Source organism: Pseudopipra pipra, chromosome 2 (assembly GCF_036250125.1).
Source record: "Pseudopipra pipra isolate bDixPip1 chromosome 2, bDixPip1.hap1, whole genome shotgun sequence".
In the NCBI taxonomy this organism is placed as follows: Eukaryota; Metazoa; Chordata; class Aves; order Passeriformes; family Pipridae; genus Pseudopipra; species Pseudopipra pipra.
Genome location: NC_087550.1, coordinates 37,699,598 through 37,922,833, shown reverse-complemented (window position 1 = coordinate 37,922,833; position 223,236 = coordinate 37,699,598). Strand labels below are relative to the sequence as shown.

The following is a 223,236-nucleotide window of genomic DNA, read 5'->3' as shown; positions in this document are numbered from 1 at the left end:
ACGCTATAGGTTGTGCTTCATTCACAGAAACCTGCATCAGTCAAGCTCTTGTTCTTCCTGAGATTTCCCTTCCTCTATTCAGCAAACAGCTTCTGTTTCCATCAGGTTCAGCCAGCTAAGCAGCTCATCTTTCCTCTTTACAATTTCATTTCTGCCATGTGACATTTTATTTCAGTAACATGCCTCACCTTGAACTGTCACATGGAGTGCCAGTTGTTATTACAATTTCTGTGATTTTGTTCTGTAAATGTTTGCATTTTCTTGTTTTGGAGGCAGTGCTACAGTTTGTAAGAAACTTGTCAAATATCTAATTACAGAACTTTTTTCTTTTGTTAAATTGTGCTACATTTCTTAATTAAAATGTAGCAGAATGACCCCTCTCACTCCCCAAAAAAAGAAAGTTGTATAAAGCCATCACAGTATTCTGAAATTAGACAGCAAGGAAAGTTCTTACTAGCACTGAACACCAGGTGATGGGGTTGACAAGCAAACTTAGCAAATAAATCCATTTACCTCAAGAGCGTACCTGCTCTAAATTCTTCAGTGTTCTCACTTATAGACAGCTCTAGTTCACTGTGAATTGTCTCAGAAGCACCTCTATAAAATAGATCTGCAGTGTGCTATGCCTTGAGGAAATAATTCAGATTTGTATCAGCTTCAGCAAAGATTTGGCTCACCATGGCAGTGAGAATAACTGATACCTTTCTTCCTGTTTTCTTTTTTTCTTCTTTGCTGCTGAAGGAAGACACTTCAAGAGCAATAGTACACAATGTATTCCTATCAAAAGATCGAAACTGGAGGGGCAGTTACCCAGAACTGTCTGCAATGCAAGTTCTTGTTTTGCAATATCTCAAGTCAGGCATGCAAGTGAGATCCCCAGGTCTGACAGTTACTTCTGAGAACCTTGGCTCATATCAATGTATTCATACTTAGGAAGGGACTATCCATCACACAGTTATGGCAGATGTTCAGTGTTCTGCACACATAAATATGGATATGGGTGGCTCACTTCAGGCAATGTCTGTTACAAGCTAGAGGTATCTATTAGTTTCTGCCTTCCTCATGCAACATATCCTCCCCTGTAAAATCGTACATGATTTTCTGTTTGATTCATCCATATCATGAACAAATGTCACTGCTGTGTCTTACAAAACACAGCCCTAGCATTTATTTTTATTTTTCTATTTGGTTGTTTGGGGGTTTTTTTAACAGAAAGTTGCAACATCATAGAAACTTTTGGTAAGACTCTCCTAAATTTTTCCTGAACTCTGTTACTGGTACGGGGTCACAGTGCCACGAGCAGCCTGGAGGATTTGTAACTAGCAAAGCACGATGTGCATCTCAAGCCCCTATGCCTCTTTGCCTGTCTCATCTGCAAGTGTAGCTTCACCCTTCATTTGCTTAATTCATGAATAGTCACAGAATCATAGAATCAGTTAGGCTGGAAAAGACCTCTGAGATCAAGTCCAACCTATGATCCAACACCACTTTGTCAACTAGACCATGACACTAAGTGGCAAAATGTGTCTCTTCTGCTCCCTGCAGTCATGTGAGGAGCTCTCGGATTAACTGTAGTTTTGAAATATTGAGGCATGCTTCAACTTGTGCAGCAAAACCAGTGCCATGCAACACCAGGGGCTCCAAGCACAGCCCTCAGCATTTATTGGACTAACACCCGCAGCTCTTGTCCTTTTCTCTTTCTTTCTTGCTGATGTACAAAATACACGGTGGTACACATACATGCATTAGGAAACCAATCTTTCTGACAGATTGTCTTGAGGAGCCGTGACCTGACGTTTGCTTGTCTCAAACATCTCATTCCAGTGGCTCTGTTGCTTTTTATAACCCAGCTATGGGTCTCAGAACTTTTATCCTTGTTTTATTGCACTGAATGGACATAATGGAAGAAGGTGCCTACTTCTTTCTAGCTATTGGGTACACGAGTATGAGTACACTTCTTTCTAGCTATGGGCACCTTACTTTATAGGACATATGCTTTTAAAGCATTTTAAATCAGGAAAGTTCTCCTTTAGCACATGGCCAGACACGGCAGATCCTGAAGTACTCTCCAAATGCTAAAAGACTTAAAAATGTAGACTTTGTAATTTCTTATTTCTTGGTCTTTCTCTTCTGGGGAGACATGGAGAAAAGACTCTGGAATTGAAAGGCAGTATCTAATGACAGAAAAGACTAAATTTCACAGTCAGACAGTTGTAGTGACTATCCAACACTTCAAAGGAACAAATTATGAGTTCCACCTGACTTTTTTCTACTTTTTCCTCCTTTTTCATAAATATTTATGGTCTCCTAAGCTATTAATTTTGAGAAAGGTAGATTTATTACCTAGGAGTGAGTTTAATTTTCATTTATTTTGCAGTTATCTATGAGCAATATCCGTATGTGCTGGGTTCTCAAAGGCTGGTTTTCCATGAGGCTGCTCCTGGCAAGCAACAAACACCTTTATGTGTTACCGTAATGGGTTAGGATGTGACTGCTTCAGAACTGCAGTATTTTCATCTCAGTCTCTAGATAGGCTGTTACAAATTCCTTAGTAGGTTCCCGTTACACACTGAGGTCCCTTTTGCACTGAGTCCTGCCAAGAAAACAAATAGAGGACAAAGAACTGGTGCATGAAAAACAGTATACCCAAGAAGTACAGTCCCAGGGCATGGATCATGCAGGGGAATATTAGGCTTGGGTACAGATGCCTGATGGTGTGATTTGTATGCTGTCCTCCATCTGTGCTTTGTGTTCCCCAGAGACCTTGAGTTCTTCTGTTTTCTCTATCTAGGTAGAATTTCCTCCTGTTTCAGATCTGATGCAAATCCTAAACACTGATGAAATCTTATTTTTAGGGCTCAGTACTTACACAGTAGGAATACAGGCTGCTTTGGGGAATAGCATGGCAGTGAATTTCATTTTGGCAAAACCTCACCTTTCTTACTTCTCCATGGATATATCCTTTCTGTTTCACTGGATCATTTTTTGTGGGTTCTGCTTTTTACTTTGGAGAGACTTGAGGCTTTTGTGGAGTTTTTTCCTGCCCCATCTGTGGAGAATACTAGAGATAGCCCTATGATCCTATGCCATCAAGTGCCTTCAAAAAGATCTGCAGAGCTCTGCTCCTGAGATACTAAATTTTTTTCTGCTCTGATCTTTCTTGTCCTATTTTCACCAAATGGACTGCTGATGTTCTCATCTGTCGCACAACCCACTACAGGGTCTCTGGGATAGTTGTGCTGTTTTCTTCCCTACTCCTGCAGCAGCAGCTCTACTAGCTCTTGCTTTTGTTGGGATTGCTCAGTGTTAGTGTTAAGAAAATCCGTGCTCAGAACTAGTTTGATGAGTTTATTGTTCTGTATCCAAATGTAGTTTGAAAGCAGAAACAGAAGATGCATAACATGTCTAGCTCTTCCCTGCCAGCAGGTAACTGTTGCTTGAAAATATATGATTCCACAATATTTATCCTTGAGTAGTTTAGTCGAAAATATCTGGAAGTTGGAAGTTTGGAATCATTATAGAATCACAGAATAGCTTGGATTGGAAGGGATCTTTAAAATCATCTAGTTCCAAACCCCTTCTGTGGGCAAGGATGCTAGACCAGGTTGCTTAAAGCCCCATCCAGCCTCGTCTTGAACACTTCCAGGGATGGGACATCCACAACTTCTCCGGGCAACCTGTGCCAGTGCTTCACCACTCACAATGAAGAATTTCTTCCTCATATCTAACCTAAACCCACCCTCTTTCTGTTTAAGGCCTTGTCCTGTCACTACAGATGCTGCTAAAATGTTTGTCCCCATTTTTCCTGTATGCCCCCTGTAGGTCCTGGAAGGTGCTATATGGTCTGCCTGGAGCCTTCTCTTTTCCAGGCTTGGAAGCTGTTAGCCAGTCCAATATCTCTTTCTGTCAGCAAATCCTGATTAAGTCTAGTTGAGTTGTTAATCGGGAATACATTTCTCTTTTGAGCTGAACTTTCTTTGCCCCCTCTCATCTTGTGAATCTCCCACAGCCTCGCTGAACATTGCAGTTATCATCTGCCTTTTAAATGGTGTCTTTAATTGGAGACTGATAAACGTAAATGCATTCAAACTTCCCTGTAACAACTGTATTACTTACAGTTCACAAATTGAGAATTTTGTATTTTTTTCCTGTTAAATCAGTTTTTATTGGACCTATAATACATATAGAGACAAAATAAATATCTACAAGAGCCTCCCTGGTAATAGAAGAAGAAATTTGCAGAATATATTTAGCAAAATTTATATATATAAATGCACAGAAAATACGCTTCTACTTTGCTGGTTTCACTTCATACTTCACAGTGTTTAACTGGCATTTGGAAAACATATGAAAACATATATAGCCCAGGAGTTTGAGTATGGCACTAAGACCTCTTCCCTGCTCATTCAACTGTTGGATCAGAAATGGATATGTATTAATAAAACATGGACTGCTTTTAGTAAGGCTAGTCCAAAAGTGTTTGATTCCTTCTCAATTTGACTAGAGACTGAAATAAAAAAAGGAGCAGCTGTGAAAGTGTAAAGACAATATTCACATATATTCATAGAGCTTAAAAATAAAAAAGGTATGAGGAGATCACCAAACCTGAGCCCAGTGCATTCCAGACTGTTACTTTACATCCAGAATCTCAACCCTGAAAAAAAAGGCATCAGGTCATTATGCAGGAACATCAAGAGGCTGAAAATCCAACATTTTCTCTGATATTTTGCTCAAGAGTTTAGTTTCCCTCACTGTTAGAATTTTGTTTGTAGTTTCTAATTTGGATTTATTTCCTTTTTGCTTCCAGGTATCTTTTAAAATTTATTTATTTTTTTACTCTCCACCAGGTTAAAGCCCCATTCAAGACTTAGAACACTATGTTTTCTCCCATAAAGGTATTCAAGCATTTGAAGATAATTTATTGATTATCTTTGAAAACAGATTGAACAGTATTGATCCCCAGCTCTGACAGCTAAAGCATTTTCAGGCTGACAAGGCAGCTCCGAATGGTTTGGATGAAGGCCCAGGCCAGGAGGCTTTTGAGATGCATGTGAAGATGCCGGCGGGAGGCAGCCTGGGGCAGCGTGACGGGGCGATACTGCTGCCAAAAGCAGAGTGCATTGCTGCATCGACCCGTGCTGCATAAACACCGTGCTCATCAGTGGTCTCACAAAGCCACAGCAGGGACAGAAGGTCCAAAGGCTTTTCAGCAGCAAGGGGCCAGCAAAAGAGTCCAAAGAGTGCAGTTCAGCCCTCAACTCTCCTACTGATCTACTGGGGGCCTGGGGTAAATTCCCCACATCCCTTGTGCCTCAGGTGCCCTGGTAGGAGAAGTAAGAGGGTATTTACCCACATTCTCAAGCTGTTTGGAGATCATTAGACTATTGCTACTGTAGGTAATTCTGAACCACTGTAAGTTCAAACAACGGTAACTCGGCACTGTGTTGGTCCTACTTTAAGTTCTGAATATTGGCACAGAATCCATTGTGGATAATAGCTCTTTGAGGAAAACACTATGTAATTTCTAGTTTGGGTATTTCTAGATGCTAAGGCCAAAATATAGCCTTATGATAGTCAAAATGAACTTTTAGCATAACATGGAAGGTCTTGAGTATCCAATACTTCCTGCAGTTGGCTTTGGGGTAGAATGTGAAGTATCTTTGTAACAGTACTTATTATTTCAAACATACTATAGAGGGTTTGCCTTCTTAGCACTCCATCTACTCTGACTGCTGCATCAATTGGTGTTTTAAAGTTGTTTCTCACTTCTTAAATACTACATTTTATTTTCAGTCTTATAGACGTAGCTTCAGTCTATAATCTTGATGCCTTGTTATGGCACGTATCTATTACAGAGGGAATCCTTTGCATCTATTCCCCAAGGAGGTGTGTGACAATCACACCTGAATTATCGTTTCATTTTCCCTTTGGTAGAAAAGTATGTCAAGTTGCTGTTCCCTCTCCATATGCAAAGCAGATTGCATATGGATTGCACTATTTTCTCCTTGGTGACATTTTATTCTGAGAAATTTGAGGGTTTTAGCCTGATATGCCAAGGCAAGCAATTATACAGTTGCATATCTGGATCTTTGTCTGTCATATCACTTTTTAATGACCTTGACATGTTCTGGCCAATTCACCAGTCTGGCAGAGGGCATCTTTAAAACTATCATCTTTAAAATTTTGTCAGAGATACTCTTTAAAGTTTTCTCAGAACTGTGACTCTGGGAAATGCATTCAAATAAACCCTGTGTGACTGTCATCTGACTATTGTGCTTGCCCATGGAGCGTGCTGCTCCAGCAGCAGTGCTCCCAAACCTTGCAAGCAACTCCAGCTTGCACCAACTTTTGTCCCTTCAGTGTTTAGGAGATGGATGGGGAGTTTTACCACAGAAGGAAAAGAAACAAGAGTCTGTAAGCATCATTAAGCACAAATCTGTGTGATACAGGGCTTCATTAGATTTATTCTTCATGGAGGAACCTGTTTACACAGTCAACATCAACTGTGATAACTGGTGAGATGAGATGGATGAAGATGGTTTACTCAGTATTTTTTATCGTTTACAGACCTCACTCCAAAATCTGTTTGCATTTACAGTCTTTCATCTGGAAAGAGAGAGAACAGATAGTCTATAAAATAGAAAAGACATATTTTCAGAGAAGAAGAAAAGACTAAAAGAACATTGGGCAGATGTATATGGTACTGCATTGTGCTTAACTTGGTTTTGAAAATAAAAGGACTGTTTTGTATTGATAGTGTCCCTTCAACAGGGCTTGAATCTTATTACCACAAAATCAGAAGAGAAATGTGGAGACTTGACAGAGAATTCTCTGGCCTGCAGATGTGAAGTAAAAATAATCAGTTTATGCTGTTAATTTTGCACAGGCAGAACAGAGCATTGGTGGTCTTTCTTCTACTAAATGATATAAAGTTCAGAAAGTATTTCTGCAAGAGTGGTGATCTTGTCAGCACAAAGTGCTGGAGCACCTTTGACATGTCACCTTTGATGGAAGGCCAGAGACCAGAAAGCCTTGAAGGCTAATCATTAGCTTGTTACAAAGCAGTCTTCGTGTTAATTGATTGGTTTTCTGAGGATTAGGGTTATTTTCCCAAATGATATGTGGAAATAAGGTATATTCCACAAAGTGACTTGACAGCAAGAAGTATTAACTCATAGATGTAAACGGTGTCACATATTAATGATATTTAATACGGAGACAAAATTTTACATTTTTTTTTAACTCTTTTTTAGTGGTTTAAAAGTTGACCTGTCTTGGTACCTGTGCCTGTCATCTCCTTTCCTCGACAGTCTGGAAAAAACTGTCCTCTTTGGAAGGGGTTGGTAAGGCTCCATATAGTCTCCTTCTCCTGAGCTCAGGTCATCTGTCCAGCCACCTTTTAAAGTATTTATGCAAATACTGGATGAAGAAGTGAGTTTTTGTTCTGAGATTAATGTCCACCTCCCAAATGCGTCTTACATGAAAGCAAGTATGGTTTCATTTACTGTATTTGATTAAAGTTTGGAAGACTTTTTTATAATTTTGAAGTCCAAGTGCTATTCACAATCTGAGGAGAGGGATTCAGAAGACCTATGATGGCTGGTTGAAATGGAAGAAAAAGTACCGGATGTAATATCAACTTCTGATCCCGTTGAGTAAACACTAACAATCACAGCTATTATAGCACATATTTTGTCCTACATGACCTACATGGCACCAAAGTACAGATCATGTTTTGAGTCAGATTTGTATTGCAGAAGCCTGATCTTGCTCATGTTCCTTATTTCAGTGATTTCCCCTGGGACAGCAACCCATCCTGAGTCTGTGAAGGAGAAAGTACAAAAGGATGAAAAATGCTATTTTTTGTGTTAGCACAAGTAATATAACCACAGCTGAAGTGTAAATACTATCAATAATATAAGGAAAAGGAGGTAAAAATCAGTTCATGTCTATGGAGATGTCTGCCTGTATATGCTTCATTAGCACAGCATCTGAGACCTTAAGTTACAGTAACATATTTTTTCTCATAATATGCCTGTAAGATAGAGAAGCTGTATTTGCATTTCATGGACAGTGAGAATGGGGAAAAGTTAGTGTTTTTAAATTTGCTTGTACTTCTGTGTATCTAACAAAGATTTCTGTATACTTTCAAATGAGATCCAAGATATGTCATGGTGAACAGGCAAACACCGAAATAAGAAAAAGTCAACATGTTCTCTTTGAAAAGACTGGTTAAGGTCAGTATCCAGAACTTCTTGCCTATAAAGAAGAGGAATAAACTTTGATAAAATGCCTAGTACAAAGTTGGCATAACGTTATTTACTTTTATGGAGGTTTTCCAGCTTAGCAGAAAAAAAGGTAACCAGCCTAGCACAGAAAAAGATTTGGTCCTCAGAAGCTCAAGGAAAAGAAATGAGTATGTTTATAAAAGATAAATCTCTTGCCAGATTTTTTTCATAGAATAGCAAAGATGGTCATTGAAAGCAAAGCAGTTGATCTAGTTTATTATGCTTTTGAATCACAAACCATTTCCTTAAGCAGTGAGCATGAAATGCAGTAGCTGAAAAACTCACACTCAAAGAGAATTCAGATGAGCCTGAATATGAGCTCTCCTAGGACTGAAAATGAAATTAAGAACATATAAGATTAGGACTAAAGGTAATATTTTTAGCAGAGCAAGGTGGTATACCAAAGATCTTTGTAATAACTGTTGTCAAGTAGTTTCTCCAATAATGATGCAGAAGGAAAAGAAGATTGTATTAATGCAATTGAATGCCCTACACTGAGAGGAGTTGGGCAAAGACAGAGATGCTGGAGGTGGGATTGAGAGCAGGGACATACTTTGGAGGAGAAAAGGAGAAAACATGACATTGTAAAAAAAACTAATGAATGTTAAAGATTCAGTGTGAGGTTGTTTGGGGCAGTTTGAGTCTGACACAGTCCGTGAATCAGGGCTCCACTAACTGTTGCAAGAACTTGGGCAATGAAAGGCTGTTCCCTGTCCTCCAAATCTAACTGAAAAAATATACAGAAAACACAAAGAGTGGAACTAGAGAGACAGAAAGAGGAAATGTTTTGCTTAAGTTTGCTAGCTGCAGAGGTCATCTGTCTGCCAGACTGGAGAAGCTCTTGAGTATCCTTGAGGCATAAAGTGGCACATTTCGGGAAAATCCATTGGGAAAATAAGGATTTAAGGGTACTGGAATTTCTCTTGAACTTACAGGGGAAAAGTATCCAGTAAGTATCCAGAGACTAACAGGAGGTATCTCCAAAGGCCTGGCACTCTAGTGAAGATATGTATGATACGAAGTAAAACTTTCAGAAGGCTGTTCAGTTAAAAATAGTCTCAAATCAAATTATAACTGAAATTAATAGTAAATTGTGAATCTTTCCTGTTTGCTCCCAATGTTCAGTTTTGGGTTCTTTTTTTTACAGATCTTAATAAAATTAATATTTACATAAGGGAATTTTAAATATGAGCTCTTACCTGCAGGAATTCTGACCTGTCATCTCTGAATGTTACTGATCTGTGATCTGAATACAGGGTGCCATGACACAGGTACCAGCTGCACTAAGTTTCCAAGGAAAAACATGAAATATGCACTCCCAAAACTGCAGAGTGCCTTCTGGAAGGGTAAAATATTTTACTAGAAATGAGTACAGAATCTGGAAGAGTAAATACATTTGATCCTTTTATGACCCTCTCATGAATCACTTGAAAAAAAAGGAGAGTGAAATACAAGTAAGATATAACCCAGCATGGTTGCCTGAGCTCCACTCTTCTGTGTGTGAGCAGAGCAGCGTGTGAGGATATTTATTCTGCTATTCAGTCTAGGGTCAGTGTTACAGTTAGAATACTACACAAATTGGAAGATGGAGACCTTTGGTAGGCAACAGAGGGCCATATGAAACCCATCTCAAGTTTATTTATTGTCTCTGTCTTTTGGAATTAATACCATATTGTTTTTGCACTGCAAGGTTTTGATAGTGGGGGGCTACGAAGGTGGCATCTCTGAGGAGATGCTGGAAGCTTCCTCCTCAGAGCAAATACCAACTGGCTCCACCATGGACCTGCCACTGGCCAGGGCTGAGCCCATCAGTAATGGTGGCAGCACCTCTGGGATAAAAGAGTTAAAAAGAGGGAAAATACCTGCTGGGGAACAGCATCCAGAAGAGAGGAGTGAGAATATGTGAGAGAAAAAGCCCTGCAGACCCCAAGGTCAGTGCAGAAGGAGGGGGAGGAGGTGCTCCAGGTTCTGGAGCAGAGATTCCCCTGCAGCCCATGGTGAGGCAGCTATGCCCCTGCAGCCCAGGGAGGTTCATGATGGAGCAGAGATCCACCTGCAACCCCTGGAGGACGCCACACCACAGCAGGTGGATGCCTGAAGGAGGCTATGATCACATGGGAAGGCTGTGCTGGAGAAGACTCCTGGGAGAACCTGTAGTCCCATGGAAAGAGAAACCCACTTTGGAGCATGTTTGCTGGCAGGACTTGTGAGCCCACAGGGCACCCACACTAGAGCAGCCTATTCCTGAAGAACTGCACCTCAGGGAAGGGACCCACACTGCAGCAGTTCCTGGAGAACTGTGTCCCATGGGAGGGATCCCACGCCGAAGTAGGGGAAGAGTGTGAGGAGTCCAATCCCTGAGGCAGAAGGAGTGGCAGAGACAGGGCGTGATGAACTGACCACAGCCCCCATTCCCCATCCCTCTGTGCCACCATGGGGGAGGAGGTAGAGAAATATGGAGTGAAATTGAACCCAGGAAGAAGGGAGGGGTGAGGGGAACATGGTTTTTAGCTTTGTTCTTGTTTCTTATTACCCTATTCTGATTTGATTTGTAATAAATTAAACTAATTTCCCCAAGCTGAGTCTGTTTCACCCCTGTGGTAATCGGTGAGTGATCTCTCCCTGTCCTCATCTCAACCAACAAGCCTTTTGCTATATTTTCTCTCCTGTGTCCAGCTGAGGAGGGGAGTGACAGAGCAGCTTTAGTGGGCACCTGGCATCCAGCCAGGGCAAATCCACCTCATACACACCCACACAATTTCCAGTGTGCCCTGTACCCTTTTGTAAAAGAGTTCTCCTAAACCCCCCCAAAGGCTTCTTTCCTTACTTTTCCTTATTTCTTCAATTTCTTCCTTTTTGTTTTCCTTTTTGCCTTTGCATTGTGGAGTGCCCCTTAAAGCCTTTCAGAAGTAACAGATTTGGATCCTCTCATCCTCCCATCTCATGGGTCCTAAATCCTGCCCTTTAATAAACATAGAAATAGTTAGATCTTGAAATAATTACTAGTTACTGAAAAAACCCAAAGCAATGAAAAAAACCCAAACAAAAAACCTTGGAATCCACCTTGCCCCTGGAAAAGCATCATTAGATACACACAGCACCTTCCCATGACCACAGCTGGGATGACTTTGGGCTGCTTTACATCCAGTTCTGGTGGTTTCTCAGAAAAACTGCCCTTTTGGCAGCAATGTGGTCCAGCTTTGTGCATTTCCTAAGCTTTTCTGACATTCTTTCTTGAAGAATTACTTTCAATGGACTGCATTCTCATTCAGATGTTGTAGAGATGTAATTTCTCATTGCCTAAGAAATGGTAATTCTTTATTACCTGGAGGCTTACAGCCAAGTAATATTGTTTCTTTTAAGTAAAATAATTAATCATTTCCCGTCTGTCCTCTTTGTATCCTTTCTAGCTGGACTACCTTGATCTCTTGCAACCGGACATGTCTATCTCGTATTGGCCTTTTTAGCCACCAATGCACTTGCACCAAGTATGGGTAGTGCCTTCCCAAATCTTCGTTCGCGAAGCCTAGCCATGATGATGATGATGATGATGATGATGACCTTGATCTCTGTCTGTTATGATCTGGTTATTAAAATTATTAGAAATGCCTCTGCCCAAATTAAGGTACAAATGAGACCATATGCCGAACTCAATAGTATTGGTTTTATTTAATGGTAGATGTGAGACAAAGAAAGAGAGATAGAAAGAAATAGAGAAAAGGGGGTGGGGGGTAGAAGAAAGAGAGTGACAGAGGGAGATTAAAATAGAAAAAGTATCACCACTCCACAGAACCCATTGGTGTCCAGTCGGTCCAGTTCTTCTGGTCTTGGCGATGAGGGTTTCCCAAAAAATATAGAATCCAATGGATTAATATACGTTCAGGAGATGCCAGCTTCCCTTGGAGGGGAGAAGCTTTGCAGTCTGTTGTAACAGCTTTGTTGCCTCACTTGGATCACGTGCAGTCTTCTGGTGGCGGAAGGCCTCAGGAATGAATTAGGGGGGCGCTTTGGGGGTCTTTGGTGGTTCATGACCCCTTCTCAGTTGCCTCTCATGTGAATGTCCCCCATGTTTGTAGTCTTCCGGGGGGGGGGCAGGGGTTTACTCCTTTGGTTTGGTGTGGAGAGATTTCACCATCACACACCCAAAACCCTTCTCCCCCACCACCCTCTGAGCCCAGCTAGGCCTGACTCTTAATACAGATACATTCTTCTCTCCTGAGCCTTGTTTACTTCTCCTCAGACTTGAGATGATTAGACAGTAGTCTTATCTCAAGTCCCTGTCACAGTCCAAATTCCAATTGGGAGGCACTGGGAGGAGGGGGGCGCTTTGGTGGCCATAGACAGACTGCTGTTACCTTGCAGTTTGACAAAAAGTCTTTCTATGATTTTGACAATGTTTAAGACATTACCAGCATTTCAGTCCATCACACTGTCTCAAGTATGATATTTGTTGTAGCAAGGAGAAGCAAGATCAGCTGATCAGACCCACTCCTTCCTGTACTGCCTACACCTTTCTCCACACTGAAACCTTCTTGTCAAATACCTTCAATACGAAGGTACAAGGACTCCCTGAAACAACATCTCAGCCTTGGCCATATTGATCATCATCACTGGTCTACTCTGGCCTCCAGTCGTGAGGTCTGGAGACACACCATCTATAACACTGCTGATGCCTTTGAGAAAGCACGCAGGATCACTCTTGAGGAGAAAAGACAACGCAGAAAGAATCGTGTCTTGCTGAAAATACCACCTAAGGAGTCCTCCTGCTGTTCCTTTTGCAACCGGACTTGTCTATCTCGTATTGGCCTTTTTAGCCACCAGCGCGCTTGTAGCAAATGTGGGTAGAGCCCTTCCCAAATCTTTATTCGCAAAGCCTAGCCATGATGATGACTGTGTGCTTAGGTATTAACACCTCAGCAAATCTCTCCAAACCCTTCAGAAGATGAGAAGTACAATGAGATGTGTGGTGCATTGTGGAAGAATCTTAAAAGTCACAATCTTGAGCCTAAATTGAGAAGAACTTTCTCAACAGCAGCACGTGTTCATGTGACAGAGCAAAGATTTCATCTGTTTCCCAAAGCACATCCTGGCATGTGGCACATTGAGACAGCCCTAGAGGTACTGGGAGCAGAGTAAGAACAGAGAATAACTCAGAGAAATAAATCACTTGGCAGCAGGTCAGTGAGCTGAAGTGACCTGGTTGTACTGAGCTCTGTAGCATAAGTGAAGGGGCTGAACAAAAGGCACAAGTTATCAACTGGAGAGCGCAGAGGGGTTTGTGAGTAATATTTTTTCCCATTAAACTCCTACCAATATTTGTGCAAAGAATTTGCATGTCCTTCTGATTGTCGCAGTGAAACGGCAAGGTGATCTGTTGTGGAATTACTGCACTGAGCAGTAAGGATCAGGAGGGGAAACAAGATGTGGGAATCTGGTCCTGGCCTCGTGGTGGGAGCACTCAGTCTAGGGGCTGCCCTCAGCACTGTTCTTGGAGATCAGCCTGGTGCAAAGGGAAATGGGCCTGGGGTGCCCTGCATGTTTGACATACCTGAATTTCAACATAGTCATGGGTTATGTAACCCAGAGCTGTGTACCACTGTGAAGACTGAACAATTTGAGGATTTTATTTTTTTCTTAGATGTGCCACATGCCTATTTTGAGCCCCACAAATGAGAAAGAAATCCTGAAAGTTTTCACAGAATTGTAGATTTTGCAGCATTACACCTACTTCCATATATTGACTCAGATCAGGTGCTAGGAAAGGTTTCAGTAAGGAATAGTGGAGGAGTTGATATGAAGGAACCCCAAGAGCCCAAGTCACAGCCCTCTCTGGTGGGAACAGCCCTTTAGACACCAGGCAAAAGCAGAGATACTGACAGCACCAAGGGTAAATAAACTGCACATGAAAACTGGAGTGTGCCTGTAAGTAGTGTCACTTTTCATGTCTGGATTGAGCCCTTCATTTTGGCTTCTCTGGCACAATATTAAACGTATTTTTTTTCTGACTTTGACATGAATAAATACGTTTTCCAATCTTTGCTTATGGAATAAAGGGTATTCCTAGGCAGAGAGAAATGGAAGATGCAATCCTGAAAAAAAACCAGTCAGGTGATACTGGACAGTTATTTTCTGTTACAAACTTGCATAAAAATCCAGTGTGACAGTCACTCCTGTGTAATATGCAGATTATACTAGTTAGTTCTAATTTGAAAAAGCCTGGTATCCCTGAAATAGAGATTTTTCTAGAGCATTCCTTAGTCCTTTTTCAAAGAGTAATCTCGATAATATAACCACAGCCATTGAAACAAAAAAAAAGAAAAATACTAATAATTAACTACAATTTTAACAGATAAACTATGTCTTCACTAAAAGTTTGTCATCCTGATCTCAGGAGATCTTGCATTCTCCTTGTGTTCACTTATTTACAGTCTTAGACAATTGGGCTGTGCCATGCTAACAGCAAGAGTTTGGCTCCAGCTGTGCAACTGTGTGGTAATTGTCTGCAAATCAGAATTAGATGGGAAAATGTCAATGAATTCCCTTCCAGAAAAAAAAAAATAAATTAGTAAGAGTCATTCTCTTTCCCCCAAAATTATTGTCATTCAATTTGATTGAAATACTCCCTCCTCCACCATGCATTGTGCCCAACCAAGCAGGAGTTAATAGCATTCCACTGATATAGCAAATTAGTTTTACTGGTGATGACACAGCATGCTCAAAAAATTTTGCCCCCACTTTCATTTTTTCTTATTCTTTCAATGTGATTCACCCTCCTACACCTTTCTTTCCATTGCCTCATGAGTAATTTCTTTTTATCTGCATCAAGCTAATGCAATGCTGTATAAAAGCTGGAAATGGCTGCTTTTGTATTGTAGTTACTATTAATAAGTCTCTGGTGTTAACAGTTTCCTGACCAACACATCCTGATTTTTCCCTTGGGAAATGCAATGTTCAATTTGTAAAAAAAAAAAAAAAAAATGGAAAAAGATACAGATCAGACATTTTTAGTTTTTCGTAACTTGAGCAAGATCTCAGATATGCCCGTTCCTTTAGGCCATTATTAGTAAAAGTAGATTGCACGTGCATACCCTTTTCAAGGTAAATATTATTTTTGCTCTTAAGTGATAGTTTTGTGCATGTAGTAGAAGCAGTATGAGAAGACACAGCAGCTGACATGGCATATATGTTGTCAGCTTTCTCCCCACTTCAGGACATGGAAGGGATGTTCCATGGAACAAGGAGGTGCAGCAGCCTGAGATTGTCACAAGGACAAGATAGTTGAGATATGTTCAACAAAGCCTGGCAAGGTGGTAGCTGTGGTAAAGAGGGAAGTCACTTATGGGCTGTTTTCACTTCATTTAATGGCAACCATCTAAAAATAAAACAGTATTCTCCCTTTGTTGTCAGTTGAAAGACACCAGTGCCTCAGAAAACAAATCATGCAACCTGTGGGTAAGACAATTCCGTGGAGGTGCCTGTTTTGCTCCCTTTGGTGTAAGAAGAGTGTGCACAACTGTGGGAACATGCACAGAAATGGTCAAAGGCAATTCTACTTTGCACTGTACAAAACCGAGAAACATCTGTGGGAATTTCTAGACCCTCAGTTCTGACAGAGAGCAGCCAGTGCGTACAAATCCTCTACCTTTGCTTGACTGACTGAATGAACTTGTGTGCTTCAACAGCTCTGAGGAGAGCACTATCCCTCTGAATTTTCCCTTTTTACCAATGCTGATGGGAAAGAGGGAAAGCTGGAAAGTATACACACCTCACACTACAAAGCTTTTTACACAACAGCAAATGCCTGGAGTGATATATCTGTATATGCCTCGGGCTGAAGGGCTTCAGTGACGAGTTGAAAAGGAACATAAAATTACTCTGTGTAAAAATGACGAAATAACTACCTTTAAATTTGCGATTCTGAGAGAACAATATGGAAGAACAGTCAAATCGAAGAGCAAGTCAACAGTTGCTATCCCCTGTTTTTGCTGCATCCTTGTGCTGAGCCATTCCTGCAAGATATTGAACAACTGTAGTACATAAGTTATCCCAACTACTGCCACAGTTCCTAACACTGCTCATCAACCTTCTTCAGAAAGAGTCAAATTCTTGGAAGGTTTGGCCAACCATTTGTTAGCAGAAGCCAACTGAAAGATTACTATTGACTCTGGTGTTTCTAGAGCAGGTCTGGCATTCACCCTGACTAACTTTGGCTATCTGAAAATAACTTAAGTTTGAGGCCCAGTTTACAGCCATTGGTGAGGGAAAATGAAAGCATGGGGGATGAGGAATTCATCTCACCTGTCTTACCTGCCATGTCTTAGAATACAAGATAATGCCCTCCAGAAATCTTTCCACGCTTGTTTATTTGGCAAGTCAGGGAGGTAAAGAGGTGCTATGTGCACTGTTTTGACTGACTTGAAGATGACTATCTTCAAAAACAGCTCGATGTTTCCTCTCTGGAATAGAGGACTAGTCAGCGGAGAAGCAGTAGCCTTTGAGAAAAGTCAACAATGGCTTGTGAAACCACACCAATTACATCAGCACTCAAAAACACACATTGTGTGGGTGGGAGAGGAGAGTAGCTCCAGTACACTTATAATTCAGGTCCTTTGCAGCAAGTGGGTAAATTGTTATATTTCTCCTATAAAGTCCTTGGAAGCAATAATAAAGCTGGACAAGAAAAGATTACTACCCCGTTGTTGAAAATAAAAATAACAGAAGGTTTCTAAATGTCATAAGATTGGGTTATTAAGAGGGTTATTAAGCTTCTTCATGAACCTTAAATTTTTTTCTGATTCAGACTTACCTGGCTTACTGAAACAACTTCAGAAAGGTCAAAGGTTCACCAAGAAACTGTGAAGATGTGAAAGAGCTATCTGCTGCTGGAAGTTCCAGATTCTCCTTCCAAAGTACAGCAGCAGGTGTTGCAAGCAAAAATCCTTTTATTTATTGCTCTGGGTAGTTTTCAAAAGAACCCAGGCTTGTGGCTTCCAGACTGAATATGGGATGTATGAAATCACCACTGTGCCACAATGCTGCTTCTGCTCCACACAGAATCATAGAATGGTTTGGGTTGGAAGGGACTTAAAATCATCTAGTTCCAACCCCCCCTGCATGGGCAGGGACACCTTCCACTAGACTGGGTTGCTCAAAGCCTCATTCAGCCTGGCCTTGAACACTTCCAGGAATGGGGCATCTACAACATCTCTGGGCAACCTGTTTCAGTGTCTCACCATTCTCACAGTGAAGAATTTCTTCCTAATATCTAATCTAAACCTGCCCTCTTTCAGTTTAAAGACATTTCCCCTTGTCCCATCACTACATGCCCCTGTCAAAAATTCCTCTTCAGCTTTCTTATATGCCCCCTCTAGGTACTAGAAAGTGCTATAAGGTGTCCCCAAAGCCTTCTCTTCTCCAGGCTGAACAACCCCAACTCTTTCAGCCTGCCTCCATAGGAGAGGTGCTCCAGCCCTCTGATCAACTCTATGGCCTCCTCTGGATGCACTCCAACATATCCATGTCCTTCTTATGTTGGGGGATCACAGACCTGGATGCAGTACTCCGGGTGGAGTCTTACCAGAGCAGAGCCAGAATCACTTCCATTGACCTGCTGGCCATGCTGCTTTTGATGCCAACATGGTTGGCATCTGGGTTGCAAATGCACATTGCTGAGTCATGCTGAACTTCTTGTCAACTAATACCCCCAAGTCCTTCTCTTTGGGTCTGCTCTCAATCCATTCTCCATCTAGCCTATATGTGTTCTTGAGATTGCCCCAGTCCATATGAGGGGCCTTGTAATGTAATTATAGGGTGAATGCACAACTGTTGGCATTAAGAAGTCCATCAAGAAACTGAAATATTTTCATAATTTTGATCACCTTTTTCAGTGGTCTAAGAAGATAGTTTAAATTTGCAGGTGGCACTTGCCTGGGAATGGCTGTAGGCAGTCTTATAGATTTCCCACATCTTTTAATTAGAAAAATGGTCTAAAATCAATCATGTGAAATTAAATTTAATAAAGGGAGATGTCCAGGGAGTATATGGACAAATAGGGAATAAAATTCAGATAATAGAATTGGGAAAATAATGAAGCCCTAAGCCAGAAGAAAAGGATCTGGGGGCAGCAGAAGACAATTAATGAGAGTAGCAGATATGACAGGTTTGCAGAGAGCACATGTCCTGCAACGATTCAGTCTTTTTCTTATTTTATCTTTATCAAGGTTGTTTTGGTCTCAGACAGGGTGGTCCTGTTTGCATTGTGTTTTTAATATACTGATGGGCATTTTAGAAAGAAACATACATAACCAAAAGGCAGTAGGAAAACAATACCAATAACAGCAGATGTGGAAAACAGAAAAGAAGGTTGAGGCAGTTTGTCCTGCTTATTCTAGAAAAGAAAACACATACAAGTATATTTGTTACAAGGAAGGAAGTATTTCGCTGTTAACTGTGGCCACTGTGGGACAGAGTGAGAAAGAATTGGTTCAATATGGAGTTAGATAAATTGAGGTGAGATATTGTGAAATGATTTCCAACTGTAAGGGGATTAAAACAACAGCACAAGTTATGTGGGGAAATGTTGGCATCATTGAATTCGGGTCATTAAAAAACTTCATTAAAAGACTGGAAATGATCAGACATTAATATGTCAGGAGTTGCCTAAGTACATTGGGGCTAGGATGCAGTAACTAAATTTTACAAGAAGAAAAGCCTGCAGCTGCAGACTTGTCTAGAAGCTTACGAATCCAACTGGAAGTCACCTCAGGGTAGTCTGAGCTGTTCCAGGCACCAAACAGGGATTAAATCCACTTGACCTGTTTCTAGCAGTGATCCATGGTCTTATTTTTGAATTAAAGGTATTTTGCAATACTGTCATGCTTTGTGCAGGATTGAAGGCTGTCAGTGTGAACTTTAAGCTTCTAAGAAAATGCACTGGTTAAAATTTGATGCAGGTTTTTAAGATTGCATCCTTCAACTTTGGTGCCTGCCTACCTTATACTATGGGTTTAAACAAAGTGTCTCAATGCTTAGGGTCAGAGACTGAGTTTTACTATTTAAACACCAGTGTCCAGAAACAATAGTATTCCAGTTAAAGCTTGGGCAGTGCTGTACATATAAATGCAATAGGGAGATGCTGGTCACTATGGAAGTGGGTTTTCTTGCTTCCCTTCCCTCTAATTCCACTATTTCTTCCACCAGTGGCAAACAGCTTGCTGTTCTGGTACCTGTCTGTTTGCAGGCTGTGTGCTGCCAGGGCTGAGCCCTGTGGCCAAATTACAGGGTGTCAGGGAAGCAGACCGGCAAGAGCAGCAAGCAGACAGGGTTGGACCTCAGAGGACTGTCAGCCTGGATTGCATGGGTGCTCAAATGGTCATGAAGTGTGTTGGAAATCAGATGGGAGATTTATGAACAAGCCTTCCTCTCGCCAGCTCCCTGTTCTGTTTGGAGGCAGTTGCATGAAATGAAGGGCTGATATTCTCCTGGAGGTTTTTAGGTGAGGGTAGGTTGTCTTGGTTGGGTAGATGTTTTCGAGAATGCCCACAAGAAGAGGATACCCTGGGTAAGAGGGCAAAACAGACCACCTGGGCTGGGTGGAGCTTGGGCTTATAGAATCTGAGGGTTCTTAGTATTTATCTTGGGTTTTGCATATCCTCAAACTGAAAATGAACTGAAGGAGGCTGCAGCCAGCAGCAGGGGATCACAATTGCTGAGAGGGATTTTTCACATGCTGAGTGCTTTTCTGTATTAGACTCCAAGCACGTAAATGCCTAAATGATAAAAAGTTCCTTGATCTTCTTTAGCAGTGACCTAAAAGAACACTTGAGATATTGTTTTGGTATTTTAGAAAATACTTGAGCCCACATTTGACAGATGTCCAACTGTAGGAAAATTATGAGGTTCTCTGCTCTTGTCACATTAGTGCAAAGGACAGAGCTTAGGGCTGGTTAGAGAGCTGAGCTGGCACTGAGTTATCTCCCATATCTTCATGGAAAAACCCAGCATATGCATTTGCTCCAGAAGCAGGACAGCACTGCTGACTTGTTCAAGCACCTTTCTGAAATTAGCTTGGGGTTCTTCTACAGTGCATGATGTGGAGAGCTCTCCAGAGTCCCTGTGTCCCACTCCCTAGTTTTAACTATCCAGGAACAATCTTATTCTGCATTCTGTACTGCATACAGAAACCTAAACATTGCTTCTAACCCCCCCGGAGATGAAACATATTTCCAAATTTTACAGTCTTGCAGTTGTTTTGTAAGCATTGGATAAGAGGTAAGGAACAATTAAGATGCCAGATGGACTTTTATTAGTTGTGTTTGGGGTTGATATGCAAAATTCTGAAGACTGAAAAGCAATTTTTGAAGCTGGTTCTTCATTTGAATTCGTGTTCCTTAAGCAAGACAGAGACTAAACAAGGTGGGCGTGATTTCAAAGAGTTTTGAGTGACTGAACTGAGCTGTATTACCAAAAAAATTGAGGAAAGTGTGAACATGAGTAAGGAAATAAAAGTTAAGTAACAAAAGTGATACAGGGTAATAATTTATTTTCCCTTAAGTGTGTGTAGTTTTCAGAAAGATTTTATCTTTACATACAAAATAGTCTGGATATAAAGTTTTTTCTCCTGTAAATGTTTGTGTTTATCTATTATACTGTTTCGAAATATATATTAACACATTTAATAGATGTTTTGCAGAGGAAGAAGAATGGAACTTATTTTCTATTCCAAAGTTTTTGGAAAGTAAAAGTGTAAGAAGTGTATTAAGGAGAAGGATTGTTGATAGAAAACAATAAATAATGATATTACATAAAAGCAGTAAGAAAAGAGAAACAGAGAAGATGATGTCAATGAAGATAAGAGTGAAAAATGTAGAGGGAAACATGGAGAAAAATGAGGGGGAGGCAAAGGGAAATGAGAAAAACAAAAAAGGGAAAGTTCAGGAAAAACATAACGTAGAAACTAGCAGTGAATTTTATACTATTCTAGGGAGTATAGTAAGGAGAGAATGTCTTCCAGCAGAATGGCTTGTGGCTTGACTACAGGACACTCCTTATTTCAAGGGTGGAATACTGTGATGCAGTGGCTACTATCAGGAGTGAAGTCTCCAAAACTGGTTAACCCCACTAGAACATAATGCTGACCTCTCAGCCAGAGCCTGCTTAGCCAATGCAAAGACTGAGAGAGTGGAACACATTTGACCACAGCTGGCTGGTCATATGAGACTGCCTCTATAAGGCGTAGAGAGAAATGGGTCCTGCCTATTGGAGCGATGCATCTTGTACTAGAGCATCTTGTACTAGGGGCCAGGAAAACTCACAGCAAAGCAGGGTGCAGAGCAGATGAGAGTTAGCCCTGTGCTATGCTGAAGTTATCAAACCCTTGTTCTCATCCACATGCCAGTTAATCATCTGTCCCATGTGAGCTAAGTCAGGGTTTTAGTAACCCAGACTTCCCCATAATACCAGCTTCATAGTTAGCACAGACCAACTGGAGGAGTCTGCTTGTAGCCTCTGCTGTGCTGACATTCTTTGGAGTGTTCCTACACCACTGAGCATCTCTGGCCCTGAAATCACAAAGCTGAGGGAGGTCCAATGCAGAAAAGAAAAATGTGCTTGCAATCCCATTTGCATCCTGAATATTAGGCAACTATCAACCTTTTAATTATGCATAATATACCATTTCCTTCCTTTCAGGAAGATGAGAGCAGAATTTGCACTACCAACTTTTTATGTGATATTTCAGTGAGTAAAACACATAACCAGACATGAGAGATTTTTACTTAATAACACTCGGTCCTAGCAAACCCCCATTTTTCTAATGAATAAACTGTTATCTGGATGGAGGAAGAAGGAAAAAGAAAAAGAAATTATAATCACATTGGCTTAGCTCTAGTATTTGAACCAAATTACTTTTTTTTTCTTAATTAGTCTGCCCAATTTCCTCATTAGAGTTTCACAGATTTTTCAGACAGCATTAGTTTTGTCCCAGAACTTATCTCACATTTATTTGCAAGTATCACACTAATGCATTAAGGGAATTGTTTCGTTTTGTACTTGCATGGTGAAAAAAATTTAACAGCTTTGTATTTCCCTCTGCAGTCCTTTATAATGAGAAATACTTCAGGAATAGGCAATTTTAAAGAACATAAATTGCTTCTCCCTCTAGCAAAAGTCTGCAATCACTGATGAAAGGGCCCTTCTCTTCTGTACTGTTAATGAACAGTCAGCAGTACAAGCTTCTCTAGCCATCCAGTGTAGAGGCCATTGACTCATGCCAAATATTCTGGTACTCTAATCTACCTGTTGGGAGAGGAACAGCCTTCAGAAACAGCCACTGTCTCCATTCCAGAAGCTTTGAATTATTCCAATGTGCTTTCCACATTAGGTTAAGTCCCCTTGTATTGGGTTTGCATGGTAAGGTTTTGGTAGCAGGAGTGGCTTCTGGCTTCTTTGATAAGCTGGTAGAAGCTTCCCCCAGTGCCAGCCAGCTCCAAAACAGACCCACTGCAGGCCAAGGCTGAGCCCACCAGCAATGGTGGTAGTGCCTCTGGGATAATGTATTTAAGAAGGGGGGAGGAAATTGTGCAGAAGTAATTGTGGTCAGGTAGTGGGTTGGTTTCTTGGATTTTTTAGGCCTTCCTTAGCAACGGGGTCGAAATCTAAGGAAGTATTCCATATCATTCCTTTCCGTAACACAACATATAAAAAGGCACAGATAAGAGAGTTCGCTCTCTTTGCTCTTCCGGTGGCTGAAGGCGACAGGTCCCTCTCGGTTTTGCTTGTATAGGCCAGGGCCTGCTGCTCAGACCTGCCGTTATCTCCGTTCCATTCTGGAGGTGTGGGGAGTTGGTTCTGCTGTCCTGTTCAGGGAAGTATTTAATTCGTTTTTGTATTTATTCTCTAGCTCTCTATTGAAGGTGTATATTTACAAGATATTTGGTTTTAGTTCTTTTATCCCTGCTTCCCCCTCCCTTTTCCCCCTTGGGAGCTCGCTATTGTGTATAATATATTCAGATTTCATATATAATTGCAAATATATGTAATATACATATATTTGATAGAATCCTGTTTCGTTTGAACTTCTTTCAGGTTTTTTTTTCCCTGTGTTTCCCAGTTTTTTTCCCTCACCTGGGGAGAGCAGGAGGGGGGAGAAGACAGCTTGGACTTGGCGGGAGAGCCAGGCCAAACTGATACAGGCCAGAGAGTGGAGAAGTGAGAATATGTGAGAAAAACAGTCCTGCAGACACCCAGGTCAGCGCAGAAGGAAGGGGAGGAGGTGCTCCATGCACTGAAGCAGAGATTCCCCTGCAGCCCATGGTGCAGACCTTGGTGAGGCAGGATGTGTCTCTGCAGTCCATGGAGGTCTACAGTGGAGCAGAGATCCACCTGCAGCCCATACCAGAGCAGGTGGATGCCCAAAGGAGGCTATGACCTTGTGGAAAACCTGCACTGGAGCAGACTTCTGTCCAGAACTGTGGCCCCGTAGAGAGAGGAGCCCATGCTGGAGCAGGATTGCTGGCAGGACTTGTGACCCCACAGGGGACCTACACTGGGATAGTCTGTGCCTGAAGGACTGCTCCATGCTGGAGCAATTCATGAAGAACTGAAGCCCACGGAGAGGACTCACATTTGAGAAGTTCATGGAGGACTCTCTTGTGGGAGGGACCCAAACTGGAGCAGGGGAAGAGTGTGAGGAGTCCCCTCCCTGAGGAGGAAGCAGTGGCAGAAATGACATATATTGAACTGACTGCAGCCCCCATTCCCCATCCCTCTGTGCTGCTCTCAGGGAGGAGGTAGAGAATAGGGAATAGAGTTAAGCCTGGGAAGGAGGGAGGAGTGGGGAAAAGGTGTTTTTAAGATTTGGTTTTATCTGTCCTTATCTTGACCCATGAGCCTTTCATTATATTTTCTCTGAGGGGACTGATAGAGTGGTTTTGGTGGGCCCCTGGTGTCCAGCCAGGGTCAACCCTCCACAGCCATCTTCACCAGGAGAAACTCCTTCTTCCAGAGGAGTTGACATTGCAGTCAGCCAGATGCTGGGGCTAGTTCCAAACTTTGTACATGGGAATGGGAAACAGGAGAGATCCTCCTGTTGGAGCAGAACAAGAATGATCAGCCCATATACACCCAGGGATGCAATAGGGAGGTGGTACCTTTGTTTTGTTATTAGATTGGGTTACTTTATGCTGCTTCTTAACAGAATAAGGGAAGGAAAAACTTAAAACTATCACAGGATGTTTTTTGCTCATTTCAGCTGGAGCAGAGTCATACTGGGTATGACACCAGACATGAATCAATAATCTCCTGAAAAGAGATGTGAAAAAAGGCTTCCAAAATCCTTCTCAATCTTCCACATATAGCTGCGACTTAGACCCATCATGGCAATATTCGTAAATAAACATTTTAGTAGTGTGAAGTTTACAAGAATCTGTGTATTTTCTTTACTAAAAACAGGTTCTGGATCCTTTATTTTATGATCAGTCTTTCTGAGCCACCAAGAATTCACTGCATTAAGTTTTCAGACCCTTCTTCAGCTTTTTCACTGAAGCCCAGTGAAACAGAGTGCCTTGCTGCTCTAAATTATCTTGGACCGTACTCCAACCTTTTTGTGAAGTTTGCATCCCTCTGAGCACAGTTCAGTTGTGAACCTGTTAACTCCTTTCTCTGGCCCAATTAATTTTGAGGAGGATCAATTTAATCCTTGAATAATTTGAACAGGTTCTTGCCTCCTTCCAGCTTGCATCCATCTTTCTCTGAAAGCCTCTCGGTGATACAGACTCTGTGTCAGCTCACGTTGCACATTCAGGGGTACCATTCTGGAAGAATGAAAGTTCATGGAATGGAAGAAGAGTTCATGACAGCATCTCAGACATCAAATAAGGGTTTTCTTAATTCATGCAAACTTAAGCCAGGGTTAAATTGAACCTGTCCCTTAAGATTGACAGAGGACTTGTACAAAACCAAAGCAACAGGATTCATTTGGCTTTAATATTTTGTTTACAGAATGGCTTTTCACTCATCTTGTTACATATTCATGTGGCTGGGGAACCACTGGGGAGAGAGGAGAGGAGCCAAGACAGTTTTTTTCCTTGAGTCACTAAAAAAATAAGAGGTATTTCATCAAGGAAAGTTGGTGAGTTTCTGTGCTCTGCAACCATGATTTTGTAAGTATGAACCTACTGTCAGTACTTAAATGAATAGTGTTCTCAAGCTGAACCTTTCAAAAATACTTTTAAAGAAGGAATTAATCCAGAGATAGCGGCAGAGCAGAAAAAAGGAAAAGAGCCACAGATTAAAAAAGCATCATGAGGCTCAGCAGTAGGTAAGTTTTGTAGATGGAATTGGAACTAGTGACATTTATACTGCAATAGCATTGTAGTCAAAGGAAAGGACACTTTAGAAAGGCTTTGTGAATATGTGAATGGCTGAGTGGCTGACAAGGCCTGATAGAAGAAAGCAGAATCGTACACATGGACTACGAAGGAAGATGACAATTCGCTGAACTATCTGGTCACAGTCCACCCAACCTTTACCCTCCCACCATCAGTACATAGGTGTAAACTGTTGAACAAAACAACAGCAATCCCAAAGCAATACTCGTGTTTTAGCAGCTCGTTGGGTACGTGATGGGTTACTGCAGCCCCTGTCCTATGCTTGGATCCCATCCTCTGAAATCCTATTCAGTTAGTGCTGAGACAAAGTGAGGTCAAGCTAATGACCTGGGTCTCCTTGCAGCTGACCTCCAAGCTGGATTTCTAGAACAAAGCAGTAAAGCTTCTTGCTGCTTACAGTCCTCTGAAATCCTACAAGACTGGCATTGTGAGGATTGTGTTTTCCACCTCATAGCCTGCTTCCCTGGATCCATTCATGTCAAATGGTTCCCTTATGACCTACAGTCTGCAGATGTATTTCTTCTGCCTAGGTTCTCTCTGGATTGAGCAGGGGTACTTCATCTCCTTTGGAAAGCCCTACCCACGAGAGATGCCGAATGTGCTGGCTGTGTTTGCCCGTTTCATTCCTTCCATCACTCAATCCTGCTCATTAGGCCTGTTGGCTAAAGCAGAAGTGTTGTGTGTGGAAGTGGGTTGAGAAGGAGCCAGTGCCAGTTCTCAGATGCATCTTTTAAATTCCACAGACTGATTCCAAAGGTCAAGGGAAAGTGTTGGCCCGACTTGATGCTTCCTGCTGCAGTGGGCAAGAGTTTGGATGCGTGCTCTGTTGCAGTGGAGCACGGCAAAGGTAATTTCAGAGGGACTAAATGGTTACCTTTGTGAATTTCTCTGGGGTGACATGGCTGGGGAGAAGCAGAGTGAAATAAGGACTCAGAGTAACAACACACTGTTTCCCTTTTTTCTAGGTGTCGTGCCAGCAGCAGGAGCAGAGCAGAGCAGAAGGAATATTTTGACCCTTCTTCTAAGAATAAGGTACTTAGCTCTGTTCCAGATGAATTGCATTGCCTTTGGCTGAAGTCAGATGTAGTGTGATGCTGCAGTCTTGATGAGCATTCGTTTCTCCACTGTGTCTGTGTTTTCTTGGTCATTTAGGTTCCTACACTAGAGGTAGAAGATCTTCAGGTAAGATCTGATTCTTCAAGTCAAACAGATTCTCAGCTGGACAGACAGGTGACTCTAATAGAGGCAGAAGCAGATATCCCTAAATAGAGCCTGTCAGTGTAAGCAGAGATGTTCTGACTGTGGAATTCATTTTGAAAAACTGCTGAGAGGAGGTGGTTGAGTCTGGACCTGTGCTATACTTCGGACCTCATTTTGTTTGCATTTTGAAGCAGAAGGGCTGGAATAAGCCTTGCTCCAAGTCCCATCCAGCTTCACTTTGAACAATTCCACAACCGGGTCCAGTGTCCCACCACAGTCCTTGCAAACAATTTATGTCCCATCTAAATCTACCCTCTTTTGTTTTTAAATGATTGCCTCTTCTTCTGTCGCTACAGGCCTTGGTAAAAATATCTCTCCCTCTATTTACACTGAAAGACAGCAGTAAGTTCTGCCCAGGCTGAGAAACCCCATGTCTCTCAGCCTTTTTCATGGGAGGAGTATTCTAACCCTCTGAACATCTTTGTGCTTTGTGAAATCCTGTCCACTTATAGTGTCACTGTTCGAGATATGGACAGAGAGATCACATCAGTTAACTTCACATCCAAAATGGACTGGACTTGGGGAAATTAATTTAATGTACTGCTAGTTAGTAGAGAGAAGGATAATGAGGAATAAGACCTTTAAACACCTTCCTGCTATCTCTTCCCTCTTCCCAGGCTCAACTTCAGTTGAGATTTCTCTTCCTCCTCCCCCACAGTGGCACAGGAGGATGGGGAATAAGGGCTGTGACCAGTTCATCACACTGTTCTTCATTATCATGCCTCTGCTTCTTCCTCCTCAGGCAGGATTCCTCACACTCCTCCCTGCTCCTGCATCATATCCCTCCCATGGGAGACAGTCCTCCATGAACTTCTCCAACTTGAGTCCTTCCCATGGGTTGCAGGTCTTCATGAACTGCTCCAGCACGGATCCCTTCCACACAGTGCTGTCCTTCAGGAACAGATGGCTCCAGAGTGGGTCCCCCCATGGGGTCATAAGTCCTGCCAGCAATCTGCTCCAGTGTGGGCTTCCTCTTTTCATGGAGTCACAAGTCCTCCCAGAACCCTGCTCCAGTATAGGCTTCCCACAGGGTCACAGCCTCCTTCAGGCATCCCCCTGCTCTGGTGTGGGGTCCTCCAGGGGCTGCAGGTGGATCTCTGCTCCACAGTGGACCTCATGGGCTGTAGGGGGGTCACCATGGGATGCAGGAGAATCTCTGTTCTGGTGCCTGGATCGCCTTCTCCCTCTCCTTCTTCACCGATCTGCAGGGCTGTTCCTCTCATATGTTCTTACTCCTCTCTTCTGTCTGCTGTTCAGTGTTTATTAACTTTTCTTCAGTACATTACCACCACCATTTCTCAGCTTGTCCAGTGCCGGGTCTATCTTGAAGCCAGCTGGCATCAGCTCTGTCAGATGTGGGGGAAGTTTCTGGCAGATTCTCACAGAAACCACCTCTGTACATCCCCTGCTACCAAAACCTTGCCACGCAAACCCAGTATACTTACACAGATACAGATAGTTCCTGGGGATTAGTTCCTGGGGAAGTTCCTTGTACTATTTCTTTGTTCTCACATCTGATTTAGTTGTAGGACTCTATTTTTGGTATTGCATCTTCATTTTCAGTCGTTGCACTCACTCACTCACTTCTACACTTATTCTAAGTAAATGAAAACTGCTGCATGCACTGGCCTAAGTAAAATTCAGTGCAACTTATGTAATTTCTTAGGTCTGATAATAAAAAGCTTGTGCCTGATACAGTGAGGCACTCAAAAAATGTTTAATACTCTTCTTGCATCCTAATAGGGACCAGGAACAAAAAAGTGCTCTAATCTAAAGAGATGAGCCACTTAACATATGTGAATCAGAAGAGCTGAGAAAGATATAGCACTAGGGGGCAGAGACTAATGGCTGAATTTTCAGAAGATCATAAATTCTCTCTTTGGGACCTGAAGGAAGTGGCAGAGCTATTTCAAACTATTGAGAACTAACTGCCTTAAAAATTAAGCTTTAAGTGACATACTAACATCTATCCAGAAATCAATAGTTAACTAAAAAGCTGAATTCAGATTTTCTGACTCCTAGATAAATAACACCTATAAATCCTCTGGGCAGAATCTCAGTCTCTGGCAAAACTCCTGCTATCTTCAGTGGGAAACTGTTCATTCTCAGCTTTTCCACATCTCTCATACAATAAGCCAAATCACAAATATCCCAGGTATAGTGGGATACAAGATAGGAAAAAAGTATACAAGGTAGGAAAAAGAATCATTCTTGGAAGTCATCCTGTGCCTTACAGTGCAAAATCCCTCATACTGAGAGGACTGTTGTGAACAACTCACATTCATATTAATGGAATATTAACTTTAAAGTTTCTTTCTGCCCCCTTGCCTGTGTTTCTCCTTCCTGTGCATCGATCAGGAAGTCAAAGTAAGCACACAGGTGGCATTCTCAACAAAAGCAATGTACCAAAGTGGTATTTAATATTATAACTTTTGCTTATCTCCATTGTGGAATATGGTTTGTTCTGGGTAGTGCACAATAGCTTTGCTGTCTGGCAGAAAGCTGAGAAATTTCTTTTGATAAAAAAATAAAATTGATTCACTGGCAAAACGCAGTTTTACTTCTCCAGCCCATAAAACTTCAAAATGTCATATTTTGCTGAGAGAAGAAGAACATGAGAAAGGAGAAAACTGAATAAAAAACAAATATAGGACATCTTTGTCATGAAGATTAGAAAGAAAAAGAAGGAAAAGAGAAGGAAAAGAACCTTCTACTTCTTTCCCAAAAGCATCTAACATTTGGAAAAAAAATGAAAACAGCAGTCCAGGAACCCTGAGCCCTTGTTGCTGTCAGGTGAAGTAAACTTGAGTCAGATAGAAAAGAGCTGCAGCCTGTTCTGAGGGTTTGATGGGGATTTGCTCTGGTTCAGCCCATGTCATCACTTTCACAGCAGTTACAGATGATGTGGGCAATGACAAAAATGTCTCTGAGTGCTTCAGAGAGGGTTTATGCATTTATGAGTAATTCAGGACATGTGTCTTGGGGCCAAGTCACTGGTTATCTCTAGCTCCTTGAGCAAGTGTAGGCAGAAGGGGGTGGGGGAGTTAAAATCCCTCTGGTTCTAACTGTGATTAAATCCATGCTGTTGGGATATTTTGGTGATTCAAATGCCATTAAAATATCTCAGAACATCTATAAACTAAACCAATCCCCATATTTGTTGTCTTCTCCAAGGTCAGACTGACAGCGTCTGTGGAGTTTTTTGCCTTTACTCATAGTCTAGGATGCGCTGCCCTTTCCCACCAGCATCCATTAACATCACCTAATTATTCCCTGATGCTGGACAGATGGTGTTTTCAATCTTGCCTGCTCTTTCTGTCGGACATCATAGTTGGTGGCTTTTGGGATTAGGTGGTGGGTTCACTGGAGGTGCTGGGGAGTGCTTCTCAAACAGCCGTACTCAGGGACACAGAAGGTGCTCTGAGGATCACCCCTGCTTAGACATCCCTATCAAGGCTGTCAGTGATGGTAAGGTGGGTAGCTTTGGTGATCCTGTCCTCCACATCCCTCACTCCTGTAGGGAAGAGCAAGGTAACAATTGCCCATGACTGAAAAAGGCTTATAGGTAACAGAGCAAGTGAAGCATGGCTGCAACCTGGAGATGAGAAGGATAACACCACCTGTGTAGCCAATGTGCTGAGCACAGGCTGAACAAAACAGTTTCTTGATAGTTTGTAATAATCTTTTAAAATACCTTTTTCTGGTAGGGGGAATATTCTTATCAACCAATTCTTTCAGCAAAGACTTTGCTAGTCTTGCCCAGCCTACCATTACCTTGAAACAAAGTGTTGCACACCCTTCCACACTAGGTTAAGCATTGTACATGCTTCAAAACAATCCCTCTGCACCTCTGGACTTCAGCCCTTTTTTATTCTTCCTCAAATTACCATTGCTGTCAAAATTTGTTATGATTTCATCAGAAGATGTCAGATAAACCTCAAGTGGGATTCTTCAATGAGGTGGATTGGTGGGATTTAGTGAACTGAGTGTAATAATTTAAACTCACGGTCTCTAAAATTTTAGCTCTCATTGTGCACAATTTTCTTCCTGGCATTCTGCAATGGCCAGCACAGCCTTCACCATCATTCCAATCAGCAGTAAGAAAAATTTGAACATTATTATTTCATTGGCCTCTGGTATCTTACATTTTATTTCTGCGGGTTTATTGATGTCTTCAGGTTGTAGTCATGTCTCCTAGACAATCCACACTTCCAAATCAAATGACACTATACTCATGGCAAAGTGATAATCACAATATTTTTACTGGTCTTTGGATTCAAAATCTTATGCTGCTATCATAATGTTATGTTAAAGTCTATTATATGTTCCTCTGACAAATTATTCTTAAATTTCGAATAAATTAATCTGCAAGTAAAATTAATGTAACTGTGCCTAAAATTGAAAGGAAACATTAAAAGAGAATTTAAAAAAACCCAACAATTATCCATTTAACTGTGTTTGTTTTATAGTTCATCAGTCATGACATGATCTTCGCTCTCTCTTGAAACATCTCAGATCTGACTAGTGCATTCTAAAAGATTTTTCTGTCTTAGAGATAAATATCTGGAGCAAACAGGAGAGACAACTGCCAGAGGAAAGCTTCTACTACTTTCTACATGGAAGTTTGTAAAAATAAGCTCCACCTTTGTCCTTCCACTGTGATTAGCTGAAGTGGTACCCCAGAGAATTTGCACTATCCTGGGCATCCTCAGGCTGTCTTTGGGGCAGGGATCAAGCTCACTTGTAGAGGACAAACACAAGTGGACAAGTTTGCTACTGTGAACTAGGACTTGCAAGAAGTGGTTGGGTGAATTTCTACTCACTCTTTGAGCGTCAAAGTCCTCCTTTTTGTAGGACATCTGACATAGTAGGTTTTGTCCATGGAAGAACCAGGGCTGCAACTGCCAATCCAGCTTGCACTGGCATTCCCAGGTGCTGAAAAACACTGGTTTCAGCGAGGTGGGACATGTTGGTGTACTGTTTGGTGCCAGTGCACATAATGCTGACTACCGTGTTCTTCCACAAACAGCTTTTGCTGTGCGTTCTCCATGCTGCTGCTTCCTTTTTTCTCTGCCCCCTTTTTTTTGCAGCAGGGCTTGTATTCAGCTGCCACTGGAGAAGTTACCACAGACACTCAAGTTCTCGAAACCTCAAGAGTCTCTAGTAAATTTTTATTGTCTTACATGATATATACTTAATTATACATGATGATACAGATGTTCTGTATAGATACAGAACAATTGAATTACACCTTACTGCATTGATTTGCCATGTAAACCTGAACTATAGTATAAAGCAAATTAAATAGGAAAAAATATTTGCTTTCCAATATTTTAAAGGGGATTTCAAGGCAAACAAACAAAAAACCACCCAAGCACACAGAAGGGTGCAATGCATCTCACTTATTTTCCCTTATTGGCAGTGCAGATATCTACACTTCAGTTGTCCCCTTAGGCCCTCTTTTTAACTGTGATGAGTACAAGATATTTTTTCAATCAGGATTCCCTTACTGTTTTAAAGGTCTCTTCATCAGCTGTAACGGGATTCCAAGGTGATCTGTTTAAATACAAGCACCTTTAGTTTCAGGTGACCCTCAACTCTAAACTTTTCAAGCCAGATGTAAGCATTAATGACCAAAAAACCCATCAAATTACCATTATAAAAAAATAAACAAACAAAATGTCTGCAAAGATGGGGCTGGCATTTGATCCTCTTGCTTAGCCCAGCTCAATTTCGTATTACTAGACAATGCCTTTTTTAAAGATTTTTTTTTTTTCAGTCACAAACACCAGGTTTTGAAGCTGTTTCCATTCTCTTTCTCCCTGTCAGAGGTCTCCTCTTACTTACGTCTCATGAGTGGGATATGTGAACTGCTGATGGTGGCTCAGCCCATGGACAGATGCTTGGACAAAGATCACAAGAATGGCTTTCTGCTGGTATGCATGAGTGTCTGACTGAAAGCCAAGTGATATATGAAAGGAAATCCTCCTAAAATTATCATTGAGATTTAAATTAGGCTCACTGTCTTGTTGACCTGCAGGAGGCTAAAAGTGATGATTGTTTATCAATTTTGTCTTGAGCCATGCGGACTATATGGATGACTCTCCATAATATATAGAGAAAATGTGTGTATCATTACAGAAGAGACAATGTGAGTGGCTAATTAACCAACCATGTCTTTCCAGAAATCTGGGTTCAAATACTACCTTTTCACAGAGGAGGCAGAGGATGTGTGTTACAAAACACTCCTGGCTGCTTAGCATTGTGACAAATACTTGGTATATATTTTAAAAGGAGATTGGGAACATGATTCAGTGATTAGAAAAGCGAATTATAATGATATTTAATAGTTCTATACTCAGAATTCCCAAGGGATGCTCTAGCAAGATCTAAGTGTTAACTCTACAGCCACAGTGAAGAGGACATCACTGAAAACTAGGCATTAATCCCTTCATTTCATTACAGTTACTGGGCAACTGCAAGTGCTGTCATAAAAGTGAAAATATGGGTAAGGAAATAAATTTCATTTTTAATTGCATTTTCTCGGGACAGATACTTACATTTACTTCACTTCATTAATAACATTGCTAAAAAGGTATGTGCTGCAATATCTTTTCATGTGAAGATGATCAACCCAATACATACTTTTCCACTCTAAATTCTCTCCTGCATTGGAACCAACATCAGGGGGGTTTATTTACATTTCTATGACTTTTTTATTTTAAAATCTTGCTCACTAACTTAGGCAATTAGTGCATGCCATTTTCCATCAAGGCCAAGGAGATGCTTTTTTAAAATGCAACATACAAAATCATTAACCCTCTTATCTTCTTGTTGCAGTTTAAATATGCACGTATTTTCACTGCACATTCAGTTAGACAACAGCAATTTTCCCAAGGAAAAGTTTAACAATGGCATATTGCCAAAATAATTGTTTGGCCAAGTACAGGAACAAGATGGACAAGCCAAGTAATCATCCTAGAACACAGTGGTCCCAAAGAGAGCTCTGTGTTTACAGGGCCCTGCATCTTCCAAAGTTAATTTGGAAAGGTTTCCTACTGGGTATTTCAATAAAAAGCAAAATGTAGTTTCTAATTTACTTTCCCCAAATAAGAATCTTAAATGTTGACAAATGCTGTAAATGTCATCTGCTTGGGATGTGCCCTGTATACAGTGATAATATGGGAAACTTCTTGCAGAAAATTCTAAAATCTTAAACATTAATCCAAAATAAATGAAGCTCCCTTTTGCAGAACTGGGTGGTTTGGTTCTTTTTTTTTTTTTTTGTCCCCAAAATGTGCTATTGTGTCCAACTTTTTTTTTCTAATTAAACAATACTGGAGAGAACACACAAGTAACATGAAAATTGGCACAGACTTCAGCGTGAGCAGAATAGGGATTTAATCCACTAACCAACCCATCACACTTAGCACTTAGGAAATAACTCATTGCTTCCAAAAAAGTTCTTTTCTTTCTTCTTCATATCTTAGCTCTGGAAAATCTGCATGAAAGGTCCACAACATTATCTTGCTAAGCACATGGAAAACAGATAACTTTTCTTTATCATTTTCTCTTGATAGATAGGGCTGGGCTTGTAGCCTGGTACCCAGGGTGATGGGCCAAACTTTATCTCTGAAGCCTTCTTAAGTATTTCTGGCTCTTCCTATTCTTATAACACTACATCACTGATAAAGCCAAAAAACTTCTTGCAATTATCTTTGCTCCCTTACAAGCACTCCAAATCCCTGACACACTCATCTCTCTTTTCTGTGGTGATTTTGCGGTGTCTTTTTGTCACTCTGTGCTTATTCCACATATTTATGGCGTTCTGATTTCAAGTTTGGGTAGCTTTCATTCTGCAGAATATACATTTTTTATAAAAATATATATATATATATAAAATATATATAAATTTTTATATAGAAAGTATAAACACACCGCTTGCCTTCTTCCCATGCTCATTACTTATTTGTAGTAAGCTCTGCGATACCTCTAAGCATTACCAAGTACACTTGGGTACAACTGTACAGACTATTATACGACATAAGTAGGTGGTACTATTTCTGTACCACCAGATCTTACTATGTGAGCAGAATATTGGAAGGACATAAAAATTATTAAGTGGAGCAAAGAGATGAAGTGGCATGTCTTACAATGCCAATGGTATCAGAAAGGGAAATAATTTCCAGAAGCTGTTGTTCCTGCTCTACTCCACTTCCCATGTCTGGCTCCTCCTGCTTTAATTCCTTGAATATCACATATTTTTATCTATTATCTCCTGTTGTGTCACTTTTATACATAGAAAATGTGTCACAGGTGCAGGGGATGATATTTACTTGAAACCAGGCCAAGCAACGCGTTAGGTGAATGTGGCTCAACTTTTGTCACTAATAGTTTTTTTGTTTTTTTCTTAAATATTTGGAAACAGGTCTGAATTTTAATAGTAATCCTGAACAAATTTGGGTTAAAATGTGATGTGAAGGTATGAGAGCAGAACTTAGTCTGCTGTTTTCAGTGGTTTTAGGGAAAGAAAGAATTTGGTGCCTTTTGCTCAGATTGCCACTTACAAGAGTAAGAAACATTGCCAATAACACATTTGGCCTGAGGATACAACAGTTCTTCAGAAGCCCTGATACTCAGTCTCACAGTACCCTTATGTGTAGTTAGTGGAAGCTTTTGTTATGCTTATTTTACAAAATACAGTGAAACACAGAGGGCTAACCTGTTACTCCAAGGCTGTTCAAATCAGTGGCAGAATTGGAAATGGCATTGCCATCGCTCTTGCCCAGTGTCAGGGCCCCGAGGGCACCAGCAGTTCTCACTAGTCCTGACCAGCCTCACATGGAGCTCCCCTCAGAACTGTCCAAATGTGATACCCCATTTCAGCTCAGCCTGGTGCCCTCAGTTTGTGCCAGAGCTGCCTTGTAAGTGTGCTGATCTCCAGCCCTGCTGCTCCTCTGCATGCACCTCTGACTCACACTGCAGGATGTCTTCAGCCCCATCTCCTGGATGGGCACATTGTAGCCCCATCACCAGCCCCGCTGCTCATGCTTTTTTCCAGGAAAGCTTCAGCTTCAAACAGATCAGAAGATTAATCTTTATTGTTAGTTTTCTTTGAAATGCTTTAGCATCAAGGAGAAGAAATATTTTGTCAGAATATCTATTCCTTTTCTGAAGGCATTTTCAGTTAGGAAGACTGATAGGAAAATTTTGACTGACTTCACAACAATTACAAAGGTCTTTAACAAAATGATGCCTCTGGTGAACCCACAGGAAATGTTTTCTGGGGAAAAAAAATCACCTGTAAATAAAAGAAGAAAGTTCAGTTCAGTTCAAGGTATTTTTGTGAATATGTCCTATTGTCACAGATGTGGGGAAATAGCTGTGAGAAGAAAAAACTTCTTGACCCAGAAACAGGCTGGAAATATTTACGCTTGCTGATGAATTGCATCAGTCCTCTCAGTCAGCAAACACACACTTAGCCAACTGCAGGAGAGAAAACCTGAGATTTGGAGTGATTTAGAGGATGAGTGTGATCATGTCATGTTTTCCAAGAGTCCTGATGATAAAGGGAATACAAAGAATGGACTGTCTACAGGTCTTGCCAAAATTAGCAAGGAACAAGCCTAATGCCTCCTGATTTTTTTCCTTGTGAACCCATGTTCTGCTTCCTGTGAAGCGTGAGTAAGATTTTTAGAAAAACAATTCAGTGCAGGACAGCACATTTATTAATGTACTTGCCATATGAAAGGATGAAGGCAAAGCAATAGGAGTATTCTCTAGGTTTGGCCTGAAAATTCCCTTTTCAAAAAACAACAACAACCACCAAAAACCCAGAACAAAAAAGCACCCTCAAAATAAATTAAAAGAACATAAAACAAGAGCAATAAGGTACTCTAAGGAAAGTTTTCTAAGTCCCTTACTATACAAGCTTCAAGGCCTTAAGAGGAAAAAGGCCTTGTTGATGTGCATGGAATAGCTATGGAAAATATGCCCACTTGTGCCTTACTGCGTAATTAAATGCTCTATAAATTATTGATGTGCCACGATGGCACACAAGAGAATATAAGAAAAGAGCATTACATGGAATCATTGCTTCAAACCAGCTGTCTCCTTCCTCAGATTAGCTGATGTTTTCACCTCCTAAAAGGAAGCTAAATGATGTATGAATGAGGGAAGGAGCACAAAGCCAAAAGCATTACAGTTGGTATTTTGCTGGTGGTGTTTTTTAAAGCATAAAATTGACATTGATAGTACTGTTTGGGGGGATAGGTATATTTTCAAAACTCAGTCTCAATAAGAGAATATTTCGAAGAGGGTATTTTTCAGCTGAGATTCTACAAGCAGTAATAAAGATCAGTGGGATCCAACTATTTACACCTTTAATGAGCCTCATCAACTCAGTTTAAATGTGTGTAAAAGCATTATGTTAATTTAGGATTTGGAAGAGATATATCTGTTTGTACTTAAGTAAGAAGCTTCAGTATCTGTTTATACTGAAGTGGTTACAATGACTGGTCTAAGATGACTCAGAGACTCAGACTGATCCGTCCAAGCAAAATAGAGACACTCCCTATAACTTATTAAAATAAACAAAAAAAATCTTTATGGAATATTACAGGATCTATGACTGTCTTATCCACAGAAGCTGAACATTCTGGTAGAAGAGCCATCAATTTACAAAACTCTATTGTTATAAATGAAAGGATATTGATTGATTATGCTGATGTTGAATTCAAATTAGGGGCTTTCCAGAAGTGAGACCTGAACCCATTTTTGATTCTTATCAGTAAGTCAAGTCTGAAATAGAGTGTGCCAAGAGGGAACTCAGCATAATGACCACCTCTACACCAGCTCAGATGCTTCACAAATTACATGATGAACACTGCTGGATCCAAACCTCGGAGTTCTCTTCCTTAGAAAGATTTAGTCTGAGAAAAGTCTCAGGTGTCACAGTCTTATCCTGAATTTTATTTTTTTCTTCTCTCCTTCTGCTGGAAATTATTTGACTTCTGACAAATACAGGGGTGGGCAAGAAAGAACAATTAGTTATGGTAATTTGCATTCAGATAACTCTCATCATAAAGGATTTGCAAGTATGTATTTTGCTGCCTTCCACAGGCTACAATTAGAATTGTCCGTTTGTTATCCATGGACTCCGACATTAATACTTAAGAGATTCAGACCACCATAAGATTTTTTTCCCTTAAGTTTTTCACAGGAAAACTTCATTTTTATATAATTTTTTTTCAAAAGGAAATAAAAATGAAACATTTCTTTTCAGATTGTCCTTCTAATGGCTAAATACAACAGTAAAGTCAATGTTTCTGAAGCTCTGACTTTTGAATCACTTACAGACAATGCATTTCCTTTGGGAATCTCTGTTGCCAGGAATCTGTTTTGTTTACTTCTGGGTATGGGTTTCTGGAGACTGACAGGTAACGCATTGATTTTTGTCTGACCACCTATGAGATTTTTCAAGGGCACTGGAGATATTTTGATAGTAGCCCAGAGAATATGGTCAGGGAAAGTAATGAAGACAGATGAACTGCTTATACAAGGCCATAGCTGAAAGAAAACTTTTATTAAAAGACTTCTAACAATGATTTACCTTTGCCCTATGAAACAAAAAGTATGTGCCAATATTGTGAATTTCACAGTGTGTTGTTTTGATTATGCACATCAAAATAAAAAGTCAACATTTCCAAATGCATTCAGTGAAAAACACATAAAAAACACGATCAAAACCATACACAAACAAAAAATGCAACAAAAGAAAGAGAGGATAACTTTGTCTTGTTTTTTATAAAACCACATGTGGACATGACAGAATTTCCCTAAACTGTTCAGATTTCTCTGTGCTTTACTCCTCTCTGTAAAGGATGCTGATCATACACATTGCAGGGGACAGATACTTGGCTTTCAGCACTGAAAGCATGGGGTGAGACCTTTGGTCTCACAAACACCTTTGAATACTTATCGTGCTTGCTGTGGCCATCTATCAGTGATATCCAAAATATTCTTTCCATTCAGATATTTTTTAAAAATCCCATCCTCTTCTGAAAAGAAATACCTATAATCTGCCTTTGGTCTCTCACTGTATTTCAAAATGGACCAAGCATACGACATAGTGAAAAATGGAGGGTTCTTCTAGATGACAGACTGTAAGAATTTAATTTCAGGGACATAGAGAAAAATTTGAAATGGAAAGTTAAAAAAAAAAAGTCAGCATTTATTATAATTCTAACTCCCCCCACCCTTTCTTTTTTTTTTTAAAGATTGTGATCTGTGAGGAAGAGGGGTTGATTCATGTTCTTCAGGGGAGTTGGCAATTTGATCACCGCAAAGTGCCAAACGTTCAAAGCCCAAGCAGAAGAGGGAGTGAGTAATTCAGTGGTTTGTTTCTCCTTGCTCTCCACAGCTGAGGTCCCCCAGGACTGCAGCAGCACTGAGCAGCCAGAGGGTTTCATGGATCAGTGGTTCATTCAACCAGAGCACAAAGAAGAGAGATGAAAGCAAGATAATAGTGGCTTTTCCACATGTATCTCATGAGGAAAATTAATTACCCTGGAGAGATTTTGAAGGGGGGGGGGCAGAGAGAGCGGTAAAGGCACCAACATTATGGTCAGGCAATGGAGGTAATATCCTGACTGGAGTTTGATCTCAAAGGTGCAGGGCTGAAAGAGGGCAAAGCCTTAACTGCTGGATGCAGGAGGCTGCAGGCAGCAAGCCTGGCTCTCTATCAACATGACTGAGATGAGCTTTCAGCAACATGCATAAAGGCTTTGAGACACCAGAGGGTAAAATAGTGACCTGTTCTTGATTAAGGAGAGCTGAGGAATTTTACAGTATCAGGTCATGCATGACCTCCTGGATGAAATGGTTGACCTTTTTCTTGGGTGAATTCACAGTAAATATTTTTATAGTATTTTAAATATTTCTTACTCCTGCGTAAAGGAGTAATTACATCATTTCATGCCATGAATAGTAAAAGCCTCCACAGGAGATGATAAAATACATTTGAGAGCTATTTCTTGCAGTACTTTGAGTGCAATTTTCACTAAGCTCATAGTTTGCAAAACAGGGTTGTTGTGAATTAATTCACTAATAGTTTCATAATGTCATAACTGGGTGTTGGTTCAGTATTTGACAATGAAGCGTTAATTCCCACCATCATATTCTTGGGAAAAACTGTGACAGAAAACTGCCTCTGTCACTTTTCAAAATATCTTCATTTAGAGTGGAAAGTTTTGAAAATAGGCAGAGTTTTTTTCTATGCTGTTAACACATTATAGTTCAATGTGGAAAATATGTCCTGGCCGGCATAACTCCAATCTCCAGTCAAAGTTGTTATTATTGTTGTAGTGGAGGTGCTGATCCAACTAATGTCAGACCCTCACTGACCACTCCTGCAGATGCACCCAGAACCGTATTTTCTGTGGTGGTAACATAGAGTTTCTTTTTCATGTGCTTAGTGTTATAGAACTTTTCCTTGAGAAGAAAAAAAAAAATCACAAAACAAACCCACAACAAAAATACAGGAGTGATGATCACTTCAGAATCGAGGTAATTTTGAAATCACATCTATCCAGTATATGTCAATAATACTACTACTTCAGTTTTTCAAATAGAACCAAAAGGAGGCCACAGCCTTTGTACACCCCTAACAGTGCAGGGTCTCTGGATTGGTCTGGACCTGTATTAGCCTGAACTGATTTAAGTTCGTTCTAACTGTGAGAGCAATTCTCCAGCCATCAAACAGTCAAATTGACTTTTGCCTAACTTGTTCTAGCTTAGTTCTGTGACTACCCACTGAATAACCCTACATTGTGTACAGCAACTTCACATGGCGTATAGCTTTTCTGTCAGAATTAGCTCGGGCTGTGAGTGTGAATGTCATTATGACTGGACTAATAACAACTGCATTGTATTTTAATTATGTTCACAAAGTACCCCCAAGGGTACTAAGGGAACTGGCAGAAGTGCTCACTGAACCACCCTCCATATGGCATTTCACAGAACCAGAGAATCACAGAATATACTGAGTTGGAAGGGACCCACAAGGATCACAAAATCCCAGGATGAAATAGGTTGGAAAAGACATCTGAGGTCATCAAGTTTGACCTATGATCTAACACCACCTTGTCAACTAGATCATGGCAGTAAGTGCCACATCCAGTGTTTTCCTAAACACCTCCAGGGACACTGACTCCACCACGTTCCTGGGCAGCCCATTCCAGTGCTCAGTCACTCTTTCTGTGAAGAACTTCTTCCCAATGTCTAACCTAAATCTCCCCCAGAGCAGCTTAAGACTATGTCCTCTTGTCCTACTGCTAGTTGCCTGGGAGAAGAGACTGACTACAAGCTCCTTTCAGGTAGTTGTAGAGGTCCCCCCTGAGCTTTCTTCTCTCCAGGTCAAACACTCCCACCTCCCTTAGCTGCTCCTCATAGGAGCAGCATTGTGCTCCAGTCCCTTCGCCAGCCTTGTTGCCCTTCTTTGGACACACTCCAGCACCTCAACATCATTCCTAAACTGAGGGGCCCAGAACTGGACAGTACTCGAGGTGTGGCCTCACCAGTGCCGAGTACAGGGGAAGAATCCCTTTCCTAGTCCTGCTGGCCACACTGTTCCTGATACACGTCCCTTTCTGCCTGGCCACTGATCAGCCACTCTGTGCCCAGCCTGTAGTGCTGCATGTGGTTGTTGTGGCCAAAGTGCAGGACCTGGTACTTGGTCTTGTTGAACCTAATACTGTTGGATTAGGCCCATCTATCCAGCTTGTCCAGGTCCGTCTGCAGAGCCCTCCTACCCTCCAGCAGATCAACACTCCCCTTCAACTTGGTGCCATCTGTAAATTTGCTAATGGATTATTGAGTCCAACTCCTGGCCCTGCACAGGACCATCCCCAAGAGTCACACCATGTCCCTGAGAGTATTGTCCAAACATTTCTTGAACTCAGACAGGCTTGGTACTGCCTGGCTAAACAGGAGTTTGGCAAGTGTGATACTTCTCTACAAGAAGGGCTAGAAGGACAATCTAGGGAACTACAGGCCTGTCAGCATGACCTTCGTGCTGGGGAAGGCCAGGGAAGGCCAGATCATCCTGAGTGCTATCATATGGCACTGCAGGGACACCAGGTATGGGGGAAGAACTGCAAAGCAATGTTGAGTTACTGCAGTTTTGTTAATATTAAGCTCAAAGTAAGTCACAAATAGTAGATTAACAAGTTCTGGAGTGTCAACTCTGAAAAAGACTTTACTGGATGCTTGACTGGATCAAAATACAAGTTTAGGTGAAGACTCTTTGGTAGAAAGTCTGAAGATCAGTAACTTAAAACTCAGTGGCCTAATGGGATTTTCTGGGTAAGAGATACAAATTACGTGAAATAACTCACTTCTAATGAGCTACATGTAATTGCAGAAATAAGTGATAACAATGAGATCACTTCTTACTGGGGAAGTACAGAATTCCCATGTTGTCCTTCTTGACACATTAGAAGACTGAAATCAATCTGAAACAGCTTTTAGATGCCTAAACTTTCCCTGACTTCACTGGAAGAATGGTAATTTGCTATGAAGTTGAATTGGGGTCAGGTGAAGAACTTGCACTACCCTTGCCCTCCCATTTTCTTGAGCAATACTTGGGGTGTTCAGAACCAGCCAAGTGCTGGTGAGCCATAGGAAATACGACAATTAACACTGAGAGCCAGAAACAAAATATATTTATAAAAACATATGACTTTGACAAATCATGATTTCTTGCCCTTTTCCTGAAAATCCAGCACCTTGCCTAAGGGATGCTTTACATGCCCAATCCCTAAGCTTTGCCAATACAGAAGTTATTGAGAAGGAAAGGACAGCCAAAACATTTGGGATGGTCTTTTCATTTTGGGTTTTTTTTTCCAGAAAATCTAATTCCAGACTGAGCACAATGTTACAGAAGGAAGGAATGAATGCATTAAAGTGTTGAAAATTTTGACATAAATATCTTGGCTTGTATACAGCATTCATCTGCATTGGTTACAGGTTACATACTACAGAGCTATGAAGCTTCAACATGACTGTATGCTTTGGGATAATCTCTGGCATCCTGTGCAAGGCGGCAGACTTCTTCAATCCAGAATAAACCAAAACCTCAGGATAAGTGTGGACTAAAGGACACAGAAATATATATAATACCTGCTGGACCCCTGGTGACTGTGATTATAAGAAGACTTTAACTGGTTGACCTCTCTAATTTCTGAGTAAGCAAAGGACAAAAATATCATCTCTTCCCACAGGAGTGCACAGCTGTAGCTTGCACACCTTTAATTCTTTCCTTGTTGTGAGGTAGATGTTTTTAAAAATTACCCTGCACAGGTATTTCAGACAACATGTCTCTTAAATTTTTTGCTAAATGAATAACTTATTGCAAATCACCTCATAAGTTATCTTGTTAGATTTCCTACATCCTTCAGCTTTCCTTTCTGTACACACACATCAAGAAAGGTAGTATTGCATAGGTGTAAATCGGGCTGGAATTAGCTTGTATGATCTGCTGTAGAAATATGCTTTAGATAAGGTAAAAAGTCTTTAAGGATTAATTCTAGGTTTCTGCACGTGTGGTATTTACTCTCCACGCTGCTATAAGCATTGAGGTATGAAAACAAAGAGATTGGTATTTTTAAGAAAGTCTGCATTGAAAATACAATTTTTATTTCAATCATAGTCCTGCTCCAGATATAATCAGCATTAAAATTATTGTTTTCTGAAATGTGGCTAGTTCTATAATCAAAATAATAAGACGGACTAAGTAAGAGTAGGGAAAAAACACTGCTGCTGTACTGCTGTCTGGACACAGCCATAGAAATTTCACAGGCAGTTATTACTGCATTTTACATTCATTCTGTTGTAATGAGATAGTTTTGAAATTATAATGATGTTCAGATAGTAAAACTGAGAAGGGCCCCAGCATTTACGAAGCAGATAGTAATCTTCCCTTCACTCTGATGCATTTGCAGAGTTTATCTATCCTACTGTAACATTCCTGCCCCAGAGCTGCAAGTTCAGCCACAAGTTTTACTTTTCAAAACATACACAGGGTTCTTTACTATCTCGAGATACTGTAAAGAGAAGAGGCCACACACTTTTCCTCAAGACTACTTTTACTGATAATTTTAGGGGAAAAAATAAGACAACTTGGCATCCAAAGGGTGTCATACTATCAAAACAAAGCATATGCCTTTGCTTTTATCTGCTCTAGTCCTCATGGCCACCTCCCTAGCTGGGACTTGAGGCCCACTGGCCATTCTGGGGTTCCAGGGTGAGGGGCAGTGTTCTCACTGTCCCTGGCAACATGAGGCTGGGTTAGGGGCTGCAGGAGCTGTGGTGTGTTAAAGCATTCCTGGACTGCCTTTGACTGACAGCTGCTCCGGGGGTTCCAGGGGCCTGCTATGAGGGATACGTCGCCATCTCACCTCCGTGAGGTTCGACCCATTCCTCCCCCTCCACACACACACACCCACACACACCCACACACACACCCCTCCGAGGTCGTTCTAACCCAACAATATTTTTACTGATCCAGTGTCTCACACCTCCCAGAACAAATCACTGGGAATAACCTGTATTTGACATCGGTTCACTTTCAGTGTGGCCATCACTCTGGAGGGTGCGGCTGGGGGAGCAAATGATAAGGAAAGGATAGGGAGTGTGTAGGACGTAGGGAATTTCAGAAGAAACATATATAAAAAAAGAATTTTCTGCTAGTATGATTGAAATATTAGCAGTCTAATCCAAGCATCAATAATAGTTCAGATCTAATAATTATGGAAGAAAGAGAAAGAATATTTCAATGCAGTAAAAGCTTCAATAGTAATATAATAATGAAAAGGATGCGGTTACAATTATTTTCACCCTGTTTAGCTTCTAGATCCTTTCTGCCTCACTCTTCCCATGCTCCTCCTAAGGTTGATGGTTTCATTCTGGGGATTCCTGTTGAAGGGGAGTTTTGGCCCGTTGCCAGCATCTGGAGTTATTTGCTGGAGGAGTACAATGTTCTTGATGGTGTTTTCCTCTACCTCATTTTAGGACCCACATGGGGTCACATTTACATATTTACTAACACACTTTTACACCTTATTCTTTTTTCATTGCTCTGCAGTTCCACATTACATTTGAATTTATGATATATGGTGCATTTTATATGTGTTAGAAATACTTGTTCTTTTTTCTCTCTATTGCCCTTAAAGCCAGTTTTGGCTAGCACCTGCTTGTTCACCTTATGCAGCTTGTAGAGATCAAGGAAAGCTCAGCTGGAGCAAGCCTTCCCCTGAGGCCTACAAAGCTCAGTACAAAGCCTGTAGCTTCTGAGTGACAGTGGCAATACTATAGTACAGGTTTGTGTTGTAATAACTGGTAGTCTGCAGTCCATTCCCCCTGTGCAACATCCAGTCATTAATCAGGGATGTTTGAAGGCACATCCTGCCCACCCTTTGAGTAGCCACCTCTGGGTGTGTTTTGAATTTTCTTTATAAGACATTTTAATCAGACATAATTCCAGAGAAGAAAAAATTAATTTTTTTCAGAGATAAGTTGACTCAAACCGGTCTTTCTCCTTGTTCTTCATGTTATAGGTAAATAAACCAAATCAAAATTTAGCAGTAAAATTTATTGTGAGATTTATATAAAGTGCAGATAAGCAAATCAGCGCGCTGGGTGGCCTGAGGAGACCCCTGCTCCCCATCGGCCCACAAGCCCAATAAAAACAAACAGCAACTTTTATACTTTTTCAACTCCCCCTCCCATAGTCACTTGTTAGCTCTTGATTGGGCTTGGGTTCGCGGGCTTTGTTCTGGTTGGTTCTGTTGTAGGCCCATTTCAATTGCCATGGACTTTTCCATCAATAGCTTTAATTAGCCCAGTGTCCTTGGAGCTGAATATGGGAAGGTATCCAGATGGTCCAGATGTTCTCCTTGGCTCTTCTTTATCATTTCCATCCTTGACCCTCTGATCCTCGTTCTTTTCTTCTTTTCTAATGAGTAACTTAGACAATATTTTTAGAAAAGCAGGATATCATATACGTGCTCAGTAAAGTAGAATACTTTATCTTTGCCAACTTAGGAACTGCCAGTTGCAGGACAGTCAACTTATAATAATAATACAGCAGTTAACTATTCCGCAGCTTACAACTCCCTAGTCCCAACCAGGCATTAGCTATAATATACAGAAAATACAATATATATATTTTGACGAGTAAATTTTACCATTGCTTACTTATTACATTCAGATCTCCCAAATTAACTATGTGCTCCATTTGTTAAGGAAGAACTTCGTAAAAAGAAAGAAAGAGAGTGAATTCACTGTGTTTGTCACATCTTATAAAATCCATAAGAAAGGACCATTTCTTCTTAAATGTCTGTAAGAGACCAAGCATATATGATCATGTGGCTGGTATCTCACCCAAATTAGTTGGCAGGGGAACACTAATAAATCGGATTAGACAGGTAAACCTACTGTTCCTGTAATTTCAAATTGTTAGCTTTCGACAATCCTATTTCTGTCTGTCAAAGATATTCCAAGGTGTTCAGTGGTGGGTCACTTCATCTCAAACAACCAACCAAGGAAGAGGGAAGACAAAATGCAGATGACAGGGAGCACAGCTCACAAAGGGCTTGTGACTATTTAGTGGGGTTCATGTGATTATCCCTACTGAATATAACTTTATCATAGAATTATTCTCCCAGAATCATTTAGGTTGGAAAAAAAAATTAAGATCATCCAGACCGACCATAAAATTGTGCTGAATTGAGACATCTATAGCTGAGCTAGTAATTCATTGCTTTCTTTATAGTTAAAGGAGAGAGAAAGGGTTGGATTTTTCAGGGTGCAGTTCATCCCATCCAACGCAGATGCTGTGGGATCTTGCAGTGCAGTCCTTGGTGTGAAAGAAAATAAACACACTTTTCAGGAAACAGGGGATTTTATTCAAGTAACAGAAACATTTCACAAAGCACAGTGTCCTAGGTCTGTTTGCCGAGGTTTCAAAACTCACAAGAAAATCATCAGGAGCAGGGGAAGAGCTTTGAGTTTTATTGCTCTTGTCACTGTAGGGATTATGTTTCACAGAAATCTGTTAGACAGCCCTGAGTCTTAATATCTATATAGCACTTCTGTTACTTGTTGGTGATGGGTCTTGCAGTGGAGCACTACAGCACTTCTTTTTTTCTTTGTCTTTGAAGCTGGGTATTTTTATGTTTTACATATTTATTATATTTATTATATATTTTTATTGTATATATTTATTATATATATTTGCAACCTACGAACCCTCAGCCTGCTCATCGTCAGGTAGAAGGGGTAGAAAGTCTGTCCTTTCAGCAGAATTGCACCTTCTGCTCTCCAGAGGGCATCTTGGGGTGACAAAATTATTCAAGCCCAGCTGACCAAGTCATTATCTCCAAAGTCACAAGCTCACACCTGTTCTGCCCCCCTACCGGGGCCACAATTCCTGCTAGCAAATCTGCTCCAGGCTCCTGCTGGGAGCCTACTGCAGCACGAGCCTCCCACGAGGTCACAGCCTCCTTTCAGGCATCCATCTGCTCCAGCGTGGGGTCCTCCATGGGCTGCAGGTGGAGCTCTCCTGCACCATGAGCTTCCCTGGGCTGCAGGGGCACAGCTGTCCCACCGTGATCTGCACCACGGGCTGCAGGGGAATCTCTGCTCCGTTGCCTGAGCACCTCCTTCCCCTCCTTCTTCACTGACGTTGTGGTCTTCAGGGCTGTTTCTGTCACATATTCTCACTTCTCTCTCCGTCTGCAGTTGCTGTTGTGCGCTGTTTCCCCCCCCCCCCTTCCTAAGTTATCCCAGCTACACCCTCCCCAATGGACTCGGTCCTGCTCAGCGGCGGGTCGGTCTCGGAACCGGCTGTGGTGCCGCGTCACAAGCCCCCTCTGTGATGTCTCGGCGCTCCACGGCTGCTGTCCCGGCGCCAGACCCTTGCTGGCCGTCATTGCTGACTCCGCCGCGACGGGATCAGCAGCGCTTCTCGGGCTTGGACCGTCGGGGGCTGCGAAGCACAGCTTCCACGCGGATCTCGCCTTTCAGATTTGCCCATCCTCTCCCCACACCCCCTCCCCCTTCCCCTCCCCGCCCGGGACTCGGCAGAGTCTGACGGGCATCTCCTGTGTCTGTTGAACCCAGGCCGAGGCCGCCGAACGCCGAGAGATGGCCTGGGTCGACCTGCACAGCGCGGCCGCCCGCGGCGACCTGGACCAGCTGCGGCGGCACTGGTGGCTGAAGAAGTTCCTCGTCAACAGGCGCAACGCAGACAAGCTGTAAGGACAATCAGCAAAGCCTCTACCTTTTGCAAAATGTGGAATTTGTCAAAATTATCTGAAGTCAGGGTGGTTTTTTGATGGATGTACTTTGTGTACTTTCAAGCCTAAGCAGCAACAAAGGATACCATCAGTGGAACAGACACCATCTAGCATCCCTTAGTAATGCTTATTGTATTTCTTTTGTTTTAATTATTACTCTATTTTAATTTAATTGTTATTAAAGGTTTTACTTTTGATTCTCCTCCCTGTTTCACTGGGGTGGGGAGGGAGAAGGTGTGAGCAAGTAGCTGTGTGGGGCTTAATTGTCAGCTGGGCTTAAACCGGGACAATTGTGTATGTTTAATTTCTAGGACACCTCTGCATCTTGCTTGCATAAATGGCCATGCAGATGTTGTTCGTTTTCTAGTAGGCCAGAATTGCAAGCTAAATCCTGGTGACAAATATAAGAGATCACCACTGATGCTGGTATGTGAAAGGGGCATATGTTGTCTTATGATTGAAGATGCTTGAACTTTCCAGTGTTGGGAAGACGCAGGAGTTCTGACAGAGACCAATGTAGATGTTGGAAGTTATTCCTTCTTTGTGTCTTGTTTCCAGGCAGTACAGCACCAGCACAGAGATTGTGTGGCTGTTCTGCTGGAGCATGGTGCCAACCGTGCCCACAGAGCTGCTACTGGTAACACCGCCCTTCACTTTGCTGTTCTGATGTCTGACAAATCTCTAGTGGAGCTGTTACTAGAGCATGGCGCAGATATTGATGTTAAGAATGAAGTAAGCTTGGACTTTAGGTAAACCTCCTCTTCCCAAGTCAACTTGCTTGACTTTTCTCTGTTATTCTAAGAGAGATGATTTTTCCTTTCAGCTGGGATACACTCCACTTACTCTTGCGATCACCGAGCGTTGCAAAGGGATGATCGAGTTCCTTCTTCAAAAAGGAGCTGACGTGAATGCTACAGATAATCATAAAAGGTGAAGGATTTGGTAAAAGCACGTGTGGGACTCCTTAGCATTGTTTAAGTTGGATTGATGGGAGGCATAAGAATGAGCATTGAAAAAGGGCCAGGAACCACCCAGAAGGAGCTCCTTCAGTGTGACTTGTGAAAGCAGACCTGCGCTCTGCTGCTTGCTTACTTCAGGGGATGATTTCCACACTGAGGACTGCAAGAAAGCGTTGTCTGTGGTCCCACGTGCAAACGCACGCGCGCAGGCACACACACGCAACCTGAGTCTGCTCTGGGTGGGTGGCTGGCCTGGAGACCTCCTGAGGTCCCACCAACCTGAATTCTCCAACACTTCCAGGTGTTTGGCTGTGCTTTCATTCTGCCAGTAGGAGATGGAAATGAATTGTCTGAGAAGCAAAGAGGGATTAAAGTAATGATATGTAATGCCTGCAGAAGCTGACGTATTTACTCTTATCTCCTGGATGCCCTAGGACCCCTATGGAAGTTGCTGCTATTCTTCAGGATAAGGATGCAGTAGAAGTTCTTCTTCGCAATGGCGGTGTTATCAATAAAGAAGAGACTGGAGCGTTTGGAGTTCGAGCTTTTGAAAGACTATTTCGAGATGAGTTGTAAGTGTTTTACATCCTTGTTAGAGCAACTGCATTCTCAGAATGTCCGTGCTGATGTACAGCCCTTTTTGGTAACAGCAGCAGGGTTAAATGAGGTGCTGAGAGCTTTATCGAAGTGTGACACCTTCTGATGCATCTCTTTCCATGTAAAGGGGTAGATTTGGAAATTGAGGAAAACATCCCTCCTCCCCACCAAACCCAGTTCTCTTTGAGAATTCACCTGTGTGCTTCCAAGTTCTATTCTACTCCCTAGCAGCAACTCCCCGCCTTTTGTTTCAGAGGGGATCTAACTGATATCCCCTAATTAAAACTCTTCAGTGCTTTTCCTCTTCCCGTGGATAGCTTTGCACCTCTGGCCATTCACTGGCTAAGGTGGCTATGTGTGCTTAACTAGACTGAGGAAAAAAGCCCTCTATCGTAGTGATGGTAGCCAAGGGATGTGTGAATGAATTGCATTATGCCTATGAGCATGCCTTGCCTAGCCATAAACAACTGCCTGTGAACTCTTGTCACTGGATCTCAATTTCCTCTCCCCCTGCCCCTTCTGTTAGCCTGTCTTGATGGGAAGCAGGAGAGAAGGGAGCCTGGGTAAACTGTGGAGTAAAAACCCCTTTAGGACTAAAGCATGTTTGAGGATTGCTCTAACAAAACAAGGTATTCATTCCTCCCCTCCAGGCTTCTGTTGTGCTAATGCACCATTCTGCAGAGCAGCCTTGGTCTGGAGAATGTGTTTAATTTCTTTTGTTGTTCGATTGGGGTTTTTTGTTTTGTATTCCTGCTCATGAAACAAACCTGACCTCCAACTGACCCAAGGTTGTTAGAATGTGACACAGGTCTCAGAATGCAAGTGCAGTATTTGTTGGCCTCTTAATATCCGACTTAGGAGCCCTCTGAACTTCAGGTCTTCAGAGGAACCATGGGAATTTCTGAAGCCCTTCAAAGTGAGGACTGGGGTTGAGGAGACGTTGCTCCATCTTAGTGTTGAGACATTAGTATAACATCCAGCTGAGGAAGAGGCTTTGGAGATGTCAGCCTGCCAGGGGCCTAGTTAATCTCCCTGGTCCTTGAAATGGAGAGGGGGTCTATCAGATGAGACAGTAGCCAGCAGGGGTGAGTTACTCCACAGATAGAATAGGCACCTGTAGCATGAGCATGCCTGTAGTGAGGATTTCAGTCTCCACTACTCTAGGACTGCAGTATGTTTTGTGTGTGTGTGACCCTTTAGCAGTTGTCTAGGAATAGGGTTAGAATGGCACATGCATGGCTGTTGCTCTTCCCGTGGAGAGTGCAGGAAAGTCTGGGGGCATTTTTACCTATTGCATTTCCTCCCTTTCTATCTTTAGTGTTGCTAATGAAGGAGAGGAATATGAATGCTCTGAAAGGAAGGGACAATGTTCTGCCAGAGGCACAGAAGAAATTAACATCTCTTTCTCTGGGACAACTGCTGACATTCTCTCAAATACACCTGCATTGCCAGAATCATGTAAGACTCTTCGCTATCAAGGAGGTAAGAAGGAAAAAATCAATGTGACCTGTAGGAGAATGATAACCCATCAGTGTGATGCATGTCTTGAGGGAGGTGCCAAAGCAGAGGAAAATCAGCACTCCAAGGAGTGATGCGACTCTTCTCATATTTGTTAGGTGTCTTACCAGAAGTGAGAGAAGAGCAGAAGAAAGACAAAGACTGCTCCTGGGATTCTGAGGTACCTTCTCTAGAGGAGGCAGTGGGGTCCCTCTGAATCACTGGCTTCTGGGATCATTACTGTCTGCAGCTGCTTTTGCCAAATGCTTGTAAGTCAGACCTTGACATGCCAGTGCTGCAGACAAACTGTTCCTGTAGGACTGGGACAAAGTGAGGTTCAGCTGGTTCTCCTTGCAGCTGACCTCCAAGCTGGATTTCTAAAAAAGGACAAAGCAGTAAAGTTTCTGTTAGAAGACTGGCTTGGTGAAGATTGTTGATTTTCTATCATACCGCAACCATCTTCCACTCCAGTCACTGTCAATTGGTTCCCATATGACTCACAGTCTAGAGACTTCTTTCTTCTACCTGCATTCTCTCTGGATTGGACAGGAGTACTTCATCCCCTTTGGAAAGCCCTGCTCAAGAGAGATGCTGAACGTGCTGGCTGTGTTTGCCTCTTTTGTTGCTTCCATCACCTGATCCCGCTTGTTAGGTCTTTTGGCTAAAGCAGAAGTGCTGTGCGTTGAAGTGGGTTGAGAAGGAGCCTTTGCCAGTTCTCAGACGTGTCTTTTCAATTCCACAGACTGATTCCAAAGGTCAAGGGAAAGTGTCCGCTGACCCAACGCTTCCTGCTGCAGTGGGCAAGACTTTGGATGCGCGCTCTGTTGGAGTGGAGCACGGCAAAGGTAATTTCAGAGGGACTAAAGGGTTACCTTTGTAAAGTGGGGAGACATGGCTGGGGAGAAAGCAGAGTGAAATAAGCTGTCAGAGTAATGACAAACCTGTTATCTTTTGTTAGGGGCCTTGCCAGCAGCAGAAGAGCAGAAGGAAGACAGTGACTCCCCCTGGGATTCTGAGGTACCTACTTTGGAGGAGGCAGTGAGGTCCCGCTGGATCAATGGCTTCTGGGCTCCTTTCCCTTTGCTGCTGCTTTTGCCACACGCTTGCACCTTGTACCTGGACATGCCAGTGCTGCAGACAAAGTGTTCAGTTAGTGCTGGGACAAAGTGAGGTCAAGCTAATGACCTGGGTCTCTTTGCAGCTGACCTGCAAGCTGGATTTCTAGAAGAAAGCAGTAAAGCTTCTTGCTGCTTACAATCTCCTAAAATCCTAGAAAACTCGTATAGTGAGGATTGCTGTTTTCGACCCCACAGCCTCCTTCCCTGGATCCATTAATGTCAGATGGATGACTGTTATGACCTCCAGTCTGGAGATGTATTTCTCCTATCTAGGTTCTCTCTGCATTAGGCAGGAGTACTTCATCCCCTTTGGAAAGCCCTGCTCAAGAGAGATGCCTAATGTGCTGGCTGTGTTTGCCTCTTTTGTTGCTTCTGCCAGCGGATCCTGCTCATTAGGCCTGTTGCCTGAAGCAGAAGTGTTATGCATGGAAGTGGGTTGAGAAGGAGCCTTTGCCAGTTCTCAGACGTGTCTTTTAAATTACACAGACTGATTCTGACGGTCCCTGGGATGTGTCGAAAAATGTGCTACTTTCTGCTGCATTCGGCAATAGATTGGACGCGCGTGCTGTGTTAGTACGGAGCGGCAAAGGTAGTTTCAGAGGGACTAAATGGTTACCTTTGTGAACTTCTCTGGGGTGACATGGCTGGGGAGAAGCAGAGTGAAATAAGCACTCAAAAACATGCCTGTTACCTTTTGTATAGGGGCCTTGCCAGCAGCAGAGGAGCAGAAGGAAGACAATGACTCCCCCCGGAATACTAAGGTACCTTCTCTGGAGGAGGCAGTGAGGTCCCGCTGGATCAATGGCGTCTGGGATCCTTTCCCAGTTGCTGCTGCTTTTGTCACACACTTGCACCTTGGACCTGGACATGCCATTGCTGTAAAGCGTTCAGTTAGTGCTGGGACAAAGTGAGGTCAAGCTAATGGCCTGGGTCTCCTTGCAGCTGACCTCCCAGCTGGATTTGTAGAACAAAGCAGTAAAGCTTCTTGCTGCTTGCAGTCCTCTGAAATCCTACAAGACTGACACTGTGAGGATTGCTGTTTTCCACCTCCTAGCCTGCTTCCCTGGATCCATTCATGTCAAATGGTTCCCTTACGACCTACAGTCTGGAGATGTATTTCTCCTGCCTCGGTTCTCTCTGCATTGGGCAGGAGTACTTCATCCCCTTTGGAAAGCCCTGCTCAAGAGAGATGCCGAACGTGCTGGCTGTGTTTGCCCGTTTTGTTGCTTCCGCCACCTGATCCCGCTCCTTAGGACTGTTGGCTGAAGCTGAAGTGTTGTGCGTGGAAGTGGGTTGAGAAGGAGCCTTTGCCAGTTCTCAGACGTGTCTTTTCAATTACACAGACTGATTCCAAAGGTCAAGGGAAAGTGTTGCCCACCTTGACACTTCGTGCTGCAGTGGGCAAGAATTTGGATGCACGCTCTGTTGCAGTGGAGCACGGCAAAGGTAATTTCAGAGGGACTAAATGGTTACCTTTGTAAAGTTCTCTGGGGTGACATGGCTGGGGAGAAAGCAGAGTGAAATAAGCCCTCAGAGTAATGACCAACCTGTTATCTTTTGTTAGGGGCCTTGACAGCAGCAGATGAGCAGATGGAAGACAATGACTCCCCCTGGGATTCTGAGGTACCTGCTCTGGAGGAGGCAGTGAGGTCCCGCTGGATCAATGGCTTCTGGGCTCCTTTCCCTTTGCTGCTGCTTTTGCCACACGCTTGCACCTTGGACCTGGACATGCCAGTGCTGCAGACCAAGTGTTCAGTTAGTGCAGGGACAAAGTGAGGTCAGCTAATGTCCTTGCATCTGACCTCCCAGCTGGATTTGTAGAACAAAGCAGTAAAGCTTCTTGCTGCTTGCAGTCCTCTGAAATCCTACAAGACTGGCATTGTGAGGATTGTGTTTTCCACCTCCTAGCCTTCTCCCCTGCATCCATTAATGTCAAATGGTTCCCTTATGACCTAAAGTCTGGAGATGTATTTCTCCTATCTAGGTTCTCTCTGCATTGGGCAGGAGTACTTCATCCCCTTTGGAAAGCCCTGCTCAAGAGAGATGCCGAACGTGCTGGCTGTGTTTGCCCGTTTTGTTGCTTCCGCCACCCGATCCCGCTCGTTAGGCCTGTTGGCTGAAGCTGAAGTGTTGTGCGTGGAAGTGGGTTGAGAAGGAGTCTTTGCCAGTTCTCAGACGTGTCTTTTCAATTCCACAGACTGATTCTGAAGGTCCAGAAGAAAGTGTGCTGCTTCCTGCTGCAGTGGGCAAGACTTTGGATGCGCGCTCTGTTGCAGTGGAGCACGGCAAAGGTAATTTCAGAGGGACTACATGGTTACCTTTGTAAAGTTCTGTCTTTGTAAAGTGGGGTGACATGGCTGGGGAGAATGCAGAGTGAAATAAGCCCTAAGAGTAATGACATGCCTCTTACCTCTTTTGTTAGGGGTCTTGCCAGCAGCAGCAGAAGAGCGGAAGGATAACAAAGACTTTTCCTGGGGAGATGATGACATTTCCTGGCTTTTGGAGGTAGCTGCTCTGGAGGGAGCAATGTGTTTCTTCTGGATCCATGGTGTCTGGGCTCCTTTCCGTTTGCTGCTGCTTTTGCCACACGCTTGCACCTTGGACCTGGATATGTCAGTGCTGCAGACAAACTGTTCAGTTAGTGCAGGGACAAAGTGAGGTCAAGCTAATGTCCTTGCAGCTGACCTCCCAGCTGGATTTGTAGAACAATGCAGTAAAGCTTCTTGTTGCTTGCAGTCCTCTGAAATCCTACTTCTGCCTAGGTTCTCTCTCGGTTGGGTAGGGGTACTTCATCCCCTTTGGAAAGCCCTGCTCAAGAGAGATGCCGAACGTGCTGGCTGTGTTTGCCCGTTTTGTTCCTTCCACCACCTGATCCCACTCATTAGGCCTGTTGACTGAAGCAGAAGAGTTGTATGTGGAAGTGGGTTGAGAAGGAGCTTTTGCCAGTTCTCTGACGTGTCTTTTATATTACAAAGACTGATGCCAAAGGTCAAGGGAAAGTGTCCGCTGACCCGACGCTTCCTGCTGCAGTGGGCAGGAGTGTGGATGCGCGCTCCGTTGCAGTGGAGCACGGCAAAGGTAATTTCAGAGGGACTAAATGGTTACTTTTGTGAATTTCTCTGGGGTGACATGGCTGGGGAGAAAGCAGAGTGAAATAAGCCTTCAGAGTAATGACAAACCTGTTATCTTTTGTTAGGGGTCTTGCCTGCAGACAGAGAAGAGCAGAAGGAAGACAGTGACTTTTCCTGGGGAGATGATGACTTTTCCTGGCTTTTGGAGGTAACTGTTCTGGAGGGGGCAATGAGTTTCTTCTGGATCAGTGGCGTCTGGGCTCCTTTCCCTTTGCTGCTGCTTTTGCCACATGCTTGCACCTTGGGCCTGGACATGTCAGTACTGCAGACAAACTGTTCAGTTAGTGCAGGGACAAAGTGAGGTCAGCTAATGTCCTTGCAGCTGACCTCCCAGCTGGATTTGTAGAACAAAGCAGTAAAGCTTCTTGCTGCTTGCAGTCCTCTGAAATCCTACAAGACTGCCACTGTGAGGATTGCTGTTTTCCACCTCCTAGCCTTCTCCCCTGGATCCATTAATGTCAAATGGTTCCCTTATGACCTAAAGTCTGGAGATGTATTTCTCCTGTCTAGGTTCTCTCTGCATTGGGCAGGAGTACTTCATCCCCTTTGGAAAGCCCTGCTCAAGAGAGATGCTGAATGTGCTGGCTGTGTTTGCCCGTTTTGTTGCTTCCGCCACCTGATCCCGCTCGTTAGGCCTGTTGGCTGAAGCTGAAGTGTTGTGCGTGGAAGTGGGTTGAGAAGGAGCCTTTGCCAGTTCTCTGACGTGTCTTTTATATTTCAAAGACTGATGCCAAAGGTCAAGGGAAAGTGTCCGCTGACCTGACGCTTCCTGCTGCAGTGAGCAGGAGTTTGGATGCGCGCTCCGTTGCAGTGGAGCACGGCAAAGGTAATTTCAGAGGGACTAAATGGTTACTTTTGTGAATTTCTCTGGGGTGACATGGCTGGGGAGAAGCAGAGTGAAACAAGGACTCAGAGTAACAACACACTGTTTCCCTTTTTTCTAGGTATCGTGCCAGCAGCAGGAGCAGAGCTGAAGGAATATTTTGACCCTTCTTCTAAGAATAAGGTACTTAGCTTTGTTGCAGATGAATTGCATTGCCTTTGGCTGAAGTCAGATGTAGTGTGATGCTGCAGTCTTGATGAGCATTCGTTTCTCCACTGTGTCTGTGTTTTCTTGCTCATTTAGGTTCCTACACTAGAGGCAGAAGGTCTTCAGCTAAGATCTGATTCTTCAAGTCTAACAGGTTCTCAGCTGGACAGACAGGTGACTCTAATAGAGGCAGAAGCAGATATCCCTAAATAGAGCCTGTCAGTGTAAGCAGAGATGTTCTGACTGTGGAATTCATTTTGAAAAACTGCTGAGAGGAGGTGGTTGAGTCTGGACCTGTGCTATACTTCAGACCTCATTTTGTTTGCATTCTGAAGCAGAAGGGCTGGAATAAACCTTGCTCCAAGTCCCATCCAGCTTCACTTTGAACAATTCCACAACCGGGTCCAGTGTCCCACCACAGTCCTTGCAAACAATTTATCCCTTATGTCCCATCTAAATCTACCCTCTTTTGTTTTTAAATGATTGCCTCTTCTTCTGTCGCTACAGGCCTTGGTAAAAATATCTCTCCCTCTATTTACACTGAAAGACAGCAGTAAGTTCTGCCCAGAGCCTGCTTTTCTCAGGCTGAAAAATCCCAAGTCTCTCAGCCTTTTTCATGGGAGAGCTGTTCCAGCCCTCCAAACATCTTTGTGGCATTCCTCCGTCCATGTCTTGCTTGTGCTGGGGGCCGCGGAGCTGGATGCAGGCCTCCAAGTGGAGCCTCATGAGATCAGAGTAGAAAGGGAGAATTGCCTCCCTCGACCTGCTGGCCAACCTGATGACCAATCTAGTTATATAATCCCATCAGTGAAAGCATCTCTTGTGTTGTCATGTTCTTACCGATTTCTCCATGCTCATGGAACACTATTTCTTTAGCCATTGGTCAGGCAGCTGCTGGAGAAGCCTGATGAAGTTCTCAAAAAGAACTCCCTGGCAGAACCTTCACTTGGAGCTCTGAAGACCCACAGCAAGGACCCAAAGGAAGAGAAACCGCTGATGCAGGAGAAACTGGAGAGGTCTGAAGCTAAGGTATGGGAAAGCCTGTCTCTTGGCAGGGCTCAAGGCCTTCTTTGTAGCGCACTAGAGCAGGGAAGTGATTCTTCCCTGAGAAGAACACAAGGTGGTTCAGTGTGCAGCTAGCTGTGATGGGAAGGAACAGCACTGCTGCCTTTGGTGTCTGCCTGTTGGCACGACTTGAAGTGACAGTGGAGGGCTGCACTAAGGTGGCGCAGGGACCGAAAAATTATATGCGGAAGATTTACTCAAGGAGGATAAAAGAATTTTTGCTCAGAGAAGTTTTGGCTGCTAGGAAAGGCCCAGCATGGGGGGAGATTATTTCCCATGAAAAGCACTGTCTATATTTCTCTGCCTGTCTGTTTAAGAAGCTAACTCCATTGTTGCAAGAAGAGGTAACCCATTCTCACAGACATGCTGTGGGGCCCCTGCCAGGGGAGAGAAGAAGTCCATAGAAGGACAGGGAGAGAACACAACCTTGAAGTTGTTGTTGTGGGGTAAAAAAGTGTTTTGCCCGGGAGTTAGAAAAGTGGTAACCCCTGAGGGGGTGGTGTTCTTGGTGTAGGGCCCAATCAGAAGCTACATTTTGCTCCTCTGAAATCAACATATTATAACAGACCGGAAAAGGAGGGAGATGATGTAACTGGAAAAGGAGTAGCCGTAATCTTTCCCTTTTGTGCCTCCGGTTCTCCATCCTGCCGCAGGGGGGAGGGAGAGTGGTGAGCCAGTGAGCAGCACTGTGGCTTGGAGAGTCTCAATGGAAGCACTAAACTGGGGAGTACCATTCCTAAACCACGACACCACCAACGCACTACAACTTGTGTTTGGAGTCCTTGAGAAAGGAGAGAAACGTTGTGGCAGCCCATAGGAAATGCTCTAAGAAATCAGTGTAGACATAGGAGAGGGCCCAGTATAAAAGAGGAAGAAGTAACACAGGTTTTGAGAGTTTTCATCAGTGTCAAAGCAGCCCACTTGTTTTGAACAAACGTAAGCCGTCTACTGAGGATTCTTGTTGGGGTTTGGCATCTGCAGGAACCAAAAGATCATCATATGCAGAAGGAATGTTTTGCTGCGTCATTGAAGAGTGCCCCAAAGGAGAAGGAAATAACAACTTCCAGGAACCTGCAAGGCCTTCCTCCTTCATGCAGCGTGTCTTTACCTGCAGCTATCGGCCAGCTGCGAGAACGCATTCACTGGTAAGACAGTGGAGCAAAGCTTCACTTTTTGTGATTGTGTAAAAACAACGGGACTTGCTTGTATCCCAGCGAGATACTACTACATGATTTTCAAAGATGCTTTTATTTTAGATGAGGTTCTTTCACACTGTTCCTTTGGGATTTGTGCTCTTGTGGACTTCTGTCATAAGGCCTGTACTTCTTTTTCAGTCTCGAAGTTGAGTACGCCAGGCTGGAAGCCACAGTCCAGCAACAAGCCCAAACAATTGCAATAATTGAGAAGCTCAGGCAAGCCCAAAAGGTACTCGGGGCCTTCGCTTTCATGACCCACGGAGCCTAGTTCCATATTCAGGCGGGGAAATTTTACGATGAGCTTTCCCTAGAGAGAGTCTAGGAGAGATCAGTTCCTCTTTCTACTGACTGTAGACTGCCCTGAAAGTCCTGTCTGTTCCCCAGCTTCCTGGCATTTTGAGTTGTGCCGTGAGACTAAACCAAATCCTACTTATTGCTGTCTGTGTTAGGGGTTGACAGTAATGCACTTAAGTATTAGTGCATTACCAGGTTTTGGTGTTTTCTGCTTTAGACCAGTGGGGAGGTTGAGGCCTCAGACAGCACTTCAGACAGTCCTACAGTAGAGGGATTTGGTACCTTTGCCTGTGGGCTTTGCATGGGCTCTGGTGATGCTGAGCACTTCTTCCTGGAGGAATGTCATGAAGCTGTGTCAGGGGAGGTTTACTTCAGATGTTAGGAAAAGGTTCTTCACCCAGAGGGCAGTTGGACCTTTTCTCCATGCAGGAGACTTTCTTGGCACGTAACTGCTCCAGCCACCCTCCACGTTTTACAGAGCACAGGGGGCAGTTGCAAGGGAATATTTTCTATTCTTGCTGTCCTGTTCACCCTCACAGCTGCTTTGCTTGTGGGCTTTCCATTGGCTCTGGTGATGCCGAGCACTTCTTCCTGGAGGCCCGACTGGCATCAGCAGACTGTGACAGGAATTCTTCAGTTGCCTGTATTCCAGTCACCTTCCTGATTTGTGACTATGGATTCCTTGGCCAGAAGGCATGGGTCCATAATGCAATGAGATGACCTCCAAAGATGAAAATCCCTTTGCACAATGAAGGACACAGGGATTTGTGGTCCGGCCAGGACCGGACACACAGAGACATGGCAGGAACCCAGACTTTGGCACGTTTAGATTGTAAGGGTATAAAAGCTCCAGGTTTTCTTTTGTTCGGGGGCCGTCCTTGGAGGCACCCAGCTCAAGCTGCTATTTTGTTATTTTATCAAGATTACATTATTTTAAGGATTGAGATGACTGAGGCTCTGCTGTGGGAAACCTGGGGTCGAGCTGCTAAGGAAGCCATGTCTGACTGTGTGAGTGTGGGGTGTGTAGAGAGTCAAGCGGGGCACCCATCTGCTCACGGGAGCCACGTGCTGCAGAGGGGCTTGGGGCTCAGCTCAAGTGGTGAGAGAGTGACTGCCACAGTGGCTCCTGGATGATAGGACAGGAAAGTTTCCTTAACAATTGCATCTGATTCCCTGTATTCAGAACCCAAGGGAATGGCATGAAGCTGTGTCAGGGAAGGTTTACTTCAGATGTTAGGAAAAGGTTCTTCAGCCAGAGGGCAGTTGGACCTTTTCTCCATGCAGGAGACTTTCTTGGCACATAACTGCTCCAGCCACCCTCCACAGAGGGTGCTTTACAGAGCACAGGGGGCAGTTGCAAGGGAATATTTTCTATTCTTGCTGTCCTGTCTACCCTCACAGCTGCTGCCAACTCTTTCTCTCCCACAGACATGCAAGTGCTCCATCATTCACAGAGGAGCGAGGCCCAAGCTGCCATAAGAAAGACAGCCATCTCTCCAGTGTAATTAACCCAGCAGTGCTTGGGCCATTTCAGCGAAGGCTCCGAGGCAAACTACACGGAGAGGGGTGCTCTGGAGCTGAGAATCATGCCAAGGAAACAAGACAAGCTCTCCTACCCATTAAGACCTCGATACTAGAGCAGAGAGAGTCCCTTACTCTCAAGTGGGAAGCAGTGGAGCTGTGGCTCAGGGACAGCTCTGACTCAGCATGGATGGCACCAGCAGGGACTGAGTCCACCCTCACCCCTAGAACATTCCCACCCCTAGAACACCCCTACTCCTAGAACAGACTAATTTGTCTATAATGTAAGGAAATGAAGTACCAAGTCACCGCATTCCATATTGCCTAAATAGCAGCAAGAGGCAGTAAGAAATGCAAAAGAACTGCACATTTTGTGTAAAGCTTTGGAAGGCTGTAGAGACCTTTCACGCTCAGACAGTTCAAAGCAGAGCACAAAGCATCTGGCAGCAATCATTCTGGATGCATCACAGCTAAATGATAGGTCTGGCCTTGGCTGCTGCTGGTATAAGAGTGATGGCACCAGCAGAGACTGAGTGCTCTAAAAGGAAGGGACAACGTTCTGCCCGAGGCACAGAAGAAATTAACAGCTCTTGCTCTGGGACAACTGCTGACATTCTCTGGAATACACCTGCATTGCCAGAATCATGTAAGACTCTTCGCTATCAAGGAGGTAAGAAGGAAAAATCAATGTGGCCTGTAGGAGAATGATAACCCATCAGTGTGATGCATGTCTTGAGGGAGGTGCCAAAGCAGAGGAAAGTCAGCACTCCAAGGAGTGATGCGACTCTTCTCATATTTGTTAGGTGTCTTGCCAGGAGTGAGAGAAGAGCAGAAGAAAGACAAAGACTGCTCCTGGGATTCTGAGGTACCTTCTCTAGAGGAGGCAGTGGGGTCCCTCTGAATCACTGGCTTCTGGGATCATTACTGTCTGCAGCTGCTTTTGCCAAATGCTTGTAAGTCAGACCTTGACATGCCAGTGCTGCAGACAAACTGTTCCTGTAGGACTGGGACAAAGTGAGGTTCAGCTGGTTCTCCTTGCAGCTGACCTCCAAGCTGGATTTCTAAAAAAGGACAAAGCAGTAAAGTTTCTGTTAGAAGACTGGCTTGGTGAAGATTGTTGATTTTCTATCATACCGCAACCATCTTCCACTCCAGTCACTGTCAATTGGTTCCCGTATGACTCACAGTCTAGAGACTTCTTTCTTCTGCCTGCATTCTCTCTCGATTGGGCAGAGGTACTTCATCTCCTTTGGAAAGCCCTGGTCAAGAGAGATGCTGGACATGCTGGCTGTGTTTGCCTCTTTTGTTCCTTCTGTCACCTGATCCCGCTTGTTAGGTCTTTTGGCTAAAGCAAAGTGTTGTGCGTGGAAGTGGGTTGAGAAGGAGCCTTTGCCAGTTCTCAGACGTGTCTTTTAAATTACACAGACTGATTCTGACGGTCCCTGGGATGTACCAAAAAATGTGCTGCTTTCTGCTGCATTCGGCAATAGATTGGACGCGCGTGCTGTGTTAGTACGGAGCGGCAAAGGTAGTTTCAGAGGGACTAAATGGTTACCTTTGTGAACTTCTCTGGGGTGACATGGCTGGGGAGAAACAGAGTGAAATAAGTACTGAAAGACATGCCTGTCTCTTTTTGTGTAGGGGCCTTGCCAGCAACAGAAGAGCAGAAGAAAGACAATGACTCCCCCTGGGATTCTGAGGTACCTACTCTGGAGGAGGCAGTGAGGTCCCGCTGGATCAATGGCTTCTGGGATCCTTTCCCTTTGCTGCTGCTATTGCCACATGCTTGCACCTTGGACCTGGACATGCCAGTGCTGCAGACAAAGTGTTCAGTTAGTGCAGGGACAAAGTGAGGTCAAGCTAATGTCCTGGGTCTCCATGCAGATGTGCTCCAAGCTGGATTTTTAGAACAAAGCAGTAAAGCTTCTTGCTGCTTGCAGTCCTCTGAAATCCTCCAAGACTGGCACTGTGAGGATTGCTGTTTTCCACCTCCTAGCCTGCTTCCCTGGATCCATTCATGTCAAATGGTTCCCTTATGACCTAAAGTCTGGAGATGTATTTCCCCTGCCTCGGTTCTCTCTGCATTGGGCAGGAGTACTTCATCCCCTTTGGAAAGCCCTGCTCAAGAGAGATGCTGAACGTGCTGGCTGTGTTTGCCTCTTTTGTTGCTTCAACCACCTAATCCTGCTCATTAGGCTTGTTGGCTAAAGCAGAAGTTTTGTGCGTGGAAGTGGGTTGAGAAGGAGCCTTTGCCAGTTCTCAGACGTGTCTTTCAATTATACAGACTGATTCCAAAGGTCAAGGGAAAGTGTCGACCAACGTGTCACTTCGTACTGCAGTCGGCAAGAGTTTGGATGCGCGCTCTGTTGCAGTGGAACACGGCAAAGGTAATTTCAGAGGGACTAAATGGTTACCTTTGTAAAGTTCTCTCGTTGTAAAGTTGGGTGACATGGCTGGGGAGAAAGCAGAGTGAAATAAGCCCTCAGAGTAATGACATGCCTCTTACCTCTTTTGTTACGGGTCTTGCCAGCAGCAGAAGAGGAGAAGAAGGATAACAAAGACTTTTCCTGGGAAGATGATGACTTTTCCTGGCTTTTGGAGGTAGCTGTTCTGGAGGGGGCAAGCTACATTTTGCTCCTCTGAAATCAACATATTATAACAGACCGGAAAAGGAGGGAGATGATGTAGCTGGAAAAGAAGTTGCCATAATCCTTCCCTTTTGTGCCTCCGGTTCTCCATCCTGCCGCAGGGGGGAGGGAGAGTGGCGAGCCAGTGAGCAGCACTGTGGCTTGGAGAGTCTCAATGGGAGCACTAAACTGGGGGGTACCATTCCTAAACCACAACACCACCAACGCACTACAACTTGTGTTTGGAGTCCTTGAGAAAGGAGAGAAACGTTGTGGCAGCCCATAGGAAATGCTCTCAGAAATCGGTGTAGGCGTAGGAGAGGGCCCAGTATAAAAGAGGAAGAAATATCACAGGTTTTGAGAGTTTTCATCAGTGTCAAAGCAGCCCACTTGTTTTGAACAAACGTAAGCCGTCTACTGAGGATTCTTGTTGGGGTTTGGCATCTGCAGGAACCGAAAGAGCATCATATCCAGAAGGAATGTTTTGCTGCATCATTGAAGAGTGCCCCAAAGGAGAAGGAAATAACAACTTCCAGGAACCTGCAAGGCCTTCCTCCTTCATGCAGCGTGTCTTTACCTGCAGCTATCGGCCAGCTGCGAGAACGCATTCACTGGTAAGACAGTGGAGCAAAGCTTCACTTTTTGTGATTGTGTAAAAACAACGGGACTTGCTTGTATCCCAGCGAGATACTACTACATGATTTTCAAAGATGCTTTTATTTTAGATGAGGTTCTTTCACACTGTTCCTTTGGGATTTGTGCTCTTGTGGACTTCTGTCATAAGGCCTGTACTTCTTTTTCAGTCTCGAAGTTGAGTACGCCAGGCTGGAAGCCACAGTCCAGCAACAAGCCCAAACCATTGAAACAATTGAGAAGCTCAGGCAAGCCCAAAAGGTACTCGGGGCCTTCCCTTTCATGACCCACAGAGCCTAGTTCTGTATTAAGGCGGGGAAATTTTACGATGAGCTTTCCCTAGAGAGAGTCTAGGAGAGATCAGTTCCTCTTTCTACTGACTGTAGACTGCCCTGAAAGTCCTGTCTGTTCCCCAGCTTCCTGGCATTTTGAGTTGTGCCGTGAGACTAAACCAAATCCTACTTATTGCTGTCTGTGTTAGGGGTTGACAGTAATGCACTTAAGTATTAGTGCATTACCAGGTTTCGGTGTTTTCTGCTTTAGACCAGTGGGGAGGTTGAGGCCTCAGACAGCACTTCAGACAGTCCTACAGTAGAGGGATTTGGTACCTTTGCTTGTGGGCTTTGCATGGGCTCTGGTGATGCTGAGCACTTCTTCCTGGAGGAATGTCATGAAGCTGTGTCAGGGGAGGTTTACTTCAGATGTTAGGAAAAGGTTCTTCAGCCAGAGGGCAGTTGGACCTTTTCTCTATGCAGGAGACTTTCTTGGCACATAACTGCTCCAGCCACCCTCCACGTTTTACAGAGCACAGGGGGCAGTTGCAAGGGAATATTTTCTATTCTTGCTATCCTGTCCACCCTCACAGCTGCTACCAACTCTTTCTCTCCCACAGACATGCAAGTGATCCATCATTGACAGAGGAGCGAGGCCCAAGCTGCCATAAGAAAGACAGCCATCTCTCTGTGGCAGTAACTGTGGTTTAAACATGCTTCAAAATGGCTTTTTGTAGTCTCTTTGCTGGTTCGTGCTTTCTTCTTCCCAAGACCCCCCACGACAAGTGTTATCCCATGCAGGAATGTCCTGAGAAGATATCCTGAGGTGTTCTCATTGGCCCCTTTTAACCCCTTCCTATTGGTTGTTAACCCCTTCCTGTGACCTGTAATTGGTTACCCTGTGAATCTTCCTAACCCTATAAATGTAACCCCCCCAACAATAACTCTCTCTTGCCTCCTCTCCACGCTGGTGTGCTGTCTCTGTGCCTGCCATGGGACCACTTGAGTGGGGGGAGGGGAGAGCACCTCTCCTCTCCAGGCTCAGGACCTGAAGAAACCCCTGGCGCTGGAGTCGTCCCCCCCCCCATCCACATTAAACCGTCGGAAATGGTTCCTCAGATGGAAATGGAACTAGAACTGGTGTGCCCCTCCCCATGGGGGGAAAGGGATCCAGATCTCTCCAGTGTAATTAACCCAGCAGTCCTTGGGCCATTTCAGCGAAGACTCCGAGGCAAACTACACGGAGAGGGGTGCTCTGGAGCTGAGAATCATGCCAAGGGAGCAAGACGAGCTCTCCTACCCATTAAGACCTCGATCCTAGGGCAGAGAGAGTCCCTTACTCTCAAGTGGGAAGCAGTGGAGCTGTGGCTCAGGGACAGCTCTGACTCAGCATGGATGGCACCAGCAGGGACTGAGTCCACCCTCAGCCCTAGAACATTCCCACCCCTAGAACACCCCTACTCCTAGAACAGACTAATTTGTCTATAATGTGAGGAAATGAAGTACCAAGTCGCCACATTCCATATTGCCTAAATAGCAGCAAGAGGCAGTAAGAAATGCAAAAGAACTGCACATTTTGTGTAAAGCTTTGGAAGGCTGTAGAGACCTTTCACGCTCAGACAGTTCAAAGCAGAGCACAAAGCATCTGGCAGCAATCATTCTGGATGCACCACAGCTAAATGATAGGTCTGGCCTTGGCTGCTGCTGGTATAAGAGTGATGCGCCGAACTGAAGGGTGATGCTGCTTGCATGCCTCTCATCTTTCATGGGTTAGCCCAGAAGGACCCACAACATGTATTATTGAGCAGTGATGATTCAGCATCATCCTGTTGATGGCAGGTTTTTGAGATGGAGTATTGATGCCAGGTCGTGACGAAACACTGGGAATTGCCAAGAGACTTCCATGGATGGCCCAGAAAAGACAATTGTCTTAAATCATATGAGGCTAAACCTTTACAGCAGAACTTAGATAAATAAACATTTAAAAAATATATGGCCAAATAGAAGTATTTCAATTATGTTTTTTACACATAATGTTTTAGCAACGTTTAAGCAGTTCCTGCAGAGTCTTACAAAAATTCACAACTCTGATTTCTCTTAAATCCCCCAAAACAAAATGGATTTCATGATCCATATCTCCATAAGTATTTTGCAAGCATCAGTTTCAAATGATATAAATATTGGGTGCACAACAACTGCACAACAAATGATATAAATATTGGGTGGTTTAATGACTTTTTTAATCCTTGTTGAGGCTGAAGTAGAGCTATTATGAATAACAGGAGCTATGCAGAATTCTGCATGCTTCTTTAGGTATAATTGTCTGTGGACTTCCTTCTTTCTCATTAAATTTAGCTTACATGCAGATAGTAATCTACAGCAGATGTGCACAAAGTCCCAAAGTACCTGTTCCAAGTATTATTAAGTGGTGAGGCTGCACAAATTTATAGCAACACATAGTTAACTTTAGGATTTAATTTTAAATATGTAACCCCTATAAGGCATACGTCATGGTCTGTTTGGATCTCTCAAACTTACAGGACAATATATTCTGTAAACTAAATTTTGTTTTATGAGCTCATTTGGAAATAAAATAAATACATCTAACAAAGGCTCAGTTCCCTTTGTACAGCCCAGTCTAATGTGAATTCACTAATTCATCACTTAATTTGTGAGGTTTCTAACTCACAAGATCTCTAATTCATATTCAATGCAAACCTTAGCTCATATGCTGTGAGACACTGGATTATTATATTAGTTATTGGCTCAGACCAACTCAAATGTGTGTGTGTGTGGGAGGACAGGTCAAATGTCATGAAGGTGAAATAGAGCCCTGCTCCGTACCCCAGCCCCTTGGAGCCTCCTTGGGCAGCCCTGGAGCAGCTGTCAGTCACTGGCACACAGGAAGCCCTCCCCCACACCACACTCCCTGGAGCCCCCAACCCAACCTCAGAATGGTTGGCGCACTGGAAGTCCCACCTAGGGGGGAGGGTGGCCAAAGCAGATCAAATCAACACAGTGCAGCATAGTCACACCCTACCATCTGGACATGTAGAAGCTGGACTTGCGTGCGACTTTGGGTGGTAGCTATAATTCTCTCTTTTTCTTTCTCTTTCTTTACTTCTCCTAATTTCCTTTCTTGATATCTGGGTAACTTAAAGCTGGATGGGTTGGATTATGCTAAATTGTAAGGGTTAGCATGCGCTAAGTCAATGCTTTGTGAAATGCTTTCTTTTGGTTGAATGTTGCCCTTCAAACTTTTGCCAAGTTCCCTTATTTTCTGAAGTTTGCCAGTAAAAGTGTGTTATTTGACCTCCTGAGAAACGTGTGCAACATCTTCTCTCGTGCGCTCTCTCAAGGTATTAAAAGAACTCAAGGCCCCTTTAATAAACTTGGTGGGTGAAGTTTTGGAGCCTCGTATATTTTTAAAGTAAAACCCCTTTGATATGCTTGTAGCTCAAACCTGGGTTTTTACATACGGCTGTGAGTAAAATAGTTACTGGACTGACAGCAAGAGTGCTCCTTCTTCCTCTCTATCATGGTGTGGCTGTCCCTTGTATTGCACTGGGAAGCAGGAATGCCTCAGCAGTCCAACTGCTGTTGAAAACTGTCTGCTTGAAAAGCTTTTTGGGTGAGCTCATGTCATTCTACCTTCCAGTTTGGAAGTTTGATCTATACTATTTCCATGAGTTGGTGGATTATGAAGAAACTGCCACGCAGGGATGATGGCTGCAGGATACTGTGAGCTGTAGGTGACAGTGGCTTCAAAATGACCTTTGTCCCGGTCATCATGTCCTGCCTATGTGTTGCTCTCAGTTTGACCTAATGGTCCTAGCATACATCAGGCCTTAGCATGAGCAAAGTGCTAGCCAAAACCTGATCAGGAGGAGTGTGACAGCCACACACATCCTCGCAGGCTGCCTCATTCTGAACACCTTCCCTTTTGTTGAGTTAAATTTAATACTTATGTCCTCAAGATAACATGTGTTTTTGGACAGGTATCCAGTTTAAGCAATACCTGTCCTTTAAGCAATACCTGTCCTTTAAGCTCTTTGGTTAAACCTACAACAACTGTAACTGCCATGACTTCATTAAACACTGTATTGCTCAAACAATTATGTGTTCTGTTGGCCTTTATTCATAGAGGGATTGGTCCCCAATGCAAGAATCTTCTTGAATGAAGCTTTCATCAAGCTTCAAAAAAACTCATAACTCACTAAAAGTACTTCAATACTCAGTGCCTCATAAAAGAATGAGCTACATGTGATTGCAGAAATAAGTGATAACAATGAGATCACTTCTTACTGGGGAAGTACAGAATTCCCATGTTGTCCTTCTTGACAGATTAGAAGACTGAAATCAATCTGAAACAGCTTTTAGATGCCTAAACTTTCCCTGCCTTCACTGGAAGAATGATAATTTGCTATGAAGTTGAATTGGGGTCAGGTGAAGAACTTGCACTACCCTTGCCCTCCCATTTTCTTGAGCAATACTTGGGGTGTTCAGAACCAGCCAAGTGCTGGTGAGCCATAGGAAATATGACAATTAGCACTGAGAGCCAGAAACAAAATATATTTATAAAAACATATGACTTTGACAAATCATGATTTCTTGCCCTTTTCCTGAAAATCCAGCACCTTGCCTAAGGGATGCTTTACATGCCCAATCCCTAAGCTTTGCCAATACAGAAGTTATTGAGAAGGAAAGGACAGCCAAAACATTTGGGATGGTCTTTTCATTTTGGGTTTTTTTTTCCAGAAAATCTAATTCCAGACTGAGCACAATGTTACAGAAGGAAGGAATGAATGCATTAAAGTGTTGAAAATTTTGACATAAATATCTTGGCTTGTATACAGCATTCATCTGCATTGGTTACCGGTTACATACTACAGAGCTATGAAGCTTCAACATGACTGTATGCTTTGGGATAATCTCTGGCATCCTGTGCAAGGCGGCAGACTTCTTCAATCCAGAATAAACCAAAACCTCAGGATAAGTGTGGACTAAAGGACACAGAAATATATAATACCTGCTGGACCCCTGGTGACTGTGATTATAAGAAGACTTTAACTGGTTGACCTCTCTAATTTCTGAGTAAGCAAAGGACAAAAATATCATCTCTTCCCACAGGAGTGCACAGCTGTAGCTTGCACACCTTTAATTCTTTCCTTGTTGTGAGGTAGATGTTTTTAAAAATTACCCTGCACAGGTATTTCAGACAACATGTCTCTTAAATTTTTTGCTAAATGAATAACTTATTGCAAATCACCTCATAAGTTATCTTGTTAGATTTCCTACATCCTTCAGCTTTCCTTTCTGTACACACACATCAAGAAAGGTAGTATTGCATAGGTGTAAATCGGGCTAGAATTAGCTTGTATGATCTGCTGTAGAAATATGCTTTAGATAAGGTAAAAAGTCTTTAAGGATTAATTCTAGGTTTCTGCACATGTGGTATTTACTCTCCACGCTGCTATCAGCATTGAGGTATGAAAACAAAGAGATTGGTATTTTTAAGAAAGTCTGCATTGAAAATACAATTTTTATTTCAATCACAGTCCTGCTCCAGATATAATCAGTATTAAAATTATTGTTTTCTGAAATGTGGCTAGTTCTATAATTAAAATAATAAGACGGACTAAGTAAGAGTAGGGAAAAAACACTGCTGCTGTACTGCTGTCTGGACACAGCCATAGAAATTTCACAGGCAGTTATTATTGCATTTTACATTCATTCTGTTGTAATGAGATAGTTTTGAAATTATAATGATGTTCAGATAGTAAAACTGAGAAGGGCCCCAGCATTTACAAAGCAGATAGTAATCTTCCCTTCACTCTGATGCATTTGCAGAGTTTATCTATCCTACTGTAACATTCCTGCCCCAGAGCTGCAAGTTCAGCCACAAGTTTTACTTTTCAAAACATACACAGGGTTCTTTACTATCTCGAGATACTGTAAAGAGAAGAGGCCACACACTTTTCCTCAAGACTACTTTTACTGATAATTTTAGGGGAAAAAATAAGACAACTTGGCATCCAAAGGGTGTCATACTATCAAAACAAAGCATATGCCTTTGCTTTTATCTGCTCTAGTCCTCATGGCCACCCCCCTAGCTGGGACTTGAGGCCCACTGGCCATTCTGGGGTTCCAGGGTGAGGGGCAGTGTTCTCACTGTCCCTGCCAACATGAGGCTGGGTTAGGGGCTGCAGGAGCTGTGGTGTGTTGAAGCATTCCTGGGCTGCCTTTGACTGACAGCTGCTGCGGGGGCTCCAGGGGCCTCCATGAGGGACACGCCGCCATCTCACCTCCGTGAGGTTCGACCCATTCCTTCCCCCTCCACACACATATCCCCCACCCCTCCGAGGTGGTTCCAACCCAACAATATTTTTACTGATCCAGTGTCTCACACCTCCCAGAACAAATCACCGGGAATAACCTGTATTTGACATCGGTTCACTTTCAGTGTGGCCATCACTCTGGAGGGTGCAGCTGGGGGAGCTAATGATAAGGAAAGGATAGGGAGTGTGTAGGACATAGGGAATTTCAGAAGAAACATATATAAAAAAAGAATTTTCTGCTAGTATGATTGAAATATTAGCAGTCTAATCCAAGCATCAATAATAGTCCAGATCTAATAATTATGGAAGAAAGAGAAAGAATATTTCAATGCAGTAAAAGCTTCAATAGTAATATAATAATGAAAAGGATGCGGTTACAATTATTTTCACCCTGTTTAGCTTCTAGATCCTTTCTGCCTCACTCTTCCCATGCTCCTCCTAAGGTTGATGGTTTCATTTTGGGGATTCCTGTTGAAGGGGAATTTTGGCCTGTTGCCAGCATCTGGAGTTATTTGCTGGAGGAGTACAATGTTCTTGATGGTGTTTTCCTCTGCCTCATTTTAGGACCCACATGGGGTCGCATTTACATATTTACTAACACACTTTTACACCTTATTCTTTTTTCATTGCTCTGCAGCTCCACATTACATTTGAATTTATGATATATGGTGCATTATATATATGTTAGAAATACTTGTTCTTTTTTCTCTGTATTGCCCCTAAAGCCAGTTTTGGCTAGCACCTGCTTGTTCACCTTATGCAGTTTGTAGAGATCAAGGAAAGCTCAGCTGGAGCAAGCCTTCCCCTGAGGCCTACAAAGCTCAGTACAAAGCCTGTGGCTTCTTAGTGACAATGGCAATACTATAGTACAGGTTTGCATTGTAATAACTGGTAGTCTGCAGTCCATTCCCCCTGTGCAACATCCAGCCATTAATCAGGGATGTTTGAAGGCACATCCTGCCCACCCTTTGAGTAGCCACCTCTGGGTGTGTTTTGAATTTTCTTTATAAGACATTTTAATCGGACATAATTCCAGAGAAGAAAAAATTAATTTTTTTCAGAGATAAGTTGACTCAAACCGGTCTTTCTCCTTGTTCTTCATGTTATAGGTAAATAAACCAAATCAAAATTTAGTAGTAAAATTTATTGTGAGATTTATATAAAGTGCAGATGAGCAAATCAGCGCGCTAGGTGGCCTGAGGAGACCCCTGCTCCCCCCCGGCCCACAGGCCCAATAAAAACAAACAGCAACTTTTATACTTTTTCAACTCCCCCTCCCATAGTCACTTGTTAGCTCTTGATTGGGCTTGGGTTCGCGGGCTTTGTTCTGGTTGGTTCTGTTGTAGGCCCATTTCAATTGCCAGGGACTTTTCCATCAAGAGCTTTAATTAGCCCAGTGTCCTTGGAGCTGAATATGGGAAGGTATCCAGATGGTCCAGATGTTCTCCTTGGCTCTTCTTTATCATTCCCATCCTTGACCCTCTGATCCTCGTTCTTTTCTTCTTTTCTAATGAGTAACTTAGACAATATTTTTAGAAAAGTAGGATATCATATACATGGTCAGTAAAGTAGAATACTTTATCTTTGCCAACTTAGGAACTGCCAGTTGCAGGACAGTCAACTTATAATAATAATACAGCAGTTAACTATTCCGCAGCTTACAACTCCCTAGTCCCAACCAGGCATTAGCTATAATATACAGAAAATACAATATATATATTTTGACGAGTAAATTTTACCATTGCTTACTTATTACATTCAGATCTCCCAAATTAACTATGTGCTCCATTTGTTAAGGAAGAACTTCGTAAAAAGAAAGAAAGAGAGTGAATTCACTGTGTTTGTCACATCTTATAAAATCCATAAGAAAGGACCATTTCTTCTTAAATGTCTGTAAGAGACCAAGCATATATGATCATGTGGCTGGTATCTCACCCAAATTAGTTGGCAGGGGAACACTAATAAATCGGATTAGACAGGTAAACCTACTCTTCCTGTAATTTCAAATTGTTAGCTTTCGACAATCCTATTTCTGTCTGTCAAAGATATTCCAAGGTGTTCAGTGGTGGGTCACTTCATCTCAAACAACCAACCAAGGAAGAGGGAAGACAAAATGCAGATGACAGGGAGCACAGCTCACAAAGGGCTTGTGACTATTTAGTGGGGTTCATGTGATTATCCCTAGTGAATATAACTTTATCATAGAATTATTCTCCCAGAATCATTTAGGTTGGAAAAAAAATTAAGATCATCCAGACCAACCATAAAATTGTGCTGAATTGAGACATCTATAGCTGAGCTAGTAATTCATTGCTTTCTTTATAGTTAAAGGAGAGAGAAAGGGTTGGATTTTTCAGGGTGCAGTTCATCCCATCCAACGCAGATGCTGTGGGATCTTGCAGTGCAGTCCTTGGTGTGCAAGAAAATAAACACACTTTTCAGGAAACAGGGGATTTTATTCAAGTAACAGAAACATTTCACAAAGCACAGTGTCCTAGGTCTGTTTGCCGAGGTTTCAAAACTCACAATAAAATCATCAGGAGCAGGGGAAGAGCTTTGATTTTTATTGCTCTTGTCACTGTAGCGACTATGTTTCACAGAAATCTGTTAGACAGCCCTGAGTCTTAATATCTATATAGCACTTCTGTTACTTGTTGGTGATGGGTCTTGCAGTGGAGCACTACAGCACTTCTTTTTTTCTTTGTCTTTGAAGGTGGGTATTTTTATGTTTTACATATTTATTATAGTTATTATATATATTTGCAACCTACGAACCCTCAGCCTGCTCATCGTCAGGTAGAAGGGGTAGAAAGTCTGTCCTTTCAGCAGAATTGCACCTTCTGCTCTCCAGAGGGCATCTTGGGGTGACAGAATTATTCAAGCCCAGCTGACCAAGTCATTATGTCCAAAGTCACAAGCTCACACCTGTTCTGCCCCCCTACCGGGGCCACAATTCCTGCTAGCAAATCTGCTCCAGGTTCCTGCTGGGAGCCTACTGCAGCACGAGCCTCCCACGAGGACACAGCCTCCTTTCAGGCATCCATCTGCTCCAGCGTGGGGTCCTCCATGGGCTGCAGGTGGAGCTCTCCTGCACCATGAGCTTCCCTGGGCTGCAGGGGCACAGCTGTCCCACCACGATCTGCACCACGGGCTGCAGGGGAATCTCTGCTCCGTTGCCTGAGCACCTCCTTCCCCTCCTTCTTCACTGACGTTGGGGTCTTCAGGGCTGTTTCTGTCACATATTCTCACTTCTCTCTCCGTCTGCAGTTGCTGTTGTGCGCTGTTTCCCCCCCCCCCCTTCCTAAGTTATCCCAGCTACACCCTCCCCAATGGACTCGGCCCTGCTCAGCGGCGGGTCGGTCTCGGAACCGGCTGTGGTGCCGCGTCACAAGCCCCCTCTGTGATGTCTCGGCGCTCCACGGCTGCTGTCCCGGCGCCAGACCCTTGCTGGCCGTCATTGCTGACTCCGCCGCGACGGGATCAGCAGCGCTTCTCGGGCTTGGACCGTCGGGGGCTGCGAAGCACAGCTTCCACGCGGATCTCGCCTTTCAGATTTGCCCATCCTCTCCCCACACCCCCTCCCCCTTCCCCTCCCCGCCCGGGACTCGGCAGAGTCTGACGGGCATCTCCTGTGTCTGTTGAACCCAGGCCGAGGCCGCCGAACGCCGAGAGATGGCCTGGGTCGACCTGCACAGCGCGGCCGCCCGCGGCGACCTGGACCAGCTGCGGCGGCACTGGTGGCTGAAGAAGTTCTTCATCAACAGGCGCAACGCAGACAAGCTGTAAGGACAAACAGCAAAGCCTCCACCTTTTGCAAAATGTGGAATTTGTCAAAATTATCTGAAGTCAGGGTGGTTTTTTGATGGATGTACTTTGTGTACTTTCAAGCCTAAGCAGCAACAAAGGATACCATCAGTGGAACAGACAGCATCTAGCATCCCTTAGTAATACTTATTTTATTTCTTTTGTTTTAATTATTACTCTATTTTAATTTAATTGTTATTATAGGTTTTACTTTTGATTCTCCTCCCTGTTTCACTGGGGTAGGGAGGGAGAGGGTGTGAGTAAGTAGCTGTGTGGGGCTTAATTGTCAGCTGGGCTTAAACCGGGACAATTGTGTATGTTTAATTTCTAGGACACCTCTGCATCTTGCTTGCATAAATGGCCATGCAGATGTTGTTCGATTTCTAGTAGGCAAGAATTGCAAGCTAAATCCTGGTGACAAATATAAGAGATCACCACTGATGCTGGTATGTGAAAGGGGCATATGTTGTCTTATGATTGAAGATGCTTGAACTTTCCAGTGTTGGGAAGACGCAGGAGTTCTGACAGAGAACAATGTAGATGTTGGAAGTTATTCCTCCTTTGTGTCTTGTTTCCAGGCAGTACAGCACCAGCACAGAGATTGTGTGGCTACTCTGCTGGAGCATGGTGCCAACCGTGCCCACAGAGCTGCTACTGGTAACACCGCCCTTCACTTTGCTGTCCTGGTGTCTAGCAAATCTCTAGTGGAGCTGTTACTAGAGCATGGCGCAGATATTGATGTTAAGAATGAAGTAAGCTTGGACTTTAGGTAAACCTCCTCTTCCCAAGTCAACTTGCTTGACTTTTCTCTGTTATTCTAAGAGAGATGATTTTTCCTTTCAGCTGGGATACACTCCACTTACTCTTGCCATCACCGAGCGTTGCAAAGGGATGATCGAGTTCCTTCTTCAAAAAGGAGCTGACGTGAATGCTACAGATAATCATAAAAGGTGAAGGATTTGGTAAAAGCACGTGTGGGACTCCTTAGCATTGTTTAAGTTGGATTGATGGGAGGCATAAGAATGAGCTTTGAAAAAGGGCCAGGAACCACCCAGAAGGAGCTCCTTCAGTGTGACTTGTGAAAGCAGACCTGCACTCTGCTGCTTGCTTACTTCAGGGGATGATTTCCACACTGAGGACTGCAAGAAAGCGTTGTCTGTGGTCCCACGTGCAAACGCGCGCGCGCAGGCACACAACGCAACCTGAGTCTGCTCTGGGTGGGTGGCTGGCCTGGAGACCTCCTGAGGTCCCACCAACCTGAATTCTCCAACACTTCCAGGTGTTTGGCTGTGCTTTCCTTCTGCCAGTAGGAGAGGGGAAATGAATTGTCTGAGAAGCAAAGAGGGATTAAAGTAATGATATGTAATGCCTGCAGAAGCTGACGTATTTACTCTTATCTCCTGGATGCCCTAGGACCCCTATGGAAGTTGCTGCTATTCTTCAGGATAAGGATGCAGTAGAAGTTCTTCTTCGCAATGGCGGTGTTATCAATAAAGAAGACACTGGAGCGTTTGGAGTTCGAGCTTTTGAAAGACTATTTCGAGATGAGTTGTAAGTGTTTTACATCCTTGTTAGAGCAACTGCATTCTCAGAATGTCCGTGCTGATGTACAGCCCTTTTTGGTAACAGCAGCAGGGTTAAATGAGGTGCTGAGAGCTTTATCGAAGTGTGACACCTTCTGATGCATCTCTTTCCATGTAAAGGGGTAGATTTGGAAATTGAGGAAAACATCCCTCCTCCCCACCAAACCCAGTTCTCTTTGAGAATTCACCTGTGTGCTTCCAAGTTCTATTCTACTCCCTAGCAGCAACTCCCCGCCTTTTGTTTCAGAGGGGATCTAACTGATATCCCCTAATTAAAACTCTTCAGTGCTTTTCCTCTTCCCGTGGATAGCTTTGCACCTCTGGCCATTCACTGGCTAAGGTGGCTATGTGTGCTTAACTAGACTGAGGAAAAAAGCCCTCTATCGTAGTGATGGTAGCCAAGGGATGTGTGAATGAATTGCATTATGCCTATGAGCATGCCTTGCCTAGCCATAAACAACTGCCTGTGAACTCTTGTCACTGGATCTCAATTTCCTCTCCCCCTGCCCCTTCTGTTAGCCTGTCTTGATGGGAAGCAGGAGAGAAGGGAGCCTGGGTAAACTGTGGAGTAAAAACCCCTTTAGGACTAAAGCATGTTTGAGGATTGCTCTAACAAAACAAGGTATTCATTCCTCCCCTCCAGGCTTCTGTTGTGCTAATGCACCATTCTGCAGAGCAGCCTTGGTCTGGAGAATGTGTTTAATTTCTTTTGTTGTTCGATTGGGGTTTTTTGTTTTGTATTCCTGCTCATGAAACAAACCTGACCTCCAACTGACCCAAGGTTGTTAGAATGTGACACAGGTCTCAGAATGCAAGTGCAGTATTTGTTGGCCTCTTAATATCCGACTTAGGAGCCCTCTGAACTTCAGGTCTTCAGAGGAACCATGGGAATTTCTGAAGCCCTTCAAAGTGAGGACTGGGGTTGAGGAGACGTTGCTCCATCTTAGTGTTGAGACATTAGTATAACATCCAGCTGAGGAAGAGGCTTTGGAGATGTCAGCCTGCCAGGGGCCTAGTTAATCTCCCTGGTCCTTGAAATGGAGAGGGGGTCTATCAGATGAGACAGTAGCCAGCAGGGGTGAGTTACTCCACAGATAGAATAGGCACCTGTAGCATGAGCATGCCTGTAGTGAGGATTTCAGTCTCCACTACTCTAGGACTGCAGTATGTTTTGTGTGTGTGTGACCCTTTAGCAGTTGTCTAGGAATAGGGTTAGAATGGCACATGCATGGCTGTTGCTCTTCCCGTGGAGAGTGCAGGAAAGTCTGGGGGCATTTTTACCTATTGCATTTCCTCCCTTTCTATCTTTAGTGTTGCTAATGAAGGAGAGGAATATGAATGCTCTGAAAGGAAGGGACAATGTTCTGCCAGAGGCACAGAAGAAATTAACATCTCTTTCTCTGGGACAACTGCTGACATTCTCTCAAATACACCTGCATTGCCAGAATCATGTAAGACTCTTCGCTATCAAGGAGGTAAGAAGGAAAAAATCAATGTGACCTGTAGGAGAATGATAACCCATCAGTGTGATGCATGTCTTGAGGGAGGTGCCAAAGCAGAGGAAAATCAGCACTCCAAGGAGTGATGCGACTCTTCTCATATTTGTTAGGTGTCTTACCAGAAGTGAGAGAAGAGCAGAAGAAAGACAAAGACTGCTCCTGGGATTCTGAGGTACCTTCTCTAGAGGAGGCAGTGGGGTCCCTCTGAATCACTGGCTTCTGGGATCATTACTGTCTGCAGCTGCTTTTGCCAAATGCTTGTAAGTCAGACCTTGACATGCCAGTGCTGCAGACAAACTGTTCCTGTAGGACTGGGACAAAGTGAGGTTCAGCTGGTTCTCCTTGCAGCTGACCTCCAAGCTGGATTTCTAAAAAAGGACAAAGCAGTAAAGTTTCTGTTAGAAGACTGGCTTGGTGAAGATTGTTGATTTTCTATCATACCGCAACCATCTTCCACTCCAGTCACTGTCAATTGGTTCCCATATGACTCACAGTCTAGAGACTTCTTTCTTCTACCTGCATTCTCTCTGGATTGGACAGGAGTACTTCATCCCCTTTGGAAAGCCCTGCTCAAGAGAGATGCTGAACGTGCTGGCTGTGTTTGCCTCTTTTGTTGCTTCCATCACCTGATCCCGCTTGTTAGGTCTTTTGGCTAAAGCAGAAGTGCTGTGCGTTGAAGTGGGTTGAGAAGGAGCCTTTGCCAGTTCTCAGACGTGTCTTTTCAATTCCACAGACTGATTCCAAAGGTCAAGGGAAAGTGTCCGCTGACCCAACGCTTCCTGCTGCAGTGGGCAAGACTTTGGATGCGCGCTCTGTTGGAGTGGAGCACGGCAAAGGTAATTTCAGAGGGACTAAAGGGTTACCTTTGTAAAGTGGGGAGACATGGCTGGGGAGAAAGCAGAGTGAAATAAGCTGTCAGAGTAATGACAAACCTGTTATCTTTTGTTAGGGGCCTTGCCAGCAGCAGAAGAGCAGAAGGAAGACAGTGACTCCCCCTGGGATTCTGAGGTACCTACTTTGGAGGAGGCAGTGAGGTCCCGCTGGATCAATGGCTTCTGGGCTCCTTTCCCTTTGCTGCTGCTTTTGCCACACGCTTGCACCTTGTACCTGGACATGCCAGTGCTGCAGACAAAGTGTTCAGTTAGTGCTGGGACAAAGTGAGGTCAAGCTAATGACCTGGGTCTCTTTGCAGCTGACCTGCAAGCTGGATTTCTAGAAGAAAGCAGTAAAGCTTCTTGCTGCTTACAATCTCCTAAAATCCTAGAAAACTCGTATAGTGAGGATTGCTGTTTTCGACCCCACAGCCTCCTTCCCTGGATCCATTAATGTCAGATGGATGACTGTTATGACCTCCAGTCTGGAGATGTATTTCTCCTATCTAGGTTCTCTCTGCATTAGGCAGGAGTACTTCATCCCCTTTGGAAAGCCCTGCTCAAGAGAGATGCCTAATGTGCTGGCTGTGTTTGCCTCTTTTGTTGCTTCTGCCAGCGGATCCTGCTCATTAGGCCTGTTGCCTGAAGCAGAAGTGTTATGCATGGAAGTGGGTTGAGAAGGAGCCTTTGCCAGTTCTCAGACGTGTCTTTTAAATTACACAGACTGATTCTGACGGTCCCTGGGATGTGTCGAAAAATGTGCTACTTTCTGCTGCATTCGGCAATAGATTGGACGCGCGTGCTGTGTTAGTACGGAGCGGCAAAGGTAGTTTCAGAGGGACTAAATGGTTACCTTTGTGAACTTCTCTGGGGTGACATGGCTGGGGAGAAGCAGAGTGAAATAAGCACTCAAAAACATGCCTGTTACCTTTTGTATAGGGGCCTTGCCAGCAGCAGAGGAGCAGAAGGAAGACAATGACTCCCCCCGGAATACTAAGGTACCTTCTCTGGAGGAGGCAGTGAGGTCCCGCTGGATCAATGGCGTCTGGGATCCTTTCCCAGTTGCTGCTGCTTTTGTCACACACTTGCACCTTGGACCTGGACATGCCATTGCTGTAAAGCGTTCAGTTAGTGCTGGGACAAAGTGAGGTCAAGCTAATGGCCTGGGTCTCCTTGCAGCTGACCTCCCAGCTGGATTTGTAGAACAAAGCAGTAAAGCTTCTTGCTGCTTGCAGTCCTCTGAAATCCTACAAGACTGCCACTGTGAGGATTGCTGTTTTCCACCTCCTAGCCTGCTTCCCTGGATCCATTAATGTCAAATGGTTCCCTTACGACCTACAGTCTGGAGATGTATTTCTCCTGCCTCGGTTCTCTCTGCATTGGGCAGGAGTACTTCATCCCCTTTGGAAAGCCCTGCTCAAGAGAGATGCTGAACGTGCTGGCTGTGTTTGCCTCTTTTGTTGCTTCCGCCACCTGATCCCGCTCGTTAGGCCTGTTGGCTGAAGCTGAAGTGCTGTGGGAGGAAGTGGGTTGAGAAGGAGCCTTTGCCAGTTCTCAGACGTGTCTTTTCAATTACACAGACTGATTCCAAAGGTCAAGGGAAAGTGTTGCCCACCTTGACACTTCGTGCTGCAGTGGGCAAGAATTTGGATGCACGCTCTGTTGGAGTGGAGCACGGCAAAGGTAATTTCAGAGGGACTAAATGGTTACCTTTGTAAAGTTCTCTGGGGTGACATGGCTGGGGAGAAAGCCGAGTGAAATAAGCCCTCAGAGTAATGACCAACCTGTTATCTTTTGTTAGGGGCCTTGACAGCAGCAGATGAGCAGATGGAAGACAATGACTCCCCCTGGGATTCTGAGGTACCTGCTCTGGAGGAGGCAGTGAGGTCCCGCTGGATCAATGGCTTCTGGGCTCCTTTCCCTTTGCTGCTGCTTTTGCCACACGCTTGCACCTTGGACCTGGACATGCCAGTGCTGCAGACCAAGTGTTCAGTTAGTGCAGGGACAAAGTGAGGTCAGCTAATGTCCTTGCATCTGACCTCCCAGCTGGATTTGTAGAACAAAGCAGTAAAGCTTCTTGCTGCTTGCAGTCCTCTGAAATCCTACAAGACTGGCATTGTGAGGATTGTGTTTTCCACCTCCTAGCCTTCTCCCCTGCATCCATTAATGTCAAATGGTTCCCTTATGACCTAAAGTCTGGAGATGTATTTCTCCTATCTAGGTTCTCTCTGCATTGGGCAGGAGTACTTCATCCCCTTTGGAAAGCCCTGCTCAAGAGAGATGCCGAACGTGCTGGCTGTGTTTGCCCGTTTTGTTGCTTCCGCCACCCGATCCCGCTCGTTAGGCCTGTTGGCTGAAGCTGAAGTGTTGTGCGTGGAAGTGGGTTGAGAAGGAGTCTTTGCCAGTTCTCAGACGTGTCTTTTCAATTCCACAGACTGATTCTGAAGGTCCAGAAGAAAGTGTGCTGCTTCCTGCTGCAGTGGGCAAGACTTTGGATGCGCGCTCTGTTGCAGTGGAGCACGGCAAAGGTAATTTCAGAGGGACTACATGGTTACCTTTGTAAAGTTCTGTCTTTGTAAAGTGGGGTGACATGGCTGGGGAGAATGCAGAGTGAAATAAGCCCTAAGAGTAATGACATGCCTCTTACCTCTTTTGTTAGGGGTCTTGCCAGCAGCAGCAGAAGAGCGGAAGGATAACAAAGACTTTTCCTGGGGAGATGATGACATTTCCTGGCTTTTGGAGGTAGCTGCTCTGGAGGGAGCAATGTGTTTCTTCTGGATCCATGGTGTCTGGGCTCCTTTCCGTTTGCTGCTGCTTTTGCCACACGCTTGCACCTTGGACCTGGATATGTCAGTGCTGCAGACAAACTGTTCAGTTAGTGCAGGGACAAAGTGAGGTCAAGCTAATGTCCTTGCAGCTGACCTCCCAGCTGGATTTGTAGAACAATGCAGTAAAGCTTCTTGTTGCTTGCAGTCCTCTGAAATCCTACTTCTGCCTAGGTTCTCTCTCGGTTGGGTAGGGGTACTTCATCCCCTTTGGAAAGCCCTGCTCAAGAGAGATGCCGAACGTGCTGGCTGTGTTTGCCCGTTTTGTTCCTTCCACCACCTGATCCCACTCATTAGGCCTGTTGACTGAAGCAGAAGAGTTGTATGTGGAAGTGGGTTGAGAAGGAGCTTTTGCCAGTTCTCTGACGTGTCTTTTATATTACAAAGACTGATGCCAAAGGTCAAGGGAAAGTGTCCGCTGACCCGACGCTTCCTGCTGCAGTGGGCAGGAGTGTGGATGCGCGCTCCGTTGCAGTGGAGCACGGCAAAGGTAATTTCAGAGGGACTACATGGTTACTTTTGTGAATTTCTCTGGGGTGACATGGCTGGGGAGAAAGCAGAGTGAAATAAGCCTTCAGAGTAATGACAAACCTGTTATCTTTTGTTAGGGGTCTTGCCTGCAGACAGAGAAGAGCAGAAGGAAGACAGTGACTTTTCCTGGGGAGATGATGACTTTTCCTGGCTTTTGGAGGTAACTGTTCTGGAGGGGGCAATGAGTTTCTTCTGGATCAGTGGCGTCTGGGCTCCTTTCCCTTTGCTGCTGCTTTTGCCACATGCTTGCACCTTGGGCCTGGACATGTCAGTACTGCAGACAAACTGTTCAGTTAGTGCAGGGACAAAGTGAGGTCAGCTAATGTCCTTGCAGCTGACCTCCCAGCTGGATTTGTAGAACAAAGCAGTAAAGCTTCTTGCTGCTTGCAGTCCTCTGAAATCCTACAAGACTGCCACTGTGAGGATTGCTGTTTTCCACCTCCTAGCCTTCTCCCCTGGATCCATTCATGTCAAATGGTTCCCTTATGACCTAAAGTCTGGAGATGTATTTCTCCTGTCTAGGTTCTCTCTGCATTGGGCAGGAGTACTTCATCCCCTTTGGAAAGCCCTGCTCAAGAGAGATGCTGAATGTGCTGGCTGTGTTTGCCCGTTTTGTTGCTTCCGCCACCTGATCCCGCTCGTTAGGCCTGTTGGCTGAAGCTGAAGTGTTGTGCGTGGAAGTGGGTTGAGAAGGAGCCTTTGCCAGTTCTCTGACGTGTCTTTTATATTTCAAAGACTGATGCCAAAGGTCAAGGGAAAGTGTCCGCTGACCTGACGCTTCCTGCTGCAGTGAGCAGGAGTTTGGATGCGCGCTCCGTTGCAGTGGAGCACGGCAAAGGTAATTTCAGAGGGACTAAATGGTTACTTTTGTGAATTTCTCTGGGGTGACATGGCTGGGGAGAAGCAGAGTGAAACAAGGACTCAGAGTAACAACACACTGTTTCCCTTTTTTCTAGGTATCGTGCCAGCAGCAGGAGCAGAGCTGAAGGAATATTTTGACCCTTCTTCTAAGAATAAGGTACTTAGCTTTGTTGCAGATGAATTGCATTGCCTTTGGCTGAAGTCAGATGTAGTGTGATGCTGCAGTCTTGATGAGCATTCGTTTCTCCACTGTGTCTGTGTTTTCTTGCTCATTTAGGTTCCTACACTAGAGGCAGAAGGTCTTCAGCTAAGATCTGATTCTTCAAGTCTAACAGGTTCTCAGCTGGACAGACAGGTGACTCTAATAGAGGCAGAAGCAGATATCCCTAAATAGAGCCTGTCAGTGTAAGCAGAGATGTTCTGACTGTGGAATTCATTTTGAAAAACTGCTGAGAGGAGGTGGTTGAGTCTGGACCTGTGCTATACTTCAGACCTCATTTTGTTTGCATTCTGAAGCAGAAGGGCTGGAATAAACCTTGCTCCAAGTCCCATCCAGCTTCACTTTGAACAATTCCACAACCGGGTCCAGTGTCCCACCACAGTCCTTGCAAACAATTTATCCCTTATGTCCCATCTAAATCTACCCTCTTTTGTTTTTAAATGATTGCCTCTTCTTCTGTCGCTACAGGCCTTGGTAAAAATATCTCTCCCTCTATTTACACTGAAAGACAGCAGTAAGTTCTGCCCAGAGCCTGCTTTTCTCAGGCTGAAAAATCCCAAGTCTCTCAGCCTTTTTCATGGGAGAGCTGTTCCAGCCCTCCAAACATCTTTGTGGCATTCCTCCGTCCATGTCTTGCTTGTGCTGGGGGCCGCGGAGCTGGATGCAGGCCTCCAAGTGGAGCCTCATGAGATCAGAGTAGAAAGGGAGAATTGCCTCCCTCGACCTGCTGGCCAACCTGATGACCAATCTAGTTATATAATCCCATCAGTGAAAGCATCTCTTGTGTTGTCATGTTCTTACCGATTTCTCCATGCTCATGGAACACTATTTCTTTAGCCATTGGTCAGGCAGCTGCTGGAGAAGCCTGATGAAGTTCTCAAAAAGAACTCCCTGGCAGAACCTTCACTTGGAGCTCTGAAGACCCACAGCAAGGACCCAAAGGAAGAGAAACCGCTGATGCAGGAGAAACTGGAGAGGTCTGAAGCTAAGGTATGGGAAAGCCTGTCTCTTGGCAGGGCTCAAGGCCTTCTTTGTAGCGCACTAGAGCAGGGAAGTGATTCTTCCCTGAGAAGAACACAAGGTGGTTCAGTGTGCAGCTAGCTGTGATGGGAAGGAACAGCACTGCTGCCTTTGGTGTCTGCCTGTTGGCACGACTTGAAGTGACAGTGGAGGGCTGCACTAAGGTGGCGCAGGGACCGAAAAATTATATGCGGAAGATTTACTCAAGGAGGATAAAAGAATTTTTGCTCAGAGAAGTTTTGGCTGCTAGGAAAGGCCCAGCATGGGGGGAGATTATTTCCCATGAAAAGCACTGTCTATATTTCTCTGCCTGTCTGTTTAAGAAGCTAACTCCATTGTTGCAAGAAGAGGTAACCCATTCTCACAGACATGCTGTGGGGCCCCTGCCAGGGGAGAGAAGAAGTCCATAGAAGGACAGGGAGAGAACACAACCTTGAAGTTGTTGTTGTGGGGTAAAAAAGTGTTTTGCCCGGGAGTTAGAAAAGTGGTAACCCCTGAGGGGGTGGTGTTCTTGGTGTAGGGCCCAATCAGAAGCTACATTTTGCTCCTCTGAAATCAACATATTATAACAGACCGGAAAAGGAGGGAGATGATGTAACTGGAAAAGGAGTAGCCGTAATCTTTCCCTTTTGTGCCTCCGGTTCTCCATCCTGCCGCAGGGGGGAGGGAGAGTGGTGAGCCAGTGAGCAGCACTGTGGCTTGGAGAGTCTCAATGGAAGCACTAAACTGGGGAGTACCATTCCTAAACCACGACACCACCAACGCACTACAACTTGTGTTTGGAGTCCTTGAGAAAGGAGAGAAACGTTGTGGCAGCCCATAGGAAATGCTCTAAGAAATCAGTGTAGACATAGGAGAGGGCCCAGTATAAAAGAGGAAGAAGTAACACAGGTTTTGAGAGTTTTCATCAGTGTCAAAGCAGCCCACTTGTTTTGAACAAACGTAAGCCGTCTACTGAGGATTCTTGTTGGGGTTTGGCATCTGCAGGAACCAAAAGATCATCATATGCAGAAGGAATGTTTTGCTGCGTCATTGAAGAGTGCCCCAAAGGAGAAGGAAATAACAACTTCCAGGAACCTGCAAGGCCTTCCTCCTTCATGCAGCGTGTCTTTACCTGCAGCTATCGGCCAGCTGCGAGAACGCATTCACTGGTAAGACAGTGGAGCAAAGCTTCACTTTTTGTGATTGTGTAAAAACAACGGGACTTGCTTGTATCCCAGCGAGATACTACTACATGATTTTCAAAGATGCTTTTATTTTAGATGAGGTTCTTTCACACTGTTCCTTTGGGATTTGTGCTCTTGTGGACTTCTGTCATAAGGCCTGTACTTCTTTTTCAGTCTCGAAGTTGAGTACGCCAGGCTGGAAGCCACAGTCCAGCAACAAGCCCAAACAATTGCAATAATTGAGAAGCTCAGGCAAGCCCAAAAGGTACTCGGGGCCTTCGCTTTCATGACCCACGGAGCCTAGTTCTGTATTAAGGCGGGGAAATTTTACGATGAGCTTTCCCTAGAGAGAGTCTAGGAGAGATCAGTTCCTCTTTCTACTGACTGTAGACTGCCCTGAAAGTCCTGTCTGTTCCCCAGCTTCCTGGCATTTTGAGTTGTGCCGTGAGACTAAACCAAATCCTACTTATTGCTGTCTGTGTTAGGGGTTGACAGTAATGCACTTAAGTATTAGTGCATTACCAGGTTTCGGTGTTTTCTGCTTTAGACCAGTGGGGAGGTTGAGGCCTCAGACAGCACTTCAGACAGTCCTACAGTAGAGGGATTTGGTACCTTTGCCTGTGGGCTTTGCATGGGCTCTGGTGATGCTGAGCACTTCTTCCTGGAGGAATGTCATGAAGCTGTGTCAGGGGAGGTTTACTTCAGATGTTAGGAAAAGGTTCTTCACCCAGAGGGCAGTTGGACCTTTTCTCCATGCAGGAGACTTTCTTGGCACGTAACTGCTCCAGCCACCCTCCACGTTTTACAGAGCACAGGGGGCAGTTGCAAGGGAATATTTTCTATTCTTGCTGTCCTGTTCACCCTCACAGCTGCTTTGCTTGTGGGCTTTCCATTGGCTCTGGTGATGCCGAGCACTTCTTCCTGGAGGCCCGACTGGCATCAGCAGACTGTGACAGGAATTCTTCAGTTGCCTGTATTCCAGTCACCTTCCTGATTTGTGACTATGGATTCCTTGGCCAGAAGGCATGGGTCCATAATGCAATGAGATGACCTCCAAAGATGAAAATCCCTTTGCACAATGAAGGACACAGGGATTTGTGGTCCGGCCAGGACCGGACACACAGAGACATGGCAGGAACCCAGACTTTGGCACGTTTAGATTGTAAGGGTATAAAAGCTCCAGGTTTTCTTTTGTTCGGGGGCCGTCCTTGGAGGCACCCAGCTCAAGCTGCTATTTTGTTATTTTATCAAGATTACATTATTTTAAGGATTGAGATGACTGAGGCTCTGCTGTGGGAAACCTGGGGTCGAGCTGCTAAGGAAGCCATGTCTGACTGTGTGAGTGTGGGGTGTGTAGAGAGTCAAGCGGGGCACCCATCTGCTCACGGGAGCCACGTGCTGCAGAGGGGCTTGGGGCTCAGCTCAAGTGGTGAGAGAGTGACTGCCACAGTGGCTCCTGGATGATAGGACAGGAAAGTTTCCTTAACAATTGCATCTGATTCCCTGTATTCAGAACCCAAGGGAATGGCATGAAGCTGTGTCAGGGAAGGTTTACTTCAGATGTTAGGAAAAGGTTCTTCAGCCAGAGGGCAGTTGGACCTTTTCTCCATGCAGGAGACTTTCTTGGCACATAACTGCTCCAGCCACCCTCCACAGAGGGTGCTTTACAGAGCACAGGGGGCAGTTGCAAGGGAATATTTTCTATTCTTGCTGTCCTGTCTACCCTCACAGCTGCTGCCAACTCTTTCTCTCCCACAGACATGCAAGTGCTCCATCATTCACAGAGGAGCGAGGCCCAAGCTGCCATAAGAAAGACAGCCATCTCTCCAGTGTAATTAACCCAGCAGTGCTTGGGCCATTTCAGCGAAGGCTCCGAGGCAAACTACACGGAGAGGGGTGCTCTGGAGCTGAGAATCATGCCAAGGAAACAAGACAAGCTCTCCTACCCATTAAGACCTCGATACTAGAGCAGAGAGAATCCCTTACTCTCAAGTGGGAAGCAGTGGAGCTGTGGCTCAGGGACAGCTCTGACTCAGCATGGATGGCACCAGCAGGGACTGAGTCCACCCTCACCCCTAGAACATTCCCACCCCTAGAACACCCCTACTCCTAGAACAGACTAATTTGTCTATAATGTAAGGAAATGAAGTACCAAGTCACCGCATTCCATATTGCCTAAATAGCAGCAAGAGGCAGTAAGAAATGCAAAAGAACTGCACATTTTGTGTAAAGCTTTGGAAGGCTGTAGAGACCTTTCACGCTCAGACAGTTCAAAGCAGAGCACAAAGCATCTGGCAGCAATCATTCTGGATGCATCACAGCTAAATGATAGGTCTGGCCTTGGCTGCTGCTGGTATAAGAGTGATGGCACCAGCAGAGACTGAGTGCTCTAAAAGGAAGGGACAACGTTCTGCCCGAGGCACAGAAGAAATTAACAGCTCTTGCTCTGGGACAACTGCTGACATTCTCTGGAATACACCTGCATTGCCAGAATCATGTAAGACTCTTCGCTATCAAGGAGGTAAGAAGGAAAAATCAATGTGGCCTGTAGGAGAATGATAACCCATCAGTGTGATGCATGTCTTGAGGGAGGTGCCAAAGCAGAGGAAAGTCAGCACTCCAAGGAGTGATGCGACTCTTCTCATATTTGTTAGGTGTCTTGCCAGGAGTGAGAGAAGAGCAGAAGAAAGACAAAGACTGCTCCTGGGATTCTGAGGTACCTTCTCTAGAGGAGGCAGTGGGGTCCCTCTGAATCACTGGCTTCTGGGATCATTACTGTCTGCAGCTGCTTTTGCCAAATGCTTGTAAGTCAGACCTTGACATGCCAGTGCTGCAGACAAACTGTTCCTGTAGGACTGGGACAAAGTGAGGTTCAGCTGGTTCTCCTTGCAGCTGACCTCCAAGCTGGATTTCTAAAAAAGGACAAAGCAGTAAAGTTTCTGTTAGAAGACTGGCTTGGTGAAGATTGTTGATTTTCTATCATACCGCAACCATCTTCCACTCCAGTCACTGTCAATTGGTTCCCGTATGACTCACAGTCTAGAGACTTCTTTCTTCTGCCTGCATTCTCTCTCGATTGGGCAGAGGTACTTCATCTCCTTTGGAAAGCCCTGGTCAAGAGAGATGCTGGACATGCTGGCTGTGTTTGCCTCTTTTGTTCCTTCTGTCACCTGATCCCGCTTGTTAGGTCTTTTGGCTAAAGCAAAGTGTTGTGCGTGGAAGTGGGTTGAGAAGGAGCCTTTGCCAGTACTCAGACGTGTCTTTTAAATTACACAGACTGATTCCAAAGGTCAAGGGAAAGTGTTGGCCGCCTTGACGCTTCCTGCTGCAGTCGGCAAGAGTTTGGATGTGCGCTCTGTTGGAGTGGAGCACAGCCAAGGTAATTTCAGAGGGACTAAATGGTTACCTTTGTGAACTTCTTTGGAGTGACATGGCTGGGGAGAAGCAGAGTGAAATAAGCCCTCAGAGTAATGACCACCAACCTGTTATCTTTTGTTAGGGGTCTTGCCAGCAGCAGATGAGCAGATGGAAGACAGTGACTCCCCCTGGGATTCTGAGGTACCTGCTCTGGAGGAGGCAGTGAGGTCCCGCTGGATCAATGGCTTCTGGGCTCCTTTCCCTTTGCTCCTGCTATTGCCACATGCTTGCACCTTGGACCTGGACATGCCAGTGCTGCAGACCAAGTGTTCAGTTAGTGCTGGGACAAAGTGAGGTCAAGCTAATGTCCTGGGTCTGCTTGCAGCTGACCTCCCAGCTAGATTTCTAGAACAAAGCAGTAAAGCTTCCTGCTGCTTACAATCTCCTAAAATCCTAGAAAACTCATATAGTGAGGATTGCTGTTTTCGACCCCACAGCCTCCTTCCCTGGATCCATTAATGTCAGATGGATGACTGTTATGACCTCCAGTCTGGAGATGTGTTTCTTCTGCCTAGGTTCTCTCTGCATTAGGCAGGAGTACTTCATCCCCTTTGGAAAGCCCTGCTCAAGAGAGATGCCTAATGTGCTGGCTGTGTTTGCCTCTTTTGTTGCTTCTGCCAGCGGATCCTGCTCATTAGGCCTGTTGCCTGAAGCAGAAGTGTTATGCATGGAAGTGGGTTGAGAAGGAGCCTTTGCCAGTTCTCAGACGTGTCTTTTAAATTACACAGACTGATTCTGACGGTCCCTGGGATGTACCAAAAAATGTGCTGCTTTCTGCTGCATTCGGCAATAGATTGGACGCGCGTGCTGTGTTAGTACGGAGCGGCAAAGGTAGTTTCAGAGGGACTAAATGGTTACCTTTGTGAACTTCTCTGGGGTGACATGGCTGGGGAGAAACAGAGTGAAATAAGTACTGAAAGACATGCCTGTCTCTTTTTGTGTAGGGGCCTTGCCAGCAACAGAAGAGCAGAAGAAAGACAATGACTTCCCCTGGGATTCTGAGGTACCTACTCTGGAGGAGGCAGTGAGGTCCCGCTGGATCAATGGCTTCTGGGATCCTTTCCCTTTGCTGCTGCTATTGCCACATGCTTGCACCTTGGACCTGGACATGCCAGTGCTGCAGACAAAGTGTTCAGTTAGTGCAGGGACAAAGTGAGGTCAAGCTAATGTCCTGGGTCTCCATGCAGATGTGCTCCAAGCTGGATTTTTAGAACAAAGCAGTAAAGCTTCTTGCTGCTTGCAGTCCTCTGAAATCCTCCAAGACTGGCACTGTGAGGATTGCTGTTTTCCACCTCCTAGCCTGCTTCCCTGGATCCATTCATGTCAAATGGTTCCCTTATGACCTAAAGTCTGGAGATGTATTTCCCCTGCCTCGGTTCTCTCTGCATTGGGCAGGAGTACTTCATCCCCTTTGGAAAGCCCTGCTCAAGAGAGATGCTGAACGTGCTGGCTGTGTTTGCCTCTTTTGTTGCTTCAGCCACCTAATCCTGCTCATTAGGCTTGTTGGCTAAAGCAGAAGTTTTGTGCAAGGAAGTGGGTTGAGAAGGAGCCTTTGCCAGTTCTCAGACGTGTCTTTCAATTATACAGACTGATTCCAAAGGTCAAGGGAAAGTGTCGACCAACGTGTCACTTCGTACTGCAGTCGGCAAGAGTTTGGATGCGCGCTCTGTTGCAGTGGAACACGGCAAAGGTAATTTCAGAGGGACTAAATGGTTACCTTTGTAAAGTTCTCTCGTTGTAAAGTTGGGTGACATGGCTGGGGAGAAAGCAGAGTGAAATAAGCCCTCAGAGTAATGACATGCCTCTTACCTCTTTTGTTAGGGGTCTTGCCAGCAGCAGAAGAGGAGAAGAAGGATAACAAAGACTTTTCCTGGGAAGATGATGACTTTTCCTGGCTTTTGGAGGTAGCTGTTCTGGAGGGGGCAAGCTACATTTTGCTCCTCTGAAATCAACATATTATAACAGACCGGAAAAGGAGGGAGATGATGTAGCTGGAAAAGAAGTTGCCATAATCCTTCCCTTTTGTGCCTCCGGTTCTCCATCCTGCCGCAGGGGGGAGGGAGAGTGGCGAGCCAGTGAGCAGCACTGTGGCTTGGAGAGTCTCAATGGGAGCACTAAACTGGGGGGTACCATTCCTAAACCACAACACCACCAACGCACTACAACTTGTGTTTGGAGTCCTTGAGAAAGGAGAGAAACGTTGTGGCAGCCCATAGGAAATGCTCTCAGAAATCGGTGTAGGCGTAGGAGAGGGCCCAGTATAAAAGAGGAAGAAATATCACAGGTTTTGAGAGTTTTCATCAGTGTCAAAGCAGCCCACTTGTTTTGAACAAACGTAAGCCGTCTACTGAGGATTCTTGTTGGGGTTTGGCATCTGCAGGAACCGAAAGAGCATCATATCCAGAAGGAATGTTTTGCTGCATCATTGAAGAGTGCCCCAAAGGAGAAGGAAATAACAACTTCCAGGAACCTGCAAGGCCTTCCTCCTTCATGCAGCGTGTCTTTACCTGCAGCTATCGGCCAGCTGCGAGAACGCATTCACTGGTAAGACAGTGGAGCAAAGCTTCACTTTTTGTGATTGTGTAAAAACAACGGGACTTGCTTGTATCCCAGCGAGATACTACTACATGATTTTCAAAGATGCTTTTATTTTAGATGAGGTTCTTTCACACTGTTCCTTTGGGATTTGTGCTCTTGTGGACTTCTGTCATAAGGCCTGTACTTCTTTTTCAGTCTCGAAGTTGAGTACGCCAGGCTGGAAGCCACAGTCCAGCAACAAGCCCAAACCATTGAAACAATTGAGAAGCTCAGGCAAGCCCAAAAGGTACTCGGGGCCTTCCCTTTCATGACCCACGGAGCCTAGTTCTGTATTAAGGCGGGGAAATTTTACGATGAGCTTTCCCTAGAGAGAGTCTAGGAGAGATCAGTTCCTCTTTCTACTGACTGTAGACTGCCCTGAAAGTCCTGTCTGTTCCCCAGCTTCCTGGCATTTTGAGTTGTGCCGTGAGACTAAACCAAATCCTACTTATTGCTGTCTGTGTTAGGGGTTGACAGTAATGCACTTAAGTATTAGTGCATTACCAGGTTTCGGTGTTTTCTGCTTTAGACCAGTGGGGAGGTTGAGGCCTCAGACAGCACTTCAGACAGTCCTACAGTAGAGGGATTTGGTACCTTTGCTTGTGGGCTTTGCATGGGCTCTGGTGATGCTGAGCACTTCTTCCTGGAGGAATGTCATGAAGCTGTGTCAGGGGAGGTTTACTTCAGATGTTAGGAAAAGGTTCTTCAGCCAGAGGGCAGTTGGACCTTTTCTCTATGCAGGAGACTTTCTTGGCACATAACTGCTCCAGCCACCCTCCACGTTTTACAGAGCACAGGGGGCAGTTGCAAGGGAATATTTTCTATTCTTGCTATCCTGTCCACCCTCACAGCTGCTACCAACTCTTTCTCTCCCACAGACATGCAAGTGATCCATCATTGACAGAGGAGCGAGGCCCAAGCTGCCATAAGAAAGACAGCCATCTCTCTGTGGCAGTAACTGTGGTTTAAACATGCTTCAAAATGGCTTTTTGTAGTCTCTTTGCTGGTTCGTGCTTTCTTCTTCCCAAGACCCCCCACGACAAGTGTTATCCCATGCAGGAATGTCCTGAGAAGATATCCTGAGGTGTTCTCATTGGCCCCTTTTAACCCCTTCCTATTGGTTGTTAACCCCTTCCTGTGACCTGTAATTGGTTACCCTGTGAATCTTCCTAACCCTATAAATGTAACATCCCCAATAATAACTCTCTCTTGCCTCCTCTCCACGCTGGTGTGCTGTCTCTGTGCCTGCCATGGGACCACTTGAGTGGGGGGAGGGGAGAGCACCTCTCCTCTCCAGGCTCAGGACCTGAAGAAACCCCTGGCGCTGGAGTCGTCCCCCCCCCCATCCACATTAAACCGTCGGAAATGGTTCCTCAGATGGAAATGGAACTAGAACTGGTGTGCCCCTCCCCATGGGGGGAAAGGGATCCAGATCTCTCCAGTGTAATTAACCCAGCAGTGCTTGGGCCATTTCAGCGAAGACTCCGAGGCAAACTACACGGAGAGGGGTGCTCTGGAGCTGAGAATCATGCCAAGGGAGCAAGACGAGCTCTCCTACCCATTAAGACCTCGATCCTAGGGCAGAGAGAGTCCCTTACTCTCAAGTGGGAAGCAGTGTAGCTGTGGCTCAGGGACAGCTCTGACTCAGCATGGATGGCACCAGCAGGGACTGAGTCCACCCTCAGCCCTAGAACATTCCCACCCCTAGAACACCCCTACTCCTAGAACAGACTAATTTGTCTATAATGTGAGGAAATGAAGTACCAAGTCGCCACATTCCATATTGCCTAAATAGCAGCAAGAGGCAGTAAGAAATGCAAAAGAACTGCACATTTTGTGTAAAGCTTTGGAAGGCTGTAGAGACCTTTCACGTTCAGACAGTTCAAAGCAGAGCACAAAGCATCTGGCAGCAATCATACTGGATGCACCACAGCTAAATGATAGGTCTGGCCTTGGCTGCTGCTGGTATAAGAGTGATGCGCCGAACTGAAGGGTGATGCTGCTTGCATGCCTCTCATCTTTCATGGGTTAGCCCAGAAGGACCCACAACATGTATTATTGAGCAGTGATGATTCAGCATCATCCTGTTGATGGCAGGTTTTTGAGATGGAGTATTGATGCCAGGTCGTGACGAAACACTGGGAATTGCCAAGAGACTTCCATGGATGGCCCAGAAAAGACAATTGTCTTAAATCATATGAGGCTAAACCTTTACAGCAGAACTTAGATAAATAAACATTTAAAAAATATATGGCCAAATAGAAGTATTTCAATTATGTTTTTTACACATAATGTTTTAGCAACGTTTAAGCAGTTCCTGCAGAGTCTTACAAAAATTCACAACTCTGATTTCTCTTAAATCCCCCAAAACAAAATGGATTTCATGATCCATATCTCCATAAGTATTTTGCAAGCATCAGTTTCAAATGATATAAATATTGGGTGCACAACAACTGCACAACAAATGATATAAATATTGGGTGGTTTAATGACTTTTTTAATCCTTGTTTAGGCTGAAGTAGAGCTATTATGAATAACAGGAGCTATGCAGAATTCTGCATGCTTCTTTAGGTATAATTGTCTGTGGACTTCCTTCTTTCTCATTAAATTTAGCTTACATGCAGATAGTAATCTACAGCAGATGTGCACAAAGTCCCAAAGTACCTGTTCCAAGTATTATTAAGTGGTGAGGCTGCACAAATTTATAGCAACACATAGTTAACTTTAGGATTTAATTTTAAATATGTAACCCCTATAAGGCATACGTCATGGTCTGTTTGGATCTCTCAAACTTACAGGACAATATATTCTGTGAACTAAATTTTGTTTTATGAGCTCATTTGGAAATAAAATAAATACATCTAACAAAGGCTCAGTTCCCTTTGTACAGCCCAGTCTAATGTGAATTCACTAATTCATCACTTAATTTGTGAGGTTTCTAACTCACAAGATCTCTAATTCATATTCAATGCAAACCTTAGCTCATATGCTGTGAGACACTGGATTATTATATTAGTTATTGGCTCAGACCAACTCAAATGTGTGTGTGTGTGGGAGGACAGGTCAAATGTCATGAAGGTGAAATAGAGCCCTGCTCCGTACCCCAGCCCCTTGGAGCCTCCTTGGGCAGCCCTGGAGCAGCTGTCAGTCACTGGCACACAGGAAGCCCTCCCCCACACCACACTCCCTGGAGCCCCCAACCCAGCCTCGGAATGGTTGGCGCACTGGAAGTCCCACCTAGGGGGGAGGGTGGCCAAAGCAGATCAAATCAACACAGTGCAGCATAGTCACACCCTACCATCTGGACATGTAGAAGCTGGACTTGCGTGCGACTTTGGGTGGTAGCTATAATTCTCTCTTTTTCTTTCTCTTTCTTTACTTCTCCTAATTTCCTTTCTTGATATCTGGGTAATTTAAAGCTGGATGGGTTGGATTATGCTAAATTGTAAGGGTTAGCATGCGCTAAGTCAATGCTTTGTGAAATGCTTTCTTTTGGTTGAATGTTGCCCTTCAAACTTTTGCCAAGTTCCCTTATTTTCTGAAGTTTGCCAGTAAAAGTGTGTTATTTGACCTCCTGAGAAACGTGTGCAACATCTTCTCCCGTACGCTCTCTCAAGGTATTAAAAGAACTCAAGGCCCCTTTAATAAACTTGGTGGGTGAAGTTTTGGAGCCTCGTATATTTTTAAAGTAAAACCCCTTTGATATGCTTGTAGCTCGAACCTGGGTTTTTACATATGGCTGTGAGTAAAATAGTTACTGGACTGACAGCAAGAGTGCTCCTTCTTCCTCTCTATCATGGTGTGGCTGTCCCTTGTATTGCACTGGGAAGCAGGAATGCCTCAGCAGTCCAACTGCTGTTGAAAACTGTCTGCTTGAAAAGCTTTTTGGGTGAGCTCATGTCATTCTACCTTCCAGTTTGGAAGTTTGATCTATACTATTTCCATGAGTTGGTGGATTATGAAGAAACTGCCAACCATTAAATACGCAGGGATGATGGCTGCAGGATATTGTGAGCTGTAGGTGACAGTGGCTTCAAAATGACCTTTGTCCCGGTCATCATGTCCTGCCTATGTGTTGCTCTCAGTTTGACCTAATGGTCCTAGCATACATCAGGCCTTAGCATGAGCAAAGTGCTAGCCAAAACCTGATCAGGAGGAGTGTGACAGCCACACACATCCTCGCAGGCTGCCTCATTCTGAACACCTTCCCTTTTGTTGAGTTAAATTTAATACTTATGTCCTCAAGATAACATGTATTTTTGGACAGGTATCCAGTTTAAGCAATACCTGTCCTTTAAGCAATACCTGTCCTTTAAGCTCTTTGGTTAAACCTACAACAACTGTAACTGCCATGACTTCATTAAACACTGTATTGCTCAAAAAATTATGTGTTCTGTTGGCCTTTATTCATAGAAGGATTGGTCTCCAATGAAAGAATCTTCTTGAATGAAGCTTTCATCAAGCTTCAAAAAAACTCTTAACTCACTAAAAGTACTTCAATGTTCAGTGCCTCATAAAAGAATGAGCTACATGTGATTGCAGAAATAAGTGATAACAATGAGATCACTTCTTACTGGGGAAGTACAGAATTCCCATGTTGTCCTTCTTGACAGATTAGAAGACTGAAATCAATCTGAAATAGCTTTTAGATGCCTAAACTTTCCCTGACTTCACTGGAAGAATGATAATTTGCTATGAAGTTGAATTGGGGTCAGGTGAAGAACTTGCACTACCCTTGCCCTCCCATTTTCTTGAGCAATACTTGGGGTGTTCAGAACCAGCCAAGTGCTGGTGAGCCATAGGAAATACGACAATTAACACTGAGAGCCAGAGACAAATTATATTTATAAAAACATATGACTTTGACAAATCATGATTTCTTGCCCTTTTCCTGAAAATCCAGCACCTTCCCTAAGGGATGCTTTACATGCCCAATCCCTAAGCTTTGCCAATACAGAAGTTATTGAGAAGGAAAGGACAGCCAAAACATTTGGGATGGTCTTTTCATTTTGGTTTTTTTTTTCCAGAAAATCTAATTCCAGACTGAACATAAACCTTTGAAATGTTACAGAAGGAAGGAATGAATGCGTTAAAGTGTTGGAAATTTTGACATAAATATCTTGGCTTGTATGCAACATTCATCTGCATTGGTTACAGGTTACATACTACAGAGCTATGAAGCTTCAACATGACTGTATGCTTTGGGATAATCTCTGGCATCCTGTGCAAGGCGGCAGACTTCTTCAATCCAGAATAAACCAAAACCTCAGGATAAGTGTGGACTAAAGGACACAGAAATATATAATACCTGCTGGACCCCTGGTGACTGTGATTATAAGAAGACTTTAACTGGTTGACCTCTCTAATTTCTGAGTAAGCAAAGGACAAAAATATCACCTCTTCCCACAGGAGTGCACAGCTGTAGCTTGCACACCTTTAATTCTTTCCTTGTTGTGAGGTAGATGTTTTTTAAAAATTACCCTGCACAGACAACATGTATTTCAGACAACATGTCTCCTAATTTTTTTGCTAAATGAATAACTTATTGCAAATCACCTCATAAGTTATTTTATCTTGTTAGATTTCCTACATCCTTCAGCTTTCCTTTCTGTACACACACATCAAGAAAGGTAGTATTGCATAGGTGTAAATCGGGCTAGAATTAGCTTGTATGATCTGCTGTAGAAATATGCTTTAGATAAGGTAAAAAGTCTTTAAGGATTAATTCTAGGTTTCTGCACATGTGGTATTTACTCTCCACGCTGCTATCAGCATTGAGGTATGAAAACAAAGAGATTGGTATTTTTAAGAAAGTCTGCATTGAAAATACAATTTTTATTTCAATCACAGTCCTGCTCCAGATATAATCAGCATTAAAATTATTGTTTTCTGTTGTAATGAGATAGTTTTGAAAATTATAATGATGTTCAGATAGTAAAACTGAGAAGGGCCCCAGCATTTACGAAGCAGATAGTAATCTTCCCTTCACTCTGATGCATTTGCAGAGTTTATCTATCCTACTGTAACATTCCTGCCCCAGAGCTGCAAGTTCAGCCACAAGTTTTACTTTTCAAAACATACACAGGGTTCTTTACTATCTCGAGATACTGTAAAGAGAAGAGGCCACACACTTTTCCTCAAGACTACTTTTACTGATAATTTTAGGGGAAAAAATAAGACAACTTGGCATCCAAAGGGTGTCATACTATCAAAACAAAGCATATGCCTTTGCTTTTATCTGCTCTAGTCCTCATGGCCACCTCCCTAGCTGGGACTTGAGGCCCACTGGCCATTCTGGGGTTCCAGGGTGAGGGGCAGTGTTCTCACTGTCCCTGCCAACATGAGGCTGGGTTAGGGGCTGCAGGAGCTGTGGTGTGTTAAAGCATTCCTGGACTGCCTTTGACTGACAGCTGCTCCGGGGGTTCCAGGGGCCTGCTATGAGGGATACGTCGCCATCTCACCTCCGTGAGGTTCGACCCATTCCTCCCCCTCCACACACACACACCCACACACACACCCACACACACATCCCTCCGAGGTCGTTCTAACCCAACAATATTTTTACTGATCCAGTGTCTCACACCTCCCAGAACAAATCACTGGGAATAACCTGTATTTGACATCGGTTCACTTTCAGTGTGGCCACCACTCTGGAGGGTGCAGCTGGGGGAGCAAATGATAAGGAAAGGATAGGGAGTGTGTAGGACGTAGGGAATTTCAGAAGAAACATATATAAAAAAAGAATTTTCTGCTAGTATGATTGAAATATTAGCAGTCTAATCCAAGCATCAATAATAGTCCAGATCTAATAATTACGAAAGAAAGGGAAAGAATATTTCAATGCAGTAAAAGCTTCAATAGTAATATAATAATGAAAAGGATGCGGTTACAATTATTTTCACCCTGTTTAGCTTCTAGATCCTTTCTGCCTCACTCTTCCCATGCTCCTCCTAAGGTTGATGGTTTCATTTTGGGGATTCCTGTTGAAGGGGAGTTTTGGCCCGTTGCCAGCATCTGGAGTTATTTGCTGGAGGAGTACAATGTTCTTGATGGTGTTTTCCTCTGCCTCATTTTAGGACCCACATGGGGTCGCATTTACATATTTACTAACACACTTTTACACCTTATTCTTTTTTCATTGCTCTGCAGCTCCACATTACATTTGAATTTATGATATATGGTGCATTTTATATGTGTTAGAAATACTTGTTCTTTTTTCTCTCTATTGCCCCTAAAGCCAGTTTTGGCTAGCACCTGCTTGTTCACCTTATGCAGCTTGTAGAGATCAAGGAAAGCTCAGCTGGAGCAAGCCTTCCCCTGAGGCCTACAAAGCTCAGTACAAAGCCTGTAGCTTCTGAGTGACAATGGCAATACTATAGTACAGGTTTGTGTTGTAATAACTGGTAGTCTGCAGTCCATTCCCCCTGTGCAACATCCAACCATTAATCAGGGATGTTTGAAGGCACATCCTGCCCACCCTTTGAGTAGCCACCTCTGGGTGTGTTTTGAATTTTCTTTATAAGACATTTTAATCAGACATAATTCCAGAGAAGAAAAAATTAATTTTTTTCAGAGATAAGTTGACTCAAACCGGTCTTTCTCCTTGTTCTTCATGTTATAGGTAAATAAACCAAATCAAAATTTAGCAGTAAAATTTATTGTGAGATTTATATAAAGTGCAGATAAGCAAATCAGCGCGCTGGGTGGCCTGAGGAGACCCCTGCTCCCCATCGGCCCACAAGCCCAATAAAAACAAACAGCAACTTTTATACTTTTTCAACTCCCCCTCCCATAGTCACTTGTTAGCTCTTGATTGGGCTTGGGTTCGCGGGCTTTGTTCTGGTTGGTTCTGTTGTAGGCCCATTTCAATTGCCATGGACTTTTCCATCAATAGCTTTAATTAGCCCAGTGTCCTTGGAGCTGAATATGGGAAGGTATCCAGATGGTCCAGATGTTCTCCTTGGCTCTTCTTTATCATTTCCATCCTTGACCCTCTGATCCTCGTTCTTTTCTTCTTTTCTAATGAGTAACTTAGACAATATTTTTAGAAAAGCAGGATATCATATACATGGTCAGTAAAGTAGAATACTTTATCTTTGCCAACTTAGGAACTGCCAGTTGCAGGACAGTCAACTTATAATAATAATACAGCAGTTAACTATTCCGCAGCTTACAACTCCCTAGTCCCAACCAGGCATTAGCTATAATATACAGAAAATACAATATATATATTTTGACGAGTAAATTTTACCATTGCTTACTTATTACATTCAGATCTCCCAAATTAACTATGTGCTCCATTTGTTAAGGAAGAACTTCGTAAAAAGAAAGAAAGAGAGTGAATTCACTGTGTTTGTCACATCTTATAAAATCCATAAGAAAGGACCATTTCTTCTTAAATGTCTGTAAGAGACCAAGCATATATGATCATGTGGCTGGTATCTCACCCAAATTAGTTGGCAGGGGAACACTAATAAATCGGATTAGACAGGTAAACCTACTGTTCCTGTAATTTCAAATTGTTAGCTTTCGACAATCCTATTTCTGTCTGTCAAAGATATTCCAAGGTGTTCAGTGGTGGGTCACTTCATCTCAAACAACCAACCAAGGAAGAGGGAAGACAAAATGCAGATGACAGGGAGCACAGCTCACAAAGGGCTTGTGACTATTTAGTGGGGTTCATGTGATTATCCCTACTGAATATAACTTTATCATAGAATTATTCTCCCAGAATCATTTAGGTTGGAAAAAAAAATTAAGATCATCCAGACCGACCATAAAATTGTGCTGAATTGAGACATCTATAGCTGAGCTAGTAATTCATTGCTTTCTTTATAGTTAAAGGAGAGAGAAAGGGTTGGATTTTTCAGGGTGCAGTTCATCCCATCCAACGCAGATGCTGTGGGATCTTGCAGTGCAGTCCTTGGTGTGCAAGAAAATAAACACACTTTTCAGGAAACAGGGGATTTTATTCAAGTAACAGAAACATTTCACAAAGCACAGTGTCCTAGGTCTGTTTGCCGAGGTTTCAAAACTCACAATAAAATCATCAGGAGCAGGGGAAGAGCTTTGATTTTTATTGCTCTTGTCACTGTAGGGATTATGTTTCACAGAAATCTGTTAGACAGCCCTGAGTCTTAATATCTATATAGCACTTCTGTTACTTGTTGGTGATGGGTCTTGCAGTGGAGCACTACAGCACTTCTTTTTTTCTTTGTCTTTGAAGGTGGGTATTTTTATGTTTTACATATTTATTATAGTTATTATATATATTTGCAACCTACGAACCCTCAGCCTGCTCATCGTCAGGTAGAAGGGGTAGAAAGTCTGTCCTTTCAGCAGAATTGCACCTTCTGCTCTCCAGAGGGCATCTTGGGGTGACAGAATTATTCAAGCCCAGCTGACCAAGTCATTATGTCCAAAGTCACAAGCTCACACCTGTTCTGCCCCCCTACCGGGGCCACAATTCCTGCTAGCAAATCTGCTCCAGGTTCCTGCTGGGAGCCTACTGCAGCACGAGCCTCCCACGAGGACACAGCCTCCTTTCAGGCATCCATCTGCTCCAGCGTGGGGTCCTCCATGGGCTGCAGGTGGAGCTCTCCTGCACCATGAGCTTCCCTGGGCTGCAGGGGCACAGCTGTCCCACCACGATCTGCACCACGGGCTGCAGGGGAATCTCTGCTCCGTTGCCTGAGCACCTCCTTCCCCTCCTTCTTCACTGACGTTGGGGTCTTCAGGGCTGTTTCTGTCACATATTCTCACTTCTCTCTCCGTCTGCAGTTGCTGTTGTGCGCTGTTTCCCCCCCCCCCCCTTCCTAAGTTATCCCAGCTACACCCTCCCCAATGGACTCGGCCCTGCTCAGCGGCGGGTCGGTCTCGGAACCGGCTGTGGTGCCGCGTCACAAGCCCCCTCTGTGATGTCTCGGCGCTCCACGGCTGCTGTCCCGGCGCCAGACCCTTGCTGGCCGTCATTGCTGACTCCGCCGCGACGGGATCAGCAGCGCTTCTCGGGCTTGGACCGTCGGGGGCTGCGAAGCACAGCTTCCACGCGGATCTCGCCTTTCAGATTTGCCCATCCTCTCCCCACACCCCCTCCCCCTTCCCCTCCCCGCCCGGGACTCGGCAGAGTCTGACGGGCATCTCCTGTGTCTGTTGAACCCAGGCCGAGGCCGCCGAACGCCGAGAGATGGCCTGGGTCGACCTGCACAGCGCGGCCGCCCGCGGCGACCTGGACCAGCTGCGGCGGCACTGGTGGCTGAAGAAGTTCTTCATCAACAGGCGCAACGCAGACAAGCTGTAAGGACAAACAGCAAAGCCTCCACCTTTTGCAAAATGTGGAATTTGTCAAAATTATCTGAAGTCAGGGTGGTTTTTTGATGGATGTACTTTGTGTACTTTCAAGCCTAAGCAGCAACAAAGGATACCATCAGTGGAACAGACAGCATCTAGCATCCCTTAGTAATACTTATTTTATTTCTTTTGTTTTAATTATTACTCTATTTTAATTTAATTGTTATTATAGGTTTTACTTTTGATTCTCCTCCCTGTTTCACTGGGGTAGGGAGGGAGAGGGTGTGAGTAAGTAGCTGTGTGGGGCTTAATTGTCAGCTGGGCTTAAACCGGGACAATTGTGTATGTTTAATTTCTAGGACACCTCTGCATCTTGCTTGCATAAATGGCCATGCAGATGTTGTTCGATTTCTAGTAGGCAAGAATTGCAAGCTAAATCCTGGTGACAAATATAAGAGATCACCACTGATGCTGGTATGTGAAAGGGGCATATGTTGTCTTATGATTGAAGATGCTTGAACTTTCCAGTGTTGGGAAGACGCAGGAGTTCTGACAGAGAACAATGTAGATGTTGGAAGTTATTCCTCCTTTGTGTCTTGTTTCCAGGCAGTACAGCACCAGCACAGAGATTGTGTGGCTACTCTGCTGGAGCATGGTGCCAACCGTGCCCACAGAGCTGCTACTGGTAACACCGCCCTTCACTTTGCTGTCCTGGTGTCTAGCAAATCTCTAGTGGAGCTGTTACTAGAGCATGGCGCAGATATTGATGTTAAGAATGAAGTAAGCTTGGACTTTAGGTAAACCTCCTCTTCCCAAGTCAACTTGCTTGACTTTTCTCTGTTATTCTAAGAGAGATGATTTTTCCTTTCAGCTGGGATACACTCCACTTACTCTTGCCATCACCGAGCGTTGCAAAGGGATGATCGAGTTCCTTCTTCAAAAAGGAGCTGACGTGAATGCTACAGATAATCATAAAAGGTGAAGGATTTGGTAAAAGCACGTGTGGGACTCCTTAGCATTGTTTAAGTTGGATTGATGGGAGGCATAAGAATGAGCTTTGAAAAAGGGCCAGGAACCACCCAGAAGGAGCTCCTTCAGTGTGACTTGTGAAAGCAGACCTGCACTCTGCTGCTTGCTTACTTCAGGGGATGATTTCCACACTGAGGACTGCAAGAAAGCGTTGTCTGTGGTCCCACGTGCAAACGCGCGCGCGCAGGCACACAACGCAACCTGAGTCTGCTCTGGGTGGGTGGCTGGCCTGGAGACCTCCTGAGGTCCCACCAACCTGAATTCTCCAACACTTCCAGGTGTTTGGCTGTGCTTTCCTTCTGCCAGTAGGAGAGGGGAAATGAATTGTCTGAGAAGCAAAGAGGGATTAAAGTAATGATATGTAATGCCTGCAGAAGCTGACGTATTTACTCTTATCTCCTGGATGCCCTAGGACCCCTATGGAAGTTGCTGCTATTCTTCAGGATAAGGATGCAGTAGAAGTTCTTCTTCGCAATGGCGGTGTTATCAATAAAGAAGACACTGGAGCGTTTGGAGTTCGAGCTTTTGAAAGACTATTTCGAGATGAGTTGTAAGTGTTTTACATCCTTGTTAGAGCAACTGCATTCTCAGAATGTCCGTGCTGATGTACAGCCCTTTTTGGTAACAGCAGCAGGGTTAAATGAGGTGCTGAGAGCTTTATCGAAGTGTGACACCTTCTGATGCATCTCTTTCCATGTAAAGGGGTAGATTTGGAAATTGAGGAAAACATCCCTCCTCCCCACCAAACCCAGTTCTCTTTGAGAATTCACCTGTGTGCTTCCAAGTTCTATTCTACTCCCTAGCAGCAACTCCCCGCCTTTTGTTTCAGAGGGGATCTAACTGATATCCCCTAATTAAAACTCTTCAGTGCTTTTCCTCTTCCCGTGGATAGCTTTGCACCTCTGGCCATTCACTGGCTAAGGTGGCTATGTGTGCTTAACTAGACTGAGGAAAAAAGCCCTCTATCGTAGTGATGGTAGCCAAGGGATGTGTGAATGAATTGCATTATGCCTATGAGCATGCCTTGCCTAGCCATAAACAACTGCCTGTGAACTCTTGTCACTGGATCTCAATTTCCTCTCCCCCTGCCCCTTCTGTTAGCCTGTCTTGATGGGAAGCAGGAGAGAAGGGAGCCTGGGTAAACTGTGGAGTAAAAACCCCTTTAGGACTAAAGCATGTTTGAGGATTGCTCTAACAAAACAAGGTATTCATTCCTCCCCTCCAGGCTTCTGTTGTGCTAATGCACCATTCTGCAGAGCAGCCTTGGTCTGGAGAATGTGTTTAATTTCTTTTGTTGTTCGATTGGGGTTTTTTGTTTTGTATTCCTGCTCATGAAACAAACCTGACCTCCAACTGACCCAAGGTTGTTAGAATGTGACACAGGTCTCAGAATGCAAGTGCAGTATTTGTTGGCCTCTTAATATCCGACTTAGGAGCCCTCTGAACTTCAGGTCTTCAGAGGAACCATGGGAATTTCTGAAGCCCTTCAAAGTGAGGACTGGGGTTGAGGAGACGTTGCTCCATCTTAGTGTTGAGACATTAGTATAACATCCAGCTGAGGAAGAGGCTTTGGAGATGTCAGCCTGCCAGGGGCCTAGTTAATCTCCCTGGTCCTTGAAATGGAGAGGGGGTCTATCAGATGAGACAGTAGCCAGCAGGGGTGAGTTACTCCACAGATAGAATAGGCACCTGTAGCATGAGCATGCCTGTAGTGAGGATTTCAGTCTCCACTACTCTAGGACTGCAGTATGTTTTGTGTGTGTGTGACCCTTTAGCAGTTGTCTAGGAATAGGGTTAGAATGGCACATGCATGGCTGTTGCTCTTCCCGTGGAGAGTGCAGGAAAGTCTGGGGGCATTTTTACCTATTGCATTTCCTCCCTTTCTATCTTTAGTGTTGCTAATGAAGGAGAGGAATATGAATGCTCTGAAAGGAAGGGACAATGTTCTGCCAGAGGCACAGAAGAAATTAACATCTCTTTCTCTGGGACAACTGCTGACATTCTCTCAAATACACCTGCATTGCCAGAATCATGTAAGACTCTTCGCTATCAAGGAGGTAAGAAGGAAAAAATCAATGTGACCTGTAGGAGAATGATAACCCATCAGTGTGATGCATGTCTTGAGGGAGGTGCCAAAGCAGAGGAAAATCAGCACTCCAAGGAGTGATGCGACTCTTCTCATATTTGTTAGGTGTCTTACCAGAAGTGAGAGAAGAGCAGAAGAAAGACAAAGACTGCTCCTGGGATTCTGAGGTACCTTCTCTAGAGGAGGCAGTGGGGTCCCTCTGAATCACTGGCTTCTGGGATCATTACTGTCTGCAGCTGCTTTTGCCAAATGCTTGTAAGTCAGACCTTGACATGCCAGTGCTGCAGACAAACTGTTCCTGTAGGACTGGGACAAAGTGAGGTTCAGCTGGTTCTCCTTGCAGCTGACCTCCAAGCTGGATTTCTAAAAAAGGACAAAGCAGTAAAGTTTCTGTTAGAAGACTGGCTTGGTGAAGATTGTTGATTTTCTATCATACCGCAACCATCTTCCACTCCAGTCACTGTCAATTGGTTCCCATATGACTCACAGTCTAGAGACTTCTTTCTTCTACCTGCATTCTCTCTGGATTGGACAGGAGTACTTCATCCCCTTTGGAAAGCCCTGCTCAAGAGAGATGCTGAACGTGCTGGCTGTGTTTGCCTCTTTTGTTGCTTCCATCACCTGATCCCGCTTGTTAGGTCTTTTGGCTAAAGCAGAAGTGCTGTGCGTTGAAGTGGGTTGAGAAGGAGCCTTTGCCAGTTCTCAGACGTGTCTTTTCAATTCCACAGACTGATTCCAAAGGTCAAGGGAAAGTGTCCGCTGACCCAACGCTTCCTGCTGCAGTGGGCAAGACTTTGGATGCGCGCTCTGTTGGAGTGGAGCACGGCAAAGGTAATTTCAGAGGGACTAAAGGGTTACCTTTGTAAAGTGGGGAGACATGGCTGGGGAGAAAGCAGAGTGAAATAAGCTGTCAGAGTAATGACAAACCTGTTATCTTTTGTTAGGGGCCTTGCCAGCAGCAGAAGAGCAGAAGGAAGACAGTGACTCCCCCTGGGATTCTGAGGTACCTACTTTGGAGGAGGCAGTGAGGTCCCGCTGGATCAATGGCTTCTGGGCTCCTTTCCCTTTGCTGCTGCTTTTGCCACACGCTTGCACCTTGTACCTGGACATGCCAGTGCTGCAGACAAAGTGTTCAGTTAGTGCTGGGACAAAGTGAGGTCAAGCTAATGACCTGGGTCTCTTTGCAGCTGACCTGCAAGCTGGATTTCTAGAAGAAAGCAGTAAAGCTTCTTGCTGCTTACAATCTCCTAAAATCCTAGAAAACTCGTATAGTGAGGATTGCTGTTTTCGACCCCACAGCCTCCTTCCCTGGATCCATTAATGTCAGATGGATGACTGTTATGACCTCCAGTCTGGAGATGTATTTCTCCTATCTAGGTTCTCTCTGCATTAGGCAGGAGTACTTCATCCCCTTTGGAAAGCCCTGCTCAAGAGAGATGCCTAATGTGCTGGCTGTGTTTGCCTCTTTTGTTGCTTCTGCCAGCGGATCCTGCTCATTAGGCCTGTTGCCTGAAGCAGAAGTGTTATGCATGGAAGTGGGTTGAGAAGGAGCCTTTGCCAGTTCTCAGACGTGTCTTTTAAATTACACAGACTGATTCTGACGGTCCCTGGGATGTGTCGAAAAATGTGCTACTTTCTGCTGCATTCGGCAATAGATTGGACGCGCGTGCTGTGTTAGTACGGAGCGGCAAAGGTAGTTTCAGAGGGACTAAATGGTTACCTTTGTGAACTTCTCTGGGGTGACATGGCTGGGGAGAAGCAGAGTGAAATAAGCACTCAAAAACATGCCTGTTACCTTTTGTATAGGGGCCTTGCCAGCAGCAGAGGAGCAGAAGGAAGACAATGACTCCCCCCGGAATACTAAGGTACCTTCTCTGGAGGAGGCAGTGAGGTCCCGCTGGATCAATGGCGTCTGGGATCCTTTCCCAGTTGCTGCTGCTTTTGTCACACACTTGCACCTTGGACCTGGACATGCCATTGCTGTAAAGCGTTCAGTTAGTGCTGGGACAAAGTGAGGTCAAGCTAATGGCCTGGGTCTCCTTGCAGCTGACCTCCCAGCTGGATTTGTAGAACAAAGCAGTAAAGCTTCTTGCTGCTTGCAGTCCTCTGAAATCCTACAAGACTGACACTGTGAGGATTGCTGTTTTCCACCTCCTAGCCTGCTTCCCTGGATCCATTAATGTCAAATGGTTCCCTTACGACCTAAAGTCTGGAGATGTATTTCTCCTATCTAGGTTCTCTCTGCATTGGGCAGGAGTACTTCATCCCCTTTGGAAAGCCCTGCTCAAGAGAGATGCTGAACGTGCTGGCTGTGTTTGCCTCTTTTGTTGCTTCCGCCACCTGATCCCGCTCGTTAGGCCTGTTGGCTGAAGCTGAAGTGCTGTGGGAGGAAGTGGGTTGAGAAGGAGCCTTTGCCAGTTCTCAGACGTGTCTTTTCAATTACACAGACTGATTCCAAAGGTCAAGGGAAAGTGTTGCCCACCTTGACACTTCGTGCTGCAGTGGGCAAGAATTTGGATGCACGCTCTGTTGGAGTGGAGCACGGCAAAGGTAATTTCAGAGGGACTAAATGGTTACCTTTGTAAAGTTCTCTGGGGTGACATGGCTGGGGAGAAAGCCGAGTGAAATAAGCCCTCAGAGTAATGACCAACCTGTTATCTTTTGTTAGGGGCCTTGACAGCAGCAGATGAGCAGATGGAAGACAATGACTCCCCCTGGGATTCTGAGGTACCTGCTCTGGAGGAGGCAGTGAGGTCCCGCTGGATCAATGGCTTCTGGGCTCCTTTCCCTTTGCTGCTGCTTTTGCCACACGCTTGCACCTTGGACCTGGACATGCCAGTGCTGCAGACCAAGTGTTCAGTTAGTGCAGGGACAAAGTGAGGTCAGCTAATGTCCTTGCATCTGACCTCCCAGCTGGATTTGTAGAACAAAGCAGTAAAGCTTCTTGCTGCTTGCAGTCCTCTGAAATCCTACAAGACTGGCATTGTGAGGATTGTGTTTTCCACCTCCTAGCCTTCTCCCCTGCATCCATTAATGTCAAATGGTTCCCTTATGACCTAAAGTCTGGAGATGTATTTCTCCTATCTAGGTTCTCTCTGCATTGGGCAGGAGTACTTCATCCCCTTTGGAAAGCCCTGCTCAAGAGAGATGCCGAACGTGCTGGCTGTGTTTGCCCGTTTTGTTGCTTCCGCCACCCGATCCCGCTCGTTAGGCCTGTTGGCTGAAGCTGAAGTGTTGTGCGTGGAAGTGGGTTGAGAAGGAGTCTTTGCCAGTTCTCAGACGTGTCTTTTCAATTCCACAGACTGATTCTGAAGGTCCAGAAGAAAGTGTGCTGCTTCCTGCTGCAGTGGGCAAGACTTTGGATGCGCGCTCTGTTGCAGTGGAGCACGGCAAAGGTAATTTCAGAGGGACTACATGGTTACCTTTGTAAAGTTCTGTCTTTGTAAAGTGGGGTGACATGGCTGGGGAGAATGCAGAGTGAAATAAGCCCTAAGAGTAATGACATGCCTCTTACCTCTTTTGTTAGGGGTCTTGCCAGCAGCAGCAGAAGAGCGGAAGGATAACAAAGACTTTTCCTGGGGAGATGATGACATTTCCTGGCTTTTGGAGGTAGCTGCTCTGGAGGGAGCAATGTGTTTCTTCTGGATCCATGGTGTCTGGGCTCCTTTCCGTTTGCTGCTGCTTTTGCCACACGCTTGCACCTTGGACCTGGATATGTCAGTGCTGCAGACAAACTGTTCAGTTAGTGCAGGGACAAAGTGAGGTCAAGCTAATGTCCTTGCAGCTGACCTCCCAGCTGGATTTGTAGAACAATGCAGTAAAGCTTCTTGTTGCTTGCAGTCCTCTGAAATCCTACTTCTGCCTAGGTTCTCTCTCGGTTGGGTAGGGGTACTTCATCCCCTTTGGAAAGCCCTGCTCAAGAGAGATGCCGAACGTGCTGGCTGTGTTTGCCCGTTTTGTTCCTTCCACCACCTGATCCCACTCATTAGGCCTGTTGACTGAAGCAGAAGAGTTGTATGTGGAAGTGGGTTGAGAAGGAGCTTTTGCCAGTTCTCTGACGTGTCTTTTATATTACAAAGACTGATGCCAAAGGTCAAGGGAAAGTGTCCGCTGACCCGACGCTTCCTGCTGCAGTGGGCAAGACTTTGGATGCGCGCTCTGTTGCAGTGGAGCACGGCAAAGGTAATTTCAGAGGGACTAAGGGGTTACCTTTGCAAAGTTCTCTGGGGTGACATGGCTGGGGAGAAAGCAGAGTGAAATAAGCCTTCAGAGTAATGACAAACCTGTTATCTTTTGTTAGGGGTCTTGCCTGCAGACAGAGAAGAGCAGAAGGAAGACAGTGACTTTTCCTGGGGAGATGATGACTTTTCCTGGCTTTTGGAGGTAACTGTTCTGGAGGGGGCAATGAGTTTCTTCTGGATCAGTGGCGTCTGGGCTCCTTTCCCTTTGCTGCTGCTTTTGCCACATGCTTGCACCTTGGGCCTGGACATGTCAGTACTGCAGACAAACTGTTCAGTTAGTGCAGGGACAAAGTGAGGTCAGCTAATGTCCTTGCAGCTGACCTCCCAGCTGGATTTGTAGAACAAAGCAGTAAAGCTTCTTGCTGCTTGCAGTCCTCTGAAATCCTACAAGACTGCCACTGTGAGGATTGCTGTTTTCCACCTCCTAGCCTTCTCCCCTGGATCCATTAATGTCAAATGGTTCCCTTATGACCTAAAGTCTGGAGATGTATTTCTCCTGTCTAGGTTCTCTCTGCATTGGGCAGGAGTACTTCATCCCCTTTGGAAAGCCCTGCTCAAGAGAGATGCTGAATGTGCTGGCTGTGTTTGCCCGTTTTGTTGCTTCCGCCACCTGATCCCGCTCGTTAGGCCTGTTGGCTGAAGCTGAAGTGTTGTGCGTGGAAGTGGGTTGAGAAGGAGCCTTTGCCAGTTCTCTGACGTGTCTTTTCAATTACACAGACTGATTCCAAAGGTCAAGGGAAAGTGTTGCCCACCTTGACACTTCGTGCTGCAGTGGGCAAGAATTTGGATGCACGCTCTGTTGGAGTGGAGCACGGCAAAGGTAATTTCAGAGGGACTAAATGGTTACCTTTGTAAAGTTCTCTGGGGTGACATGGCTGGGGAGAAAGCCGAGTGAAATAAGCCCTCAGAGTAATGACCAACCTGTTATCTTTTGTTAGGGGCCTTGACAGCAGCAGATGAGCAGATGGAAGACAATGACTCCCCCTGGGATTCTGAGGTACCTGCTCTGGAGGAGGCAGTGAGGTCCCGCTGGATCAATGGCTTCTGGGCTCCTTTCCCTTTGCTGCTGCTTTTGCCACACGCTTGCACCTTGGACCTGGACATGCCAGTGCTGCAGACCAAGTGTTCAGTTAGTGCAGGGACAAAGTGAGGTCAGCTAATGTCCTTGCATCTGACCTCCCAGCTGGATTTGTAGAACAAAGCAGTAAAGCTTCTTGCTGCTTGCAGTCCTCTGAAATCCTACAAGACTGGCATTGTGAGGATTGTGTTTTCCACCTCCTAGCCTTCTCCCCTGCATCCATTAATGTCAAATGGTTCCCTTATGACCTAAAGTCTGGAGATGTATTTCTCCTATCTAGGTTCTCTCTGCATTGGGCAGGAGTACTTCATCCCCTTTGGAAAGCCCTGCTCAAGAGAGATGCCGAACGTGCTGGCTGTGTTTGCCCGTTTTGTTGCTTCCGCCACCCGATCCCGCTCGTTAGGCCTGTTGGCTGAAGCTGAAGTGTTGTGCGTGGAAGTGGGTTGAGAAGGAGTCTTTGCCAGTTCTCAGACGTGTCTTTTCAATTCCACAGACTGATTCTGAAGGTCCAGAAGAAAGTGTGCTGCTTCCTGCTGCAGTGGGCAAGACTTTGGATGCGCGCTCTGTTGCAGTGGAGCACGGCAAAGGTAATTTCAGAGGGACTACATGGTTACCTTTGTAAAGTTCTGTCTTTGTAAAGTGGGGTGACATGGCTGGGGAGAATGCAGAGTGAAATAAGCCCTAAGAGTAATGACATGCCTCTTACCTCTTTTGTTAGGGGTCTTGCCAGCAGCAGCAGAAGAGCGGAAGGATAACAAAGACTTTTCCTGGGGAGATGATGACATTTCCTGGCTTTTGGAGGTAGCTGCTCTGGAGGGAGCAATGTGTTTCTTCTGGATCCATGGTGTCTGGGCTCCTTTCCGTTTGCTGCTGCTTTTGCCACACGCTTGCACCTTGGACCTGGATATGTCAGTGCTGCAGACAAACTGTTCAGTTAGTGCAGGGACAAAGTGAGGTCAAGCTAATGTCCTTGCAGCTGACCTCCCAGCTGGATTTGTAGAACAATGCAGTAAAGCTTCTTGTTGCTTGCAGTCCTCTGAAATCCTACTTCTGCCTAGGTTCTCTCTCGGTTGGGTAGGGGTACTTCATCCCCTTTGGAAAGCCCTGCTCAAGAGAGATGCCGAACGTGCTGGCTGTGTTTGCCCGTTTTGTTCCTTCCACCACCTGATCCCACTCATTAGGCCTGTTGACTGAAGCAGAAGAGTTGTATGTGGAAGTGGGTTGAGAAGGAGCTTTTGCCAGTTCTCTGACGTGTCTTTTATATTACAAAGACTGATGCCAAAGGTCAAGGGAAAGTGTCCGCTGACCCGACGCTTCCTGCTGCAGTGGGCAAGACTTTGGATGCGCGCTCTGTTGCAGTGGAGCACGGCAAAGGTAATTTCAGAGGGACTAAGGGGTTACCTTTGCAAAGTTCTCTGGGGTGACATGGCTGGGGAGAAAGCAGAGTGAAATAAGCCTTCAGAGTAATGACAAACCTGTTATCTTTTGTTAGGGGTCTTGCCTGCAGACAGAGAAGAGCAGAAGGAAGACAGTGACTTTTCCTGGGGAGATGATGACTTTTCCTGGCTTTTGGAGGTAACTGTTCTGGAGGGGGCAATGAGTTTCTTCTGGATCAGTGGCGTCTGGGCTCCTTTCCCTTTGCTGCTGCTTTTGCCACATGCTTGTACCTTGGGCCTGGACATGTCAGTACTGCAGACAAACTGTTCAGTTAGTGCAGGGACAAAGTGAGGTCAGCTAATGTCCTTGCAGCTGACCTCCCAGCTGGATTTGTAGAACAAAGCAGTAAAGCTTCTTGCTGCTTGCAGTCCTCTGAAATCCTACAAGACTGCCACTGTGAGGATTGCTGTTTTCCACCTCCTAGCCTTCTCCCCTGGATCCATTAATGTCAAATGGTTCCCTTATGACCTAAAGTCTGGAGATGTATTTCTCCTGTCTAGGTTCTCTCTGCATTGGGCAGGAGTACTTCATCCCCTTTGGAAAGCCCTGCTCAAGAGAGATGCTGAATGTGCTGGCTGTGTTTGCCCGTTTTGTTGCTTCCGCCACCTGATCCCGCTCGTTAGGCCTGTTGGCTGAAGCTGAAGTGTTGTGCGTGGAAGTGGGTTGAGAAGGAGCCTTTGCCAGTTCTCTGACGTGTCTTTTATATTTCAAAGACTGATGCCAAAGGTCAAGGGAAAGTGTCCGCTGACCTGACGCTTCCTGCTGCAGTGAGCAGGAGTTTGGATGCGCGCTCCGTTGCAGTGGAGCACGGCAAAGGTAATTTCAGAGGGACTAAATGGTTACTTTTGTGAATTTCTCTGGGGTGACATGGCTGGGGAGAAGCAGAGTGAAACAAGGACTCAGAGTAACAACACACTGTTTCCCTTTTTTCTAGGTATCGTGCCAGCAGCAGGAGCAGAGCTGAAGGAATATTTTGACCCTTCTTCTAAGAATAAGGTACTTAGCTTTGTTGCAGATGAATTGCATTGCCTTTGGCTGAAGTCAGATGTAGTGTGATGCTGCAGTCTTGATGAGCATTCGTTTCTCCACTGTGTCTGTGTTTTCTTGCTCATTTAGGTTCCTACACTAGAGGCAGAAGGTCTTCAGCTAAGATCTGATTCTTCAAGTCTAACAGGTTCTCAGCTGGACAGACAGGTGACTCTAATAGAGGCAGAAGCAGATATCCCTAAATAGAGCCTGTCAGTGTAAGCAGAGATGTTCTGACTGTGGAATTCATTTTGAAAAACTGCTGAGAGGAGGTGGTTGAGTCTGGACCTGTGCTATACTTCAGACCTCATTTTGTTTGCATTCTGAAGCAGAAGGGCTGGAATAAACCTTGCTCCAAGTCCCATCCAGCTTCACTTTGAACAATTCCACAACCGGGTCCAGTGTCCCACCACAGTCTTTGCAAACAATTTATCCCTTATGTCCCATCTAAATCTACCCTCTTTTGTTTTTAAATGATTGCCTCTTCTTCTGTCGCTACAGGCCTTGGTAAAAATATCTCTCCCTCTATTTACACTGAAAGACAGCAGTAAGTTCTGCCCAGAGCCTGCTTTTCTCAGGCTGAAAAATCCCAAGTCTCTCAGCCTTTTTCATGGGAGAGCTGTTCCAGCCCTCCAAACATCTTTGTGGCATTCCTCCGTCCATGTCTTGCTTGTGCTGGGGGCCGCGGAGCTGGATGCAGGCCTCCAAGTGGAGCCTCATGAGATCAGAGTAGAAAGGGAGAATTGCCTCCCTCGACCTGCTGGCCAACCTGATGACCAATCTAGTTATATAATCCCATCAGTGAAAGCATCTCTTGTGTTGTCATGTTCTTACCGATTTCTCCATGCTCATGGAACACTATTTCTTTAGCCATTGGTCAGGCAGCTGCTGGAGAAGCCTGATGAAGTTCTCAAAAAGAACTCCCTGGCAGAACCTTCACTTGGAGCTCTGAAGACCCACAGCAAGGACCCAAAGGAAGAGAAACCGCTGATGCAGGAGAAACTGGAGAGGTCTGAAGCTAAGGTATGGGAAAGCCTGTCTCTTGGCAGGGCTCAAGGCCTTCTTTGTAGCGCACTAGAGCAGGGAAGTGATTCTTCCCTGAGAAGAACACAAGGTGGTTCAGTGTGCAGCTAGCTGTGATGGGAAGGAACAGCACTGCTGCCTTTGGTGTCTGCCTGTTGGCACGACTTGAAGTGACAGTGGAGGGCTGCACTAAGGTGGCGCAGGGACCGAAAAATTATATGCGGAAGATTTACTCAAGGAGGATAAAAGAATTTTTGCTCAGAGAAGTTTTGGCTGCTAGGAAAGGCCCAGCATGGGGGGAGATTATCTCCCATGAAAAGCACTGTCTATATTTCTCTGCCTGTCTGTTTAAGAAGCTAACTCCATTGTTGCAAGAAGAGGTAACCCATTCTCACAGACATGCTGTGGGGCCCCTGCCAGGGGAGAGAAGAAGTCCATAGAAGGACAGGGAGAGAACACAACCTTGAAGTTGTTGTTGTGGGGTAAAAAAGTGTTTTGCCCGGGAGTTAGAAAAGTGGTAACCCCTGAGGGGGTGGTGTTCTTGGTGTAGGGCCCAATCAGAAGCTACATTTTGCTCCTCTGAAATCAACATATTATAACAGACCGGAAAAGGAGGGAGATGATGTAACTGGAAAAGGAGTAGCCGTAATCTTTCCCTTTTGTGCCTCCGGTTCTCCATCCTGCCGCAGGGGGGAGGGAGAGTGGTGAGCCAGTGAGCAGCACTGTGGCTTGGAGAGTCTCAATGGAAGCACTAAACTGGGGAGTACCATTCCTAAACCACGACACCACCAACGCACTACAACTTGTGTTTGGAGTCCTTGAGAAAGGAGAGAAACGTTGTGGCAGCCCATAGGAAATGCTCTAAGAAATCAGTGTAGACATAGGAGAGGGCCCAGTATAAAAGAGGAAGAAGTAACACAGGTTTTGAGAGTTTTCATCAGTGTCAAAGCAGCCCACTTGTTTTGAACAAACGTAAGCCGTCTACTGAGGATTCTTGTTGGGGTTTGGCATCTGCAGGAACCAAAAGATCATCATATGCAGAAGGAATGTTTTGCTGCGTCATTGAAGAGTGCCCCAAAGGAGAAGGAAATAACAACTTCCAGGAACCTGCAAGGCCTTCCTCCTTCATGCAGCGTGTCTTTACCTGCAGCTATCGGCCAGCTGCGAGAACGCATTCACTGGTAAGACAGTGGAGCAAAGCTTCACTTTTTGTGATTGTGTAAAAACAACGGGACTTGCTTGTATCCCAGCGAGATACTACTACATGATTTTCAAAGATGCTTTTATTTTAGATGAGGTTCTTTCACACTGTTCCTTTGGGATTTGTGCTCTTGTGGACTTCTGTCATAAGGCCTGTACTTCTTTTTCAGTCTCGAAGTTGAGTACGCCAGGCTGGAAGCCACAGTGCAGCAACAAGCCCAAACAATTGCAATAATTGAGAAGCTCAGGCAAGCCCAAAAGGTACTCGGGGCCTTCGCTTTCATGACCCACGGAGCCTAGTTCCATATTCAGGCGGGGAAATTTTACGATGAGCTTTCCCTAGAGAGAGTCTAGGAGAGATCAGTTCCTCTTTCTACTGACTGTAGACTGCCCTGAAAGTCCTGTCTGTTCCCCAGCTTCCTGGCATTTTGAGTTGTGCCGTGAGACTAAACCAAATCCTACTTATTGCTGTCTGTGTTAGGGGTTGACAGTAATGCACTTAAGTATTAGTGCATTACCAGGTTTTGGTGTTTTCTGCTTTAGACCAGTGGGGAGGTTGAGGCCTCAGACAGCACTTCAGACAGTCCTACAGTAGAGGGATTTGGTACCTTTGCCTGTGGGCTTTGCATGGGCTCTGGTGATGCTGAGCACTTCTTCCTGGAGGAATGTCATGAAGCTGTGTCAGGGGAGGTTTACTTCAGATGTTAGGAAAAGGTTCTTCACCCAGAGGGCAGTTGGACCTTTTCTCCATGCAGGAGACTTTCTTGGCACGTAACTGCTCCAGCCACCCTCCACGTTTTACAGAGCACAGGGGGCAGTTGCAAGGGAATATTTTCTATTCTTGCTGTCCTGTTCACCCTCACAGCTGCTTTGCTTGTGGGCTTTCCATTGGCTCTGGTGATGCCGAGCACTTCTTCCTGGAGGCCCGACTGGCATCAACAGACTGTGACAGGAATTCTTCAGTTGCCTGTATTCCAGTCACCTTCCTGATTTGTGACTATGGATTCCCTGGCCAGAAGGCATGGGTCCATAATGCAATGAGATGACCTCCAAAGATGAAAATCCCTTTGCACAATGAAGGACACAGGGATTTGTGGTCCGGCCAGGACCGGACACACAGAGACATGGCAGGAACCCAGACTTTGGCACGTTTAGATTGTAAGGGTATAAAAGCTCCAGATTTTCTTTTGTTCGGGGGCCGTCCTTGGAGGCACCCAGCTCAAGCTGCTATTTTGTTATTTTATCAAGATTACATTATTTTAAGGATTGAGATGACTGAGGCTCTGCTGTGGGAAACCTGGGGTCGAGCTGCTAAGGAAGCCATGTCTGACTGTGTGAGTGTGGGGTGTGTAGAGAGTCAAGCGGGGCACCCATCTGCTCACGGGAGCCACGTGCTGCAGAGGGGCTTGGGGCTCAGCTCAAGTGGTGAGAGAGTGACTGCCACAGTGGCTCCTGGATGATAGGACAGGAAAGTTTCCTTAACAATTGCATCTGATTCCCTGTATTCAGAACCCAAGGGAATGGCATGAAGCTGTGTCAGGGAAGGTTTACTTCAGATGTTAGGAAAAGGTTCTTCAGCCAGAGGGCAGTTGGACCTTTTCTCCATGCAGGAGACTTTTTTGGCACATAACTGCTCCAGCCACCCTCCACAGAGGGTGCTTTACAGAGCACAGGGGGCAGTTGCAAGGGAATATTTTCTATTCTTGCTGTCCTGTCTACCCTCACAGCTGCTGCCAACTCTTTCTCTCCCACAGACATGCAAGTGCTCCATCATTCACAGAGGAGCGAGGCCCAAGCTGCCATAAGAAAGACAGCCATCTCTCCAGTGTAATTAACCCAGCAGTGCTTGGGCCATTTCAGCGAAGGCTCCGAGGCAAACTACACGGAGAGGGGTGCTCTGGAGCTGAGAATCATGCCAAGGGAGCAAGACAAGCTCTCCTACCCATTAAGACCTCGATACTAGAGCAGAGAGAGTCCCTTACTCTCAAGTGGGAAGCAGTGGAGCTGTGGCTCAGGGACAGCTCTGACTCAGCATGGATGGCACCAGCAGGGACTGAGTCCACCCTCACCCCTAGAACATTCCCACCCCTAGAACACCCCTACTCCTAGAACAGACTAATTTGTCTATAATGTAAGGAAATGAAGTACCAAGTCACCGCATTCCATATTGCCTAAATAGCAGCAAGAGGCAGTAAGAAATGCAAAAGAACTGCACATTTTGTGTAAAGCTTTGGAAGGCTGTAGAGACCTTTCACGCTCAGACAGTTCAAAGCAGAGCACAAAGCATCTGGCAGCAATCATTCTGGATGCATCACAGCTAAATGATAGGTCTGGCCTTGGCTGCTGCTGGTATAAGAGTGATGGCACCAGCAGAGACTGAGTGCTCTAAAAGGAAGGGACAACGTTCTGCCCGAGGCACAGAAGAAATTAACAGCTCTTGCTCTGGGACAACTGCTGACATTCTCTGGAATACACCTGCATTGCCAGAATCATGTAAGACTCTTCGCTATCAAGGAGGTAAGAAGGAAAAATCAATGTGGCCTGTAGGAGAATGATAACCCATCAGTGTGATGCATGTCTTGAGGGAGGTGCCAAAGCAGAGGAAAGTCAGCACTCCAAGGAGTGATGCGACTCTTCTCATATTTGTTAGGTGTCTTGCCAGGAGTGAGAGAAGAGCAGAAGAAAGACAAAGACTGCTCCTGGGATTCTGAGGTACCTTCTCTAGAGGAGGCAGTGGGGTCCCTCTGAATCACTGGCTTCTGGGATCATTACTGTCTGCAGCTGCTTTTGCCAAATGCTTGTAAGTCAGACCTTGACATGCCAGTGCTGCAGACAAACTGTTCCTGTAGGACTGGGACAAAGTGAGGTTCAGCTGGTTCTCCTTGCAGCTGACCTCCAAGCTGGATTTCTAAAAAAGGACAAAGCAGTAAAGTTTCTGTTAGAAGACTGGCTTGGTGAAGATTGTTGATTTTCTATCATACCGCAACCATCTTCCACTCCAGTCACTGTCAATTGGTTCCCGTATGACTCACAGTCTAGAGACTTCTTTCTTCTGCCTGCATTCTCTCTCGATTGGGCAGAGGTACTTCATCTCCTTTGGAAAGCCCTGGTCAAGAGAGATGCTGAACGTGCTGGCTGTGTTTGCCTCTTTTGTTCCTTCTGTCACCTGATCCCGCTTGTTAGGTCTTTTGGCTAAAGCAAAGTGTTGTGCGTGGAAGTGGGTTGAGAAGGAGCCTTTGCCAGTACTCAGACGTGTCTTTTAAATTACACAGACTGATTCCAAAGGTCAAGGGAAAGTGTTGGCCGCCTTGACGCTTCCTGCTGCAGTCGGCAAGAGTTTGGATGTGCGCTCTGTTGGAGTGGAGCACAGCCAAGGTAATTTCAGAGGGACTAAATGGTTACCTTTGTGAACTTCTTTGGAGTGACATGGCTGGGGAGAAGCAGAGTGAAATAAGCCCTCAGAGTAATGACCACCAACCTGTTATCTTTTGTTAGGGGCCTTGCCAGCAGCAGATGAGCAGATGGAAGACAGTGACTCCCCCTGGGATTCTGAGGTACCTGCTCTGGAGGAGGCAGTGAGGTCCCGCTGGATCAATGGCTTCTGGGCTCCTTTCCCTTTGCTCCTGCTATTGCCACATGCTTGCACCTTGGACCTGGACATGCCAGTGCTGCAGACCAAGTGTTCAGTTAGTGCTGGGACAAAGTGAGGTCAAGCTAATGTCCTGGGTCTGCTTGCAGCTGACCTCCCAGCTGGATTTCTAGAACAAAGCAGTAAAGCTTCCTGCTGCTTACAATCTCCTAAAATCCTAGAAAACTCATATAGTGAGGATTGCTGTTTTCGACCCCACAGCCTCCTTCCCTGGATCCATTAATGTCAGATGGATGACTGTTATGACCTCCAGTCTGGAGATGTATTTCTCCTATCTAGGTTCTCTCTGCATTAGGCAGGAGTACTTCATCCCCTTTGGAAAGCCCTGCTCAAGAGAGATGCCTAATGTGCTGGCTGTGTTTGCCTCTTTTGTTGCTTCTGCCAGCGGATCCTGCTCATTAGGCCTGTTGCCTGAAGCAGAAGTGTTATGCATGGAAGTGGGTTGAGAAGGAGCCTTTGCCAGTTCTCAGACGTGTCTTTTAAATTACACAGACTGATTCTGACGGTCCCTGGGATGTACCAAAAAATGTGCTGCTTTCTGCTGCATTCGGCAATAGATTGGACGCGCGTGCTGTGTTAGTACGGAGCGGCAAAGGTAGTTTCAGAGGGACTAAATGGTTACCTTTGTGAACTTCTCTGGGGTGACATGGCTGGGGAGAAACAGAGTGAAATAAGTACTGAAAGACATGCCTGTCTCTTTTTGTGTAGGGGCCTTGCCAGCAACAGAAGAGCAGAAGAAAGACAATGACTCCCCCTGGGATTCTGAGGTACCTACTCTGGAGGAGGCAGTGAGGTCCCGCTGGATCAATGGCTTCTGGGATCCTTTCCCTTTGCTGCTGCTATTGCCACATGCTTGCACCTTGGACCTGGACATGCCAGTGCTGCAGACAAAGTGTTCAGTTAGTGCAGGGACAAAGTGAGGTCAAGCTAATGTCCTGGGTCTCCATGCAGATGTGCTCCAAGCTGGATTTTTAGAACAAAGCAGTAAAGCTTCTTGCTGCTTGCAGTCCTCTGAAATCCTCCAAGACTGGCACTGTGAGGATTGCTGTTTTCCACCTCCTAGCCTGCTTCCCTGGATCCATTCATGTCAAATGGTTCCCTTATGACCTAAAGTCTGGAGATGTATTTCCCCTGCCTCGGTTCTCTCTGCATTGGGCAGGAGTACTTCATCCCCTTTGGAAAGCCCTGCTCAAGAGAGATGCTGAACGTGCTGGCTGTGTTTGCCTCTTTTGTTGCTTCAGCCACCTAATCCTGCTCATTAGGCTTGTTGGCTAAAGCAGAAGTTTTGTGCAAGGAAGTGGGTTGAGAAGGAGCCTTTGCCAGTTCTCAGACGTGTCTTTCAATTATACAGACTGATTCCAAAGGTCAAGGGAAAGTGTCGACCAACGTGTCACTTCGTACTGCAGTGGGCAAGACTTTGGATGCGCGCTCTGTTGCAGTGGAACACGGCAAAGGTAATTTCAGAGGGACTAAATGGTTACCTTTGTAAAGTTCTCTCGTTGTAAAGTTGGGTGACATGGCTGGGGAGAAAGCAGAGTGAAATAAGCCCTCAGAGTAATGACATGCCTCTTACCTCTTTTGTTAGGGGTCTTGCCAGCAGCAGAAGAGGAGAAGAAGGATAACAAAGACTTTTCCTGGGAAGATGATGACTTTTCCTGGCTTTTGGAGGTAGCTGTTCTGGAGGGGGCAAGCTACATTTTGCTCCTCTGAAATCAACATATTATAACAGACCGGAAAAGGAGGGAGATGATGTAGCTGGAAAAGAAGTTGCCATAATCCTTCCCTTTTGTGCCTCCGGTTCTCCATCCTGCCGCAGGGGGGAGGGAGAGTGGCGAGCCAGTGAGCAGCACTGTGGCTTGGAGAGTCTCAATGGGAGCACTAAACTGGGGGGTACCATTCCTAAACCACAACACCACCAACGCACTACAACTTGTGTTTGGAGTCCTTGAGAAAGGAGAGAAACGTTGTGGCAGCCCATAGGAAATGCTCTCAGAAATCGGTGTAGGCGTAGGAGAGGGCCCAGTATAAAAGAGGAAGAAGTATCACAGGTTTTGAGAGTTTTCATCAGTGTCAAAGCAGCCCACTTGTTTTGAACAAACGTAAGCCGTCTACTGAGGATTCTTGTTGGGGTTTGGCATCTGCAGGAACCGAAAGAGCATCATATCCAGAAGGAATGTTTTGCTGCATCATTGAAGAGTGCCCCAAAGGAGAAGGAAATAACAACTTCCAGGAACCTGCAAGGCCTTCCTCCTTCATGCAGCGTGTCTTTACCTGCAGCTATCGGCCAGCTGCGAGAACGCATTCACTGGTAAGACAGTGGAGCAAAGCTTCACTTTTTGTGATTGTGTAAAAACAACGAGACTTGCTTGTATCCCAGCGAGATACTACTACATGATTTTCAAAGATGCTTTTATTTTAGATGAGGTTCTTTCACACTGTTCCTTTGGGATTTGTGCTCTTGTGGACTTCTGTCATAAGGCCTGTACTTCTTTTTCAGTCTCGAAGTTGAGTACGCCAGGCTGGAAGCCACAGTCCAGCAACAAGCCCAAACCATTGAAACAATTGAGAAGCTCAGGCAAGCCCAAAAGGTACTCGGGGCCTTCCCTTTCATGACCCACGGAGCCTAGTTCTGTATTAAGGCGGGGAAATTTTACGATGAGCTTTCCCTAGAGAGAGTCTAGGAGAGATCAGTTCCTCTTTCTACTGACTGTAGACTGCCCTGAAAGTCCTGTCTGTTCCCCAGCTTCCTGGCATTTTGAGTTGTGCCGTGAGACTAAACCAAATCCTACTTATTGCTGTCTGTGTTAGGGGTTGACAGTAATGCACTTAAGTATTAGTGCATTACCAGGTTTCGGTGTTTTCTGCTTTAGACCAGTGGGGAGGTTGAGGCCTCAGACAGCACTTCAGACAGTCCTACAGTAGAGGGATTTGGTACCTTTGCTTGTGGGCTTTGCATGGGCTCTGGTGATGCTGAGCACTTCTTCCTGGAGGAATGTCATGAAGCTGTGTCAGGGGAGGTTTACTTCAGATGTTAGGAAAAGGTTCTTCAGCCAGAGGGCAGTTGGACCTTTTCTCCATGCAGGAGACTTTCTTGGCACGTAACTGCTCCAGCCACCCTCCACGTTTTACAGAGCACAGGGGGCAGTTGCAAGGGAATATTTTCTATTCTTGCTATCCTGTCCACCCTCACAGCTGCTACCAACTCTTTCTCTCCCACAGACATGCAAGTGATCCATCATTGACAGAGGAGCGAGGCCCAAGCTGCCATAAGAAAGACAGCCATCTCTCTGTGGCAGTAACTGTGGTTTAAACATGCTTCAAAATGGCTTTTTGTAGTCTCTTTGCTGGTTCGTGCTTTCTTCTTCCCAAGACCCCCCACGACAAGTGTTATCCCATGCAGGAATGTCCTGAGAAGATATCCTGAGGTGTTCTCATTGGCCCCTTTTAACCCCTTCCTATTGGTTGTTAACCCCTTCCTGTGACCTGTAATTGGTTACCCTGTGAATCTTCCTAACCCTATAAATGTAACCCCCCCAACAATAACTCTCTCTTGCCTCCTCTCCACGCTGGTGTGCTGTCTCTGTGCCTGCCATGGGACCACTTGAGTGGGGGGAGGGGAGAGCACCTCTCCTCTCCAGGCTCAGGACCTGAAGAAACCCCTGGCGCTGGAGTCGTCCCCCCCCCCATCCACATTAAACCGTCGGAAATGGTTCCTCAGATGGAAATGGAACTAGAACTGGTGTGCCCCTCCCCATGGGGGGAAAGGGATCCAGATCTCTCCAGTGTAATTAACCCAGCAGTCCTTGGGCCATTTCAGCGAAGACTCCGAGGCAAACTACACGGAGAGGGGTGCTCTGGAGCTGAGAATCATGCCAAGGGAGCAAGACGAGCTCTCCTACCCATTAAGACCTCGATCCTAGGGCAGAGAGAGTCCCTTACTCTCAAGTGGGAAGCAGTGGAGCTGTGGCTCAGGGACAGCTCTGACTCAGCATGGATGGCACCAGCAGGGACTGAGTCCACCCTCAGCCCTAGAACATTCCCACCCCTAGAACACCCCTACTCCTAGAACAGACTAATTTGTCTATAATGTGAGGAAATGAAGTACCAAGTCGCCACATTCCATATTGCCTAAATAGCAGCAAGAGGCAGTAAGAAATGCAAAAGAACTGCACATTTTGTGTAAAGCTTTGGAAGGCTGTAGAGACCTTTCACGCTCAGACAGTTCAAAGCAGAGCACAAAGCATCTGGCAGCAATCATACTGGATGCACCACAGCTAAATGATAGGTCTGGCCTTGGCTGCTGCTGGTATAAGAGTGATGCGCCGAACTGAAGGGTGATGCTGCTTGCATGCCTCTCATCTTTCATGGGTTAGCCCAGAAGGACCCACAACATGTATTATTGAGCAGTGATGATTCAGCATCATCCTGTTGATGGCAGGTTTTTGAGATGGAGTATTGATGCCAGGTCGTGACGAAACACTGGGAATTGCCAAGAGACTTCCATGGATGGCCCAGAAAAGACAATTGTCTTAAATCATATGAGGCTAAACCTTTACAGCAGAACTTAGATAAATAAACATTTAAAAAATATATGGCCAAATAGAAGTATTTCAATTATGTTTTTTACACATAATGTTTTAGCAACGTTTAAGCAGTTCCTGCAGAGTCTTACAAAAATTCACAACTCTGATTTCTCTTAAATCCCCCAAAACAAAATGGATTTCATGATCCATATCTCCATAAGTATTTTGCAAGCATCAGTTTCAAATGATATAAATATTGGGTGCACAACAACTGCACAACAAATGATATAAATATTGGGTGGTTTAATGACTTTTTTAATCCTTGTTTAGGCTGAAGTAGAGCTATTATGAATAACAGGAGCTATGCAGAATTCTGCATGCTTCTTTAGGTATAATTGTCTGTGGACTTCCTTCTTTCTCATTAAATTTAGCTTACATGCAGATAGTAATCTACAGCAGATGTGCACAAAGTCCCAAAGTACCTGTTCCAAGTATTATTAAGTGGTGAGGCTGCACAAATTTATAGCAACACATAGTTAACTTTAGGATTTAATTTTAAATATGTAACCCCTATAAGGCATACGTCATGGTCTGTTTGGATCTCTCAAACTTACAGGACAATATATTCTGTAAACTAAATTTTGTTTTATGAGCTCATTTGGAAATAAAATAAATACATCTAACAAAGGCTCAGTTCCCTTTGTACAGCCCAGTCTAATGTGAATTCACTAATTCATCACTTAATTTGTGAGGTTTCTAACTCACAAGATCTCTAATTCATATTCAATGCAAACCTTAGCTCATATGCTGTGAGACACTGGATTATTATATTAGTTATTGGCTCAGACCAACTCAAATGTGTGTGTGTGTGGGAGGACAGGTCAAATGTCATGAAGGTGAAATAGAGCCCTGCTCCGTACCCCAGCCCCTTGGAGCCTCCTTGGGCAGCCCTGGAGCAGCTGTCAGTCACTGGCACACAGGAAGCCCTCCCCCACACCACACTCCCTGGAGCCCCCAACCCAGCCTCGGAATGGTTGGCGCACTGGAAGTCCCACCTAGGGGGGAGGGTGGCCAAAGCAGATCAAATCAACACAGTGCAGCATAGTCACACCCTACCATCTGGACATGTAGAAGCTGGACTTGCGTGCGACTTTGGGTGGTAGCTATAATTCTCTCTTTTTCTTTCTCTTTCTTTACTTCTCCTAATTTCCTTTCTTGATATCTGGGTAACTTAAAGCTGGATGGGTTGGATTATGCTAAATTGTAAGGGTTAGCATGCGCTAAGTCAATGCTTTGTGAAATGCTTTCTTTTGGTTGAATGTTGCCCTTCAAACTTTTGCCAAGTTCCCTTATTTTCTGAAGTTTGCCAGTAAAAGTGTGTTATTTGACCTCCTGAGAAACGTGTGCAGCATCTTCTCTCGTGCGCTCTCTCAAGGTATTAAAAGAACTCAAGGCCCCTTTAATAAACTTGGTGGGTGAAGTTTTGGAGCCTCGTATATTTTTAAAGTAAAACCCCTTTGATATGCTTGTAGCTCGAACCTGGGTTTTTACATACGGCTGTGAGTAAAATAGTTACTGGACTGACAGCAAGACTGCTCCTTCTTCCTCTCTATCATGGTGTGGCTGTCCCTTGTATTGCACTGGGAAGCAGGAATGCCTCAGCAGTCCAACTGCTGTTGAAAACTGTCTGCTTGAAAAGCTTTTTGGGTGAGCTCATGTCATTCTACCTTCCAGTTTGGAAGTTTGATCTATACTATTTCCATGAGTTGGTGGATTATGAAGAAACTGCCAACCATTAAATACGCAGGGATGATGGCTGCAGGATACTGTGAGCTGTAGGTGACAGTGGCTTCAAAATGACCTTTGTCCCAGTCATCATGTCCTGCCTATGTGTTGCTCTCAGTTTGACCTAATGGTCCTAGCATACATCAGGCCTTAGCATGAGCAAAGTGCTAGCCAAAACCTGATCAGGAGGAGTGTGACAGCCACACACATCCTCGCAGGCTGCCTCATTCTGAACACCTTCCCTTTTGTTGAGTTAAATTTAATACTTACATCTTCAAGATAACATGTGTTTTTGGACAGGTATCCAGTTTAAGCAATACCTGTCCTTTAAGCTCTTCGGTTAAACCTACAACAGCTGGAACTGCCATGACTTCATTAAACACTGTATTGCTCAAAAAATTATGTGTTCTGTTGGCCTTTATTCCTAGAAGGATTGGTCTCCAATGAAAGAATCTTCTTGAATGAAGCTTTCATCAAGCTTCAAAAAAACTCTTAACTCACTAAAAGTACTTCAATGTTCAGTGCCTCATAAAAGAATGAGCTACATGTGATTGCAGAAATAAGTGATAACAATGAGATCACTTCTTACTGGGGAAGTACAGAATTCCCATTTTGTCCTTCTTGACACATTAGAAGACTGAAATCAATCTGAAACAGCTTTTAGATGCCTAAACTTTCCCTGCCTTCACTGGAAGAATGATAATTTGCTATGAAGTTGAATTGGGGTCAGGTGAAGAACTTGCACTACCCTTGCCCTCCCATTTTCTTGAGCAATACTTGGGGTGTTCAGAACCAGCCAAGTGCTGGTGAGCCATAGGAAAAACAACAATTAACACTGAGAGCCAGAGACAAATTATATTTATAAAAACATATGACTTTGACAAATCATGATTTCTTGCTCTTTTCCTGAAAATCCAGCACCTTCCCTAAGGGATGCTTTACATGCCCAATCCCTAAGCTTTGCCAATACAGAAGTTATTGAGAAGGAAAGGACAGCCAAAACATTTGGGATGGTCTTTTCATTTTGGGGGTTTTTTTCCAGAAAATCTAATTCCAGACTGAACATAAACCTTTGAAATGTTACAGAAGGAAGGAATGAATGCATTAAAGTGTTGAAAATTTTGACATAAATATCTTGGCTTGTATACAGCATTCATCTGCATTGGTTACAGGTTACATACTATAGAGCTATGAAGCTTCAACATGACTGTATGCTTTGGGATAATCTCTGGCATCCTGTGCAAGGCGGCAGACTTCTTCAATCCAGAATAAACCAAAACCTCAGGATAAGTGTGGACTAAAGGACACAGAAATATATAATACCTGCTGGACCCCTGGTGACTGTGACTATAAGTAGACTTTAATTGGTTGACCTCTCTAATTTCTGAGTAAGCAAAGGACAAAAATATCATCTCTTCCCACAGGAGTGCACAGCTGTAGCTTGCACACCTTTAATTCTTTCCTTGTTGTGAGGTAGATGTTTTTAAAAATTACCCTGCACAGACAACATGTATTTCAGACAACATGTCTCCTAATTTTTTTGCTAAATGAATAACTTATTGCAAATCACCTCATAAGTTATTTTATCTTGTTAGATTTCCTACATCCTTCAGCTTTCCTTTCTGTACACACACATCAAGAAAGGTAGTGTTGCATAGGTGTAAATCGGGCTAGAATTAGCTTGTATGATCTGCTGTAGAAATATGCTTTAGATAAGGTAAAAAGTCTTTAAGGATTAATTCTAGGTTTCTGCACATGTGGTATTTACTCTCCACGCTGCTATCAGCATTGAGGTATGAAAACAAAGAGATTGGTATTTTTAAGAAAGTCTGCATTGAAAATACAATTTTTATTTCAATCACAGTCCTGCTCCAGATATAATCAGCATTAAAATTATTGTTTTCTGAAATGTGGCTAGTTCTATAATTAAAATAATAAGACGGACTAAGTAAGAGTAGGGAAAAAACACTGCTGCTGTACTGCTGTCTGGACACAGCCATAGAAATTTCACAGGCAGTTATTATTGCATTTTACATTCATTCTGTTGTAATGAGATAGTTTTGAAATTATAATGTTCAGATAGTAAAACTGAGAAGGGCCCCAGCATTTACGAAGCAGATAGTAATCTTCCCTTCACTCTGATGCATTTGCAGAGTTTATCTATCCTACTGTAACATTCCTGCCCCAGAGCTGCAAGTTCAGCCACAAGTTTTACTTTTCAAAACATACACAGGGTTCTTTACTATCTCGAGATACTGTAAAGAGAAGAGGCCACACACTTTTCCTCAAGACTACTTTTACTGATAATTTTAGGGGAAAAAATAAGACAACTTGGCATCCAAAGGGTGTCATACTATCAAAACAAAGCATATGCCTTTGCTTTTATCTGCTCTAGTCCTCATGGCCACCTCCCTAGCTGGGACTTGAGGCCCACTGGCCATTCTGGGGTTCCAGGGTGAGGGGCAGTGTTCTCACTGTCCCTGCCAACATGAGGCTGGGTTAGGGGCTGCAGGAGCTGTGGTGTGTTAAAGCATTCCTGGACTGCCTTTGACTGACAGCTGCTCCGGGGGTTCCAGGGGCCTGCTATGAGGGATACGTCGCCATCTCACCTCCGTGAGGTTCGACCCATTCCTCCCCCTCCACACACACACACCCACACACACCCACACACACACACCCCTCCGAGGTCGTTCTAACCCAACAATATTTTTACTGATCCAGTGTCTCACACCTCCCAGAACAAATCACTGGGAATAACCTGTATTTGACATCGGTTCACTTTCAGTGTGGCCATCACTCTGGAGGGTGCAGCTGGGGGAGCAAATGATAAGGAAAGGATAGGGAGTGTGTAGGACGTAGGGAATTTCAGAAGAAACATATATAAAAAAAGAATTTTCTGCTAGTATGATTGAAATATTAGCAGTCTAATCCAAGCATCAATAATAGTCCAGATCTAATAATTATGGAAGAAAGAGAAAGAATATTTCAATGCAGTAAAAGCTTCAATAGTAATATAATAATGAAAAGGATGCGGTTACAATTATTTTCACCCTGTTTAGCTTCTAGATCCTTTCTGCCTCACTCTTCCCATGCTCCTCCTAAGGTTGATGGTTTCATTTTGGGGATTCCTGTTGAAGGGGAGTTTGTCCCGTTGCCAGCATCTGGAGTTATTTGCTGGAGGAGTACAATGTTCTTGATGGTGTTTTCCTCTGCCTCATTTTAGGACCCACATGGGGTCGCATTTACATATTTACTAACACACTTTTACACCTTATTCTTTTTTCATTGCTCTGCAGCTCCACATTACATTTGAATTTATGATATATGGTGCATTTTATATGTGTTAGAAATACTTGTTCTTTTTTCTCTCTATTGCCCCTAAAGCCAGTTTTGGCTAGCACCTGCTTGTTCACCTTATGCAGCTTGTAGAGATCAAGGAAAGCTCAGCTGGAGCAAGCCTTCCCCTGAGGCCTACAAAGCTCAGTACAAAGCCTGTGGCTTCTTAGTGACAATGGCAATACTATAGTACAGGTTTGCGTTGTAATAACTGGTAGTCTGCAGTCCATTCCCCCTGTGCAACATCCAGTCATTAATCAGGGATGTTTGACGGCACATCCTGCCCACCCTTTGAGTAGCCACCTCTGGGTGTGTTTTGAATTTTCTTTACTGTTCCTGTAATTTCAAATTGTTAGCTTTCGACAATCCTATTTCTGTCTGTCAAAGATATTCCAAGGTGTTCAGTGGTGGGTCACTTCATCTCAAACAACCAACCAAGGAAGAGGGAAGACAAAATGCAGATGACAGGGAGCACAGCTCACAAAGGGCTTGTGACTATTTAGTGGGGTTCATGTGATTATCCCTAGTGAATATAACTTTATCATAGAATTATTCTCATAGAATCATTTAGGTTGGAAAAAAAACATTAAGATCATCCAGTCCGACCATAAAATTGTGCTGAATTGAGACATCTATAGCTGAGCTAGTAATTCATTGCTTTCTTTATAGTTAAAGGAGAGAGAAAGGGTTGGATTTTTCAGGGTGCAGTTCATCCCATCCAACACATGTGGTGGATGAGAAGACAGAATGGGAGAGATACGCTGCCTGGAAAAACATAAATGGGATCTAAATGGACCTGTTGCTTACTGAATAATTCACCCACCGGACTGACAGTTTTTCCCCAGTTTATTGTTGTGTGTTTATGAATTCTTATGCACCCCAGTTTATTGTTAACTTTTATGAATTCTGTCATACCTCCATATTGTCTCCCTTTCTCCCTCAGATTTTCCCTCCAAAAGTTGTTACCCTGTCTCCCCAGTTTTCCCGCTCCTCTGCCGCTGATTGGTCACAGCCTGCCACAGTGCAGGGAGAGCTACCATTGGCCCATTCCCTCAGAGACCCGAGAGTTCCACCCACCTTTCCCCTGTCTCCCTATCACACTTTTCCCTGAGTTGTCAATCTCTTGCGCCTCCCCAGGTTAGAATCCACCCCTCAAACCTACTTTATTTAAACCCTTGTTTCCCCTAAATAAAGTGGCATTGCTGCACTAGACCTCAAGTGTGCCGAGAACCCTTATTGCAGTGCCCGGTCCCATTCCCCTTCCCCCCACGGACTGTGGCAAGTGGCGCCAACGTGTGGGGCACAGTTGAGGGCTCTCATATTGAGAGAACTCCTGCGCCTTCACTCGGGCTCAGGCGACGCCGGGGGAGGCGGTCGTCCCTGCCGGTCCTCTTCAGCAGAGCGGACGGCTGCGAGCTTGGTGGTAGCTGCGCGGGTCGACACGCCGGACAGGTGAGCTGCTGAAGACATTCCCGCACCCTACCCCACACCCACACCCCAATCGGACATCGAAAGAGAGGATTTTTTATCCGAGACTGTGGAGTTGAGACCCGCTTAATATCGCCATGGGACTCACCCTCTCAACCTCTCAAAAATTTGTATACAGGCGCCTAAAAGACTTTGTTATAGATCACGGCCACCCCCTCGACAAAAAGTCAGCGAAGGCGCTCGCCAGGTGGCTCGATCGCAAGAGCTATAAGCTTGCCGAGGACACTAATATCGACAAGTGGCAGGCTGTGGGCTATGATCTCTGGCGAGATAGCGATAAGGGGGACCGTTTAGCTAAAGAGGCGCTCATCGCGTGGAGGCTTGTTCTGATGGTGCTACAGCACCAGGTGATGAACAAGAATATCAGCCTCCCAGAAACTAAGAAGGCAGAGATGGACACTGAGCAGACAGATACACAAGACGGCGGGAGGAAAAAAAGCGGCGCAGGGAACACGCGGTCTGGGCGACATGGCGACGGGGGGGAGGAAGGGCGCTTGCACGCGCACGGGGCTGAAGCACGCGGGGGGAGATCGCGGGAACGCACGCCGCGTGGCAGCACGGCGCGCAAACTTTTCGCGCGCGCTCCGTCGGCACCACCCCCCAGCCCGCCTTCGCGCCAGCCCCCCTATGCCTCCGGCACGCCCACGGACCCTCCCACCAGAACGCCCTCTCCCTCCAGCGCCGCCTCTACCCCGACGTCATCACCCTCCTGGGGTAGACGGAAACTAAGGGGCGGGGTCAGGGCGAAGGTCAGGGCCTTTTCCGGCAATAACATCCGGAAAAATGGCCGCGCCCATAGACCGGATAGCACCAAGGCTTACCCTGTCTGCCGCTACCCTGAATCCGATTTAGACATCGTGCAGCACTCCCCTGAACGACAGCCTAAGCTGCCAGATATCTGGAGAGCCTTCAGGGAGGAGGCTGCCACCGCTAAAGACACGGAATTCCTGAAAGCGTTTGCTATATAGAGAGAGGAGGGAAAGGCCCCGGAGTGGCGGCCAATATCATACCCCATGCTCAAAGATATTAAAAAAGCCATCGTCGAGTATGGGCTGGGAGCACCCTTTGCTATCGGGCTGCTGGAATCCTTTTTTCTTGCTTATACGTTAATTCCCTATGATATACGAGCAGTAATAGGAGGACTTTTAACACAGTACAGTCCTCAGTATTTGAGGCTGAATGGAAAAAATTGATCACTGTGTATGTCAATGAAAAGGAAAGGAGGGGAATTCCCATCTGGCAGGCAATAGACATGCTTTATGGGGAAGGGAACTATTCTAGTAGGAGGGGTCAAGCTCGAATTGACCCCAAATTTTTAGAAGCAGTCAAAGAATTGGCATTAGAGGCTGTGAAGAAGGTGGCTGATGCTTATGTTCAGACACCCTCCTTCACTCTTATCAACCAAGGCCCGAAAGAACCCTTTGTAGAATTTATAACTCGGCTAAAAGAAGCGATCAGTCGGCAGGTCCATCAAAAAGAGAGCCAGGAAATTTTGTTTAATAAATTGGTTATTGAAAAAGCTAATGAGGACTGCCAGAAGGCATTAAAGATGTTAAAAGATCCCTCCTTACTAGAAATGATAGAAGCTTGTAAGAATATAGGCTCCAATTCCTACAAAGCACGCCTATTGGCTGCTGCATTCACAGGTCCCCAATCCTGCTTCAACTGTGGAGAGAAGGGTCATTTTAAGAAACACTGTCCTGAATTAAATCCCGAACCAAATTTACCTAAAACCCTATGCCGGAGGTGTGGGAAAGGCCGTCATTGGTCCTCCAGTTGTAGGTCCATGACTAACATCAGCGGTGAGCCTCTTCCCCCCAGGAGATCCCCAGGGCCAAGGAAGAAAGTCACATTCCAATCTTTGCCTGACCTTCGCCCTTGCTCCTGTGAACATCAGGGAAACGGGGAGCAGAGCGCCCGGGGGGGCGCGACGAGACAAATTACCCCTGCACTCCGCTCAATCCTGCACCCCACACCACACCCTGCTACCCTGTAAGCCCAAAGCCTCCGGCAGATTCTATTCCCCTGAACCCAACAGACCCTATTCCTGTTCCGTGTGTTGCTCCTAATTTGGCAGACCCTGTTCCAGTTAAAAATCAATGTGTTCCCCTTAATTGGATCATTCTCTCTGTAGTCCACCCTACAACACACCTAAGCTCTTATGAGCAATTAGCCAGAGTCAGGCCATCTGCTCCTGTAGATCCTGACAAAACATACTTAATGATATCACATTGCTCAGCAGTGGCTAAAGGAATCTTTATTGTACCCACCCTCCTGACAGGACTTACAAACGCGGATATTGCTATATGCCTAACGGTGCATCTCCCTCCCGTGCAGCTGGAGGACCACTTCCTTGTGGCAAAGATGGTCTCCACAGATGACTTACTGTGCGTGAAGTCCTCAGACGAGGAGTAGAGGGAGGAAGCACTGAGGGAAGTCCATTGGACGACCTCGGTGAAAACCTCTCGCCCACTTTTAACGTGTCTGGTTTATTTCTCACATTTTTACCTATTGCATTTCCTCCCTTTCTATCTTTAGTATTGCTAATGAAGGAGAGGAATATGAATGCTCTGAAAGGAAGGGACAACGTTCTGCCCGAGGCACAGAAGAAATTAACAGCTCTTGCTCTGGGACAACTGCTGACATTCTCTCAAATACACCTGCATTGCCAGAATCATGTAAGACTCTTCGCTATCAAGGAGGTAAGAAGGAAAAATCAATGTGACCTGTAGGAGAATGATAACCCATCAGTGTGATGCACGTCTTGAGGGAGGTGCCAAAGCAGAGGAAAATCAGCACTCCAAGGAGTGATGCGACTCTTCTCATATTTGTTAGGTGTCTTGCCAGGAGGGAGAGAAGAGCAGAAGAAAGACAAAGACTGCTCCTGGGATTCTGAGGTACCTTCTCTAGAGGAGGCAGTGGGGTCCCTCTGAATCACTGGCTTCTGGGATCATTACTGTCTGCAGCTGCTTTTGCCAAATGCTTGTAAGTCAGACCTTGACATGCCAGTGCTGCAGACAAACTGTTCCTGTAGGACTGGGACAAAGTGAGGTTCAGCTGGTTCTCCTTGCAGCTGACCTCCAAGCTGGATTTCTAAAAAAAGTACAAAGCAGTAAAGTTTCTGTTAGAAGACTGGCTTGGTGAAGATTGTTGATTTTCTATCATACCGCAACCATCTTCCACTCCAGTCACTGTCAATTGGTTCCCGTATGACTCACAGTCTAGAGACTTCTTTCTTCTGCCTGCATTCTCTCTGGATTGGGCAGAGGTACTTCATCTCCTTTGGAAAGCCCTGCTCAAGAGAGATGCCGAACGTGCTGGCTGTGTTTGCCTGTTTTGTTGCTTCCGCCACCTGATCCCGCTTGTTAGGTCTTTTGGCTAAAGCAAAGTGTTGTGCGTGGAAGTGGGTTGAGAAGGAGCCTTTGCCACTTCTCAGACGTGTCTTTTCAATTCCACAGACTGATTCTGAAGGTCCAGCAGAAAGTGTGCTGCTTCCTGCTGCAGTGGGCAAGAGTTTGGATGCGCGCTCTGTTGGAGTGGAGCGCGGCAAAGGTAATTTCAGAGGGACTAAATGGTTACCTTTGTAAAGTTCTCTGGGGTGACATGGCTGGGGAGAAAGCAGAGTGAAATAAGCCCTCAGAGTAATGACCAACCTGTTATCTTTTGTTAGGGGTCTTGCCAGCAGCAGGAGAAGAGCAGAAGGAAGACAGTGACTCCCCCTGGGATTCTGAGGTGCCTGCTCTGGAGGAGGCAGTGAGGTCCCGCTGGATCAATGGCGTCTGGGCTCCTTTCCCTTTGCTGCTGCTTTTGCCACACGCTTGCACCTTGGACCTGGACATGCCAGTGCTGCAGACCAAGTGTTCAGTAAGTGCTGGGACAAAGTGAGGTCAAGCTAATGTCCTGGGTCTCCTTGCAGCTGACCTGCCAGCTGGATTTGTAGAACAACGCAGTAAAGCTTCTTGCTGCTTGCAGTCCTCTGAAATCCTACAAGACTGGCACTGTGAGGATTGCTGTTTTCCACCTCCTAGCCTGCTTCCCTGGATGCATTCATGTCAAATAACCTACTGTCTAGCGATGTATTTCTCCTGCCTCGGTTCTCTCTGCATTGGGCAGGAGTACTTCATCCCCTTTGGAAAGCCCTGCTCAAGAGAGATGCCGAACGTGCTGGCTGTGTTTGCCCGTTTTGTTGCTTCCGCCACCTGATCCCGCTCGTTAGGCCTGTTGGCTGAAGCAGAAGTGCTGTGCGTGGAAGTAGGTTGAGAAGGAGTCTTTGCCACTTCTCAGCCGTGTCTTTTCAATTCCACAGACTGATTCTGAAGGTCCAGCAGAAAGTGTGCTGCTTCCTGCTGCAGTGGGCAAGAGTTTGGATGCGCGCTCTGTTGCAGTCGAGCACGGCAAAGGTAATTTCAGAGGGACTAAACGGTTACCTTTGTGAAGTTCTCTCTTTGTAAAGTGGGGTGACATGGCTGGGGAGAAAGCAGAGTGAAATAAGCCCTCAGAGTAATGACATGCCTCTTACCTCTTTTGTTAGGGGTCTTGCCAGCAGCAGCAGAAGAGCAGAAGGATAACAAAGACTTCCTGGGGAGATGATGACATTTCCTGGCTTTTGGAGGTAGCTGTTCTGGAGGGGGCAATGAGTTTCCTCTGGATGCATGGTGTCTGGGCTCCTTTCCCTTTGCTGCTGCTTTTGCCACATGCTTGCACCTTGGGCCTGGACATGTCAGTGCTGTGGACAAACTGTTCAGTTAGTGCGGGGACAAAGTGAGGTCAAGCTAATGTCCTTGCAGCTGACCTCCCAGCTGCATTTGTAGAACAAAGCAGTAAAGCTTCCCGCTGCTTGCAGTCCTCTGAAATCCTACGAGACTGGCATTGTGAGGATTGTGTTTTCCACCTCTTAGCCTTCTCCCCTGGATCCATTAATGTCAAATGGTTCCCTTACGACCTGCAGTCTGGAGATGTATTTCTCCTGTCTAGGTTCTCTCTGCACTGGGCAGGAGTACTTCATCCCTTTTGGAAAGCCCTGCTCAAGAGAGATGCCGAACGTGCTGGCTGTGTTTGCCTCTTTTGTTCCTTCCGTCACCTGATCGTGCTCATTAGGGCTTTTGGCTAAAGCAGAAGTGTTGTGCGTGGAAGTGGGTTGAGAAGGAGCCTTTGCCACTTCTCAGACGTGTCTTTTCAATTCCACAGACTGATTCCGAAGGTCAAGGGAAAGCATCGACCAACTCGACACTTCCTGCTGCAGTGGGCAAGAGTTTGGATGCGCGCTCTGTTGCAGTGGAGCACGGCAAAGGTAATTTCAGAGGGACTAAATGGTTACCTTTGTAAAGTTCTCTGGGGTGACATGGCTGGGGAGAAAGCAGAGTGAAATAAGCCCTCAGAGTAATGACCAACCTGTTATCTTTTGTTAGGGGTCTTGCCAGCAGCAGGAGAAGAGCAGAAGGAAGACAGTGACTCCCCCTGGGATTCTGAGGTGCCTGCTCTGGAGGAGGCAGTGAGGTCCCGCTGGATCAATGGCGTCTGGGCTCCTTTCCCTTTGCTGCTGCTTTTGCCACACGCTTGCACCTTGGACCTGGACATGCCAGTGCTGCAGACCAAGTGTTCAGTAAGTGCTGGGACAAAGTGAGGTCAAGCTAATGGCCTGGGTCTCCTTGCAGCTGACCTGCCAGCTGGATTTGTAGAACAACGCAGCAAAGCTTCTTGCTGCTTGCAGTCCTCTGAAATCCTACAAGACTGGCACTGTGAGGATTGCTGTTTTCCACCTCCTAGCCTGCTTCCCTGGATGCATTCATGTCAAATAACCTACTGTCTAGCGATGTATTTCTCCTGCCTCGGTTCTCTCTGCATTGGGCAGGAGTACTTCATCCCCTTTGGAAAGCCCTGCTCAAGAGAGATGCCAAACGTGGCTGGCTGTGTTTGCCCGTTTTGTTGCTTCAGCCACCTGATCCCGCTCGTTAGGACTGTTGGCTGAAGCAGAAGTGCTGTGCGTGGAAGTAGGTTGAGAAGGAGTCTTTTCCACTTCTCAGTAGAGAAGTGGAAAGTAGAGCTTACATGCAGATAGTAATCCACAGCAGATGTGCACAAAGTCCCAAAGTACCTGTTCCAAGTATTATTAAGTGGTGAGGCTGCACAAATTTATAGCAACGCATAGTTAACTTTAGGATTTAATTTTAAATATGTAACCCCTATAAGCCATACGTCATGGTCTGTTTGGATCTCTCAAACTTGCAGGATAATATATGCTGTAAACTAAATTTTCTTTTATGAGCTCATTTGGAAATAAAATAAATACATCTAACAAAGGCTCAGTTCCCTTTGTACAGCCCAGTCTAATGTGAATTCACTAATTCATCACTTAATTTGTGAGGTTTCTAACTCACAAGATCTCTAATTCGTATTCAATGCAAACCTTAGCTCATATGCCGTGAGACACTGGATTATTATATTAGTTATTGGCTCAGACCAACTCAAATGTGTGTGTGGGGGGGGGGAGGACAGGTCAAATGTCATGAAGGTGAAATAGAGCCCTGCTCCGTACCCCAGCCCCTTGGAGCCTCCTTGGGCAGCCCTGGAGCAGCTGTCAGTCACTGGCACACAGGGAGCTCTCCCCCACACCACACTCCCTGGAGCCCCCAACCCAACCTCAGAATGGTTGGCGCACTGGAAGTCCCACCTAGGGGGGGGGAGGGTGGCCAAAGCAGATCAAATCAACACGATGCAGCCATCGCATGGTCGCACCCTACCATCTGGACATGTAGAAGCTGGACTTGCGTGCGACTTTGGGTGGTAGCTATAATTCTCTCTTTTTCTTTCTCTTTCTTTACTTCTCCTAATTTCCTTTCTTGATATCTGGGTAACTTAAAGCCGGATGGGTTGGATTATGCTAAATTGTAAGGGTTAGCATGCGCTAAGTCAATGCTTTGTGAAATGCTTTATTTTGGTTGAATGTTGCCCTTCAAACTTTTGCCAAGTTCCCTTATTTTCTGAAGTTTGCCAGTAAAAGTGTGTTATTTGACCTCCTGAGAAACGTGTGCAGCATCTTCTCCCGTACGCTCTCTCAAGGTATTAAAAGAACTCAAGGCCCCTTTAATAAACTTGGTGGGTGAATTTTTGGAGCCTCGTATATTTTTAAAGTAAAACCCCTTTGATATGCTTGTAGCTTGAACCTGGGTTTTTACATACGGCTGTGAGTAAAATAGTTACTGGACTGACAGCAAGAGTGCTCCTTCTTCCTCTCTATCATGGTGTGGCTGTCCCTTGTATCGCACCGGGAAGCAGGAATGCCTCAGCAGTCCAACTGCTGTTGAAAACTGTCTGCTTGAAAAGCTTTTTGGGTGAGCTCATGTCATTCTACCTTCCAGTTTGGAAGTTTGATCTATACTATTTCCATGAGTTGGTGGATTATGAAGAAACTGCCAACCATTAAATACGCAGGGATGATGGCTGCAGGATACTGTGAGCTGTAGGTGACAGTGGCTTCAAAATGACCTTTGTCCCGGTCATCATGTCCTGCCTATGTGTTGCTCTCAGTTTGACCTAATGGTCCTAGCATACATCAGGCCTTAGCATGAGCAAAGTGCTAGCCAAAACCTGATCAGGAGGAGTGTGAGCAGCCACACACATCCTCGCAGGCTGCCTCATTCTGAACACCTTCCCTTTTGTTGAGTTAAATTTAATACTTACATCTTCAAGATAACATGTGTTTTTGGACAGGTATCCAGTTTAAGCAATACCTGTCCTTTAAGCTCTTCGGTTAAACCTACAACAGCTGGAACGGCCATGACTTCATTAAACACTGTATTGCTCAAAAAATTATGTGTTCTGTTGGCCTTTATTCCTAGAAGGATTGGTCTCCAATGCAAGAATCTTCTTGAATGAAGCTTTCATCAAGCTTCAAAAAAACTCTTAACTCACTAAAAGTACTTCAATGTTCAGTGCCTCATAAAAGAATGAGCTACATGTGATTGCAGAAATAAGTGATAACAATGAGATCACTTCTTACTGGGGAAGTACAGAATTCCCATTTTGTCCTTCTTGACAGATTAGAAGACTGAAATCAATCTGAAATAGCTTTTAGATACCTAAACTTTCCCTGCCTTCACTGGAAGAATGATAATTTGCTATGAAGTTGAATTGGGATCAGGTGAAGAACTTGCACTACCCTTGCCCTCCCATTTTCTTGAGCAATACTTGGGGTGTTCAGAACCAGCCAAGTGCTGGTGAGCCATAGGAAATACAACAATTACCACTGAGAGCCAGAGACAAAATATATTTATAAAAACATATGACTTTGACAAATCATGATTTCTTGCCCTTTTCCTGAAAATCCAGCACCTTCCCTAAGGGATGCTTTACATGCCCAATCCCTAAGCTTTGCCAATACAGAAGTTATTGAGAAGGAAAGGATAGCCAAAACATTTGGGATGGTCTTTTCATTTTGGTTTTTTTTTTCCAGAAAATCTAATTCCAGACTGAACATAAACCTTTGAAATGTTACAGAAGGAAGGAATGAATGCGTTAAAGTGTTGGAAATTTTGACATAAATATCTTGGCTTGTATGCAGCATTCATCTGCATTGGTTACAGGTTACATACTACAGAGCTATGAAGCTTCAACATGACTGTATGCTTTGGGATAATCTCTGGCATCCTGTGCAAGGCGGCAGACTTCTTCAATCCAGAATAAACCAAAACCTCAGGATAAGTGTGGACTAAAGGACACAGAAATATATAATACCTGCTGGACCCCTGGTGACTGTGACTATAAGTAGACTTTAATTGGTTGACCTCTCTAATTTCTGAGTAAGCAAAGGACAAAAATATCATCTCTTCCCACAGGAGTGCACAGCTGTAGCTTGCACACCTTTAATTCTTTCCTTGTTGTGAGGTAGATGTTTTTAAAAATTACCCTGCACAGACAACATGTATTTCAGACAACACGTCTCCTAATTTTTTTGCTAAATGAATAACTTATTGCAAATCACCTCATAAGTTATTTTATCTTGTTAGATTTCCTACATCCTTCAGCTCTCCTTTCTGTACACACACATCAAGAAAGGTCGGATTGCATGGGTGTAAATCGGGCTAGAATTAGCTTGTATGATCTGCTGTAGAAATATGCTTTAGATAAGGTAAAAAGTCTTTAAGGATTAATTCTAGGTTTCTGCACATGTGGTATTTACTCTCCACGCTGCTATAAGCATTGAGGTATGAAAACAAAGAGATTGGTATTTTTAAGAAAGTCTACATTGAAAATACAATTTTTATTTCAATCACAGTCCTGCTCCAGATATAATCAGCATTAAAATTATTGTTTTCTGAAATGTGGCTAGTTCTATAATTAAAATAATAAGACGGACTAAGTAAGAGTAGGGAAAAAACACTGCTGCTGTACTGCTGTCTGGACACAGCCATAGAAATTTCACAGGTAGTTATTATTGCATTTTACATTCATTCTGTTGTAATGAGATAGTTTTGAAATTATAATGTTCAGATAGTAAAACTGAGAAGGGCCCCAGCATTTACGAAGCAGATAGTAATCTTCCCTTCACTCTGATGCATTTGCAGAGTTTATCTATCCTACTGTAACATTCCTGCCCCAGAGCTGCAAGTTCAGCCACAAGTTTTACTTTTCAAAACATACACAGGGTTCTTTACTATCTCGAGATACTGTAAAGAGAAGAGGTCACACACTTTTCCTCAAGACTACTTTTACTGATAATTTTAGGGGAAAAAATAAGACCACTTGGCATCCAAAGGGTGTCATACTATCAAAACAAAGCATATGCCTTTGCTTTTATCTGCTCTAGTCCTCATGGCCACCCCCCTAGCTGGGACTTGAGGCCCACTGGCCATTCTGGGGTTCCAGGGTGAGGGGCAGTGTTCTCACTGTCCCTGCCAACATGAGGCTGGGTTAGGGGCTGCAGGAGCTGTGGTGTGTTGAAGCATTCCTGGGCTGCCTTTGACTGACAGCTGCTCCGGGGGCTCCAGGGGCCTCCATGAGGGACACGCCGCCATCTCACCTCCGTGAGGTTCGACCCATTCCTTCCCCCTCCACACACATATCCCCCACCCCTCCGAGGTGGTTCCAACCCAACAATATTTTTACTGATCCAGTGTCTCACACCTCCCAGAACAAATCACCGGGAATAACCTGTATTTGACATCGGTTCACTTTCAGTGTGGCCATCACTCTGGAGGGTGCAGCTGGGGGAGCTAATGATAAGGAAAGGATAGGGAGTGTGTAGGACATAGGGAATTTCAGAAGAAACATATATAAAAAATAGGGAGCTCTGCTTTATGGCCAGCATGTTTATCAAGTCATAGTCCACAACAGTGATCCCTGGGCACTGCAGTAATGTACCTAATAATAATGGCCAGTCTTCGCGAGCGAAGATTTTGGGAAAGGTCATTAACCCTTCCAGCCTGCGCAGTGGATTTTTTAGGTGAGACACAGTGTGCGCTGAACTGAGCCCACCCTTTAGTCCTGAGGTTCATCTGCCGGGGCCTCTGGTGGTCTAGTGGTTAGAGTGCCTGACTCTCACCACTGCGACCCGGGTTCGATTCCTGGCCCCCTGGGCAGGTGGAGCTCGTCAGCCTTGGTAGGCAATCCACCTAAGAGAAGGTCACTCTAAACAAACCTACATCCTGGGGACCTCACTGCCACTGTCCAAGCTTTGCTCGGCCCCGGCAGATGAACCTCAGGACTAAAGGGTGGGCTCAGTTCAGCGCACACTGTGTCTCACCTAAAAAATCCACTGCGCAGGCTGGAAGGGTTAATGACCTTTCCCAAAATCTTCGCTCGCGAAGACTGGCCATTATTATTATTATATAAAAAAAGAATTTTCTGCTAGTATGATTGAAATATTAGCAGTCTAATCCAAGCATCAATAATAGTCCAGATCTAATAATTATGGAAGAAAGAGAAAGAATATTTCAATGCAGTAAAAGCTTCAATAGTAATATAATAATGAAAAGGATGCGGTTACAATTATTTTCACCCTGTTTAGCTTCTAGATCCTTTCTGCCTCACTCTTCCCATGCTCCTCCTAAGGTTGATGGTTTCATTTTGGGGATTCCTGTTGAAGGGGAATTTTGGCCTGTTGCCAGCATCTGGAGTTATTTGCTGGAGGAGTACAATGTTCTTGATGGTGTTTTCCTCTGCCTCATTTTAGGACCCACATGGGGTCGCATTTACATATTTACTAACACACTTTTACACCTTATTCTTTTTTCATTGCTCTGCAGCTCCACATTACATTTGAATTTATGATATATGGTGCATTATATATATGTTAGAAATACTTGTTCTTTTTTCTCTGTATTGCCCCTAAAGCCAGTTTTGGCTAGCACCTGCTTGTTCACCTTATGCAGCTTGTAGAGATCAAGGAAAGCTCAGCTGGAGCAAGCCTTCCCCTGAGGCCTACAAAGCTCAGTACAAAGCCTGTGGCTTCTTAGTGACAATGGCAATACTATAGTACAGGTTTGCATTGTAATAACTGGTAGTCTGCAGTCCATTCCCCCTGTGCAACATCCAGCCATTAATCAGGGATGTTTGAAGGCACATCCTGCCCACCCTTTGAGTAGCCACCTCTGGGTGTGTTTTGAATTTTCTTTATAAGACATTTTAATCGGACATAATTCCAGAGAAGAAAAAATTAATTTTTTTCAGAGATAAGTTGACTCAAACCGGTCTTTCTCCTTGTTCTTCATGTTATAGGTAAATAAACCAAATCAAAATTTAGTAGTAAAATTTATTGTGAGATTTATATAAAGTGCAGATGAGCAAATCAGCGCGCTAGGTGGCCTGAGGAGACCCCTGCTCCCCCCCGGCCCACAGGCCCAATAAAAACAAACAGCAACTTTTATACTTTTTCAACTCCCCCTCCCATAGTCACTTGTTAGCTCTTGATTGGGCTTGGGTTCGCGGGCTTTGTTCTGGTTGGTTCTGTTGTAGGCCCATTTCAATTGCCAGGGACTTTTCCATCAAGAGCTTTAATTAGCCCAGTGTCCTTGGAGCTGAATATGGGAAGGTATCCAGATGGTCCAGATGTTCTCCTTGGCTCTTCTTTATCATTCCCATCCTTGACCCTCTGATCCTCGTTCTTTTCTTCTTTTCTAATGAGTAACTTAGACAATATTTTTAGAAAAGTAGGATATCATATACATGGTCAGTAAAGTAGAATACTTTATCTTTGCCAACTTAGGAACTGCCAGTTGCAGGACAGTCAACTTATAATAATAATACAGCAGTTAACTATTCCGCAGCTTACAACTCCCTAGTCCCAACCAGGCATTAGCTATAATATACAGAAAATACAATATATATATTTTGACGAGTAAATTTTACCATTGCTTACTTATTACATTCAGATCTCCCAAATTAACTATGTGCTCCATTTGTTAAGGAAGAACTTCGTAAAAAGAAAGAAAGAGAGTGAATTCACTGTGTTTGTCACATCTTATAAAATCCATAAGAAAGGACCATTTCTTCTTAAATGTCTGTAAGAGACCAAGCATATATGATCATGTGGCTGGTATCTCACCCAAATTAGTTGGCAGGGGAACACTAATAAATCGGATTAGACAGGTAAACCTACTCTTCCTGTAATTTCAAATTGTTAGCTTTCGACAATCCTATTTCTGTCTGTCAAAGATATTCCAAGGTGTTCAGTGGTGGGTCACTTCATCTCAAACAACCAACCAAGGAAGAGGGAAGACAAAATGCAGATGACAGGGAGCACAGCTCACAAAGGGCTTGTGACTATTTAGTGGGGTTCATGTGATTATCCCTAGTGAATATAACTTTATCATAGAATTATTCTCCCAGAATCATTTAGGTTGGAAAAAAAAATTAAGATCATCCAGACCAACCATAAAATTGTGCTGAATTGAGACATCTATAGCTGAGCTAGTAATTCATTGCTTTCTTTATAGTTAAAGGAGAGAGAAAGGGTTGGATTTTTCAGGGTGCAGTTCATCCCATCCAACGCAGATGCTGTGGGATCTTGCAGTGCAGTCCTTGGTGTGCAAGAAAATAAACACACTTTTCAGGAAACAGGGGATTTTATTCAAGTAACAGAAACATTTCACAAAGCACAGTGTCCTAGGTCTGTTTGCCGAGGTTTCAAAACTCACAATAAAATCATCAGGAGCAGGGGAAGAGCTTTGATTTTTATTGCTCTTGTCACTGTAGCGACTATGTTTCACAGAAATCTGTTAGACAGCCCTGAGTCTTAATATCTATATAGCACTTCTGTTACTTGTTGGTGATGGGTCTTGCAGTGGAGCACTACAGCACTTCTTTTTTTCTTTGTCTTTGAAGGTGGGTATTTTTATGTTTTACATATTTATTATAGTTATTATATATATTTGCAACCTACGAACCCTCAGCCTGCTCATCGTCAGGTAGAAGGGGTAGAAAGTCTGTCCTTTCAGCAGAATTGCACCTTCTGCTCTCCAGAGGGCATCTTGGGGTGACAGAATTATTCAAGCCCAGCTGACCAAGTCATTATGTCCAAAGTCACAAGCTCACACCAGTTCTGGTCCCCTACCGGGGCCACAATTCCTGCTAGCAAATCTGCTCCAGGTTCCTGCTGGGAGCCTACTGCAGCACGAGCCTCCCACGAGGACACAGCCTCCTTTCAGGCATCCATCTGCTCCAGCGTGGGGTCCTCCATGGGCTGCAGGTGGAGCTCTCCTGCACCATGAGCTTCCCTGGGCTGCAGGGGCACAGCTGTCCCACCACGATCTGCACCACGGGCTGCAGGGGAATCTCTGCTCCGTTGCCTGAGCACCTCCTTCCCCTCCTTCTTCACTGACGTTGGGGTCTTCAGGGCTGTTTCTGTCACATATTCTCACTTCTCTCTCCGTCTGCAGTTGCTGTTGTGCGCTGTTTCCCCCCCTCCCCCTTCCTAAGTTATCCCAGCTACACCCTCCCCAATGGACTCGGCCCTGCTCAGCGGCGGGTCGGTCTCGGAACCGGCTGTGGTGCCGCGTCACAAGCCCCCTCTGTGATGTCTCGGCGCTCCACGGCTGCTGTCCCGGCGCCAGACCCTTGCTGGCCGTCATTGCTGACTCCGCCGCGACGGGATCAGCAGCGCTTCTCGGGCTTGGACCGTCGGGGGCTGCGAAGCACAGCTTCCACGCGGATCTCGCCTTTCAGATTTGCCCATCCTCTCCCCACACCCCCACCCCCTCCCCCTCCCCGCCCGGGACTCGGCAGAGTCTGACGGGCATCTCCTGTGTCTGTTGAACCCAGGCCGAGGCCGCCGAACGCCGAGAGATGGCCTGGGTCGACCTGCACAGCGCGGCCGCCCGCGGCGACCTGGACCAGCTGCGGCGGCACTGGTGGCTGAAGAAGTTCTTCATCAACAGGCGCAACGCAGACAAGCTGTAAGGACAAACAGCAAAGCCTCCACCTTTTGCAAAATGTGGAATTTGTCAAAATTATCTGAAGTCAGGGTGGTTTTTTGATGGATGTACTTTGTGTACTTTCAAGCCTAAGCAGCAACAAAGGATACCATCAGTGGAACAGACAGCATCTAGCATCCCTTAGTAATACTTATTTTATTTCTTTTGTTTTAATTATTACTCTATTTTAATTTAATTGTTATTAAAGGTTTTACTTTTGATTCTCCTCCCTGTTTCGCTGGGGTGGGGAGGGAGAGGGTGTGAGTAAGTAGCTGTGTGGGGCTTAATTGTCAGCTGGGCTTAAACCGGGACAATTGTGTATGTTTAATTTCTAGGACACCTCTGCATCTTGCTTGCATAAATGGCCATGCAGATGTTGTTCGATTTCTAGTAGGCCAGAATTGCAAGCTAAATCCTGGTGACAAATATAGGAGATCACCACTGATGCTGGTATGTGAAAGGGGCATATGTTGTCTTATGATTGAAGATGCTTGAACTTTCCAGTGTTGGGAAGACGCAGGAGTTCTGACAGAGAACAATGTAGATGTTGGAAGTTATTCCTCCTTTGTGTCTTGTTTCCAGGCAGTACAGCACCAGCACAGAGATTGTGTGGCTACTCTGCTGGAGCATGGTGCCAACCGTGCCCACAGAGCTGCTACTGGTAACACCGCCCTTCACTTTGCTGTCCTGGTGTCTAGCAAATCTCTAGTGGAGCTGTTACTAGAGCATGGCGCAGATATTGATGTTAAGAATGAAGTAAGCTTGGACTTTAGGTAAACCTCCTCTTCCCAAGTCAACTTGCTTGACTTTTCTCTGTTATTCTAAGAGAGATGATTTTTCCTTTCAGCTGGGATACACTCCACTTACTCTTGCCATCACCGAGCGTTGCAAAGGGATGATCGAGTTCCTTCTTCAAAAAGGAGCTGACGTGAATGCTACAGATAATCATAAAAGGTGAAGGATTTGGTAAAAGCACGTGTGGGACTCCTTAGCATTGTTTAAGTTGGATTGATGGGAGGCATAAGAATGAGCTTTGAAAAAGGGCCAGGAACCACCCAGAAGGAGCTCCTTCAGTGTGACTTGTGAAAGCAGACCTGCACTCTGCTGCTTGCTTACTTCAGGGGGTGATTTCCACACTGAGGACTGCAAGAAAGCGTTGTCTGTGGTCCCACGTGCAAACGCGCGCGCGCAGGCACACAACGCAACCTGAGTCTGCTCTGGGTGGGTGGCTGGCCTGGAGACCTCCTGAGGTCCCACCAACCTGAATTCTCCAACACTTCCAGGTGTTTGGCTGTGCTTTCCTTCTGCCAGTAGGAGAGGGGAAATGAATTGTCTGAGAAGCAAAGAGGGATTAAAGTAATGACACGTAATGCCTGCAGAAGCTGACGTATTTACTCTTATCTCCTGGATGCCCTAGTAGGACCCCTATGGAAGTTGCTGCTATTCTTCAGGATAAGGATGCAGTAGAAGTTCTTCTTCGCAATGGCGGTGTTATCAATGAAGAAGACACTGGAGCGTTTGGAGTTCGAGCTTTTGAAAGACTATTTCGAGATGAGTTGTAAGTGTTTTACATCCTTGTTAGAGCAACTGCATTCTCAGAATGTCCGTGCTGATGTACAGCCCTTTTTGGTAACAGCAGCAGGGTTAAATGAGGTGCTGAGAGCTTTATCGAAGTGTGACACCTTCTGATGCATCTCTTTCCATGTAAAGGGTAGATTTGGAAATTGAGGAAAACATCCCTCCTCCCCACCAAACCCAGTTCTCTTTGAGAATTCACCTGTGTGCTTCCAAGTTCTATTCTACTCCCTAGCAGCAACTACCTGCCTTTTGTTTCAGAGGGGATCTAACTGATATCCATTAATTAAAACTCTTCAGTGCTTTTCCTCTTCCCGTGGATAGCTTTGCACCTCTGGCCATTCACTGGCTATGGTGGCTATGTGTGCTTAACTAGACTGAGGAAAAAAGCCCTCTGTCCTAGTGATGGTAGCCAAGGGATGTGTGAATGAATTGCATTATGCCTATGAGCATGCCTTGCCTAGCCATAAACAACTGCCTGTGAACTCTTGTCACTGGATCTCAATTTCCTCTCCCCCTGCCCCTTCTGTTAGCCTGTCTTGATGGGAAGCAGGAGAGAAGGGAGCCTGGGTAAACTGTGGAGTAAAAACCCCTTTAGGACTAAAGCATGTTTGAGGATTGCTCTAACAAAACAAGGTATTCATTCCTCCCCTCCAGGCTTCTGTTGTGCTAATGCACCATTCTGCAGAGCAGCCTTGGTCTGGAGAATGTGTTTAATTTCTTTTGTTATTCGATTGGGGTTTTTTGTTTTACATTCCTGCTCATGAAACAAACCTGACCTCCAACTGACCCAAGGTTGTTAGAATGTGACACAGGTCTCAGAATGCAAGTGCAGTATTTGTTGGCCTCTTAATATCCGACTTAGGAGCCCTCTGAACTTCAGGTCTTCAGAGGAACCATGGGAATTTCTGAAGCCCTTCAAAGTGAGGACTGGGGTTGAGGAGACATTGCTCCATCTTAGTGTTGAGACATTAGTATAACATCCAGCTGAGGAAGAGGCTTTGGAGATGTCAGCCTGCCAGGGGCCTAGTTAATCTCCCTGGTCCTTGAAATGGAGAGGGGGTCTATCAGATGAGACAGTAGCCAGCAGGGGTGAGTTACTCCACAGATAGAATGGGCACCTGTAGCATGAGCATGCCTGTAGTGAGGATTTCAGTCTCCACTACTCTAGGACTGCAGTATGTTTTGTGTGTGTGTGACCCTTTAGCAGTTGTCTAGGAATAGGGTTAGAATGGCACATGCATGGCTGTTGCTCTTCCCGTGGAGAGTGCAGGAAAGTCTGGGGGCATTTTTACCTATTGCATTTCCTCCCTTTCTATCTTTAGTGTTGCTAATGAAGGAGAGGAATATGAATGCTCTGAAAGGAAGGGACAATGTTCTGCCAGAGGCACAGAAGAAATTAACATCTCTTTCTCTGGGACAACTGCTGACATTCTCTCAAATACACCTGCATTGCCAGAATCATGTAAGACTCTTCGCTATCAAGGAGGTAAGAAGGAAAAAATCAATGTGACCTGTAGGAGAATGATAACCCATCAGTGTGATGCATGTCTTGAGGGAGGTGCCAAAGCAGAGGAAAATCAGCACTCCAAGGAGTGATGCGACTCTTCTCATATTTGTTAGGTGTCTTACCAGAAGTGAGAGAAGAGCAGAAGAAAGACAAAGACTGCTCCTGGGATTCTGAGGTACCTTCTCTAGAGGAGGCAGTGGGGTCCCTCTGAATCACTGGCTTCTGGGATCATTACTGTCTGCAGCTGCTTTTGCCAAATGCTTGTAAGTCAGACCTTGACATGCCAGTGCTGCAGACAAACTGTTCCTGTAGGACTGGGACAAAGTGAGGTTCAGCTGGTTCTCCTTGCAGCTGACCTCCAAGCTGGATTTCTAAAAAAGGACAAAGCAGTAAAGTTTCTGTTAGAAGACTGGCTTGGTGAAGATTGTTGATTTTCTATCATACCGCAACCATCTTCCACTCCAGTCACTGTCAATTGGTTCCCATATGACTCACAGTCTAGAGACTTCTTTCTTCTACCTGCATTCTCTCTGGATTGGACAGGAGTACTTCATCCCCTTTGGAAAGCCCTGCTCAAGAGAGATGCTGAACGTGCTGGCTGTGTTTGCCTCTTTTGTTGCTTCCATCACCTGATCCCGCTTGTTAGGTCTTTTGGCTAAAGCAGAAGTGCTGTGGGAGGAAGTGGGTTGAGAAGGAGCCTTTGCCAGTTCTCAGACGTGTCTTTTCAATTCCACAGACTGATTCCAAAGGTCAAGGGAAAGTGTCCGCTGACCCAACGCTTCCTGCTGCAGTGGGCAAGACTTTGGATGCGCGCTCTGTTGGAGTGGAGCACGGCAAAGGTAATTTCAGAGGGACTAAATGGTTACCTTTGTAAAGTGGGGAGACATGGCTGGGGAGAAAGCAGAGTGAAATAAGCTGTCAGAGTAATGACAAACCTGTTATCTTTTGTTAGGGGCCTTGCCAGCAGCAGAAGAGCAGAAGGAAGACAGTGACTCCCCCTGGGATTCTGAGGTACCTACTTTGGAGGAGGCAGTGAGGTCCCGCTGGATCAATGGCTTCTGGGCTCCTTTCCCTTTGCTGCTGCTTTTGCCACACGCTTGCACCTTGTACCTGGACATGCCAGTGCTGCAGACAAAGTGTTCAGTTAGTGCTGGGACAAAGTGAGGTCAAGCTAATGACCTGGGTCTCTTTGCAGCTGACCTGCAAGCTGGATTTCTAGAAGAAAGCAGTAAAGCTTCTTGCTGCTTACAATCTCCTAAAATCCTAGAAAACTCGTATAGTGAGGATTGCTGTTTTCGACCCCACAGCCTCCTTCCCTGGATCCATTAATGTCAGATGGATGACTGTTATGACCTCCAGTCTGGAGATGTATTTCTCCTATCTAGGTTCTCTCTGCATTAGGCAGGAGTACTTCATCCCCTTTGGAAAGCCCTGCTCAAGAGAGATGCCTAATGTGCTGGCTGTGTTTGCCTCTTTTGTTGCTTCTGCCAGCGGATCCTGCTCATTAGGCCTGTTGCCTGAAGCAGAAGTGTTATGCATGGAAGTGGGTTGAGAAGGAGCCTTTGCCAGTTCTCAGACGTGTCTTTTAAATTACACAGACTGATTCTGACGGTCCCTGGGATGTGTCGAAAAATGTGCTACTTTCTGCTGCATTCGGCAATAGATTGGACGCGCGTGCTGTGTTAGTACGGAGCGGCAAAGGTAGTTTCAGAGGGACTAAATGGTTACCTTTGTGAACTTCTCTGGGGTGACATGGCTGGGGAGAAGCAGAGTGAAATAAGCACTCAAAAACATGCCTGTTACCTTTTGTATAGGGGCCTTGCCAGCAGCAGAGGAGCAGAAGGAAGACAATGACTCCCCCCGGAATACTAAGGTACCTTCTCTGGAGGAGGCAGTGAGGTCCCGCTGGATCAATGGCGTCTGGGATCCTTTCCCAGTTGCTGCTGCTTTTGTCACACACTTGCACCTTGGACCTGGACATGCCATTGCTGTAAAGCGTTCAGTTAGTGCTGGGACAAAGTGAGGTCAAGCTAATGGCCTGGGTCTCCTTGCAGCTGACCTCCCAGCTGGATTTGTAGAACAAAGCAGTAAAGCTTCTTGCTGCTTGCAGTCCTCTGAAATCCTACAAGACTGCCACTGTGAGGATTGCTGTTTTCCACCTCCTAGCCTGCTTCCCTGGATCCATTAATGTCAAATGGTTCCCTTACGACCTACAGTCTGGAGATGTATTTCTCCTGCCTCGGTTCTCTCTGCATTGGGCAGGAGTACTTCATCCCCTTTGGAAAGCCCTGCTCAAGAGAGATGCCGAACGTGCTGGCTGTGTTTGCCCGTTTTGTTCCTTCTGCCACCCGATCCCGCTCGTTAGGCCTGTTGGCTGAAGCTGAAGTGTTGTGCGTGGAAGTGGGTTGAGAAGGAGTCTTTGCCAGTTCTCAGACGTGTCTTTTCAATTCCACAGACTGATTCTGAAGGTCCAGAAGAAAGTGTGCTGCTTCCTGCTGCAGTGGGCAAGACTTTGGATGCGCGCTCTGTTGCAGTGGAGCACGGCAAAGGTAATTTCAGAGGGACTACATGGTTACTTTTGTGAATTTCTCTGGGGTGACATGGCTGGGGAGAAAGCAGAGTGAAATAAGCCTTCAGAGTAATGACAAACCTGTTATCTTTTGTTAGGGGTCTTGCCTGCAGACAGAGAAGAGCAGAAGGAAGACAGTGACTTTTCCTGGGGAGATGATGACTTTTCCTGGCTTTTGGAGGTAACTGTTCTGGAGGGGGCAATGAGTTTCTTCTGGATCAATGGCGTCTGGGCTCCTTTCCCTTTGCTGCTGCTTTTGCCACATGCTTGCACCTTGGGCCTGGACATGTCAGTACTGCAGACAAACTGTTCAGTTAGTGCAGGGACAAAGTGAGGTCAGCTAATGTCCTTGCAGCTGACCTCCCAGCTGGATTTCTAGAACAAAGCAGTAAAGCTTCTTGCTGCTTGCAGTCCTCTGAAATCCTACAAGACTGCCACTGTGAGGATTGCTGTTTTCCACCTCCTAGCCTTCTCCCCTGGATCCATTAATGTCAAATGGTTCCCTTACGACCTACAGTCTGGAGATGTATTTCTCCTATCTAGGTTCTCTCTGCATTGGGCAGGAGTACTTCATCCCCTTTGGAAAGCCCTGCTCAAGAGAGATGCTGAACGTGCTGGCTGTGTTTGCCTCTTTTGTTGCTTCCGCCACCTGATCCCGCTCGTTAGGCCTGTTGGCTGAAGCTGAAGTGCTGTGGGAGGAAGTGGGTTGAGAAGGAGCCTTTGCCAGTTCTCAGACGTGTCTTTTCAATTACACAGACTGATTCCAAAGGTCAAGGGAAAGTGTTGCCCACCTTGACACTTCGTGCTGCAGTGGGCAAGAATTTGGATGCACGCTCTGTTGGAGTGGAGCACGGCAAAGGTAATTTCAGAGGGACTAAATGGTTACCTTTGTAAAGTTCTCTGGGGTGACATGGCTGGGGAGAAAGCCGAGTGAAATAAGCCCTCAGAGTAATGACCAACCTGTTATCTTTTGTTAGGGGCCTTGACAGCAGCAGATGAGCAGATGGAAGACAATGACTCCCCCTGGGATTCTGAGGTACCTGCTCTGGAGGAGGCAGTGAGGTCCCGCTGGATCAATGGCTTCTGGGCTCCTTTCCCTTTGCTGCTGCTTTTGCCACACGCTTGCACCTTGGACCTGGACATGCCAGTGCTGCAGACCAAGTGTTCAGTTAGTGCAGGGACAAAGTGAGGTCAGCTAATGTCCTTGCATCTGACCTCCCAGCTGGATTTGTAGAACAAAGCAGTAAAGCTTCTTGCTGCTTGCAGTCCTCTGAAATCCTACAAGACTGGCATTGTGAGGATTGTGTTTTCCACCTCCTAGCCTTCTCCCCTGCATCCATTAATGTCAAATGGTTCCCTTATGACCTAAAGTCTGGAGATGTATTTCTCCTATCTAGGTTCTCTCTGCATTGGGCAGGAGTACTTCATCCCCTTTGGAAAGCCCTGCTCAAGAGAGATGCCGAACGTGCTGGCTGTGTTTGCCCGTTTTGTTGCTTCCGCCACCCGATCCCGCTCGTTAGGCCTGTTGGCTGAAGCTGAAGTGTTGTGCGTGGAAGTGGGTTGAGAAGGAGTCTTTGCCAGTTCTCAGACGTGTCTTTTCAATTCCACAGACTGATTCTGAAGGTCCAGAAGAAAGTGTGCTGCTTCCTGCTGCAGTGGGCAAGACTTTGGATGCGCGCTCTGTTGCAGTGGAGCACGGCAAAGGTAATTTCAGAGGGACTACATGGTTACCTTTGTAAAGTTCTGTCTTTGTAAAGTGGGGTGACATGGCTGGGGAGAATGCAGAGTGAAATAAGCCCTAAGAGTAATGACATGCCTCTTACCTCTTTTGTTAGGGGTCTTGCCAGCAGCAGCAGAAGAGCGGAAGGATAACAAAGACTTTTCCTGGGGAGATGATGACATTTCCTGGCTTTTGGAGGTAGCTGTTCTGGAGGGAGCAATGTGTTTCTTCTGGATCCATGGTGTCTGGGCTCCTTTCCGTTTGCTGCTGCTTTTGCCACACGCTTGCACCTTGGACCTGGATATGTCAGTGCTGCAGACAAACTGTTCAGTTAGTGCAGGGACAAAGTGAGGTCAAGCTAATGTCCTTGCAGCTGACCTCCCAGCTGGATTTGTAGAACAATGCAGTAAAGCTTCTTGTTGCTTGCAGTCCTCTGAAATCCTACTTCTGCCTAGGTTCTCTCTCGGTTGGGTAGGGGTACTTCATCCCCTTTGGAAAGCCCTGCTCAAGAGAGATGCCGAACGTGCTGGCTGTGTTTGCCCGTTTTGTTCCTTCCACCACCTGATCCCACTCATTAGGCCTGTTGACTGAAGCAGAAGAGTTGTATGTGGAAGTGGGTTGAGAAGGAGCTTTTGCCAGTTCTCTGACGTGTCTTTTATATTACAAAGACTGATGCCAAAGGTCAAGGGAAAGTGTCCGCTGACCCGACGCTTCCTGCTGCAGTGGGCAGGAGTGTGGATGCGCGCTCCGTTGCAGTGGAGCACGGCAAAGGTAATTTCAGAGGGACTAAATGGTTACTTTTGTGAATTTCTCTGGGGTGACATGGCTGGGGAGAAAGCAGAGTGAAATAAGCCTTCAGAGTAATGACAAACCTGTTATCTTTTGTTAGGGGTCTTGCCTGCAGACAGAGAAGAGCAGAAGGAAGATAGTGACTTTTCCTGGGGAGATGATGACTTTTCCTGGCTTTTGGAGGTAACTGTTCTGGAGGGGGCAATGAGTTTCTTCTGGATCAGTGGCGTCTGGGCTCCTTTCCCTTTGCTGCTGCTTTTGCCACATGCTTGCACCTTGGGCCTGGACATGTCAGTACTGCAGACAAACTGTTCAGTTAGTGCAGGGACAAAGTGAGGTCAGCTAATGTCCTTGCAGCTGACCTCCCAGCTGGATTTGTAGAACAAAGCAGTAAAGCTTCTTGCTGCTTGCAGTCCTCTGAAATCCTACAAGACTGCCACTGTGAGGATTGCTGTTTTCCACCTCCTAGCCTTCTCCCCTGGATCCATTAATGTCAAATGGTTCCCTTATGACCTAAAGTCTGGAGATGTATTTCTCCTGTCTAGGTTCTCTCTGCATTGGGCAGGAGTACTTCATCCCCTTTGGAAAGCCCTGCTCAAGAGAGATGCTGAATGTGCTGGCTGTGTTTGCCCGTTTTGTTGCTTCCGCCACCTGATCCCGCTCGTTAGGCCTGTTGGCTGAAGCTGAAGTGTTGTGCGTGGAAGTGGGTTGAGAAGGAGCCTTTGCCAGTTCTCTGACGTGTCTTTTATATTTCAAAGACTGATGCCAAAGGTCAAGGGAAAGTGTCCGCTGACCTGACGCTTCCTGCTGCAGTGAGCAGGAGTTTGGATGCGCGCTCCGTTGCAGTGGAGCACGGCAAAGGTAATTTCAGAGGGACTAAATGGTTACTTTTGTGAATTTCTCTGGGGTGACATGGCTGGGGAGAAGCAGAGTGAAACAAGGACTCAGAGTAACAACACACTGTTTCCCTTTTTTCTAGGTATCGTGCCAGCAGCAGGAGCAGAGCTGAAGGAATATTTTGACCCTTCTTCTAAGAATAAGGTACTTAGCTTTGTTGCAGATGAATTGCATTGCCTTTGGCTGAAGTCAGATGTAGTGTGATGCTGCAGTCTTGATGAGCATTCGTTTCTCCACTGTGTCTGTGTTTTCTTGCTCATTTAGGTTCCTACACTAGAGGCAGAAGGTCTTCAGCTAAGATCTGATTCTTCAAGTCTAACAGGTTCTCAGCTGGACAGACAGGTGACTCTAATAGAGGCAGAAGCAGATATCCCTAAATAGAGCCTGTCAGTGTAAGCAGAGATGTTCTGACTGTGGAATTCATTTTGAAAAACTGCTGAGAGGAGGTGGTTGAGTCTGGACCTGTGCTATACTTCAGACCTCATTTTGTTTGCATTCTGAAGCAGAAGGGCTGGAATAAACCTTGCTCCAAGTCCCATCCAGCTTCACTTTGAACAATTCCACAACCGGGTCCAGTGTCCCACCACAGTCCTTGCAAACAATTTATCCCTTATGTCCCATCTAAATCTACCCTCTTTTGTTTTTAAATGATTGCCTCTTCTTCTGTCGCTACAGGCCTTGGTAAAAATATCTCTCCCTCTATTTACACTGAAAGACAGCAGTAAGTTCTGCCCAGAGCCTGCTTTTCTCAGGCTGAAAAATCCCAAGTCTCTCAGCCTTTTTCATGGGAGAGCTGTTCCAGCCCTCCAAACATCTTTGTGGCATTCCTCCGTCCATGTCTTGCTTGTGCTGGGGGCCGCGGAGCTGGATGCAGGCCTCCAAGTGGAGCCTCATGAGATCAGAGTAGAAAGGGAGAATTGCCTCCCTCGACCTGCTGGCCAACCTGATGACCAATCTAGTTATATAATCCCATCAGTGAAAGCATCTCTTGTGTTGTCATGTTCTTACCGATTTCTCCATGCTCATGGAACACTATTTCTTTAGCCATTGGTCAGGCAGCTGCTGGAGAAGCCTGATGAAGTTCTCAAAAAGAACTCCCTGGCAGAACCTTCACTTGGAGCTCTGAAGACCCACAGCAAGGACCCAAAGGAAGAGAAACCGCTGATGCAGGAGAAACTGGAGAGGTCTGAAGCTAAGGTATGGGAAAGCCTGTCTCTTGGCAGGGCTCAAGGCCTTCTTTGTAGCGCACTAGAGCAGGGAAGTGATTCTTCCCTGAGAAGAACACAAGGTGGTTCAGTGTGCAGCTAGCTGTGATGGGAAGGAACAGCACTGCTGCCTTTGGTGTCTGCCTGTTGGCACGACTTGAAGTGACAGTGGAGGGCTGCACTAAGGTGGCGCAGGGACCGAAAAATTATATGCGGAAGATTTACTCAAGGAGGATAAAAGAATTTTTGCTCAGAGAAGTTTTGGCTGCTAGGAAAGGCCCAGCATGGGGGGAGATTATTTCCCATGAAAAGCACTGTCTATATTTCTCTGCCTGTCTGTTTAAGAAGCTAACTCCATTGTTGCAAGAAGAGGTAACCCATTCTCACAGACATGCTGTGGGGCCCCTGCCAGGGGAGAGAAGAAGTCCATAGAAGGACAGGGAGAGAACACAACCTTGAAGTTGTTGTTGTGGGGTAAAAAAGTGTTTTGCCCGGGAGTTAGAAAAGTGGTAACCCCTGAGGGGGTGGTGTTCTTGGTGTAGGGCCCAATCAGAAGCTACATTTTGCTCCTCTGAAATCAACATATTATAACAGACCGGAAAAGGAGGGAGATGATGTAACTGGAAAAGGAGTAGCCGTAATCTTTCCCTTTTGTGCCTCCGGTTCTCCATCCTGCCGCAGGGGGGAGGGAGAGTGGTGAGCCAGTGAGCAGCACTGTGGCTTGGAGAGTCTCAATGGAAGCACTAAACTGGGGAGTACCATTCCTAAACCACGACACCACCAACGCACTACAACTTGTGTTTGGAGTCCTTGAGAAAGGAGAGAAACGTTGTGGCAGCCCATAGGAAATGCTCTAAGAAATCAGTGTAGACATAGGAGAGGGCCCAGTATAAAAGAGGAAGAAGTAACACAGGTTTTGAGAGTTTTCATCAGTGTCAAAGCAGCCCACTTGTTTTGAACAAACGTAAGCCGTCTACTGAGGATTCTTGTTGGGGTTTGGCATCTGCAGGAACCAAAAGATCATCATATGCAGAAGGAATGTTTTGCTGCGTCATTGAAGAGTGCCCCAAAGGAGAAGGAAATAACAACTTCCAGGAACCTGCAAGGCCTTCCTCCTTCATGCAGCGTGTCTTTACCTGCAGCTATCGGCCAGCTGCGAGAACGCATTCACTGGTAAGACAGTGGAGCAAAGCTTCACTTTTTGTGATTGTGTAAAAACAACGGGACTTGCTTGTATCCCAGCGAGATACTACTACATGATTTTCAAAGATGCTTTTATTTTAGATGAGGTTCTTTCACACTGTTCCTTTGGGATTTGTGCTCTTGTGGACTTCTGTCATAAGGCCTGTACTTCTTTTTCAGTCTCGAAGTTGAGTACGCCAGGCTGGAAGCCACAGTCCAGCAACAAGCCCAAACAATTGCAATAATTGAGAAGCTCAGGCAAGCCCAAAAGGTACTCGGGGCCTTCGCTTTCATGACCCACGGAGCCTAGTTCTGTATTAAGGCGGGGAAATTTTACGATGAGCTTTCCCTAGAGAGAGTCTAGGAGAGATCAGTTCCTCTTTCTACTGACTGTAGACTGCCCTGAAAGTCCTGTCTGTTCCCCAGCTTCCTGGCATTTTGAGTTGTGCCGTGAGACTAAACCAAATCCTACTTATTGCTGTCTGTGTTAGGGGTTGACAGTAATGCACTTAAGTATTAGTGCATTACCAGGTTTTGGTGTTTTCTGCTTTAGACCAGTGGGGAGGTTGAGGCCTCAGACAGCACTTCAGACAGTCCTACAGTAGAGGGATTTGGTACCTTTGCCTGTGGGCTTTGCATGGGCTCTGGTGATGCTGAGCACTTCTTCCTGGAGGAATGTCATGAAGCTGTGTCAGGGGAGGTTTACTTCAGATGTTAGGAAAAGGTTCTTCACCCAGAGGGCAGTTGGACCTTTTCTCCATGCAGGAGACTTTCTTGGCACGTAACTGCTCCAGCCACCCTCCACGTTTTACAGAGCACAGGGGGCAGTTGCAAGGGAATATTTTCTATTCTTGCTGTCCTGTTCACCCTCACAGCTGCTTTGCTTGTGGGCTTTCCATTGGCTCTGGTGATGCCGAGCACTTCTTCCTGGAGGCCCGACTGGCATCAGCAGACTGTGACAGGAATTCTTCAGTTGCCTGTATTCCAGTCACCTTCCTGATTTGTGACTATGGATTCCCTGGCCAGAAGGCATGGGTCCATAATGCAATGAGATGACCTCCAAAGATGAAAATCCCTTTGCACAATGAAGGACACAGGGATTTGTGGTCCGGCCAGGACCGGACACACAGAGACATGGCAGGAACCCAGACTTTGGCACGTTTAGATTGTAAGGGTATAAAAGCTCCAGATTTTCTTTTGTTCGGGGGCCGTCCTTGGAGGCACCCAGCTCAAGCTGCTATTTTGTTATTTTATCAAGATTACATTATTTTAAGGATTGAGATGACTGAGGCTCTGCTGTGGGAAACCTGGGGTCGAGCTGCTAAGGAAGCCATGTCTGACTGTGTGAGTGTGGGGTGTGTAGAGAGTCAAGCGGGGCACCCATCTGCTCACGGGAGCCACGCGCTGCAGAGGGGCTTGGGGCTCAGCTCAAGTGGTGAGAGAGTGACTGCCACAGTGGCTCCTGGATGATAGGACAGGAAAGTTTCCTTAACAATTGCATCTGATTCCCTGTATTCAGAACCCAAGGGAATGGCATGAAGCTGTGTCAGGGAAGGTTTACTTCAGATGTTAGGAAAAGGTTCTTCAGCCAGAGGGCAGTTGGACCTTTTCTCCATGCAGGAGACTTTTTTGGCACATAACTGCTCCAGCCACCCTCCACAGAGGGTGCTTTACAGAGCACAGGGGGCAGTTGCAAGGGAATATTTTCTATTCTTGCTGTCCTGTCTACCCTCACAGCTGCTGCCAACTCTTTCTCTCCCACAGACATGCAAGTGCTCCATCATTCACAGAGGAGCGAGGCCCAAGCTGCCATAAGAAAGACAGCCATCTCTCCAGTGTAATTAACCCAGCAGTGCTTGGGCCATTTCAGCGAAGGCTCCGAGGCAAACTACACGGAGAGGGGTGCTCTGGAGCTGAGAATCATGCCAAGGGAGCAAGACAAGCTCTCCTACCCATTAAGACCTCGATACTAGAGCAGAGAGAGTCCCTTACTCTCAAGTGGGAAGCAGTGGAGCTGTGGCTCAGGGACAGCTCTGACTCAGCATGGATGGCACCAGCAGGGACTGAGTCCACCCTCAGCCCTAGAACATTCCCACCCCTAGAACACCCCTACTCCTAGAACAGACTAATTTGTCTATAATGTAAGGAAATGAAGTACCAAGTCACCACATTCCATATTGCCTAAATAGCAGCAAGAGGCAGTAAGAAATGCAAAAGAACTGCACATTTTGTGTAAAGCTTTGGAAGGCTGTAGAGACCTTTCACGCTCAGACAGTTCAAAGCAGAGCACAAAGCATCTGGCAGCAATCATTCTGGATGCATCACAGCTAAATGATAGGTCTGGCCTTGGCTGCTGCTGGTATAAGAGTGATGGCACCAGCAGAGACTGAGTGCTCTAAAAGGAAGGGACAACGTTCTGCCCGAGGCACAGAAGAAATTAACAGCTCTTGCTCTGGGACAACTGCTGACATTCTCTGGAATACACCTGCATTGCCAGAATCATGTAAGACTCTTCGCTATCAAGGAGGTAAGAAGGAAAAATCAATGTGGCCTGTAGGAGAATGATAACCCATCAGTGTGATGCACGTCTTGAGGGAGGTGCCAAAGCAGAGGAAAGTCAGCACTCCAAGGAGTGATGCGACTCTTCTCATATTTGTTAGGTGTCTTGCCAGGAGTGAGAGAAGAGCAGAAGAAAGACAAAGACTGCTCCTGGGATTCTGAGGTACCTTCTCTAGAGGAGGCAGTGGGGTCCCTCTGAATCACTGGCTTCTGGGATCATTACTGTCTGCAGCTGCTTTTGCCAAATGCTTGTAAGTCAGACCTTGACATGCCAGTGCTGCAGACAAACTGTTCCTGTAGGACTGGGACAAAGTGAGGTTCAGCTGGTTCTCCTTGCAGCTGACCTCCAAGCTGGATTTCTAAAAAAGGACAAAGCAGTAAAGTTTCTGTTAGAAGACTGGCTTGGTGAAGATTGTTGATTTTCTATCATACCGCAACCATCTTCTACTCCAGTCACTGTCAATTGGTTCCCATATGACTCACAGTCTAGAGACTTCTTTCTTCTGCCTGCATTCTCTCTCGATTGGGCAGAGGTACTTCATCTCCTTTGGAAAGCCCTGGTCAAGAGAGATGCTGGACATGCTGGCTGTGTTTGCCTCTTTTGTTCCTTCTGTCACCTGATCCCGCTTGTTAGGTCTTTTGGCTAAAGCAAAGTGTTGTGCGTGGAAGTGGGTTGAGAAGGAGCCTTTGCCAGTACTCAGACGTGTCTTTTAAATTACACAGACTGATTCCAAAGGTCAAGGGAAAGTGTTGGCCGCCTTGACGCTTCCTGCTGCAGTCGGCAAGAGTTTGGATGTGCGCTCTGTTGGAGTGGAGCACAGCCAAGGTAATTTCAGAGGGACTAAATGGTTACCTTTGTGAACTTCTTTGGAGTGACATGGCTGGGGAGAAGCAGAGTGAAATAAGCCCTCAGAGTAATGACCACCAACCTGTTATCTTTTGTTAGGGGCCTTGCCAGCAGCAGATGAGCAGATGGAAGACAGTGACTCCCCCTGGGATTCTGAGGTACCTGCTCTGGAGGAGGCAGTGAGGTCCCGCTGGATCAATGGCTTCTGGGCTCCTTTCCCTTTGCTCCTGCTATTGCCACATGCTTGCACCTTGGACCTGGACATGCCAGTGCTGCAGACCAAGTGTTCAGTTAGTGCTGGGACAAAGTGAGGTCAAGCTAATGTCCTGGGTCTGCTTGCAGCTGACCTCCCAGCTGGATTTCTAGAACAAAGCAGTAAAGCTTCCTGCTGCTTACAATCTCCTAAAATCCTAGAAAACTCATATAGGGAGGATTGCTGTTTTCGACCCCACAGCCTCCTTCCCTGGATCCATTAATGTCAGATGGATGACTGTTATGACCTCCAGTCTGGAGATGTGTTTCTTCTGCCTAGGTTCTCTCTGCATTAGGCAGGAGTACTTCATCCCCTTTGGAAAGCCCTGCTCAAGAGAGATGCCTAATGTGCTGGCTGTGTTTGCCTCTTTTGTTGCTTCTGCCAGCGGATCCTGCTCATTAGGCCTGTTGCCTGAAGCAGAAGTGTTATGCATGGAAGTGGGTTGAGAAGGAGCCTTTGCCAGTTCTCAGACGTGTCTTTTAAATTCCACAGACTGATTCTGACGGTCCCTGGGATGTACCAAAAAATGTGCTGCTTTCTGCTGCATTCGGCAATAGATTGGACGCGCGTGCTGTGTTAGTACGGAGCGGCAAAGGTAGTTTCAGAGGGACTAAATGGTTACCTTTGTGAACTTCTCTGGGGTGACATGGCTGGGGAGAAACAGAGTGAAATAAGTACTGAAAGACATGCCTGTCTCTTTTTGTGTAGGGGCCTTGCCAGCAACAGAAGAGCAGAAGAAAGACAATGACTCCCCCTGGGATTCTGAGGTACCTACTCTGGAGGAGGCAGTGAGGTCCCGCTGGATCAATGGCTTCTGGGATCCTTTCCCTTTGCTGCTGCTATTGCCACATGCTTGCACCTTGGACCTGGACATGCCAGTGCTGCAGACAAAGTGTTCAGTTAGTGCAGGGACAAAGTGAGGTCAAGCTAATGTCCTGGGTCTCCATGCAGATGTGCTCCAAGCTGGATTTTTAGAACAAAGCAGTAAAGCTTCTTGCTGCTTGCAGTCCTCTGAAATCCTCCAAGACTGGCACTGTGAGGATTGCTGTTTTCCACCTCCTAGCCTGCTTCCCTGGATCCATTCATGTCAAATGGTTCCCTTATGACCTAAAGTCTGGAGATGTATTTCCCCTGCCTCGGTTCTCTCTGCATTGGGCAGGAGTACTTCATCCCCTTTGGAAAGCCCTGCTCAAGAGAGATGCTGAACGTGCTGGCTGTGTTTGCCTCTTTTGTTGCTTCAGCCACCTAATCCTGCTCATTAGGCTTGTTGGCTAAAGCAGAAGTTTTGTGCAAGGAAGTGGGTTGAGAAGGAGCCTTTGCCAGTTCTCAGACGTGTCTTTCAATTATACAGACTGATTCCAAAGGTCAAGGGAAAGTGTCGACCAACGTGTCACTTCGTACTGCAGTGGGCAAGACTTTGGATGCGCGCTCTGTTGCAGTGGAACACGGCAAAGGTAATTTCAGAGGGACTAAATGGTTACCTTTGTAAAGTTCTCTCGTTGTAAAGTTGGGTGACATGGCTGGGGAGAAAGCAGAGTGAAATAAGCCCTCAGAGTAATGACATGCCTCTTACCTCTTTTGTTAGGGGTCTTGCCAGCAGCAGAAGAGGAGAAGAAGGATAACAAAGACTTTTCCTGGGAAGATGATGACTTTTCCTGGCTTTTGGAGGTAGCTGTTCTGGAGGGGGCAAGCTACATTTTGCTCCTCTGAAATCAACATATTATAACAGACCGGAAAAGGAGGGAGATGATGTAGCTGGAAAAGAAGTTGCCATAATCCTTCCCTTTTGTGCCTCCGGTTCTCCATCCTGCCGCAGGGGGGAGGGAGAGTGGCGAGCCAGTGAGCAGCACTGTGGCTTGGAGAGTCTCAATGGGAGCACTAAACTGGGGGGTACCATTCCTAAACCACAACACCACCAACGCACTACAACTTGTGTTTGGAGTCCTTGAGAAAGGAGAGAAATGTTGTGGCAGCCCATAGGAAATGCTCTAAGAAATCAGTGTAGACATAGGAGAGGGCCCAGTATAAAAGAGGAAGAAGTAACACAGGTTTTGAGAGTTTTCATCAGTGTCAAAGCAGCCCACTTGTTTTGAACAAACGTAAGCCGTCTACTGAGGATTCTTGTTGGGGTTTGGCATCTGCAGGAACCGAAAGAGCATCATATCCAGAAGGAATGTTTTGCTGCATCATTGAAGAGTGCCCCAAAGGAGAAGGAAATAACAACTTCCAGGAACCTGCAAGGCCTTCCTCCTTCATGCAGCGTGTCTTTACCTGCAGCTATCGGCCAGCTGCGAGAACGCATTCACTGGTAAGACAGTGGAGCAAAGCTTCACTTTTTGTGATTGTGTAAAAACAACGAGACTTGCTTGTATCCCAGCGAGATACTACTACATGATTTTCAAAGATGCTTTTATTTTAGATGAGGTTCTTTCACACTGTTCCTTTGGGATTTGTGCTCTTGTGGACTTCTGTCATAAGGCCTGTACTTCTTTTTCAGTCTCGAAGTTGAGTACGCCAGGCTGGAAGCCACAGTCCAGCAACAAGCCCAAACCATTGAAACAATTGAGAAGCTCAGGCAAGCCCAAAAGGTACTCGGGGCCTTCCCTTTCATGACCCACGGAGCCTAGTTCTGTATTAAGGCGGGGAAATTTTACGATGAGCTTTCCCTAGAGAGAGTCTAGGAGAGATCAGTTCCTCTTTCTACTGACTGTAGACTGCCCTGAAAGTCCTGTCTGTTCCCCAGCTTCCTGGCATTTTGAGTTGTGCCGTGAGACTAAACCAAATCCTACTTATTGCTGTCTGTGTTAGGGGTTGACAGTAATGCACTTAAGTATTAGTCCATTACCAGGTTTCGGTGTTTTCTGCTTTAGACCAGCCGGGAGGTTGAGGCCTCAGACAGCACTTCAGACAGTCCTACAGTAGAGGGATTTGGTACCTTTGCTTGTGGGCTTTCCATGGGCTCTGGTGATGCTGAGCACTTCTTCCTGGAGGAATGTCATGAAGCTGTGTCAGGGGAGGTTTACTTAAGATGTTAGGAAAAGGTTCTTCAGCCAGAGGGCAGTTGGACCTTTTCTCTATGCAGGAGACTTTCTTGGCACATAACTGCTCCAGCCACCCTCCACGTTTTACAGAGCACAGGGGGCAGTTGCAAGGGAATATTTTCTATTCTTGCTATCCTGTCCACCCTCACAGCTGCTACCAACTCTTTCTCTCCCACAGACATGCAAGTGATCCATCATTGACAGAGGAGCGAGGCCCAAGCTGCCATAAGAAAGACAGCCATCTCTCTGTGGCAGTAACTGTGGTTTAAACATGCTTCAAAATGGCTTTTTGTAGTCTCTTTGCTGGTTCGTGCTTTCTTCTTCCCAAGACCCCCCACGACAAGTGTTATCCCATGCAGGAATGTCCTGAGAAGATATCCTGAGGTGTTCTCATTGGCCCCTTTTAACCCCTTCCTATTGGTTGTTAACCCCTTCCTGTGACCTGTAATTGGTTACCCTGTGAATCTTCCTAACCCTATAAATGTAACCCCCCCAACAATAAACTCTCTCTTGCCTCCTCTCCACGCTGGTGTGCTGTCTCTGTGCCTGCCATGGGACCACTTGAGTGGGGGGAGGGGAGAGCACCTCTCCTCTCCAGGCTCAGGACCTGAAGAAACCCCTGGCGCTGGAGTCGTCCCCCCCCCCATCCACATTAAACTGTCGGAAATGGTTCCTCAGATGGAAATGGAACTAGAACTGGTGTGCCCCTCCCCATGGGGGGAAAGGGATCCAGATCTCTCCAGTGTAATTAACCCAGCAGTCCTTGGGCCATTTCAGCGAAGACTCCGAGGCAAACTACACGGAGAGGGGTGCTCTGGAGCTGAGAATCATGCCAAGGGAGCAAGACAAGCTCTCCTACCCATTAAGACCTCGATACTAGAGCAGAGAGAGTCCCTTACTCTCAAGTGGGAAGCAGTGGAGCTGTGGCTCAGGGACAGCTCTGACTCAGCATGGATGGCACCAGCAGGGACTGAGTCCACCCTCAGCCCTAGAACATTCCCACCCCTAGAACACCCCTACTCCTAGAACAGACTAATTTGTCTATAATGTGAGGAAATGAAGTACCAAGTCGCCACATTCCATATTGCCTAAATAGCAGCAAGAGGCAGTAAGAAATGCAAAAGAACTGCACATTTTGTGTAAAGCTTTGGAAGGCTGTAGAGACCTTTCACGCTCAGACAGTTCAAAGCAGAGCACAAAGCATCTGGCAGCAATCATACTGGATGCACCACAGCTAAATGATAGGTCTGGCCTTGGCTGCTGCTGGTATAAGAGTGATGCGCCGAACTGAAGGGTGATGCTGCTTGCATGCCTCTCATCTTTCATGGGTTAGCCCAGAAGGACCCACAACATGTATTATTGAGCAGTGATGATTCAGCATCATCCTGTTGATGGCAGGTTTTTGAGATGGAGTATTGATGCCAGGTCGTGACGAAACACTGGGAATTGCCAAGAGACTTCCATGGATGGCCCAGAAAAGACAATTGTCTTAAATCATATGAGGCTAAACCTTTACAGCAGAACTTAGATAAATAAACATTTAAAAAATATATGGCCAAATAGAAGTATTTCAATTATGTTTTTTACACATAATGTTTTAGCAACGTTTAAGCAGTTCCTGCAGAGTCTTACAAAAATTCACAACTCTGATTTCTCTTAAATCCCCCAAAACAAAATGGATTTCATGATCCATATCTCCATAAGTATTTTGCAAGCATCAGTTTCAATACTGCACAACAAATGATATAAATATTGGGTGGTTTAATGACTTTTTTAATCCTTGTTTAGGCTGAAGTAGAGCTATTATGAATAACAGGAGCTATGCAGAATTCTGCATGCTTCTTTAGGTATAATTGTCTGTGGACTTCCTTCTTTCTCATTAAATTTAGCTTACATGCAGATAGTAATCTACAGCAGATGTGCACAAAGTCCCAAAGTACCTGTTCCAAGTATTATTAAGTGGTGAGGCTGCACAAATTTATAGCAACACATAGTTAACTTTAGGATTTAATTTTAAATATGTAACCCCTATAAGGCATACGTCATGGTCTGTTTGGATCTCTCAAACTTACAGGACAATATATTCTGTGAACTAAATTTTGTTTTATGAGCTCATTTGGAAATAAAATAAATACATCTAACAAAGGCTCAGTTCCCTTTGTACAGCCCAGTCTAATGTGAATTCACTAATTCATCACTTAATTTGTGAGGTTTCTAACTCACAAGATCTCTAATTCATATTCAATGCAAACCTTAGCTCATATGCCGTGAGACACTGGATTATTATATTAGTTATTGGCTCAGACCAACTCAAATGTGTGTGTGTGTGGGAGGACAGGTCAAATGTCATGAAGGTGAAATAGAGCCCTGCTCCGTACCCCAGCCCCTTGGAGCCTCCTTGGGCAGCCCTGGAGCAGCTGTCAGTCACTGGCACACAGGAAGCCCTCCCCCACACCACACTCCCTGGAGCCCCCAACCCAACCTCAGAATGGTTGGCGCACTGGAAGTCCCACCAAGGGGGGAGGGTGGCCAAAGCAGATCAAATCAACACAGTGCAGCATAGTCGCACCCTACCATCTGGACATGTAGAAGCTGGACTTGCATGCGACTTTGGGTGGTAGCTATAATTCTCTCTTTTTCTTTCTCTTTCTTTACTTCTCCTAATTTCCTTTCTTGATATCTGGGTAATTTAAAGCTGGATGGGTTGGATTATGCTAAATTGTAAGGGTTAGCATGCGCTAAGTCAATGCTTTGTGAAATGCTTTCTTTTGGTTGAATGTTGCCCTTCAAACTTTTGCCAAGTTCCCTTATTTTCTGAAGTTTGCCAGTAAAAGTGTGTTATTTGACCTCCTGAGAAACGTGTGCAGCATCTTCTCTCGTGCGCTCTCTCAAGGTATTAAAAGAACTCAAGGCCCCTTTAATAAACTTGGTGGGTGAAGTTTTGGAGCCTCGTATATTTTTAAAGTAAAACCCCTTTGATATGCTTGTAGCTCGAACCTGGGTTTTTACATACGGCTGTGAGTAAAATAGTTACTGGACTGACAGCAAGAGTGCTCCTTCTTCCTCTCTATCATGGTGTGGCTGTCCCTTGTATTGCACTGGGAAGCAGGAATGCCTCAGCAGTCCAACTGCTGTTGAAAACTGTCTGCTTGAAAAGCTTTTTGGGTGAGCTCATGTCATTCTACCTTCCAGTTTGGAAGTTTGATCTATACTATTTCCATGAGTTGGTGGATTATGAAGAAACTGCCAACCATTAAATACGCAGGGATGATGGCTGCAGGATACTGTGAGCTGTAGGTGACAGTGGCTTCAAAATGACCTTTGTCCCAGTCATCATGTCCTGCCTATGTGTTGCTCTCAGTTTGACCTAATGGTCCTAGCATACATCAGGCCTTAGCATGAGCAAAGTGCTAGCCAAAACCTGATCAGGAGGAGTGTGACAGCCACACACATCCTCGCAGGCTGCCTCATTCTGAACACCTTCCCTTTTGTTGAGTTAAATTTAATACTTACATCTTCAAGATAACATGTGTTTTTGGACAGGTATCCAGTTTAAGCAATACCTGTCCTTTAAGCTCTTCGGTTAAACCTACAACAGCTGGAACTGCCATGACTTCATTAAACACTGTATTGCTCAAAAAATTATGTGTTCTGTTGGCCTTTATTCCTAGAAGGATTGGTCTCCAATGAAAGAATCTTCTTGAATGAAGCTTTCATCAAGCTTCAAAAAAACTCTTAACTCACTAAAAGTACTTCAATACTCAGTGCCTCATAAAAGAATGAGCTACATGTGATTGCAGAAATAAGTGATAACAATGAGATCACTTCTTACTGGGGAAGTACAGAATTCCCATTTTGTCCTTCTTGACACATTAGAAGACTGAAATCAATCTGAAACAGCTTTTAGATGCCTAAACTTTCCCTGCCTTCACTGGAAGAATGATAATTTGCTATGAAGTTGAATTGGGGTCAGGTGAAGAACTTGCACTACCCTTGCCCTCCCATTTTCTTGAGCAATACTTGGGGTGTTCAGAACCAGCCAAGTGCTGGTGAGCCATAGGAAAAACAACAATTAACACTGAGAGCCAGAGACAAATTATATTTATAAAAACATATGACTTTGACAAATCATGATTTCTTGCTCTTTTCCTGAAAATCCAGCACCTTCCCTAAGGGATGCTTTACATGCCCAATCCCTAAGCTTTGCCAATACAGAAGTTATTGAGAAGGAAAGGACAGCCAAAACATTTGGGATGGTCTTTTCATTTTGGGTTTTTTTTTCCAGAAAATCTAATTCCAGACTGAACATAAACCTTTGAAATGTTACAGAAGGAAGGAATGAATGCATTAAAGTGTTGAAAATTTTGACATAAATATCTTGGCTTGTATACAGCATTCATCTGCATTGGTTACAGGTTACATACTATAGAGCTATGAAGCTTCAACATGACTGTATGCTTTGGGATAATCTCTGGCATCCTGTGCAAGGCGGCAGACTTCTTCAATCCAGAATAAACCAAAACCTCAGGATAAGTGTGGACTAAAGGACACAGAAATATATAATACCTGCTGGACCCCTGGTGACTGTGATTATAAGAAGACTTTAATTGGTTGACCTCTCTAATTTCTGAGTAAGCAAAGGACAAAAATATCATCTCTTCCCACAGGAGTGCACAGCTGTAGCTTGCACACCTTTAATTCTTTCCTTGTTGTGAGGTAGATGTTTTTAAAAATTACCCTGCACAGACAACATGTATTTCAGACAACATGTCTCCTAATTTTTTTGCTAAATGAATAACTTATTGCAAATCACCTCATAAGTTATTTTATCTTGTTAGATTTCCTACATCCTTCAGCTTTCCTTTCTGTACACACACATCAAGAAAGGTAGTGTTGCATAGGTGTAAATCGGGCTAGAATTAGCTTGTATGATCTGCTGTAGAAATATGCTTTAGATAAGGTAAAAAGTCTTTAAGGATTAATTCTAGGTTTCTGCACATGTGGTATTTACTCTCCACGCTGCTATCAGCATTGAGGTATGAAAACAAAGAGATTGGTATTTTTAAGAAAGTCTGCATTGAAAATACAATTTTTATTTCAATCACAGTCCTGCTCCAGATATAATCAGCATTAAAATTATTGTTTTCTGAAATGTGGCTAGTTCTATAATTAAAATAATAAGACGGACTAAGTAAGAGTAGGGAAAAAACACTGCTGCTGTACTGCTGTCTGGACACAGCCATAGAAATTTCACAGGCAGTTATTATTGCATTTTACATTCATTCTGTTGTAATGAGATAGTTTTGAAATTATAATGTTCAGATAGTAAAACTGAGAAGGGCCCCAGCATTTACGAAGCAGATAGTAATCTTCCCTTCACTCTGATGCATTTGCAGAGTTTATCTATCCTACTGTAACATTCCTGCCCCAGAGCTGCAAGTTCAGCCACAAGTTTTACTTTTCAAAACATACACAGGGTTCTTTACTATCTCGAGATACTGTAAAGAGAAGAGGCCACACACTTTTCCTCAAGACTACTTTTACTGATAATTTTAGGGGAAAAAATAAGACAACTTGGCATCCAAAGGGTGTCATACTATCAAAACAAAGCATATGCCTTTGCTTTTATCTGCTCTAGTCCTCATGGCCACCTCCCTAGCTGGGACTTGAGGCCCACTGGCCATTCTGGGGTTCCAGGGTGAGGGGCAGTGTTCTCACTGTCCCTGGCAACATGAGGCTGGGTTAGGGGCTGCAGGAGCTGTGGTGTGTTAAAGCATTCCTGGACTGCCTTTGACTGACAGCTGCTCCGGGGGTTCCAGGGGCCTGCTATGAGGGATACGTCGCCATCTCACCTCCGTGAGGTTCGACCCATTCCTCCCCCTCCACACACACACACCCACACACACCCACACACACACACCCCTCCGAGGTCGTTCTAACCCAACAATATTTTTACTGATCCAGTGTCTCACACCTCCCAGAACAAATCACTGGGAATAACCTGTATTTGACATCGGTTCACTTTCAGTGTGGCCATCACTCTGGAGGGTGCAGCTGGGGGAGCAAATGATAAGGAAAGGATAGGGAGTGTGTAGGACGTAGGGAATTTCAGAAGAAACATATATAAAAAAAGAATTTTCTGCTAGTATGATTGAAATATTAGCAGTCTAATCCAAGCATCAATAATAGTCCAGATCTAATAATTATGGAAGAAAGAGAAAGAATATTTCAATGCAGTAAAAGCTTCAATAGTAATATAATAATGAAAAGGATGCGGTTACAATTATTTTCACCCTGTTTAGCTTCTAGATCCTTTCTGCCTCACTCTTCCCATGCTCCTCCTAAGGTTGATGCTTTCATTTTGGGGATTCCTGTTGAAGGGGAGTTTTGGCCCGTTGGCAGCATCTGGAGTTATTTGCTGGAGGAGTACAATTTTCTTGATGGTGTTTTCCTCTACCTCATTTTAGGACCCACATGGGGTCGCATTTACATATTTACTAACACACTTTTACACCTTATTCTTTTTTCATTGCTCTGCAGCTCCACATTACATTTGAATTTATGATATATGGTGCATTTTATATGTGTTAGAAATACTTGTTCTTTTTTCTCTCTATTGCCCTTAAAGCCAGTTTTGGCTAGCACCTGCTTGTTCACCTTATGCAGCTTGTAGAGATCAAGGAAAGCTCAGCTGGAGCAAGCCTTCCCCTGAGGCCTACAAAGCTCAGTACAAAGCCTGTAGCTTCTGAGTGACAGTGGCAATACTATAGTACAGGTTTGTGTTGTAATAACTGGTAGTCTGCAGTCCATTCCCCCTGTGCAACATCCAGTCATTAATCAGGGATGTTTGAAGGCACATCCTGCCCACCCTTTGAGTAGCCACCTCTGGGTGTGTTTTGAATTTTCTTTATAAGACATTTTAATCAGACATAATTCCAGAGAAGAAAAAATTAATTTTTTTCAGAGATAAGTTGACTCAAACCGGTCTTTCTCCTTGTTCTTCAGATCTCCCAAGTTAACTGTGTGCTCCATTTGTTAAGGAAGAACTTTGTAAAAAGAAAGAAAGAGAGTGAATTCACTGTGTTTATCACATCTTATAAAATCCATAAGAAAGGACCATTTCTTCTTAAATGTCTGTAAGAGACCAAGCATATATGATCATGTGGCTGGTATCTCACCCAAATTAGTTGGCAGGGGAACACTAATAAATCGGATTAGACAGGTAAACCTACTGTTCCTGTAATTTCAAATTGTTAGCTTTCAACAATCCTATTTCTGTCTGTCAAAGATATTCCAAAGTGTTCAGTGGTGGGTCACTTCATCTCAAACAACCAACCAAGGAAGAGGGAAGACAAAATGCAGATGACAGGGAGCACAGCTCACAAAGGGCTTGTGACTATTTAGTGGGGTTCGTGTGATTATCCCTAGTGAATATAACTTTATCATAGAATTATTCTCCCAGAATCATTTAGGTTGGAAAAAAGCCATTAAGATCATCCAGACCGACCGTAAAATTGTGCTGAATTGTGACATCTATAGCTGAGCTAGTAATTCATTGCTTTCTTTATAGTTAAAGGAGAGAGAAAGGGTTGGATTTTTCAGGGTGCAGTTCATCCCATCCAACGCAGATGCTGTGGGATCTTGCAGTGCAGTCCTTGGTGTGAAAGAAAATAAACACACTTTTCAGGAAACAGGGGATTTTATTCAAGTAACAGAAACATTTCACAAAGCACAGTGTCCTAGGTCTGTTTGCCGAGGTTTCAAAACTCACAAGAAAATCACCAGGAGCAGGGGAAGAGCTTTGAGTTTTATTGCTCTTGTCACTGTAGGGATTATGTTTCACAGAAATCTGTTAGACAGCCCTGAGTCTTAATATCTATATAGCACTTCTGTTACTTGTTGGTGATGGGTCTTGCAGTGGAGCACTACAGCACTTCTTTTTTTCTTTGTCTTTGAAGGTGGGTATTTTTATGTTTTACATATTTATTATATATTTTTATTGTATATATTTATATTTGCAACCTATGAACCCTCAGCCTGCTCATCGTCAGGTAGAAGGGGTAGAAAGTCTGTCCTTTCAGCAGAATTGCACCTTCTGCTCTCCAGAGGGCATCTTGGGGTGACAGAATTATTCAAGCCCAGCTAGCCAAGTCATTATCTCCAAAGTCACAAGCTCACACCTGTTCTTTTGTCACACTGCAGTTGGATTTAAGTGAGAGAGAAGAGGCTGAAGTAAGCCAGCCTTACATGTCCTCATTTGCATCCCACCTCACACACTGAGGCTCCTGATCCATGAACATAGGCTGAGCCTTCACAGCTCATTGCGTTCAAGATGCTCCAATTTGATAAGCAAAGCATAAAGGTCCAGTAGCAAGCAAATTGTAAGGGCTGCACAAGAAGTCGGTAACAAAGGTAAGACTACAATTCAAAAGTCAACCTTATCTGACAATATCACACTTAATCCTCTGGAAAATGCTGCTGAGTTACAGCAGTATGATGGGTACCACAGTCAAAGGGATTTAATGAAGCAGTAGGAGCAAATGGTCTTTTTCTCCTAGGTTTGGTTTAATGGTTTTGGGTGAGGGAATTGCAGAGGAAAGGAGAAGAAGGACTAAGGTTTATGATGAGTTCAGATAAATCTGCGTGTAAGGGTGCAGTCTTTGGGATGAATAACCCACAGTCTGTAGGAGTTTTCGGTTGGAGTAGCTAAATGTTGAAATTCATGCTTCTGTATGTTTTCATGGACATTATTGTAGGAATTCAAACATCTTTTATGTATATACCTCTAGTTCAAGATGAAATACAGGATAGGGAAAAGCCTAGAAGTATTTCATGTTTAATAACTCAGCAGCTGTAATGCCCTGGCCCGCTTGGCAGGTTTAAGGGAAGGTAGTTTGATTTTCTCTGGGCAGTATACGGGAGAATTAACAATATTCTCAGGAGGTTCAATAACAAACAACTTTTTACCTGCAAATTTTAGGACATCCAGATAGAATATGGCACTTGGCAAAATTTCACTTAGCCAACTTTAAAACATACAGACAGAACAAGATACTCAGTAAGACATTGACTGGATTTTTTGGCCCGGCTTACAATATATTTTGAGAAGAAGAAGGTAGGAGAAGAAAGAGAAAGAAAAAGGAGGGAGAGAGATAGATAGTCACCATTGTAGGATCCAGTATGGTCTCAGCAGCTTTTAAATCCAGTGTAACAGAGTGCTCCACGCAGTACACACACGTTTCCGTCCTTTTATTGGTTCTGGTTGCCCAGGGCCCTCCCCAGGCAAGGCCATGTTAATTCCAGCACCAAAATTACACTCCTGTGCTTTACACAGAGCCAGAATGTTCCTGGAACCATTCTGGACCTTGCAGCAGCCCCAGGTGATCGACTGGCCCATCACCACGGACCTCGGCCGACTTTTTAAATGTACATGCACTACGCAGCACAGTGCAGGAAGGCTCAAGGGGTGGGGGGAACAGTGCACTGCCCCACCTACGTAGAGCTCACCCTGTTCCCCCACCACTTTCCCACCTGGTTGTTTTGAGCCAGTCAACTGTTCCTCTGGCCTCCTACAGCAGCTCAGTGCTGCCAGTTTTACCTAAATAACTTTGTATCCTAACTTTACTTGAGTGTTTTCTTTAGGGGGGTCTAGAAAAAGACAAAGGGTTGTCTATAGGCAGATAGGACCCCAATTAGAAGTGTCTTGTGGGGATGACACTTCCTCTCCAAAATGATTTTTTTCTTGTGCAAGGGAAACACTATGAGACTGTGACCTGACCCTGAGGAGGTCTGTAACCTCCCTCTCTACAAAGCTCTGCGAGCTTTTCTTCTTCGGACTGTTTGTTTCTGGCTGAAAGGCAATAGCAGTATTTATCCCACCAACAACATTAGTGATCGAAGTTCCCTTGCAGATAGAAGTTGTTGGAAGAGACAAGATGTAGCTAGCAGCTAAGGAGTTGCATGAAGGAATATGCAACAGGCAATGTCCTGAGAGCAAGCATCTCCCAATCCTTGTGCGTCCCAGGGAGGCCCAGAATGGAGCAACCCCAACCTGCACAGTTTTTATTGTCAGATAATTCAAAAGCATGGGACAGAACATGAATAAAGAAGGTAGATAAAATCACTCAAGGACTAAGACACAAGAACAGATACTCGAGTGGTATGCAAGTTATGAAAGAAACTAAGCAGTCAGCTTTTTTTTTTCTACAGTAAAGAAAAATATCAGGGCTGACTGTGCTGCCTTTACTAGCTTAGTACTCTATTGATGATCCCAGTAGAACTGTAAGGGTTTAGTGCAAATTTCAGAGGGAAACATATTTCTGGAATGAGGTGAAGAAGGATTATAAGGGATAAAAGGGCAAAAATTCATAGGATTGGTTACTTCTGATGCTCTGAGAATAATGAATAAATTCTCAGATTAAAAGTATAGAGTAATTCCAGATAATTTGTTCAACAAGCAGGATAAAATCTAACGATAATCAATAGAAGACTCAGGTGACAACTGGGAGTTCCCCTCATAGAAAATACTCCTGTTTTCTGCGAGCTACACCAGTGAACACTGGCAAACACTGGTGATGGGATGAACAGTTAGAATCAGGGAACATTCTATATAGTAGGATTGTGTGAGCAGATTTTTTTTTGCCACATGCTAAATATAAAAGCTCAGATGTTCTTACACAATAACCACTGACTATGCTGGGGTTTTGATAGCAATATCTTGTTACTTGCATATCAATGCTTTTATGTAATGGTAATGAACAGTGTGCTAACAATCAAGTGGAATGCCTTGTGCCATTTCAGGTGTCAATCTCCCTGCAACCAGCTAATTTATTGCAGTAGGGAAGCACAATATGACCCACAGAAATCATCAGGAGGCATTAAGAGTAATTGGGTTTTTCACCTGTTATTACAACTAGCATGCTTAATTCTGAATGCTGGCTGGATGACCTGCTGGGATAGCATTGAACACAGCATTTGCAGAGATGTGCTTTAGACTAGGCTGTGTGAACGAAATGCTAGATTGAATGGAATTGCCTACAATCTGGATAATTATAGTAGCACTGATTAGGGTGTTCAGTGAAACATGACTATATTTGGGTGACACCAGCTCAGGCAGGGTGTCTCTGAGGGACACAGAAGTGCAATAGGGTGTGTTTCTCCATTCTGCTTGCTGATACAATCCCTACAAGTGGTTCTTTCACATCAACTAGAACAACTTCCTTCCACTGGTATAACTGGTGAAGGATTAATCCATAGAAGGAAAAGACACTGTGGTTTTGTCTCTTTTACAAGCTTTTTGGAAGCCAGCATCCAAAGCCCATGCCTTTGAATACAAAGAATACTTCCAAAGTATTCCAAAGAATACTTCCCAGTTTTAGCAGGCTCTGACTTTTATTTAGGTAGTAAAAAATTGGCTCCCTATTATTTGTGAACGTTAATTGTTCCTTGATGGTGAGTTATCAGGGAATTATTTCATAAAAAATCTGTGGCCTGACTCATCCACCTCTCTCAGTGAGGATCCTTGCATGTGATGGACTTTTACCACATCATTTGAAAATCAAGCATGGAAAGGGTTAGCAGTGTAAATTTTTAAAAAAGCAAACTAATGGGATTTAGCACTTAGGTATTAAACTAATCAAGACACTAAATCTTTAATTTATATTATTACGGTCTACACAACAGTCTTTTATGTGAAAAAAAAAAAATCAATGCACATGTTACGTATTGGCATTTCCCTGAAGAGTTATTTTCTTTCCTTGCAGTTTTCTTCCACCTGCCTTCCACCTTTTTTCCTATATAAATAGAAGGAGGAAATGCAAAATCATTCCTTAAAAGAGGCTTTGTTTTCAGGAAATTGTTTGTTTCCTCTTTGGCTATGCATATGTGCCCTCTTGCTTGTGGTAGCTGACTCAGAATTTGCGCCTCTGAAGTAAGTGCTCAGCAGGTATTTTAGTGTCAAGAAAGGAGGCAGATTTTCAGAAAGGCTGGGAATTTGGGGTGCTGAATTCCCTTGAAAATCTGTTTAGTGTTTCTACAAAAGCATTTATAGCCTCAACTGAAGCTGAGCTTATTTTTTGAGCTGTTGCCAATTGCTTGAATGGAGCCACTGAAAACTCATTTTCTAAATTACCTCTTTTAAAGACTGCCCAAACCAATAGGAATTTTATCTCCCGTATTGATGTATTTAAAAGGAACTTAAAGACTCTAACTCTGGTGTTCAAAGGTAGTCACAAAACATAAAATAAGCAGTGGATTGAAGAGGTTAGAAATACAGTTAATTACTAATGATTGCTGGGATTAGGATATGGTAAACCATGGGAGACTTCTAGCCTGCCTCCTATTCAAAGCCTGCCCTTGCCTTAGAGGAAACAGGAACAGATTATCTCCAAAACACTGTCCATACGAGGGTAAAACACAGTCTCCTGGGAAACAGCTGTACATTAGTTATGATATTTATTTTTTTCATCTGGGCTAACATTCTTGATTATTGTAGCATGTATTTCAGACTTTCTCAAAAAGACGAAATTTCAAGATGACTCATATGTTGTGATTTTGATACTACAGGCTCTTCCCCTGCTCCAATGTGGGGTTCCTCCCACGGGAGACAGTCCTCCACGAACTCCGGTCCTCCAACCTGAGTCCCTCCCACGGGCTGCAGCTCCAGTCTGGGTCCCTACCGGGGCCACAATTCCTGCTAGCAAATCTGCTCCAGGTTCCTGCTGGGAGCCTACTGCAGCACGAGCCTCCCACGAGGTCACAGCCTCCTTTCAGGCATCCATCTGCTCCAGCGTGGGGTCCTCCATGGGCTGCAGGTGGAGCTCTCCTGCACCATGAGCTTCCCTGGGCTGCAGGGGCACAGCTGTCCCACCGTGATCTGCACCACGGGCTGCAGGGGAATCTCTGCTCCGTTGCCTGAGCACCTCCTTCCCCTCCTTCTTCACTGACCTTGGGGTCTTCAGGGCTGTTTCTGTCACATATTCTCACTTCTCTCTCCGTCTGCAGTTGCTGTTGTGCGCTGTTTCCCCCCCCCCTTCCTAAGTTATCCCAGCTACACCCTCCCCAATGGACTCGGCCCTGCTCAGCGGCGGGTCGGTCTCGGAACCGGCTGTGGTGCCGCGTCACAAGCTCCCTCTGTGATGTCTCGGCGCTCCACGGCTGCTGTCCCGGCGCCAGACCCTTGCTGGCCGTCATTGCTGACTCCGGCGCGACGGGATCAGCAGCGCTTCTCGGGCTTGGACCGTCGGGGGCTGCGAAGCACAGCTTCCACGCGGATCTCGCCTTTAGATTTGCCCATCCTCTCCCCACACCCCCACCCCCTCCCCCCCCCCGCCCGGGACTCGGCAGAGTCTGACGGGCATCTCCTGTGTCTGTTGAACCCAGGCCGAGGCCGCCGAACGCCGAGAGATGGCCTGGGTCGACCTGCACAGCGCGGCCGCCCGCGGCGACCTGGACCAGCTGCGGCGGCACTGGTGGCTGAATAAGATCCACATCAACAGCCGCAACGCAGACAAGCTGTAAGGACAAACAACAAAGCCTCCACCTTTTGCAAAATGTGGAATTTGTCAAAATTATCTAAAGTCAGGGTGGTTTTTTGATGGATGTACTTTGTGTACTTTCAAGCCTAAGCAGCAACAAAGGATACCATCAGTGGAACAGACACCATCTAGCATCCCTTAGTAATGTTTATTTTATTTCTTTTGTTTTAATTATTACTCTATTTTAATTTAATTGTTATTAAAGGTTTTACTTTTGATTCTCCTCCCTGTTTCACTGGGGTGGGGAGGGAGAAGGTGTGAGCAAGTAGCTGTGTGGGGCTTAATTGTCAGCTGGGCTTAAACCAGGACAACTGTGTATGTTTAATTTCTAGGACACCTCTGCATCTTGCTTGCATAAATGGCCATGCAGATGTTGTTCGGTTTCTAGTAGACGAGAATTGCAAGCTAAATCCTGGTGACAAATATAAGAGATCACCACTGATGCTGGTATGTGACAGGGGCATATGTTGTCTTATGATTGAAAATGCTTGAACTTTCCAGTGTTGGGAAGACGCAGGAGTTCTGACAGAGACCAATGTAGATGTTGGAAGTTATTCCTTCTTTGTGTCTTGTTTCCAGGCAGTACAGCATCAGCACAGAGATTGTGTGGCTGTTCTGCTGGAGCATGGTGCCAACCATGACCACAGAGCTGCTACTGGTAACACCGCCCTTCACTTTGCTGTCCTGGTGTCTAGCAAATCTCTAGTGGAGCTGTTACTAGAGCATGGCGCAGATATTGATGTTAAGAATGAAGTAAGCTTGGACTTTAGGTAAACCTCCTCTTCCCAAGTCAACTTGCTTGACTTTTCTCTGTTATTCTAAGAGAGATGATTTTTCCTTTCAGCTGGGATACACTCCACTTACTCTTGCCATCACCGAGCGTTGCAAAGGAATGATCGAGTTCCTTCTTCAAAAAGGAGCTGACGTGAATGCTACAGATAATCATAAAAGGTGAAGGATTTGGTAAAAGCACGTGTGGGACTCCTTAGCATTGTTTAAGTTGGATTGATGGGAGGCATAAGAATGAGCATTGAAAAAGGGCCAGGAACCACCCAGAAGGAGCTCCTTCAGTGTGACTTGTGAAAGCAGACCTGCGCTCTGCTGCTTGCTTACTTCAGGGGATGATTTCCACACTGAGGACTGCAAGAAAGCGTTGTCTGTGGTCCCACGTGCAAACGCGCGCGCGCAGGCACACACACGCAACCTGAGTCTGCTCTGGGTGGGTGGCTGGCCTGGAGCAGCCACCTGAGGTCCCACCAACCTGAATTCTCCAACACTCCCAGGTGTTTGGCTGTGCTTTCATTCTGCCAGTAGGAGAGGGAAATGAATTGTCTGAGAAGCAAAGAGGGATTAAAGTAATGATATGTAATGTCTGCAGAAGCTGACGTATTTACTCTTATCTCCTGGATGCCCTAGGACCCCTATGGAAGTTGCTGCTATTCTTCAGGATAAGGATGCAGTAGAAGTTCTTCTTCGCAATGGCGGTGTTATCAATAAAGAAGAGACTGGAGCGTTTGGAGTTCGAGCTTTTGAAAGACTATTTCGAGATGAGCTGTAAGTGTTTTACATCCTTGTTAGAGCAACTGCATTCTCAGAATGTCCGTGCTGATGTACAGCCCTTTTTGGTAACAGCAGCAGGGTTAAATGTGGTGCTGAGAGCTTTATCGAAGTGTGACACCTTCTGATGCATCTCTTTCCATGTAAAGGGTAGATTTGGAAATTGAGGAAAACATCCCTCCTCCCCACCAAACCCAGTTCTCTTTGAGAATTCACCTGTGTGCTTCCAAGTTCTATTCTACTCCCTAGCAGCAACTCCCCGCCTTTTGTTTCAGAGGGGATCTAACTGATATCCCCTAATTAAAACTCTTCAGTGCTTTTCCTCTTCCCGTGGATAGCTTTGCATCTCTGACCATTCACTGGCTAAGGTGGCTATGTGTGCTTAACTAGACTGAGGAAAAAAGCCCTCTATCGTAGTGATGGTAGCCAAGGGATGTGTGAATGAATTGCATTATGCCTATGAGCATGCCTTGCCTAGCCATAAACAACTGCCTGTGAACTCTTGTCACTGGATCTCAATTTCCTCTCCCCCTGCCCCTTCTGTTAGCCTGTCTTGATGGGAAGCAGGAGAGAAGGGAGCCTGGGTAAACTGTGGAGTAAAAACCCCTTTAGGACTGAAGCATGTTTGAGGATTGCTCTAACAAAACAAGGTATTCATTCCTCCCCTCCAGGCTTCTGTTGTGCTAATGCACCATTCTGCAGAGCAGCCTTGGTCTGGAGAATGTGTTTAATTTCTTTTGTTGTTCGATTGGGGTTTTTTGTTTTGTATTCCTGCTCATGAAACAAACCTGACCTCCAACTGACCCAAGGTTGTTAGAATGTGACACAGGTCTCAGAATGCAAGTGCAGTATTTGTTGGCCTCTTAATATCCGACTTAGGAGCCCTCTGAACTTCAGGTCTTCAGAGGAACCATGGGAATTTCTGAAGCCCTTCAAAGTGAGGACTGGGGTTGAGGAGACGTTGCTCCATTTTAGTGTTGAGACATTAGTATAACATCCAGCTGAGGAAGAGGCTTTGGAGATGTCAGCCTGCCAGGGGCCTAGTTAATCTCCCTGGTCCTTGAAATGGAGAGGGGGTCTATCAGATGAGACAGTAGCCAGCAGGGGTGAGTTACTCCACAGATAGAATAGGCACCTGTAGCATGAGCATGCCTGTAGTGAGGATTTCAGTCTCCACTACTCTAGGACTGCAGTATGTTTTGTGTGTGTGTGACCCTTTAGCAGTTGTCTAGGAATAGGGTTAGAATGGCACATGCATGGCTGTTGCTCTTCCCGTGGAGAGTGCAGGAAAGTCTGGGGGCATTTTTACCTATTGCATTTCCTCCCTTTCTATCTTTAGTGTTGCTAATGAAGGAGAGGAATATGAATGCTCTGAAAGGAAGGGACAATGTTCTGCCAGAGGCACAGAAGAAATTAACATCTCTTTCTCTGGGACAACTGCTGACACTGTCTCAAATACATCTGCATTGCTAGAATTTTGTAAGACTCTTCGCTATCATGGAGGTAAGAAGGAAAAATCAATGTGGCCTGTAGGAGAATGATAACCCATCAGTGTGATGCATGTCTTGAGGGAGGTGCCAAAGCAGAGGAAAATCAGCACTCCAAGGAGTGATGAGACTCTTCTCATATTTGTTAGGTGTCTTGCCAGGAGAGACAGAAGAGCAGAAGAAAGACAAAGACTCCTCCTGGGATTCTGAGGAGGCAGTGGGGTCCCTCTGAATCACTGGCTTCTGGGATCATTACTGTCTGCAGCTGCTTTTGCCACATGCTTGCACCTTGGACCTGGACATGCCAGTGCTGCAGACAAACTGTTCCTGTAGGACTGGGACAAAGTGAGGTTCAGCTGGTTCTCCTTGCAGCTGACCTCCAAGCTGGATTTCTAAAAAAGACAAAGCAGTAAAGTTTCTTGTCGCTGGGTATCTGTCAAAAGGCCTTGGTCCTGTGGGGGAAGAAAGACGCCACACACACACACACTAGGATGAAGAGACACACTAGGATGAAGAGCCAGAGAGATGTCTGCCTGCTCAGTGCAGCAGGCAGCCCTTTATTCAGTTCTCCCCACTTCTACTTTCCCACACACACAACACAAACATATTTCCACAAAAACACTGAGGAATGCGCACCTGCACTTCAGCTGCACAGCTCAAGGCAGTGTCCATGGGAACTATCTAGTTAGCTCCGCTGCTCCCATGGAAAACGGCCCAACACTTTGTAACATTCCAAACCCCTCAAACTTCAGTTGTGGGGCTGTGACTTTACCCCACAATTCCCCCTTATTCTGTAGTTGAGCAACAAAGACTGCCCGTATCGTATCCTGCAGGGCCCTTTGCAGGAACGACACTAGACAAGGCAGCATCAGCAATACAACTTTTTAGATGTACAAGGCGCCCCTATTGGCTGTGCAGGGATTCCTGGCTGGATTCTATCTTCACACAGAAGAAACACTCCTGTAGGGAGTCGACAAGGTGCACTCACTGCTGAAGTACTCCAAGTCAGATTCTTACCGACACCAGAAGGAACTATTTCTATAGAAAGACGATTCAGGGAACACATCCCGTACCATAGACTCACCACGTGCTCGTTCTGTGTCGTAACCTACACGATGATTAAAATACACACAGTCTTTTACAAACAGTGACTCTAAAATACCTAACTTTTGAAGTGGAGTGTTAACAGACAATACATCATCCCAGCTATCAACATGATCACGACACCTGCGCACAGTATGACAGTCCTGTTTCAATAAGTCACGCTGTCGGACAACATCCTGCACCAGGAGAGATGCTTCCATGTCACTCAGAGGAACACCAACAAGACAGGTGTGAAATGGCTGCTCTGGATATGCCAGTGATGCACAAAAGGTCGTGTGGTTTAGTTCCTTCATTAGAGTCACCCAGACGTTTCGACTATTCCATGGAGTGAACTTTGACAGGTCAGGAACTGCACCGACGACTTCCAGGACCAACAGCAGGACGTACATACCGTGCAGGTATTCAGCGAGGACTATTATCTGTAGAGACAAACATATCCCTTTCCCCAAGTTATCAAGTCATGTGGATCAGACCATTGACCAGAGACAAGTTCTGCATCTGCATGCTGTGCTCTGTCCTCAGCTCTCACAGGGATCACAAGATTATCAGTTTGGAGGAGGCTTTTTGCCAAGCACAGCATATTTTTCCTGAAACTCTAAAAGAAGGCAAATAAAGACAATTGCCAGAGAAGGTCAAAAGGTTTGAGACATACAGAGCTTTGTCTAGCCTAGAGACTGAGGGGGTTATCCCCTCATTCCCCCTTTCTATTCTTTAAGCAAGTGCTTCAGGGCACCATACACTCTCTCCACCATAACGTGTCCTGTAGAAGAATGTGAAATAGCCGTAACATGAGTGACCCTCTAAACAGCAAAGAAAATTTGGACAGATTTACAGACATAAGACAACTTAATGTCCGTCCACACTTGAGCAGGTGCTCCAGATGTAGCAAAAGCACAACAGAAGTGTTTAATGACATCACGGCTTTTTTGTCTAGTATATGCATTGGCAACCACTACATGGGAAAACATGTCAGTGGACACATGGACATGCTTTAAATTACCAAATTCATTGACATGAGTGTTATCCGCTTGCCACATCTGTAAGGCCTTAAGGCCTCGAGGGTTAGTACCAAAATAGACAAGAGTATAGGCATCATGACAGTCTGGACAGGAGGCAACAATTAAGCGAGCAATAGAATGAGTCAAGCCAAATCGACGTCTGAAAGCTTCTGTACCTTGATAATAAAAAAACCTAATGAGACAAGACAGCTTGCTGGTGAATGTTAGGAACAAGTCTCAAAGCAACAGCAAAAACAAAAGCATCTGCCGGGGCATTACCCTCTGTGAAGAAACCTCGCAAAGAGGTATGACTACAAACATGTAGCACAAAATAAGGAACAGGCCTCTGCAAAAGAGTTCTCTAGAGCTCGAACAAAACTTGAAAAATAAGACCTGGAGATGGACAATACGACACCGCCTGATCGAGTTGCTGTAATAAATTAACAACATATGCAGAATCAGTAATAACATTTAAAGACCAATTAGGAAATAACTGAAAAGCAAGAGTTACAGCTCGATGTTCTACAATTTGAGGAGAACCCTCTCGATGAACAATTTGATGTTGCCATCCACATTCTGCTTTCCATGCTATCGCAGCTTCACCTGTCTTCCTCGAGCTGTCCGCAAAGACTGTAAGGCCATCGAGGGGCTCTGCGCTGCGTAGTGTTTTTGTCCAGTTGGAATTTCCCTAAGAAAAAGTCTTAAGAAGGGAATGTGAAGGTAAACGATAAGAAATTTGGCTATGGAACCCAGCCAAAGCAGCTTGCAATTCACATTTGTTTTCAAGGCACCACTCAAAGTAACGAGATTGTACAGGTACAACAATGCGTGCTGGATTTCTGCCAGAACACTCGACACACCTTTTTCTAACCTCAATGATGATTTGAGCTATGAGCTCAAACAATCCAGGAGCAGTTTTTTGAGCCTGATAAGGCAAAAAATAGCCACTCTATGATGTGCAGTAGATCAGACCAATGGTCAAACCACTGTACCAATGCCCCAAAAAGAACACTGTGATCTGCAAAAATGAAAAATTAGACAATTTAGCAATGATCAATTTGTGAAACAGATTTAGAAGGTAAAACCTGCTCTACTTGCTGGATGGTTTGAACTGTTCTTTTAGTCAGTTCCCTTGGTTCCCGAGGATTGTCAGAATGTTTGAGTAGGTCAAACAGAGGTGCCAGCTGGGCATTTGCCAATTCCAAATAGGAGCTAATCCAATTGAAAGACCCTAATAGCTTTTGTACGTCAGTGAGAGTTTTGACATCAATATCCAGTTGAACTGGCTGAGAAATAACTGCTTTCCGTGTAATTTTGAACCCTAAATACTTCCAGGGTTCCTCTCGCTGCACCTTCTCAGGAGCAACTACTAGGCCAAAGGATTGTAGACTCTTTCTGGTTTTAGCTTCCAGCACACCAAACTGATCCTCAGTGGCCACAGCCAGCAAAAACATTACCTATATAATGACAACAAAAGACAGTCAGAAAATTACAGGAGATAATGTTGGAATCATAAACCACTGACAAATTATAGGAATATTTTCATTTCCTGGGAGAGTGTTTTCTATGTATAACACTTGTAAGGTTCTGCACGATCAATAGATGGAACTGAAAATGCGATTTTTTTCTCTATAACTGGGGTCTAACTGGATTGTTAAAAAACAACCCGTCAAATTAATAATAACAATGGGTTATTCAGCAGGAAGCATAGAAGGGGTCAATAAACCAATGCTGACATGGTAACCATGACCGCACCACCCGTCTGAGACCATGCAACAGTCTTCATTTCACAGAGCTTTTCTTTATCACAAAGACAGGGGTGATTAAAGGATTCTGAGATGGTTCAATGTGATCAACATCAAGCTGGTCTTTAAGAAGCTGTGCAGAGCCAACAGCTTTTCTGTGGGTATGAACCACTGTTGAAGTCACACAGGATCTATATGTTTTAAAAGAAAATTCTGAGCAGTACCTCCTAGTCTCACAACCCAAACCCCTGGCGTGACCGCAGGCCAGGAGGCCGGCCAGGATGTCCGTGCAATGATAGTTACGTCAGGTCCCGAATGCGGAAGTCCGTCTGCCTGGACAACGGACAGTAAGCTTCAAGTATCGTAGAGAGTGCAGGTCAGCTGTGGACGTTGTGCAGAGATCGGCACTGACCAAAAGACTTGTGGTGCATCAGTAGAACCAAATCCTCCATCCCGATGCTCACGAGGCTCTGCTTGGGGAACACAACTCAGAAAAGATACAAGTTGAGCCATTCGTGTCCCTTTAGGAATTGTCACTGAAGGATAAGGTGTGGAGACCATAGCACAAATCTGCCTCGTATAGTTAGCATCAATGACTGTCAACATGAACAAAAAAATCCCCAAATCCCGCAATCGCGCTACTAGAATGGCTGATTAACAAGACACTTAACCCACGCTGCCTTTGTACAATGCTAAACATCCACCAGTCAGATTATGTGATCAATACGTCCGGTACAGAACAAGCAGCAGTTACAAGCATTGAGGACTTTTTCTGAAAACGCAGCTGCCATAGGCAGGGCACGTCCCAAGGATGAAGGACTAGCTGTTTGATGATGAATATTGCCACTGGCTGCCGCATGAAAGGAGCCCCGAAAAGAAGGCACAAGGACTCCCTGAAACGACATCGCAGCCCTGGCCACACTGATCAACATAACTAGTGTACTCTGGTCTCCAGTCAGGAGGCCTAGAGACACACTATCCATAACGCTGTTGATGCTTCTGAGAAAGGACGCAGGATGGCCCTGACAGTCTGCAGGGCCCCCTCGCAACAAGCTGATCAAGCAGGGCAGCAACATCGACAACCCTTGATTCAAACCCCGGAAAACACAGAAAAGCTCAAACGACTCTGCCTCCTGCACAGCCCACACAGCTACAGCCCATGGGCAGCATGACACATGAAAAAAGAACAGCACCAGAGGAAAGGCTCCACGTGAGATTTAACCACTCTAAACCTCTGAAACAAGGCTGAAATAGAACACCAAATTTGTGTAAGAACCTCTTATTTAACTTCAGTCCTGATCATTTGGCTAGCCGGACAGGGCTCCTGTTTTTCTTGAGCACTCGGCCCCCCTGGAAGCAAGTATTGCTTCGTTATGAGAGCTTTCACTAGCACTTGTCGCAGGACGGGGGAGAGGGAGGGAGGGAGGGGGAGGAGGGGGAATAGAGGTTGGGAGAAAAATCAGGAAGAGAAGTCAAACTGCCTTTGCTCTCCTTATGTCGCAAGCTAGCTACATGGTCCGCTGAGAAAGAACGATACATAGGAGGAAAGGAACAGCTGCAGATGGACACGTTCCGGGGGGGAAGGGGGAGCGTTTGGCGGGGGGTATAAAAGAGGGGAGAACACGGACAGCCCCCCCCCAGCACCGCCTGACACCACGGCCGCAACTGCCAGCCCGCTACCCCTCCGCAACACCGCTCGGGACCATGGCTGTCGGCAGCGCGGGGGAAAACAGACCCCCCCCGCCGTCCACTGCGCCGAGGCCCGCGGCCGCCGTTACCGGGGCCGCCGCCGGCACATGCGTGGGCGTACCGCTCCGAGCCGGGGCCGGGGCCGGGGCCGGGGCCGCTCCGCCCGGAGCCGGCGCCTGGGACCGCCCGCAGCTGCTACCAGTCTGCTGGCACCCAGGACCGCGGCCGCTGCCGCCGGGGCTGCAGCACGGCTGCCGCTGCCCGCGCGGGCACAGATGGACTCGGCGGCGCCGAAGCCGGACCCGGCGCCGCTCCGCAGGCACCCACAGCGGGCGGACCAGACACGGCTGCGCAGGCACCCGGTGCCAGGTACACAGGCACGGCACCGTCCGGAGGAGACGTAAAAAGCTCCCCCTGGGATTCTGAGGTACCTGCTCTGGAGGAGGCAGTGAGGTCCCGCTGGATCAATGTCTTCTGGGCTCCTTTCCCTTTGCTGCTGCCTTTGCCACACGCTTGCACCTTGGACCTGGACATGCCAGTGCTGCAGACAAAGTGTTCAGTTAGTGCTGAGACAAAGTGAGGTCAAGCTAATGTCCTGGGTCTCCTTGCAGCTGACCTCCCAGCTGGATTTGTAGAACAAAGCAGTAAAGCTTCTTGCTGCTTGCAGTCCTCTGAAATCCTACAAGACTGGCATTGTGAGGATTGTGTTTTCCACCTCCTAGCCTGCTTCCCTGGATCCATTAATGTCAAATAACCTACTGTCTAGAGATGTATTTCTCCTGCCTAGGTTCTCTCTGCATTGGGCAGGAGTACTTCATCCCCTTTGGAAAGCCCTGCTCAAGAGAGATGCCGAACGTGCTGGCTGTGTTTGCCCGTTTTGTTGCTTCTGCCACCTGATCCCGCTCGTTAGGCCTGTTGGCTGAAGCTGAAGTGCTGTGTGTGGAAGTGGGTTGAGAAGGAGCCTTTGCCAGTTCTCAGACGTGTCTTTTCAATTCCACAGACTGATTCTGAAGGTCCAGCAGAAAGTGTGCTGCTTCCTGCTGCAGTGGGCAAGAGTTTGGATGCTTGCTCTGTTGCAGTGGAACACAGCAAAGGTAATTTCAGAGGGACTAAATGGTTACCTTTGTAAAGTTCTCTCTTTGTAAAGTGGGGTGACATGGCTGGGGAGAAAGCAGAGTGAAATAAGCCCTCAGAGTAATGACATGCCTCTTACCTTTTTTGTTAGGGGTCTTGCCAGCAGCAGCAGAAGAGCAGAAGGATAACAAAGACTTTCCTGGGGAGATGATGACATTTCCTGGCTTTTGGAGGTAGCTGTTCTGGAGGGGGCAATGAGTTTCTTCTGGATCCATGGCGTCTGGGCTCCTTTCCCTTTGCTGCTGCTTTTGCCACATGCTTGCACCTTGGGCCTGGACATGCCAGTACTGCAGACAAACTGTTCAGTTAGTGGGGGAAAAAGTGAGGTCAGCTAATGTCCTTGCAGCTGACCTCCCAGCTGGATTGGTAAAAGAAAGCAGTAAAGCTTCCCGCTGCTTGCAGTCCTCTGAAATCCTACAAGACTGGCATTGTGAGGATTGTGTTTTCCACCTCCTAGCCTGCTTCCCTGGATCCATTAATGTCAAATGGTTCCCTTACGACCTACAGTCTGGAGATGTATTTCCCCTGCCTCGGTTCTCTCTGCATTGGGCAGGGGTACTTCATCCCCTTTGGAAAGCTCTGCTCAAGAGAGATGCTGAACGTGCTGGCTGTGTTTGCCTCTTTTGTTCCTTCTGTCACCTGATCGTGCTCATTAGGGCTTTTGACTAAAGCAGAAGTGCTGTGCGTGGAAGTGGGTTGAGAAGGAGCCTTTGCCAGTTCTCAGACATGTCTTTTAAATTACACAGACTGATTCCAAAGGTCTGTTGCAGAGGAGCACGGCAAAGGTAATTTCAGAGGGACTAAATGGTTACCTTTGTAAAGTCCTCTGGGATGACATGGCTGGGAAGAAAGCAGAGTGAAATAAGCCCTCAGAGAAATGACAAACCTGTTATCTTTTGTTAGGGGTCTTGCCAGCAGCAGGAGAAGACCAGAAGGAAGACAATGACTTTTCCTGGGGAGATGATGACATTTCCTGGCTTTTGGAGGTAGCTGTTGTGGAGGGGGCAATGAATTTCTTCTGGATCAATGGCGTCTGGGCTCCTTTCCCTTTGCTGCTGCTCGTGCCACATGCTTGCACCTTGGGCCTGGACATGTCAGTGCTGCAGACAAACTGTTCAGTTAGTGCTGCGACAAAGTGAGGTCAAGCTAATGTCCTTGCAGCTGACCTCCCAGCTGGATTTGTAGAACAAAGCAGTAAAGCTTCTTGCTGCTTGCAGTCCTCTGAAATCCTACAAGACTGGCATTGTGAGGATTGTGTTTTCCACCTCCTAGCCTTCTCCCCTGGATCCATTAATGTCAAATGATTCCCTTATGACCTACAGTCTGGAGATGGATTTCTCCTGCCTAGGTTCTCTCTGCATTGGGCAGGAGTACTTCATCCCCCTTGGAAAGCCCTGCTCAAGAGAGATGCCGAACATGCTGGCTGTGTTTGCCTGTTTTGTTCCTTCCGTCACCTGATCCCGCTCGTTAGGCCTGTTGGCTCAAGCTGAAGTGCTGTGCGTGGAAGTGGGTTGAGAAGGAGCCTTTGCCAGTTCTCAGACGTGTCTTTTCAATTACACAGACTGATTCCAAAGGTCAAGGGAAAGTGTCCGCTGACCCGACGCTTCGTGCTGCAGTGGGCAAGACTTTGGATGCGCGCTCTGTTGCAGTGGAACACGGCAAAGGTAATTTCAGAGGGACTAAATGGTTAGCTTTGTGAATTTTTCTGGGTTGACATGCTTGAGGAGAAGCAGAGTGAAATAAGTACTCAGAGTAACAACACTGTTTACTTTTTTTCTAGGTATCCTGCCAGCAGCAGGAGCAGAGCAGAAGGAATATTTTGACCCTTCTTCTAAGAATAAGGTACTTCGCTCTGTTCCAGATGAATTGCATTGCCTTTGGCTGAAGTCAGATGTAGTGTGATGCTGCAGTCTTGATGAGCATTCGTTTCTCCACTGTGTCTGTGTTTTCTTGCTCATTTAGGTTCCTGCACTGGAGGCAGAAGATCTTCAGCTAAGATCTGATTCTTCAAGTCAAACAGATTCTCAACTGGACAGACAGGTGACTCTAATAGAGGCAGAAGCAGATATCCCTAAATAGAGCCTGTCAGTGTAAGCAGAGATGTTCTGACTGCCGAATTCATTTTGAAAAACTGCTGAGAGGAGGTGATTGAGTCTGGACCTGTGCTATACTTCGGACCTCATTTTGTTTGCATTCTGAAGCGGAAGGGCTGGAATAAACCTTGCTCCAAGTCCCATCCAGCTTCACTTTGAACACTTCCACAACCGGGTCCAGTGTCCCACCACAGTCCTTGCAAACAATTTATCCCTTATGTCCCATCTAAATCTACCCTCTTTTCATTTTAAATGATTGCCTCTTCTTCTGTCGCTACAGACCTTGGTAAAAATATCTCTCCCTCTATTTACACTGAAAGACAGCAGTAAGTTCTGCCCAGAGCCTGCTTTTCTGAGGCTGAAAAATCCCAAGTCTCTCAGCCTTTTTCATGGGAGAGCTGTTCCAGCCCTCCACACATCTTTGTGACATTCCTCCGTCCATGTCTTGCTTGTGCTGGGGGCCCCAGAGCTGGACGCAGGACTCCAAGTGGAGTCTCATGAGATCAGAGTAGAAAGGGAGAATTGCCTCTCTCGACCTGCTGGCCAACCTGATGACCAATCTAGTTATATAATCCCATCAGTGAAAGCATCTCTTGTGTTGTCATGTTCTTACCGATTTCTCCATGCTCATGGAACACTATTTCTTTAGCCATTGGTCAGGCAGCTGCTGGAGAAGCCTGATGAAGTTCTCAAAAAGAACTCCCTGGCAGAACCTTCTCTTGGAGCTATGAAGACCCACAGCAAGGACCCGAAGGAAGAGAAACCACTGATGCAGGAGAAACTGGAGAGGTCTGAAGCTAAGGTATGGGAAAGCCTGTCTCTTGGCAGGGCTCAAGGCCTTCTTTGTAGCGCACTAGAGCAGGGAAGTGATTCTTCCTTGAGAAGAACACAGGGTGGTTCAGTGTGCAGCTAGCTGTGATGGGAAGGAACAGCACTGCTGCCTTTGGTGTCTGCCTGTTGGCACGACTTGAAGTGACAGTGGAGGGCTGCACTAAGGTGGCGCAGGGACCGAAAAATTATATGCGGAAGATTTACTCGAGGAGGATAAAAGAATCTTTGCTCAGAGAAGTTTTGGCTGCTAGGAAAGGCCCAGCATGGGGGGAGATTATTTCCCATGAAAAGCACTGTCTGTATTTCTCTGCCTGTCTGTTTAAGAAGCTAACTCCACTGTTGCAAGAAGAGGTAACCCATTCTCACAGACATGCTGTGGGGCCCCTGCCAGGGGAGAGAAGTCCATAGAAGGACAGGGAGAGAACACAACCTTGAAGTTGTTGTCGTGGGGTAAAAAAGTGTTTTGCCCTGGAGTTAGAAAAGTGGTAACCCCCGAGGGGGTGATGTTCTTGGTGTAGGGCCCAATCAGAAGCTACATTTTGCTCCTCTGAAATCAACATATTATAACAGACCGGAAAAGAAGGGAGATGATGTAGCTGGAAAAGAAGTAGCCATAATCTTTCCTTTTTGTGGCTCCGGTTCTCCATCCTGCCGCAGGTGGGAGGGAGAGTGGTGAGCCAGTGAGCAGCACTGTGGCTTGGAGAGTCTCAATGGGAGCACTAAACTGGGGAGTACCATTCCTAAACCACGACACCACCAACGCACTACAACTTGTGTTTGGAGTCCTTGAGAAAGGAGAGAAATGTTGTGGCAGCCAATAGGAAATGCTCTAAGAAATCAGTGTAGACATAGGAGAGGGCCCAGTATAAAAGAGGAAGAAGTAACACAGGTTTTGAGAGTTTTCATCAGTGTCAAAGCAGCCCACTTGTTTTGAACAAACGTAAGCCGTCTACTGAGGATTCTTTTTGGGGTTTGGCATCTGCAGGAACCGAAGGAGCATCATATGCAGAAGGAATGTTTTGCTGCGTCATTGAAGAGTGCCCCAAAGGAGAAGGAAATAACAACTTCCAGGAACCTGCAAGGCCTTCCTCCTTCATGCAACGTGTCTTTACCTGCAGCTATCGGCCAGCTGCGAGAACGCATTCACTGGTAAGACAGTGGAGCAAAGCTTCACTTTTTGTGATTGTGTAAAAACAACGGGACTTGCTTGTATCCCAGCGAGATACTACTACATGATTTTCAAAGATGCTTTTATTTTAGATGAGGTTCTTTCACACTGTTCCTTTGGGATTTGTGCTCTTGTGGACTTCTGTCATAAGGCCTGTACTTCTTTTTCAGTCTCGAAGTTGAGTACGCCAGGCTGGAAGCCACAGTCCAGCAACAAGCCCAAACCATTGAAATAATTGAGAAGCTCAGGCAAGCCCAAAAGGTACTCGGGGCCTTCCCTTTCATGACCCACGGAGCCTAGTTCCATATTCAGGCGGGGAAATTTTACGATGAGCTTTCCCTAGAGAGAGTCTAGGAGAGATCAGTTCCTCTGTTCTACTGACTGTAGACTGCCCTGAAAGTCCTGTCCCAGCTTCCTGGCATTTTGAGTTGTGCCGTGAGACTAAACCAAATCCTACTTATTGCTGTCTGTGTTAGGGGTTGACAGTAATGCACTTAAGTATTAGTGCATTACCAGGTTTCGGTGTTTTCTGCTTTAGACCAGTCGGGAGGTTGAGGCCTCAGACAGCACTTCAGACAGTCCTACAGTAGAGGCATTTGGTACCTTTGCTTGTGGGCTTTCCATGGGCTCTGGTGATGCTGAGCACTTCTTCCTGGAGGAATGGCATGAAGCTGTGTCAGGGGAGGTTTACTTCAGATGTTAGGAAAAGGTTCTTCAGCCAGAGGGCAGTTGGACCTTTTCTCCATGCAGGAGACTTTCTTGGCACATAACTGCTCCAGCCACCCTCCACGTTTTACAGAGCACAGGGGGCAGTTGCAAGGGAATATTTTCTATTCTTGCTGTCCTGTCCACCCTCACAGCTGCTGCCAACTCTTTCTCTCCCACAGACATGCAAGTGTTCCATCATTGACAGAGGAGCGAGGCCCAAGCTGCCATAAGAAAGACAGCCATCTCTCTGTGGCAGTAACTGTGGTTTAAACATGCTTCAAAATGGCTTTTTGTAGTCTCTTTGCTGGTTCATGCTTTCTTCTTCCCAAGACCCCCCAGGACAAGTGTTATCCCATGCAGGAATGTCCTGAGAAGATATCCTGAGGTGTTCTCATTGGCCCCTTTTAACCCCTTCCTATTGGTTGTTAACCCCTTCCTGTGACCTGTAATTGGTTACCCTGTGAATCTTCCTAACCCTATAAATGTAACCCCCCCAACAATAACTCTCTCTTGCCTCCTCTCCACGCCGGTGTGCTGTCTCTGTGCCTGCCATGGGACCACTTGAGTGGGGGGAGGGGAGAGCACCTCTCCTCTCCAGGCTCAGGACCTGAAGAAACCCCTGGCGCTGGAGTCGTCCCGCCCCCCCATCCACATTAAACCGTCGGAAATGGTTCCTCAGATGGAAATGGAACTAGAACTAGTGTGCCCCTCCCCATAGGGGGAAAGGGATCCAGATCTCTCCAGTATAATTAACCCAGCAGTGCTTGGGCCATTTCAGCGAAGGCTCCGAGGCAAACTACACGGAGAGGGGTGCTCTGGAGCTGAGAATCATGCCAAGGGAGCAAGACAAGCACTCCTACCCATTAAGACCTCGATCCTAGGGCAGAGAGAGTCCCTTACTCTCAAGTGGGAAGCAGTGGAGCTGTGGCTCAGGGACAGCTCTAACTCAGCATGGATTGCACCAGCAGGGACTGAGTCCACCCTCACCCCTAGAACATTCCCACCCCTAGAACACCCCTACTCCTAGAACAGACTAATTTGTCTATAATGTGAGGAAATGAAGTACCAAGTCGCCACATTCCATATTGCCTAAATAGCAGCAAGAGGCAGTAAGAAATGCAAAAGAACTGCACATTTTGTGTAAAGCTTTGGAAGGCTGTAGAGACCTTTCACGCTCAGACAGTTCAAAGCAGAGCACAAAGCATCTGGCAGCAATCATTCTGGATGCACCACAGCTAAATGATAGGTCTGGCCTTGGCTGCTGCTGGTATAAGAGTGATGCGCCGAACTGAAGGGTGATGCTGCTTGCATGCCTCTCATCTTTCATGGGCTAGCCCAGAAGGACCCACAACATGTATTATTGAGCAGTGATGATTCAGCATCATCCTGTTGATGGCAGGTTTTTGAGATGGAGTATTGATGCCAGGTCGTGACGAAACACTGGGAATTGCCAAGAGACTTCCATGGATGGCCCAGAAAAGACAATTGTCTTAAATCATATGAGGCTAAACCTTTACAGCAGAACTTAGATAAATAAACATTTAAAAAATATATGGCCAAATAGAAGTATTTCAATTATGTTTTTTACACATAATGTTTTAGCAACGTTTAAGCAGTTCCTGCAGAGTCTTACAAAAATTCACAACTCTGATTTCTCTTAAATCCCCCAAAACAAAATGGATTTCATGATCCATATCTCCATAAGTATTTTGCAAGCATCAGTTTCAATACTGCACAACAAATGATATAAATATTGGGTGGTTTAATGACTTTTTTAATCCTTGTTTAGGCTGAAGTAGAGCTATTATGAATAACAGGAGCTATGCAGAATTCTGCATGCTTCTTTAGGTATAATTGTCTGTGGACTTCCTTCTTTCTCATTAAATTTAGCTTACATGCAGATAGTAATCTACAGCAGATGTGCACAAAGTCCCAAAGTACCTGTTCCAAGTATTATTAAGTGGTGAGGCGGCACAAATTTATAGCAACACATAGTTAACTTTAGGATTTAATTTTAAATATGTAACCCCTATAAGGCATACGTCATGGTCTGTTTGGATCTCTCAAACTTACAGGACAATATATTCTGTAAACTAAATTTTGTTTTATGAGCTCATTTGGAAATAAAATAAATACATCTAACAAAGGCTCAGTTCCCTTTGTACAGCCCAGTCTAATGTGAATTCACTAATTCATCACTTAATTTGTGAGGTTTCTAACTCACAAGATCTCTAATTCATATTCAATGCAAACCTTAGCTCATATGCCGTGAGACACTGGATTATTATATTAGTTATTGGCTCAGACCAACTCAAATGTGTGTGTGTGTGGGAGGACAGGTCAAATGTCATGAAGGTGAAATAGAGCCCTGCTCCGTACCCCAGCCCCTTGGAGCCTCCTTGGGCAGCCCTGGAGCAGCTGTCAGTCACTGGCACACAGGAAGCCCTCCCCCACACCACACTCCCTGGAGCCCCCAACCCAGCCTCGGAATGGTTGGCGCACTGGAAGTCCCACCTAGGGGGGAGGGTGGCCAAAGCAGATCAAATCAACACAGTGCAGCATAGTCACACCCTACCATCTGGACATGTAGAAGCTGGACTTGCATGCGACTTTGGGTGGTAGCTATAATTCTCTCTTTTTCTTTCTCTTTCTTTACTTCTCCTAATTTCCTTTCTTGATATCTGGGTAATTTAAAGCTGGATGGGTTGGATTATGCTAAATTGTAAGGGTTAGCATGCGCTAAGTCAATGCTTTGTGAAATGCTTTCTTTTGGTTGAATGTTGCCCTTCAAACTTTTGCCAAGTTCCCTTATTTTCTGAAGTTTGCCAGTAAAAGTGTGTTATTTGACCTCCTGAGAAACGTGTGCAACATCTTCTCTCGTGCGCTCTCTCAAGGTATTAAAAGAACTCAAGGCCCCTTTAATAAACTTGGTGGGTGAAGTTTTGGAGCCTCGTATATTTTTAAAGTAAAACCCCTTTGATATGCTTGTAGCTCGAACCTGGGTTTTTACATACGGCTGTGAGTAAAATAGTTACTGGACTGACAGCAAGAGTGCTCCTTCTTCCTCTCTATCATGGTGTGGTTGTCCCTTGTATTGCACTGGGAAGCAGGAATGCCTCAGCAGTCCAACTGCTGTTGAAAACTGTCTGCTTGAAAAGCTTTTTGGGTGAGCTCATGTCATTCTACCTTCCAGTTTGGAAGTTTGATCTATACTATTTCCATGAGTTGGTGGATTATGAAGAAACTGCCAAACATTAAATACGCAGGGATGATGGCTGCAGGATACTGTGAGCTGTAGGTGACAGTGGCTTCAAAATGACCTTTGTCCCGGTCATCATGTCCTGCCTATGTGTTGCTCTCAGTTTGACCTAATGGTCCTAGCATACATCAGGCCTTAGCATGAGCAAAGTGCTAGCCAAAACCTGATCAGGAGGAGTGTGACAGCCACACACATCCTCGCAGGCTGCCTCATTCTGAACACCTTCCCTTTTGTTGAGTTAAATTTAACACTTATGTCCTCAAGATAACATGTATTTTTGGACAGGTATCCAGTTTAAGCAATACCTGTCCTTTAAGCAATACCTGTCCTTTAAGCTCTTTGGTTAAACCTGCAACAACTGTAACTGCCATGACTTCATTAAACACTGTATTGCTCAAACAATTATGTGTTCTGTTGGCCTTTATTCATAGAGGGATTGGTCCCCAATGCAAGAATCTTCTTGAATGAAGCTTTCATCAAGCTTCAAAAAAACTCTTAACTCACTAAAAGTACTTCAATACTCAGTGCCTCATAAAAGAATGAGCTACATGTAATTGCAGAAATAAGTGATAACAATGAGATCACTTCTTACTGGGGAAGTACAGAATTCCCATGTTGTCCTTCTTGACAGATTAGAAGACTGAAATCAATCTGAAACAGCTTTTAGATGCCTAAACTTTCCCTGCCTTCACTGGAAGAATGATAATTTGCTATGAAGTTGAATTGGGGTCAGGTGAAGAACTTGCACTACCCTTGCCCTCCCATTTTCTTGAGCAATACTTGGGGTGTTCAGAACCAGCCAAGTGCTGGTGAGCCATAGGAAATATGACAATTAGCACTGAGAGCCAGAAACAAAATATATTTATAAAAACATATGACTTTGACAAATCATGATTTCTTGCCCTTTTCCTGAAAATCCAGCACCTTGCCTAAGGGATGCTTTACATGCCAAATCCCTAAGCTTTGCCAGTACAGAAGTTATTGAGAAGGAAAGGACAGCCAAAACATTTGGGATGGTCTTTTCATTTTGGGGTTTTTTTTCCAGAAAATCTAATTCCAGACTGAGCACAATGTTACAGAAGGAAGGAATGAATGCGTTAAAGTGTTGAAAATTTTGACATAAATATCTTGGCTTGTATACAGCATTCATCTGCATTGGTTACAGGTTACATACTACAGAGCTATGAAGCTTCAACATGACTGTATGCTTTGGGATAATCTCTGGCATCCTGTGCAAGGCGGCAGACTTCTTCAATCCAGAATAAACCAAAACCTCAGGATAAGTGTGGACTAAAGGACACAGAAATATATAATACCTGCTGGACCCCTGGTGACTGTGATTATAAGAAGACTTTAACTGGTTGACCTCTCTAATTTCTGAGTAAGCAAAGGACAAAAATATCATCTCTTCCCACAGGAGTGCACAGCTGTAGCTTGCACACCTTTAATTCTTTCCTTGTTGTGAGGTAGATGTTTTTAAAAATTACCCTGCACAGGTATTTCAGACAACATGTCTCTTAAATTTTTTGCTAAATGAATAACTTATTGCAAATCACCTCATAAGTTATCTTGTTAGATTTCCTACATCCTTCAGCTTTCCTTTCTGTACACACACATCAAGAAAGGTAGTATTGCATAGGTGTAAATCGGGCTAGAATTAGCTTGTATGATCTGCTGTAGAAATATGCTTTAGATAAGGTAAAAAGTCTTTAAGGATTAATTCTAGGTTTCTGCACGTGTGGTATTTACTCTCCACGCTGCTATCAGCATTGAGGTATGAAAACAAAGAGATCGGTATTTTTAAGAAAGTCTGCATTGAAAATACAATTTTTATTTCAATCACAGTCCTGCTCCAGATATAATCAGTATTAAAATTATTGTTTTCTGAAATGTGGCTAGTTCTATAATTAAAATAATAAGACGGACTAAGTAAGAGTAGGGAAAAAACACTGCTGCTGTACTGCTGTCTGGACACAGCCATAGAAATTTCACAGGCAGTTATTATTGCATTTTACATTCATTCTGTTGTAATGAGATAGTTTTGAAATTATAATGATGTTCAGATAGTAAAACTGAGAAGGGCCCCAGCATTTACCAGGCAAGTAGTAATCTTCCCTTCACTCTGATGCATTTGCAGAGTTTATCTATCCTACTGTAACATTCCTGCCCCAGAGCTGCAAGTTCAGCCACAAGTTTTACTTTTCAAAACATACACAGGGTTCTTTACTATCTCGAGATACTGTAAAGAGAAGAGGCCACACACTTTTCCTCAAGACTACTTTTACTGATAATTTTAGGGGAAAAAATAAGACAACTTGGCATCCAAAGGGTGTCATACTATCAAAACAAAGCATATGCCTTTGCTTTTATCTGCTCTAGTCCTCATGGCCACCTCCCTAGCTGGGACTTGAGGCCCACTGGCCATTCTGGGGTTCCAGGGTGAGGGGCAGTGTTCTCACTGTCCCTGCCAACATGAGGCTGGGTTAGGGGCTACAGGAGCTGTGGTGTGTTAAAGCATTCCTGGACTGCCTTTGACTGACAGCTGCTCCGGGGGTTCCAGGGGCCTGCTATGAGGGATACGTCGCCATCTCACCTCCGTGAGGTTCGACCCATTCCTCCCCCTCCACACACACACACCCACACACACACCCACACACACATCCCTCCGAGGTCGTTCTAACCCAACAATATTTTTACTGATCCAGTGTCTCACACCTCCCAGAACAAATCACCGGGAATAACCTGTATTTGACATCGGTTCACTTTCAGTGTGGCCACCACTCTGGAGGGTGCAGCTGGGGGAGCAAATGATAAGGAAAGGATAGGGAGTGTGTAGGACGTAGGGAATTTCAGAAGAAACATATATAAAAAAAGAATTTTCTGCTAGTATGATTGAAATATTAGCAGTCTAATCCAAGCATCAATAATAGTTCAGATCTAATAATTATGGAAGAAAGAGAAAGAATATTTCAATGCAGTAAAAGCTTCAATAGTAATATAATAACAAAAGGATGCGGTTACAATTATTTTCACCCTGTTTAGCTTCTAGATCCTTTCTGCCTCACTCTTCCCATGCTCCTCCTAAGGTTGATGGTTTCATTCTGGGGATTCCTGTTGAAGGGGAGTTTTGGCCCGTTGCCAGCATCTGGAGTTATTTGCTGGAGGAGTACAATGTTCTTGATGGTGTTTTCCTCTGCCTCATTTTAGGACCCACATGGGGTCGCATTTACATATTTACTAACACACTTTTACACCTTATTCTTTTTTCATTGCTCTGCAGCTCCACATTACATTTGAATTTATGATATATGGTGCATTTTATATGTGTTAGAAATACTTGTTCTTTTTTCTCTCTATTGCCCCTTTTAAAGCCAGTTTTGGCTAGCACCTGCTTGTTCACCTTATGCAGCTTGTAGAGATCAAGGAAAGCTCAGCTGGAGCAAGCCTTCCCCTGAGGCCTACAAAGCTCAGTACAAAGCCTGTAGCTTCTTAGTGACAATGGCAATACTATAGTACAGGTTTGTGTTGTAATAACTGGTAGTCTGCAGTCCATTCCCCCTGTGCAACATCCAGTCATTAATCAGGGATGTTTGAAGGTACATCCTGCCCACCCTTTGAGTAGCCACCTCTGGGTGTGTTTTGAATTTTCTTTATAAGACATTTTAATCAGACATAATTCCAGAGAAGAAAAAATTAATTTTTTTCAGAGATAAGTTGACTCAAACCGGTCTTTCTCCTTGTTCTTCAGATCTCCCAAGTTAACTGTGTGCTCCATTTGTTAAGGAAGAACTTTGTAAAAAGAAAGAAAGAGAGTGAATTCACTGTGTTTATCACATCTTATAAAATCCATAAGAAAGGACCATTTCTTCTTAAATGTCTGTAAGAGACCAAGCATATATGATCATGTGGCTGGTATCTCACCCAAATTAGTTGGCAGGGGAACACTAATAAATCGGATTAGACAGGTAAACCTACTGTTCCTGTAATTTCAAATTGTTAGCTTTCAACAATCCTATTTCTGTCTGTCAAAGATATTCCAAGGTGTTCAGTGGTGGGTCACTTCATCTCAAACAACCAACCAAGGAAGAGGGAAGACAAAATGCAGATGACAGGGAGCACAGCTCACAAAGGGCTTGTGACTATTTAGTGGGGTTCATGTGATTATCCCTAGTGAATATAACTTTATCATAGAATTATTCTCCCAGAATCATTTAGGTTGGAAAAAAAACATTAAGATCATCCAGACCGACCATAAAATTGTGCTGAATTGTGACATCTATAGCTGAGCTAGTAATTCATTGCTTTCTTTATAGTTAAAGGAGAGAGAAAGGGTTGGATTTTTCAGGGTGCAGTTCATCCCATCCAACGCAGATGCTGTGGGATCTTGCAGTGCAGTCCTTGGTGTGAAAGAAAATAAACACACTTTTCAGGAAACAGGGGATTTTATTCAAGTAACAGAAACATTTCACAAAGCACAGTGTCCTAGGTCTGTTTGCCGAGGTTTCAAAACTCACAAGAAAATCATCAGGAGCAGGGGAAGAGCTTTGAGTTTTATTGCTCTTGTCACTGTAGGGATTATGTTTCACAGAAATCTGTTAGACAGCCCTGAGTCTTAATATCTATATAGCACTTCTGTTACTTGTTGGTGATGGGTCTTGCAGTGGAGCACTACAGCACTTCTTTTTTTCTTTGTCTTTGAAGCTGGGTATTTTTATGTTTTACATATTTATTATATTTATTATATATTTTTATTGTATATATTTATTATATATATTTGCAACCTACGAACCCTCAGCCTGCTCATCGTCAGGTAGAAGGGGTAGAAAGTCTGTCCTTTCAGCAGAATTGCACCTTCTGCTCTCCAGAGGGCATCTTGGGGTGACAAAATTATTCAAGCCCAGCTGACCAAGTCATTATCTCCAAAGTCACAAGCTCACACCTGTTCTGCCCCCCTACCGGGGCCACAATTCCTGCTAGCAAATCTGCTCCAGGCTCCTGCTGGGAGCCTACTGCAGCACGAGCCTCCCACGAGGTCACAGCCTCCTTTCAGGCATCCATCTGCTCCAGCGTGGGGTCCTCCATGGGCTGCAGGTGGAGCTCTCCTGCACCATGAGCTTCCCTGGGCTGCAGGGGCACAGCTGTCCCACCGTGATCTGCACCACGGGCTGCAGGGGAATCTCTGCTCCGTTGCCTGAGCACCTCCTTCCCCTCCTTCTTCACTGACCTTGGGGTCTTCAGGGCTGTTTCTGTCACATATTCTCACTTCTCTCTCCGTCTGCAGTTGCTGTTGTGCGCTGTTTCCCCCCCCCCTTCCTAAGTTATCCCAGCTACACCCTCCCCAATGGACTCGGCCCTGCTCAGCGGCGGGTCGGTCTCGGAACCGGCTGTGGTGCCGCGTCACAAGCTCCCTCTGTGATGTCTCGGCGCTCCACGGCTGCTGTCCCGGCGCCAGACCCTTGCTGGCCGTCATTGCTGACTCCGCCGCGACGGGATCAGCAGCGCTTCTGTGGCTTGGACCGTCGGGGGCTGCGAAGCACAGCTTCCACGCGGATCTCGCCTTTCAGATTTGCCCATCCTCTCCCCACACCCCCTCCCCCTCCCCCCCCCCGCCCGGGACTCGGCAGAGTCTGACGGGCATCTCCTGTGTCTGTTGAACCCAGGCCGAGGCCGCCGAACGCCGAGAGATGGCCTGGGTCGACCTGCACAGCGCGGCCGCCCGCGGCGACCTGGACCAGCTGCGGCGGCACTGGTGGCTGAAGAAGTTCCTCGTCAACAGGCGCAACGCAGACAAGCTGTAAGGACAATCAGCAAAGCCTCCACCTTTTGCAAAATGTGGAATTTGTCAAAATTATCTGAAGTCAGGGTGGTTTTTTGATGGATGTACTTTGTGTACTTTCAAGCCTAAGCAGCAACAAAGGATACCATCAGTGGAACAGACACCATCTAGCATCCCTTAGTAATGCTTATTTTATTTCTTTTGTTTTAATTATTACTCTATTTTAATTTAATTGTTATTAAAGGTTTTACTTTTGATTCTCCTCCCTGTTTCACTGGGGTGGGGAGGGAGAAGGTGTGAGCAAGTAGCTGTGTGGGGCTTAATTGTCAGCTGGGCTTAAACCGGGACAATTGTGTATGTTTAATTTCTAGGACACCTCTGCATCTTGCTTGCATAAATGGCCATGCAGATGTTGTTCGTTTTCTAGTAGGCCAGAATTGCAAGCTAAATCCTGGTGACAAATATAAGAGATCACCACTGATGCTGGTATGTGAAAGGGGCATATGTTGTCTTATGATTGAAGATGCTTGAACTTTCCAGTGTTGGGAAGACGCAGGAGTTCTGACAGAGACCAATGTAGATGTTGGAAGTTATTCCTTCTTTGTGTCTTGTTTCCAGGCAGTACAGCACCAGCACAGAGATTGTGTGGCTGTTCTGCTGGAGCATGGTGCCAACCGTGCCCACAGAGCTGCTACTGGTAACACCGCCCTTCACTTTGCTGTTCTGATGTCTGACAAATCTCTAGTGGAGCTGTTACTAGAGCATGGCGCAGATATTGATGTTAAGAATGAAGTAAGCTTGGACTTTAGGTAAACCTCCTCTTCCCAAGTCAACTTGCTTGACTTTTCTCTGTTATTCTAAGAGAGATGATTTTTCCTTTCAGCTGGGATACACTCCACTTACTCTTGCCATCACCGAGCGTTGCAAAGGAATGATCGAGTTCCTTCTTCAAAAAGGAGCTGACGTGAATGCTACAGATAATCATAAAAGGTGAAGGATTTGGTAAAAGCACGTGTGGGACTCCTTAGCATTGTTTAAGTTGGATTGATGGGAGGCATAAGAATGAGCATTGAAAAAGGGCCAGGAACCACCCAGAAGGAGCTCCTTCAGTGTGACTTGTGAAAGCAGACCTGCGCTCTGCTGCTTGCTTACTTCAGGGGGTGATTTCCACACTGAGGACTGCAAGAAAGCGTTGTCTGTGGTCCCACGTGCAAACGCGCGCGTGCAGGCACACACACGCAACCTGAGTCTGCTCTGGGTGGGTGGCTGGCCTGGAGACCTCCTGAGGTCCCACCAACCTGAATTCTCCAACACTTCCAGGTGTTTGGCTGTGCTTTCCTTCTGCCAGTAGGAGAGGGGAAATGAATTGTCTGAGAAGCAAAGAGGGATTAAAGTAATGATACGTAATGCCTGCAGAAGCTGACGTATTTACTCTTATCTCCTGGATGCCCTAGGACCCCTATGGAAGTTGCTGCTATTCTTCAGGATAAGGATGCAGTAGAAGTTCTTCTTCGCAATGGCGGTGTTATCAATAAAGAAGAGACTGGAGCGTTTGGAGTTCGAGCTTTTGAAAGACTATTTCGAGATGAGCTGTAAGTGTTTTACATCCTTGTTAGAGCAACTGCATTCTCAGAATGTCCGTGCTGATGTACAGCCCTTTTTGGTAACAGCAGCAGGGTTAAATGAGGTGCTGAGAGCTTTATCGAAGTGTGACACCTTCTGATGCATCTCTTTCCATGTAAAGGGTAGATTTGGAAATTGAGGAAAACATCCCTCCTCCCCACCAAACCCAGTTCTCTTTGAGAATTCACCTGTGTGCTTCCAAGTTCTATTCTACTCCCTAGCAGCAACTCCCCGCCTTTTGTTTCAGAGGGGATCTAACTGATATCCCCTAATTAAAACTCTTCAGTGCTTTTCCTCTTCCCGTGGATAGCTTTGCATCTCTGACCATTCACTGGCTAAGGTGGCTATGTGTGCTTAACTAGACTGAGGAAAAAAGCCCTCTATCGTAGTGATGGTAGCCAAGGGATGTGTGAATGAATTGCATTATGCCTATGAGCATGCCTTGCCTAGCCATAAACAACTGCCTGTGAACTCTTGTCACTGGATCTCAATTTCCTCTCCCCCTGCCCCTTCTGTTAGCCTATCTTGATGGGAAGCAGGAGAGAAGGGAGCCTGGGTAAACTGTGGAGTAAAAACCCCTTTAGGACTAAAGCATGTTTGAGGATTGCTCTAACAAAACAAGGTATTCATTCCTCCCCTCCAGGCTTCTGTTGTGCTAATGCACCATTCTGCAGAGCAGCCTTGGTCTGGAGAATGTGTTTAATTTCTTTTGTTGTTCGATTGGGGTTTTTTGTTTTGTATTCCTGCTCATGAAACAAACCTGACCTCCAACTGACCCAAGGTTGTTAGAATGTGACACAGGTCTCAGAATGCAAGTGCAGTATTTGTTGGCCTCTTAATATCCGACTTAGGAGCCCTCTGAACTTCAGGTCTTCAGAGGAACCATGGGAATTTCTGAAGCCCTTCAAAGTGAGGACTGGGGTTGAGGAGACATTGCTCCATCTTAGTGTTGAGACGTTAGTATAACATCCAGCTGAGGAAGAGGCTTTGGAGATGTCAGCCTGCCAGGGGCCTAGTTAATCTCCCTGGTCCTTGAAATGGAGAGGGGGTCTATCAGATGAGACAGTAGCCAGCAGGGGTGAGTTACTCCACAGATAGAATAGGCACCTGTAGCATGAGCATGCCTGTAGTGAGGATTTCAGTCTCCACTACTCTAGGACTGCAGTATGTTTTGTGTGTGTGTGACCCTTTAGCAGTTGTCTAGGAATAGGGTTAGAATGGCACATGCATGGCTGTTGCTCTTCCCGTGGAGAGTGCAGGAAAGTCTGGGGGCATTTTTACCTATTGCATTTCCTCCCTTTCTATCTTTAGTATTGCTAATGAAGGAGAGGAATATGAATACTCTGAAAGGAAGGGACAACGTTCTGCCAGAGGCACAGAAGAAATTAACAGCTCTTGCTCTGGGACAACTGCTGACATTCTCTCAAATACACCTGCATTGCCAGAATCATGTAAGACTCTTTGCTATCAAGGAGGTAAGAATGAAAAAATCAATGTGACCTGTAGGAGAATGATAACCCATCAGTGTGATGCATGTCTTGAGGGAGGTGCCAAAGCAGAGGAAAATCAGCACTCCAAGGAGTGATGCGACTCTTCTCATATTTGTTAGGTGTCTTACCAGAAGTGAGAGAAGAGCAGAAGAAAGACAAAGACTGCTCCTGGGATTCTGAGGTACCTTCTCTAGAGGAGGCAGTGGGGTCCCTCTGAATCACTGGCTTCTGGGATCATTACTGTCTGCAGCTGCTTTTGCCAAATGCTTGTAAGTCAGACCTTGACATGCCAGTGCTGCAGACAAACTGTTCCTGTAGGACTGGGACAAAGTGAGGTTCAGCTGGTTCTCCTTGCAGCTGACCTCCAAGCTGGATTTCTAAAAAAGGACAAAGCAGTAAAGTTTCTGTTAGAAGACTGGCTTGGTGAAGATTGTTGATTTTCTATCATACCGCAACCATCTTCCACTCCAGTCACTGTCAATTGGTTCCCATATGACTCACAGTCTAGAGACTTCTTTCTTCTGCCTGCATTCTCTCTGGATTGGACAGGAGTACTTCATCCCCTTTGGAAAGCCCTGCTCAAGAGAGATGCTGAACGTGCTGGCTGTGTTTGCCTGTTTTGTTGCTTCCATCACCTGATCCCGCTTGTTAGGTCTTTTGGCTAAAGCAGAAGTGCTGTGCGTTGAAGTGGGTTGAGAAGGAGCCTTTGCCAGTTCTCAGACGTGTCTTTTAAATTACACAGACTGATTCCAAAGGTCAAGGGAAAGTGTCGACCAACTTGACACTTCCTGCTGCAGTGGGCAAGACTTTGGATGCGCGCTCTGTTGCAGTGGAGCACGGCAAAGGTAATTTCAGAGGGACTAAATGGTTACCTTTGTAAAGTTCTCTGGGGTGACATGGCTGGGGAGAAAGCAGAGTGAAATAAGCCCTCAGAGTAATGACATGCCTCTTACCTCTTTCGTTAGGGGTCTTGCCAGCAGCAGAAGAGGAGCAGAAGGAAGACAATGACTTTTCCTGGGAAGATGATGACTTTTCCTGGCTTTTGGAGGTAGCTGTTGTGGAGGGGGCAATGAGTTTCTTCTGGATCCATGGTGTCTGGGCTCCTTTCCCTTTGCTGCTGCTTTTGCCAGATGCCTGCACCTTGGGCCTGGACATGCCAGTGCTGCAGACAAAGTGTTCAGTTAGTGCTGGGACAAAGTGAGGTCAAGCTAATGTCCTTGCAGCTGACCTCCCAGCTGGATTTCTAATACAGAGCGGTAAAGCTTCTTGCTGCTTGCAGTCCTGTGAAATCCTACAAGACTGGCACTGTGAGGATTGTGTTTTCCACCTCCTAGCCTGCTTCCCTGGATCCATTCATGTCAAATGGTTCCCTTATGACCTACAGTCTGGAGATGTATTTCCCCTGCCTAGGTTCTCTCTGCATTGGGCAGGAGTACTTCATCCCCTTTGGAAAGCTCTGCTCAAGAGAGATGCCGAACGTGCTGGCTGTGTTTGCCTCTTTTGTTCCTTCCGTCACCTGATCGTGCTCGTTAGGCTTGTTGGCTAAAGCAGAAGTGTTGTGTGTGGAAGTGGGTTGAGAAGGAGCCTTTGCCAGTTCTCAGACGTGTCTTTTCAATTACACAGACTGATTCCAAAGGTCAAGGAAAAGCGTCGACCAACTTGACACTTCATGCTGCAGTGGGCAAGAGTTTGGATGCGCGCTCTGTTGCAGTGGAGCACGGCAAAGGTAATTTCAGAGGGACTAAATGGTTACCTTTGTAAAGTTCTCTGGGGTGACATGGCTGGGGAGAAAGCAGAGTGAAATAAGCCCTCAGAGTAATGACAAACCTGTTATCTTTTGTTAGGGGTCTTGCCAGCTGCAGGAGAAGAGCAGAAGGAAGACAATGACTCTCCCTGGGATTCTGAGGTACCTGCTCTGGAGGAGGCAGTGAGGTCCTGCTGGATCAATGGCGTCTGGGCTCCTTTCCCTTTGCTGCTGCTTTTGCCACACGCTTGCACCTTGGACCTGGACATGCCAGTGCTGCAGACAAAGTGTTCAGTTAGTGCTGGGACAAAGTGAGGTCAAGCTACTGTCCTGGGTCTCCTTGCAGCTGACCTCCCAGCTGGATTTGTAGAACAAAGCAGTAAACCTTCTTGCTGCTTGCAGTCCTCTGAAATCCTACAAGACTGGCGTTGTGAGGATTGCTGTTTTCCACCTCATAACCTGCTTCCCTGGATCCATTAATGTCAAGTGGTTCCCTTATGACCTACAGTCTGGAGATGTATTTCTCCTGCCTCGGTTCTCTCTGCATTGGGCAGGAGTACTTCATCCCCTTTGGAAAGCCCTGCTCAAGAGAGATGCCGAACGTGCTGGCTGTGTTTGCCCATTTTGTTCCTTCTGCCACCTGATCCCGCTCGTTCGGCCTGTTGGCTGAAGCTGAAGTGCTGTGCGTGGAAGTGGGTTGAGAAGAAGCCTTTGCCAGTTCTCAGACGTGTCTTTTAAATTACACAGACTGATTCTGACGGTCCCTGGGATGTTTCGAAAAATGTGTTGTTTCCTGCTGCATTCGGCAATAGATTGGACGCGCGTGCTGTGTTAGTACGGAGCGGCAAAGGTAGTTTCAGAGGGACTAAATGGTTACCTTTGTGAACTTCTCTGGGGTGACATGGCTGGGGAGAAGCAGAGTGAAATAAGCACTCAAAAACATGCCTGTTACCTTTTGTATAGGAGCCTTGCCAGCAGCAGAAGAACAGAAGGAAGACAGTGACTCCCCCCGGGATACTGAGGTATCTGCTCTGGAGGAGGCAGTGAGGTCCCGCTGGATCAGTTGCATCTGGGATCTTTTCCCTTTTGCTGCTGCTTTTGTCACACGCTTGCACGTTGGACCTGGACATGCCAGTGCTGCAGACAGTGTTCAGTTAGTGCTGGGACAAAGTGAGGTCAAGCTAATGTCCTGGGTCTCCTTGCAGCTGACCTCCCAGCTGGATTTGTAGAACAAAGCAGTAAAGCTTCCCGCTGCTTGCAGTCCTCTGAAATCCTACAAGACTGGCACTGTGAGGATTGCTGTTTTCCACCTTCTAGCCTGCTTCCCTGGATCCATTAATGTCAAATGGTTCCCTTACGACCTACAGTCTGGAGATGTATTTCTCCTGCCTAGGTTCTTTCTGCATTGGGCAGGAGTACTTCATCCCCTTTGGAAAGCCCTGCTCAAGAGAGATGCCGAACGTGCTGGCTGTGTTTGCCTCTTTTGTTCCTTCCATCACCTGATCGTGCTCATTAGGGCTTTTGGCTAAAGCAGAAGTGTTGTGTGTGGAAGTGGGTTGAGAAGGAGCCTTTGCCAGTTCTCAGACATGTCTTTTAAATTACACAGACTGATTCCAAAGGTCAAGGGAAAGTGTCGACCAACTTGACACTTCCTGCTGCAGTGGGCAAGACTTTGGATGCGCGCTCTGTTGCAGTGGAGCACGGCAAAGGTAATTTCAGAGGGACTAAATGGTTACCTTTGTAAAGTTCTCTGGGGTGACATGGCTGGGGAGAAAGCAGAGTGAAATAAGCCCTCAGAGTAATGACATGCCTCTTACCTCTTTCGTTAGGGGTCTTGCCAGCAGCAGAAGAGGAGCAGAAGGAAGACAATGACTTTTCCTGGGAAGATGATGACTTTTCCTGGCTTTTGGAGGTAGCTGTTGTGGAGGGGGCAATGAGTTTCTTCTGGATCCATGGTGTCTGGGCTCCTTTCCCTTTGCTGCTGCTTTTGCCAGATGCCTGCACCTTGGGCCTGGACATGCCAGTGCTGCAGACAAAGTGTTCAGTTAGTGCTGGGACAAAGTGAGGTCAAGCTAATGTCCTTGCAGCTGACCTCCCAGCTGGATTTCTAATACAGAGCGGTAAAGCTTCTTGCTGCTTGCAGTCCTGTGAAATCCTACAAGACTGGCACTGTGAGGATTGTGTTTTCCACCTCCTAGCCTGCTTCCCTGGATCCATTCATGTCAAATGGTTCCCTTATGACCTACAGTCTGGAGATGTATTTCCCCTGCCTAGGTTCTCTCTGCATTGGGCAGGAGTACTTCATCCCCTTTGGAAAGCTCTGCTCAAGAGAGATGCCGAACGTGCTGGCTGTGTTTGCCTCTTTTGTTCCTTCCGTCACCTGATCGTGCTCGTTAGGCTTGTTGGCTAAAGCAGAAGTGTTGTGTGTGGAAGTGGGTTGAGAAGGAGCCTTTGCCAGTTCTCAGACGTGTCTTTTCAATTACACAGACTGATTCCAAAGGTCAAGGAAAAGCGTCGACCAACTTGACACTTCATGCTGCAGTGGGCAAGAGTTTGGATGCGCGCTCTGTTGCAGTGGAGCACGGCAAAGGTAATTTCAGAGGGACTAAATGGTTACCTTTGTAAAGTTCTCTGGGGTGACATGGCTGGGGAGAAAGCAGAGTGAAATAAGCCCTCAGAGTAATGACAAACCTGTTATCTTTTGTTAGGGGTCTTGCCAGCTGCAGGAGAAGAGCAGAAGGAAGACAATGACTCTCCCTGGGATTCTGAGGTACCTGCTCTGGAGGAGGCAGTGAGGTCCTGCTGGATCAATGGCGTCTGGGCTCCTTTCCCTTTGCTGCTGCTTTTGCCACACGCTTGCACCTTGGACCTGGACATGCCAGTGCTGCAGACAAAGTGTTCAGTTAGTGCTGGGACAAAGTGAGGTCAAGCTACTGTCCTGGGTCTCCTTGCAGCTGACCTCCCAGCTGGATTTGTAGAACAAAGCAGTAAACCTTCTTGCTGCTTGCAGTCCTCTGAAATCCTACAAGACTGGCGTTGTGAGGATTGCTGTTTTCCACCTCATAACCTGCTTCCCTGGATCCATTAATGTCAAGTGGTTCCCTTATGACCTACAGTCTGGAGATGTATTTCTCCTGCCTCGGTTCTCTCTGCATTGGGCAGGAGTACTTCATCCCCTTTGGAAAGCCCTGCTCAAGAGAGATGCCGAACGTGCTGGCTGTGTTTGCCCATTTTGTTCCTTCTGCCACCTGATCCCGCTCGTTTGGCCTGTTGGCTGAAGCTGAAGTGCTGTGCGTGGAAGTGGGTTGAGAAGGAGCCTTTGCCAGTTCTCAGCCGTATCTTTTCAATTACACAGACTGATTCTGAAGGTCCAGCAGAAAGTGTGCTGCTTCCTGCTGCAGTGGGCAAGAGTTTGGATGCGTGCTCTGTTGCAGTGGAACACGGCAAAGGTAATTTCAGAGGGACTAAATGGTTACCTTTGTAAAGTTCTGTCTTTGTAAAGTGGGGTGACATGGCTGGGGAGAAAGCAGAGTGAAATAAGCCCTCAGAGTAATGACATGCCTCTTACCTCTTTCGTTAGGGGTCTTGCCAGCAGCAGAAGAAGAGCAGAAGGATAACAAAGACTTTTCCTGGGAAGATGATGACTTTTTCTGGCTTTTGGAGGTAGCTGTTGTGGAGGGGGCAATGAGTTTCTTCTGGATCCATGGTGTCTGGGCTCCTTTCCCTTTGCTGCTGCTTTTGCCACATGCTTGCACCTTGGGCCTGGACATGTCAGTGCTGCAGACAAAGTGTTCAGTTAGTGCTGGGACAAAGTGAGGTCAGCTAATGTCCTTGCAGCTGACCTCCCAGCTGGATTTGTAGAACAAAGCAGTAAAGCTTCTTGCTGCTTGCAGTCCTCTGAAATCTTACAAGACTGGCATTGTGAGGATTGTGTTTTCCACCTCCTAGCCTGCTTCCCTGGATCAATTAATGTCAAACGGTTTTGTTATGACCTAGAGTCTAGAGACGTATTTCTCCTGCCTAGGTTCTCTCTGCATTGGGCAGGGGTACTTCATCCCCTTTGGAAAGCTCTGCTCAAGAGAGATGCTGAACATGCTGGCTGTGTTTGCCTCTTTTGTTCCTTCCGTCACCTGATTGTGCTCATTAGGGCTTTTGGCTAAAGCAGAAGTGTTGTGTGTGGAAGTGGGTTGAGAAGGAGCCTTTGCCAGTTCTCAGACGTGTCTTTTAAATTACACAGACTGATTGCAAAGGTCAAGGAAAAGCGTCGACCAACTTGACACTTCATGCTGCAGTGGGCAAGAGTTTGGATGCGCGCTCTGTTGCAGTGGAGCACGGCAAAGGTAATTTCAGAGGGACTAAATGGTTACCTTTGTAAAGTTCTCTGGGGTGACATGGCTGGGGAGAAAGCAGAGTGAAATAAGCCCTCAGAGTAATGACCAACCTGTTATCTTTTGTTAGGGGTCTTGCCAGCAGCAGGAGCAGAGCAGAAGGAAGACAGTGACTCCCCCTGGGATTCTGAGGTAGCTGCTCTGGAGGAGGCAGTGAGGTCCCGCTGGATCAATGGCGTCTGGGCTCCTTTCCCTTTGCTGCTGCTTTTGCCACATGCTTGCACCTTGGACCTGGACATGCCAGTGCTGCAGACCAAGTGTTCAGTTAATGCTGGGACAAAGTGAGGTCAAGCTAATGTCCTGGGTCTCCTTGCAGCTGACCTCCAAGCTGGATTTGTAGAACAAAGCAGTAAACCTTCTTGCTGCTTGCAGTCCTCTGAAATCTTACAAGACTGGCATTGTGAGGATTGTGTTTTCCACCTCCTAGCCTGCTTCCCTGGATCCATTAATGTCAAATGGTTCCCTTACGACCTACAGTCTGGAGATGTATTTCTCCTGTCTAGGTTCTCTCTGCATTGGGCAGGAGTACTTCATCCCCTTTGGAAAGCCCTGCTCAAGAGAGATGCCGAACTGTGTTTGCCCATTTTGTTGCTTCTACCACCTGATCCCGCTCGTTCGGCCTGTTGGCTGAAGCAGAAGTGCTGTGCGTGGAAGTGGGTTGAGTAGGAGCCTTTGCCAGTTCTCAGACGTGTCTTTTCAATTCCACAGACTGATTCTGAAGGTCCAGCAGACAGTGTGCTGCTTCCTGCTGCAGTGGGCAAGACTTTGGATGCGCGCTCTGTTGCAGTGGAACACGGCAAAGGTAATTTCAGAGGGACTAAATGGTTACCTTTGTAAAGTTCTCTCGTTGTAAAGTTGGGTGACATGGCTTGGGAGAATGCAGAGTGAAATAAGCCCTCAGAGTAATGACATGCCTCTTACCTCTTTTGTTAGGGGTCTTGCCAGCAGCAGAAGAAGAGCAGAAGGATAACAAAGACTTTTCCTGGGAAGATGATGACTTTTTCTGGCTTTTGGAGGTAGCTGTTGTGGAGGGGGCAAGCTACATTTTGCTCCTCTGAAATCAACATATTATAACAGACCGGAAAAGGAGGGAGATGATGTAGCTGGAAAAGAAGTTGCCATAATCCTTCCCTTTTGTGCCTCCGGTTCTCCATCCTGCCGCAGGGGGGAGGGAGAGTGGCGAGCCAGTGAGCAGCACTGTGGCTTGGAGAGTCTCAATGGGAGCACTAAACTGGGGGGTACCATTCCTAAACCACAACACCACCAACGCCCTACAACTTGTGTTTGGAGTCCTTGAGAAAGGAGAGAAACGTTGTGGCAGCCCATAGGAAATGCTCTCAGAAATCGGTGTAGGCATAGGAGAGGGCCCAGTATAAAAGAGGAAGAAGTATCACAGGTTTTGAGAGTTTTCATCAGTGTCAAAGCAGCCCACTTGTTTTGAACAAACGTAAGCCGTCTACTGAGGATTCTTGTTGGGGTTTGGCATCTGCAGGAACCGAAGGAGCATCATATGCAGAAGGAATGTTTTGCTGCGTCATTGAAGAGTGCCCCAAAGGAGAAGGAAATAACAACTTCCAGGAACCTGCAAGGCCTTCCTCCTTCATGCAGCGTGTCTTTACCTGCAGCTATCGGCCAGCTGCGAGAACGCATTCACTGGTAAGACAGTGGAGCAAAGCTTCACTTTTTGTGATTGTGTAAAAACAACGGGACTTGCTTGTATCCCAGCGAGATACTACTACATGATTTTCAAAGATGCTTTTATTTTAGATGAGGTTCTTTCACACTGTTCCTTTGGGATTTGTGCTCTTGTGGACTTCTGTCATAAGGCCTGTACTTCTTTTTCAGTCTCGAAGTTGAGTACGCCAGGCTGAAAGCCACAGTCCAGCAACAAGCCCAAACCATTGAAACAATTGAGAAGCTCAGGCAAGCCCAAAAGGTACTCGGGGCCTTCCCTTTCATGACCCACGGAGCCTAGTTCTGTATTAAGGCGGGGAAATTTTACGATGAGCTTTCCCTAGAGAGAGTCTAGGAGAGATCAGTTCCTCTTTCTACTGACTGTAGACTGCCCTGAAAGTCCTGTCTGTTCCCCAGCTTCCTGGCATTTTGAGTTGTGCCGTGAGACTAAACCAAATCCTACTTATTGCTGTGTCAGGGGAGGTTTACTTCAGATGTCAGGGAAAGGTTCTTCACCCAGAGGGCAGTTGGACCTTTTCTCTATGCAGGAGACTTTCTTGGCACATAACTGCTCCAGCCACCCTCCGCGTTTTACAGAGCACAGGGGGCAGTTGCAAGGGAATATTTTCTATTCTTGCTGTCCTGTCCACCCTCACAGCTGCTACCAACTCTTTCTCTCCCACAGACATGCAAGTGTTCCATCATTGACAGAGGAGCGAGGCCCAAGCTGCCATAAGAAAGACAGCCATCTCTCTGTGGCAGTAACTGTGGTTTAAACATGCTTCAAAATGGCTTTTTGTAGTCTCTTTGCTGGTTCCTGCTTTCTTCTTCCCAAGACCCCCCAGGACAAGTGTTATCCCATGCAGGAATGTCCTGAGAAGATATCCTGAGGTGTTCTCATTGGCCCCTTTTAACCCCTTCCTATTGGTTGTTAACCCCTTCCTGCCACTTGTAATTGGTTACCCTGTGAATCTTCCTAACCCTATAAATGTAACCCCCCCAACAATAACTCTCTCTTGCCTCCTCTCCACGCCGGTGTGCTGTCTCTGTGCCTGCCATGGGACCGCTTGAGTGGGGGGAGGGGAGAGCACCTCTCCTCTCCAGGCTCAGGACCTGAAGAAACCCCTGGCGCTGGAGTCGTCCCCCCCCCCCATCCACATTAAACCGTCGGAAATGGTTCCTCAGATGGAAATGGAACTAGAACTGGTGTGCCCCTCCCCATGGGGGGAAAGGGATCCAGATCTCTCCAGTGTAATTAACCCAGCAGTCCTTGGGCCATTTCAGCGAAGACTCCGAGGCAAACTACACGGAGAGGGGTGCTCTGGAGCTGAGAATCATGCCAAGGAAACAAGACAAGCTCTCCTACCCATTAAGACCTCGATCCTAGGGCAGAGAGAGTCCCTTACTCTCAAGTGGGAAGCAGTGGAGCTGTGGCTCAGGGACAGCTCTGACTCAGCATGGATGGCACCAGCAGGGACTGAGTCCACCCTCAGCCCTAGAACATTCCCACCCCTAGAACACCCCTACTCCTAGAACAGACTAATTTGTCTATAATGTGAGGAAATGAAGTACCAAGTCGCCACATTCCATATTGCCTAAATAGCAGCAAGAGGCAGTAAGAAATGCAAAAGAACTGCACATTTTGTGTAAAGCTTTGGAAGGCTGTAGAGACCTTTCACGCTCAGACAGTCCAAAGCAGAGCACAAAGCATCTGGCAGCAATCATTCTGGATGCACCACAGCTAAATGATAGGTCTGGCCTTGGCTGCTGCTGGTATAAGAGTGATGCGCCGAACTGAAGGGTGATGCTGCTTGCATGCCTCTCATCTTTCATGGGTTAGCCCAGAAGGACCCACAACATGTATTATTGAGCAGTGATGATTCAGCATCATCCTGCTGATGACAGTTTTTTGAGATGGAGTATTGATGCCAGGTCGTGACGAAACTCTGGGAATTGCCAAGAGACTTCCATGGATGGCCCAGAAAAGACAATTGTCTTAAATCATATGAGGCTAAACCTTTACAGCAGAACTTAGATAAATAAACATTTAAAAAATATATGGCCAAATAGAAGTATTTCAATTATGTTTTTTACACATAATGTTTTAGCAACGTTTAAGCAGTTCCTGCAGAGTCTTACAAAAATTCACAACTCTGATTTCTCTTAAATCCCCCAAAACAAAATAGATTTCATGATCCATATCTCCATAAGTATTTTGCAAGCATCAGTTTCAATACTGCACAACAAATGATATAAATATTGGGTGGTTTAATGACTTTTTTAATCCTTGTTGAGGCTGAAGTAGAGCTATTATGAATAACAGGAGCTATGCAGAATTCTGCATGCTTCTTTAGGTATAATTGTCTGTGGACTTCCTTCTTTCTCATTAAATTTAGCTTACATGCAGATAGTAATCTACAGCAGATGTGCACAAAGTCCCAAAGTACCTGTTCCAAGTATTATTAAGTGGAGAGGCGGCACAAATTTATAGCAACACATAGTTAACTTTAGGATTTAATTTTAAATATGTAACCCCTATAAGGCATACGTCATGGTCTGTTTGGATCTCTCAAACTTACAGGACAATATATTCTGTAAACTAAATTTTGTTTTATGAGCTCATTTGGAAATAAAATAAATACATCTAACAAAGGCTCAGTTCCCTTTGTACAGCCCAGTCTAATGTGAATTCACTAATTCATCACTTAATTTGTGAGGTTTCTAACTCACAAGATCTCTAATTCATATTCAATGCAAACCTTAGCTCATATGCCGTGAGACACTGGATTATTATATTAGTTATTGGCTCAGACCAACTCAAATGTGTGTGTGTGGGGGGGGGGGAAGGACAGGTCAAATGTCATGAAGGTGAAATAGAGCCCTGCTCCGTACCCCAGCCCCTTGGAGCCTCCTTGGGCAGCCCTGGAGCAGCTGTCAGTCACTGGCACACAGGAAGCCCTCCCCCACACCACACTCCCTGGAGCCCCCAACCCAGCCTCAGAATGGTTGGCGCACTGGAAGTCCCACCTAGGGGGGAGGGTGGCCAAAGCAGATCAAATCAACACTACGCAGCTACTGCATGGTCGCACGCTACCATCTGGACATGTAGAAGCTGGACTTGCATGCGACTTTGGGTGGTAGCCTCAAGGACTTTATTATCGAACACGGTCACCCCCTAGATAAGAAGTCTGCAAAGGCACTCGCCATGTGGCTGGACCGTAAAGGTCACAAGCTTGCAGATGACACCTCCGTAGATCAATGGCAAGCTATCGGCTACAGCCTGTGGTGAGACAATGACAGGGGGGACCGGACGGCAAAGGAGGCGCTAATAGCATGGAGGCTTGTTCTGACGGTGCTACAGCACCAAATGATGACCATGAATAGCAGCCTCCCAGAGACAACCAACACACCGAAAACGACCCAAAATGGCGGGAGGGGAAGAAAGTCATCACGGCGTGCTCGAAATGGCGTCGAGGAGACAGAAAACACGCGGAGCAAAGGCGGGAAGGGGCACCGCAGGAGTCATCAGCGTGGGAAAAGAGGGGGCGGGTCCCCTTGGTACCACCCTCCAGACCGTCTCCGCCTCTGCCTGCACACGTCAGGGATCCCTCCCCCGACACGCCCACTCGCACGCCCTCTCCCTCCAGTTCCGCCTCCTCACTTGAGAGGTCATCCTCAAAAGACGGAAGGGTAGTGAGGGGCGAGGTCAGGGCGAAGGTCAAGGCCGGCTTCCGACAACATGGCCGTGCCCATAGGGCCTATACCACCGAGGCCTACCCCGCCTCCCGCTACCCAGATTCGGACACAGACCACGCGCAGTGCTCCCCTGCCTAACATTTGGAAAGCCTTCAGGGAAGAGGCTGCGCAGGCAAACGACACTGACTTTTTAAAAGCTTTCCCTATCTATTTGGAAGAGGGCAGGGCACCAGATTGTGTGGCTATTCTGCTGGAGCATGGTGCCAACCATGACCACAGAGCTGCTACTGCCCTTCACTTGGCTGTCCTGGTGTCTAGCAAATCTCCAGCGGAGCTGTTACTTGAGCATGGCGCAGACATTGCACCAGACCCTTGCTGGCCGTCATTGCTGACTCTGCCACGACAGGATCAGCAGCGCTTCTCTGGCTTGGACCGTCGGGGGCTGCGAAGCACAGCTGCCACTCGGATCTCGCCTCTCGGATCTGACCATCCTCTCCCCACACCCCCTCCCCGCCAGGGACTCGGCAGAGTCTGCCGGGCATCTCCTGTGTCTGCTGAACCCAGGCCGAGGCCGCCAAATGCCGAGAGATGGCCTGGGTCGACCTGCACAGCGCGGCCGCCCGCGGCGACCTGGACCAGCTGCGGCGGCACTGGTGGCTGAAGAAGTTCTTGATCAACAGGCGCAACGCAGACAAGCTGTAAGGACAAACAGCAAAGCCTCCACCTTTTGCAAAATGTGGAATTTGTCAAAATTATCTGAAGTCAGGGTGGTTTTTTGATGGATGTACTTTATGTACTTTCAAGCCTAAGCAGCAACAAAGGATACCATCAGTGGAACAGACACCATCTAGCATCCCTTAGTAATGCTTATTTTATTTCTTTTGTTTTAATTATTACTCTATTTTAATTTAATGGTTATTATAGGTTTTACTTTTGATTCTCCTCCCTGTTTCACTGGGGTGGGGAGGGAGAAGGTGTGAGCAAGTAGCTGTGTGGGGCTTAATTGTCAGCTGGGCTTAAACCAGGACAACTGTGTATGTTTAATTTCTAGGACACCTCTGCATCTTGCTTGCATAAATGGCCATGCAGATGTTGTTCGTTTTCTAGTAGGCCAGAATTGCAAGCTAAAACCCGGTGACAAATATAAGAGATCACCACTGATGCTGGTATGTGACAGGGGCATATGTTGTCTTATGATTGAAAATGCTTGAACTTTCCAGTGTTGGGAAGACGCAGGAGTTCTGACAGAGACCAATGTAGATGTTGGAAGTTATTCCTCCTTTGTGTCTTGTTTCCAGGCAGTACAGCACCAGCACAGAGATTGTGTGGCTGTTCTGCTGGAGCATGGTGCCAACCGTGCCCACAGAGCTGCTACTGGCAACACCGCCCTTCACTTTGCTGTCCTGGTATCTAGCAAATCTCTAGTGGAGCTGTTACTAGAGCATGGCTCAGATATTGATGCTAAGAATGAAGTAAGCTTGGACTTTAGGTAAACCTCCTCTTCCCAAGTCAACTTGCTTGACTTTTCTCTGTTATTCTAAGAGAGATGATTTTTCCTTTCAGCTGGGATACACTCCACTTACTCTTGCCATCACCGAGCGTTGCAAAGGGATGATCGAGTTCCTTCTTCAAAAAGGAGCTGACGTGAATGCTACAGATAATCATAAAAGGTGAAGGATTTGGTAAAAGCACGTGTGGGACTCCTTAGCATTGTTTAAGTTGGATTGATGGGAGGCATAAGAATGAGCATTGAAAAAGGGCCAGGAACCACCCAGAAGGAGCTCCTTCAGTGTGACTTGTGAAAGCAGACCTGCGCTCTGCTGCTTGCTTACTTCAGGGGATGATTTCCACACTGAGGACTGCAAGAAAGCGTTGTCTGTGGTCCCACGTGCAAACGCGCGCGCGCAGGCACACACACGCAACCTGAGTCTGCTCTGGGTGGGTGGCTGGCCTGGAGACCTCCTGAGGTCCCACCAACCTGAATTCTCCAACACTTCCAGGTGTTTGGCTGTGCTTTCCTTCTGCCAGTAGGAGAGGGGAAATGAATTGTCTGAGAAGCAAAGAGGGATTAAAGTAATGATACGCAATTCTCTTTGAGAATTCAGCTGTGTGCTTCCAAGTTCCATTCTACTCCCTAGCAGGAACTACCTGCCTTTTGTTTCAGAGGGGATCTAACTGATATCCCCTAATTAAAACTCTTCAGTGCTTTTCCTGGATACATCAGGCCTTAGCATGGGCAAAGTGCTAGCCAAAACCTGATCAGGAGGAGTGTGAGCAGCCACACACATCCTCACAGGCTGCCTCATTCTGAACACCTTCCCTTTTGTTAAGTTTAATACTTACATCTTCAAGATAATACGTTTTTTTGGACAGGTATCCAGTTTAAGAAATACCTGTCCTGTAAGCTCTTCGGTTAAACCTACAACAGCTGTAACTGCCATGACTTCATTAAACACTGTATTGCTCAAAAAATTATGTGTTCTGTTGGCCTTTATTCATAGAGGGATTGGTCTCCAATGCAAGAATCTTCTTGAATGAAGCTTTCATCAAGCTTCAAAAAAACTCATAACTCACTAAAAGTACTTCAATATTCAGTGCCTCATAGAAGAATGAGTTGAATATGCAAGAAAATACATTTGTGCCTAGTCAGCAAACTCCTACACATGGACCTTGAAAAAGTTTTCAGCATTTAATAACACTTAGACTATTTAGATGTAGGCTACTTAGACTGAAAACCTTTAATTTCATTATTTTTGCCTATTTCCAGATTGGCAGGAGTCATAGATAACCTGGTAGACTCATGTTAATGAAACATATTCTTGATATGAAAAAGCCCAAATCTAAATGACAGAAAACACACAAACATATGGAGTTCAGGGGATTAGAACAAGATTTTTGTGAAATTTTGAAAGTATTCACCTAAACTTTAAATGCTAACCTTACTTTTCCTCTCCATGCTGCTTTGGCTGCAGGGCTGTGTCCTCCTTTTAGTTAATCATAGGAGGAATAGATAAAAGCATTGTTATCTGAACTGAACTGCTGCGTAATGTTTCTGTAAGAGCATTGCCAAGAGACACTAGAAGTCATTATGGTTTAGTTGCTCTCTGACTGGTGCCTTCTCTTGTGTGTGGCCCCTCTTGATCAGTACCCATTTCCTGTCACGTATCCAATAGTTTTGCCAAGAGTTAAAAAAGTGGAACAGTTTTGGATTTGTCATTCCAGCAGAAATCCTCAAGTGAGGGATAAGCACATGAAGGATTGCGACAGGGTCTCAAAAATTCAGTTAAGATATTATTATATTTTTTTTTTTTTAAACTGCAAAGCCAAAGTCATCTGTCAAGAACAATGTTGGTAGTTATTCTGAAAGAGAGCAGCAGCTTAGGATACCAGAATTCTCTTCCAAACCTGCCTATGTCCCCTTTTTACTGCCTCTTTACTGCTCTACCTTCAAGTACACCTAACTGCACCTCTCTTTGAGGATTAGTCTTCCAAATTCCACAAATTATTTCTCCTAATGATAAAGAACAACAACCAAATTCTTATAGAATGAAATATCAAAAAGTAAAAATTAAGCTGTGTGAGACACTGGATTATTGTATTAATAATTGGCTCAGATCAACTCAAGCATGTGTGTGTGGGTGTCGCAGGGGTGAGGTGATGCCCTGTCCCTTACCCCAGCCCCTTGGAGCCTCCTTGGGCAGCCCCGGAGCAGCTGTCAGTCAAAAGCAGCCGGGGAGCACTGCCCCACATCACATCCCACAGCCTCTGACCCTGCCCCAGACTGGCTGGCACACAGGAGGTCCCGGCCTGGGGGCAGGGACACATGTCTTGGAAATAAAAAAAGATATTAACTGGTGTCTCTCCTCCTGTTCAGTTGCCACGGCCCGGGGGGAAAAAGGGATAGGGACGCGGCACCACACAAAGGGTTCAGACGCAGCTGACAGGGTCTGGGTGCAATGCCGATTTACTGAGAGAACACAGGGACTTATACAGGGTAAGTCTGAGGGGAGGATTCAGAACTGGGGGAGGAGCATGGGACTGACAACTCAGGGTGAGACAGGATTGGGAGACAGGGGAAAGGTGGGTGTAACTCCTGGGTCTCTGGGGGAAAGGGACCAATGGCAGCTCACTCTGCACTGCGGCAAACCCCAACCAATCAGTGACAGAGGAGCGGGAAAGCAGGGGAGAGCAGGGTGGTAAACAACTTTTGGCGGGAAAGTCTGAGGGATAGAGGGGAATAATATGGGGGTACATTAAACTTGATGTAAAACCAATAATGAACTGGGGAATAACAGTCAGTCCAATAAGTTAACAGTCCATTTAAGCTCTGTAGATGTCCCTCCACGCTTGAAATCTCTCCCAATTGGACTTCTCATTCTCCTCATTTAGTCAGCCTAGGATCCTGTAATAATTTAGAGGAACTGATGCCAACATAACTATTAGTTAATAGATACTTTCTAGTGCATTAAAACCACATGCAGGAAGCAGCAGACATCAAAAAGCCTGAAATCAAAAAAGAACAGTTTTTCTTCATTGGGGCTTCTCTGAATCTATTTGATGTTATTGTCTGTCAGGGATGATGGTTTATCTGGTCATTGTTCGATCTCCTAAAAGAAGAAAGACTTGTCAAATTAAGGAGGTACAACAAGAGAAGTGCTTACATTTGATTAGTTAGGCTTTACAGCCTGGGAGCTGTGAGATTTTCAGTTCTTGCCTGGTAATCCCATGATAGCAATGAACCAGCACCTCAACCCACTAAAGCTGTCAGCAGTGCCTAGTTCCCAGTCTGAGATCACTTCAAATTCTGTGTCAACAGATGTGACATGAGACTTCTGTTGAAACATGTATCACTGTGGATTTCATGTAGAGTCATAATGGATGAAAGCAGGAAGCCAAGTCTAGTACTTTAGGGGGAAAAAGTTGGAAATCATTGAGTACTTCAAGTAGTCAGTTATGGCAAATGGGGTTTTACTGAGGAGTTTAGCTTCTTAGAAATGCAAATTGGGAAAAAATTAGGGCTAAGAAAATTGTTTTTATGAGGGAGTTGCATGGCAGATATGCTGACATACAGCAGTTCTGTTATTGCTTAGAAAGAGGCTTTATATGTTGGTTATGATATAAACATGATTATTTTTGCTAGCATGTTTTAATTCTTTAGTAAACAGGGTTTTGTTTAGGAATAAAATGCAAGATTAAGAATAACAAGCTGCAGAAAACCAGTAATAAATGCTAATAAAAATATTTCACAAAGAATATTCTGAGTTGGGAGGAACCCACAAGGATCATCGAGTCCAGCTCTTAAGTGAATGGCTTATATGGGGATCAAACCCACAACCTTGGTGTTACTAGCACCATGCTCTAACCAACTGATCTAATCTCAGGGTCAGTAAGAACTGAGGCCTAACCATTAGATTAAGAAAAACTTAGAAAATGAAAATTCAATAGAAAGGAATGTAAAAGCCATTGTTAAAGTAAGTTTTCTCCAAATTAGAGAATTATGGTATCCAAAACAAAAATACAATGCTGTAATTCTTTTGGATACCATAATAGAGTCTTAATGAAAGGGATCCTTTTGGATACTATGGATTCTGTGAGATCCTTATCTATACCTGTTAACCAATACTTGCCTGTGTACTAATACTTTTGTAAAAATTTTCCTGTAATGGTGAGAAACATATTTAAGAAAAATCATCAATATTATCTAATCAAATTGTTACTACCACATTTGCTCCAACATTAGGACTACTAAACCTGACATGATGTGTGGCATGAGTGAAGGAAAAGATAGGAGAAAGAAGGATTTTGGAAAACATTGTGTTTGCATTATATATATATACACATTAGAATAATGCTTTATGATTTCTTCTTACAGAAGATTGTTTCCAAACCATGTAAACACAATTTTAAAAATATTGGGTCTTTACAATGCAGCTTGCCTTCATTTTCTTCCATGGTGCTGGGGAACAAGGTAAACTGGGGTGAAAGATGAGAACTCAGTAGGCACTGCTTCCACAGTGTCCATGAGTCAGTGAGGAGATGTCCCCAGAGCCAATGTGTGAGCAGCGCTGTGTGGGGCTTGCACTTCCAGATGCCTGCTTGTGGGGAGGTGCTCCCCCAGCCTGCAGTAACAAGTGTTTTTCTTGCTGGGAACAGGTGGCTGAAAGCCATCTGGCTGTCCTAAGCACTCCAGGGTTCACATGAAGTCACAGCACTTCTTGTTTCCAACTCACCAAGGAGGTGTCTGACCAGATTTGCTGCAATCCATCTTGTTTCTGCCTCGATTAGTCACTGTGCTTTACACAAAACTACATCTTGAACTCTTCAGAGAGGGGTGTTTGCAAGCGTTTGCAAGACAGTGCTTTTTGCAATCAACTCCTTCTTTGAGGGAATTTCTCGGGAGTTCATACCACTGCTCTGAACTGCAGTGGCTCATGTTGGCTACTGAGAGATCAGGGAGGTATTGGTATTGTTGAGAGCTGAAAAAATAATGGTATGGCATCAAGTGGTCATATTTCTTTTTAATGAACATTTTGTTGGATGCTGAATTGTGATGGTCTGGCTCTGTGCTCATTTAAGTGGACAATTCTGGAAAAGAAAAGCAGCAGCAGAAAAAGAAAGGATGGGGGAACAAGGATATGAAGGAAGAAAATTAACAAATACTGTGTTTTCTTTCTTTCTGAGCAACCTAGTCTAGTGGAAGTCTCCCTGCCCATGGCAGAGGGGTTGTAACTAGGTGATCAAACTGAAACCAAAGAAACTATATTTCTTTATCTTTAGTTCCACTTCCAGCTTTCAAAACTTTCCAGATTTTGCAAATCCTGCTTAATTTTAGGTTTTGGAGAGATTTTTTTGAAATTGAGAAATTTCAAAAATAACATGGTAGTAAAATAAAGAAGGGGAGGAGAAAATACCTGTTTCCATGTCATCTATTCCATTGCACACTCAGGGACAGCTTGCAGGACAGGTTGAAAGTGAGCTCAGTTGGGCAGCCCATGCTCCCAAAAGGACAGAGATCATACAGTAGATGAGTGTGAGTAAATTTCTGTAATGACTAAATTTCTCTTTTAGAAAGTATCTGTTCTAGTTTCTAAGCCTTTGTTGAAGTCAGCAAGTCATCATTGTGAGGATGGTATGGGAAAACTTCTGCCCAGGGTCCCCAAGACTCCTAGAGATGTGTCAGAGTGCCTGGGGAGTACCTGAAAGTTGCTGAGGTGCATTCAGACTGTTGACCAAGGCATAATTCCACTTTGTCATGTGAGCCCTGTTAGTGTTCCTACACTGATCCAAAGTGACTGTGAGATACTGGAAGGAAAACTGAAGGACTGGGGACTCCTGTCTGTTCCTCCAGTGAAAGGACAAAGCACATCCACATAAAGATGAATCTAGTTGAGAAAGGCATGGCTGAGCAGATGGTACTGTCAGGAGGGCTTTCACTGCTTCATCCAAGGATATTTCATGAGTCATTCATTGACTGATGACAGAGTTCAGAACACATGAAAGGGGAAGAGGAACTTTGAAGATTGCTTTGCAAATCTGTTGAGAGTTTTAAACCAGGACCAAGACTAATGAAGGACAGTGGACTACAAATGAGTATAGACAATGCTGACTTGCTGACTTGGACAAAAGCCAAGAAATTAGAAGAGATATTTTCTCATTACAGAGTTTAGGAGTGTCAAAGGGGATCATAGCATAGGCTGCCAAACATTTTATGTTTCTGTATATAAGGTAAAAACCGTGAGAAATACATCTGTAAACCTGAAATTATTCATGCAGATGATCAGAATGTGATTTAATTTACAGAGCAGACTTGGAGAGAAAATTCACATAAATGGCATATTGATTAAAGGTATTAATTTAAAGACAAATGTGTTCATGGACAAAAGAAAGGAAGTGTTCCTTGCATATCAAAGACATAGACTAGATCTGAGGTCTCAAGTGTAGTAGGATGTGAGTCATGCTGTAAATCTCTGAGTAGGGATGAAAGAAAAAAAATATGTACAACACAAGTGGGTCACTAAATGAAGAATGTGGATGAGACTTTGTGAGAAACAAGCACAATCAACCAAAACATAAATCTTGTAATAGTGGGAAAATTATCTCTGTCTGAGAAAGGAATAAAGGAACAGAAGTTATACCTGTTCTACTAAACAAGAAGAGACAAGGACCAATCCCTTGGTCTGAGCACAAGCATGCACACAGGTTTGCTTCCTTACTGTTGAGGACAAACCTTGTTTAGAGCAGATGTTCACAGTCTGCTCTTCACAACACTTGGTCCTGAGTCTACTCTAATTCTCTGTGGCCCAAGACAAAATCATCATTTTCTATGATACCTTCTTTTGCTATTCAATATATGTGAAGGGATGCAAGGGCTGTGTTACAGTTCACCAAACTGGTCCTTTAATGGCATGGAACAGAGAGCACTTGCTGCTTACCCTGAGGATAACATTTCAAGGTGGACGCCTCTGAAAACAGGTTACATAGTAATTTGTCAGGTGGGATTTTCGTTGTTTTATTTTTGTCTACAATCCAAATGCATAGAGTACCAGCAAGGTAGGTTTATTATTTTTCTATAAGTTTGAACAAATAAATGAACTAACTAAATAAAGAAACCAAGAAAACTAGGGGGGGGGGTGTATTTAGCTACTGAGGAAAACTGAGGTATGATCAAAATCCTGGAGGCTTGGAAACATTCCCTTATGTGATCATGTTGCATGCTACTTTTATGCACTGTATATATACACACCTAATTCCAAAGTAAACTGTCAGTCACCTTCATTTAAAATAAATGGAAATTGGCTTAGCTCCTACTAATGCTCCTTGGATCAGACTAACGCTCCCTCACCACAGTCATTTCTGTAAGAGCATGACTTCTACCAACCTACCTCCTTCAGGGCCATCCCTTGGCCTCTGTGTGGCTTGTGTGTTAGAAGAGTACTGGGACCACTGTGTGGGTCAGCATTCTCCTCTTACAGTCTTTAGGTTTTGCTCACCCTACAAGGCAGATTATGTAGTTGTCATCAGTGTAGGGTCTGGAGACTGCCTTCATTGTGGCATCTAATTTCTTACTAAATGGTTTGATCTTCAAGAAATCCTGTGCTACTTATGAGACATCACTCACGTTCAAGGCTCTGCAGGAAAGAGTTTCTGTCTAAGAACACAAGCAATTTTACATCTATTCAACTCCATGAGATTTCTGCAGCCAGCATGAGCCTGTCTGACTTTGTTTTGGAAAACGTGTACAACTACCTCAGACCATGGCATAACACAATTTTCCCCCTTTACAAACTGTATTGTGGTTTAGCCTCAGCTGGCAACTAAACCCCACACAGCCTCTCACTCACTCTCCCTGCATTGGGATGGGGGAGAGAATTGGAAGAGTAAAAGTGAGAAAACTTGTGAGTTGGGATAAAGACAGCTTAATAGGTGAAGGAGAGGCTGCACACACAAGACGAGTAAAATGAGGAATTCATTCTCCACTTCTTATGGGCAGGTAGGTTTTCAGCCATCTTCAGGACAGCAGGAGTCTATCATATGCAACATTGACTTGGGAGACAAACACCATCACTCCAAATGTCCCCCCCTTCCTTCTTCTCCCCTCCAGCTTTATGATGCCATATGGTGTGGAGTATCTCCGTGGTCAGCTGGTCCCAGCTGTGTCCCCTCCCAAATCCTTGTGCAACCTCATTGTAAGCTTTGATATGAGTGCTAGTAAGCAGAGAACTAGGACATCAGCTGAAGCAGTAAAGGAAGTTTATTCAGAAACACTGTAATAGACTGGGAAACTCACAGCTGGTTGGGAAAGAGCACACACACCTGATCTGGGCTCTGGCCTTAGATATCAAAGGCC

General features: G+C 45.3%; 5 protein-coding genes and 5 long non-coding RNA genes across 11 annotated transcripts; 8 read left to right on the top strand and 2 right to left on the bottom strand.

Moving 5' to 3' along the window:
- Positions 1-45,565: 45,565 nt before the first annotated feature.
- On the bottom strand, positions 45,566-47,702 carry LOC135409469 (uncharacterized). Its single transcript, XR_010428225.1, has 2 exons — positions 46,704-47,702; positions 45,566-45,958 (listed from the first exon to the last, which is right to left on the bottom strand). It is a non-coding gene; the product is annotated as an uncharacterized LOC135409469 (long non-coding RNA).
- Positions 47,703-47,850: 148 nt separating this feature from the next.
- On the top strand, positions 47,851-49,826 carry LOC135409684 (ankyrin repeat domain-containing protein 7-like). The gene is made up of 5 exons (XM_064645573.1): positions 47,851-48,249; positions 48,603-48,717; positions 48,850-49,023; positions 49,115-49,221; positions 49,685-49,826. The coding sequence occupies exons 1-5, from the start codon at positions 48,140-48,142 to the stop codon at positions 49,824-49,826; spliced, it is 648 nt and encodes a 215-aa protein (XP_064501643.1). The 5' UTR covers positions 47,851-48,139.
- Positions 49,776-60,998, top strand: LOC135409466 (uncharacterized). The gene is made up of 12 exons (XM_064645047.1): positions 49,776-49,822; positions 51,166-51,329; positions 51,464-51,525; positions 53,806-53,908; positions 54,027-54,217; positions 54,660-54,753; positions 56,538-56,599; positions 56,720-56,797; positions 57,500-57,652; positions 58,670-58,833; positions 59,023-59,113; positions 60,607-60,998. The coding sequence occupies exons 5-12, from the start codon at positions 54,053-54,055 to the stop codon at positions 60,655-60,657; spliced, it is 858 nt and encodes a 285-aa protein (XP_064501117.1). The 5' UTR covers positions 49,776-49,822; positions 51,166-51,329; positions 51,464-51,525; positions 53,806-53,908; positions 54,027-54,052; the 3' UTR covers positions 60,658-60,998.
- A 139-nt stretch (positions 60,999-61,137) lies between these two features.
- LOC135409465 (uncharacterized) lies at positions 61,138-208,344 on the top strand. 2 transcript variants are annotated; one of them, XM_064645045.1, is made up of 31 exons: positions 73,784-74,351; positions 74,705-74,819; positions 74,952-75,125; positions 75,217-75,323; positions 75,787-75,924; positions 77,268-77,431; positions 77,566-77,627; positions 78,189-78,291; positions 78,405-78,463; positions 105,078-105,180; positions 105,294-105,352; positions 111,819-111,921; positions 147,581-147,639; positions 148,227-148,329; positions 148,443-148,501; positions 149,084-149,177; positions 150,175-150,365; positions 150,808-150,901; positions 151,033-151,115; positions 160,001-160,103; positions 185,843-185,925; positions 202,630-202,732; positions 202,853-202,935; positions 203,511-203,613; positions 204,595-204,653; positions 205,238-205,340; positions 205,461-205,543; positions 206,119-206,221; positions 207,212-207,294; positions 207,869-207,971; positions 208,090-208,344. In XM_064645045.1, the coding sequence occupies exons 1-31, from the start codon at positions 74,242-74,244 to the stop codon at positions 208,302-208,304; spliced, it is 3,204 nt and encodes a 1,067-aa protein (XP_064501115.1). In that variant the 5' UTR covers positions 73,784-74,241; the 3' UTR covers positions 208,305-208,344. The 2 variants fall into 2 exon arrangements, with proteins under 2 accessions (XP_064501116.1, XP_064501115.1); XM_064645046.1 differs by lacking the exons at positions 73,784-74,351; positions 74,705-74,819; positions 74,952-75,125; ... (2 more) ...; positions 77,268-77,431; positions 77,566-77,627 and adding exons at positions 61,138-61,369; positions 61,503-61,564 and having other exon boundaries at positions 207,212-207,426.
- On the top strand, positions 79,245-82,315 carry LOC135406860 (uncharacterized). Its single transcript, XM_064641350.1, has 7 exons — positions 79,245-79,325; positions 79,908-80,010; positions 80,129-80,319; positions 80,762-80,855; positions 80,987-81,069; positions 81,540-81,642; positions 82,206-82,315. Exons 1-7 carry the CDS (start codon positions 79,245-79,247, stop codon positions 82,313-82,315), a joined length of 765 nt encoding a protein of 254 aa, XP_064497420.1.
- On the bottom strand, positions 98,582-100,751 carry LOC135409471 (uncharacterized). The gene is made up of 2 exons (XR_010428226.1): positions 100,668-100,751; positions 98,582-98,974 (listed from the first exon to the last, which is right to left on the bottom strand). It is a non-coding gene; the product is annotated as an uncharacterized LOC135409471 (long non-coding RNA).
- LOC135409468 (uncharacterized) lies at positions 143,975-145,042 on the top strand. Its single transcript, XR_010428224.1, has 4 exons — positions 143,975-143,993; positions 144,126-144,299; positions 144,391-144,497; positions 144,964-145,042. It is a non-coding gene; the product is annotated as an uncharacterized LOC135409468 (long non-coding RNA).
- Positions 157,473-158,312, top strand: LOC135409467 (uncharacterized). Its single transcript, XR_010428223.1, has 3 exons — positions 157,473-157,517; positions 157,651-157,712; positions 158,273-158,312. It is a non-coding gene; the product is annotated as an uncharacterized LOC135409467 (long non-coding RNA).
- LOC135406845 (ankyrin repeat domain-containing protein 7-like) lies at positions 175,095-178,767 on the top strand. Its single transcript, XM_064641323.1, has 6 exons — positions 175,095-175,204; positions 175,492-175,672; positions 175,805-175,978; positions 176,070-176,176; positions 176,642-176,779; positions 178,122-178,767. The coding sequence occupies exons 1-6, from the start codon at positions 175,095-175,097 to the stop codon at positions 178,321-178,323; spliced, it is 912 nt and encodes a 303-aa protein (XP_064497393.1). The 3' UTR covers positions 178,324-178,767.
- A 1,028-nt stretch (positions 208,345-209,372) lies between the features above and the next one.
- LOC135406764 (uncharacterized) lies at positions 209,373-210,486 on the top strand. Its single transcript, XR_010426465.1, has 3 exons — positions 209,373-209,675; positions 209,865-209,955; positions 210,379-210,486. It is a non-coding gene; the product is annotated as an uncharacterized LOC135406764 (long non-coding RNA).
- Positions 210,487-223,236: the final 12,750 nt, after the last annotated feature.

What these genes read in the sequence shown, in the direction of transcription:
- LOC135409684 (XM_064645573.1), top strand. Translation starts at nt 48,140, where the DNA reads ATGGCCTGGGTCGACCTGCACAGCGCGGCCGCCCGCGGCGACCTGGAC. An exon ending in AGGCGCAACGCAGACAAGCT is followed by an intron (nt 48,250 to 48,602) that starts GTAAGGACAATC and finishes TTTAATTTCTAG; the next exon opens with GACACCTCTGCATCTTGCTT. An exon ending in GCTACAGATAATCATAAAAG is followed by an intron (nt 49,222 to 49,684) that starts GTGAAGGATTTG and finishes TGGATGCCCTAG; the next exon opens with GACCCCTATGGAAGTTGCTG.
- LOC135409466 (XM_064645047.1), top strand. Translation starts at nt 54,053, where the DNA reads ATGGAAGACAATGACTCCCCCTGGGATTCTGAGGTACCTGCTCTGGAG. An exon ending in ACCCTTCTTCTAAGAATAAG is followed by an intron (nt 56,600 to 56,719) that starts GTACTTAGCTTT and finishes TTGCTCATTTAG; the next exon opens with GTTCCTACACTAGAGGCAGA. An exon ending in TGGAGAGGTCTGAAGCTAAG is followed by an intron (nt 57,653 to 58,669) that starts GTATGGGAAAGC and finishes TGGCATCTGCAG; the next exon opens with GAACCAAAAGATCATCATAT.
- LOC135409465 (XM_064645045.1), top strand. Translation starts at nt 74,242, where the DNA reads ATGGCCTGGGTCGACCTGCACAGCGCGGCCGCCCGCGGCGACCTGGAC. An exon ending in TGCTGCAGACCAAGTGTTCA is followed by an intron (nt 150,366 to 150,807) that starts GTTAGTGCAGGG and finishes TCAATTCCACAG; the next exon opens with ACTGATTCTGAAGGTCCAGA. An exon ending in TGCAGTGGAGCACGGCAAAG is followed by an intron (nt 206,222 to 207,211) that starts GTAATTTCAGAG and finishes CTCTTTCGTTAG; the next exon opens with GGGTCTTGCCAGCAGCAGAA.
- LOC135406860 (XM_064641350.1), top strand. Translation starts at nt 79,245, where the DNA reads ATGCCTGTTACCTTTTGTATAGGGGCCTTGCCAGCAGCAGAGGAGCAG. An exon ending in TGCTGCAGACCAAGTGTTCA is followed by an intron (nt 80,320 to 80,761) that starts GTTAGTGCAGGG and finishes TCAATTCCACAG; the next exon opens with ACTGATTCTGAAGGTCCAGA. An exon ending in TGCAGTGGAGCACGGCAAAG is followed by an intron (nt 81,643 to 82,205) that starts GTAATTTCAGAG and finishes TCTCCTGTCTAG; the next exon opens with GTTCTCTCTGCATTGGGCAG.
- LOC135406845 (XM_064641323.1), top strand. Translation starts at nt 175,095, where the DNA reads ATGGCCTGGGTCGACCTGCACAGCGCGGCCGCCCGCGGCGACCTGGAC. An exon ending in AGCCGCAACGCAGACAAGCT is followed by an intron (nt 175,205 to 175,491) that starts GTAAGGACAAAC and finishes GGTGTGAGCAAG; the next exon opens with TAGCTGTGTGGGGCTTAATT. An exon ending in AGAGATCACCACTGATGCTG is followed by an intron (nt 175,673 to 175,804) that starts GTATGTGACAGG and finishes TCTTGTTTCCAG; the next exon opens with GCAGTACAGCATCAGCACAG.